The sequence below is a fragment of the Diceros bicornis genome, chromosome 5 (assembly GCF_020826845.1).
Source record: "Diceros bicornis minor isolate mBicDic1 chromosome 5, mDicBic1.mat.cur, whole genome shotgun sequence".
Taxonomy (NCBI): domain Eukaryota; kingdom Metazoa; phylum Chordata; class Mammalia; order Perissodactyla; family Rhinocerotidae; genus Diceros; species Diceros bicornis.
The window spans coordinates 52,680,577-52,968,934 of NC_080744.1; the positions used below are offsets into that span (position 1 = coordinate 52,680,577).

Genomic DNA, 288,358 nt, shown 5'->3' on the forward strand with positions numbered 1-288,358 from the left:
AATACCCGCTGATGTCGGAGGGGAGGTGGGAGGACATTCCGATCCGGGGAAGGGTGAGGACAAAGCGCTGCTGGAGGAGTGTGAGGCCCGAGGTGGGGTGGGGAAGAGGTGCTGGCGGGGGCAGAGGGAGGGTGGGGTAGGGGTGCCCGGGCAAACGTGTCCCGAGCGGCGTGGGGCAGCGCGAGGGGACCGGGGAGTGAAGGGAGGCCGGCGGGGCCACAGGAGGGGTGGGGCGGGCCCGCCCGGAGGGGGCGTCGGGGCGCCGGACTCCCCCAGCCCGGGCGGCTGGTCCCGCGGCTGCTCGGGCGGGTCTGGCCCCCGCGCGGCCCCCTGCCCCTCCTCCCCGGAGGGCGGGGGGCGGGGCGGGGCCCGGGCTCGCCCGGCCTCTTGGCGGCGCCGCGGCCCCTGCAGTCGGGCCGGGCTCTGCTGGCGGCGGCGGGAGCGGGACCGCGGAGGCGGCGGCGGCGGTAAGTGAGCCGAGAGCGGGCGCGGGCCCGGCGTGCGCGGGGAGCCGGGCCCGGGGGCCGGGGTGCCGGCGGGCGGCGGGACCCGGAGGGGCTGGGGCTCCGCCAGGTGCGCCGCGCCCAGCCCGCGCGTCCGCCCTCCGAGCTCGGCGCCGCGCAGCGCCGCCGCCAGGCGCGCCGGTCCTCGCTCGAAGGTGCGCTCCTGGCTCCCGCCCTCCGCGCCCTGCCGGGAAGACGTGCCGAGCAGATGGTGGGGAGCCCTGGGGGACTCGCGCCGGGCTGGGGGAGGGCCTCCAGGACTTCCCTTTAGGGAAGAGGGATTAGCCGCCTTCGCACCCCTACCTCGACCCTCGGGCTCGAGTGACAGCTAGGAGTGAGCCAGGTTCCTCCGGGACCCAAACGGAGCGCCTCAGTCCCTGTCCCACCCTGTTTTATCTAATTTCTCAGCGTGCTCGTCCAGACCATCCCTTGCAAAGAAAGGGCTGGTGGCCGCCCCTCTCTCCCTGGCCTTCCCGGTCCAGCCAGGTCGTCCCTGAAAACCCCCGTCTCACTCGAGCACATATCCTGGCTTTCCAAGGGACTTTTCCCGGTTGCATCACTGTTTGGCCTCCAGACAGGTGCTTGGCTGTCATGTCGGAGTTAGTTACACAGGATTTTTAAAAACTTTGTGTATGTGCAATGTGTGTACCCCCGCACCCCAAGGAAGCAGCGCCTTTCCAACGCTGCTCTGCTGCTCACAACACGCTGCTCAAAACACGTTGGGACTTCTGGGGCATTGGTTCTCAAACTTGGCTGCACATCTAGAGAGTTTTAAGAAATACTGATGCCTAGGTGCCACCTCTAGAGATCTTGATTGAGTCGGTCTGAGGTGCAGCCTGGACAATGGAATTTAAAATGCCAGGTGATTCTAACGCGCAGCCACATTTGAGAACCTCTGCTTTGGAACTTGCTCCCACAGCCAGTTTTTGAACTGCTGGAGTTCAGCCCTAACGTAGAACTCATCTCAGGCACTCCTGACTCCGCCTTCTCTAACCCACTTCTCCTCCTGAAGACCCTGTTGGTTGCTGCTTTCCAACCTTTGACTGCAGATGGTGCCTTTTTCTCAAGTTCCCTTTGCTTCTCCTTTTCTGTTTACAGTAAATATTGCCTGGGCACTTTCTGCCAAGGAGGTGGGAGTGTAGGAATTAAGCCATGAAGTCCTTGCAAGGGTCAAGGTTATAATACTGGGTTAAACCAAGTGATAGTTTGTCCTATTTGGAAAGGATTTCAGATTAAAAGGAGGAAAAATACCTTAGGAATCCATCAGCTTTTGGAGACCCTCTGTCACAGGTAATGATTTTGCATGAATTTGGGAAACTTTCCTCCAAGAAAGGAAGCCAACAAGATCCTCAAGGTTTTGTGGTTGATACTGTGTTAGTGTGTGTGCATTTGTGGGTTAAGCTTATTCCTGATGTGTGAGTAAGCCCGGCACATGTAACGCAGTGTATATTTCCTGTTGATAGAATGCTGTGTGAGTTAGGGAACTAGTGCCTTATGGTAGCATGGCCCATCTGAGGTGAGACCTCAGCTACTTGTCAAATGATCTTAAAACTGATGGGGAAATAGGATTAAGGAAAAATTGAACGTATGCATATATTGATTGAATTTGATCATATATATTTCATTAAGAAAGTGTATTTTCAGTGTCCATGTTATTACTGTGACAGTCTCCTGGGATCTTGGTTAATTTACTGTTATACCTAAGTATCATGTTTGTAATAGATTCCCACCTGGATGTGGCTACCTGGCAACAAACCAGTGGATTTTATTTTTTCTTAGGTGCTAGCCTCTATAATGCATTTTTATTAGTAGTGGGGTGACATACTTTCAAGAAAATGCCCTCCAGAGGTGGGGGAACATTTGTGTTCGTTTCTAGCTCCTAACATGAGTCGAAAGAACGTTCATTTTGAAAAATAATAAGTTATAGAGTTTTGCCCCAGTTGGTTTTTCTCTTTCCCACCTTCCACTGCCATGCCCTGCCTCTATCATTGTTTTCAGTTGCTGGAAGTGGGGCCGCTGTGGGAGCCGTCGTGATTGTCTTGGCTTGAGAATGGGGGTTATGTGGAGTGCATGGTCTCATAGGGTGGCCCCTGACCCAAATCCTCAACCTTTGGGGAACAAGACCATATGGAAAGTGTTTTCCTACTATTGATTTTTTGTGGGTATTTTTTGGACCAGGCCAACAAAATGAAGCTCTTATTGAATGGTTTGTTAACTTGCTAATCTTGTCTCCATTTTGGCAGAAAATGTTTATTTGAGGATGCTATCGAAGTCTTGGTGTCTGAAAAGTTGCACTTGAACAGCAATAGTTACACTGTGAATATAATAGTACATTTTGGAAAGAAAGAGATAAAGAAAGAGAGAAAGAGGAAGAGAAAGAAAGAGAGAAAGGGAAGAAGAGAGGAACGAAGGAAGGAAGGAAGAAAAAGTCTATGTAAATATGGACCTAAACAGACTTATGGAGACATTTCTCACTTTGGGAGAGCAGCTCTAATATTCTAAAGTGATTAGAAGTAAGTGAAGAATAAGAAGAAGAAAGACTCAGTGAAGGGCTTTTTCATTTAGAGAAAGGGTAGACAGCATTCAGAAGAGTGATCTTTGATTTAAGAATAGACTGCCCCATTGGCTTCCTTTTTTTTCTTTCTTCAAGTGGGGACAGTTAATTTGCTTGTACAGATGGGGTGAGGAGTGGTTAAAGAAATTTAATGGCCTCCTTAACTCCCCTTCCCCCTGAAACCCATTAATTTAAGAGATGCCCTTGACCTCTTTAAAATACACAACTGATTTTGTGCTTTTCCTTTCTTTTCCTCCTCTGATCCTGGCACTAAAGGGCAGTGAAATGGCTGAGAGGTTGGCATCAGAGGAGACAAACAAAGTTCAAGGGGAATTGAAATTGGGTAATTTCCCCTGAATGACCAGGCGCTTACTTTATTCTGTCACATGACATTGCTGTTATCAAGAAACAAGTTATGACACGAAAACCCTGAAAGTGGAAAAGAAAAAAGAAAAAAAGGGATTTGATGGGAATAGCACCAGGGTTGACTGGCTTTCAGTAGGGGAAGCTTATTGGAGTTTTCAGTTGAATGCCCCATTCCAGCCCCCCTTTGCCTTCCTTCTTCATGCACTGTCCTCCGGCCCCAAAAGCAGTGTCCCTGGGAGAGAGAGTGCTTCATCTTAAATTCACACCCAGTTTTTGTTTGTTTGTTTTTGCTGTTTCATTTCTTTATTAATTCTTCTCAAGCCCCCACTACTGGCAGAGCTCTGTCTTTCTCCCTGAGTTCTTGGTAAACAGGTACAGCCCCTGACTTATGGAGCTTGAAGTCTGGTGGAGATGGAAACCGTGTGTTACAGCTCTTATGATCACGGTGAGCTCAAGGAGTGGGGGGACCCAGGAGCCCCCTGAGTAGCCTCACCTGGATAGACACCTCCTCAATTCATCGGCTCAGTAGGTACAAGAAAAACTTTACTTGGGTTTCAATTAGAATTTATTTTATTAGGTCCTTACATCAAGTTTTATTTATTTATTTATTTTTGTGAGGAAGATCAGCCCTGTGCTAACATCTGCCAATCCTCCTCTCTCTCTCTCTCTCTTTTTTTTTTTTGCTGAGGAAGACTGGCCCTGGGCTAACCTCCGTGCCCACCTTCCTCCACTTTATGTGGGGCACCGCCACAGCACGGCTTGCCAAGCAGTGCGTTGGTGTGCGCCCGGGATGCGAACCGGCGAAGCCCGGGCCGCTGCAGCGGAGCGTGCACACCTAACTACTTGCGCCACTGGGGGCCGGCCCCCTTACATCAAGTTTTAAATGACTGATTTCAGATACTTTTCTGATGGAGGAGAGGGAAGGGTTTGTGCATAGATCAGGCAGAGGGGAGGTGGGCAGTGAAGAAAGAGGAGGCCAGATTCTGGCAGGTGCATTTTGCTTACGGAGTCCGGAACCAAGTAGTACAGGATATTACCTGGGGCTGGGAAGATGGTGGAGAATGTGGCTGGATCCATTTTTGGCATGTTGGTAACTGGCATAATAAGCTTAATGAGTAGTGGCTACCTCTGCCCCAGAGCTGGGAGGAGGGCAGAGGGCCACGTCACGGCAGCAGCTGTTGTACTTATAGAGCAAGCGGTTGCGTCTTGTCTATGACTCTAGCCAGCTCGTGGATATTTGTTCTTGATCAAGCTGTTGTCACTTTAGCCCAGGTTTCCTTGGACAGACTGAAAACTGGACTTCACACTGTTTTTCCCTTGGGAAGCTGGTTTCCAAATAGCTGACCTATGGGGCTAATAACCGCAGGGTTGTGAGAGGAGTTACCATTTGTTTATTGACCACTTTGCAAGTGCCAGGTGTCATGCTCAGCACTTGTCATCCACTGCCCTGAACCTGTCTGTTCCTGAGAGGCAGGTGGCAGTGGCCTCACTTTACAGATGAGGAAACTGAGGCCCAAAGAGGTGCTGGATTGCTGCGCTCAGAAGCAGCGGCAGAGTTGAGGTTTGAGAGTGCTTGGGTCTGTCTGAATACAAAGCTAAGTTCTTTCTACTGCTCCCTGCTCCTCTTAAGCAGAACTGATTGAGAAATTGTGTTTTCAGTGCATTGTTTTTCTAACATCACAGTCTCCTTAGCTCTGGGCTGATTGTTTTCCTCTACTAGACGATGTATAGTATTAGACTGAAGATCACTGCTGGCTTGTCATCCCAAGGGAAATTTTATGAAATCCTACTTTTCTCTTTTTTTTTGATGGAGAGGGTAGGTTTGGCTGTTCAGAAAGGCACTGAATGGATCCCAAATCCTAGGTTGGAGAGACATTATCTCCACATTTCTGCAAGCTCTGCAAACCTCTGAATTTCTGTAGATAATTGGTTGGTAGGTAAAGACGTTAAAAACAAAATTCAATGTTGAGCATTCTGGAGCAGAATGAAGCTGTGCACATTCAGCTCCTGTTTATGTGGTACTTGTGACAGAAACAAAACTTTGCTGCATTGTAATTACCTCAAGCTCTTAAAATTACAGGTAGTGAGGGCATAGAGGTGGAGTGGAGCTATAATTAGTAAAGATGAGTTTAAAACAGGGTTACTGAATGCATGCTCATTGCTACAGTGGGCTCCAGCTCCATATTTCCACCTGGGAAGGATCGGCTGCGGGGAATACTTCCAGGGCACTCTGTGGAGGGTCGTCATGGAGTTAGAGTGTTTGGGATTAGAGCACAGGGCATTTGTCCTGAACGTGGAATATTCCTGCCAGCCTGGCTGGCAGCCTCTTTGTTTATAGGGTGGAGTTTACTCCCTGCTGCCCAATCACAGGGAGATCTGCTTGCCCTAGGTGGAGTACCCTTGGTTCAGGCTGTTACTTTGTAGTTTTTTAAGGTCCATACTGCCCCTTTATTATTAATAATATTTCACTGTTGCTTATCTCTGTGCTAGAGGATTGAGGCAAAACGACCAAGATTTTCTAGTTTTGGTTTCAAAAATTCTCTTGGTTCTTACCTGACTTCCCCTGGCTTTCTGTCCTTGTATTTTATTGCATTTGGAACAGACTCTCTGTTTTCTCTTGCAAATTTATAGTCCATTCAGGGGAGGGGACCTACTGGGACCATGACTCCTCCCAGGGATCCTGTGACATCGGTTTGGTTCCTCCCATTTTCCAGGTGAGGAGCCTGGTGAGGTCTGGAGTGGTACTGAGTGGGAGTCTGGGGATTCACCTCAGAGTTTCAGACTCGAGCCAGCCACCCTCTTTTGATTTGATTACAAAGGAAAAAGAAATGGGCCAGTTTTGAATGTCGTGCAGAGCTTCTAGTATAGCCTATGATATATATCCATATCTAGTACATCTATATCCTTGAGCTTCATTGTAGCTGTGTTGGTAGCTTTTTTTTTTTTTTTTTTAAAAGATTTGATTCTCCACCATTTTTGCCTATGAGAATTTTATCCTCCTTATTAAAAACAGTTACTTGCTCAGAATTACACAGCAGCTGCTGAAGAGTTGATTAGACCCTCTCCGTGCCCTAATCAAATATCAAAAACCTGGAAAGTTTACCGAGAGTGGAGATTACAGTGAAAGCTTTAGGAGTTGGAGAGGAACTGATAGAGAAAGAATGGAGACACAGATAAGAGAGAGAGTAGTCTGCAAAGGGGACTGCAGGGTGGGGTTTACCAAACCTAAGATTTCTTTTACTTGTGAGTTTTGGGTTTGGGACTTGAGTACCTTTGTTCTAGAGGTAGCCAGACCAGCTCAGCTCTAACTGTCTGCACTGCCCTGGGCCACCATAAGCTGTTTCTTTGTAGGGGGTGAGGGTAGGGTGGGAGTTGGTGAGGGATGGGAGTGTAAAATGGGAGATAGAGAGAGAGAAAGTAGGAGAGTAGGGAGTGACTAGAGCCACTGGTTACTTGGTTCTTCTGGTTATCTGGTCTGCTCAGGGCATGACCACCTCTCACTACCGGTCAGGGTACCTGCAGTGAGTCCACTTTCTGGGTGTAAGGCAGCTGCGTGGGGTACCAAAGAGAGAGAGGTCTCCAGACTTCCCAGCAGACCTGCCCAAGATTAGTAATTCTCATTATAATAGCAAATGCTCCTAGAGCCCTTCCCTCACCTCCAGCCCTGTCTGAGAGCTTTTGTCATAGCAACTCTACAGGACAGGTACTATCATGAACCCATCTTAACAGGTGAGGGAAACAAGGCCATGAAAAATTGGGTAGCTTGTCAAAGTTGGGCAGCTCCCAAGTGGTGGGATCCAAGGTTCACACTTGTCTGGCCCTGAGCCGTGCTATTACCGTCTTAGAGCTCTGGTTGCTGCCCTGGCTCTTCATTCTTCCTCAGTTTACTCCCTCATTCATTTCTTCGTCATATTATTGACTGCTTGTGTATGCCTTCATCTCAGCTGTTAGGAGACCGTCAGCACCCTTTGTTTACGTGTCTAACCTCCCACAAACCTGTAAACAGACCTAAAAAGAGGAGGGATCTCTCCACTGACCTGTATCCCCGCATCTAGCAGAAAGTAGGTGCTCAGTAAAGGTTTGTGAAAGGCAGGATGGAAGTCAGCCAGCCTTTGGAAACTTGACATCCTTGTGTTTCATCTGTCTCTCTCTAGCTGCCACAGTGATTTCTAAACAGAAAAACAGACGAGCACCAAGAAGGGTGGGAGTGTGAGGAGAATGTTTCACACAAATAATCAGAGCGAATTCTTGATAAAAGCAAGTTTTTAAAAAATGTATTTCAAGTTCTCATGGCCAGTGATCTTTCGTTTTTGTCTGTGCTTAAAGCATTTATTATTCAAATAATGCAGATTATTCTGGGAGTAAAGGAGGCCCTTCAGACTTCCAGGCATTGTTGGGGCTGCTCTTGCCAACAGAGCCGGCCGAGCATGTTTTCTTTGGAGGTGAGGACCAAACACCGGGAGGGTTCAGTCCCGCCGTCCGTTTTCCTAGGGCAAGGCACAGTTGAACATTGAAGTACAGGAGCTGGTAGCAAGTAGTTCTATCTCTTGTATTCTCATTCCTTCTTCCCACCGTGGGGTAAGAGCCTTGAGTCTCACTGACTTGGCCTGGAAGCCACATTTGCCTGTCACTGGGAGTGTGGTGTTCTGGGCAGGGTCCTCTTCCACTTTGGGTTTGTTTCCTCATCTGTAACATGGGGATGTAGCGCTTACCTGGCCGAGGTATTTGGGCCACATCCCTTTGACGTAGTCTAGTGGCTCTCAAACGGGGCCCCACTGGGTGACATTTGACAATATCTGGAAATATTCTTGGTTGTCACGACTGGGGGTGCTGGTGGCTGCCGGCTTCTAGTGGGTAGAGGCCAGAGATGCTGCTGAATACCCTCCACTGCACAGGACAGCCCCACAACAAAGAATTATCGGGCCCCAAATGTCAGAAGTCTCTGGCAAGGTGGAGCCTCTAGCAGTGGTGGTTGTTTTTAACATCTCTCATCAAAGCGAGCTGTGGCCAGGGACACAGAGCCCTCCTTTCTTAAGTAGGGCGGGAGGAATGGAATTTAGCCTTTTATTGATGCTTCTGGGTTGCCCCACAGGTGCCCCTGAAGAGTGAGAGGAGCTAGTTTCCTCCCCCATGAAGTGCTCCTTAACTTCATTTGTAATTGCTTGAATCTATTTACATATAAATAATACATATAAATTTACATATAAATAACTTATATGCTAAAAAAGAATCCCTTAACATCTCAGGGGAGTTAAACCCAGCTCTTAAGGAAGACAGCCTCTTAAGAAGACAGCCCAGTGGGGTCCTGGAGAGGAAGCCAGGCTCCTGCACCCGCTGTGTGGCTGAGATCAGCTCCAGAACTGATGAGGCTGGCTTTTCTCCTCGTAAAAGGACAGGTAATTGCGTCACCGTCCTATCTTATCATGTTGTCCCTAGGACTAAATAAAATAAATCTGCGCATATGAAAATAACTCTATGAACGTGAAGGTGTAGTATGATTCCTGAGGTGGGCTTTTGAACGTATTTTTCAGGGAAACTTGTTCATAAGTGGTCACTCAGTAAATGCAACTAAAGAAGGATTAGGGCTCCATAGCCAAAGAATATCTGTGTTTTGGGCAAAGTGGTAAATCAGCTAGGCCCAGGAAGCATTCCTGCAGCGGAGTGTGTGATTGGGCGGCAGTATGGCCGTGGTTGAGAGCATGGGTGGGAGGTGTAAGCTACCTGGTCCCCCACCTTTGGGTTCATCCTTTGGCTTTTCCCTTATTGGTTGTGTGACTCCAGGCAACCTCCTTGACTTCCTTGTGCCTTGGTTTCCTCACCTGTAAAGTGAGGCTAATGATACCACCACTCACCTGAGGACAGGTGTGGGGGGAAGTGACTTGTCCTTGAGAAGTGCATGGTGCACGTGGGAAGCTTAGTTCAATAAATGAGTGTTATTAGTAAAATAATATTATTTATTACTTTGGCATATAGCATGGATATTTTTACTCAGGTGAGGGAGGGATTGCTCCAGGGTTAGGAGCTGAAAAAGGATTTTTCTGGAGTTCCTGGTATCATTTTTTATTTTATTATGGTAAAATACACCCAACATAAAATTGACCATTTTAACCAATTTAAAGTGACATTCATTAACCAGTTCAGTGACATTAAGTACATTCACGGCATTGTGCAATCACCACCACTGTCTAATTCCAGAACTTTTTCATCACCCTAAAGAGAAACCCTGTACCCATTAACAGTCACTTCACATTCTTCCCTCCCCCCAGTCCCTGGCAACCACCAGTCTACTTTCTGTCTCTGTGGAATTGCCCATTCTGGATATTTTATATAAATGGAATCATACAATATGTGGCCTTTTGTGTCAGGCTTCTTTCCTGTAGCGTAATGGATTCCAGGTTCATCTGTGCATCGTACCTCATTCCTTCTTACCTGGTGTCTTTGTAGAGCAGCCCAAGCCTCAGTTCCATCAGGGCTCTTCTCCCATATCGTGTCCTGTTTTCAAGCTTTGAAATGTCTTTCTTCATTTATTTTGGTTCTTTTTGGCCAACCTTACTTTTTCCACTTTTCCCATCTAGTGATTCTAATGACCCTTGAAATGAATATTGGAACCGAGCTCTCACGCCAGGTTCGTGGTGCTGCTGGGAGCACATCTTATTAGGTATTTTATTTCTGCTGAAAAATTAGCAGCAGGAGCACACAGGGGCCTCGAGTTGTGCTTCATTTCCCCAGGACAGCGTGGCGGGTTTTAAAAACATGTGTCTGGAAAACACCCACCAGGACCCTGTTATTCCTCGGTTTAAAAGCTTTCCACAATGAGAAGTGGCCCTCAATTAAGTCGTTTAATAAAAACCTCCCTGTGTTTTAAAGCATTCTGGGGAAGTGTTTACATTTAATGCCACTGCAGGCTTCTAAATGAGGAGCTGTAGAGTGAGTGATCCTTAACCTGTGACTTTAATAATGTCTTTGCTTTAGCTTTCCAGGTGGAGGCCTGGGTCAGATTTGTAGTTGTCGTTGACCCAGACAATCTTGACTCTGTCCTCCCCCTCCCCCTTCAGTCACCACTGGTAGAAGATTTGGGGAGGCCTAAAGTGGCATAGAGATGTAAAACTAGCTCTCTGGAGAGAGACTAAACTGATAGGAGGTGATGTGTTCCTTTCTATCCTTCCGCCCCCCATTCTGACCTTGGTAGCAGGGCGGGGGGCTTCAGTGAGAAGAGATTAAAGCATTTGGGAGAGCAGCTCAGGGCTCCTGAGATTCTGGGTCCTTTGGGCGAGGCCTGAGCTTTCAGCCAGGATTTGGAGCTTTCCTGTGCCGAGGAGGCCCTGGGCCCTGGTAGCCAAGGAGGCTCTGCTTTTTGCTCTGATTCTGGAGAGGTGAGTAGGCCCTGCCATGAGGAAGCAGGATGTTGGCTGTTTTAGGGGGCTTACGGAGGCCCTTTCTTGGGATACTTGAGGCTTTATCACAGGGGTGAGTCCTGAAACGAAGGACGCTCTAGGACGCCTTCCCTTTGTGCTGATTTCCTGGGGTCCTCGCTGCGCTGGCCGAGGACAGGAGAGTGGGAAGTCCAGAGTCACTGGCGCAGGTTGGGATGTGTAGAGAGGCTGCAGGGCCTGGCGGTCACCAGCCTGACTGGCGCTGGACCGTCCGGTCTGTCTGGTCCAAATCCTGGCTCCAGGGTTAGGTGTTCCATGAGTTCATATGTCTAAAGTGCTTAGAACAATGTCTGGGCAGGGAGGTGTATATGTGTGTGTGCTTATTATTATTTGACACTTTGCTTTTGTGAATTCCCTGTTAGAATGGTAGAAATGCTCCTTGTTTTCAGACCTAATTCACCTCCATACCCCCAGGGTTGTGCAATCCGTGGGAGAGGGTGATATTGCCGGAGCCTTAAAAAAAACATGACATGCAGATGGAGAAATCATGCTTGATGAGTCTATTAAAGTTCTCTGAGGGAGAAAATGCATGTGGGAAGAGGGACACACCAGTGGATATATTTTATTTAGACTTCCAAAAGACCTTTGAAAAGACTTCATGCCAAAGGTTATTAAGTGTATGAGGCTCCCACAACTCTGTGTGGAGGGGAATGTAAGAAGGAAATGGCTGGAACCCGTCTTCTGTATTGTCCTCAATAAAAGGAGAAACGGGTGGTGAAATCTTGACATTTGCAGAGGAAATGAAATTCTTTTAAAAGTAAAATGCTAAAATGTTGGAGTTAAACTATAGGGTTTTTAAAATTTTAATTTGGATACTACATGGATATATCAACTGTACTTTTAAATAATTCATTTGTTGTCGGTGGCAGCACCTGGGCAGCCGGGAGTTGGGACTAGGGATTGTATGTGCTGCTTCCTAGCACAGATACAGATCATAGACCTGTGGGATCATAGGTGCTCAGTAAGTGTATGTTAAGTGAATAAATGAAGATTAATAGAACAAAGAAGTTCATTAAAAAAATAATTGGAGTTCTTTCTGTCTTTTAAACAAATAATTGACTTTTAAATAAACAGTATATTTGTAGAAGGAGGTAGATTTCACCATCAATAAATATAAGAATCAGATCCCTTAAATGCACAGATGCTGAGGTTCCTCCCTTCTGTGATTTAACCCAGGACAATAAATGAATGAATGAAATGAATAGAAGCTTTGTCAACACAGACCCCTCTCCCCTAGTGGGATTTAGGAAGCTTGGAGCTTTACCAGACTAAAAAGACATGGCATTAGTTTCTTTTGTCTTTTTCATTTTGCTTAGCTTCCTGTGGGTCTAGCATGGTGCCTCTGGATGTGTTTGAATGATGAATGAATTAAGCTCTCCTTAAAATAAGCACAAATATTTTTTTTTTTAAAGATTTTTTATTTATTTATTTTTCCCCCCAAAGCCCCAGTAGATAGTTGTATGTCATAGCTGCACATCCTTCTAGTTGCTGCATGTGGGACGCGGCCTCAGCATGGCCGGAGAAGTGGCGCGTCAGTGCGCGCCCAGGATCCGAACCCGGGCCGCCAGCAGCGGAGCGCGCGCACTTAACCGCCAAGCCATGGGGCCGGCCCAAGCACAAATATTTTATTTTTGCATGTCTGTTACGTGCCAGGCAAATATCATTATATTTGTTCTTACGACGGTTGTATTAGGTTTTGCTACATAATGTTGCTGAGCACAAACAATCCCTGATTTCAGTGCCTTACAGCCACAAACATTCACTTTCCTACTTGCTCATCTGTCGGTGGGATATGATGTGGTTGACCTAGGCTGGCCTTGGCTGGGCCAGGCTATACTCCAGCTTCTATTTGGCTTCAGGTCTGTTCCACATGTGCTTATTCTGGGACCTAGGCTGAAGGGGCAGCAGATACCCAGGGCATGCTAATCTTGTGGCAGATCACGGTAACATGAGAGGGCAAGTGGAAATGCACGATGCTTCTTAAGCCTTTGGCTCATAACCACCCACTGTCACTTCTGCCGACGTTCCGTTGACCAACACAAATCACATGGCGAAGCCCAGCATCAGTGGGGAGGGGAGCATGCTCTGGCCATCCTAGGCACTGCAAAGTCACATGGCCGAGAAGGTGGACATATAGCCCCATTATAGGAGAGTGAAGCCTTGGGAACAGTGATTCAGTCCACCACAATGTAGAGAAAGAATGAGAAGGAAGAGGGAAGTATGGGTCAAGCCAGCCTTTTGGGGGCTTCCTAAACCTAGGCCAGCTTGGTGCAGAATCATATATGTTTTGGCCAGGTCCCAGCCTAGGCCTTGGTAACACTATGAATTAGCCTGGCATGCACTGACTCTCGGCTGGCAGCACACTGCTTCATCTTCATTCACTGCAGTGATGCTCCTGGGAGTTCCACTTCTCTGTGGGAGGAGCAGAAGTGATGGGCTGGGTTTTCTTCTGGTCAGTAGTCATGACCTGACGGGCTGCCCACTGTGGTGGCAGGAGAGTGACAGGTAGTGAAAGCAAAGAGGACGAAGAGTGCCGAAGTATCCAAGGAAGTCGGCTTGCCCTTCACATGGTCCCCTCTCAGTAGAGGTCTGTGGGAATCAGCCTAGATCCCACCTTGAATTGCCAGTGACAGTTGATCATCAGGGCCTGCATGCCTCCTGTCCCCATCTGTGTAAGGACCCTGGGCCTCAGTCTCCAGAGCCGTCCTTTTATATCTGAAGAAACAGGCCGCAGGAAGTTAGGTGACTTCTCTTCAGTCACCCAGCTCATAGGTAGCAGATCCCAACTAGGTCATCTAGTTCCAGGCTAGGGGTTGTCCTTCCACACCACCCTGCCTCAGCCCAGGCAGAGTGGGACTGGCTTTGAGCCATTAGCGTATATCCCAGCCCAGTGATGACAGTGCTGACGTTCCCGAAGGAGCCAGGTGAACCTGGTGCCTCAGTGCCATGCCTTGGGAGGAGCAGAATGAAATGTTGGCCAAGGGCAAGCAGTCTTTGTGTTAACTTTTTGCATTGTATCCTTTTTTAAGTAAAAAGCTGCCAGACTCTCTGAGGAAGAAAAGGTTCTGGCCATTAAGTGAAAATGCACTGAGAATAGATGGGGACTAAAACCCTGTGAAGCCAAGGTGTGAGGAACAGACACTCTCATATGTGCTGTGGGTGGGATTATAAATCCAGCGGGCTTCTTTTGGAGAGCTGCTTGACAGTGGGGGTACTTTCATCTCCAAGTAAACAAAACCTAGTTAAAGTGGTTAAAAGGTAAAGACATTTATTATCTCATGTAGACAAAAAGTCCAAAGTTAGGGCAATTTTGGGGTTAATTAATGGAAGACCCAGATGCTTTCCTCTTTGCCAGCCTTGGTGTTTGACATTTGTCCACAAGCTTGTCTCCTCATGGTCCCAATGTGGCTGCCACTGCTCCAGCCTGTATCCTCACACACAGTGATGTCCAGAGGCAGGAAAAGAGGAAAACGGAGAAACTTTTGCTAGGACCCCTCTGCAGAACTTCCATGCCCCTTTGGCAAAAATGGGTCAGATGCCCAAACTAAACCAATAAGTTGCATGGGAAGATGGGGTTCCCATAGCTTGCTTAGACTTGTGTTGGACTTAGATAGGGGCCCAGCCTTCCCTGAAGGACACGGGCACTGGGAAGAAAGGGGACAAAACTGGAACTTTGCGGCCAGGGGGAAGGGGCAGTTGCTGTGGGTAGGTAGCCGCTGGTGTCGGCCACAGCATTGTCCTTCAAAATTAAGACTGTGCAGCCTCTAACTCCGCCCTTCCACAGTTAGGAATTGATGCTATGAATATCCCTGCACAAGTGAGCTGGCAAACACACAGAGACATCCATTGCAGCATTATAATAGCAAAACACTGGAAATAACCTAAGTATCTTTCAACAGGGGACTGGTTGAATTAATTAAGGTGTAAGCACGTTATGGAATTGGGCAAATCTGTAAGTACTGATTAAAAAAAGTTTTAAAAATATGCTATTTTTTTTTTTTTTAAAGCAAGGTGCAAATCAGTATGTATTCGGACACCTCATTTTGGTTTAGAAAAAGACTTGATTCTTGATTGTGAATATAAATTTCTAGAAGTCCCAAGAAATGTGGTTACTTCTGGGCTGTGGGATTGATGGTATGGTTGGGAGGGAAAGTTTCCTTTTTCACTTCATGCCCTTCTTGACTGCTTGAATTTTATAAAAATCACTGTATGTATTACCTTTATAATAAAAAAAAAATAAGTATTTTCTTAGCATGTAGGGGCTTAAGGAGAGGAAAGCAGAGCCCTAAGGTGGGCATTATCAGAAACTTGGTTGTGAGGGGAGAGGGGTGCTATTTGGCTGTGTGTGATCCGCATGAAGGGAGATTTTGGAGGGAAAAAGTCCAGGAGTGAAATAAGGTCATTTTTGATCTCCCATGGTGCCCGGCACAGTGTCTTACACATGGTAGAGACAAATACACATTTGAAGAATGAATGAATGTTTTGATCAAGACCTAAAGCGACTTTATAAAGTGCCAAAACCCCACCAAATAGCCCAGGTCAGCAAGAAAGTAGATTCTGCTGGAAATACATTTTGCAAATAAAATATGGCTGCTATTTCCTACTTTTTCCTTGAGCTCCCAGAATCTAATTCATTGTTACGAATCTGAGTGTGCAACTTTCTATTCATCATCCATCTCATCCTGAAGCCTGCTCTGCCACGTTCTGGATAATGAAGCTGGATAAGGTTTTTACAACCAAAGGTAGGGCAAAGACAGGACCCACCATCGTGGGTTAGCTGTATTTATAGATGTGGCTTCAATGGAGAGTTATCCAGATGTCCTCAAGTCTATTAAGTATAGAACGAATAGTTATTTTTTTAAGCAAAATAAGTTTCTTTGATACCCTGGACTAATAAATCAGAAAATTGCTATCTTAATTATGTCATGCTGATAATAGGAAGAAGCCACAGATAGTAGTAATGAGATAGGGATTTTTGAGCTGATTGGCCAGTATTAGTAGAAAAGTGTGAATGTGCTTATTGGTGAAATGAAACAATTATATGTAGGTAGTATTTTCGAGCAAAATTCTCTTCCACTTGGAAAAGCAAAGGCATGTGGGTATTGAAAAGCCTTTTTATTGGGGGAGGGGGAAGGAGGGTGCTACTACTGTGTTGTGCTGGTGTTCCTTGTAATGCCCTGGCTTGAGGGTTCTCTTTCTGAGTCTTTTTAGCCCTCTGTATGCCACCGGATACCCACTTTATTCAGACAATGATGATATCGTTGAGCTGTGGTAAGATCATTTCCTTTGGAACAAAATGAAAAGCTTTCTGTGCTCACAATTGGAGGAAAATGTAAAATTTTAGCAGGCCTCCTCTGCTACAGGTTGAAAAGAGTCTGTGTTTGAACACCATCCACTTTGTGGCTCAAATGTGCCATGGAAAGGTTCCAGTGTGTTTTTGAAATACGAAAAGCAAATATACCTTTTCAGGGTGTGTTTTTTAAATGGATCCTTAGAAATATTTGGAAAAAAAGTAACATTTCACATCTTTGTTGGGATCATTTTGGGGTCAAAAGAACCTGAGATCATTGGTACGTTATGTTGTAGAGTGATTTAAATTGCTTAGAGAGAGAGAAGGAGCGAGGGAGGGAGAGTTTTGTGTGCGCATGTGTGTGCCTACAAACCAAATATTCATGCTCACTTGCGATAATCTTACTAAATACGTTCTCCTCTGATTTTTAGACAGTCCATCCTATAGCTGCAAATTCTGTGAGTAAATTTTATAATTTTAGATGAATTCTGCATCTACATCAGAAAATATAAAAATTAATGATAGTAACACTTCTGTAGCACTTATAGTGCTTGGTACTGTTTTAAGCACTCAACATCTATTAACTCATTTAGTCCCTATAATAACCCTATTATGATCCCATTTTACAGTTGAGGAAACTGAGGCACAGCAAGATTAAGTAACTTGTCCAAGGTGATAGGGCTAGTAAGTCATGGGGCTAGGTTCAAATCCACACAGTCTGTCTTCCCTTACTTGAAAGTAAATTAAAAATTAATTGAAGCAAAAGGTCATTCCTAAATCTACCAGTTAATCTTGTAATTTGGAGACTATTGTATCCGTGTTTCATTTAACTATATAATCTGAGTCCCTTGCTTTGTGACCAGCATTTTAAGTTACTTTACGTAGCAAGCATATACTTTAAAAATTATTTTAGTTGTAAATCTGAAATACATTAAAGGGCAGTAAATTTATCTGGTCAACATGAAAAACTTTTAACAGAGTTACTTGTCTCTTCTCTTTCTGTAGGGAAGAAAGATGAGCTCTTTCAGTTCCCAGATGACTCCTCAACTTAAAATGAATTATTCTGCTGGAATAAAATATTCTTTCTCCTCCTGCAGAAAGCAGCTACTGCTTCAGAAGCTCAAGTCGTTTTTCTCTTCAGTTGTCAGTGATTAATCCTGATGTGTGGCTCCTGCCAGTTTCCTTCCATTAAAACCTCAGCAGGAATATAACTAGTGATTCACCTTTTTTCTTGACATAAATGCTGTGGTTGGTGTTTTACACAGATGACTTCTGAGCGTCCAGGTCACAGCCTGCACTTCTGGATTTGAGTAGTAAGTAAGAACAGGAACTGAGAGAGATGGTATTGCAAAGTGATTAAGAGCTTAGAGCTTAGAGCAGTGCCTGGCACCTAGTAAGACCTCAGGAGGTGTTTGCCCTTGCTGTTATTGTTAGGCATTGGGCTCTTGCCTTGTGCTGGGCACTATGTTAAACACTCTAATGCATTGCCCAATTTAATTCTTGTCACATTTCCATCAAATAAGTGATGTTTTTGTTTTTATCCCCACTTACAGATGTAGAAAATGAAGCTTAGAGAGGTTAAGAAATTTGCCCAAGGCCATACAGCCAGTAAGTGGTTATAGAGCTATGGTGCAAACCCAGTTATGTTTTTTTTTTTTTTGAAGTAGAAAAGTGCAGGGGCCAGCCCAGTGGCGTAGCAGTTAAGTTCGCACACTCCACTTTGGTGGCCCAGAGTTTGCAGGTTCGGATCCTGGGCACGGACCTACTCACTGCTTATCAAGCCGTGTTGAGGCGGCATCCCACATAGAGCAACTAGAAGGATGCACAACTATGACATACAACTATCTGCTGGGGCTTTGGGGAAAGAAAAAAGAGGAAGATTGGCAACAGATGTTAGCTCAGGGCCATTCTTCCTAAAAAAAACACAAACAAACATTGAAAGTAGAAAAATGCAGAAATCCTAAGTGTATAATATCTTCCAGAAGTTTTCTCATGCTTCTTCCCAGTTATTATTCCTTTTATTTATTTATTTATTTATTTTGTGAGAAAGATCAGCCCTGAGCTAACATCCGTTGCCAGTCCTCCTCTTTTTTTGCTGAGGAAGATTGGCCCTGGGTTAACATCTATGCCCACCTTCCTCTACTTTATATGGGATGCAGCCACAGCATGACTTGACAAGCGGTGTGTCACTGTGCGCCTGGGATCCGAACTTGCAAACCCCGGGCCGCCGAGGCGGAGCACACCCACTTAACTGCTTGTGCCACCAGCTGGCCCCCCCAGTTATTATTCCTTAACAAAGATAACCACCATCCTGTTTCTATCACCATAGGTAAATTTTGACTGTTCTTGAACTTCATAAAATGGAATTATATTCATTGTATGTATGTACTCTTGTGTCTGGCTTTTTTCATTCAACATTATGTCTGAAATTCATCCCCGGATTTGTGTGTAGCAGTAATTTGTTCTTTCTCGTTGCTAAATATTGCTCATTCTATGACTGTACCTCGATCATTGATTTATGTACTCTACTGTTTATGGGTTTTGGGTTGTTTGTAGTTCTTGGCTGTTATTAATGGTGTTACATTCTTGTATATGTATGCAAGTTCTTTGGGTATCTGTCTAGGAGTGGAATTGCTGGGTCTTCACATGTGTGGAGCTGTGGTCAATACTGTGGAACAGTTTTCCAAAGTGGTTGTACCAGTTTGCAGGCGTGCCTAGCAGTGTGTGAGTTTCAGTGGCCCCAGTGTCAGCAGTTGCTATTGTGTGCCGTCTTCATTTTGCTCATTCTGGTGAGAGTGTAGAGGAACTGTGTTGTATCAAACTCTGTTTTGAATCAACAGATGCTTATTGTAATGCATTTGGAAAATACAGAAAAGTCTAAGGGGAAGATTAAAAACTGTTTTCAGTTCTACCATCAAGATATACAGCTGTTAATATTTGAATGTATTTCTTTTTTTTTTTTTTTGTGAGGAAGATCGGCCCTGAGCTAACATCTGCCAATCCTCCTCTTTTTGCTGAGGAAGACTGGCCCTGGGCTAACATCCATGCCCATCTTCCTCCACTTTATATGGGACGCCGCTGCAGCATGGCTTGACAAGCAGTGCGTCGGTGCGTGCCCGGGATCCAAACCGGCGAACCCCGGGCCGCCGCAGCGGAGTGCGCGCACTTAACCACTTGCGCCACCAGGCCGGCCCTATTTCCTTTTTTTTCCACTGCACATATGTATGTATTTGTATGTTCTGTACAAAATTGGAGTTGTTTCATGCATGCAAGATAATATTAAAACGGGTATTTTGGGTGCCCGTATAATGAAATGGGAAAGCAATGAATGGAAGGCCCAGGAATAGAGTTGTGATATTATAAGTGTGCATCATATTGCCATTTTCCTATGATATTTGGAGGAAGGAGGAAAGGGGAAAAGAAGCCAGCATTTATCGTGCACCTGCTATGCCCCAGGGACTGTGGTTCTGGGAAGGGCTGTATGCTTCCAGACAAGATTTGAGTGCTGTGAGAAAGTGTAACCTGCATGGCAGCCATGTAATGTACAGCGTGTTTGAAAAATAAGTCTTATTTCATACCTAGTAACTGTGCATGTTGGAAAACTGGGCTCGCGTCATAGTGTAAATTGAATTTAATTTAACTGGCAGGTTGTTTGCCCAGTTGCGAAGGTACACACACCTGTATTGTTTTAACCCACTTGAACGTTAACACACAGGGAACGACACTTTGAATGGAGAATAGTTCATTATTTGGTGTATAGGCTTTATATTTTTAACAATTGTCCTGTGTCCTTCAAATGCTTTACATCTGTTTGTTGTCGTTCAACATTGAATCTAATCTCAAAGTCCTATTTATGGTCTATATTTGAATAATTTGTGTTGGCTGAAATTTTTAGTTGGTTAGTATTTTGGAAAGTGGGACCTTGTTCTTTGAAGCCATGCTGAATCTCCTGAAAACCCAGGACACATTTTTGTTGGCAATAAAAATCTTCTGGGGGGGAAAATAGAAAAAAAATACACAATGCTCCAATCCTGAATTTACTCTATATCTTCATGACAATCAGAGATCTCTTGGTTTTCTGTTAAGAGCAGAAGATATGGAATCTTTCTATTGAGGATTGCTGACCTGGGGTCAAGTTCTCTCATGTGAGTATAAGTTAATTTTGGGTGTGTGTGAGAATTACTTTTAAGAATAATGAATATTTAATGTAATGGCTTTTAAAAATAAAAACAAGAATCCTTAAAACTTTATTGAGTAAATACAACCTAAATAAAAATAATAGCTTAATTATAGAGCATGTTGAGCAATTAGATATTTCATATTAGTTCATTTTCCTGATTTCTGAAGTTTATTTCTTCAAGCAATAAGACTAAACATTTTGTTTTTTAATTGAAATTTTAATAGGGACACATTTCCCTGAATTACAGAAACCTAGACACTAAATAAAATTGACCATTTTCATTCTTATTAGTCTTATTTATCATGTGGAGATATCTTTAGAGGCTCTAGGTGCATAAGTCTCTTTGATCCTATGCAAAAATAGCTGTGGAGATTGCTGTGCTTCTAATTCTCATGACTGCCTTTTGCAGTTTTTCTGTTGTCATCTGTAACTGATCCCTTGTTTGATTCTACAGCAGCTCACACATCTATGTTATTGCTTCTACTTGGCTTTGGGCTGGGGATTGTAATTCCCAACTGTGTACGGGTGTATGTAAGAAGCAAAGGAAGAAGGAAGTTGAATTGTGTTTCGTGTTGGGTGCTGGCTTTGTGACAGCCTGTTGCCTAAAAGGGAATCTGGACTTCACGGCACCACTATTTGCGTGCTCAAAGGCCATTTCAGCTGCCATTGATTTTTTTTTCTTACTATAATAGTAACTTGTTTGTAATCAAGATTGAGGCACTACAGAAACGTGTGGTTTGAGTTGAAAGTACCCTATTTTATCACCTCCAGTCATAATTACTTTTTAAGAACTTGGCAAACATTCTTTTCAGATTTTTATGTAACTTTATGCATAAAATTACGTTACAGAAATGGGGCAACTCTATAACTCTATCCATTATTCTGATAGTTATTTTTGTTATTTTTTTTAACAATGTATCTTGATACTTTCTTTGGCTGTGTAAATAAATCTTGTTTTTTAAAATAGCTTCTTGGTATCCTACGTATTCTTGGTATTCTAATTATATCATAATTTAGCAACCTCCTATTAATGGACATTGAGTTATTATAAATATCTTGTATACAAGTATTTTTACACTTAGAAGTATTGTTTGTATAATTCTTTTGTTTAGCGTTAATTACTAGAAGTAGAATTTTTGGATTAGATGGTGTGTACATTTATTTTTTATTTTTATTTTTATTTTTTTGTGAGGAGAACTAGCCCTGAGCTAGCATCTGATGCCAATCCTCCCCTTTTTTCTTGAGGAAGATTGGCCCTGAGCTAACGTCCGTCACCATCTTCCTCTACTTTATATGGGACGCTGCCACAGTGTGGCTTAACAAGTGGTGCGTCGGTGTGCTGTGCGCCCGGGATCCAGACCGGTGAACCCCGGGGCCGCCGCAGCGGAGCTCACGCACGTAACCGCTTGCGCCACCGGGCCGGCCCCCTGATGGTGTGTACATTTAAAATTTCAGCTTGTCTGCCTTAAATGTACCAATTTGCACTTTTGTTTCCTCCACCCTCATCAAAGTCCATTTTTACATATTTCCTGGTGTTTTCAAAGCACAAATTGAGAGTCAGAATTGTCAGATATGAGGTATTTTTGAGTTTCATTTTTCAGTCAAAAGAGAGACCTTTATTTCTTGGATGGAAGAGGCAAGAAAGAGGAGAAATGGATTCGTCTCTGTCAAGAAGAAAGGCAGACAGGGCCAGAAGAAGGAGGAGGAAGAAAAAGAAAGGGAAGACCCCAGGGGAATCACTAGTCTTCCACCAGAAGCAAATCCCTCCTGTGCCCTCTGGTCTCTGCGTGAGGCAAGTTCTAGCCTGGCCCCAGGGTCTTCCTTAAGTCTTCCCCTCCCTTCTCACGCTTTCAGGTTATCCACTTATACTGAAATGGATAACCTCTGGGGAACTGGAGCCCTCCTTGTTCCATGAGGGCATCAATCATGGGTCTTAATCTTTAGCAATAGAAACTAACCCTTGTAGATCTAGGCAGAGGGAATATATTATGAGGCTATTGTATGGCTCGCAGAATTGCTAGGAAGGTGGGAACCAGGCTGTGGAAATGTGCAGGGACCAAGGGAAGCTGGGAAGGTAGGACCACAGCCTGGTCCCACCATAGGCATGCTCTGATTAGGATGTGCCACCAGGGGCCACGCTGCACTTGGGACACAGGCCCACGCCCTAGCTGCTGGCGGCAGAGATGAGAATTGGGTCTTTTCATTCCTACCTGTTGCCGGTGGACACTGCCTCACTTCAAAACTCCTGTGTAGGTGGGGAATTTCCCAACATGGGATTGTGTTCAGATGCTGACTGAAATATGGATCACCTCCGGCCTCTGTCCTTCATCCCTGGGTAGACACTCCCCAGGGTCTTTGAGGTCTCAGAGAAGGGGGATATCCATGTGGCTGTATAGATACAGATTCATGCATGCATATTATACGTACGTACTCGTTTTTAAAGCACTCCATGAGTTCCCCTCTTTAGGTGGCTGTGCAGCACCAAGAAGCACACTTCTTTGAAGGCGTTGGGTCGAACTGCAGGAGTAGGGGCTCCTGCAGATGGTTGGTTAGACCATGTTTGCTGGCGGCCAGGTAAGTATAGTTTAGTTGAAGATTTAGTCTCGCCTGGAAACTGACTCTTCAGCCGGAGGGTGGCTAGATGGTCTGAATCTTTGTGTTTGGAAACCTGGAAGCCCAAATTCAAATTCCTCATAGAAATGATTTCAGGGAAAAGAGAACTGGATTATGCTTGAAGGGACCTAGATTCTAGTCCTAGTTCTGCCTACAGCAGTTGGGACCCTGGACAAGTCACATGACTGTTTTAAATTGTCTCCTCATGTCTGAAATGAGGATTTGGATGATGTCACTGTTTTTAAACCAGACCACCCATCGGAAGAGTTACCTGTGTGAATCGTATGTGTGTGTGTGTGCGCGCGCGCGGAATTGTAGGCCTCAACCCTAAACTATCAGAATTTCCAAAAGAGGATCTCAGGGATTTGTATTTTTAAAAGCTGCTAGGTGATTCCTGAAGCCACAGTTTTAGGACGCCTAAGAAATTTCCTTACCAGCATTGGTATTTCGTGAAATATATTCAATTCGAAGGTGGATGGTTCTGGAAAATTGGTTTTATTACTTGTTCAAAACACTTTCAATTTAATGAAGTTTTTAGTTGTCCCTGAAGAATAATGTCATTTGAGCCTTCATCCCTCAATACCTTTTTTTTCCCGTACTACCAGTTCTTCTGACCTTAGTAGAGCTCCAAATTGGCTCTTCCTCAAATTTTCCTTTTATGCGTTCTGTGGCAAAGACTGCTAATTTTATATCCAGTATCTATTCTCCCCTTCTTCCTCAGTACCCAAAAGCCAGATTTTTTTTAGGTGTAGCCAAGCTAAAAGACTGTTTTTCCCAGCCTCCCTTTCACCTGGTTATGGGCCAGTGACTTTAACTTTAATAAGTGAAAGGTGAAGGTGTGAAATGTGGGGCTTATGGAAAGGTTCCAGGGACTGACTTGTATGGACAGTGCACCTGTTTTGCTTTTTCTCTGTCCTGCTACCTAGTGCTTGGAACATGGACACAATGGCTGAAATCCAGTAGCCGTCTTGGATCCTGAGGCAACCGTGAAGATGGAAGCCATGTTCTAAGTAAATGGAGCACAAGGAGGGGAGGAGCCTGGACCCCTAATGACTATGGAGTCATGATACCAGCTCTGGACTGCTTACCTCCACACTTCTTTCTTATTGTTTAAGCCACAGTTATTTTCTGTCACTTGCAGCTGAACCTAACCTAGCTGATACCTTTGCTGTGTGCAGGCTTCACAGTGTGTCCTCCACATCTGGAAGGTGACTTACACATAGTAGGTGCTTGCTAAGTGTTGGACAAGTTAAATCTCCAGTGGCATTGAGGTGGGAGTTTAAAGGCGCCAGCCGCTTCAACCTCTGACCTTCCTGCCTTGTATTAAATTATTCATAGGGATCTTTTGTTTTTCCTATCCCAACTGCCAGGAAGATTTTTCCCAGTCCTCTGTGCAGGGCTTAAGGGCTACAGGCTCACATACTTTGACAAGGCAGTGGGCAGTTGGCCTTTGAGATTCCAACTGCATGCACGCATTGTTTCAAATGAAAATCTCAGGACTGGGTACTTTTCTGAATCTACTCAAGAAATTAGAGGTGGTGGTTCGAATGATGTCAGAAAAGGCCACCATGGAATCTTCTGCTATCATTTGAAGGCTGTACTTTCCACAGTGCCTGCCAGCAACTTGATGTCAGGGGAGTCTTTTGAAAGTGACTGTTAGGGAGCCTTGATTGCCAGCTTTTGACAAGGAGCTCTGCTCCTCAGTGGCAGCCTCAGAGGTGGTCTTGGCCAGACCAGCCTGCTCCTGACTGGTGCTGAGCTTTGTCGGCCAGGCTGACACGCCCTTCTCTGGGGCCCAGCACAACATGCTGGTTTCCTGGAAGCATTTAGGCCAAGACTCTGCTGCTAAGAAAATGACATTGTTTTTGCAAGTATAGCCTAATGGGAGTGTGCTTAAAACTCTGTCTCCCTCAACAGTAAATCTACTCTCACAGAAATACGGGGTTAAAAGAAACCCCAAAATAAAAAGCAAAACCTTGGAGATGAATTAACTCTTCACTGATGCCAAGGACTTTATTTCAAAACGGGTTTCATTGACCACAGGGATTCGGACAGCTCACCCCATTGTGTGCCCCCCGAGAGCAGGGGGCAGAGGCAGACCCACACCCCTCTGTGGAAAAAAGTGAATTCCATGGCAAACCCTGGTGGCTCAAGAGTGTTTGCTTCTCCTGGAAATAATTACAGAAATACGCAATTCTTGAAAGGCAACATCTGGCTGGATGGACGCAAGCTGGCAAATAGTCAATCTAAATAGATGGAGGTGATGTTGTGCAGAAGGAAAGAAGCAGCCTGAGAAGATGGCCATGTGTTTTAGTGAGCACGTCTAGAGAGATGCCCCTCCCTGTCTGGGGCTGACTTTTTCCCCTGGAGCTGCAGATTGCCCTGCCTTTCTAGGAGACAGATGCTCAGCCCAGAACCCAGGTACCTGCCCCCTCCCCGTCCGAGGTTTCCATGGAGGAAGGGGGCCTCCCACAGCACCGTTGGCGCCTAGAGCCCAGATGTGTTAGCTGCCCAGGGAGCGCCCTGGGCCAGTGCTCTGCGGTCAGCCTTGCCTTCTCATCTGCTTCCAGTGCAATTTGAAGTGTTGATTTAGACTGTTAGAAATGTCTCTTCCCCTTCAGTGCTTTCTCAGGGTGGCCCATGTGCTTGTTCTTACTTACCAGGCCCAGAACCTGGGAGCTCTGCAGCATTTCAGGTGAGTGGCTGATCTCTGTTCTGCCTTCTCCTCCCTGAGTTTGGAGGGGCCCAGCTTTGGACCTCTTGCAATTCCAGGGAAAATCCCATTTTTTCCTCTTCAATTTTGCATCTACCAGCTGATGACAAAAGCAGAACAGCATCTTCGTTGGTTTATGCATGTTGAGGGGTTTTCTTTTTTAATAGCATGTGAGATATTTTCTAGTAAAGAATGCAGTTCTAATAAATCCAACAAACCTGTCGTGGGTTTTCTGAAACCAAGTTTCTATGAAAAGCTATGGTAATGACATTTTGAAGGAACTTATTGAAAAATATGGGCCCTTTAGCAAGTTTTTGCAGAGGGTGCATTTTCACATAAAAATGCTTTCAGTAGCAGTTTTGTTCAGTTCTTCTGCAGCCTCTGGCAGTGGTTTTGCAGAGCACTGAGGCAACGTTTTTAAAGGCCTGAGTTTGACTTCTGTTTGTTCTCATCAGCTTTCGAGCACCCAGGAAGGCTTAGACAGAGAAGACCAAATTTCTTCCAAGTGAAGTGGTTATAGAATAAATCCCTGGAGGAATTCAGGAGGGGCATCCTGCTTTTGAATAGTCATTAGTGTAACGCGGATAGTGTGTCCTATTGATCACATCTGGAGGGGCCTCAAGAAACAAGTCCTTGGAGCCCGAAGACTCCTGGAGTTCCACCTCTGCTATTTGCTAGCTATGCAGTCTTGGACGGGAACTCATTTGACCTCGCTGAGCCTCAGTTTCCTTGCCTGTAACATTATACTGCCCACTTTAGTGACTTTTATGTGAATCAATAAGGTCACGTTGTGTTGATGCTTTCTAAACTGTAAAGTGCTATACAAATATTAGTTACCAAAATGATGGCTCTTTTTTTCACTTCATCCATCCCATTGCCTCCAGTGTCAGTGGTGACATCAACATCATTGCTCCCACCATCTCTGGGGTGGGCCATTTTCTCTCTCACACTCATGTGGTGCGTCTTGTCCCTCCTGTGTCGCTGCCTTTGATGGGGCTGCCACTTGGTGCTGTCCCTGATTTGGGAGCTGTGACCTTTGCTTTTCCTGCCCTCAGGTAGATTTTCTCTTTCCAGATCTTCTGACTCCGGTTCCCTATTTTCTGCAGCATTCTTTGCTTTGTCATTTGCCGTCTTTAGCTCTCTCCTATCTTTCAAGGGACCCCTGAGAAAGTGGTCCATTAATCTGACTTTGCCTGTGTTCCCTCCGCGTTCCCCTCCCGCAGTTCAGACTTGGCCCCTTTCCCCAGGGTTCTGAAAAGAGAGGAAAGCTCTTAGAAGATGTTGACCATTTTTAACCCTGTGGGGCTGTAACTTACATTTAATACAAATGCTTTTTGTTCATTCATTCATTTTTTTTCTTACTACATCCAGTGTACTTTAATATATTCTATTCTTGTCTATATCATTTCATATTTTTTTTTTTTTTGGTGAGGAAGATCGGCCCTGAGCCAACATCCACTGCCAATCTTCCTCTGTTTTTTTTAATTGATGTCATAATAGTTTCTAACATTGTGAAATTTTAGTTGTACATTATTGTTTGTCAGTCACCATATAAATGCGTCCCTTCTCCCCTTGTGTCCACCCGCCAATCCCCTTCCCCCTGGTAACCACCAAACTGTTCTCTCTGTCCATGTGTTAATTTATCTTCCACATATGAATGAACTCGTGGTGTTTATCTTTCTCTGTCTGGCTTATCTCGCTTAACATAATACCCTCCAGGTCCATCCATGTTGTTGCAAATGGGATGATTTTGTCTTTTTTATGGCTGAGTAGTATTCCATTGTGTGTGTGTATATATAATGTGTGTGTGTATATATATATATATATATATATATATACACACACACACACACACACACATACTACATCTTCTTTATCCAATCATCAGTTGAGGGATACTTGGGTTGCTTCCACTTCTTGGCTATAGTGAATAATGCTGCAATGAACACGGGTGCATAAGCTTCTTTGGATTGTTGATTTCAGATTCTTTGGATAAATACCCAGTAGTGGGATAGTTGGATCATAAGGTATTTCTATTCTTAATTTTTTGAGGAATCTCCATCCTGTTTTCCATAGAGGCTGCACCAGTTTGCATTACCACCAGCAGTGTCGTTCATTCATTTAATACAGATACTTACCAAGTGTCTGCCGTGTGCCAGGCCTTTCTTTAGTCCTGAGGATATAGTGGTATCCTTAGCAAAGGATAGCAAAGCAAAGGTCCCCTCATGGCAGCTGGTGTTGTGCTGGGGGAGATCTAGTGAGGGAGATGCCAATAAACACACAAAGGCATATCAGTGGGCGATAAGAGCCAGAAGAACAATATGGCAAGATAAGGTGGGTTGTGAGGATGGTGGGGGATGGTGGATAGTCCTACTTTATGGGGATGGAGTTTTCTATGAGATGGTCAACAAAAAGTTGAGACCTGAAAGAAAGTCTGGAGCTTGGCTCCCTGGGGGAAGGGCATTAGGAAAAGGGGACAGGGACATTAGTAGGCATAGGCATAAAAGCGGAAGTGTGCTTGGTGTGTTCTGGGAACAGCAAGGAGGCCAGTGTAGCTGGAGGGGAGGTGAGTGAGGGGAGACTGTTCTAAAAGAAGGTGGTTGGGATGGGCGCAGAGCATGCTGGATTTTGCAGATCATCTGAAAGTTGTACTATGATGAGTGTCTTATTTCTGGTCAGTTCACAGGCCACTTGGAAGGTTGGGCTATCTGTCCCTATGACTGAGTTTTCTTGTTATCTGATGAGGGTAGAACTGGTAACTGTTGGGTCATCTGATTATTGGTGGCAGTCTAGTCATTGCCTCTGCTTTTGGGAGGTGGCTTCCCATACGGCTTTCTGTATACGTGAGGAGTGTCAACAAGTCTCACTCTGTTACAGAGTGAGAACTAAGTTTTAGCACCTGCTATAACTTACCTGGTGTCTGGGTCTGTTTTTTTCTTTGTTTTTGGCAAATATGATGAGAAAAAAGACTCCACATCTGCATTGTTTTCTGAATTGCTTCTAATCTTACCATGCAAAAAATGTTTAAAGAAATAATTATGAAAAATAGGCCTCATATGGATTAGATTTTTTATTGGAAAGCTTGTTAGAATAACATGTAGCCTTTTTGCTACTGAAAACAAAAGGCCCTCTTTTGGTGATATTTACATTTTTAAGTTCAAAAAAGGAGTTCTGACAGTTTGTTCCATGTCTGAAAGTATTAAAAAATTGTTATTCTGTTTAGTATCTTCAAAGATGTGGAGCTGAGAGGGTGGGGTGGAAGTTAAGGGAGTTAAGTGACCTGACTAAATACCCGTGTCCTGCTGAAGTCGCACAGCAAGTGGGATGCTCGGGAAGAAAACAGTCTGTCCCAAGAAGTTGGTTCCTAAAGCAGCTGAGGTCAGAACACACCCTGTTATGTGTTTATGTTGGTAAAGGGAAAGCAGAGTTAGGTTTCCCCGGCGCCCCAAACATCAGGGGTGATGGACACTTACATCAAAGCTGAAATTATTTCCTCTGATGGAGACCTTTGTCCTGCGTGCCTCGCTCAGAGGTGAATCTCTTTTCTCAAATGCGCACTGCCCAGATGTTCCCTTTGGACTCACAGAGCCAATTATTCGGAAATGTGACTTTTAAGCCCCAAAGCAGAGTTTGGGCAGTTGTCCCAGAGCTAAACTTCTGGAGAGTATGCACTTTTCCACCAGTCAGCATAGGACCTTCCTCGGCTCCCTCATTATGAGGGAGTATGCTCTTAAAATTGCCTTCTGACTGCCAACCCCCTGTCACGTGTGCATTTACTGAGGGTCATTAGGAACTAAACATTGTAGAGATTAAGGGGCGGGCCCTCCGGGAGCCCTGTCTGTAATGGGGAAGAGGTAGAGAAGTAAGTGGACAATCACAGTGAGCACCTAGGCTGAGGTGAGCTCTGTGTGTGTGTGTGTGTGTGTGTGTGTGTGTGTGTGTGTGTGTGTGTTTGAACAAAAGACAAGAAATCTGGTCAGGGGAGTCAGGGAAGGTGAGGCCTGAGAGGAGTGGGGGTTGGCCAGGCGAGCTCATGGAAGCCACGAAGCATGGCGCCTTAGGAGACCCTCGAACCTGTGTGGGGGAGTAGCATGTGGCCCGCGATTGTCAGGGGCCTGATCTTGTATGCCATGGGAAGGAGCTTGTATTTTTCTCCTGAATGCAAAGGAGGAGTGAGTGGACAAATTTGAAAAGATGACGAGGTTATGTGGAGAATGGTTGGAGGAAAACAAGACTGGAGGCTGTGGGACAATCTAGGAGGCCATTGCTGACCTCCAGGTGAGACCCACAGACGGCCCGACTTAGGATGCTGTCCTGGGAATGGAGAAGAACCTCTGAGATATTCTAGAAGGCAGAGTCAACAAGAAGCGATCACTGACTGGTGTGGTGCAGAAGGGGGAAGAAGAATCTAGGATGCTTCCAGGTCACTGAGGGGATGGGGTTGACATGGAGGCCACGTCCCATGGTAAGTCAGGAGTTTTGAGAAAGGATCGAATGGTCCCGGGACTGTTAGCGTTGTTAGGCAATTGGAAGATACTACAAGAATAGGTGTGGTTCTAGGTTGAGTCTAGCCAGGCAGCTGTTTTTCTTATGAGAAATGTAGAGAAACAAGCCAATAAAATCCTGTTTGGTTTGAAAACCCAAACTACTAGAAGGGAATTAGGAACAGAAAGTTCCCTACAGAGCATCTTTGCTGTATGCTGCCTTGTGTTAGGGCCTTGCCCTTTCTGAGCTTGACAGGTGGCAACGACTCCTTCTGTTTTGGAAGATGAAAGGCACAAGCCATCAGCCTGGAAGGTATTTTACCAAGATGGTTCCAGGTTCGGAGCAGTGAGAGCTCACCACTTTAGGTAAGTGGAATCATGTCCTAATCGGGAGGATTCCCTGTTGGCAGTGTGAGGACTGCATGCGTAGGAGGTAGCATGGTCCAATGGAATGAGCAAGCAAGGACTTCGAGTGGGACAGACCAGATGCCCTCAGAATCCCAGCTCTGTCATCTGTCAGCTTATCACCTCATCCAAGTTATTGAAACACCTTGTCCTTCAGTTTTTCTGTTTTACAAGGCTGTTAGGAAGATTAAACGTGAACCTAGGCAGAGTGCCCCAAACAGTGCCCAACCCAGACAGGCACTCAGTAAATTGTAGATCCTTTCCCTTAGTTGATGTGGGAGATGTTTATATCACCATTGGACGGGAACCCTGGCTTTCTGCTTATGACCTAAATGACGCTTGGTCCCTTGGGTGGATGCCATCTTCTTTCTCCTCTTCTGCTCCCTGCAGCTCATTCAGTCATAGATGGAGGAGGACTTGGGGAGCCTTCCCATCACTTCCTCTCTCTTTCTAGGCAGACATTTTGACCACATCTGCATGGTCCCAGCATTGTGTGTGTGTGTGTGTGTGTGTGTGTGTGTGTGTGTTGGGGTCGGGGGAGTGAATATGAGGAGGCTCAGTAATAACAATTGAAAGAGAGAGAGGAAAAAATAAATCCATCTAAATATATCTGTTGCTGTATTATCTGTTAAAAACCTATAAAAAGTCTTATGCTAGAGAAACTGTAAACAGAACCTAACAAAACTGCTTTTACAAAATATTAAACCTCTGCCCCCTAATTTTATCGTGGCTTATGAGGGTACTCTTCAAATCTTGCATTAAACATGGTGCATGTGTGTGGCTTTAGTGGCTTTTTTCTTTTACTAAAAAGATAAAATGCAATCCTTTTCTTTCTAAGAGAGTGAAGTGATTCGTGCTTGTGTCATCTCAGATTCAGAGGAGAAAATCAGCTTTACTTGGAAATGACAAGATAATACACCTGTGGTTTTGTATTTTAAAACAAGAGTCTGAAAATAAGCTGTTAACAGCTGAGAGAACACAATTAGTACTATACCACAAAGACAAAGTTAAAAAAAAAGTCCAACTTTTGAAGTTTACTAAAATTTGTCAAATGTCTACCATATTGGACAGTGCTATTGGCAATGTTTTTCTCAATTAAAATATTACAGAAGAGTGTCATATGCAGGGAGTCCATCCATAGATACAAGAGATTTTTCTGACAGGAGCTGGTTTCTGAATTGTTAGAATTGGAGCTCATCTCCTACCAGAATCAAGAGGCGTCTTGAACTGTCTAGCTTCTGTCTTTACCTGTCTAGCCCCCTGCCGGCTCAGCATTCATTCACGTGTTCTTTTATTAAGCCAGCTGTGCTCTCCCTCGGAAGCCAACACCACATCTGCTTGTCCTTGGCCTCAGGAAGCTTATAGCTTAGCTGTTCTGACATTTCTGCCGTGTACTGTTCAGCTCTCACTAGTTTTCTTCCTTTTCCTCTTTGATGTGGATAATTTCATCGGCCTTGGGCTCAGCTTCTGTATGGAGTTTCTTAATATCTTGCAGTACCTCCCTGAGAGCCTTCATTGCTTTTTCACCTCTTTCCTAGTACTGAAAGTTTAGATATTTTAAACCATGAGTATCAAGTGCTTCTTGGGAAAATTCCATCAAGGCTCCTATTTTCTGTGTTCTCTGTTCATTGCTCAACTAGCATTCAAAGCCCCACTAGTGTTCATGGCCTTTTAATGTGACACCCTAGCTGTTCTTTGGGACAGGCTTGGGTTGACTTCCTTCCCCTGCCAAGAGGGCAACCAGCTAATGACAATTTTGAGTTTGTATTGGGATAAGCCTGATGTCAGGATGTGCCTGGAGTAGTCCGTTTCTCATTCCTCTCTGGTCCAGGCTGGAGTCCCTCAGGCGGTGGATGTCAGTGTGTGGGTGGGCCGGAACACCTTCACCCGGGCTGCAGGCTGCAGGCAGGAGTGGCCTCACTCAGTCAAGAGACTTTTATCCTCAAGTCGGTGTTCTGTACGGATAAAAACACAGGGTAAGATGGGGAGGAAACTTTGTTCTTTGGTGGTTCTGTTATCCTCTTCCCTCTTAAAGACTCTTCCTGACTGTACTCACCTCTGAGCTTGTATCTTTGCTGTGATTATCTTGGTGTTTTCTCTGTGTATGTAAATGGATGATTGTTTCTGAGTAAATATGAGATGAAATCATTGACTCTCAGGTTTGGAAGAACCTGCCTTTATTGAGGGGCTGACACTGGAGTCCCTTCTCAAACCAGCCGCACGTTGTTGCATTCCTCCACCCATGGGGAACTCATTGTCTCCAGACACAGCCCGCTTTATCTTTAGGTATCTCTAACTGTTAGAAAAATTCTCCCACTTAGAGTGAATTGGAATTTGTGTCCCTGGCACGTCTACTCATTGTCCCTTGCTTTAACCTTTGGAGCCACACAGAGTGGGTGTAATCCCCCTTTTACATGATAGCCCTTCTGGTATTTGTATTTGATGACAGACTGTCATCTTTTTAGCCCTGTCCCCCTCCTTCTGTACTCGATGTCTTCTCTTAGCTTCTTGGTCCTGAAATCATCCTGGTCACTCTTTTTGTAAACTAGGCTCTTGCTGATCAGCCCCAAGTAGAGGGGCTCCCTACGTCACCAGGGAGGGCGATCTGACAGCACAGATTGGCAGCGTTCATCTGGCTAATGTGACTCCTGGGCTGGTGGCCCCTTTGTCGTCGGGACTCCCTGCATGTTCCCCTGAGGCTGTGTGCTTGGGTGAAAAGACACACTTCTGAAATAGTTGGGGGCGTTGTTCTTGATTTCAGAGTCTACAGTATGGTTAACTGCCCTGTCCTGCTGAATCTGGATGTATAATTTCCAGAGATCACTGTGGTCTTTGACAATCATCTCAAAGTGAACTTGTCATCAACTGTGATCTTCCAAGCCTTTTTTTCATTTAAAAACAACAACAACAACAACAATAACAAGGTTTGCTTCTGTGCCTCACCATCCTGCGGTCGAATAGTTGGTTTCTTCAGGGCCTTCAATTCTCCCTATTAAACTTCATTTGCTTAGGCTTGAGCCGTCGGTCCAGTCTGCTGATCTATTTGGCTCCTTAATTCTCTCACAAAGCACTGTTTCCTGGGTTCCTGTGGTTCTAGGGGTTCAGGGCACAGACTTGAGGGTGAGAGAGATAAGGGCGTAAATCCCACACCCACCACCTACTGGTTGTGTGGTTTTGGGCAAGGGCATAGTGAAGAATCTTCTGGGGCAACTGACAGAGCAGATGAGTGTTGTCTCAAGGAAGCCAAGGGCAGGAGGCAGTAGCCTCAGGAAATCATAACTGGGGAAGCTGAAAAAGGTCTCATCTCATCCCTGCTTCTCTCTGAACATTAAAATTTTTTTTTTCTGTTTTGGATCTGACTTTCTCTGTATACTTATGTGGTAGGCAGAATAATGGCCCCCCCAAAGATGTCCACCTTCAGGGCCCGGCCCTGTGGTGCAAGTGGTTAAGTGTGCACGCTCCGCTGCGGCGGCCTGGGATTCACCCGTTCGGATCCCTGGTGTGCACTGACACACTGCTTGGCAAGCCATGCTGTGGCGGTGTCCCATATAAAGTGGAAGAAGATGGGCACAGATGTTAGCCCAGGGCCAGTCTTCCTCAGCTAAAAAAAAAAAAAAGGAGGATTGGCAGATGTTAGCACAGGGCTGATCTTCCCCCTTCCCCCCCAAAAAAGATGTCCACCTTCTAATTCTGGAACCTGTGAATATGTCACCTTACATGGCAAAAGGGGTGTGATTAGATTAAGGACCTTGAGATGAGGAATTCTCCTTGATTATCCAGGTGGGCCCAGTGTCATCACAGGTCCTTATAAAAGAAAGAGGGAGGCAGGAGAGTGGGAGTCAGAGAAGGGGTCATGATGATGGAAGCAAAGTCAGAGAGAGGATGCTATACCACCGGCTTCAAAGATGGAGGAAGGGGCCTAGAGCTAAGAAATGCAGGCAGTCTCTAGAAGCTGGAAAAGGCAAGGGAATGGATTTTCCCCTCAAGCCTCCAGAAGGAGTGCAGCCCCGTTGACACTTAGATTTTAGCCTACGGAGACTTCTGACCTCCATTATAATAAAAATAAGTTGTGTGTTATTTTGAGCCACTAAGTTGCAAATCCCTCCTTGCCTTAAAGTCTTCCCCATGCCACCCACCCTCTTGCAGTAATGAGCTCCTCAGCCACCTCCTGTGCCCCACTTTGGGGGCTGTGTGGTTTGTTCCTGTCTTCCCGCTTTCTTCATCACCACTGTCTGCCTCAGGGCCCAGCTGGGTCCTCCATGGGGTGGGTTCTTGGTAAATGTCCGTGGAACAAAAGACCCCAAGAGGAACCTAATGGTGCCTTTCAGAAATCCAGCTGTGTGGTTCCAGTTCTTTGGCCCCCTAGCTCAGCAGCTCTGCCAGAAAAGGAAAAAGGCCAATCTCTCACGATTTCCTCCCAGTGACCCCTGAGGGGGCTTAGAGATGGCCACTTCCTTCCTAAGTCTTCTTTCCATGCTCGGACTCTCTGCTCTAGAGCCTCTGTGTGGGGAATCCACCTGCCTTTGAAGACTGAACTATTGCCATGTTTATTATACCCTTCAAATATCAGAGGTTGGATTTAAAAAACCCCAGAAATATGGTTTTGATGCCTTCTATTTCTTTAATGTACTGCAGTTGAAAAAGTGCTTCCACATTCCTGATCTCATTTAATCCCCATGGTGACCCCTTGAAGTGGCCAATAGCTTTTCAGTTTGTTAAGCTTTTTTCTTGTGAGGAAGGGACTGACAATGTCTAAGCTCTTTATTTACATGTTAGGCTGGAAACCCACCATTCCTTTTTATGGGTCAGAGTTCAGGGTGTGACATGCCCAGTCTCTCTGCTCATGTGGGCAGAAGACGTTTCTGTTCCCAGGGCTGTTGGAACCACAGCTCACCACCTCTTCAAAGTTGTTGAGAACATTCTAGTTTTCCCCTTAGAAACCTGGATAGCCCTTAGCAGTCTGCTCTCCCTTCTCACTAAGCCAGCATCCTCTCGTGACCTCCTCTCTCCCTACTCTTAACATGGCCTCCTTGCTGTCTGGGCCTGCAGCTATGGGCCGGCCATCTTCCTTCTGGTTTGAATAGGAGATACTCTGGGAAGTCACCGAGATCAGCACCTGCTCTTGGAGGCACCTGCTCCCAGGGTGTCCTGGGACCTGGTCTCATGTCTACTGCTGGGGCACACACACAGATGCTCAGTCACGGCTGGCTGGGTGCTGTCCTGGCAGCCACGTCCTCAGCCTTCTTTGGCCTCATAATCCTCTGCAGGAGGTCCCCAACCTACAAACTCGATGAGTTCTGAAAATTTATTTTGCAATTAGTTCATTGTTTGGAGCTGGAAGGCATCTTCCTGGGGTTTCAGTGTCATAAATGGTGGTTAGGTCCCAGGCCCCCGACCAGCATCTGTTGCACCTGTTATGTAGTTGAATCTGGAATTATGAAGAGAACGGGCCTTGGAGTCAGGCCTAGATGACTTCTGGCTCTGCCACAGCTATCTGGGTGACCTCGGGCAAGGGACTTAACTCCACTGAGCCTCAGTTGCCTCTTCAGCAAAGTGATAAGTGATATCTACCTGGCAGAGTTGTTGAATAATGTATAAAAAGTGCTTAGCATAGTACTTGGCACTTAGTAAATGCTCAATGAATGGCTGGTATTATTTATTACTGTACTATTAATTACATATCTAGTTTGTTTAGTAGCACCAGTTACCTAATCACTATTTATACTACCATTTCTATGGGTAAGCTGGTTCCAAGGTCAAACTCTGTACTAGTCACTCATTGAAATGTTCCTTTTTCCTTCTGTCGGTCTCAGATTGCTGGGGGAAGAGTCTCCTTCCTTCCTTCATTCATTTAATTCATAAACAATTGCATTATGTCAGGCATGTTTTGGGGCACTGGGGGCAAAATGGTGAGCAAAAAACAATATAGCCCCTGTACTCATGGATCTTACAGCCTGATGGGGGAGACAGACATTAATTAAAATAAAAAACCATAGAAATGTGAAAATACAGCTGCTGTGAGGAGCAGTGCTGGGGGTGGGTGTAGGGAGGTATTGCCCAGGTATTTGCTGGGCTTCTGGGTTGGATCTGCGTCGTTGGGTGGCAGACACTGTCTTCAGCTGGATGGCTTGGGGCTTTGGCAGCATTGGGTCCAGATCAAAGCAGGGGTGGTGGTAGCCTGGGCTCCAGCAGGGGACAGTCCAGGTGTCTGAGACATCGGGGACACAAGCGTTTGTGAGAGAGGAGCAGTTGGGAAGGACGTGGCTGTGGGGGGAAAGGAGACTTCCTGCTTTTGGGTGAGGGAGCTGAGTTCTCAGGTGGTGCTTATTAAGGAATGTTTTAAGTGGGGCTTTATCTTGGCCATTCTTTCTGTTCAAGCCAAATAACACCCCAGTCCATGCTTCCTGTTCCTGTGGCTCCCCATGGCCAAGCAAATTTAATTAATATCTTTCTCCCTGTAATTGCCTCCATCTCGTCTCGTTTTTCACTGCTCCTTTCTTGCTCTCAATCCCTCTTTTTTTCTCCTGTTTGGTTTCTTCGGTTCTGCTCTGTGACTAAATCAGCTCTTCTGTTTTTTATCCAATTAACATTTCTCTCTTGGAGAAGCACATTCTTTGACTCTGAGATGGAGGAGGAAGGGGGCAGAGTTCTGTCTTATATAAGCAACATTGGTATACGGGTTTTAATGGTCATTCAAACTCTGCTCCAATGTTGTCTTCTCTGGGGAAGGTATATCTTCTGTGTTTGCCCAGCTCGCTTTTTGTTCCTTCTCTCTTCCACAAGATGCAGTTTGCAAGTTTTTTAGTCACGTAGGTCTACTCTTTGTGGGAAACTGTGCACAGCTCATAAATTAGTGCCGCATAATCATATTCATACCCCACTTTGTGCAGTACTCCGAGCTCAGGAACTTGCTGGCTGTCTCTTGAGGTACTGTAATGTGATGCTCTGTGTTCACTGGGTCCTGGCAGAGGTCTAATCCAGGAGCAGTGTTTTGAGACCTAACCAGGATGGTTTGCCCAGTGAACTGTTGAAGGACATGAGTATCTCCGTTCTGGCCACCCAGCAGGCCAGAGGGGTAGGACAAGTCAGCAATTGCAAGTATTGGCTCTGGGGTGACCACACTGACCACAGTAGTGGGTTTGACTGCTTGGTGGCTTTTTAAAATTTAAAAAAATTTTTTTTTCCTTTTTTTTTTGTGGGGAAGATCAGCCCTGAGCTAACATCCATTGCCAATCCTCCTCTTTTTGCTGAGGAAGATTGGCTCTGGGCTAACATCTGTGCCTACCTTCCTCTACTTTATATGGGACGCCGCCACAGCATGGCTTGACAAGCGGTGCGTTGGTCCACACCCGGGATCCGAACCTGCGAACCCCGGGACACCGAAGCGGAACGTGTGCACTTAACCTCTTGCACCACTGGGCCGGCCCCATTGGTGGCTTTTTTTTAAAGAATGCTTTTTATTATAGATGAGTTTTAGATTTATGAGAAAATTGTGAAGATAGTACAGAGAGTTTCCATATACCCCCCACCCAGTTTTCTCTATTAACAACATTACATCTGATTTGTCAAAATTAAGTAACAAATATTGATAAATTATTATTAGCTAGATTCCATACTGTATTCAGATTTGCTTAGTTTTTATCTAAAGTCCTTTTTCTGTTCCAGGATCCCATCCAGGATACCATATTACAGTCATGTTTCCTTAGGCTCCCCTTGGCTGTGATAGTTTCTGAGACTTTCCTTGTTTTTGATGACTTGGACAGTTTTGAGGGGTATGGTCAGGTATTTTATAGGTGTCCCTCTATTGGAATTTGTCTTATGCTTTTCTCATGGTTACACTAGGGTTAGGGGGTTTTGAGAGGAAGACCACAGAGGTAAAGAGCCATTTTCATCACAATATACACTATTAATATGAGTTATCACTACTGATGTTGATCTTGGTAAAGTACAGACTAGGCTGAGGTAGTGTTTGTCAGGTTTCTCCACTGTAAAGTTCTTCTTTTTTCTCCTTTCCGTACTGTCCTCTCTGGACAGAAGTCACTATGTGCAGCCTACACTTAGGGAGTGAGGGGTTATGTTCCCCTTCTTTTAGGGCAGAGTATCTAAATCAATTATTTGGAATTCTTCTGCATGGGAGATTTGTCTGTTCTTCCCCATTTATGTATTTATTCAATCATTTGCTTATATCCATAAGCACACATGGATATTTATTTTTATCCTTTGGGTTCTAATCCAATACTACTTTATTTTGTTGTTCAAAGTGTTCCAGCTTTGGCCATTGGGAGTGCCATGTCTCTTGGACATAGCTCCATCATTGTGGGCATTGTTTTTTTTTTTTTTAAAGCTCTTCCTTACTTTCTGACACTACAAGATGCTCCGGGCTCATCTTGTATATTTTGTTTTCTAGTCCTAGAATCAGCCATTTCTTCAAGGAGCGCTGATTCTTTTTATTGGAGAATTTATTGGTATTAGAAATTAAGGTCTGGGTGCTAGATGTGCTCATTGGTACTGGGGTGTTGTTGCTTCTAGGCCCGCTCAGCTGACAGAGCAAGGAATTACATGTGTATAATGCATATAAATGTATTTATAAATATGTAACCATCTGTATCTATATTAAGCTAAACATGAGTTTATACTGATGTTTCCAACTTGAATCCGTTATCACATGGATTGTTCTAGCCTTTTCCCCTTGCATATTTATAACCTCCCACTCCAGCAGTGAGAAACAAGGCTCCCATCTATTTACTTAATTGTGCGATTCCAGTATACATGTATAGTGGTTTCAGAATTGTTATTCCATCCCTCAATGGGAAACAACTTGATGAATGACAGTAAGATACTTATGTCTATTTCCTTTCCTTTTGGTCTTACAGACCTCACTCATTTCTAGAGTTGCTTAGATCATTATCTTTTTCTCTCACCCACTTCAGTGAGGTTGTTGCATATATTTGTAATACAGTTAGATTCTTTTGGTCTGATGGCTCTTTAAAAGAGAGAAATAGGAAGATAAAGACTCAGTTATTGGGGAACTGAATTAGAGAAAGCTTGTGAACAATTCATTTTCTTATGTCTTCCAAATGTTCAGTGCTGCTGGATGACAGGATTCTTGTAATCTTTTCTCCCTCTGCTTGCTTTTGTTCCTACCCATTTGCTGTGGACTGAATGTTTGCGTCCCCCCAAAATGCAAATGTTGGAATCCTAACCCTCAATGTGCTGGTGTTTGGAGATGGGGCCTCTGGGAGGTAATCAGATTAGGTCATGAGGGTGGGGCCCTCATGATGAGATTAGTGGCTTTAGAAGAAGAGGAAGAGAGAGATCTCTCTCCACACATGTGCACTGAGGAAAGGCCATGTGAAGACACAGTGATAAGCCAGCTGTCTGCAAGCCAGGAAGAGAGGTCTCACCAGGAACTGAACTGGCTGGCACCTTGATCTCTGACTTCCCAGACTCCAGACTGTGAGAAATAAACTTCTGTTGTTTAACCCACCTAGTCCATGGTATTTTGTTGTGGCAGCCTGAGCTAACACAGCATTATATATAGAAACAGGATAGGCACCCCTGGGCTGCTGAGGAGCCCTTTCTTAAACCAAAGTTCCCAATTCCCTTGCTGCCTTTAAACAACAGAGGGACCCCTCTTTCCTCCAACGCATCTGGGGTAGGAGGTGGGTCGAGGTAACATTCTTAGTGGTGCATTTACATGTGAGAGCTTCAGGCTGAGGCCTACTCTATTGGAGTTGTCTGAGGATATCTGATGGGATGCTTTGGCAAAATGAGCATTAGGATTGAGGGAATGCTTCTCAGTGGAAAGATTATAATTACCTGCTTGGAGGAAAACATAATCCCTTTCCCCGAACATACCGAGCCTACGTGAGAGCAGGAGGGCCTGGTTTTAAAAGCAGGAAGCATGCTGGGAAGGGTCGTAGTGTGTGCTCGTGGATGGCGCAGAGCTGGATTCGAGTCCTGGCTCTTGAGTGCGGTCAGCCTTACAGCATCGTGTGCTCCTGGGTGCAGTGGGGCCACTATTGGGGTCCTGCGTGAGGTCGTGAGCATGGAAGCACGTTGTAAACCGTAGTATCGCAGTGTGGATGCGCGTGATTGTTAGAAGGTCCAGATTAAAAGCCTCAGGTTCCTTGAGGCAGATTTTTCTCTTGGATGGTGATTGTGCGTTTTTAATGTTCTTTTATTGTTAAATGTTTTCAGCTTCTTTAGACAGGTCATTGTGTCTTCTCCCTACAACTCTGCTCACTTCATAGAAGTAGAGAAGTCATAGAAGCTGTCACTGGCGTAGGAAACAAAAAGAAGCCCGAAGCTTGGGAGAAACGTGTGGCCCCCGATTTTTTTTTAAAACACCTCTTAGCTTCCAGGGAGGGACTTCCTTTCATTGTCTCCTTTTTATGTTTCTTCCTTTTCCTCTTCAGTTTTTTCTCTCTGTAGTGATTTTCCTCATGTCCAGGATTTAAAATTTTTTTTTTTACTTTTATTGCCTGTTTCTTTGTGCAACTTGGCACCTGTTTTGATAGGAACCTCTGCTTCCTGCTGCCCTCAGGACAGTCAAAGAGGAGGTGGTAAATTTGTCTAGGGCTTCACACCATGATTTCCACTGCTGTGACTCAGAGAAGGCTCCCATTGGAGAGATCTACCCAGGAAAACAAATTAAACTTTGGTTTTTAATACAAAACTTTTCTAAATTTAGCCCATGTGAGAAAACTAAGACATTTAAGTACTTTCTCTCTTTTTGCAATGTTTTTCTATGTGATCATCAGTTAACCACCCAAATTCAAGTGTGTGTGTTAATGTTCAACATTAGGCTAATGTCCAGAGGTTAGTTTTGGACATTACAGTTCAGAGTAGGTTAATCAAAATACAAGCATTTAGAAGAGCACTGGTATGTAGTATGAGTATTTAAGAGTTAATTACATTATCATTATTATTGCATACTACAGAATTGCTCCTGTGTTGCATGTTGTGGGACACTAAGACAGAGGAGTGACCTGACGTCAGCATTGGGTGTAGGTGGAGGAAAGTAAACTGGAATTGCTGTTGCTGTGTTACTGGCGAGGGAGAAGTGATGATGGGGATGGGAATGGATCCCAGAGCAGAGGTTTGGGTCTAAAGACTTGGAATTAGGGAGCTTGAAAGTGGCTTATCTAACAGAAGTCAGGGATGTGTTAGATGGTCTCTGAAGACCTTCCTACCTTTAGAATGTGGTTCTCTGTAGGTCTCCCTCTACCTGGAGTGGGACAGGGGTGGGCATTAATAGGTCAAGGGGTTCTGTAGAGGAAAGGTAAAAGGAGTGACTTTTTTTCCAGGTTGGATTATTTTATCAATGTCTTTTTTCGCATTCTCAGAGTGAAAAGATATTTCCATATGCTTCTGCACTTGGTCTTTTTTGTTTGTTTGTTTTTTGTTTTTTGTGAGGAATATCAGCCCTGAGCTAACATCCATGCCAATCCTCCTCTTTTTTTTTGCTGAGGAAGACTGGCCCTGAGCTAACATCCATGCTGATCTTCCTCCACTCTATGTGGGACACCCGCCACAGCATGGCCTGACAAGCAGTGTGTTGGTGCTCACCCGGGATCCGAACCTGGGTCGCCAGCAGCAGAGCACATGCACTTAACCGCCAAGCCACGGGGTCGGCCACGCACTTGGTCTTAATTAAACACAGGCCGTACCTCTTCAGCTGCTCTCAGCATACCCTTAGAGATTCAGATGCACCTCAGGACAATAAGCAAGTGCCAGAGGAAGGCAAAAGAGTAATATTCCATATAATTAGGTAAGCTCTGGCTCAGAATTCTTTGAGCATGAATACCAGGTCATTAATACCAGGTTATGCATTTTATTTGCACCCCCAGGCTGCACTTTCCTGGGGAGAGGAAGCAAATACAGAGATTTTGTACTGAGGGGGAAGGGAGAGTTGGGGTGGGCAAGGGAGACATTAAGTTTTCCATGACGACCTTTTACTTTTATGTTTTTATTTCTGTGATAGTTAACATTCCTTGAAAGAGTTGTCTTTACTCCATTCTTTTGTTAGCCCACTCTGGTTGGGCTTTCATGACTTCCCCTCCAGTGACGAAGTTCTTGTCAAGGTCACCTTTGATCTCCATCCTGCCCAATACAAGGATGGTTCCCTGTTCTTCATCTGCTTGTTAGCAGTGTTCGGCTTTTCTGACCACTTCTTCCTTTTTGAAACACTGGCTTCTCTTGGCTTCTAGGCCATCATACTCTCTTGGTTTCCTCTGACCCACTGGCTATTCCTTCTCAGTTGTCTTTGCCTCCTCCTCCTCTTCTTGACTTCTCAGTGTTGACGTGCTAGAGCCTAGACCCTCCTGTGGATCTTGTTAAATGCAGATAATGATTCAGTGGGTCTGGGGTAGGGCCTACAATTTGCATTTCTAACAAGCTCCCAGGTGATGTTCTTACTGCTAGTCTGTGGAGCGAGCTGTGCAGCGAGGAGTTGGAGCTGTCCTCGGCTTCTCTATCTGCACTACTTCCTAGCTGAGCTCATCCAGCCCCTGGCTTTAAATAACATCCTAACTCTTACTGGTGACTTCCCACCCACTTGGGATAAGACCCAGAGTCCTTACTGAGGCCCACAGACCCCGTGATTTGGCTCCTGCCCACTGCTCTGCCCTCACCTGTCCTTCCCTCCCCATCTCCCACTGTGTTCTGGCCAAGTTGGCTCTCTAGATGATTCTTACTTGCCTAGCACATTCCTTCCTCAGGAGCTCTAAACTTGCTGTTCTCTCTACCTGGCACTCGCATGGCTTGAAAGATCTCATCATCTCTTTCAGATCAAATGTTCCCCTCTCAGAGAGGCCTTCCTTGACCACTGTATCTCAGACAGTGCTTTACCACCACCACCTTGCTCTCTCCTTACACTGCTTCGTTTCTTCATAGCAGTCGTCACTATATGACTCTCTTGTTTATCATCTGTCTCTCCCCACTAGATTGTAAGTTCTGTGGGGCAAGACTGTCTCTCCATGTAAGTGCTGCAAAAGAGTGCCTAGCACAGTAAAAAGCTCTCAGTAAGAACTTGTTAGTGATTAAATAAAACATTAGTATTGGCATATTCTGAATGAGCTGGATGACCACTGGATACTACCGCTCAATTCCAGTGGCCGTGTTTGTAATGGTTTGGGTTTCAGGTTATAGTACAGTATTTTAATTATCACAAACTATTGAAAAAGAACTGAGATGGACTGGACAAATAACTGAGGCCTTCATACCACGTGAAGACCCAATATTTTTATGGCAGACTGCACAAATGAAGGTTTCATAGTTGTTTGCATAAAAAAGCTCACAGAAAACTGCACAAGGTAATGTATGTGCGATGAGATCCTGAGGGCCTGCACTGCCGTGGGCGGTGTCTTCCTGTCCACACCAGGTATGGTGCTTTAGTTTCAGCAAATGAACATTATCCTCATTAAATTCATGTTGTGAATTTGAATTGTATTGGTTTTGTGTTTGTATTTAATGTGCAGATTTGTTTGGTTTTTATGGTAACATAAGATGTATAATAGTTTGATGTTTGTACATTAAGTGAATACTGAGGGCCTTTGAAATTTTTTCTCTAAAGGCATCTGTACATTATACAAGCTTGTAAAAGATTAAAATAGGAATTAATCAGTGTTGAAGATGTGGCTGAGGACAGGGATACCTAGGAATAGGTCTTCTCAAAGTGCTTGTGAAAAGCTTTTTTTTTTAACAAAATAAGGATAGTAGAGGCTCTGAGTGGGCTATTAAATTTTAGCATGCTTTCAAGATAATTTAACAATATCCGTATTCATATGAATACAAAACAATATACTGACAAACCCTAAAAGGCTAAAATATGTAATACTTTTGTTTACATAATTGAAACTTAAATTTCTGATTGCTAATTCAATTTCTGATTATTGAAAAACATCATGAATTGTGAAATTTCCTTATTGGGCACATCTGTATAAAATAAAGATAATTTAAATATAAAATAAAGATAATAGAATTGATGGCCTTTACCCATCAGTGCCATGGCCTGGGTTAGGAAGCTATGCAGGCAGAAGCTCCCAATTCTAACTTCTGTTCCAGGCCCTTCTGCCGTCCCCTGGCTCCTAGACACTGGAGAGGAAGGGATTCTGCACTTAGGAAATGGGGCCCAACAGGGAGACAAGTTCTTGCTCTGAAAGGAGATGTGAATGGTTCTTCCACACACATTTCATTTGTATGTGTGTGTTTGCTTATATCCTGTTCACTTCTGTCTTAGCCTCTTCCAGCTGCACTCACAAAATACCACAGACTGGCTGGCTTATAAATAACAGAAATTTATTTCTCACAGTTCTGGAGACTGGAAGTCCAAATCAAGGTGCCAGCATGGGGCAGTCTTTTGAGTACCTCTTCCAGGTTCATAGCTGGTGCCTTCTCTCTGTGTCCTCACATGGTGGAAGGGACGAGGAGCTCTGTGGGGTCTGTTTATAAGAACGCTAAACCCGTTCACAGTGGCTGCACCCCCATGACCTAACCAACTTCCAGAGCCTCCACCTCCTAATACCGTCATCTTTGGGGGTGAGGATTTCAACATATGAATTTTGAGGGGACACAAACATTCTTTCCCTATCAACTTCCAAATATAATCTGAGGCTTTCTTACTAATGAGCCCAGCTATGTGGAGCTGTGAAACCAGGGAGACTGGGGCAGAATATGAAGTTGGGGATGGGGTGGGAGGGCTTTAGGAAAGGAGAAAGGGAGCTGAGAACCTCAGAAATGCTCAGAAGATCTGAAAGAATGGTCAGTTCTTCAATTACTTGAGTAACTGGCAAGAACAAGATATAACGTGTTTGGTGTGACTTTGGGGTCTGGGACAGTCCCCCTTCCCCTGCTGCCCACTCAAGAGTTCATCAGACTTCTGGGGTCATCAAACTTTGGCGGTAATAACTATCTTGAACAACAGACAACCTGAATTTATACATGTGGGAATCTGCTAAGTTTCTATTTTAAAAGGTTTATTTTAATTTTATTTTTTGATATTTTGAGTGACTACACAGTGTTATCTTCTGTTTGTTTTAACGGTCACACTATATGATATTCAGTAGGTTTCTGTGGACAAATCCAGGTGCCTGCCATTTATAGCACAGTCTTTCTGGATCACCTGCAAACAACTGACGGATCCATTGATGAGACTTGGTTGGTTTGTGAGTTGTTGCCCGCAGGGAGATGGGAAGGCTGCTTGCCGCCAGCTCTCCCTGGGTGGCTGTGGATTTGGCCATCATATGGCCAAGTTTCCTCATGATGCTGACTCCTTCAGTCTTTCTCTGATGAGGACAAAGACAGACAGATTTCCCTGGTTTGATCTTGTTTTGAGTGACCAAGAAGAGAGACTTTGCAGGAGGCATAACATATATTCCAAGGGAGAATATTTAGCTTTGGAATTCACTTTGCAGAAATCCTCTTTGAGGAGTTTTGGAACTCGGGCTTGCTACAGCTGGCTGGCGTTGTTGAAATTCCACAGTGTCCCTTTACTCCTCTTACGAGATGCTTGATAACCCCAGGACCTATTTTCTACTTTTGAAACACACATATCTTGTGAGCGTGGCGCCTGGAGGCAGGAAGAAAAGCCACAATGATGCTGATGATCAGATTCTAGTGTTTTAAACCATGATGCATATTCCAGTTAGAGGTAGTGGTGTGCCTGAAAGATGGGCATAGGGGATTAGTTATGGAAAATCTTGACATCAAAAAAACTTGTTCAGATGTTATAAGGGGATTCAGAGAGCTCTGTGCATTGTACGTGGTTAATTAGTTCATTCATTCATGTATTCACTCAGCACCTGCTATATGCAGGACGCTGTTCTGGGTGCCGGGGAAAATGGCAAGGAGGAGACCTCCCCTAGGAGTGACACTTCTGCTGAGATCTGACAGACAAGAGGCTGCCTTGCTGGCACACCAGTGTAGAGGGACATCTCTATGGTCCACAGCTAGCCAATGACCATGTCAGCATAACTGTACCAGATACTGTGGGAGGCACAAAAATGAAAATGTGGTCCCTGTTCAAGAAAGAGCTCAGGTCTTAGAGACAGAAGGTCTGGGTCTACATCGTGGTGTTGCCCCCGAGTTGGTGTGAGATCTTGGGGACATTACCACCCCTCAGAGTTTACACATCTCTAAAGGGGGGAAAATAGAATCCCTTACTTGGGGGCCTGTGAGGATCTGACCAGACAAGATGATATAAGGAAAGCACCCCACTTGCCTGGCACTGTGGGGGGATGACGTACATGTCTGACTCAGAATCAGTTGAAAAACCTTAAAATGTAGTTGTTGGGACAAAACTGACGTACAAAAGAGCCACTGCTGGAGCGCTGGTGCTGAACTGTGTAGAGCTGACCATGTGCTGGAATGCCAGAGACGCCAGAAATTTCTGGAGTAGGTGAGACTGGAAGAAAGAACAGGATTTTTGTAGCTGAAGGGAGACAGTGTTTTACTGGAGAAAAAAATGTTGCAAGTAGAGGTTGTAAAAACCGTGTGAGGATAGAAGCTTCTCTTGCCTGGTGCCTTCCTCTTGGTGCCCTGATGGCATTAATGTCAATAATGTGAACGTGAGCATAGGTATGCACTGAGTCTGAAGAGCTTTGCAGGGCTCAGTGTTGACTATAATGTAAAGAGTGATGAGACTGAGAAATCTGAGAGGACTCCACTGGGTTTTGGGAGGTAATTTATTTCTTGGACATTTTTGCTTCAACAGGGGTAGGTTTAGGTGAGTATTGTGTGTCAGGGATGGCAAGCAGATTTGATTTTGTGTCTACACCAGTCGATTGGCAGTGACTACAGGGGTACAGTGTTGAGGAGGATTCTGAAGCTAGATTTGGGCTTAGAGAGAAAATGTGCTAACCTTGTATTGATATGTTTGGGCTTTGGCTCCATATAGGAAACTACAGCACAAATGTCGTGGATCTCTTATTTCTGGTTAAGATCTTTTCTGTGTACCTGGCAACATAAAAACGTTCATTTATTCAGGCAACAATTATTTATTAAATTTCCACCATGGACATAGCACTGTACTTTAGATTCTCAGCCCTCCAGTTGCTTAATTAGTTAATAAATTATTTCAGGATGTTGGTGGTTAACACTTTTGGTTAACCAGTGGGGTTTTTAGCTTCTGCCTCATAAGTATTTAAAAACATTTTATGGTCCAAGTCAGCTTTCTTATGGCCATAAATGCCAAATTGAAATTTTTTTCATTTCTTATTTCCTGTTATTTCATTTAGCATACAACAGATGATTTGATTTTCCCAATTACCTTATGAAGTCATCATTAATAATCTGACTTCAGAGATAGGAAGACATGCAGAGGAGTTCAAGAACTTGTCCAGAGCCCGGATTTGACCTGAGTCAAATGTTAGACATATTCCTCACCCTTCACCTGGGTGTTGGGCTCCATTACTCGTCTTCAGAATTGCAGACTTCTGTAGCTTAGCTCTGCATTGGTGGGAGAACTTTTTGAAATCACTTCAGGGTCAAGAGATGAGAAAGGACGAACAACATATCTTGTCATTTTTGGGACATGAATTCTGTATTTTTTCAGAGACCACGTGGGATATAAAATATCAGTCACTGAATTTTAAAATTAAAGTTGGCAATATAAGAACACCATAAATTAAATGGTAACGCATATGCTAATCAGGTAAGGAAACAGGAGTGGGATCAGAACCAACAGAAGTGGGACAGAGACTGATGTGGCGGGAGACCCTCCCTGGGGAAGGGAGTGGGTGGACTTCCAGAGGTGGGGTGGAGGGTCCCAGGAAGTCCAGGGTGGCCCCTGCACTCCAATCTGAGGGTGGTCAGATTACTTAGTCCCAGTGAACTCTGATCTTCATGATCCTCTGAGGTCTCCAGCCCTAGTAGAAAGGACCTTCCTATAGGCTTTTCTTTTCCCTTTTGCCTCCCTCCTTTTTGTATAAGGTGGTGAGTTTAGGGGGAAGCTGCAGCACTCTGTATTAAAAATTTAATTTTTTCCCCCAACATAGAAAAGTTTTGGTCATCACACTCATTTAAAGAGATTCAAACCATACTGAAGTGTGTAAAGTAGACAGCAACTCTGCTGTCATTTTCAAACCTCAAAGTTTATTTTTGAAATTGTTTTCCCAGGGAGTTTGGAAGGCTTGACCGTGTGAGACATTTCCTTTGAAATCTTAAAAGTTTGGTCAGTTTCCTGTGTTTGCGCTGCAGAACAGATAGATAGATAGGGAGAAAGAGAGAGAGAAAGGAAGCAAGCAAATAAAGCTCAGGTTAGGGAAGGCTGCCTATTTCTGTCATGTTTGGGAATACGTTGAAAAACCAGTATGCATTTTGCTAATCTTGGTTTTTCCTCCCTCTGATTTTTCACTTTTATCTAGTTGAGTTTTTAATGTGGATATTCCCACACAAAATTCACGTCTTCCCACCAGTCTTACAAGCAAGTCCTTTAGGAGTAATGTTGTGTTCACTCTTCAGAAGTTTTAGCTGGTGTGTATCATCAGGCTGGCAGTGGCTTCCCTCTGAACCAGGCAACCACTGAATCCCATTCAGGGAAAATGACTTTTTGGTTTGTGGCTCCCTTCTTATTTCCTGGAATTAAGCTCAAGACGACACTGAGGCTCGTTAGCTCCCCATCCCTGCTTTAGATGCTCTTTTAAATGACTTGTATGATAAAATAGAATTATTCATTCCAAGCCAACATATGTGGAGTCCCTCCCCTGTGCCAGGTGCCATGCTGGGTGCTTAGCCCAGCCTGTCCTGGCCGATGGGGACTGTTGTCCTGAAAAGGGAGGGCAAACTATGCTGGAAAGGTTTCTCATTGCCTGGCTGCATATCCACAGTAGCCATGAGGGCCTTTGGAATGGCTGGTGAATATGCTTCCAGGTCTTGGAGGTGCCACAGGGATTAGATTGGAGAGGCGGGGATGTGTGGCCCAGCATTGTGACTAATCTCTGTGCTCAGCTGATAACATGTGATGGCCCAGAGAGAGGAAATGTTTCTATCTGGCATATGTTCATAGTTCTCCCAAGTGCTAAGCTCTTTGTTCTTACTCACAAACACACTCATTGATCTCGCTAACTAAAGCAATTATCATCATTTAGCGATCTTTTCCAAAAGCATTATTTCCACTCCAAAGCACCACTTTTATTTGCCAAGTGCCGCAATGTTACATCCTGGCAATTGGTCAGCATTTGCTGCCAAATTATGTAAGCCCTTGGTTGGGCTTAGTCCCCGACTGAGCAAGTGTGGCTGTGGAGCGCATTAGGATTGTGACGTGGCCTGGTGTCTGAAAATGGAGAACAGCTGTCCTTAAATTCATTCATTAATTCGGTGTTTACACTGTGATTGAGAAGGAAATCCATATTTGCTTAAGACACCAGTGCCCAGCTGAGAAATGTCATTCCGTGAAAATATTGGATTAGGTTTGTTGTCAAGGAAATGTAAATTGTGGACATTTCATGAAATTCAAATATGTGGATTAATGTGCTAACAGGGAGCTAAGATTGTAATAAACCAAGTGGCCTTATTCAAAGATTGAAATGTAATTAGTCTTGACTGTAGTAGCAGCAACTAATGAAAAGGACTATAAAACCCTAGAAAACAATTTTATTAATAAATATTAGAAGATATATTTTCATAGAAAAGGCAGAGTCAGCATAAGAAGAGATTATTGGTGAGTAAAGTGAACTCATTTAGTAAATAACATTTAAAAAAAGCATCACAGTGGATAAATTTGTGCAGAAGCTCCTTCTGTTAAAAAAATATTTGTTCTAAGTCTAATGAATTCTAGAGATCCAGAATAAAACACGCCACTGCTCGGAAACAAGGGATCAAGACACACCTGGTCATTTGGGTCTTGGCCTTTGCTTCATCACTCTAAGGCACAGTTGCTGGTCTTGTGCTAGTATTGAGGAAGATAAGCTAGATATCTCCTGTTCAAAATGCCACTCAAAAGATAGTAAAGGAATGAAAATTAAACCCACAAAGACAAACAATGGCGGTGGCGGCTTGGCGGAGGAGAGCTCTGAAGTAGATGGAGGAGTGATACTGAATTAGTGGAATGATAGATGCTTCAGCCTGAAGTGCTGGCAATATAGGAATGAGGTGATTTGCCTGCAGAACTGCTGAGAGGCTCAGAGATGGAAGGCATCGGTTACTGCAGAAGGCAGGGTGAGGGGCCAACATCTAGGGAATTGTGTAAGAGCCTTGAGAGCTGGAGCAATTAGACTTCCAGGGTCTCCTCTGCACCCTGATATCTGACCCCCTCCCCACCCAGCAGCAGACTGGAGGTCTGTTCTCTGGAGAAATTGAACTGGAATAATGTTGGAAGGGGGTGTGGGTAACTGAGAATGGGGGGATTGAATGAGTTCTGGGACCTCCATGCTCTCCCCGGTCCTGTCCCACAATGCCAGCAACCAGGCCCGTGTAGCCCCAGCAGTGGATTGCAGGATTCTTTTCTTGAGAAATCGAATAGCTCCAGAAAAAAATGCCCCCAGATGCTGAAATGTGTGGCTCCTCAGTGGAAAGCTTGGCACCTTTTTTCCCCATATTAGCTGACGTTCATCAGCTAATAACTCCTCTCCACATAAACAGAGGCTTCAGTCTGCTTTTAGTATTTCACTCTTAAATCCTTAAATAAGATCAAGCAGCCAAGGATTCGGTTTATATTAGGAAAGCCCTCAATGTGAAAGACAGGGACCAAAACCAACAGGAAGCAGAAACTTTGCAGAAGATGGAGATGTTGCAGATGGTAGAGAAAACAAATGTTTTTGAAAAAAAGTTACGGTTAATATCCTGAGAAAGAGAGACAAGCTATTTCATGTCTAAAATAAGAATAACATTTATGAAAGAGAAACAATTAGAGAAAAAGAGATATTGGAAATTACAAATTAAATGCTTGAATTTTTAAAAAATAGTTGATGCCGTATCTCTCTAAAAGTAGAACAAAAAAGACAGAGTTGAAAAGTAGATGAGAAAAGAAATTCGAAAAATTGAAATTCGATCTAAAAGATTCAACATTACTAATAGATGTGAAAACCAAGAACAAAATAAAATGGTTCTCTGAACATTATCACACAGGAATAATACAAGAACATTTCATAGAACTAAAGACATGAATTTCCAAATTAAAGGAATATATTAAGCCCCCATGTTTTATAAAAGTGCCCAATTTTATAAACCCTCACTCAGGCACGTCATTGTGAAATTTCAGAACACCAGCGACAAAGAAAAGGCCCTGAGACTTTCAGAGAAAAATAAACAGGGCATACATAGAGGAAAGGATATCATAATAGCATCAGAATTCTTAACAGCATCCCTGGAAGCTAGAAGATAATGGAGTGATACTTTAAAAAATCTGGGATAAAATTATTTCTAACCTAGATTCTAAATCCAGCTAGACTACCAATCAAAAGTAAGCATAGAATAAAGACATTTTTCAAAATACAAGAACTCAAAAAAGTTTCCCCCTTGGACCTTTTCTTCAAAAGCTACTAGAAGTGTGCTCCTTCAGACCAATTGGGTAAACTAAGAAAGAGGAAGACATGAAACTTGGGACACAAAATAGCACAAAAGGAAGAGAGCAGCTAGACCCTAATATAGGGTGGGAGGATGGAAGACTACAGAAGGGAGGTCACCAGGGAAAGATCACCAAATTATCTGATATTTTGATCATCTGGAAGTTAATATTGGTAAGCATCTAATAGATATGATGTAGCTGGTAAAAGGATTTAAGGATAGGTATATAGAAAACAAGACAAGTAAAAATAGTTATCAATTATTAACTCTAGAAAAGTAAAAGTTTTATAAGAAAGGAAAGATGACCATAGTCTACAATTTGGCTCTTTAGTGAATAATATTTATATAATCATAGTACTATAAGCAGTTGGCTCTTGATTTTATTATTGGGAAGCTAGCAGAATGAGAAATTCATATGTGTGGTGTGTCATCTACCATATGTAAAATTGATAAGTTAAGAAATTGCAGCTAGGCATATTACTTAGCAAGACGGAGGTAAGTACTAGGAGAAATAACTAATATTTGTACTTGGTTTCCTCTGGGGAATGTGATTGGGATTGGGGAAGGGAAGCTGGAGAGTACAGGTTTTCATTCTATCTTGTTTTACTTAGACTAAAAATTAAATTATTTAAACATGTTAGTATAACTCAGATGAAACCGAAGGTAGACATAATGAAATCATTGGAATCGGTGAGATGATGAATATTGCAAATACATGTGCTTCTCCAAATTGTTCCTATCTGTAAAATGGGAGGTGATGAGGTCTAACATGTTTCACTTTTAAAAGAATAATCACCAAGCAAAACTGACAGCACCATGCTAGTAGTAGGAGGCGAATGTATCCAGGAAGACCCAAGACAAATCAAAAAGACAAAATAAGGAAGGATGTGCTATAGCTGAACTAAATAATTGGTCGGGTTGTATGTACGTATTTTAAATACCATGCCTTAAATAGAGACTACACCCAGCACCCATTAAACATTGACAAAAATTATCCATGTTATTTGCCCACAAAAGAGACCTCAATACATTTAAAAAGAAAGAAGTAATAGAGACTTCATTTTTTGACTACAATACAAGTAGAAATTAACAACATACAGAAGTACAGACCCTCCAAGCCAAAACAACACAACAAACATACTGGATATGAAAAAATGTTCTCAAAAACAACTCTTGGGTCAAAGACAAAATCAAAACCACAAGTTGAAGCTATCTAGAAAATAATAATAGAAACATTACTGTGGTGGAAACTATTGGCTGCCTTCCCAATATCCATTCTCTTCTCTCTTTTTACTAACAGAACATTGGTTTTGTTGAGAGTGTCAATGACTAGCTAAAAAACCCTACTTCCCAACCCCCTTTGCAGGTGGGGGTGGCCATATGATTAAAGTCTCACCAATAAGATGTACAGGATTATTGGTGAGTGGGGCTTCCAGGAAATCTCCTTTAAAAAGAAGATTGACCATCAGTTGGCCTAATAAGCTTTGGGCATATGTGATGCTGGATCAACCATCTTATAATCATAAGGTATCTAATACATGCTAAAGGTAGATGAGTAGAAAGGTAAAAGAGGTGTTCCTCAAAAATATCCTGGGATTTATTCCAGCACTGGACTCTCTACCTCTGGGGAAAAAAAATCCTAACTGTTAAGTTGCTATTTTGGGTCCCTTTGTTAGTAGGAACCAACACAATTCCTGACACAGTCACAGCTCACAATTCATGGGAAAGAATTAAAGAATGAAAATCAACATGTGAAGCATGCAAGTCAAGGAATTTGAGACAGAACAACAAAATAAAATAAAGGAAAGCAGAAGGAAATAAGAAAGATCAAACTAAAACTCAATAAGTTAGAAAATTAAAAAAAGATTGATAAATCTAAGAGCTAGTTCTGTAGGGGAACAACAGTTTAAAAAAATGGACTTATATTTTTACCTGCATAATCAAGAAACAGGTGAAGAAAGCATGAATAAACAAAATTAGATAATGAGAAATATAGAACAGATGAAATGATTTATACCTTGCAAAACTCTGTGCAAATAAATTAGAAAAGGTGGCTTGAATAGATGATTTTCTTGGAAAATATGCTACTAGATTGATTCCAGAATAGAAGGAAAACTCAAAAAGGCTCCTAACAGTGAAAGAAATGAGACAGTTTATCTGTGACCAGTTGTTACTGCTCTTTCTGCATCTCCTTTGCTGTTGGAGTCTTGCAGAGTGATAGAAGTGAATTTCTGGTGAGAGAACCTCCGAGTGTAGGGCGGGGTGGGCGTCCCACCTGGTGACTTACGTGCCATCTCTGACAAGGGCGGCCACACACCAGAAAGGTGGAGGCTATGATTCTTGACCTTAGGATCCATCACAAAATAAAGACCCCTGAGGCTTCAGCTTTTTATAACATTTTTCAGATCAATATGTTACTTGAACTGTTTTGGTAAGAAAAAACGATAATTATTTTTAATCATCTACTCTTACTGTCGGTCTCACCAACAACTGATTCCTTAAAATGTTTTAAACAGTATATCCAAAATAAATAGTGATGAAGATTTCAAATCAGGATTGTGCGTAAAAAAGGTTGAAAGGGTTGTTTTGACAGGAAAATTAACGGTATAGGAAAAAAGAAAAATGGTGACAATCAGAATGCCTTAGCTCTTAATTATTTTCATGGAAAAGTAACTTGTTCTGAAATGCTGGTAACTGGAACATTCTGTTGGTTAAAAATAAATAGCATGAAGTGTGAGGTAACCAATTAAGGAAAAAACAAAGCAACCAGAACAGCCCGTCAGCTATAAATAGAATAATGAAATTATGCCAAAGGCTTCAGGTCGTCCACCCTGAGGCCAGGGTTCAAGCCCAGTGTTGACAAACACCATGGTCAAGTGGGCTCAGGGGCATTCAGAAAGGCCTGTTGGATGAGCATTTGGCTCTGAAGTGTCCTTGCTGTTTAAAGTGTTTTGTTTTCTTTGAACTTTGAAGTTTCCCCTCATAATCTTCATTTAAACAGATGTAATTCTAACTTAATGTCCCCGTTTTACCCCCTCTTTCCCTGGCAGTGGGAACAGTGGACCATGGAGCTGTATTTCGGTGAATATCAACACGTGCAGCAGGAATACGGCGTCCATCTGAGACTCGCAAGTGAGGAAACCAAAAAATCAAGGAATTCTCAGCACTCTAAGGCAGGCTCCTATGGTGTCAGTATTCGGGTACAGGGAATTGATGGCCACCCCTACATAGTCCTGAATAACACAGAGCGGTGTCTGGCAGGCACATCTTCTGAAAACGGGCCGTCATTTCCATCTCCAATGATAAATAACCTGCCTCTGCATTCCAGCAATGGGTCTGTGCTTGAGGAGAACAGTGCAGAAGAACTGCAGCTCCCAGAAAACCCATATGCCCAACCCAGCCCAATAAGAAACCCCAAACAACCCTCTCTCTTTGAGGGCAAGAATGGAGTTCTGGAACGTAAAGAGGGGCCAATGAAGCCATCCCACATGCTGAACTTCCAGAGACACCCAGAGCTTTTGCAGCCCTACGACCCTGAAAAGAATGAGTTGAACTTACAAAATCACCAACCTTCCGAGAGTAATTGGCTAAAAACCTTAACAGAAGAAGGTACCAACAATAAGAAGGCTTGGACTTGCTTTCCCAAACCTAGTAGTCCCCAGCCTACCAGCCCTCCTTTGGAAGACCTGGCCAAGTCCAACGTGACGGCCATTCGTTTATGCAGCTCTGTGGTCATAGATGACCCCAAGAAGCAGACCTCCGTGTGTGTGAATGTTCAGAGCTGCACCAAGGAGGGGCTGGTCTCAGAGGAGGCCCTTTCCCCTAGCGGGAGGCCCCCAACCGCCCACAGCCCACACACCCACCCCGAACCCAAGAAAACCAGGCCGGATGTGCTTCCCTTCCGGCGACAGGATTCGGCGGGACCCGTCCTGGATGGAGCTCGGTCTCGGAGGTCCTCCTCGTCGTCCACAACTCCCACATCGGCCAACTCTTTGTACAGATTTTTACTTGACGATCAAGAATGTGCCATTCATGCAGACAATGTGAATCGTCATGAAAATAGAAGGTATATCCCCTTCTTGCCGGGAACGGGGCGGGATATCGATACGGGATCAATTCCTGGTGTGGATCAGTTAATTGAAAAATTTGACCAAAAACCTGGGCTGCAGAGAAGAGGAAGGTCTGGGAAGCGAAACAGAATCAATCCAGAGGACAGGAAGAGGTCCAGAAGTGTGGACAGTGCCTTTCCTTTTGGTCTCCAGGGGAACTCGGAGTACCTAACCGAATTTAGCAGGAACTTGGGCAAGTCCAGCGAGCATCTCCTCCGGCCGTCACAGGTGTGCCCGCAGAGGCCGCCGGCTCCCGAGCACCGCGGGAAACAGGGCGCGGGCCGCGCCTTCGCCAGGCTGCAGGGAGCCCACCCCCGGCCTCCGCCGCAGAACAGAGATGGGAGAGTTCCAGAAAACAAAGGTGGTCAGGAAAGGTCAACCGTGAGCGCATCCTCCCTCCCGGCACAGAATAAAAAGGAGGAGGAAATTAAAACAACCACTGCTACGCTGATGTTGCAGAGTCGGGCGCCAGCAACGTCGCCTGACTCCGGTGCCAAGAAGATTTCTGTGAAGACATTTACTTCCACTTCCAATACTCAGGTAATACTCGTGTGAGTTTTTTCTTTGTCTTTTTGGCCCTTCTAAATGATCTAAATCCGGCAGCCTCATGCTGCAGGAGGCTGTAGGAAAACATATTTTCCATCTTGAATCAGTAATTACACACCCAGGTTTTTTTAGGGTTTTTCTCTACGGATTGTGTCCTACTGCCAATTGTATGGTTTTCTAAATGAATTCAAGTCCACCTAGATTCCCATTGTGGTCTTGTCTGTAAAGTAACTTGTCAAACACTATAGAGAGGCTCGATTTTGTTGTTTGTGTGTGTGTGTGAAATCTGAAGGTATGTGGAATTTGTCTCCACACAGAGGTTCAGTGTCTAGATTTGTGTAGATATATCAACTTTCCTCATGAAATTGAGTGACTGAGTTAATTTCTGGCCTGAGAAATCAGGTTAATTCTAATTTAGGTTAGTCCTAAAGTGCTGGAATTTATTTAAGTGGTACATTTAGTGTTTGGGTAGTAACAAAAAAGAATAGTAATAAAAATGATAATAAGAGTTGCTATGTGCCAGGCACTAAAGAGGATCACACCAACCCTATGAAGGTAGGCACCATTAACCTCATTTGACAGGTGAGTAAATTGAAGTGAGGAGAAGTTGAGTAACTTGCCCAAGGTTACAGAGCTGATAAGTGGTGGAGCCAGCGCTAATGAGGATCCTCACCTGAGGAATTGTTTTTAGAAAGTAGGAATGTGTTTGGAAGCTTCTGCTTCAGGGTTTTGTCTTCTTGGAAATGTCATCCTGTGACCTAATAACAGACATTCTGTTCCAGGCCACTCCAGATCTGTTAAAAGGCCAGCAAGAGCTCACTCAACAAACCAATGAGGAGACAGCCAAGCAGATACTTTACAATTACCTCAAAGAAGGGTTAGTGATTTTCCTTAAAGGAGCAGAATACTATCATTTATGGTGGGGATCTTAGTTTCCTTTTCTGACCTTGTGTTTTGCCCTCCCTTCCTGCCCTGTGTGAGCCATTTGAGGGTTAAGGCTCTGGCTGGGGTTTTCCTAACAGCATTTAGTCTTGGGTGGTGGCGAGTGAGGAGCAGGGGAGGGGAGTGTAGGGAAGGACATCATACTTTAAAAATTAAAAATGAGTGTTTTTTAAGTGACCCTTTACTGTTTCAAAAACATGTTCAAAGATAGTAAGAATGTCCACTATTTAGTTTAATTAAGTCTGCCATCACCTGCAGTTCTTCCACACGCACAATAGTAATCAATCGTTCCTTATTAGAAGTTGCAAATAAAAGCACCTCCTCCCCTTCCCAGAGTTGACATTGGCCAGGAGCCCCTGCTCCCATTATTTTTAAAGCACATATGAGTCATTTAAAAGCAGTGCTTTCCACATACTTATCTTGGAGGTTGAGTTTGAGTACTGTAATCTGGTTTTCAGTCCTTAGATACTAACTGCGCTGGAATTCGAGGTCAGGAATTTGAAGTTTCTGTTTCGGTTCTCTCATCAGATATGATTAAAAAGAAGAAAAAAAGCTTTACAGCCTAACATGACTGCAAGTCACTTGGCAGATACTCACTGGTATCAAAACACTTCATATTTTTGTATTATGCCTTACAATTAATTGTCAGTAATATAGAGCTGACAAAATAGTCAGATTCAAAATATAAAATAGGAGCTCTTTTGAACAACAACAAAAAAAGGAACTGAAGAGATTCTTCTAGCTAAGAACTAGTTACTAGTATCTCCCTATGAGGAGTTTTACTATGTTAGGATTAAGGTAGAAGAACTTTTGATTTTTAAAATTCTTTCTCTAAATTCTTTTATTTTTTTGGCCCATGATTTACTGAGACACTAGTAAGACAGACTTTAGCAGGAGGTGCCTGTTTAAGGAAACTTATTTAAATTTTTTTTTCCTAATTGCCAGGTACATTTGATAGAAGGTGTGGTAGAAGTTAGTAAAACTTTATCTGGTCATTACCTGTGAAAGTCTAGACAGAGGGATGCTGTGTTGACAATCTTAGCTTGGGGATTTATTTTTTTAAACAAAGGCTTAGCGTGAGATTTAAAAGTAAACTGTGTGTGTGTGAGACACATGTACAGGAGGAATTCCTTGTTGGAATGAATAGAAGTTATTTGAATCAAACAACCAATTACTAAATTTTCACTGGATGTTTTCTCCAAGCTTATTTAGAATGTGGTTATGTCTGACGTTTCGCATGTTTGGAAATAGGAACACTTGCCTTGAATTGAGTGGTAACATATAAGTTTATTTGAAGAAAAATACACCATCCATCCTTCTCTTCTCAGACTGGTTTTGTTTGCAGCCTTAATTAATTCATGCCTCTTGCAATTTATCTTCTTAAAGGGCTTGTTGTTTGTGTGTCATGGCACACAAATAATGTATTCTGAGACGGATGGTGGTGCCCCTCATTGTTTTTTTCTGTTGCCTCTTTTCCAGAAGCACCGATAATGATGACGCTACTAAAAGGAAAGTCAACCTGGTCTTTGAGAAAATCCAGACTTTAAAGTCTCGAGCAGCAGGGAGCACGCCAGGAAATAATCAAGTAAATTGAAGTTTTGGGGTTTGCAGAGGGCATTTAACATGGAATGTGGCAAACAAATTGCTGTTTCTTCGGTATGTACATTTGGTTATTACAGCAAGTGGGAAGTTTCCTGAGTAGTGAGCAGGACCTAAGATGGAAGATCAAATTTTAAATATTATTAATTTGCACACTGTCTTTTATTCAGAAAGGTTTTAAGATATTTTATTTAAAAAAATACATAAAATATAACAGGATGAAACAAATAAGTAGTGAAATTTAGAAAGGGGAAGTAAGACTGGGAAGAATGAGATGAAGTGATGGGTGAAGAACCCCAGCATCACTGTAGGCAAATTTGGAGGGTGAGTGTGAACAGGCTTGGACCAAGCTGTGGAACTGCGGGAATAAGAAATAAGAGAATAAGAGCAAGAGAATAAGGAATTTAGACTGGTGAAGCTGACCAAGATTAGTGGAAGGGAAAGGAAGGAATGGAGTGTACCAAATTCTTTTTAAAAAACTGCCTCTTTAATTTATTTTACTGAATTCGGGTTGGGACTTGGAGATTTTTTTGTTAAAGAAGGAGTCATCTCATGTTTGATGAACATTTACTGTATGCCAGACACATCTTGTGCCCTAAAAGGAAACAGCATTTAAGAGGGTTCTTGCTTCTGCATCTTCCCTTTCTCCCTCTGGGGGAATTCTGCCTGGACAGGAAAGAGAAGATACCTAGAGGCAGACAACAGGAAGTTTGTCTATAGCTTCTTTTTACCTTTGGAAACATATGTACAGAGGATATTTTCAGACATCAACTACCCGCTTTGGCCTGCTGTTCAGTATTCCTCTAGCACTCAGCTAACCCCTGACTGCTACTCTGGCATCAAATAGAACAATTTGTGTATATATTATATAATTTATATATATATAATTTTTAAAATTATATAATTTATATGTATATACAATTTATATATTTATATTAGTATATATATTTTTAATTGTCCACTGGGGAATTTTTACATTTTACACCTTGCTTGTAGGAAAGCTTCAGGAGCTCAACATAGTTCTTAAAATTAGTTTAGGATTTTTTGCTAAAATTCTTAAATCCAGATTATCACTGTGACTCTTGCTTTTCTCTAAGAGTGCATATTTTTAGGGACAGCACATCCTTTGGTCTTGATGTTAACATTGTCATTGTGGGTCACAGAGTAGGTGTGTCCAGCCCAAACTGGGGAAGTCAGGGTAGTCCTTCTGGGGTCAGTGACATTAATGGTGTCTCAAAAGATCATAGAATTATCTGGGAGAAGAAGGGAAGGCAGGGCATTCTAGGGAGAGGGAAGGGCACAAACAAATATAAAATAAAAAGAGGCGTGTGTTTGCCATATTTAGGGGCAGGAGGTAATTTAGTGGAGCTGGAGCAGAGCCAGCACGTGGGGAGGAAACGCCCGATAGGAAGGACCTCAGAAATCACAGTAAGAAGCTTGCATTTCAGGCTGAAGGTGATGGGCTACCACTGATGGACTTTAAACAGGAATGAATAGTGCTATATTTGTAAAATTCATTCCTTTTGTGGCTTTTGGAGAGAGGTAAGACTAGAGGAAGGGAGACCAGTTAAGAAACTGCTGCTGAATCCAGCCAGAGATGATGAGAAGATGAATTTAGGCTCTTAGACTTCTGGCTCTGATCACAGTGCCGTGACTGCTTAATTGCCCATATTTTTCTACTCCCTTTCCCTCCCTCTTATTTTCTGAATCTGATTGTTTGCTGGCAAAGGCTTTGGAGATTTTATCTTTTTGGTGTCAGTTAAGTGATTTCCTGCGAGAGAGTATAAGAACCCTCTCCATTATGGACTAAGACCATATTGGAAAACAGCAAAGCAGGCAGAGTTTTTGTTTGGGAAAGAACAATCTACAATTTCCCTCATTGGGTTGGATTTAGATTTCTAAAAAGGATTGTTCTCATTTTGCCTTAGAAAATTGAAAGTCCTTTGTTTTGGTTGACTGTTGGGTCCTGGTCCCCTTCACAGGAGTAATTACCTCATTCCGAGTTCATCACGCACAACTCATGTCTGGATTCAGGTGCATGGGAGCCAAGTCACTGCCTTTTCTAGCTTTGCTTCCTGCTTTTATCTCTTCCCCTCCCTATTTGTAGTTTTCTAACCACTTTGCTGTAGGGTTTTAGCCAAATTCTTTTGAGAGTGTCATCCTGTTATGTTTATGGAAGAAAAAAATGAGATCCATTAATATTCATAGTCATACAAAAATGGTATTTTCTAATAAACTCTTTATTTTCTTTCTTTTTTTTTTTGTGAGGAAGATCAGCCCTGAGCTAACATCCAATGCCAATTCTCTTTTTGCTGAGGAAGACTGGCCCTGGGCTAACATCCGTGCCCATCTTCCTCCACTTTATATGGGATGCCACCACAGCATGGCCTGACAAGCGGTGCGTCGGTGCGCGCCTGGGATCCGAACCCGGGCCGCCAGCAGCAGAGCGCGCACACTTAACCGCTACACCATGGGGCCCGCCCCATCTAATAGACTCTTTAATAAGCTCTCTCTTCATCATGTCTCCCTTTATTATGGAAATGTGGCATCTAAAAGAAGAAAGTCAATTTAGCTAACATATATGTATTTGCTACTTATATGCAGACATATGCAGAGAGTGAGGGATACACATCTCATTGGTGGTTATGGTCATTGGGTCGTTACATTACCCAGTGTAATGCAATTTCTGTAATAAATGTATGTACAAAGGGTCTTGGGAACACAGAGATGTGGGCTTTGGGTATAACTTCATGCAACAGATGAATCTTCAACAAATATTGATTTTTATTTTTTTATGATGTTTTATTGGGATATAACTTACATACAGTAAATTGCACAAGTCTTAACTGTATAGTTCGTTGAATTTTTCACATAGTTATGCTTCATGCAGACGCACCCAGATCAACAGTTATGCTTCATGCAGACGCACCCAGATCAACATACAGAACACTCCCATCACCCTAGAAGGTTTCCTTGTGCCCTTCCCAATCAATTACACCTCCTCCCTCTGGAGGCAATCATATTCTGACTTCTATCACATAAATTAGTTTTACCTTTCTTGAATTTTATACAAATAAAAGTTTACAGTATATACTCTTGTATGTCTAGCTTTGTTTCCTCAATATTATATCAGTGAGATTCATTAATGTCGCATGTATCAGTAGTTCCTTTTTATTGATGTGTAGTTTTCCATTGTATCACTATTCCGTAGTATACACTCTTGATGGACATTTCCAGTTTTTGGCTGGAATTATGAATAAAGCTGCTATGAATATTGTTGTACATGTTTTGATGATAAATACATTCACTCATTTCTCTTGGGTATATATCCAGGTGTAAAATTGCTGGGTCATAAAGTAGGCGTATGTTTAGCTTTTAAATACTGCCAAGTGATTTTACAGAGTGGTTGAAACAATTTACGTTCCCACCAGTAATGTATGCCAGTTCCCGTCGCTACGTCCTCTCTAACACCTAGACTCTCTGTTCTGTTCCATTGGTCTACTTGTCTCTTCTTGTGCTGATACCAGTTTTAATTACTGTAACTGTGTAGTAAGCCTTGAAATCTGGTAATGTATGTCCTCCAACTTTATTCTTCTTCAAGATTGTCATGCTTATTTTAGGTCTTTTTGCCTTTCCATGTAATCTTTAGAATCAGTGGTCAATTTCTACCAAGAAAAAAGTTTTAGTTATATTGGACTAGTGTTGAGATATCTGATGAAATAATTCCTCTGATAATTTATCTGGGATAAATGCTGTAAAATAAAGTTCACTGGAGTCCCGAGGGCGCCAGCATGACTGACTCTGCCTGTGAAGTCAGGGAAGGCTTTCTCTAGGGGTTGACATTTGAATTGGGTCTTCAGATGTTCAGTATTACTGCTCTGATTACATTTTAGTGCAGAAGAGAATGGAAATAAGGCATTTTAACATTTAAATTAGGATGTCTGTGTAATTAATTGCAGGCTTCTAATTCTTCATCTGAAGTCAAAGATCTATTGGAACAGAAAAATAAGTTGACCACAGAAGTGGCTGAACTTCAGAGACAGCTTCAACTAGAAGTCAAGGTATCTGATTTTTCCATTATATTATTTTTTTTCATTTTTGTCTTGATTGATAAAGAATATTTTAAACACCTTGGGTTGCCCAAGTGAAGTGAAAGCCAATTTTTTTCTCACAAGAAACATTCTTCTCATCACTGAGTAAATTCCTGTACATTTGGCTCCTGCTGGCCAAATAATTTTTTTTTTTAAGTAACCAAAGCGTATAGAGATTGTTTGCTTTGACAGAGTAAAAGAAACCCTGTTGGATTCAGGCAGGCCAATAAGAAGCTTAAATGTATATAAAACATCTGAACTAAGTAATAGAATTAGCAGAATAAGGTTTAGCTGTGTTTGTGTTTCTCTTTTACAAGTATTACAATTCATTAAATATTTAGTACTCTTTCTAGTTACAAACTGTTATGCTTTAATTATGTAGTTTGATTTAGTTATTTAATAACATAAGTGCAAAGACATGGAGTCCATCAGAGTTTAGAAATAGGCTTCTGTGGGATTACATTGATGTATGTGGAGGTGCTTTAAAATCACACTTCTTCATATTAGAATCAACAGAACATCAAAGAAGAGAGAGAGAGAATGAAAGCAAACTTAGAAGAGCTCCAGAGCCAGCGTGACACTAAGGTGGAAGAGAACTCCGTGCTGCAGCAGCGCCTGGAAGAAAGTGAAGGGGAGCTCCGGAAAAACCTGGAGGAGTAAGTTCTGGGCCAAGGGTCTTGCATCCGAGGTGGCCAGAACCTTTTTGTCCATTTATTACTACCCAGCCTTCCAAATATTTATAGGGGCTGCTGACCCTTCCTTTCCACCCTCTTAACCTTGTTAAATTGTGAAACTGGTGACATGTGTAGACTGCTAGGCAGAAAGGTTGATGATTTAAAAATTCTTTATAGACCTTCAAGCATGTCTCATAAAGTTTCAGCCCTTAGAGTGGATCTCATAGCAGATAAGTGAGAAGCTGGGGGCACTGAGTGGTGGTATCTAAAGACAGATTTCAAAGAGCCTGGGCCCAGCCTCCAGAAGGCACATGTCATGTGACCTCTGCAACCTCCTGGCTTGTGAATTTTGTCCTGGTTTGGTGCTGGTCTCTGTGACCAGTGCTTATACTTTTTTTTAAGTCTGCAGAGAAGGAAAGTCAAGCCCAAGATGGCCCTGTCATTGTGTCGTATTAAAATCTGTGACCAAAGGATCTGAAACCAAGGTTTGAAAATGTACAGTGCTTTGAAGCCCTCTGGACATGATGGCAGCCTTAAGTGAAAGGTTAAGCAGGAGTGAAATCTAGAGGGGAATTCAGGAAAAACGACATTACATAATAAAAGCATTTGATTTCTTTTGCAATTTTGATGGTGTGGTGTTTGCTTTTAGAAGATTCTTAGAGGTTAATTTCAGAAAAGAAGTTGGTAGGACAAAAATCAGAAAATTTAGAGTATAGTAAAGACTTTACAAAATAAAAAGGTAGAAGAGCTGTGAGTTTGGTTTAGAGCAGAAACTGGCAAACTTCTTCTGTCGGATAGTAAATACTTTAGGGTTTATGGGCCAATATGTTCTTTGTTGGAACCACTGAATTCTGCCATTATATTTTGCAAAAGACCATAAGCAATATGTAAATGAATGAGTATGGCTGTGTTCCAATAAAACTTTGTTTACAAAAACAGACAGAGGGCCAGATTGGCCCATGGGCCATAATTTGCTGACTCTCCTGGTCTACAGTACTGGGGGGGGCGAGGAGTGGGGAGTAGAGTGGCATTAGTGAAAATATTTATCAAAAATGTTCTGTTCTTTTTGTTAATTCTTTATCTTCTATATCCAAATTCTGGTACCCTACGGTCTCCTTTTGGGGAGAAAATGTCACTGTATAACCATTGCACTGGTTTGAGTTCTCACTTGTCTTCTTGTTGGGCAAATTAGACTATAGACGTGAGTTCTTACCTGGTGGCTTTTCTGGTTTGTGATTCCTTGTTCAGTGCAGAACAGAGAATGAGAGGCTTGTTGGGGCTTTAGATGACTCTGCTTGACCATCTGAAGGTCTGAAATCGGATTGGATGAAAATAAGCAGAGCCCAGGAGAGTCTGTCTGATGGGCTTCCTTCCCTGCCAGGCTGTTCCAGGTGAAGATGGAGCGGGAACAGCACCAGACTGAGATCAGGGATCTCCAGGACCAGCTCTCAGAAATGCATGATGAATTGGACAGTGCTAAACGATCCGAGGACAGGGAGAAGGGAGTTCTGATTGAGGTAAGGGGGCTGTGGGGTCAGGTGAAAAGAGAAGCCTCATCTGCTTGGAGAGGCTGAGATGGTGCTGGAGTGTGTGTGAGGGGACTGGGTCCTAGGAGCCATATTCTGTTGTATGCATTTCCTCCCCCTGTGGTGCCTATGGCTAGATTCTGTAAGAGCATCATATATAATAGTTTTTAAATATTGTCTTAGGAAAATTTTAAACCATACAGAAAAATAGAAAGAATAACACATTAACTCCCATACAGCCCCAAACCAAATCCAACGTTGTCAACACTTTACCATATTTAGTGCATTTATTCATCTGTTCATCCGTTCATCCTCCTATTTTTTTTCATCCATCTATTCCTCTTTGATGAACCATTTCAAAGCAAATTACAGATAACACCATGCCTCATTCCTAAATTCTTCAGCACGCATCTTTGAAAAATTAGGGAATTTTCTTGTAACCACAATGCTGTTATTATACTAAAAAATTAATAATTCCTATAATATCTATAGTATAACATAATTCCAATACCTAGTCCTTATTTAAAATTTGCCAGTTGTCCCCCAAGTATATTTTATAGTTGTTCCCCCCGCCCCCCCAAGGCAGGATCCAATCAATAATCCCACATTGCTTTCATTGTTATCTCTGAGTCCATTTATCTTAGTGTGGATAGCACTCCGCATCCCTATCCCCTACTCGCTTGTTCTTTTTCTCCCATTCCTTCTCTTCTGAAGAGACCAGACCAGTGCCTCACATTCTGGATTATGGTGTCCATTAACTTGGTTCACTATCCCCTGTATTCCTAGTAAATTTGAATTTGTATGTAAACACTAATAGATTCAGGTTAAACTTTGGGCAAAAATACTTTGTTAAGTAATGCTATTTACGGAAAACCATTTTAAAGACATTAAAGCCCATACAGCACTTATCACAAGTTAAGTCTTTATTTGTTTAAAGCCACCATAAGGCCATATGTTCCAGGAGGCAGGGTTGGTGATGGTTGGCGTAGCGTTTTATCTGCAGCAGCTATCCCTCGGCCTGGGACATATAGCAGTCAGGAAATACTTGGTGGATGGTTGGATGGATGCACTATGAATGAATGAATGTATTTACTATGTACACAGGCTGCCCATCTGGCTTCTGCCCCTATCAGTATATCCACTATTGAATATTTAGCTCTTATCAATCTGAGTTAGTGGATAAGGTTGATGCTTTCCTCTGCTTAGCACTTCTTAATTATTATGGGATTTTCCAAAGGCAATTATTATCTCTTCGCTGAATTAGATTACTATCCTGTTGAGGGAGTAGATACACATACATGAAATGATTAGAGAGCAAGAATATGTTTTGAATGACTACATTTTTTGTTGGGAATTAGTATAATGGAAGGTCAGGAAAAGACAGAACTTTCATCTCTGCACCCGTTTTAAGATATTTTGATGTTGGCTATAACATTATTATTACCTGTATTTTTGACATAGTTTTGAAATTTAGTTCCTTATAAGCTTTGATTTTTAGGAACAGCCCAGCAAATAAATGATACAATTTAGAACAAAACAAACAAACAAACCATCAAAAAATAAAGGTACCTTGTTAGTATTTAACTTTCATTTTTTACTGCTTTTCCCCTAAAGGCTTGGGTCTTTTCTTTGTCCCTTTCTTGAGGTTAAAAGCTGCTGGCTCACAAGTCCCTGTAAGTCTCAGCTGTCAACTATTTTCTCACCCCCATCGTTGTTTGGTTTTGAAGTAATTCCCCAGGAGGGATTTTAAGTTCTTGCTCTTAGAACTTAGCCTCTCTCTTCCCCAGGACTTGGCAGGAGGGGAGAGCAGAGCGCTTGGGGCTATACAGCATAGGAGTTCTCATGAATTCGTTTTTCCATGGGAGGAGAGGACTCATTTCTCTTCTCCCATAGGACCATCTCTCTGTCTCTGTTTAGCCCTTTTCTCCTGGGAAGCCCTCAGGCCTGTTCTTTACTACCTGGTATTTCTCTTTTTATCCAACAATTCCTTCAAACTACCGCATTCGTGGTAATATGCTACTTCCCGTGGCTCTGCCTTCTTCTCAGGGCTCAGAGTTGCAAAGACCAGGTACATTATAAAGGGGCTTTGAAAGTATGTGTAATTATCACTGAAATATTATTAAAATAACATAAAATGAAATTTCAAAATGGGAGGGGGTGGTGGAAATACACATATTTTCCTAACACGGTAACAGTGATTTTTATCTTTGCATTTTCTGTTTGCCTCCCTATCCATTGATAGGTCTCATCTACCCGTCTATAATTTAGGGACAATTATAGTGTCCCCAGAGCTTCGATACCTGTTTTAGAAGTTAATTTGTCAGAGACATTTTTCCTTATTATACTCTATAGTCTTCATCTTTCATTTTTTTTTTTAAAGCTTCAGTGCATAGTTGTGTATCCTAGTTGTTACTTTAGTTCTCTCTGTGAGCCACCACCGCAGTATGACAACTGACAGACTGGTGGTGTGGTTCCACTACCGGGAAACTAACCTGGGCCAAGGCGGTGAGAGTACCGAATCTTAACCACTAGATCACCAGGGCGGCTCCATCTTTCATTTTTTTAGGAGATAAACCACAATATATTTAATCATCCTCCTATATTTGTTCTTTCTCTTTTTTTTTCAATTATGAAAAAGTGTGGTGAGTGTTTTTTACATGTGTCCTTTTACTTCTTTAGAAAGATTTCCTAAGGATAAGTTCCCAGAAAGGATATCACTGAACAGTTTATGGTTTTCAATAAAAATGTAGCTTCACAAACAAATTTAAATAGAAGGTAAGACTTTGCCATATTCTGTGATTTCCCGTGTGACGTTTCATTAAGTCTAAAAGGGAAAGATGTTATCTTAGCTACTGGGACGTCTCTTAAGTTGCTGAAATTTTCCAATAACTGAAACCTGTAATTTTACTTGCTCTTTCCCCTGATATCTTCTGTCCTTTTAGATTCTCTAGTTTAGCACATTTGACCTTGCTCTATTTTTGTTATCTATCTCTTTCTTCTACTAGCCAGCTAATTCAAGAACATATCATCTTTGCTTCTTCCCCCATTTCGTGCCTAGCATGGTGCCAAGCAACAGAGCAAATGAATAAATAAATTTCAGTATTTAAATTACTTTTAAAATGTCACCATTTTAAAAAAAGAGAATAATTCTGAAATGAACTGTAGCTTCTTTGCCTCTTTAAAACAGTGTACCCAGCATATATGAACTGAACATTAATTAATTAGTGTATTGACTTATTCATAGCGATAACTCAGATGACGATATAAGCCTTAGTTTTGGTGATGTGTTTTCAGGCAGAGGCTGATAGTGAGAGACACATCTTTTCTTAAAAATGTTCCTGATGTTGCTGGCTTTCTGGTTATTTGCCTCTTTCCTGTAACAGGAACTATATCATCTACTGCTGCTTTTCTGCACGATGAGTTAGGGCACAGTTAGCTTCTCTGTGCCAAAGTGGGTTTCTCTCCCTCTGGAAAATCATCCTCACTGTTTTTATCATGTTCTTTGACTTGTCAGCAACATTTAAAACATGATCTATGGTTTCTATATCACTAATAAAATAGATTCCATCTCCTTGTCACATTCAATTTATTCTTCATATCTTAATAAAAAGTGGCCTGGGGGAATCTGATAACAGTTGTGGCCAAGTTTTCATGGTGTTTGGCTTAGAATAGACTCTTAATGAACAGTAAACATTTCTGCTTTTGAATGTTTGAAAAAGATTGAAGGCCCTTTATTTTGTGAGGCCTGCACAATGCACAAGATTTTTCATGAAATCTCTTTTAATACTTCACATTTTGTTAAATAACATTGGGCCCTTATATAGAATCAGTAAAGTAACATTAAGAGAGAATAAAATAGTTTAAAAAACAAAGGAAGAAAGAAAGAAATAGTAGAAAATACCCTGTTTGCTTAGGATAAGCCATATAATTGACCAACAATAGTATGACTTTGTTATTCTTAGTTGAACAATTGATGGTTCTGCATTTTTTTTTAAATTCAAGTTACAAAATGATTATAGAACAAGTTTTCAGCCACTTCTTTGTCCATAAATGCATTTCCCTGCATTCTGGGAGAAATGGGTAAACATGAGACATGGCTCTAAGTGCCGTGACAGTGGCGTTTTCCAATTATCAACCATCATCTTTGATGGGAGCCTGCAGGGCTGACAGATGGGCCTCAGTCCAGCAGAATCTGGTGGTGGTTTATCCCAGGCATTTGCCAAGATGCAAGTATTTAAATATCAGTAAAATAGTCTTGTTATGAAATTGTATTGATCTGAGGACAGACTGTGCTCAGAACTGAGGTCTCTAAAATAGTCATAAACTTCACTGGTAGTGATACTACTGAACATTATACAAAATTTAATAAAAAACTAAAAAAAATCGTATTTCTCACCAGCTGTGTTATACTCACTAGGCTATCTTTCTAGAAAAAAAATTACGTAATTCTCTGTCAGCTACAATTTTGCTATAAAACCTTTTATTTACCGTTTCAATGAGTGTGGGCCAGAGATAGCGGCCCTATAGAACTTCTAGGAAACATTTATGCAGAAGAGGGTCTAGTATTTTTCTCATTTAGATGTGGAATACCTGTGAATAGGTGGTGTGTGAAATGAAGCTTTCTGTGGGCAAAGTTACTGCTCTGGACATCCTGGTGTGTCTCTCAGTGCACCTGCTGTCAGGATAGCTACTTGCTGCTGTGAATAACAACCATGTCCCAGAGCATATTTCCTTTTTCTTTCAACTGTCCTTCTTTCTTGTCTTTTCAGATTCTGATCATGTTTCTTTGCTATAGTTTAAAGAGGACTTTATAGGACTTCCTTATAGGACTTCCAGCCAGACACAGTGCTCTGTTCTATTTGCATCTAAGAGACTGAGCACAGTGTAATTGCTTGCTTCTCAGCCCCTCTTGAGTGTGTAGCTTTGTTGTCAGGCCTGCAGAAGCTGTATGATGAAGAGAAGGGGCATGGTATCCAATGTGGGTCTCAATCTTGGCTCTACCCCTTAGAAGCTGTGCGATCTTAGGCATGTTAGCCTCTCAGAGCTCCAGTTTTTTTTTTTTTCATTTATGAATGAGAATAATAATAGTCATCTCCTTGGATTTTTATTTTTATTTTTTTCCCCAAAGCCCCAGTAGATAGTTGTTTATCATAGTTGCACATCCTTCTAGTTGCTGTATGTGGGACATGGCCTCAGCATGGCTGGAGAAGCGGTGTGTCGGTGCGCGCCCGGGATCCAAACCCGGGCTGCCAGTAGCGGAGCACGCGCACTTAACTGCTGAGCCACGGGGCCGGCCCATCTCCTTGGATTTTTAGAAATGCTTACCACAGTTCTTATTACGTAGTAAATGCCAAACACAGTCAACTTTTATAGCCCCCACCCCAATACATACACATTAGGTTTCTTTCTTCTGGCTACTTGCATGTATGTGACTAGCCTGGATGTGTATGGGTTGAAAGCACTGATTCTGAATGACCAAGACTTTTTCTTGTTTTCTTTAATTGAAGTCTACAGAGAGGCATTCAGTTCTAAGGGATATTTCCTTGTATTTGGAAGTTTATGTGTTTTCTCTCTCTTTGGCTTGATATAATTAGCAGTAAAGCCACTGAGGTGATGAAGTGAAGTTTTTGAAATCTCCTGTGCCTTTTGGTCTCTACTCTGGAAAACTTCAAGTGCTACTAGGTGATATGGTGAAGTATAATCTGATTGGATTTGTGCAACACAGTCCACTTAAGCAATAGCCCCAGCCACAGATAACAACATGTCGGTGTAGAATGGACCATAAAACCTAGGTTCTTGACATGCGTTGAGGCAGTACATGAAAAGCAGCACAAAACACAGATATATCCTTCAAGAGATAAGTGTGGGAAGAGGAACTGTCTTATCATCAAAACAATTGAGAAATGTGTGAGAGTAAGAGCAGGATACGGGTTAGAATCACAGGGGCTGTTGTGAAGAGGCTGGCAGGGCCTCCAGGAAGACGTACAGGGGTAGCCAGTAGCAACAGTGTTGGGGGGGTTCTCTGACACTCCTTAAGGAGGGGCTGGCCAGTGGCAGCAGCAGGCTGCCCTGTCCTCTTCGATAAATATCAGGACGGGATGTGTTTTCTTACGATTTGGTTATGTGTTCTGTGTTTGGTGTTTTAGAAGAGCCAGAGTTGCCCTAGTTCCCTGGATGAATCTCTTGACCTTTCATCTGAGCTTATCAATGCCTACTAGCTAGATTCTTGGAGGACTAAGTCTTGTTCTATGCAATGCAGCTCTACCCTGAGATTGCAGAGGTTCTCCTGGTTTAATGGCTGTGCATATCCTCGAGAAAAGGAAAGAGATTCTGTTCTCAGGTATACGTACCTAAGTCTATACGAACAGTTTCATCCCCTCACCAATGACATACTTCTTGAAGGGAGAGTAGCTTATCATCTCTGAGGCCTCGGGTCCCCAGGTGGCAACTATTCCTCCGGTTCTCCAGGAGCTCCAAGAGAACAGGATGTATATTTACTCGGAAGTTACCCGTGAAAGAATAGACTAGTTCAGAATTCTGAGCTCTTCAGACTCCTGCTATACTCTGCGTTAATATGTTTATATCCAGAACAGACACGCTGCCAATATCATTGATCCATGCATCAAAAATATAATAAATCTGATCTATATCCTTCTTTTAAGGAGCTGACAGTCTAGCAGGGGAGATAATAAAATAATGTAAATATGTGGACTGCAATGTAAAAAAAGTATTAAGTGCTGTGAGAAGTACAGCTAAAGTGAGATGGGTATTCAAGAAGGGAATTCAAGGAAGACTTCTTGGAGGAGGTTATTTAGTATCAGAGTCTTGAGAGATTTTCTGAAAGCAGAGAGAGGTGGGCCTGAGAGGGAAGAAGGGCGCTCCAGACAGAGGATGCTGTGTGGATGATGGCAGAGGCTGCAGGTACGGACTGGTTGCGGGGAGCAGTTGAGTGGCTGTTGTGAACCACCTGGGCAGGAGGTGATGCGCGCTTAAACCAGGGAGGTATGAGGGAAAGGATCTAAGATGATACGGAACTAACGGTTTAGTTGTGAGGGACAAAGACAAGAGAGGTCAAGTTTGCTGCCAAGTTCCTTAGCTTGTGAGCTCTGAGCGGGTGATGCCATTCACAAGAATAATGAACAGAGGAAGAGGAAAGGAAAGAACATGATGAATTCACTGAAGAACATGAACCTACTGAATCTGAAGTGCCTGTGGGGCGTCAGATGGACGTGTCTAGCAGGTCATTGGAAGTGCAGGTCTGAACTCATATAAGGGTTGGAGGTAAAGGTTTGGGAGTTATTTACACAGAATGAATAGTTGGGAAAAAAAAGTAGACGAGCTTGCCAAAAAAGAATGAAGAATGCAAAGTTGCATTCTTGGGGATCATCTTAGCTTTTGGGAAGAGCGAGAAAAGCCAGAAAAGATTGTTACAGAAAAAGTGACCTGAGGGAAGAAAGCAGGAGAGTGTACTGTCTTTGAACTGCAAGGCAAAGGAGAATTTTAAGGAGACAGGTGGGGAGGATCAAAGAGGGGTCAAGAAAGTGAGGACTGAGAAGAGGCCATCGGGTATGGTGATTAGGAGGTCACTGTGACCTTGGAGGGGGCAGTCTTAGTAAAGTAGGAACAAAAGCCATCTAGCAAGAGATTAAGGAGTGGATAGGTGGCCAAGAAGTAGAGAAAATGAATAAAAATTATATTTCAAAAAGTTTGGTGGTAAAGCTTGGTTTTTTTTTGGCCGTTGACTCAGGATTCTTGTGCCCTGAGAGAACATAGATTCAAGGAAACGGAAATGAACAAAATGACAGAAAAAATAAAGATAGCTGATAGAGTAAAGACTTGGAGCAGGCTGGCAAGGGACAGCTCATTGTCTGTGACATGGCTTTGGGTGGAGAAAAGGTCTGGAGTGCAGAGAAGAGCTTGGGAGGAGAGGAAGCTGAGGCAGTCGTGCCCAAGTCCTGGCTGAGTGGGAGGTGTCTGCCGGAGAGGGCGAGTCGCGAGCTAGAGGAGAGCTGAGCAGGTCTAGGACAAAGATGGTGAAGTAAAAAGAATGCTGAGCTTTTGGCAGGGCATACTTGGGTTTAGGTAATGCGATTTGTAGTGGAACTTGTTGCCCCAGTTTTATGACTTTCCTCATGAACTCTTGGCAGTTAAGAAGGAGAAAATGTGAATATTGTGCCCTGCTCAGATGGACAAGTGTGATAGAAAGAGAATGGGGCAGAGTCATCCCAAGTACTAAGATCATGGATTAAGGGTTTAACCACACGCAGAGTTCTAGGGGGGTGTCAAGGAAGCAAGGCCTGTGGGAAGGAAGCAAGCAGCAGGTGGGCCTGTCCCCCGTGAAACAACAGCACGTCAAGGCCAATAGCAAGGGAAACAGACCATTACACAGAAATGAAATGAGAGAGAAAAGCCAGACATGTCCCCTCAAGGCAATGAAAATTAAATCAGTTTCCCTTTTCTCTCTCAAATTAAATCAAATCTCAAAAAAGCTAAGACAGACATATCAAGAGGAATGGTGGCCTCTGAGAAGTGAAAGGGGAGAGGAAGAGATCGTCTAAACTGGGAGACGTGTGAGGGGGTAGAGAGTGGAGGACAGGTGAGAGCATGGCGCTCGTCTGGGTGGCCAAATTGTAGAGGAGATGCAGGACCACTTGACAAAGATGTTCGATCTTCACCTCCCCGTCCACGTTTCCTCTGTTTAGGAACTCTTAGAGGCAAAACGAGATCTTCAAGATCTGCTCATTGCCAAAGAGGAGCAGGAAGACCTCTTGAGAAAGAGGGAGCGTGAACTCACTGCCCTGAAGGGAGCCCTGAAAGAAGAGGTTTCCAGCCACGACCAGGAGATGGACAAACTGAAGGAGCAGTATGACGCCGAGCTGCAGGCCCTGAGGGAGAGTGTGGAAGAAGCAACCAAGGTGAGTCAACCGAATCAGCGCGTCAGACCGTAGAGGGTATCGGGACGGAGCAAGAGAATCTGGCTTGGGAACAGATGGCAGGGCAAGACCGCCTCTCCCACACCATTGCCAGTTGTTTCTCTTCTTTTTCCTTTCAGAGTACAACTCAGTTTCGTCAGTTTGTTCACAGAGAATAAGCTCAACAGTTCTGCTGTTGACCATTTTAAGTCTGTGAGATTTAGAGGCCCATGAAGTTCTGTAGCCCCTTACAGAGTGGAGCATTGTACCCCTCTAGGCGTTTCTAAGGGTCTGAGGACTAGGGCGTTGTGTGGCTTTGCTAATGGGGTGGGATTGCAGACAGGACCCAAATTTCTGGAATCCTTCACCCCTGCCCTAGCCTGTTCCTTCTGACTTGTGAAGCCTTTTGTTAGACAGTTCAAGTTCTTTTCTCAGCAAAGTTACAAGAGAGTTAATTGGCTGAATTGCCCAAACTCTTGCAAGATAATTTTTCTCTTAATTGAATTCTTGGCCCCGACAAAGACGTTCTAAATTATGTTGAAGTCTTTTGGTGTGGGCCTCATGTTGGCTGTTGAAGAAGAGAAAAGGAGTGTTTTGAAGGGGAAAATGCTTTGAAATATCATGCCATCTTTAGGGAAAGAGGGGAATTACAAAGTATAAATTTTTTAGAGTCTCTGCAATATATAGGTTAAAGATGATGAAGAAAGAACTCTCAGTATTGTTCGTTTATTCTGTGATGACTATAGTGACAGCTCAGAGCTAGTAGGCCGTCTCTCCCCTAAGCGCCATCATGATTCACTGATTTTCAATTATGGCATGGTAATTGCAAATGACAAGAAGTGAAAGATGGGTTTGTTTGTTATAACAATAAAAAGTCTGGGAAATAGACTGTTTGGGGTGATTATAACTGAGACGGTTAAAAAAAAAAGCCTCTTGTTGATTGGCCTATCTTAGCTGTTTTTGAGATTCAGTTTAGTTTAAGGGAGAAAAGCGAAACATTTAATTTTCAGTGCGTTGAGGAGACTTGTCTGTTTTTTCCTTCTCATTCCCTTCTGTGTCCTTGCTAGTGGCCTTTTGTGCTGTTGCGTGATCGTGTACATGCCAATAGACTACTGAGTGAAAGGATTCTCCTCTGGACCCATCATGTCTTTATCACCTTCAGACCTCGTGTCAAAGCTCGAGTTAACATGGTATATTCATTGAAAGGTAGTTGAACATGGTGTTTAGGCATGTTTATAGTGATTTGACTATAAGGAAAATTAAACTAGTACCACACGTGAGATGCAAGATATTTATTGGAAGCGTCTAGATTCTTCACTGTCACAGATAGTATAAGTGGGGAAGGGAAACATGGTAGACAAAAGAGGACATCTTTGTTGTATGGAATTGAGATAATCTGTAGAGATTTAGGCTATTGCACTTTGACCCTTTCAAAAGTCAACACTGTATGTTAGTTCACAGTACTTTCATTAGGCCAATTCAAGAAGGACAACTATATTGACCCACATCAGTCTGTGAAAGAAATAACAGGTGAGTTAGCCAAGACATATATCATTGTCAGAGAATGTAGGGTTTCTGAGCACCAGGAAGCTAACACAAAGGGGTTCACCTTAGCATCCAATGGGGTGCATGCCAGTGAGGCTGTTTGCCCCAGGTTATATTCTGTACTGCTTCCAGCATCTTTACCTAAAAGAACAAATCTGATCGTGTCAGCCTTTGCTTAAGTAACTCTCTTGGCTCCCCATTGCCCCAGACTTAAGTTTAACATTGTTAGCATGGTAGGCAATAGAAGTCCCTTTTCTGCCTGACCCTGTCTCCAGAAAACTCCATATTCTTTTAGTCATCTCAACCCTTTGCAGAAGTAGAGTGACTTCCTTCCGCCTTCCTGCCTGACTAGCTTCTTTCATCCTTTAACACCCTCCCCAAATGTCCTCTCCTCTGTGAAGGTGCCCAGGCGGATACCTCCACTCCCCTTGGTGGAATTACTTGCATCTTCCTTAAGGTTTCTGTTGCACCCTGATTATCCTCTACTGTAGTTTGTATCGTACCATGTTGTAATTTATTGTCATGTCTTCCGACTCTAGTAGACTCTGAGCTTCTTAAGCACAGGGGCCATTTTTATCCCTTTTCTTTTCCTGGAGTGGGAGTGGCAAACTCAAGTACATTAAGGGCCAGATAGGGACATAAATGAGTGAAGCTCTGGCTGTGCTGTTGAGGTGATGGTAGGGTATAATGGGGACTGTGGCAAGCTGGAAAGTGTGTCCTTTGCTGTAGGGTCTGTTGTTTCTCTGCTGCAGCTGAAAGTTGCCAGTGAAGGAATGCTGGTCCCGTGTTGCTAGAGCTCTCAATTTTTTAGGAGAAGCCAGATATCTGGGTATTGCTGTGAGATCTCTTGACTTTTAAGCATTGCTTGAAATTAAAAAAAAGAAATCACATAGACCAAACACAACCCATCAGCAGTTGACAGTGTGTGATCTTTGTACCCTGAGCTTAGCTTAGCATACAGTCACACCTGCAGTGTCTGACATGTAGAAGTAAGCGGAGGCCAGATTTCCCTCCTAACTGGGTTGTCAGTCTGTGCTGTGTGGTTCTTACTAGATTTTCTCTGATGATGATGTAAGGGGTCACTTAGGAAACTCTGCTATTACTCTGTGAATTTCTGTGCCTTACTTTTGAGTTCCCCTGCAGTTTCTTAAAGAGGATCATGATTGTATTTTTAGCTTTTGCTTCTGAAGGTGGTCGCTCAACAAATGTGATAGAATCATATTTCATGGAAAAAATTCTGTCAGTTTAGTGGATGGATGCTGCCTTTTTGTTAAAGTATTTACAGATTGGTATTATATAATAGAATTTTAAGATTATTAAGTACTTGGAGGAGACTGAATTAAATATAATTTTTTAATTTGGTAAAGAGTGTGTCTTAAATTTGTACACTAGCCTTTAGCCTGTTCCTGCCCCAGGGAAGGACCCACCCACCACTGTGACTAAAAGCTGATATTTCTTGAAGGAACTGTGTTGCATTAAAAAGCTTATTTCCTTGGTAAGTCTTAGGAGCCAGGGCAACCTCCTGTCATCAGTTTTTCTAACTTTTGCTGCTTTCCCAGGGCCAAAAACCCCTGAAGTGCTATTTTCTCATTGTCAAGTAACAAATATTTTATCCTGGCCTGAGCTTGAACACTAAAAGTTTAAAATTTCTAGAACATTTGGTGAAAACTGTCAAATTATATTAAGAGCATTTTACAGGAATTCCAAACAGTTACTCTGTAAAAGTGGTTTTTGTAGACCCAAACATCCTTACCTTTTTAAGAACAGATTGCTCAACAGAGGAGAATTCATGAACATCTTGGTTATGTGGGGTTTCCTCATGCTGCAGGGCGAATTGTACCTCTCCCACAGAGCATGACTGGTTTGGGTCATTAGGTGAGCTCCTTCAGTTCCCTTCCCATACAGCAATGGATCTTCATGGTGTGTTAGAAAGGGGATTCGATCTATCAAACGTTCTTTGAAAGGATGGTAAAATACTTTGACATCTTATCTCATAACATTCTTTTTTCTGTATGTCCTTTTATACTCTTTCCAGTTTTGAAAAGGATGTGTCTTCTTTCTCCCTGGGTTCGTGACAGTGGCTGGAATCCATGTGAAGAAATAGACAGTCAATGGGGATGTGAATGACTGCCGTCTGGGAGTAAAAGGAAGACTGTCCACAGCTGTTAGCTTCTCTTTCTCATCCCTACCCCTTCCTATCTCCAACTCTTGTGCAAAAGAGAAGTGCGGACAGTATACTGTTTTCAGATTTCTTAAAGAGTAGGCTCAGCTCAAATTCCAGGTCCTGCAGGCACGTTCCTAGTTCCCTCTTGAAGCTTACAGTTTCCAGGGACCTGGTGTTATTAGAAATTTTGTTTTTGGTTTTCTCTTCCCTCTTATGCTAAGGACTGTCGTCATTTTCCACTCAGCATCCTCCATGGCCTTGGTATTTACGAGGTATTCAATGAACGTTTGTGGATCAGAGGGATGAATAGACAAAAGGGGAGATGCCCTTTGAGTCCTGGCAATCCCAAGACCAGGCATTAGACTGTTTTGGGGTCTCATTTATAAATTAAATTTTTTTCTTATGAAAATGAACAAATCTTGTCTGTTGGGAGCAATAGCATAGTATTAATGTTAATCTTGGAAAGACTAATTTTGCATCTAAAAGCTGCAGGTATTTTGAGGATGATAAAAGAGCCACTTTTATTTTTGTGTTGGGTGATATGATTCTGGACCATTAGACACTTTCAGAATGCCTGACATATAACAGTTAGGCAACAAATATCTCTTAAATGAATGCATGAGGGAGAAGAGGAGGGAGGATGAAGGTGTGTGAGATATTCTTGCTGTCCTTCACTTCTCCATTTGTATTATTTTTAAATACAGCATTTACAAATTTACTTACTGAACAGTTGCCAAGTGCAATTGCCAAGTGCAAGATATTGTGCTCAGTTCTGTGAGGGTTATGAAGATAAATCAGATAGAATCTATCTTCCAGAAGATTGAAGGGGAGATCAGTAGCACTCAATCTGATTATAGTTTGTTGTTGTTAGTGCCGTTGAGTTGATTCCGAGTCCTAGCGACCATGTGTACAGCAGAGTGGAACCCTGCCTGGTCTTTTTGCACCATCCTCTCACCTTCCAGCTCTATATCAGACAAGGCTCTGCTGCTATTCATAGGGTTTTCATGGCCATTTTTTTGCGGAAGTGGGTGGCCAGGTCCCTCTTCCTAGTTTGTCTTAGTCTGGAAGCTCCGCTGAAACCTTTCCACCATGAGTGAGCCTGCTGGTGTTTGAAATATCGAGGGCATAGCTTTCAGCATCATGGCAACATGCAGCCACCACAGTGTGACAACTGATAGACGGGTGGTGTGGTTCCCTGACTGGGAAATGAACCTGGGGCACAGTAGTGAGAGCGTGGAATCTTTTTTTTTTTTAATAATTTTATTTATTTATTTTTCCCCCAAAGCCCCAGTAGATAGTTGTATGTCATAGCTGCACATCCTTCTAGTTGCTGTATGTGGGACGCAGCCTCAGCGTGGCCGGAGAAGCAGTGCGTCGGTGCACGCCTGGGATCTGAACCCGGGCCGCCAGCAGCGGAGTGCATGCACTTAACCGCTAAGCCACAGGGCCGGCCCAGAGAGCGTGGAATCTTAACCACTAGACCATCAGGGCTGGCTGATTACAGAGTAGGAGTGAGTAAAAAAGCCTCAAGTGAAGTGGAGATAAAATGCTAGAGGAGATGGCTTGTGCTTGGGAGGGGGGCTAGTGGCAATCAGGAAAGGCTTCATGGAGGGGGCAGTATTTAGGTTGGGCTGTGAAAGGTGAGTGGTATTTGGACATGTGAGCATGGAGGCTGAGGACATTTTGGGTATAAGCAACACCTTGTGGGTGGGAAAGTGAGATGTGTGTCTGGGCTGGGCCTTGTGGAGTAGTAGAAGTTAAGGTGGCTACAGATTAAAAGAGACTTTTAAGAGGCAAGGACCCAGATCCAATGCACGGACCCTGTTTGGATCCAACTATAAAACCAACTTTAAAAAAAAAAAAATTTGAAATCATGGGGATATTTAAACACTGTCTCTCTATTTAACAATGTTAAGAAATAATGTGAACAAATTTTTTAGTAGTGATAATAGTGTTATTGTTTTAAAGGGTCTTTATCTTTTAAAGAAACATGCTGAAAGATTTATGGGTGAGATGATAGGGTATCTAGAATTTGCTTTAAAATAATCCACTTGGAGGAGAAAGTGAGTAGGGGTGTGGATGAAACAAGATTAGCCATATGTTGATAAGTGTTAAAGCTGGGTGATGGATAAGTAAAAGTTAACTATACTATTCTTTCTGCTTTTGCTAATGTTTGAATTTTTTTTTTTTTTTTTTTTGTGAGGAGGATCAGCTCTGAGCTAACATCCAATGCCAACCCTCCTCTTTTTGACGAGGAAGATTGGCCCTGGGCTAACATGTGTGCCCATCTTCTTCTACTTTATATGGGACGCTGCCACAGCATGGCTTGACAAGCGGTGCGTTGGTGTGCACCCGGGATCCAAACCTGCGAACTCCAGGCCACCAAAGCGGAGGGTGCGCACTTAACTGCTGCGCCACCGGGCTGGCCCCTGTTGGAAATTTTTTATAATAAAAAGTTGTGTTTTTCACACCCACAACACGAGATAGAATAAGATATAAAAAGAACGACTTAGAAGGGATAGAGGAAAGAGATTGAATTGACTTAGTATAAGGAAATAAGAGGCCATCAGATAATGGACTATCTCATACGCAAGATTTTTTATACAAACCTCAAGGTAACCACTAAACAAATAATCAAAACAAAATCACATATGATAAACAAAGAGAAAACTAGAAGAGTCATAATAAGACAGAACAACCAAACTGAATTGGCAGTCCGAAACAAATGGGACAAGAAACAAAGGAAATGTAAAAGAACCGGAAAATAAATGACAAAACAGCAACATTAAGCCCTCATATATCAATAATTACCCTAAATGTAAATGGATTGAACTCTCCAATCAAAAGATACAGAGTGGCAGGATGGATTAAAAAGCAAGACCCAACAATATGCTGCCTCCAGGAAACACATCTCAGCTCTAAAGACAAGCACAGTCTCAGAGTGAAAGGATGGAAGACAATACTCCAAGCTAATGGCAGACAAAAGAAAGCAGGTGTTGCCATACTCATATCAGACAAAGTAGACTTCAAGATAAAACAGGTTAAGAGAGACAAAGAAGGGAAATATATAATGATAAAAGGGACACTCCACCAAGAAGACATATCAATTATAAATATATATGCACCCAACATAGGAGCACCAAAGTTCATAAAGCAACTATTAACAAACCTAAGAAGAGACATTAACAACAACACAATAATAGTAGGGGATCTTAATACCCCACTTACATCAATGGATAGATCATCCAGACAAAAAGTCAATAAAGAAACAGTGGACTTAAATGAAAAACTGGACAAGATGGACCTAATAGACATATACAGAGCACTCCAGCCAAAAACAGCTGACTACGCATTCTTCTCAAGCATGCCTGGAACATTGTCAAGGATAGACCATATGTTGGGAAACAAAGCAAGCCTCAATAAATTTAAGAAGATTGAAATCATAACAAGCATCTTTTCAGACCATAATGCTATGAAACTGGAAATCAACCATGAAAAAAAAACTGGGAAAGTGACAAAAATGTGGAGATTAAACAACATGCTACTGAACAACCAATGGATCATTGATGAAATTAAAGGAGAAATCAAAAAATATCTGGAAACAAATGAAAATGAAAATATGCCATACCAAATCATATGGGATGTAGCAACAGCAGTCCTGAGAGGGAAACTCATAGCGATACAAGCCACCTTAACAAACAAGAAAAAGCCCAAATAAGCAACCTTAAATTACACCTAACAGAACTAGGAAAAGAAGAACAAACAAAGCCCAAAGTCAGCAGAAGGAGAGAAATAATAAAAATCAGAGCAGAAATAAATGAAATTGAGACCAAAAAAAACAGTAGAAAGGATTAATGAAACAAAGAGTTGGTTCTTTGAGAAGATAAACAAAATTGACAAACCCTTAGCCAGACTTACTAAGAATAAAAGAGAAAAGCCTCAAGTAAATAAAATTAGAAATGAAAGAGAAGAAATTACAATGAATACCACGGAAATACAAAAGATTATAAGAGAATACTATGAGAAAATATATGCCAACAAATTGGACAATCTAGAAGAAACGGATAAATTCTTAGACTCATACAACCTCCCAAAACTGAGCCAAGAAGAAATGGAGAATCTGAATAGACCAATCACAAGTAAAGAGATTGAAATAGTAATCAAAAACCTCCCAAAAAATAAAAGTCCAGGATCAGATGGATTCTCTGGTGAATTTTACCAAACATTCAAAGAAGATTTAATACCCATCCCTCTCAAACTATTCCCCAAAATAGAGGAAGATGGAACACTTCCTAACTCATTCTATGAGGCCAGCATCACCCTGATAGCAAAGCCAGACAAAGACAATACAAAGAAGGAAAATTACAGGCCAATATCGCTGATGAACATAGATGCAAAAATCCTCAACAAAATATTGGCAAACCAAATACAGCAATACATTAAAAAGATCATACACCATGATCAAGTGGGATGTATACCAGGGACGCAGGGATGGTTCAACATCCGCAAATCAATCCACGTGATACACCACATCAACAAAACAAAGAATAAAAATCACATGGTCATCTCAGTAGACGCAGAGAAGGCATTTGACAAGATACAATATCCATTTATGATAAAAACTCTCAACAAAATGGGTATAGAAGGAAAGTACCTCAACATAATAAAGGCTATTTATGACAGACCCACAGCCAACATTATACTCAATGGGGAAAGACTGAAAGCCATTCCTCTGTGAACAGGAATGAGGCAGGGCTGCCCACTCTCACCACTCTTATTCAACATAGTACTGGAGGTTTTGGCCAGAGCAGTTAGGCAAGAAAAAGGAATAAAAGGAATCCAAATAGGCAACGAAGAAGTGAAACTCACTATTTGCAGATGACATGATTTTATATATAGAAAACCCTAAAGAATCCATTGGAGGACTATTAGAAATAATCAACAACTACAGCAAAATCACAGGGTACAAAATCAATCTACAAAAATCAGTTGGGTTTCTGTATGCTAATAACAAACTAACACAGAGCTCAAAAAGATAATACCATTTATAATTGCATCAAAAGGAATAAAATATCTAGGAATAAATCTTACCAAGGAGGCGAAAGACGTTATTGAAAGAAATCGATGATGACATAAAGAAATGGAAAGAGGTGATATTGCCTCTTTCCACCTCTTGCCACCAAGACAGCGATATTGGCCTGTAATTTTCCTTCCAATCCCATGCACATGGATTGGAAGAATAAACATAGTTAAAATGTCTATATTACCTAAAGCAATCTACAGATTCAGTGCAATCCTAGTCAGAATCCCAATGACATTCTTCACGGAAATAGAAAAAAGAATACTAAAATTCATATGGGGTAACAAAAGACCCCGAATAGCTAAGGCAATCCTAAGAAAAAAGAACAAAGCTGGAGGCATCACAATCCCTGACTTCAAAACATACTACAAAGCAATAGTAATCAAAACAGCATGGTACTGGTACAAAAACAGACACACAGATCAATGGAACAGAATTGAAAGCCCAGAAATAAAACCACACATATACGGACAGCTAATTTTCGACAGAGGAGCTGAGAACATACAATGGAGAAAGGAAAGTCTCTTCAATAAATGGTGTTGGGAAAACTGGACAGCCACATGCTAAAGAATGAAAGTGGACCATGTGCTATTGCCATTCACAAAAATTAACTCAAAATGGATCAAAGACCTGAAGGTGAGACCTGAAACTATAAAGCTCATAGAAGAAAATATAGGCAACACACTATTTGACATTGGTCATAAAGGAATCTTTTCGGATGACATGCCTACCCAGACTAGAGAAACCAAAGAAAAAATAAACAAGTGGGACTTTATCAGATTAAAGAGCTTCTACAAGACAAATGAAACCAGAATCAAGATGAACAGACAACCCACCAGCTGGGGGAAAATATTTGCAAAGCATATATCTGACAAGGGGTTAATCTCCATAATATATAAAGAACTCACACAACTGAACAACAAAAAAACAACCCGATCAAAAAATGGGCAGAGGAAATGAACAGACACTTCTCCAAAGAAGATATACAGATGGCCAATAGGCACACGAAAAGATGTTCAACATCACTAATCATCAGGGAAATGCAAATCAAAACAACACTAAGATATCACCTCACGCCCGTTAGAATGGCTATAATCACCAAGAAACAGAGAAACAGAACCCTCATACATAGCTGGTGGGAATGCAAACTGGTACAGCCTCTATGGAAAATGGTATGGAGATTCCTCAAAGAATTAAAAATAGAAATACCCTATGATCCGGCTATCCCACTACTAGGAATCTATCCAACGAACCTAAAATCAATAATCCAAAGGGGCTTACGCACCCCTATGTTCATTGCAGCATTATTCACTATAGCCAAGAAGTGGAAGCAACCTAAGTGTCCCTCGACTGACGATTGGATCAAGAAGATGTGGTATATATATATATGCAATGGAATACTACTCAGCCATAAAAAAAGACAAAATTGTCCCATTTGCAACAACATGGATGGGCCTGGAGGGTATTATGTTAAGTGAAATAAGCCAGAAAGAGAAAGACAAACACTATATGATCTCACTCATACGTGGAATATAAACCAGCACATGGACAGAGAAAACTGTATTGTGGTTACCAGGGGCAATGAGGGTAGGAGGTGGGCACAAGGGGTGAAGGGAGACATATATATGGTGATGGACAAACAAAAATGTACAACCCAAAATTTCACAATGTTATAAACTATTAAAACATCAATAAAAAAAAAGTTGCGTTTTTTTTTTTTAAGAACAACAGAAAAAGATTTAAAATAGAAAAGGTGAAGTGGAGTGAGATTGTGAAGACTATTTGAATACCATAATGCCAGGACAGAAGAGTGGTTTTTTAATCGGTAAGAGATCACCTGATTTTTTATTAGGGACCTGATGGGGATATGACTTTGTCGTGGTGTGACCTGGAGGGAGGAGTGGTTAGAAGTTGGAAGAATGGTTCGACGTAAGGAGTGAAGAGGAATGAGCTGCAGGTAGGGACTGAGGAGAGGCAGGGCTGACAGGAGAAACCCCACAGCGGGTATGATGATGATGAGGTGAGGGGGTGAGAAAAAGCCAAGCCCAAGGTGTTGCTTCTGGGTGCCTGGAAGGAGGCCTTGCTGGGAATGGGAAAGTTCCAGTGGGGCCTCTGGGGGCAGGCGGTTAGTGAGAGACACGGCGGCCCTGTCATTGGGTGGAGTGGTAAGCGAGTCCATGAGGGTAGGGGAACACTGCTGGGGGACTGTGCCAGGACAGAGGGAAGGGAAAGGGGGCTTAGGATAGAAGAGGAGGACACAGATGCAGAGCTGGGAAGAGAAGCAGCCAGGTCCAGTAACAGGAAAGCCAGGGGAAGAGTGTTGTGTTTGGCTTACTTAATGATATATCTGAGAAACTTCTAAAAGCAGCCTGTTTTTGCATTATGTATTTATATACTGAATTTCTGTACTTTTATATTGTTCTGCTCCTCCTAGTGTAGTTTCTCTCTGACGTTACCTATGTTTTATATTCTATAACCGTTACAGAAATTTTATTCAAATTCAGTAATGTTGAAACTTTTTTTCCTTCAAAGCTGTCCTCAAGTTATGGTTGTGTGTTTGTGTTTCACCTCAAAATTTGGAAATGTCACTCAATCTTATAAAAATGAATATGTACTTCGGTGCTCCTTTCTCATATCCCTTCTAGATTTTTCCTTCTTTCTTTCCTACCAATCTGTGAACGGTTTCTTTCAAAGCGTGAGGTCAACCGAGGGTCAGATGGTAAAACCAGTGCTAATCTCAGAATCAGTGGAATTGCCTCCCTTGAGACAGCGCTAATTCAGTGTAAAATCTCATTTCTCTCTTCTCTGAGGGAGCCAGGTTAGTGAGGGAAACTGTAAAAAAATGCTCGTTTCCTCAGTTTCTCAGCTTCAAATAATCAACTGACTCCTAATGACAACTGTTGAGAGCGGGCTGGAGAAGAAGTAGGGTTTGCAATCAGGTGCCCAGGTAAAGGAAAATACATATTTCTGCAGACTCAGGTGTGCCTAGAGTGGCATAGAACTTTCCATCGTAAAGTAAAATGGGAAAGAGTCAAGGTTATAAAGGTCTCCTTCCTTTCATTTTTTTTCTCTCTACTTTTTTCCCCCCTATAAATGACTCATTTAATAATTACACCTTCTAATAATTGCATCACTCTTCTCATTCTGTGTTGGTTAAAAAGTAGCTAAGTAAGAGGCGTGGTTTGTTCATTTTGAACCCTCCATCAAAGCCCTAGTCACGCCCCCTCCCTGCTGTGACTCTGATCCCAGGTGTCCCATGGGTCCTGATGAGCTTCTCAGGGGGCCTTGGTGACCAATAAACAGGAAATCCCTGCACTTCATTCCTGATGTCTTAACCGAGCTGCCTAAGTCACTTGCTGTGGGTTGTAGAGGACAGAGTGAGAGTCCAAGATGTGCCGAGTCATTTTCATCAGATGTTCGGGTGTGTGTTACCAGGGCTGGTCACTGGGGGTACAAAGGCAGGCAAACCGTTGTCTCCAGCTTCGAGGACCTTTTACAGTCTCTTGGGGAGAAAGACGTGTAAGTAAGATGACGCTAAGTTACAGGTGCTATGGTTGAGGCACATGTAGGGTAGGAGATCGGGAAAGGCTTACTGCTTTAGATGGCAAAATTCAGGAGAGAAATGGCACACCCGTTATGTGACTTGACACCCTAAGTGTCTTTTTTGTCCCAAATACTTAAGAATTAGAAATGAACAAGATACTTCCTTTTCCCAGGACCCCTCCAGGAGTTTCTGGACGTTAGCACACCTTTAGCCTGCTGCCTTTGACCCAACTCCTTTTAATAAACTCAGAGGTAACAGTTAGAATCGCTGGAAAGGTTAAATAGTCTAAGTGCAAGACAAAGAAAGAATGTTGACCTGGGGGACGAGTAAAAATAGATTTCACGTATTAAAAAATCAGTTAGATTCCAGTTACGGTTAAGATTTCTGGAAGGTAGGACCTCATCAAATAAAATATTTACGTGGAGGGCTTCTACCTTTCCTGGTTGGGGTGACAGCTTTAAAGGGGCTCTCCTTTTGGGTCTGCTGTCCTGACTTTAGGTGAGTTGGCTTTTCCGTGGAGAGTGTGTTGGCCTTAGCATCGCAATGCAGGAGGAGGAGCTGATGAATGGTTGCATTAGGAAGATGACTCACGCAGGGACAGGTGGGACATTTGACAGTTATCACCCATGGTACCTTGAGGCCTCAGGGGTGTGGTTAGGGAGGAGGGCGTTTTCCCACACCTCCAGTGGGAGGGGTGGAGGCAGGGCGCCCAGGACACCCAGAGCACAGACGACCCAGAAAATCACAGTGAATTCACATGCAGTGCCAAGAGAAAGTGTTGAAACTTAATTGGGTGGAGAAAGGGGGTTAAAAACCTTGTCCTGGCCTCTGGAGGAGCAACCAGGCAGCCTGGTCTAAAAGGCCTGCTGTCTGTGCCTCGCCTGACTCAGGCTTCAAGCTGCAGGGAGGAGGGAGGAGAGCCCTTCCTGTTTCCATCTGTGATGAGGAGTGACCGGGGAGGAGGCTTAAATAGCTCAGGAGATCTGACGTTAATTAGTCAGCATCAACTCCTAACCATTAGGAATGGATTGTTGATATAGTTTTTGGAATCTCCATTCAATAACTAGTTCATTCAAGGTCATTAATTAATTAAGCAAATATCTATGGAGCATTTCATTTATGCCAGGCGCTGTGCTGGGTTGTGGAATAAAATGGACAAAAGAGATGAGATAGACATTATTCAGTTAAATGCATGTATTAGTGTGTAATTCCATTGTGATAAGCGCTTTGAAATGGAGGGAAGGAGAGGAAGCTGCCTTGAGGAGAATGAGGATGGAGATCTGAAGGACGCATAGGAATTAAGTAGATTTAAAAAAAACCTCACAACGTCTTCCAGGCAGAGGAAACAGCCTGTGCAAAGGGCTGTGGCAGGAGAGAGCGTGATCTATTCAAGGTGTTGCGTGAAGCCCAGTGGGCTGGGCTGTGAAGGGCAGTGGAGAGTCTCACGTGAGAGGAAGTAGAGAGGAAAGCAGGGACCAGCTCGTGCAGGCCTGTGTGGCGCATCTTAAAGATTTCATTCTTTTTCCTAAGAGCAGTGCAAATCATGACAGACTTTTAAACAGAGTGTGTGTGTGACACGAGCAGATTCCGCCTGTGGAAAGGAGTCTGCTCTGGTCTTTACAAGTGAGAGGGAATGCCGTGGGATGGTTTATTCATGCTGCCGCTGAAGAAGGAGGCATGGGCTCTCTGAGTTCTCTTCAGCAATGCAGTTCCGTTTTTAATGGGATTGTTACCTGTCCCTCTGTCTGCTAAAGGGCAGAAAGGGAAGTGAGTAGGGTTATCAAGGGCCCCCTTTTGTTTGTGAGGTTTTGCTCTTTGCCAAGCGCTGGTTGCCTGAATTTGTAAACTGTGTCCATGAGCAAATGGATGAGGGTGCATAGGGATCATGGATGAGAGAAAAGTTTGGTATGTTGGTGGTGAGGTTTGTAGGAAGAAAGTGTTCACTTGTTTCTTGCCTAATAAGGCTGTTATAATGTCTCAGTGCTGGAAATACCTTTAAACATTTGTAGAAGTAGAGAGAGTAACCTAGTGGGGTGCTTGCCTATCTCCCCAAATGGAATGAATGTTCTGAGATCTCGGAACCATCCACAGACACCACCCACACTCCGAGAGTGTGAGCAAGGCGGGAGCGATGGCTGCTGACTGAGGGCCAGTAACCAGATGCATTTCCAGGTATGGATATGGTCAACCCACAGAACTGGGCAGTGGAATGAGAGGGGCTATTTTAAATAATCAAGGACAGTGCAGCCACTATAATATTGCAACTAGTTGAATCTTTAACATCTGAAAGGAAAAATGCTTTAATTTTATCAGAAATCCTACTCAATCTGTATTATATTTTCTCTGATCCTCTATACTCTCTCTGATCCTCTAAACTCTGTGTGATGAATATTTTTCTAAAATCTTGCCAGGATCGTTAAGTAGATTTCTACTTGGTAGAAAAATTTGGCATTGTTATTTGATCACTTTAAGCAGAAAATGGAACATGTCATAAGCTCTATATCCATTAGATAAGAAGCAGTGTGGAAACAGAAATATCTACAATGTCAAAGCAAATCAGGATACATAAGGCAGTATGGTGGCCAGCCTCTGAGATGACCCCCAGGGATCCTACACTGCCTGGCACTCTTGCTGCTTTGTGGTCTCCTCCTATGTTGAATACTGCTGATCTGTGTGACCAGTAGGAGATGATGGAATGTGACTTCCAAGGCTGGGTCATAAAAGACATTGTGGCTTCCTCCTTGCTCCCTCTTGAATCATTTGCTCTGGGGAAGCCAGCTGTCATGTTGTGAGGGCCCTCAAGCAGTGTGTGGAAAGTCCTATGTGGCGAGGTCCTGAGGCTTCCTGTCAACAGCCTTGTGAGTGCACCATCTTGGAAGTGGATCCTCCAGCCCACTCATGCCTTCAGATGACTGCAGCCTTGGCCAACATCTTGACTGCAATCTCATCAGACTCTGAGCCAGAACTACCCAACTAAGTCACTTCTAGATTCCTTACCTTCAGAAACTCTGTGAGATAAGAAATGGTTACTGTTATTTCAGGCTGCTGAGTTTGGGGGCAATTTGTTATGCAGCAGTAGATAACTAATACAGCATTTGACAAAGCCGTCTCTTTTATGCTCCATTTCCTGATAGCCACCGACTCCAGCAGAACCACAGCATCCTTCCATACCCTTGGTCTAGTCCTTGTTTTGCTGGACTATGCCTGTAATTGATATGTCATTCTCCCCATCTTGAAGGAGGGACCATCTTATCCTTTGTATCCTCATCCTTCACCACCCCCTGTGCCTCGGTCTCTGCCAGTTAAACCCTGCCTGTCCTTCAGGGCTGAGTTCAGGTGCCCTCTTCTTTGTGTGGTCCAGCTGCTGCTCTCCTTTCTTTTTGAGATCCCAGAGCCTTCTGCCCCTCCCATAGCATTTATTATGTTTTGCTTTGCTTATAGTTGTTTTTTCACTCAGCACATGGAGTATCGTGTGAAACCTGGGGTGCAGACGTAGACAGGATGGTCTCTGCTCTTTGTTCTCCCACTGCCCAGTCCCAAGACAGACAAGAAAGTTGGCATTGCCGATTCGGCATGCTGAGTGATGGCATCCAGGTTTGGAGAGGCTTTTATACAGCATGTAAAGCAGAAATACAAAAAGGGATGACTTTGCTCCGTGTAGGCAGGCCAGGCCAGGTTCCTAAGAGGGAATGAGGCTAGGATTGAGTCTTGGGAGCAGTGGGAGTTAGCGAGGTTGACTTAGGGGTGGGAAAGAGCATTCCAGACAGAGGGAGCTTCATAAGCTGGAGCACGGGACATCTGGATAGTTCTCTTCTGAGATTTTAGGGATGGCCATTTCCTTATTCATTTTTGTTACCCTCCATAGTCTTACCATGGGCAGTTAATAGATTTGTTTGTGTGTTCATTTACTTATTCATTCAACAGATATTTTTGAGTGCTTGCTATATGTGAGGTGCTGAACTAATATAAGTGGATTTAGGAGTGTTGTTGGATTGCAGTAGAAACCACGAGAGCAGTAGGTGGCCTCTGCAGTGAGCAGGTGTGGTTTAGTGGGTTTTGAGCTACAGATTAAGTCATGTGTTCATGGTGACCACACGTTAGGATTCTGGAAATATGTGTAAGAACAATCAGAGGCAGATGTAATGGAAAACTCCCCCTGCCCAGGGAACACTGGGAACAGAACTCATTTGAGCCAGCGTTATTAGGTTGGTTTCATGCAAGTCAAAATACAGGGCAAGGTGTTTGTGCCACAGGGTGATCGCAGCAGTTCTCACAGTAATGAATAAAGTATGTTGTTTTGTCAACGGTGAGTAGGAGTTGAGAGGAGAGAGGGCAGGGGAGAGGTTTGTTCCTTTTCTGGGAAATTCCAAAGTCGTGGATAGGCCTGATCCTTGGGGACTTAGAGACGAAGGGGAGAATATGGCCAAGTGCACATATTTCTCCTTTTAACGCTTCCCCTCTTTTTCTTTCTTTTTGTTTTATTTGTTACATTTCTGCACATGTAGTGCAGTGGTCTCAAGTGTGTGGTCCAGAGAGAAGAAATGCTGTGTCTGGATTTAGGGAAACTCTGAGTCCACTTATAGTTAGAAACAAGGGCTGGATGTGCTTCAGAGACTTTTGGGAACAAGACTTGGGATAAAGTCAAGCAAATAAATGACAGAGCCCAGAAGAGGTGGCATTAGAGATGGATCTGAAAGTATTCAGGCAGATGTGGTATGGGAAGATGTGAAAACTTTGTCTTTTCCATCCCTGAGTTGTCCAAGAGCCTGAAGATCTCCATTCTGCACCAGAGAAAGTGTTGGCTAGATGACAGTGCAGGGAAGACTCAGATGCCTGCAAATTTAGTTGGAAAACACTGAGTTCTTCATAGCTTTGGAGCAAGAGCCAAGGCTTTAATAAGCTCTGGAAAATAGGCAGTGGGATTGTCCTGTGGAGTCCATATGGGAAATTCTTTTGAGCCAGTTGGGTTTATAAGTATGACCCTGAACTTGAGTCCAAGAGGAGCCACACTCAAAGGAGCAGTATGCTGTTTGAAACCCCCATGCTCTCTGATCTGCAGGGTCCTGTCTGCCTGGTCAGACATTTTTCTTCCATGTCTCTAAGCCAGTGACCTGTGTGAGAAGAAGATTCCCATCTTCCTTCGATACTTGGTTTCTGAGACCCCAGGCTGCCAGGCACTTACCCTGCCTACTGGGCTTCCTTCTACCAATGCTGTTGTGAACAGTTTCCCTAGCAGCCCCAACTCACTGTCGTTTCCCACATCTGTTCTTAGTGATGCTTCGAGGCAGAAGCAGATGCCTGTGCTGTGTACCATGTTTCCTACTGCTGAACTGGGGAGAAAATATGGCTGGCAGGCGGTGAACTCTGTGGCTGATTTGGGCCCAGTGGAGAACCAGGGTTAATAATTTACTATACCTCTGTGCAGCCACTGATGTTGACCTTGACGGAACTCTGGTAGAAATTAGAGCCTGGCCTGGCGTTTAACTAACAGGATAATATGACACAGAAATAACTTGTTGTTGAGAGGTTAATCCTGCCTCCGAGTTTACAGTTGACATTCATGTACCTCCGGAGCTGTTTGCATCCAACAGAGGAGAACTGTTTGCTCACCGTATTCCTAGTGTTCATGAGACAAAGATGTCACACAAGGTCAGGGGACCTGGCTTTATGTGGAGCTGCTCATCGTGGGAAGAGAACAAAAGCCACATTGATGGAGGAGCCCTGTAGCAGAGGCAGTAGAATAACATTTGGGCTTGGAGGGTATGGCTGGTGAAGAGGCTCCCCCTGCCTCCCCCCAAGACACACCTTTTATTTTAAGTTCATGGCCCTTTTTCCTGAGCAATTCTGAAGCTTTTACCTCTGGTGCTAGGAGAAGGTTAAACTGATTAAACTTCCTGGTATAGAGACAACAGCGCTGCTGCTTCTAGAAGTCACTTTAATTGGAGGGGCCCTCTCCCTGAAGAATTTGCTCTCTCCTGTCCCTGAAATGAAACCAGCCTCAGGGCAGTGAAGAAAGCTAGATTAAAAGTTCTAGTTAACTGTCAGATAAGCCTAGACTGCTAACAAATACACGGTGATCCAAAGGTAGACTCTGACTTGTTAGGGAGTTTTCTAAATGAGTATGTGTTAGGTGCACTGTAGGGTTTCACGTATTGCTCCCTGAAGTAGGAATGTAATTATTTCCTTGTCAAGAGCTGCAAAGTGCTGTGGAAGTCTCACTGTCCTTCTCCTTCTCCTAGCACTCTAGGAAGGTGCAGTGACTTGGTTAGAGATGGTTCTAGCATATAGTTTTTGAGTTTCTGGTCAGTGCTTTTTCCAGTATGGTGGCCAGCACTTTTATCCAGCCAACAAATCTGTGCTTTGTGAGTACACATGTACTTTGAGGAAGGCAGCTGGCCCAAGATGGGAGTGTGTGGAGGGTGGACCTGAAACACAGGGCAAGCCAGAAAAGAGGAGAGGTGGAGGAAGGACGGGAGCTTGAAGGAAGAGGGGTTGCTCTTATTTGTTAAGGATTTTTGTGTCTATTCATGAGGGATATTGGTCTATAATTTATTTATTTTTTATACTATCTTTATCTGGTTTTGGTATCAGGGTAATATTTACCTCATTAAATGAATTGAGAAGTGTTTCTTCATCTTCTGTTTTCTAGAAGAGATTGTGTAGGATTAATGTTTGTTGTTGTTTGAACACTTGGTAGAATTCTCCATTGAAACCATCTAGGCCTGGAGATTGCATTTTGAGTTTTTTTAAATTATGAATTAGATTTCCTTAATAATTATGGGACTAATCATATTACCTATTTCATATTGGGTAAGTTGTGGTAGTTTGTGCTTTTTGAAAAATTGGTCCATTTCATCTAAGTTGTCAGATTTATGTGTGTAGAGTTGTTTGTGGTATTCCCTTATTATTCATTTGATGCTTGCAGGGTCTGTAGTGATGTCCCCTGTTTCATTCCTGATATTGGTAATTTGTATGTTGTCTTCTTTTTTTGTTGATTTTGTCAGACTTATGTCAATCTTATTGATCTTTTAAAATAATCAGCTGTTTCATTGATTTTTTTTCTATTGTTCTTATGTTTTCAATTTCATTGATTTCTGCTCTCTTTATTATTTCATTCCTTCTGCTTACTTTGGGTTTATAATGCTTTTCCTTTTCCAGGTTCTTGAGGTGGTGGCTTAGATTATTGAATTCAGATTTTTCCTTTTTTCTAATGCAAATAGTGCTATAAATTTCCCTCTCAGCACTGATATAGCTGTGTTCCACAAATTTTGATATGTTGTATTTTAATTTTCATTCAAGTCAATATATTCTTTTTTACTTTCCTTGAGGCTTCTTTTTTGACTCATGGATTATTTAGAAGTGTGTTGTTTAATTTCTAAGTGTTTGGAGATTTTCCTGTTATCTTTCTTTTATCGATTTCTAGTTTGATTCCATTGTGGTCAGAGGACACACTCTGAATGATTTCAATTCTTCGTTTTAAATTTGTTGAGGTTTGTTTTATGGCTGAGGATTTGGTTTATCTTGGTATATATTCCATAGGCTCTTGAAAAGGAAGTATATTTTACTAAAAAAGGTTTTTAAAATAGTAAATACAGATCAGTCTCAGGGATAAAAATAAATTATTTTTTTTCTTGGGCAGGAGGAAGATTATTACTAATCATTTAACCACACCTAGTCTTAGTTATATCATCTACAAAATGCGAATGGATCCTTTTTAGTGGTTTATAAATCCAACTGTATTTGCAGGTTAAAAGTTAAGTGGTTGAGGTTATATGACGTGTCACATCATTTGCCATTGAGAATTTTTTCCTATTCAAATGATAATTTTGTGGAACTTTTCTGTTTTGTACTTGCTTTAGTAAAAAGAAATGATTGAAACAGATTGCTTTAAAATAATTTGGACAATACCTAAAAGTATAAGATAGGAACAAAATTTTGGATCATACTTCTGACAACACATATTTTTCCTCTCTCACCATATGTTTGGAGCATCTTTTTAGGTGAGTGGGACTAGACTGTTCCCATATTCCTTAATGGCAGCAGCACAGCCCATGGATAATGATTTAATAGGGGTTTAGCCACCTGCTGTCTCTTCTGGTGCCCCAGCTTCACTAGGCTCTCCTAATAGTCTAGCATTCTCTTTCTAGAGAAATCAAAGAGCCTGCCAAGGGAAGTCAGCAAACCAGGCCAGAGTCAGGAGGGCCAAGAATTCAAGAGTTCGTGAGCAGCTGAGTCAGGGGACTGGAATCAGAAGTGAGGGTGACTCAGGACCAGGGCCCAGGCTACTTAGGCCAAGATGGTGACCTTGTTGAACCAGCTGCTGTCCTGATATTCCAGGGCGGGGTTAGACTCAACTGTGCTGAAGCCTGAAACTTCATCTCCCACAGGGCTTGGCTAGCAGATGTGGCTAAGGAATTTGGCCCAGGTCAGGCTTCCTCATCTCTCCCATATTAAGTTACCTGTCAGAAAAATGTAAACCAAACTTTAGGGTCCTATGACTCTGTTTCTCTCTGTGGAAATGTAAATGATATCATTGCAAAGGGTCGAAGAGAAGGTAGTGGAGGGAAAGCAAGAAGGAGGTGAATAACAGTGAGGAAGAGAGAAACACAGGGTTGGAAAGCAAGACAGACACTGGGCTCTTCTGGAAGAAGTAAACGATACTTATCATGAAGTCTGGTTGATTCTGCCTCTCAGGAAAGTCTGCCTACTCTTCCTCTGCCTCACTTCTACCATCTAAGCCCTTAAACTGGAGGCCTTGCTCACAGCCATAGTTTGATTGAATGGCTGAGAACAGGTTGTCTAGAGTGACCTTCAGATATTTACACCAAGTGACTGGATGAATATTGGAGGCACTGAGAAATCCAGAGGAGGTCCAGGTCTTGGTGGAGTGGTGAGTGGGACGAGGACTTCCATTTTATTCATATTGAGTCTGTGTTGAGTTTGAGGGGCCTTTGGGACGTCTAAAGAGAGGTCTCTGGCACAAGAGAGGCTAGGCTGGACCTACCAATTTTGGTTGGCCCCACTGGGCACTTGCAATAGTTCAATGATCCTAAGGAAGAGGCTGTTTGAATTCTGCCCTAGTTTTATATTCCCACTGGGAGGACGTGTTCCAGAACTTCTTACTGATGTCACAGAAATTGTAGGCCTGGCCCTACCAGCCATGTTTGAGGTACTGTGGAAATAATCCACCTCTTTTGCGCTCTTTTTCCCAGCCCAGTTCAACTGTTTTCTGATGTAAGCCAAGCTTTTAGGAGAGGAAAGCTTTTTAATGGACAAACAGACTTAAAAGCCTTTCTACCAGCACAGTCACACTAAACTTGAATTGCACAGCCAGTAGAAAAGACTAAGATCAAATGCTCTATGGTATGTGTGTTGAAGAGGGGTTGAATTTGCACATTCATGTTTATTATGAAGATCAGGACTGCTTCTCCTTGGGGGATGAGTTTTTCCAAGATGGTAAGTGGGGTCCAAAGAACAGCTTTTCCTTTCTTCCTGAGTTTATTTAACCTTCCGAGCTTCTTTTGCCCTGAGCCAGCATTACTTATTTTCAGGTATTCAGAGCCAGAAAAAGTTATTAAAGAGGAAAGTTGGTTTATTTTTGTTTTTCTGGGCAAAAATGATACTCAGTGGGAACATTTGGCATACTGGGTTAGAATACATTTTTTTTTTCCCACAAGTGTTTTTAGGATTTCTAAGGGATGGGGTTGGTGTTCTCTGATATTGGTAATAATATGTGTCGTTGGCTGTTACCAGATAAATCTATATACTCCGACTTTCTTTTTGTTCACATTATTTTATATTTTTAAAAAGGCCCGAGGTTCAGGCAGATATCTGTATGAGACTGGGTGATTAGAACTGTGTTTAGTTGCTAGCTTTGTAGGTAGTGCTGTCATTGAGAATCTTGTCTTTACTGGCTGCTTGACTTCTCATAATGTGCAGGTCTACGATTAGAGGTCATGTCTTCCGTCCAGATGAAATACAGTTGGGTACAAGTTCAGGTGCTGCCAGGTATGCTAGGTGGGGGGGGGGGGCTTTAAGATAGCTTTTCTCAAAAAGAGTCTTCAGTATTCTACAGTCTCTGGATATAGTTTCAGAGTACATGAAGTAACAAGTTTTTGTGTGAACAGATGTTTTCGTTTATTTAGGGTGTATACCTAAAAGTAGAATCTCTGGGCTGTATGGTAACTCTATGTTTAATTGTTTGAAGAACTGCCAAACTGATTTTCAAAGTGTCTGCACCATTTTATATTCCTACCAGCAGTGTTTGAGGGTTCCAATTTCTTCATATCCTCCCCAACACTTGTTATTATCTATCTTTTGATTATAGCCATCCTAGTGGGTGTGAGATAGTATTTCATCGTGGTTTTGATTTGCGTTTCCCTGATTGCTAATGATTTTAAACATCTTTTCATATGCTTATTGGCTGTTTGTATTCTTTGGAGAACTGTCTATTCAGATCCTTTGCCCATTTTTTAATTGGGTTGTCTTTTTATTATTGAGTTGTAATAGTTCTTCATATATTCTAGATATCGTCTCTTCTCACATATATTATTTGCAAAGTTTTTCTCCCATTCTGTGGATTGTCTTTTCATTTTTTTGATGCTGTCCTTTGAAGCAAACATTTTTAATTTTCATGATGTCCAGTTTATGTATTTTTTTCTTTCATTACTTGTGTCATATCTAAGAAACCGTTGTCTAAACCAAGGTTATGATGATTTACTCTTCTTCTAAGAATTTTATTGTTTCTGTAAGTTTTAGCTCTTCCGTTTAAGTCTATGATCAATTTTGAGTTAATTTTTGAGCATGGTGTGAGGTGGAGGTGCAACGTCATTCTTTGGCATTTAGCTGTTGGTTGTCCCAGCACCCTTTATTGAAGAGACTCGTGCCCCATTGAATGGTCTTAGCACTGTTCTGTCCCTGTTAAGGTGTGCTTTCCAGGCCCCTTACCGTCCAAGTTGTTCCTCAAACTTCAGGTTTGGTGGTAAGGCCTGGATGTTAGGGAATTAGAGCATTTACCCAAAAGAGACTATTTAAATCAGAAAGGACTGAGACACTGCTAACTGCTAAGTTCAATTTAGGGTTACTGCCATCCCAGGTGGGTAAGAGATTGTGAGGAAAGTTAGACTGGTGTAGAAAATAAAAAGAATGCCGTCTTCCCTGAATGTCTGAAGGCGACCCTTGCTTTGCATGCAACCTTACTGAGGTCACGTGGTCCCTTGGGGAGGTTTAGTGATGGACACAGTTTCTCTGTCATAGACTGGGCTTTCACACACGGGTGACAATGGATTCTTGAAATAGTGAAAAAAAAAGAAATGAGCTTAAGCAGTGGAAAGCAGGGGTTCCTCATAATGGTTCGTGACTCTATTATTAAAAAGCTGTGTGACCTCAGGCACACTGCTTCAACATCACTCTCAGTTTTTTCCTATGTCAAAGGAAGGTGCTGGATTAACAACCTCTGGAGTCCTCTCTGATATTAAAGTTCTGTGATGCTGGTGTATTTGAAGATGCTGTCAACATGGGCAGGCTTTTCTGTTTAGAAACCATGTTATAAAAACCTACCTGGTAGTACCAGAAGGTAAGGAAGCACTCAAAAGAAACACACACATTGATGCAGATATGGCAAAGGGGCACAGCAGCCAACCACAAGAGCTCCCAGTGGACAACGCTGGGACAATTTGAGCAACAAAATAAAGTAGTATTGGATTATAACCCAAAATAGAAAACAAATATCCATGGATCCATACTGATATAAGCAAATGATTGAATAAATAAATAAATGGGGAAGAATAGACAACTCTCCCTTACAGAAGAATTTATGTAGGTACTTGGATTTCAAGGAGGTAGAGCTTAACTCCCTTCTCCTTAAGTGTGGGCTGCGCTTAGTGACTTCTTTCCACAGAGTCCAGTTTGGAAAGAGGGAAAAAAAGAGTAAGTTTTTTTTGTCAGTGGAAGAACCTGGTAAACTGCCTGAGCCAAGGGATCAAGGTCAACATCAACAAGGATTATGCCAGCACATATCCTTGATATGATGTGATGAGAATGGCACTCTGCCTCTGTGGTCATCTTCCCCAAAACCTATAACCTCAGTCTAATTATGAGAAAAACATCAGACAAATTCCAGTTGAGGGATGTTCTATAAAATACTTGACCAGGTATCTTCAAACTGTCAAGGTTATCAAAACCAGGGAAAGTCTGAGGAACTGTTCCAACCAACAGGAGCCTCAGGAGACATGATGACTAAATATAATGTGGTATCCTAGATGGGATCCTGAAATAGAAAAAGGACATTGGATAAAAACTAAGGAAAGATAAATGAAGTATGGACTTTTGTTAATAGTAATGTATCAGTATTGGTTCATTAATTATGACAAATGTACCGTACTAATGTCAGATGCAGTAATAGAGGAAACTGAGTGTGGAGTATATGGGAACTTTGTATTAGCTTAGCGATTTTTCTATAGTATAAAACTATTCTAAAAAATAAATTTTATTAAAAAAACCCACCTGGTGAAATCTTCTAACACCCGATTTGGTACCTCTTCTGTGAAGTCATCTCTGAACAACCTTCTTCCAATGGCCCACTTTCTCCCCTGCACACCGCATGTACCTCTGTTACATCACTTGCACACTACACTGCAGTTAATTTGCTCTGCCTACCCTGGTAGACTGTGAGCTCCCCGTTCTTCTTTGTGCACAGCCTCTGGCACACAGGAGGTACTCACGTGTTTGTTAACTGATATAATGAAGGAATGAGCACATGAAGAAGTATTGCATGAATCTATGGTATGCATGACCTTTTGCTGTTATGGTGCCTGTACTCAAAGATGCCCACATTGTAGTAGCTAAGAGGCAGAACAGTAAAGGGATAATGATGCCATGATGCAGTAAGAGAAGGAAATGCCTGCTCTCTCTACTTTAGAGAACAGCATAAGGTCATGATGAGAGTCTGTCAGTAAATGTGCTCTAAAAATGTCTTTATTCCAAGTCGGATTCACATATCGTTGGTGGGACCAACTCCCGCACTCCCCAGCCCACCAGCTTCACTCCCAGGTATTTCTAGTTAGAGACTTTATTTCTTCCTTTAAGGCTTTTACTCTTTGAAATCCTCAGTTATGATGACCATCTGGAGGAGCCCACTTTGTTTATCAACTGCAGACTTAGATTTCTCAGACTGATGAAGGCAGAATCTGGGAGACCTGACAGTAAGACAGGCACCTCTCAATAGAGAGGTTAGAGGATCTGACCCTCTCGGTGGCCCCAGAAAATGAGGCTCAAAAGATGAGATGGCCTAACTTGACTTACTTCCTCAGAGGCGTCACACACATATCAGGGTTACTCTGCAATCCCACATAATAGCACAGTGCAAAGATTGAGGGCTGCCAGGTTCTCATTTGGAGGGGGAATTTCTATGAGCAATAGGTTTGCAACTTTGTTTATACCCTGTCATTTTTCATAGGATGAATCTGAAGCTGCTCACAAGAGCACATATAATAAAATAAAAAAAATATATATTTTAAAAAGATGATGGGAAATATAAATTCAATTAGAGTTAATACTGGGGGTAGTGGGGACAAAATAGATGTAGTCCAAAGATCCTGAAGGTGAATTAGAAATGTGGCCCTGAGATTCCTGGCGGTTGAAGTGCAAAAAGAAACATGATCAGCTTTGTGATTTTTGCTGTCCATGTGAAAAAAATAAAAAGCATTTCCTTAGGGGAAGTAAAGCTTCTCTTGATGTATAGTTTTGAAAATTATACCCAAGTTTCTTTCTAGCCTGGGGGTATGGGGACCCCATGAGCAGAGAGAGAGGTAGATGCTAAGATCCGCACATGCCCGCTGTCGTTTGCACTTGTCTCAGGCCCATATATCACTGAGAGAAATAAGTCACGGCCCTGGAGTCTTGAACAGCCCCTTGAGTATGGGCGTTTTATTTCCAAATTTTGCTTCCTTGCTGAGAATTATGGGAGCACATCTGTCCTTCTGCATTGGTGGGAAAAAGGGACTAGTCAAGCAGCCATCTATGAGTGTATGAGGATTTATGAAGCTAAGGTCTGGTTTGACATCAGGAGTAAACAAGACCAGAACTAATGCTTTTGATAACGAGTTCATGATTTCAAATTTGCAGTGAAGTAAATGGCAATAAAGTTCAATCACCTTGATTCTCTTGTCCTTTTGAAAATATTAAAAGTTCAAGTAAGAGCAGCCGAAGAAAGAGGTGATCCCCAGAAGTCAACAAAAACTCATTCAGAATCATCAAATCGTGCTCTTTTTCTTTTGATGGGGTGACTAGGGTTATGGACAGATCTGGAAGGAGTTTTCTAGTGATGCATGACAGGACTCTTGACTCCGTCCTGTTAACTTCTTTTCCATGACATAAAGACCCAGAAAGCATACTTTTCAAGTCTGTAGGTGACCCACAGCAGGCAGAGAGAGCCCAAATACTAGATGATAAACCCAAGATTCGAAATGATCTCGACAGGCAGAAACAATGGTTAAAAATCAACTTGATTAAATGGAAAAGAGATAAATGGCATCTCTTGTTTCTTTTTCTCTCACTTTTAGGGATTAAGTGTAGCGTGGAGGATCCAAAGCTTGGTAGGACTTTTGGATGACCATAAATGCCACTGTGTCAGCCCCGATGGGAACTCAGATACACTTATGTGCATAAGTCAACATGTTATCAAACTTTAGAATCCTCTGAAGTACCATTTAGTGGATTCAGTGAGATTGCAAATTCTTAAATTCTATTCTTTCCTTCTGCTGTGGGTACAGTAGACACATGGTAACTTTCCCCACTCAGGGGTATTCAGCAAATAGCAAATATTTATTGAGCCACAGTTGTACATATGACACTGGTCCAGGCACTGTAACTAAGAGGATAAATGAGACATGGTCTCCATCCCCAAGAAACCCAGGCTTCTCTTCTAAATGTGTGTGGGTAAGGGACGAAGTCATATGCTGCCGTTGTACCCCACAGTACTCAGAAGAATAAGACAAATAATAGTCACTCAGAGGGAGATATGAGAACACTAATGGGGGATATCAACCTGAAAATCACTTAAAAAATGAACCCTTGGCCGGCCCTGTGGCTCGCGCTCCGCTACTGGCGGCCCTGGTTCGGATCCCGGGCGCACACCGACGCACTGCTTCTCCGGCCATGCTGAGGCCGCGTCCCACATACAGCAACTAGACAGATGGGCAACTATGACATACGACTATGTACTGGGGCTTTGCGGGAAAAAAAAGGGAGGAGGATTGGCAATAGATGTTAGCTCAGAGCCCGTCTTCCTCAGCAAAAAGAGGAGGATTAGCATGGATGTTAGTTAGCTCAGGGCTGATCTTCCTCACACACACACACACAAAATACAAAAAAACCCTTGCAAGGCAAGGAAATGGAGGCTCCAAAGACTATCATTTTTCTGTGCCTGTGCTCTTAGCATTTAAAAATTTTACATTTATGGGCTCATCTATTGACTTATTGTCTTAAAGGTGAAGCCGTCATATGAGTATTTGTAACTTGATAGTGTGAGTGAGAAGGAGTGGCTGAGAAGGATCTGTGCTCCAAACTGGAGGCCAAAAAGCTTTATTTATGTTGGATATACAAAGGATTCTCTTTGGTCTCTCCTCATCTCTAGGTCCCTGCTGTGGTTCTGTTGAAATCCAGTGTGTGAAAGAGCCCACCTCTGCCGCCGCCCTCTCTCTCAGTCCTTTTTTCGCCTCTGCACCTGGATTCAGCATTTAACACCCTCCACTGAGCGGCTTGTAATAAACTACTCATATATGATTAGGCCATTAAAAATAGAAGTGGCAAACTAAAAAGCATTAGGAAGGATGGATTTTATTTTGGGAAAGGACCCAGTCCCATGAACTTTCTGTTCTTTCTGTTTTGGGCTATATGATCCTGATTCTTCATTTTAGACTAATTGCAAACTGGGGCATATTAGGTTTTCCATCCATGACAACTGGATTATGTCTTTCTCTGTTCATACTTGAACCCTAGCCACTTGTGATGGTGCACAGTGTTCAGCTAGTATCCCATCCAACAGATTTTGGCCGAGGGTGTTCCCTGGAAACTTGAGTGTCTAGGCATGAGCTCAGACACTGGCACATTTGCCATCCCTCTAAATACCTCCATGTGCTTCTTGTATAATGCTGACTGTAAAGCCAGAAGGTAGCTCCTTTTCTCTGGATGCAGTAGCTTTCTCTTTGCTCTTTTCTTGGGGATTCATCACCCATTCCTTGTATGACAGGAGCCATGAAGATGGTTGTTATCACCTTGAAACTCCTCGCAGGCAGGGTTTTATTTTTCTTTACACCTTTCTAGAGGCTTCATGGATTAAGAGATCAGTTCATGTAATTTGGTGATACCCTGTGGGTCGTTAAACCGTGGACCTCTCCTGTAATTTCTACAGGAAGTTTTTCCTGCAAAATCACCAAAATAGTTCGCATGTATAACCCAGAATTCAGCTGTCAGAAACTCGTTTGCGTTATATCATCAATATTCATCTTGCTTTCTCAGTCGGTTCATTAACCACCAGGCCTTCCTTGTATTTGTCTCTTTACCAGCTTCCTTGTGGGTTGTAAGACGCAGTGACTCAGAAACCTCTGCCAGTTCTCCAGCCTCAAGGCTGCTTTGACCTGTCTTGATAGAAGGCCTCCCTTCCATGTTAAAAATTCCTCATACCTATTACCTACTGGTTTCTTTAAAATTAAACTTATTGTGAAACCTGAATTTCTGGTTTTATACGTGTGATGATTCTTAAAAACCAGCGTACTTTGCCTTTTTGATCTAGGAACACCACTAAGGAGAGAGAAAGGATGATGGTAAATATCAGCCTTAGGGACTGTCAGTCTGTCTAGCAAAATACAACGGTGTAGCCACCCTACTCTTTTTGGGTTCTGTATATTAAAGCATTGATGACCAATTTGGGGGAAATGCTATAAACACTAAGAGAGTTAAACTAATCCACATTGTCTTGGGAAGCGTTTAACATGATTTGAATGATGACCAGCATTATTTTCCCTGGTATAGATTGACTTTAATAAAGAATTAGTGCCCTAGTTCTGTTATAGCTTAACTAATACCATGTGAAGGGTGAGGGAATTAGGACGGCATCCATTTTTATATAAAAGCATAATTTTGGAAGCCTATAAAGTGACTAATTGACAAGAAAAATGAAAACATATTTCTAGAAGGCCAAGAATGTCTTAGCAATCCAGATAAATGTTGCTTGTAAAAGCAAAACTGATAACCAGGAATGACTGGGATGGAGCCTCATGAACTCTGGGGAGTGGAGATAAGATAAATGAGTGAGAGACAAAAGGAGGGACGTGTGTGTTTTCAGGGAAATATTCACAGAGTTGTTCTAAAGTGCAATTGGATGTGCTCACAAAGGCAAAAAATATGTTAAAAAAATAAAAACAAAACCCAGACTGCCTTATTTCCTTCTTTGTAGAGTCTTAAAACCAAAATGTGACTGTTTCCAAGAAAATTATTCTAATTATCAACAGAACCATCTACTGAACAGATTGAGGGTCATGCTCGACTTGATATTTGGGTTGAGTGCAGCCTTCGACTCCCTAACAAGTCTCTCTTGCCAAGCAATTATCAAGGCCCTCCAGAAGGAGATTGGTGCCTGTGCTCTGGAGTCACAGACCGGTATGAACCGTGGCTGTATGATTTGGGGCATATCACTTAATTGGTCTGAGCCTCAGCTTCCCCATCAGTAAAATGGGGATAGTAACAGAGCCACAGAGCTGTGGTGAGGGTGCATCGCGATTGTTGGCAGCATGGTCTCTGGTACACTAAAGATCTACCAGATGGATGCTCTGAGGCTGGGAGGGAAGAGTGAGGGGCCCAGGCGTGACGACTGCTCCGTGGGGGAGTTGGACACACTTTGTGAGCAGCACATCAGCAATCAGATCAGAGCAGCAGATACCCCTCCAGCCCCACATCCTACTGGGTTGGGTGACCTGAGGGTGGCTCTGGAAATAGAAGGTCAGGGAGTGACATTCCCCACTGCTGCAGGTCCCTGTGGGTGCCTGGCGCATCTGGTGACTTCAAACAAAGGGCACCGGTGACCGTATCAGTCCAACAGGAAAGAAAGTCTTGGGCAAGAGGGCCTCTTTGTTTGTTCCTGTGTGTGTGCACCTCGGCTGCCCTGGCAGGCGGAACTAGCTGTTTGTTTTGTGGAACAAAGAACAGGCCTGGTTAGGGTTGGAGGTGGAGGGGGGGGAGTGGTTCCTGACAGGATTCCTCTTGGTTGAAACAAACTCTAGGAGAAGTGTCTGGCATGTGTCTCCCTGTTGCAGATGGGGAATAGAATAAGGACACGCACGTGCTAAACTTTGATCCAGTGAAGTCAGAGCCCGCAGGAAAGGGTCATGAGTGACCTGACTCTTAATCTGGGCTTCTTATTCGGCATCAATAGGAATATTACTGGGGACGGCGGCTAACCACAGAGTGTGATTAGAGGGAGGCCTCCCGTTTCCAGAAATGGGGCAGTTCCATAGGAACAGGGGGTTAGGGTGGAGTAGGCATAGGGGCAGGCCCTGCAGAATCTGCAAATAATGGCTTTAATCTCAAGGCTATGGCAAGCTGAGTGAGCATGCTGTGCAGCAAAGATGTGGGCTGGTACGCTTGCACACAGGGGATGGCGGCCCTTAGGATCCCCGTCAGGAAGGCAACAGAGCTGATAATCTATCTATCTATCTATCTATCTATCTATCTATCTATCTATCTATCTACCTACCTACCTACCTACCTACCTACCTGCCTACCTATCTATCTATCTGTAGAAGGTGTTCACTTCTCATGTTGGCAGACGCTTCTGTGCCCCCAGTGCACTAGGCTTCATGCTAGAGAGGAGAGCTTAAAAGACATTCTTCCTTCCCTTGAGGATCACAGATGGGGATGGTCTACATGTAAAGCAGAATCAACTAGAAAGCAACCAGCTCTTGCAAGCTTCCATACCTTGGCATGTGCTATTTTTTCTGTCTGCACTGCCTGTCTCTTCCCTTCTCTTCTTGGCACCAAGCACTTTGTAGCTTTATCTGTCTCACCCAGGTAGAGTTAAGGTTCCCTTACCTCCTTTCCCATAGCATTTGGTTCATATCTCCATTCTGCAATATATTGTATTGTACTTTATTTTTTCACATCAGTTGCTCATATTTCAGGTTGATTGGTTCACCGTTTTTTGTGTGGGTGTGTATTTTTGAATATTTACTTTGGGCCAGACACTGTTAAAGCTAATGAGCAAAAATGGACATATATCCTTGCCCTCAGAGAGCTTATAGTCTAGTGGGGAGAAAATAAGGAAAAAAATCATATAAGTAAATAAAAATTGCAACTGTGACAAGGCTCATGGAAGAGAGGGGCTAGATTTGACCTAGTCTGGGAGGTCAGGGACCATTTCCTTGAGGAGGTGGTGATTGAGCTGAGCAGGAGCTAATGATATGGAGAGGCAGAGGCAGAGTCTTCCAGGCAGGTGTGCAAAGGCCCTGGGGTAGGAGGGATCATGGTACACGAGGAAACTTTAAAAAAAAAAAAAGCCGGTGGAAGGATGGGGTGAGTGAGGAGGCGGAGTGTGATATGTGATGGGGCTGGGAAGGTAGGTGGACCTGGTAAGCCTTGTGGACCGAATTAAGAAGGTTTGTTGTTTGTTTTTGCCTTTATCCTTAGGAGTACAGGAAAGCCATTGAATCATTTAAGCAGGGGGTGACATGATCTGATTTGGGATTCAAAGTACTCTCTCCTGCTCCAGTGTGTGGGGAGTGGATTGGAGAGGGCAGAAGAGGGGGTGTGTGGGTAGACCAGCAAGGAGGCTCTTGTTGTCCGGGAAGGAAATGATGGCAGCTTGGACTGGCATGTTGGCGGTGGAGATGGAGAACGGAGGGTAGATCTGAGATAAATTTGGGAACTACTGGGATAAAGTTAAATGGCTTTTCTTACTACAGGATTTCTCAGAGCCTTTAGTAAGTGGGCTAAATGTGGGTTATGATTCTCCAAGAAAGGTCTCAACTGCAAGAATTTCTCAGAATTATGTGACCGCAGAACTCTTTTTTTCCAAAGAATCTTCCATCATACTTTGTTTTATAGAATACTTTTCGGGAAATGCTGCATTACATAATTCTTTTTTGGAGGGTACTTTCCACAGAGGGTTCTGGATACTATACAAAGGCCTGTAATTGGGAATGAACCTGACACACAGTACAGAGAGGAATCTGTTTGACACAGAGTTTGAAGACTTGGCAAAATCAGGTTGAATAGGTAGACTGAAGTCAATTTAGAAAGGTTTTGGAGGTCAGGCTAGGAGATGTTTGGATCCAGTTTGTTATATGTTGGGAGTCGTTCTGGACTCTGAGCTGAGATGTGTCACAGTGGAAGTGTTACCTTGGCAAGGTCATTCTGGAAGACATTGTAAATGAGTTGAATGGTGAGATGTGTATTAGAATTGGGTATTCTAGTTTTCTGGACATGAGTAGATGAGAACCTGGGCTTGGGTGGGGGAGTAGGAACGGGAAAATGCATCTTTCAGGTTGAGAAGGAAATGTAAGATGTTTTTCTTCACACCCTTTCCCTTTGGCGGGCGGCCGCTGTCTGCAGCAGAACTCTGGAAGAGAGTCTCCTCTGTGTTTTTCTGAGGCCAGAGAAGCACAAGGACTCCCTTGGAGCCGCTGGGTCCCCAGGCAGTGCTGGAAGAGATGGTGTGTGTTCAGAATAGCGTTGTCGTTGTCAGGGAGCAGGAGAGCTGTTACTCAGGTTAATAGTTAATGCTTAATGGGGGAGTTAAATTTAAGTCCATCAAGTTGCCACCACGGCTGAAATTCCACCGTGTGACTTCCTCTCCAGGCCCTGGTTTGCTCATCTGGAAAATGAGCGACTAGAACAGATGTCAGGCTCCTCCTAAGCTAAAAATTCCAGCCATCTCAGGGATCTGAAGATGCATTAATTAGGGCAGTCATCTATCAGGTTAGGCAAGACCCTGTGCCTTGCAGAGAACTATAATTTTGTGAAAAATTTGGATTGAGAATGAGAATGGGGCCTTTGTAAAAAATGTGAGGAGTGTCCAATTCACACATTCCTCTGAAATTCAGACGTCTTTTCTAAGGCAGAGATGCAGCAAAGTGAGGCAGGCTTCAGTCAGGATAGACCTCTTAGTGATGCAAAGGGAAACACCACCCTAATGAAGGAATCTGCTAACTGGGGACTCAATTTAGGAAAGGAAGGTGCGAAAAATTTATTTTTATGTGGGCCGTTTGGAAGTTGAAAGAATTTTCTCATGGAGACATTGTCATAAATTGGGGTAAAGTTCTCAGGCCAGATAACGAAAGTTTATCTAGCTCATGGCACAGTGGAAATAATGTGTGTTGATGATAAAAAATATATATATAAAATAAATGTGCAGTGGGGCAGTGACTGTTGTTGAATATGTTCAAATATACCTAGATACTTAAAAACATATAGAGCCAGTTAATTCACTGAGCTTGAATTGTGAGTGCACTGTGTACCAGGCACTGGGCTGGGGTGGGGTCCAGAGTGCGATGCAGACCCTACCTACGAAGAGCTCGCGTCTAGTTTTCAGTCTGTCGGGCTCTCAAGTCAGGCTGCTGGGATTGTATCCTGGCTCTACTGCTTACTAGCCTTGAGACCTTAAGCAAGCTACTTAACCTCTTAGTGTCTCCATTTCCTCACTTATAGGCAAAGGATTCAATGGTATCTCCCTCGGGAGCGTGGGGGGTAACTTAAGAATTAAGTGAGATGCCTGTGGAATGGGCACAATGTCCAGCATAGAGCGAGCGCTCAGTAGGTGTTATGCCTGCCTGGCCCAGAGCCTTGTCCTGTGGGACGCAACCAGCAGCTCACCTGGGGCCAGTAGGGAATTGGGCCCCTGATCCAGTTCCTTAGGCATAGCCCTTGAATGGGGTGGGGTGGAGGGTGGTGGCCATAAAGGGGGAGAAGTGTGGGAGGGAAAGGAGGCTAAAGGAAAAAGACGTTATCCTTTTTTTTTTTTTTTCCCCTCAGAAGAGTTTTTTTCCCCCCAGCAAAGAGAATGGGGTTGGGGCGACAAGATGAGCTCCCGGAGCTATCTGAGAAATGCACGAGAGCCAGAGGGGATGTTGGAGGTACCCTGGTGGGGAGGGAAGTGGAAAGGGGCTGGCAGCTGAAGAAGGGTTGGGAGCAGGAGTAGGACCCCAGCAGTGACGCCCTGACTGTCACCATTAGTCTCTTCAGTATTGCTCACTGGGGGGTCCTGGGAAGGGTGTAATAGATATCTGTGTGTCTCCAGGTGGCTCAATCTTTCTTTGGTTTGGGAGCTTGATTTCAAACACCAGGTTTTGTCTTTGGCCTCTATGCAGACCCATATCTGTAAGGGATCTGACTATTTTATTTTCTGGGAGACTTTGTCTCGGGAGTCTGGGGGAGTTGGTAACCAGGATGATGACAGGCCAGACTCTTCAGGGAGTATTGTTTTTATTTTGGGCCCCACACTTTGAAAGAGTACTTGATACCATGCTCCAGTGGGTGAGAAAGGACCTTTGAAAGTTTAGCCTAAAGAAGAAAAGACAGGCCCCGTGGCTTAGCAGTTAAGTGCGCGCGCTCTGCTGCTGGCGGCCCGGGTTCGGATCCCAGGTGCGCACCGACGCACCGCTTGTCCGGCCATGCGGAGGCGGTGTCCCACATACAGCAACTAGAAGGATGTGCACCTGTGACATACAACTATCTACTGGGGCTTTGGGGAGAAAAAGGGACAAAAAGGAGGAGGATTGACAATAGATGTTAGCTCAGGGCCAGTCTTCCTCAGCGAAAAGAGGAGGATTGGCATGGATGTTAGCTCAGGGCTGATTTTCCTCACAAAAAAAAAAAAAGAGAGAAGACAGGATAGGATGGTGTGAGGGAGGTCTGAGGGCCTCAAGTGTTTGAAAGGCTGTCATTTGGAGGAAGGACTGTACCCTTCTTGCTTGGTCCCAGTGATGTTGTAGGAATGCAGGTATCAGCTCAGCATGAAGGAGATATTTCCATGGCTGAGTGCTGTCGGAAAATGGAAAGGCCTGTTTTGAGAGATAGTGTGTTTCCAGCCCCTGGAAACAGAGGTTGGATGGCTGCTTATCTGCCAAAGGTATGGCGGGGGTGGAGAGAGATGGGGAAATACTGGAAATTCAGCTTGGGACTCAAACCGGAGAAATTTGGTGTCCCAAATAACACTGACATTCTACCACTTTGTGAGTGAGTAAGATATGAATGAATGAAAGAACATCCAGGTCTGTTTTAACTTATCTGGAGAAATGGAAACTTCCGTAGGCCAGAGGGAGGAGATAACCTTTATCGGCCATGTGGGTGCCATATTCTTAGTCACAGAGACGGACATGATCTTAGAGGCCATTAGACTGTTGTGCTCATGACCTTTTCTTGAGGCCATGATTACTTATATTTCAGTTGTGAACATGTTTAACTCTCTTGTGGTAACTCTCTTCAAATTCTTGAAGCATAGCACTGTCCTCACTTAACTTGGACGTTTATTGAGTGTAGACTATCAGCAGTGAATGCTTAAATCCTTAATTGGATTCCCTTGTCCCCTCACATTTGATGGCTCTGGAATGAGGCTCAGAGAGGTTGTGACTTGCCTCAGGTCAAACAGCTAGTGACGGGCTGCCCTGGGCCTAGGATGCTCCGTTCTGCCTCCAGTGTTCCTTCCACGTAGGCGACGCTCAGAGGTCTGGGAGCAGTTGGGATGTTTCAATACCAGTGATAGCATTTCATTAAGCTGCCACTAAGGACACACACTTCAGGACACTCTTAGTGTTTGGCCAGGGGTCTGGTGACAAATGGCAGATTTTCCTAGATGTGAGGTTGATTGCTCCTCAGAGCCTTGCTGGAATGCTGTAACTGTCAAAGCTGGGGCAGGAAGGGACCCCCAGGCTCTCTGAGTCATCAATAGTAGGTCAGTAGGAGCCCTGGCGAGGGACCTCCCCCCACTTCTGCAGAGCTGGCCCTGGGGATGGGCCAGATCTCTGCGAATAACATTCAAGGGGGCTTCTTAAACTCGTGGGTCACCTCGGCTTGTGTGGGTTTCTTGGGAGTCAGGTTGGTGTGCGGGGCTCCAAAGTCATAGTCTCTGGACAGAGGTAGTGCTTGTGGTCCAGTAAATGGCAGCCAGTGACTTGGCTGAGGGTCTGGAGGAGTAGGCATCTGGTCAGATGGGGCCTGAAAGGCAATCTGGAGCTCGGGGCAGAAGGCTCAGGGAGACTGGGACCTCTGTGTGCACGGGGGTGCGGCTTCACTGGCTCTTGGCGCTCCAGGGCTCAGTCAGGGCAGGCCAGATAAAGCGCTTAGAGTATGGGGGAGAGTGGGTGTTCTCGCTTTCTGAGCAGCTGCCATCTGAACCCTGCATCATGCTAGCTATTCCCACAGACACTGTCACACTGAGCCCTTGCAGCCCCCCTGAGAGCAGGCACAGCATTACCTCCTCATTTTGCAGAACAGGAAGCGGAGGCTCCAGTTCCACAGCTGGTAAGTGACCAAAGCAGTGTGAAGAGAGTGGTGAGGGTCACTACAGTCACTGCTCTTTCTTGAGTGCACTCTGCGTGTCTGGCCACGCGCTGCATACTTTACATTCATTACCTTTAATCCTCACCATGCCCCTGTGTGGTGGGCGATATAATTGCCATTTCAGAGTCCAGGAAATTGCAGCTCAGTGAAGAGTAATCGACTGGCTCAGAGTCCTGTGGCTCGTAAGTGGCAGAGTCAAGATTTGAACCCATGTCTCCCTGCCTCTGGAAGCCCAGGCTCTTTCCTTGTTGCAGCTCCACTGGCTCTTTGGGATGAAGCTTGTGATATACTCAAGGTTTTGTTCTCAGTGGACTAAGGGTGGTGGGCTGAACGTGTAAGTAGAAGGTCTTGCCGAAATGTGATAGGCTAGGTTATACTGCAGTAACAAGAGCTTGGTAGCTTAAGTAGGAGGAGCTTATTTCTTGCTCACATTATGTTTCTCATGTGGGTCATGGTGGTGTGCCGGTGGAGGTTGCTTTGCTCATCAGAGTTACCGGGGGCCCAGGAGTCCATGATCGCTGCAGCAGTGGGAGGGGCATGTGGTGACTCACTGATTGGCTCTTAGAGCTTGTACCTGGATACAGTGCTACTTGCACTCACATTTCATTGGCCAAAGCTAGTCATGTGGCCACACATGACTTCAAGGGGGCAGGCCAGCGCCATCATACATGTGCCTGGAGGGGAGAAGGACTGAAATATTTGGTGAGCAGTGCTAATGACTGCCGTGGTGATTTATGGGGGCTTCTGTGGTAGGTGCCCGAAATGGTCTTTTTAAGAAAACTGATGGGGGGCCGACCCTGTGGTGTAGTGGTTAAGTTCAGCGTGCTCCGTTTTGGTGGCCTGGGTTCAAAGGTTCGGATCCTGGGCGTGGACCTACACCACTTGTCAGCCATGCTGTGGCAACAACCCACATACAAGATAGAGGAAGATTGGCACGGATGTTAGCTCAGGGCAAATCTTCCTCAAGCAAAAAAACAAAAAAAAAAAAAGGAGGAAAATTGGCAACAAATGCTAGCTCAGGGCAGATCTTCCTCAGCAAAAAACAACAAAAAAAGAAAACTGATGGGACCTGGCCCTTGAGCAGTCCTGGGGTGGGTCTTGAACTAGACTGGGTTACTCCATCCCTCCCCCTCTGTCTCTCCCAGCTCTTCTGAGAGGAAAGGTGACATTTTGTTCTCCCTTCATTCAGAAATGGAGGGACTGAGCGAGAGTAGTGCCAGCGGCCACAGCTAGGAAACAACTGGTCCGAGGGGATGGAGGCCAAAAAGTCACCACGCCTCCTTCAAGGCCTCTGTCGAGAAGGAAATCTGTGATTTATGTTCTCTAACTTCTGGGTGGTACATACTAATTCCTTCCTGGACGCTGTTTGCTATTTATATAGTGACTAGTGTTTTGACATTTGGCACTATTATCTTTCATTTTTCTTGATCCGTGCAGTGAATGGATCCATAATGCCATCCCTGTTTTTAAGAAAACCAGACTGTGGTTTAGAGAAATTGCTCCTTGGACAAAACCTCAGAGTGGGCAGGTGACCATACGTGGATTAGAACATTCCTATTTCTGGCCCTGCTTCCTTTGCCCGTTAGAGCTGGCTGCTGACCCCAGCAGGCTGGTCTGCAAGGAGGGGGCTGGTGACCAGGCGTGGGCTTTGCAGAAGCCCAGTCTGCCCAACTCTGTCCCAGGGAACAGCCAACATCTTTGAAGGAGGAAATAAATAAAGGTTACCCTTGTTGTGTGTCTTAATCCTGGGGATTGTGGGAAGCAGCCTCAAAGCTCCGTGAGAGTATTGGCCCAACCTCTTGCATCGCAACTGTGATGTCTGTCTTGCTTTTCTTTCTCCAGCCCCTGTTAGCATTCTTCTTGCAGCCATGGAGGTAGGGGACAAAGGGAAAAACTGACAATTTTCTGCATGAAAATTTGGTCTAGTTGGGGGGTGCAAAGAGGCACTAATGGAAATGGTCATTGGATTGAGAGTTCTTGGTCTAAGCATTTTTATTTAAATTTTTTAAATGGCGTGATTTCTACAACTTAGGGTTGATCCTCTCAGCATTTATGGAAATATGGTAGCAGCAAAATGGGGAAGTTGAAGGATCAGCTTTCACAAATAACAAGATTTCTGGGAAGGGAACAGTATAGAACTGTGGTCTTGATTAGGACCTGTTGGCTTCCAGATCGAGCCTTTGGTTTATCTTGGAAGGATCCCCATAACTCCCCAGTAGGCAGTGCTCTGGAGACCCTGCTTGTTTATCTACTGTCTTCAGAAATCCCGTGCAACCTGTTGGACTTGTGTATGCCGACAGCAGGCTGATTTTAACCATTTATAAAACTCTGATCTGTCAGTGAGGAAGTGAATCTAACTGGGTGTCTAACCCCTGCTTTTTTCCTGCCCCCACCCCCCAATATTTTCCTGGTGACGCAGAGCCCCGGACACATAGCATTGTCTGGGTGGAGTCTCTTCTGCCAGCCAGCAGCTTCTTGAAGGGCTGACTGCACCCTGGGGGGGATGTTGGGTTCTATAAACAGAACTTTTACATGCTGGTCACAAGATTAGCTAAGACTTGGCTCTCATGGTGAGGGAAATGGTGTCTTGTGAATATGATGTGGGGTCTTTTTATCTCCTGGAAACCAGGGACATTTTTGTAAGAATTTTTTAAGGAGTGGTCTTAAAAAAATAAAAGCAAAAGCATAATTAGAAGTCTGTAACCCAGAGAGGCCCCTGATAACAATTGCATATTCCTTTTTTTTTCCCCCCTTTAAATCAGAGTGAGTGTGTGGACATAGCTAAAGCCCTCTGGTTGGAAGGAAGCCCCCTTCCTTTTCCCTCCTCTGGCCGGCTGTGGGGAATTTTCCCTGAAGCTGCTGCTCCACCGGGAAGAACCCAGAAGCAAGTAGCAGAGATCACAGGCAGGGAGTCGGAGAGCTGGCTTCAAGTCCTGGTTGTGTGACTTTTGGCTTCCTTACCTTAATACGTAGCTATCATCAGTGGAGTTCTTACTGTGTGCCTGAAACATTGCTACGCACTTAGCGTGTCTCCCTTCCTTATCAGAACAAGAGGAAAACTGAGTCCTAGAGAGCAACAAGCGAGGCTGGTTCAGGTTGGCTGACTCCAAGGCCTGAACTCTTTTTTTTCCTTTTGTCTTTATTGAGATAATAGTCATATAACATAAAATTCACCATTTTAAAGTGTACAATTCAGTGGTTTGTATATATTCATAATGTTGGGCAACCATCACCACTGTCCAAGTCCAAAACATTTCCATCACCCCCAAATGAAGCCCCTTACATCCGAATTCCTCCTTTCCCCCATCTGGCAACCACTAGTATACTTCCTCCATGGATTTGCCTATTCTGGACATTTCGTATCAACGGAATCATACTATGTGTCAAGGCCTGAGCATGTTGCCTCTTGGAAAAATCACTTGACCTATTTAGGTGCAGAGTATATTTATCATAGGTAGTTTTACAACAAACCTATGGAGATACCCATAGGTTTGTTGTATGGCTTAAATGACAGCCTATGTCAAATGCATTCTATAGGCAAGGGTGAGGCATTTTAGTAGCATAGCTTTTGTCTTGGACCTGTGTCTGAATTACAGGCCACTCAGAGAAAATCTTGCTGGTTTCTGAACTATTTAAAGGAAAGTACGTTGATTTATTTCACAAGGATATTGTGAAGAAAACCAATGATATTTTAACCTGTGTTATCACTGAGTTACTATAAGAAAAACTGGGTAATTGAATGTGATTAAAAGGGAGTATCCTTTAGGTGGATTTGTAGGCAGGCAAATTACCACTAAGGCAGTGAAAAAATAGGATGTAAACAAAATCTTCGTGAAGCATGATGTGTTTAAACTCAGTGCGTTATGGCAAATTAATGACACTGGATTCTGCTCAGTGGTGGGAAGTTGGCTGTCTTTAGATTTGGTCCTCAGCTCTAGAGGCTGGCAAGGACTCTGGTAAAAATGATCTGAATTGAGCCGACAGCATTTGAAAATGAAATTTAAGCATGATGTTATAGGAGTAAAACCTCCGGAATTCTTAGTTTATTTAATTCCATGATTCCTTAATACTGCCCAATTTCTTCGAGTTCACTCTAGAATCCCAGACTTTTAGAGCTGGGACATTGAAATTAGGTAGACTGGCCATTGCCTGTTAGAGAGGAGGAAACTGAAGGCAGATGGAAGTCAAATGACTTGCCCTCAAGTCGTCATACAGTAAATTATTAGCAGAGTCTGGTCCAGAATCCACATCTTCTAACAAAAGGAAATTGAATATTGACCTCCACTCTTCCTGGCTTTGGAATCACATTTCCTTGAAACTGTCGAGGTTTTGGTAATGAGTACCCTCTACTTCTCTGCCATTTTCTTTGCCACATTTATTCCCATCTCATTCATGCACTGCTCCCTTGCCAAAAACAAACAAACGAAAAGAGCTTATCAATGAGAATTGAGTATAACCAGTTCAGTTCTGAACTGCGAATATGTTGGGAAAGAATGGTATTGGCATTTGAGAAATATAGTGAGAGAATTTTTGGAAACTCTGATGTAGCTCTTAGAACAGGGGTTTAAAAATGATGTTTTTCAATGGCTCAACTCCCCTACTTGTCCAAATGGTAAGTAGGCAGAGTCAAAAAGGAGGAAGGAAAAGCCCATTACTTTCTATTCATACAGGGATTTCAACTTTTTAAACTTTTTTGTCTCTTATCTTTCTTTTTGGATTTTCTGACCCATTCAGGCTGAGTATTACCTATTACACTTTCTTTAAGGATGTGAGGGGTCAGGGTTTGCATAGGTCACAGGGTGAGCTGGCTGTCAAGCCTGCAGTAGCAGCCAAGCTGCCTGACACCCAATCCCAGGCACTGGCGTCATACTAAGAAGCATAACGATCTTGAACGGGTGGGGCCTGAGCTGGAACCTCTGCAGGAAGGCCCTCAGGTTTGAGCAGCCTCTCATCGGCCTAGACCTCAGTACTCAAAGTGGGGCGCACAGACCAGCATCGTTGGCACCACCTGGGAGCTTGTTAAAGCTACAGAGTCCAGCCCTGCTCCAGACTCCCTGAGTCAGAATGAGCATTTAATGAGACCCCCAAGTGCTCATTTTATGCTCATTAAAATGTGAGAACCCTTGGCTTAGAGGCCTTATGCCAGTGACATTCACAGATAACTAGGGAAGATGGAGTGAGTGGCTTATGACTAAAATATATAGTGCTTGTATTCCTAAATAGTTGACTGGTGCTCAGGTGAGGGGGAAGCGGAACACACAATACAGGAGACTTGGTTCTCTATATATTCAGAGTGAGCAAGGGACTCATTATTTGTGACCCAGGTCCTGGAAATGAAAGTGGACGTTCCCAGCTGTGATGGCAGAAAGGCGGTAACTTCCCAGCAGGTGACCTGACCTAGGGGACACTCGGGGTACCTATCAGCTGAGATCCACACTCTGGAGTATGGGGGTGGCCAGTGGGATGGAACCGACAAACTAACATTCCATTCCCTGGACTCCCAGTCCCCACGCCTCAGCTGTTTTCACTCATTCAGCAAAAAAGGGAGACAGGAAAGAAACAAAAGCAGAGGCTGTGTTAATTAGTAAAGCCTGACATGTCTGTGTGTTGGGTCTGCACTAGGACAAGCCAGGAGGGCCTCGGCCTATGTGGTTACTTGTCCGAGCAAGGTGTCAGGTCTGTGCTCCTGCAAGAAAAGCATGTCGGCGCCTTTGGATCGGGAAAAACACTCAGACTTGGCCTTCTGTGGTGCTGTTGGGGAGTTTTTGGCTTGTTATGGATAAAAGTTTCCCCTGACCCCAGGGCACAGTGTGAACGTTTCTAAGTGTGGACGTTAACTCATGAAAATGTACCAGCTTATATGCACGTCATTATTTGCAACAAATGGTGGTACCTGGAAAAGACTAGGATTTTGTTTTTCATTATGTGAAACAATTGTATATCCCTCCACCCCCATCTTTTAAATCAGTAATTGGAGCATATGGTTAAAAGTCAACTATTTTAGAAGTAGTGGAAATTTAGCAATTCAGCACCTTGAAACACGTTGTTTGTCTGTTTTGGAAGAATTTTCTTAGTTGCCATCAGTTTACCAGACCGTCCTCGAATGGGGAATGGGGCTAAATTTTTAATGAATTAGCCAACCAAGAAATCTGACTTGCTCTTCAAATAAGAAAGGGTCATCTCGTTTGTGTGGTGCAATTGTCCTGGAAAGACTGTTACAAGATCTTGATTCTCTCTTTTGAGAAATCTGAGCTTCATAGTAGCTGATAAAAATGTGCAGATTGCAGTCTGAAGCCAAGTTTGAGGATTTAGAACCACAGTAGGTGAGCTGTGCAAAGTCCTTCCCTTTTGGGAAACACATGGGTTTTGTTGACCTGGTAATAATAACAATGGCTACCACAAGAGCCGTCACCTCAGTTAACAAGATACTTCCAAAAGGGTATGAGGTAGGTAACTTCATTCCCCTTTTACAAATGAGGGAACTAAGTCTCTGTGAGGCCACGCTGAGTGAAGGGCCCCAGAAAGAGGCACAGCCTGGATTTGGGTCTGCTCTGCTCAACTGTAGAGCCCCCTGCTCCTTCTTCTACACTGTTAGATATGCATTTTTAGGAGTAAAAATGACAGTTCCATTCTTGAGATGATTTATGTCTGTGTTAGTCGGGCTGAGATACCTGTATGTGAGCTGGGTGAGTGGGGAGGGAGAGTGCTTGGCAAAGCTCCAGGGTAGAAGTGGCACATCTTCCCGGGACACCAAGGACACAACATCTTAATATAAAAGAGACAAGGAGTAGAATGAAAAATGTTATGGTGTCAAATGCAAAATTTACAAGCATTTTTGATGGAAAAACCCAAGCCTCGGAAACAGTTCTCTTTGGTCCCTTGGATGTCTCTCATCACCCCACGTTGGACTTCTCTGCCTTGGGGTTGCTTGGGTGGAAAATTTGGAGAAGCACTTGTGTAAGTGCAAGCCATGGGCCATCTGGGCCTTTTCCACTCTCCCAGCTATATGTGGTGAAAAGGAATTTCTTAACTATGTAAACCAGTGTGGGAGAGTTGGCGCTATGCTCTGTTTGTACAGCTGCTCCCGGGCTCCGGCTCTGCTATCTTTCATGGCCCAGAAGTATCCACAAATGGGCTGGGGAAGGGTTTCTAGAGGCTGGAGGAAGTGAGAACGAGGCTGGGGAGCTGAGTTGTCCTCCAAGTGCCTGTGGCCATTGGTAGTCAATCTTTTCAAAGAAAATTACATTTATTTAAAAAATTTTAATATCTCTCAAATTTCCATAGTTCAGAATTCAAAAGGGTTTGCAATGGAATACTTTCCTCTGCTACTTTCCATAGCCCAGTTCCCTTCCTCACAGCCAGTCCGTGTTACCAGTTTCTTGTGTAGCCAAATAAATACATATTTATCCCCCTTTTCTTCTTTTTATACAAACAGAAGCATGCCGTGTGTCCCATTCTATTCCTTGCCTTTTCCTCAGTTTCTTGTTCCTTTTTTTTTCCAGCTGCACAGTCTATCATTGAACTGATATAATTTATTTAACAAGTGCCTGATTAATTGACATTTAGTTGTTTTCAGTCTTTTGTTATTACATTGCTGCAGTGAATAATCTAGTTGATATGTCATTTTGCACACCTGTAGGATAAGTGCTAGAAAAGAAGTTGCTTTGTCAGAGGGACTATATGTTGTAATTTTGATGATACTACCAAATTGCCCTCTAGGAGCTCATTCCAGTTTATAGCCCACCAGCAGTGGATGAGAGAACCTGTTTCCTTACACCACCCACACTCTGTGTTATCCAGCCTTTGACCTTGGCTGTCTGATAGGTGAAGAATTGATCTCAGTGCAATTTTAGGGGATAGTCCAATCTTGAAAAAGGGACATAGCACATCTACTACTTTTGCCTTTGTGGTAATGACCCAGCGTGGTGTAGCCAACCTTTTGGAGTGGCCGAGGAGTTGGAGTTGATTTTTATTAACTATTTATGCCTGCTTGTATGAATGAATAATAGTTAAAATATTAAAAAGCAAATCCACATAATCTTTTTTTTCTTTTTGGTGAGGAAGATCAGCCCTATGCTAACATCTGCCAATCCTCCTCTTTTTTTGCTGAGGAAGACTGGCCCTGGGCTAACATCCGTGCCCATCTTCCTCCACTTTATATGGGACGCTGCCACAGCATGGCTTGCCAAGTGGTGCGTCGGTGCGCGCCCGGGATCCAAACTGGCGAACCCCGGGCCGCCGCAGCGGAGTGCGTGCACTTAACCACTTGTGCCACTGGGCCAGCCCCAACACATAATCTTTTTAAAAATAGATATTACATAGGCTAAATGAATCATTAAAAACTGTGTGCTGTTGGGTTTTATTTATGATGGAACATCCTCTCCAATCTTGTTTTGATGTACAGGACTTAAGATCAAAGAACCATAGAAATTTAGTACCAGCAACTTAAGTGAGGTTAGCAGTATTTGTCCCCAGTGACCTCCTGTCTGAGTAGATCTTTACCAGCTCTGGCCTTAGTGGAGTTCTGCTGCCTTTGCCACATTCATGAGACACAAACGTAAGCGTTTGGAAAAGATGATGCATAGATCAAAGTGCAGAGATGGAAGGGCTTTTGGAGGTCCTCTCGACCAATTTTCTTTTCTTTGCTGGGAAGTCATGGAAGAGAGCTTGCATTTGGGCCCTGCCTTGAACAGGGGGATGTGATTTTTGTTTTTTTGCATTCCAAGACCGCTGCAGGTGGATTAGGTATGGTTTCAGGAAAAGGAAATTTGTCCTGTGGGCTTTATATAAAATAGTGGACTGGGTATGTGTGTGTGGGTGGGGACAGGGGAGGGGTTCTGGAAGGGTTTGCCAACAGAGGCTTAAGTTAAATTTATTTGTAAACATAATGTGGTCTCCACACTATGAAGACATAGAGAAAAACATATTATCTCTCTACAAATAGTCAAGACAGGAGTGAATATCTCAACCCATATAAGCTCCTCTAGAGTCACACTCGGCCCGTGAAACTGGAAGCTGGGGTTGGGGCAGACCCCTGGCGGCCATAAGCTGAGGGATGGACTTGCCCTATCAGTCCATCCTCCTCCCGGCACGTAATCCCTCAGGACTCAGAATGTGCCCCCACAACTTTCAAACAGACAAAATACCAAGTCCTAAACATCAGAACACAGCCTAGGTCCTTTATCCAGCATGTTAGGGCGCCAGTGAGGCCCAGTCCAGGTTCAACCAGATCTGGTTTTCAGTATCCTTGTTCTTCCTGAGATTTCTGAGTGAATGAAAGAGCACTGACTGCACATGTGAGTGTTCTTTGCTTTACTAAAAGATTAGGCAGATGTCTCTAGTCTCCTCACTCAGCAGACCTCAGACTGATGGGGGACATGCATCATCTCTCCCCTCCATCCCAACTCCGCTCCCCTTGTCTTTCAATTAGCTGTACTGAAATGTAATTCACATAACAAACAATTCAACTATTTAAAGTGCACAATCGATTGGTTTTTAGTATGTTCAAAGAATCGTGCAACCATCATTACAGTCAGTTTTAGAACATTTTCATCACCCCAAAAAGAAACCCATACCCTTTAGCTGTCATCTCCCAATCCTCCCATTCCCCTCAGCTCTAGGCAACCACTAATCTACATTCTGTCTCTATCGATTTGCTTATTCTGGACATTTCTTATAAATGTTGATGTGTGGCCTTTTGTGACTGGCTTCTTTTACTTAGCATAATGTTTTCAAGGTTCATCCACGTTGTAGCATGTGTCAGTACTTCATTCCTTTTTAGGGTCAAATAATATTCCATTGTTTGGCTATACCACATTTTATTTACTCATTCATCTGTTGACGGACATTTGGGTTGTTTCCCCTTTTTGGCTACTATGAATAATGCTGCTGTGAACATTTGTGTAAAAGTTTTTGTGTGAACATATGTTTTTTATTTCTCTTAGATATATACTTAGGAGTGGAATTGCTGTGTCATATGACAATGTGTTTAACATTTTGAGGAACTGCCACACTGTTTTCCAAAAGTGGCTGTGCCATTTTACATTCCCACCAGCAATGTACGAGGGTTCAATTTCTCTTCATCCTGTGCAGCACTTGCTATTATCTGTCTTTTTAGTTATAGCTCTCCTAGTGAGTGTGAAGTGGCACCTCATTGTGGTTTTGATTTGTATTTTTCTCATAACTAATGATGTTGAGCATCTTTTCATGTGCTTACTGGACTTTTTATATCTATTTTGGAAAAATATCTCCTCAGATCCTTTGCCCATTTTTTAATTGGGCGATCGGTATTATTGAGTGGAAGAATTCTTTATATATTCTGGATATGAGTCCTTTATCAGATATATGATTTGTAAATATTTTCTCTCATTCTCTGGGTTGTCTTTTCACTTTCTTGATGATATCGTTTTCAGCACAAACGTTTTAAATTTTGACGAGGTCTAATTTATCTATTTTTTCTTTTGCGACTTGTGCTTTTGGTGTTGTATCTAAGAAGCCTTTGCCTAACTCAAGGTCACAAGTATTTACTCCTATGTTTTCTTTTAAGAGTGTTATACTTTTAGATCTTACATTTAGGTGTATGATCCATTTTGAGTCAATTTTTGTGTGTGGCGTGAGGAAGGGGTCTGACTTCATTCTTTTTCCTGTGGATATCCAGTTGTCTCAGCACCATTTGTTGAAGACTCTTCTTTCCCTATTGAGTTTTCTTGGCACCTTTGTTGAAAATCAGTTGGCTGTAAATCTTGGGTTTATTTTTGGACTCCCAGTTCTATTCCATTGAGCTCTGTGTGTATCCTTCTGCAGTCCCACCCTGTCTTGATAACCATAGCTTTGTAATCTCTTGTCTTTTAATGGGAGAGTTAGGGTAGGAATGGACAATCTAGACTTTTCTTCTTCTTTTCCCTACTCTGACCAGTTATTGGATTCTTTAGATCCTTTCACAAGCTTTCAACCACGCTTTATTCCTCCTCTCTTCATCTTGCTGGTTTCAGTAGGAGATGGCATCTAGGTAGTCCCGAGAAGTCCCAGCTGCCGGGCCCTGTAGTTTTCGTCTAGCAATGCCAGCTAACCTCATTCTGACTCAGTAGCCTTGCTCTGATGGACTTTCCTAGATGTATAGAATTAAATATTTGGGCTGTGAAAAGATGCTCTGGTTTCTGAAACTCTCTAATTGGTCAAGTTCAGGATAATACAGCTTACTGTACTGTTAAAAGATTTAAAGATCTTTCTGGAAGGTTATGCAGGCAAGCAAGTGATTCTGGCAGATAGCTCTCCCAAGTGAGCCGTGACATAGCCTTCGAAACCAAATCTGCTCTCCCTGGGCCTGCCTTTCCTTGCAGACATCTGCAGCGCTGTGTCGTGAGCATTAGATTTGCTGATTTTGGCATCTTTGTCGTAGTGGAGAAATGGAAAGCAGGTGAGAGGTCTGCCAGGAGAGGTGGAATTCTGGACAAGGCCACTTATCACTTCAAGTTGTTAAGCCAAAGAGTAAAAAGCCCATGTGACATCTGGAATTAACCAAAACCATCGTGTAATTGGTGCCATTCCTTCTGTCATGAATTATGTGCAGGACGAGCTCATTTTCAGATGATCGCGCCTAGAGCTTGCACTAGGAACTGTATCATAATTTAAGCAACTTTTAATTACCGTCTTGTGTTGGACATTAAAAAAATTTATAAACAGAAACTGTCGTTCATCAAGAGCTTATATTAAGGGGCCCTGCACGTGGTGAGAGTTCAGGGAAGTTTGCTCAATGGAACACGGTGGTTACAAAAACAGGTTCTGGATTCGGTCTGCCTGATTGCAGTTCCTCCTAAGTGAACTTGGATGGGTTCCTCAACCTACCCAAGTCTCAGTTTCTTTGTCTTTAAAATGGTAATAAGAATAGTACTCACCTCCTAGAGTTGTTAAAAGGTTGAAATCCCATGTCAGGGACTTAACACAGGCAAGAGGTGACTAACTTTTTCTCTGAAGAGCCAGATAGTAAGTATTTTAGGCTTTGCAACACCACAAGCCTTGAGGTCTTGGCCACGGCTCCTCACTCAGCTGTTGTAGCATGACAGTGGCCGTACACGGTGTGCACACGAGTGGGCATGTGGTGCTCCAGTAATGCTTTATTTTTAATAACATGAAGTGGGCTGGACTTGGCCTGTGGGCTGTAGCATGCCGACCCCTGGCTTAGCAGGGTGCCTGGCACGTAGTGGGTTTTTAATACATGTCAGCCATCCTCGAAGCTTGGGGACTGCCCCTTGACACTGGTTCCCGTGTTCACCTGCTGCATGTTGTTAACAGAATGTCGAGGTCCTGGCCAGTCGGAGCAACACTTCAGAGCAAACCCAGCTGGAGGCTGAAACGCACATGAAGGCTCTGCAGGAGGAGAACGAGAAGCTGCGGAGGAGCATCGGCGAGCTGGAGTGCGGCGTTGCTCGGCTCCAGAGGCAGATTGCTGACGTGAAAGGTGACGAAGCCAAAGCAAAGGAAACGCTCAAGAAGTGCGAGGTAAGGCTCACGGGGCCCCAGCACAGGTTTGGCAGCTGCTGATTCTTCTTCTTTCCTGTGTGAGTGGTTTCAGAAGCAGGAGGATTTATTATCATAAACTAGTAGAAAAGGTCAAGGCAATAGTGAATGATCCTCTCTGCAAACCATTTCTTTTGTTCCTCTGCACATGGTGTGAATGGGAGATGAGCTTCTAGAGAGGCCTGGGAGCAGGACTCCTGAAGTCAGGGTGGGAGACACATGTATAGACATGGGAATCCCCCTCACCCGGACATCAGACACACTCCACCTCTTGACACTTAGTGGAGCCCTCCAAACGCCTGAAGAGCCCATCTGAACACCACCAGCAGGCCGGTTTTCACTCATGGCTATTTATTCTTTTTTAACACATGGTGATGGTTTCTGAAGTCACACAAATTTAACAAACCAATTATCTGGTTTGCCAGATCTCTAAAAGTGGGAGGCTGTTAGCGAGAGACACATCCTGATGACAGTGAGAAATGGCAGTGAAAGAGAGGACAAATGAAATGTGGAGAGAGATGTATTCCAACAGAGCTTCCCCAAACGATCCATCAGAACCACCTGGACGCCTTTTCCATAACTCTCTGTGCCCGCGTCCATACAATACCTGCTGTTTCTAAAGCTCCACGGCTGAGGCTGGATATTTGTATTTTCAAAAAATCATCCCAGATGATTCGGATGATCTCTCCTGGCTAAGTACGGAACTGCAGACAGACACACATCCGAGAATGCGGTTGCTGTGTACCATCTTGGGCCCATGAAAGGCACGTTGTGACCACAGATGCTGCCGGCTGTGTCTGTGGCTTTCTTCTGCGTGCCTTCATGCCACCGAGTCGGCTGCATAGGCACAACATGCATCTGAGTACATGCTGACCCTGTGTTTCATTGTAGGTGGAACTGCGGCAATTAGAGGAAGCCCTTGTGCATGCAAGAAAGGAAGAAAAAGAAGCCATGTCAGCCAGAAGGACCCTGGAGAGTGAGCTAGAAGACGCTCAGGTAAACACTGAGAGCTGTTGTCTTTATCCCTCACAAAGGAAGTCCAGAGAGGCAAAATTGGAGGAACATGTATGGATTGTCATTGGTCCTCTCCTTCCAGGTAGCTCCTTACATAGTAATAACCACCCTAGACTTCAAACTATCCATCTAGACCAGTGGTTCTTAACTGGGGGACATTGGGCTATGTCTGGCGACATGTTTGTTTGTCACAACTGGGGAGATGCTACTGGCATCCAGTGGGTAGAGGCCAGAGATGCTGCTAAACATCTTACAAAGCACAGGATAGCTCCCACAGCAATGAATTGTCTGGCTCCAAAAGTCATAGTGCTGAGGTTGAAAAGTCTTGATCTAGACATTAAAGAGCTTGACAGCTTTCCAAAGATAAAATATGAATTCTGCGAGAAGGCTGGCAGGATTGGTCCCCAAGGCGGTGTGGAGTCGGCTGTCTGGCAGAAGCCCATTTCCTCTCTCCTCTGGGCAAGTGTGCTCCATGGATGCAGACCTTCAAGACGGCTATTAGAGGAGCAGGAGGAAGATGTTTCCGTGAAACTAGATAGCGATCTCTATTCAAAATCAGTAGATTCTTAGAAAGTTAGATTTTCCTGTTTGAAGGTTAAAAAGATTTGTTTGAATTACATTCTAAAAAACAACACAAACCTGCCCTGAAGTTCTAAATTCACTTTTGCACAGTGACCTGAGCGGGATCCAGGTATGTCCTTCCTTCTACCTGTTCTTGGGTTTTAAAGAACCAGCACCAAGCCTCTCTCAGGCGAGTTTCTGAGGAGGTAAAAGCCAGTGTTTTGAGCATTTGTCCAAGAGGAAGGTTGTTCAAGTTTTCCATTAGGACTCCCTTGCCGGTGAGGGGAGGTGGGGGGGTGGCACGTGAGAACTGTTAAGAGCTGAGCAGCTGTCGGGGGTCAGATTTGTAAATGCCTGATGCAGCTTCCCCTTCAGTGTGCAGCTTCATCTCCTCGGGGAGGAGAGGGGAGGAAGCTGTGTGTCCTAAGATTCACTCAGGTCAGCTGTGACTCGGGGGCTCTCACCCCCAGTCAGTGGTCTTCCTTCTTCCCGGCTTTGCACAGGGGCCTTGTTTTTGCATACAGGAAAGCCCTGGTTTTTCCCCAAGTTCAGTGTCTGACTGTCCTCACCTTGGATTTCTTTCTTCCTTTAAATCTAGATCTTTGTTACAAACTCTTGTTCGGTTGATTTTATGTGGATGGAGTTTCACTCTGCTGCTGTTTCAGCCTTGGGGTGGTTACAACCCAGCCACCATAGTGAAGGGTTTAAATCTGTGAGCTAGTTGAGGGCAGAAAGGGAGGAAAAACATTGTACTGGATAGAGACAGAAATCTGCACCTTTGTGTGACGTCCATGCTGACACAGCTATTATAGTCTCTCAGTCTTGTCCTTTAGTCAAACCAGAAAGTTTTGCACATAAAGAAGTAGTTCACCAGCTGTGAATCTGCAGCTCATACTTAATTCAGTGGAGAGAACAGATGATGGCCTCAAGGCCTAAAGATTTTACTGTAATCCCCACCCACCCCCACCTCCGCCTTGCCTTGGAAATTATCCCTGGCGTGTTACTTTTGTTCAGGCCTGTTTTCCCAGTGGTGTTGAGATGGTGAGAGCGCTTTGTGCAGTGTGCAGCCATGTTAACCACTGGCAACACAATACAACAAGAACTTAAAAAGGGCCCAACAATCGCACTGTCTTTATCTGAATTATCTGGTCTCAAAAGTAGTGCCGTGAAAAGTGCACCATCACTCTAAAATACTTTGTTTTCTCTAAAATTGGGAACCAGGTTATTCAGCTCCTTTAGTCTGATACCTCTTTCTGCATGCCTCTCTTCCCCGAGCTGGCAGCCGGGAGGGAGCTTAACCCTTGGAGGAAGAGGAAAGAGTAACTGGTATTTTTTTCACACAAGCATTTTGCATTTCAAAATCTTTGTGCCTTTAGCCATCTGTTGCATCTTCATGTACAATAAATATATTTCTTTACATAGCAGCTGAGGACCATGTGAACTTATGTCTGACGACTTATGATTCGGTCAGAAAGTGGCAGAGGGTTGTAAAGATGCAATTCTCAGTTTGCTCAACCCCTGCCTCTTGGTTTATGATTATGCTGCTGTGTAGATCTACTTGAACTGCATTCAAGGCTAGACATCTGTGATTCCCTTGAGAAATGGCCTCTGCAGATGGGGAAGTGAAGAAACCTTTCCTGGAGAAGCCACAGTTCTTTTCTTTAGGGAAGGATAATGGTATATATATTCTGTACACCTTCACCGCCCCCCCCCCCCCCACTATTGGACTTCTGTGTATTGAGACAACAGAAGAAAAAAGCCCCAATGCTTCCACAGTTGCAGTCCATGGTTATTGTATGGCAAGGGCTCTGAGAAGACCAGCTTCCTTCTCATCAACCCTCTCATTCCTTTAAGCCCATAGGCTCACTTGCCATTTGGTTATTGTTAATATGGACTAATTGGGCCTTATTCAGTCATATAGTAAAAGCTCTACATCCATTGACAGGTAATGGTCCCCAAATTCAAGGGAACTTGCTGTACATCCACCAACTCTGTGTTTTGGAATCTCTGACCTGATAAATTTTCCTCCAATTTTTGTCCCATTATTAATCAGTGGGCTTGTATTGCTGGTGTTGGAAATACAGTCACTGTAGCTACAGAGCATTTCACCCCTACTCCTAAATGTGAAGTTGCCAAGTTTGCTTCTTTTCATGTGAATTTGGGCCATATTTTCTCAGCAATGACTTATTGGAATGTATTTCTTGAATAACTGAAGAGGCAGAGCATTCTTCTAAACAGTGTTTCTAAACTTTGGAGTATATTAGAATTATCTGGGTAACTTTCCAATGCAAATTTCTGGGTCCCACTCTAAAAAAATTGTAATTCTATCAGAAACGGCTAGAAATCTGTATTTTAAATAGGAGTACTCCATCCTTGCTTGGTGATTCTGATATAAGAAGTCTTTAGACCTCTTTTGGGGATAGGTAATTCATTTTCAACCACTGAGTTTTCATCATCTGCCTAATAGTGAGTCTGGGCTATGAGACATACCCAGATAGAAAATCTATCCTTTGCCTTTACGGATCTGACTACCCTGCAAGAGAGGCAAGCATTCAAGAAATATTTTAAAAATAATTTAGCAAAACTATTCTTTTAGGCAAATGTGTGTGTGTTGAGGGGGAAGGAGGTGTTCACCAGGCCCAGATTGAGTGAGTCTGTGGTGTCTCCAGGGGCACAGAAGAGGAGGCTGGGCGGAGACCCCTGCCGGAGCCAAGGGTGAAGCAGAAATGCACACACCATATGGAAGTTAAATGGAGCCAAGCTGGCCTGGGGCTGGGATCCAGAAGGAGGAAAAAGAGAGGCTGGGGAGACCTGTAGGGGCAGGAGTTGAGTTAGATGCTGAAGAATCCGTTGGTGGCCCTCTGTATCTGTATTGCTGTTTTTTGAGGAATTTACGTTTTTGAGATACATGTGCCTGAGAGTTTTCTCCCACACGGTGGAACCATACCTTGCTGACCTTACCCTGTGTGCTCCTCTTGGCCCCCAGCACCGCTAAATCAACCACAAACACAAATCCCAGGGGATGACCCTGTCTCTGGTGTGTGCCCAGCTGGGCTGTGGTGGGACGCACGCCTGCTAATTGCCCTCATGCTGAATTTCTGATTGCCTTCCTTTCGCCACCTTCTTGTCCCCATTGCTTTTGTTGACCTTGGTTCTCTGCAGCGGTTAACTTCAGCAGCCCGGCTGTGTTGGCTGGTTCCAAACGGAGGGGCCTGGAAGGCCTCCATGGTGGCTTTTGGCCCCAGGTCACGTTGTTGGCCGAGCAGAGCAGTTCCATGCAAACAAGGAGTGCCTGAAGTGATTTGTGAGTGTTTTCAGGATGCCCGGGTTACCGCATGTGACAGCAGCTTGTAAAGTATTAAGCACTGTACAAATATATACCCTTGGTCTCATGTGGCCTCTGCAGGGACGTGAGACCGGTAGGCTCTAAGCAGTACCTGTACTAACCCGTGTTCAGCCCTTAGCACCTAGTAAGTAACATTTTCTAGATGATCCAGCCTGTGTCTGGATTATGCTGCCCTATTCCGAGCTGTGCCCCTTCCTGATAGCCTCATGCCAGTGGCCCTAACACTTAACCATTTAACGAATCCACCATAACCTTGCTAAGATATTTTAGGACTTTGTTTTAGAATTGCATATTGTTTACATAAAGGATGTCTGTCTATGTGATGTTGTGAGATGAGAGCTTCAGGGGAACCCAGGGAAAGTATTGCATCCAAGTTGGTTACATTTTATAGTAAGTACTAGTGTTTGGTGCTGATTCACTAAACAACCTCTCATATGCACTTTTTCTGACTAATGTCTCTTCCATTTAACACCTTCTACTCATCAAATTCATCAGTCTGTGGATTGCCAGATTCTGTTTTTTCTATGTATGAGTGAAGCCCATGGATTCTGTTGATTACAACTCCCTCTGCCCAAGTGGACTTTGGGCCTGTGGGACAATGTTCTCTTTCCTTACAGATTCATTTTTAGCTATTCTAACTGTAAGACTCATCTGCATTGCAGAGCAAATTCTAGAATATTAGGTGCAATGCTGTATATCACAGGATGTAAATTGCCACATAGGTTTAGGTTGGTCTAATGTATATTTTAACCTCAATTTTCTAGCATGAACACTCAGGTTTTTGGACACTATCCCAAATTGCCACCCTCAGCAGCTTTGGCCATTTTCTGTATTTCTGTAGTATCCTTTATCTGCCCCTTCATTCTTGTGTATGTGTTTGGTTAAGTCAGTTTTGCACTTTTGTCCCTGAAATTCAGAACCAACAATGTCCTTGTGTCCCTGTGATGGCTTTATTTTGCTCTTTTTCCTTATTACTGATATAACAGGTCTGATTGCTTTGTGGTGTGGCTGCGAAATTCCCTCCACCACCTGTTCCTGTGGCTGACCTGGTAGGTAGATGACAGCACTGTCCTTTCCCTGCCATCTGCAGAGAAATCTGAGTCGGGCCACCCAGGAGCAGAAGCAGTTGTCTGAGAAGCTAAAAGATGAGACTGAGCAGAAGGAGCAGTTAAGGAGACTGAAGAATGAAATGGAGAATGAGCGATGGCACCTTGACAAGACCATTGAGAAACTCCAGAAGGAGGTGAGGGTGCAGGAGGAGGGAGAAGGAGGAGTCGGAGGGACAGGGTGTAGGATAGAACCCTTAGGGTTGGGACCCAGCTCCCTCTGAGGACCTGATGCGAGCTAAGGGAACCTGCAATTATGTCCAAGCACAAATGTGTCAGGGATTTGCAGATCCCCTGAACCAGCTCCTTGGACTTATTGAAAATCCCAGACACAGAGAAACTGGTCTAGAGAAAGTAAATGCCAGTACCCTCTGGATTCTGGGCCCAGCTACTCTCAACATTACCCAGAGAAGTCTGGCATGTAAGTGCAGACTTAATAAATGTTACCTGAATCAGAATCTCTGCGTTTGTGCATAATCTATGCATTTGCACCTATCTTCCTTGTCCAGGAGTGAGAAAGGCAGTTTCAAAGCCCAGTAGTTACTGCTCATCTACTCATCTCTGCCCTAAAATACCCAGAAGGGGGAAGGCACTAAACTGATGGGCTCCCTGCATTCTAGGAGCTGACACGAGTGCCTGCCATTTTCTGACACCTGCTATGTGCCAGTCACTTTACTAGCTACTTTATATCTACCTAGAATTCTATCTATATCTATGTATTGTTTTCAGGGTAGATATTATGATTTCAGTATTTCCACCAAGGATACCATCGAGGCCCAGAGAGGTTAAGTACATGCCCCGTTCATATAGCTGGTACACGGCAGAGCAATTATGTGACCTCAGACTACGTATCTAGCTCCAAAGGATGTGCTTGTTCACTCCTCCGTGCCACTTCCAAGTTAGAGATGACTAACCCCAGACAGCCCAGGACCAGGTGCTTTGCTGAGTCTTTGGAGAGGCTGTAGAAGAAAGAAGAGGAGACACGTTCTGTGTTATACGGGACCCAAAGCTAGCTCCCTGGCCCCAGATGGAGCATCACGGGGTGGGCTCACCCCCATGTCACTTCTTCCAGATGGCTGACATTGTCGAGGTGTCCCGCACGTCGACACTGGAGCTCCAGAACCAGCTGGATGAGTACAAGGAGAAAAATCGCAGGGAGCTTGCAGAAATGCAAAGGCAGTTGAAGGAGAAAACTCTAGAGGCAGAAAAGTCACGTCTGACTGCCATGAAAATGCAGGATGAGGTAATGCCTGGCCAGATCAGTTCCTGGTTTACCCGTTATTCAAAGCATCCCTCCAGACTGCTCTGAAACTCTTCTCTGAGGGACTTCTTAAGAAGATTCTTCAGACAGTGTTTGTGCTTGAATCTTCAGTCTTAACCCTGAGGATGGTTATCTGGGGCAAATGGCATTCTAAGACACAAAGGACCCAGGGACTCTGAGATGAAACTGACACAAGTTTAACTTGACCATTTTCTTGATTAATCCAAAATTCTCTGCCTAAAAAGTTTAGCTGCCTTTTATGGAGCACCAATGATGTGCCCAGCTGTGTTCCAATGATTTATATGTATTAATGTTTAAATTTAATCCTAGAACAGAGACTAAAAAAACAGTTGTTTTTTGCCATTCATTTTGAAAATATAGACTTTTATTGGAGTGGGAGTGTCAGACAAGAGTTTCAGAACAACAATAATGGAGACAAAAAAAAAATCCTCAGGAATTTATGAGTACTGAAATTATTAAAACATACTCTTGGTTTTATATTTAAGAATAATAGAACAAAGTAACCAAATGTTAACTCCCTTCAGTTTTGACTTCTAAAGAACTGAGAAAAATAAAGGGAATGGTTTTGATTATTTTAATGGAAAGCTGAAGGCTGTAAAATGCAAGTACAGTGTATACTGATTTCTGGTTATGCCTCTTGCCAGCTGGATGACCTTGAACAAGTTACCCTGATTTTCTGAGCATCTGTTTCTACCTCTTTAAAAATATATAAAATAATAATTATTTAATAATTAAATGAGATAACATGCGAGACTATATAGCAGAGAGTCTGTATATCCTGGACACTAACATTAGATTTTTTTAATTCTATGGCTTACTTTTTTTCATAAGCAGTGCCAAGAACACTAAGATTCCACAGAAAAACAAGCTTTTCTTTAAAAAACAAACTTTTAAATCTTTGATGATCAAAGAAAAGTCGCCCATGAGTCAGTGCTGAAACTGTGTAAAAGAACAATGGATATTTATTACAGACTTCTAGAGCACTTCTGAAAGGACCCTGATAACAGATCCCCTCTGGTTCAGGGTCATATGATACAGGACTCCAAGTCAGAACTGAAATTAGTCTATTGATATCACAGTTCTCTGTGGCAATAAATAAATTTTAAAAAAGCATTTTGATTTCTGCAGCAAGTGGGTGGGGGGATTCAGATATTTGCCAGAATACCAACAAACACGTGGTCTGCTGTTTTGATTTCAGGAATCACAGTGTCACAGTGACCCCTGCAAAGTGCTTTCCGTTACTTTTTGCATAATGGTTATTCTGCTAGAATCTTCGGATGGGAAAGGAGCCTTGAGATCCTTTAGTTAGATAAAGAAACTGAGATCCAGAGAGGTTAGTTAAGGCCAGATGGAGACCAGTGTTGTTTACAAAAGAGCAGTAATTCGAAAAAGGATTTCTTACGATGAAAAAGATGGCCCTTCCTAGATTTTCTCGGTAGCCTAGCTCTGTGAGACACTGTGTCCATCCGAAGGGCAGAAATGGACATCTCATCATTCTAAAAGGAACCCTACAGTCAGGTACCACCCTGAATCAAGCTGCTGCAGTCATGGAGTTGTTTAAAACAAGAGTGAATTCACAAGCCATGGTCGCTCGGGATCCTTAAAAAGTCAACCTCAACTCTGCTCACTGCCCCCCACCCTGTTTGGTTGAGACGAGTTAAATTCTCGGTAAAAAAGCTGCAGGGGTCCATCCTAAGTGCTGTAGTCCTTGCCTGGTTTGCTTTGAGAGAAATGGACGTTTTACCTATTTTGCCTTTTTTGTGGAGCTGGAAAAGTTCTGATGAGGAGAATCTTTAGAGAATGAAGACAGAGTTCACTGTTGTTCAGTTGATTTTCTAAATCCCACTTAGCAAAGGGCATTTTTAACTATTAGTATAAAGGTAGCACTAGTAGGTTCACAAGTTATTTGCTTACTTGTGATCCCAGACACTATACTAGTTACTCTTGTGCTTATCTTACCCAGTACTCTTAGTATGACAGAGCCCTCACTAGATGTTTGAGGGACATACTGGGTGTTAGAAGGTAGGGATGTGCTGGGCAGTGGGATGAAGGATGCTCTGGGCTCGCGGAAGGATTCCAAGAAGGAATGCGGCCTATATGTTTACTCGTCAGTCTTTCTCACTCTCAAACCCATGTTCTTTTTGGTTATCATCTCATTCGATTCTCACAACAGCTCTATAAAGTAGGTGTTATAATTATCCCGGTATTGCAAATTAGGAGACTGAGGCATAGAGAGATTTTTTTTTATTAAGACTTTCTTTTGGAGAGATTTTTAATGCTGTGGAGTATATATAGTACACTCTTGGTATCCAAAGAGTGTCCCATCATCCATTTCCCTGGATGATTGTCACTTTGTGCTTTCACTCTCAGTGTCTTTTCACAGTTGTGCTTTCACTGTTACCGCCAAAGCCAGACGGGGGTCTTTATCTGGAGATGTCTTCGTCAAGGCTCTGCTGTCCTCATAGAAATGTCAGGTATTGCTGTCAGCCTCCAAGAGAGGAACACATTTTCTGAAGTTTTCCCCCGGTCTTCCTAAACTAGCCTAACCTATTATTGGGCCCCAAAGAAAGACTATCTTTAGGGCTTCCCCAACTTTTCTGTGAAAATCAGCCTCAGAGGATGGTATTGTTTCATGGAGTTTGCTGCTCACTACCATATAGTCCCTAAAGGAAATAGACCCCTGGTGTTTTCTATTCCTAAGACTGTGCTCTCATCCAGTGCCCTCTACCGTCTCCAGGAGGGAAGGAAGTTGGACTTCACTGAATTGGTCCACACAGGTGTTGCAGGAATACCTACTGTGTGCTGAGGTGGCTGGTCCCCTCGCGGAGACTGCAGAGAAGTGGAAAACAGACAATCCCTTGTGAATCAAGCTCTTTGTTGCACTCTCTTCAAAGCTATTAGTTCAGTGCCACCTTGTGGATGAAAAATACCCTGTAAATCATGACAGCTGACACAGAATTTTCTTCTAGACAGCAGTGGTTTTCACCAAATGTGTATGTTTATATTATTAGATTTTGTGCTTGCAGGTTGCTTTGGGGGTCATTAATTTAGTTTTTATTTTCCCCTAACTTTAAAAACCTCTGTTGAGGCGATGCTGATACAGGTGGGCAGTCAATTACACTCTGGGATGCACTTATCTAGTACAATGGCTTTCAAGTGTTTTTTTTTGTGTGAGGAAGATCAGCCCTGAGCTAACATCCTATGCCAATCTTCCTCTTTTTTTTTTTTTTTTGCTGAGGAAGATTGGCCCTGGGCTAATATCCATGCCCATCTTCCTCCACTTTATAAGAGATGCTGCCACAGTATGGGTTGACAAGCAGTGCGTCAGCACGTGGCCAGGATCCAAACCTGCGAACCTGGGCTGCCAAAGTGGAGCGCGTGCACTTAACGGCTGTGCCACCGAGCCAGCCCCTGGTTTTCAAGTGTTTTTGACCCATGACCTATAGTAAGAAACGCATCTTGCATTGCAACCCAGTAATACATACATCCCTACAAATACGTGGATATCTAGTACAAAAGTTTCATAAAACAATATTTGCTTGTACTCTACTCTGATATTTTTTCTGTTATATTTAATTTTAAAATGCTGGCCAACATCTACTAAATTGAATTTATAACCCGATGGGCTGCTACCTGTAGCTGGAAAATTCCCTCTTTTTAGAGAAGAGGAAAATGAGGCCCAGAGGGAGGTGGCAGTTGTTCAGAGTCTTCTATCTCCAGTGTGGTGGTCAGTGGTCACCTCGGGGTCAGCCTGCGCACCATCTGTCAAGTCTCTGTGCTCTTCATGAACCCCGGCTGACCACCTCAGCTCCTCCTCGTTCTAGATGCGCCTGATGGAGGAGGAGTTAAAGGACTACCAGAGGGCTCAGGATGAAGCGCTCACGAAAAGGCAGCTTCTGGAGCAGACGCTGAAGGACCTGGAGTACGAGCTGGAGGCCAAGAGTCACCTCAAAGATGACCGAAGCCGGCTCCTCAAGCAGATGGAGGTCTGTGGGCCGCACGGGCGAGGGCCGGGGCCTGTGGAGAGCGAGCGTGGGACACCAGGGAAGCAGCTTCTGCTCACACCTCAGCCTTTGGGAAGTCCTGGGTTTTTACTCTCTGAAACAGCCAGACATTAGTAAAGTCATTTCTTGATTTGAGGAAGAAGCTGGTAGTTCGTAGACTCATAGGATGTCAGAGCTGGAAGGAATGATGGAAATAATTAGCCTAATGTCCTCATCGTCTTAAAGAGGAAGCAAGACAGAGTCGCAAAGAGGTTAGGTGCTTTTACATAAGGGCACATAGATAGTTCATTTTCTCTTTGATGCTTTGGACGGTGCTTCCAACTACCAAGGAGACAAGACTGCTGCGAATCTAGAGAGGGGCTGAGCTCTGCCTTGGACCCAAACTGCCCACCTCCTAGGAACCCCTGGCGCCCATTTGCCACTCCACGTGCTCTATTCTTATTTCCTGATTCTGGCACATATTCTATTACAGGTGATCCAGCTTTGCCAAAGCTAGCCGCAAACTGTGGCTCAATTCATTTTTGGATATACAGTCTATACATGGTCCAATGCAGTCTCTCAGAAAGTGCTCAGTGGAGTCACCAGCCAAGGGTGATCTGGCCACAAGATGAAAACGCAACACATGAGAAAAATGTGAATCAAGTAATAGAATCTAAATATGAGTGGCAGTGAGAATGACAGGAAGAACCTTAACAGCAGCCCACCTGAATTTATAAAAAAGAATAATCCTCAAGAACAAAACCAACCACAAACCAGAACTGCCCCCAACCCCACACACACACCTCAGTGGAATTTTAGAGGGAGAGAGACACCTAAAAATAAGCCTCAGACCTATGGAAGAAGTTAAAATTGTCAAGGTTTTGATAAAAGACAGACAGTGCTCAAGGCCAAGGAGAGAGAGCTTGAATTTAAAATCAATGGAATTCCTCATTCAACTTTGCAAATAAATAGAAATAACTTTTAAAACCTCCAGGGGACTTAGTAGCAATTTATATCTAGGGACTGATGTTTTAACTATTAAGGAGTTTATTAGATGGGCTCTTTTTAGAGGCCAAAATAACCTAGTTATGGTTTTATTATTTTGTAGGATTGCTGTATATGTTGCTGATGTCCTGGTTCTCATCTCGTTAGGGGACATCATTTTAAGGCAAGCTAAGGTCAACCCAGTTAACTAGAAACTAATTATTCTAGAGCCCAAACTGTCTGCTTAAAAACAGGCTGAAGTGTCTTCAGGTAGTGACCAAGAACCTTTAGTGCAGTGACCCCTGGCCTGGCCCCTTGAACATTCCTGCTTGGTTCTGTGCAATACTGATTTTAGGCAGGAAGAGAGCCCTGTGAAGGGGTACTTTCACCTAAAGATTGGGTTGTTAGGTGATCTCCTTCTAGAATATTCTGACTAAAAAGAACATTTCCTTTCACTAACTCATGGTCTAGAGGCAGTGGCATAGCTAAGCTTCATTTGCCCCTGTGCAATATTTTAGATATTTCTCCATTAATTACAGAATGAATAGCTCTCAAGGCCCCACCACTGTGAAGCACACTGGAGGGGGGTTTCCTCCCCTAAGAGGCGGCAGGCAGGGCCGTCTTGCTGTGACTCATATCTTGCTTGTTCCCTCACTAGCATTTAACAAATTATTTCTTAGGACTCAAGAGCTCTCTCAAAAATGGGCATTTTCTATAAACTCAGAAACTCAGGTCACTGTTTTATGTAAATGCAGCATTTGTGGGTCCTTGGTGATTTCTAACTAGAGCAAACCTGGCCTTGAGGAATCAGGAACCATAAACACATAGGATGTTCAGTGTAGGACCTAACTCTCTGTTCTGAGTTGGTCTTTGGGACTCTCGGCTCCTGGGAGAGAGCCTTCTGGGTTCCCTGTAGATTTCCATCACTAAGAGGGGAGGCATTCGCAGACATTTAGTCATTCCCTTGAGTTCTGTGAGTTTTATTTTTGGCACTTACAGAGGTGTCCAGAGCTTGTCAGCCAACTTTGACAATTGCAGAGACAATAATTATGTATACATCCTGCAGACTCGTGTTTAAAAACTCACAATGCTGATTGCTTTTTAGTGTGTGTGGCTCTGAGTTAACTCAGACATATGACACATTGGCTGGTGACATGAGAAACACATGCACACACCCCACAACCCCCAGTTCTAAGTGGAGTGGTTAGTGTTAGAAGCCTCTTTTTTTTTTTTTTACACAAAGCTACTTCGAAAGGCTTTTCTTAACACGCAATGATGTTAAATTAGGAGCCAGCAAGGAAGATAGAAATTGCTATTCTTCTGTGATGATTGGTTTAGCAAAATGGGCCAGCGCTGTCTTTATGTTATTCCAGCACAGATTTGGGACTGCACACTGCTAACTGTATGAGGTTCCCTAGAGGAAAGTGGCTGGTGCAAAAGGCTGCAGTAGACTTGACTCCTGCAAGGCTCTTTGAAACTCTGAGAGGAGGGAGGTAAAACATTGTCTCAAGCTTGGAGTATTTAGCTTGTCTCAAGCTTGGAGTAAATATACCTTGGACGGTATCTCAGCTCCCACCTTGTCTTTTAACAGATGACTTGGATACCTGTTAGGTTTAGGTGGATCTTTGTAAAGTTATTGATTCATAGGGGAAAAAAGACTTGAAGGAAACATGCTAAAGTATCCTTAGTGCTTAAGTTAGGGTTTGGAGTAATATTTTTTCTCCTTTTATGTATTTTCTGAATGGACAATTACATTTACATTATAAAAGAAAAAAACTGCAGTTTTAAAAATATCTACTTTGGGCAGTATGAGAAATGGACACATCCTTTCCCCAAACCCTAATGATACTCAGCTCTGATTTGCCCCAGAAGTCTTCCTTCCACAGGGCAGACCGTGCTCCTCATCGGTCAGTGGAAGTTAAGTAGGCTGTGTGTGTGACTTCTTTCTTAGGACAAGGTGTCTCAACTGGAGATGGAACTGGAAGAAGAAAGAAACAACTCGGATTTGCTGTCAGAGAGGATCACTCGGAGCAGGGAACAGGTACTGTGCTGTAGTTGGATGTGAGAGGATCCCTAGGAGGAGGGGACAGGTACTGTGCTGTAGTTGGATGTGAGAGGATCCCTAGGAGGAGGGGACAGGTACTGTGCTGTGGTTGGATGTGAGAGGATCACGAGGTGCAGGAACAGGTACTGTGCTGTAGTTGGATGTGAGAGGATCATTAGGAGGAGGGGACAGGTACTGTGCTGTGGTTGGATGATGGGTGGATATTTCTGCAGGAAAAAGGAAATGTGAGAGGCTGAAGCTGAGGGTTCAGCCTGAGGAGGGAGAGAGAGTTCATGACGTATGGAAATGATGGGAGAATGAGTAGTCTTCACCATAGGAAGCCACTGGGAGGGAGGTGTAATGTGTAACATAAAGCATAAAGCACAAGTTTCCAGTGTGGTTATGGGTAACAAACTTTTAGCTATAATAGGCAAAGTGCTTTGAGAGCTGAGGCTCTAAGAATCACTAGGTCAACAAGCAGTGGTGTGACATTTGGTAGCTAGCAGTACGTTAGTGCCGTGGAAAGTAAATGACATGACACAGTCTTTCCTTTAAGAACTTTAAAAGCTAATTAGCAATACATCCCCCTCTGAGCATTCACAGTGCAGTAACAGTACTTCTAAGTGAACGCTTTCTGCGGTTTTCGAATGTACGGAGTTTCCCTTGAGTTTGATCCTTACAGCAACACTGGGAGGCAGCCAGGGACAGCTCGCATTGTCCTCACACTGTAGATAATGAAGCTAATTTCCCAGATGACACTCACTATAATCCCAAAGTTTTTGGAATTTGTTTCCATTTTTTAATAAAAAAAAAAGTTCAGAGTGGCTACGTCCTATCCTGGCGATAGTGGGTCATATCACTAGAGAGTGGTGGTACCATTAACTGGTTGCCGTGTCCCTGTTGCGTGTTCAAACCACATGAGAGATAAAATATGCAAACATTATGAGACAAGGATTCAGAACCCTCTGTGGTGGTTTTGAAGAGAATTTATGTTCACTAACCTCAGCCTTTCATTTTCATGATACCTGTGGATACTTGTAAAAACCTCTGAGGGGATGTACCTTCAGTGTATGCTTACTCAGTTGTATGCCCAGCTCCTGAGAATGGTACTGGGGAGACTGTATGTAGACATTTAGCTCTTTACCTCTTGATTTACTCTGGGCACTTCCCTAATTAAACAATGAGAACAAAAACCTGAAAGCCTTGGATGATGCTGAGTACAGTTTAGGAAATCTGGTTAAAGGATTAAAATAAAAAATCTGAAATACAAATTAATTTGGGAAAAATCTTCCCTGTCCAAAGAAGCACTTTCCTCTGATCACTCTTCTACTTATTCACATGCACCACCTTCCCCACCTCAGGGCGGCCAAGGACTGGAGGTTCCCATGCTTAGGGACAATGCCATGCTGAGCTGGTCGCCCCTGCTCGAAGCTGAAGGTGAATCACTGGCTTCTTTTCCATCTGCCCTTGTTTCCCTGTTGACAGAGTCGTTGCAACAAGTGAGATAGTCGTGCTACTTTGCTTCCGAGAGTGAAGGAAATTCCAACCGGAGGCTCCATCCGCCTCCCCCCTAAGCTCAGATTCTGTCTGCATGTTCCAGTGCTGTGCTAGTAGCGTTCCTCTGGGAGGGGTGGCAGCCCGTCCAGCCTGAGGTGCAGAAGTGTAGAGAAAGACCTTCATGAAAACCTGCAGTCCAGAAGGAGAACCCAACCTTGACATTTGAGCCCTAATAGGTGCTTACTAAAGTCTGCATTTTCTACGCTCTCTTACTGGCATAAAAGCTGTTTGTTATGAGTTCCTGCCAGCGTGGCTAAGTAGCCACATCACCATAGGGCATTTCAGGATCTGCTGAGCATTCGTGATGAGGGAAGAAGTGGCCATAAATTTGTTTTGCTGGTGCTTCTTGTGACTTATGCAAAGAGGATTGGTGGGAAAGATGTCCTGTCAACAATCAGGCAGTTAAAACAGACTTCCAGACCCACGTTTTACCCCAAAACAAAACACAGACAAACTGAACCAGAAGGTGGTTGCCTCTCTTGCTTCAGCTGATGGCTCAACACTGAGAAAAGTGGTCATTTAGATCTGTTTGCTCTTGGCACCTTCTTTCTCCTCTCGACTGACCACTCGGATTGTGGGGAATAGAGCTGCCCTCCACGGTGTGGTCAAGGTTGAAAATATTGTCGCTGAGCCAAGGACTTGAAGTCAGCCTGGGGAGGAGGTGAAGGGAGCTAACTTGGTCTATGGGAAGGAGCCCTGGGCTGCAAGTCCTGGTCTTGACACCTGCACCAAGCCCGCGTAGCTCCGGGAAATCCAGCCTCTCTGAGTGCAGTCTCCACAATCCATACAAATGAGGCCGTTTGTCTAGGAGATTTCTAAAGACTTTTCCAAATTCTAACATTGAGATGCTGTGAGAAGGTTTTATTAAACCATGAGTGTCTGAGTCAGTCTCTCCCTGAATCTGAGTTGTTTGCCTAAAAACATGAGACTTCCACAATGTCTAAGCCTCTTTCCCCTGTTGGTTCTGTTTTCTTTCTTCTCACTCTCTGAGGCAGGGAGGGTAAAGCCTGTGTCTGTTATAAGTGGAGAAATTGATCCCCGTGTTCAAACTCATGTTGGAATTGCTAAAACAATCACACAACAGAACAGAACCCCTGAGATAAAGGGGTGTCTCCTGATTGCGTGCTCAGGCCTCTCCCCTGCCTGTGCCGTCTCCAGATTTGTGTGGAAGGGGAGAGAAGTAGGTGGACCAAACACCTGCCTCATAAGAGAGCATTTATTCTCATTCAAAGCCGAGGTCAATCTGAGACTTATTTCTTGCCCCTTAAAGTAAAGGATCCAAGAAAGGGCCCTGGGTGCAGACAGTTGGGCCGTGATTCTGAAGCCGTTTCAATCCACATAGGTTAACATCTAGGGCCATGTGCCTGCTGCCTTCCTGCCAGAATCGGAGAAATGGGAAACTTCCAAACCTCTGCCCCCTCAAATGCTGACCTATGACGCCTCCTTCACAGGGGATGTCTCGTAAAGAACAGGACATGGTGCTTGGCTGTTATCTCCAACGTGATTTACAGCAGCGGCCTGGGATGCTCAGCAAACTGCTGCTAGGTGCTGAAAAGGGGGGGAGTTTTATTTTTGGAATCTTGCTGTGTTTAAATTAAAAAGTAAAAGGTTACAGCTCTCTATTTAAACTCTGCATTTTCACAAGCTCCTCTTCTGAATCTTTGCTTCCTCCAAACATCTCCCATTCTTTTCCCTTGTCTTAGTGATAGGGCTTAGGTGCAAAAGCTAGAAAAAACGGTTTTCCAGCAAATGGCCAACCCCTTTCACAGGATCTTAGATCTGGCAAGGACCTCCAAGTTCATCTCCCCAGAATTCTTGTGCAGTGGATGAGATCTGAGGCCCAGAGCACATGACTGGTTAGTTGCAGAGTTGGCCTTAGGTCTCCTGACTCCCAAGACAGTGCTCTCTCTACCGGTGCTTGCAAAATATGATGGATACCTACTGTGTGCCTAGTATTGCGGTAAGGCTAGGAAATTATCAAAAGCGGCCCCTGTCCTTGAGGTGCTGTGGTTTGAAGAGAAGGGGCATGCCTAAAAAATGGATAACTAACAAGAAAAAGCAGCAGACACTAAATACTAAGTGAAGGATCCAGGCAGCTCATGAGGGAAAGACTGTCATAGCAAGGGTGACTGTGGGAGTTCTTAGAGGAAGCTGGACCTGGAGCCACCTTTGAAGAAAGGGTAGGATTTAGGCCAACTGAGAGGAGTGGGAAAGGAGTTCTAGATAGAATGAATGGTGTGAACAGAATTGGGAGGTAGGATAGATACAGCATTTTGAAGAGCAATGAATGGACGACTCGGGCTTGATCAGGTCTCTGGTTTCTGTATGGGAATAACAGGAGAAAAGTTTGGAGAGGCAGGTTGAGGGTTTTGAATGGACCCTATCCTGAAGGCAATGGGGAGCCGTCGAAGGTTGTTGAGCAGAGTAGTGAAGCATACACAGTGTTCTAGAAGATGAATGTGGCTGGGGGCGGGGGTAAGGACAGGGGAAGGGGACACCAGGAGGAAGCTCTGCTGGGCTATTCCCAGGGTCAGAGGACGGGAAAGGCAGCTGTGAGATCAAACATTCTGTCCTTTCCATGATGGTGTCCCCCGCCCCTTCTTGTGCATACATTTGACACTCAGTAAATGCTGGCCACGTTATTTGTAAGTTCTTTGCCTTGCCTTTCTCTTCCGTACATGCTCAGGATATTATTTTTCAGGCTGATGGATTCAGGGAGTCCTAATTGAGAGAAAATTTTTCAAACTTTTTGGATGCTGGGATTTTGTTTTCAACCTAGCTAATATGAAGGAGAAGGGATGGATGTGGATTTGATAAAATGGTGTCTTCTTTTATAAAACAGAGGTGAAGGAGTATTTATTTTCTCGTCCCAGTGTAGTTCACTTTATACAGGAAGGTTTCTGATGGACTTAAAGTGCTAGGAAAATTCAATTAAATAGTCGGTATTTTACTAGCTTTTGATCTGGTTAAATCCAGAGAAATCCTTTTTCTCCTCCTTCCTCCAATCCGTGTTTCCATTTCCGATGATGCCGTCCTTGCTGAGGATTCCCTAGGTGCTGGGTACTGTGTCCCCACCTTGCAACTTGCTCTCACTGTTTTCAGGGCTTGCAGGCTGAGTGACCACCTAGGGTCACGCAGCTTGTCAGAGGAACCACGGTCCAACTCCAAAGCCTGCTGCCTCCCCCCGATCCCCTCATTCCAGCCTCAGACTGCAAGGGTGGTAAAGACCCCTCAAATGCATTTGGGCCTCTATTCCCAAGTTAAAAATAATGCCCTGATGTCTCTTAATCTGGGTGAGGATTTCTATTCACCTGATTCTCTCCTGACTCGCCTCATGAGTCCAGGAATCGCAGAGTGAGAGAGAAGCCCAGCTTGGTGTATTTTGAATGTGTCCGACAGACGCATTCAGAGATGTTCTAGCTCCTTGGGCACTGCTGTGTCCTGGCTGGTGGCTGAGTGCAAACAGTTAACAGTAGAGCTGGGGCTAAATGGAGAGGCGTTCTCTTGACCATGGAGGCCAAGATGACCCACCGAGTGGGAAGACAGTTCATCCAGCCCAGACAACTGGCAGGCAGGAGGAAAAATACCAACTCTAGAGCTTTGGGTGGCTTCCTGGTCTTTCCAGGGGCTGAGCGAGGCTGCCCTGTTGCCTTGGCAACTGCAAGATAAATCCCAGGGGATAAGTTTCAGGCTTATGCAGTCACTTTTGGGAACTGCTCCCCAGCGGCCGGCTCACACCTGCTCATCAGTCTGCACCAGGGGGATGCAGCCCCCAGGATGTGGGACTGGGAAATAAGGGTTCTTTGCAGTCAGTGAGTGAAAGATCAAATGGGATTTCTTTCTTTCTTTTTTTAATTAAAATGATCCTAGTCTCAGAACTGCCTCCTATTGTATTGGCTGCTAAAAACCCAGTGTGTACAGTTGGTTAATAATAATTTTCCTTTCTTGTGATTGAGTACCATTTTTAATACCAGCCAGGAGTGTAGGCTCACCAACCCTTTACAGCCCAATGGTAAACATAGGTGATGGGGTTAAATATGGTTATTAGCAATCATAAATATCTCTGGCTTTTCATTAACCCAGGAGGCAGTTGCTTCTAATCCTGAGAGCTGGCTCAGGTCACGGGTGCCTCTGACATAGAACCACTGGAATCTGATACTGTTATTTCTGATCAGAAAGGCTCAGGGTTTAGCTTTCTTTCAATCCAGCTGTGGTAAACTGTTGCCTTCAGCTCCTGTTCTGTTTTCAATTCAACTGGAAAGTTTTTGTTCGGTCTATTGAATATAGTTGAAGGGTAAACATCACATAAAGCACTAAGCTTATATAAGGAAGTGTTTTTCCAGCCTCAGATTTACTTCCCTGGTCCAGAGGAGGAAGGTGGCCAACACAGAGGCCTTTTTTTTTTTTTTTTTTTTTGCCACTGTGGGCCAGGGTAAGAGGAATCTGATGTGGAATATTCCCAAGTTACTGGGCTGGTCCTGGGGATCACTGTGTTGAGGAGAACAGGTAAAGCACTTCTGGTTTACAGTGATACCCGTCCTTGAGACAGTGTCCATAACTCCATGTGGTGTTCCTTGTATACGGCTCCCTGGGATGGATTTATTTTAGAATTCAGGGTTAGGTTGTCCTTTTTGAAGAATCCAAAGACGCCTGTCATGCTTGCCAAAAACCTTGGTTTCTAAAAGACTCAAGAAAAATTGACTGCCTGGTCACCATAACTGTGAAGTTTTATGGTTACACATTTAATCCTTCCTGTTTTTCATTCTGATTTATTTTACGCTTCCATTTTGATAGCCATCTTGTGAGGGGATGTGGTGGGGTATAAATAACGACTGTGTTGTTTTCCTTTTGGAGAGTCACCATTTGCCTGGGCTCTCCAGGGAGGTCTTGAACCTGCGAGACCTCCCTGGATGCTGCCTCTCTGAGTGTTCCTCTGCACCGGGAGGCCCATTTCCTGGCTGGATCCAGATTTTCCAGTCAGTGGCACTGAGGGAGCAAGACTTTGGCTGGTGGCTGCTTCTTTAAGTCGCAGGGTTTATCCTGACCTCCCAGCTTGGGCCCAGTGCTGTGTGACTGACCCCTTGGCGATCCTGGAATCCCTCCCCGGCACTTCTCTGCCTCATTCCGTGGTAGACGCTTCTTCCTTTTGGGCTCCGAAGCCCCCACCAGAACTCTCCCTCGTTGTTGAGAGACCTGGGTCCTACGGGTTTGCTGAGAGGGAGAAAAGGAGGGTATGATTTTCAGTCAGAAAGCCTGGGTTAGAATCCCAAAGCTGCTCCCAATGTTCCTGAACCTCCCACCTGGAAAATGGGAGTGTTAACATCTGCCTTAGAGAGGGCTGGGAGGATTAACGTGCCATCGCCAGGGCTCTTGATTCTTGATCTTTCACTCTCCGGTCCTCAGGCCCGGAGCCCAGCGGCAGAAGTCACTGCTTGACCTCCTAAAAGCAGATGCTCTACAGCTACAGCGAGACCCTTGCTCTGCTCTGCCAGCCTTTTATTGCCTTTTGGTGTTTTTCGGCCTCACACCCCACAGCAACTAAATTTCCTTCTTTCTCTATAAGCCTCCAGTTCTTTCTTATCCCTTCACTTTGGGGAAGATAATCTCTCTCCCCTCCCTCCCTCCCTCCCTCCCACGCCTCTGAGCTATAGGAGCCTGCACCCTGCCCCCCCCCCCCGCCCCCGAGTCCTGAGGGATGCCCTCTCTCCTCCGCCCAGAGAAAGAGCTTCTCTCCCACTCTCATGCTGGCCCCAGTGCAGGGCCTTGATCTATCCCTCCCTCACTGGACAGTCAGTCTTCCTGTCACACTGCCTTCTTGTCACAGTCCATCATCTGTAACTTTTCCCTCCTCCCTGATTCTCACCCTGGCCTGCTAATGGGTGCGGGGCATCCATCTTACAAACCCCTTCGTGACCTCCCTAGCCGTCCAGTTATAGTGTCATCTCCTCAGGGCTGGAGTTCTAGAGGAGAGGCATCGCCCCACCTCTTCACGCCCTTCCCTTCACGCCTTCCCAGTCTTGGCAGTCTGGTTGCCCTTTCTGCCAAGCCTTCCAGAGCGAACTTCTTTGTCTAGCCCAGGTGCTTTTCCCTCAGTCCTCACCCTTCTCAGCTTTTGGGACAGGTCAGCGTCCTGGTTTTCTCCCTGCCTCCCCTAACGGGAGGTCCAGGGGGGAGGGCTCCCCAGGGCATGGCTCCAGATGGTTCTGGATCCTCCTCATTCTTCATACATTTCTTCTTAGTGAGCTCATCTATCCTGTGGCTTGAGCTGGCATCACCCAGTCTCCACACCTGTATCTACAGCCTCTCCTGATCTCTGGGGATGATGGGGATATTAACAGTACCCACCTCATCAGGTGGTGGTGAGGTTTAAATGAGAGAACACTATAAAAATGCTCACGACTTGCTTTAGTAAATGCAATACAGGCATGCACTATAGTCACCATATTATAATGGGCCTTGTGTGACTGCTCCCTGTCTGCCTCTCCGCCTGATCTCTTAACCTGTCCCCTCGCCTCCCCACATGGCCCGCTCAGTCCTTTCACTTCTCCAGCATTCCCTTCCTCTTTCTTACCTCCTGCTCTTCTTATTGGTGGTCCCCCAGCTTGGAAAGCTGCATTTCCTCTCCTGCCCCTTCCTCTCTGCCTGACCCTCACCTCTCAGTTATGTCTCAGCCTGGTGTCCCTTTCTCTGGCCCTCCAAGTCTTTGTTGTGCCATGCGCCCTGCCCTGGCCCACTGTCCTTCCCCATCGTAGTAACAGTGACTGCATATACAAGACTTGTTCGTTTGTCCCCCTTGAGGCTACAATGCTGGTCTTTTTGTCACAGTATCCAGCCTAGGGCCCGTAATATAGTTTGAATGAATGAACAAACCCACCCCATCATTCCAAGACCACCCTTCCCCCAGCACGCAAGCATGTGTGTTCACAAACACACACTCTCACTTTGACAGAGTGGGTCTTTTCCACGGACCCTCCTAAATGTCTGGAGAGATGGGGTGCCTACACTAGCCTGAGGATGGAGGCAGGGGCCTCTCGGGCTTCCTCAGAAGGAGAGCCACACAGCACTCCGAAGGGTGGAGGAGCCACCAAAATGTGCTTTCACTGTATCGTAGGCCAGCTCAAAGGGCCCTTAGAGGCTGTCTTGTTCAAGTTCCTTGTTTTAGAAATGAGGAGCCTACATCCCAGAGGTGAAATGATCAAAGTCACACACAAGTGCCCTCAGAGCCAGGAAGGGACACGGGGCCACTGCTGGTTGTGTAATTGCTTCCCGTCGCAGTGAAAGTTTAACCCCATCCTGGGTGGGGTCCCGGCCCCTGCCCCGGGGGGTGTGAACAGAACAGTTTTCCCCGGGAGGCCTGTCTCGGTCCCGTGGTCCAGCTGTGCTGACGTGCTCCATGCGTAGTGGTGTCGGCTGGTTCAGGGCCACGCTCGGAGTGGGGCTGTGAGCCCGCATTCATTACCTGTGGACTTTGTGCTCATTTAACAGTTACAGGAGTCATTCTGATGCCCTCTCTGCAGCATGTGAGTCTCGAGGGCTCTGGGGCCAGGCAGAGTGGGAGCAGGGCCGCGAGCGGAGCTGTGTGTGCTCGGCCTGCTGACCCTTTGCATGGCTGACATTTTTTCCCTGCTGCACACAAGGATGCCCTAAGAAGACTCACTGCTTCCCTGGGGCTTGGTTTTGACGTGACCTCTGTGTTTGAGCCCTAGGTCTGAAGCCTTTCACTGAATTGGTCCAGAGAGAGCAGGCTCGTAGCGGGTAGTGAGTGGGCTTGGCCTGGGTTCTAGTCCTGCTCCCTCCAGTTACTTTTATAACTGCCCCCAGGCCTTACTTTTCTCTGCTGTAAAATTCTGAACCCCTATGACGTAGAAGCCTGCCAGTCAGAAATGCAAACGTGGGCGTTTTTTTTCGACCACCCAGCTACCGGCTCACCTATGGGCAGAGTCCCAGCTTCCTCCTGTGGTATTGGAGGCCTCGGTGTCCAGGCTCTGCCCATTGCCAGCCTCATTCCTTACCACTTGTTGCCCACCCTGGGCCAGCCACACCACACTGCTTGTCATTCTGTGCACACACCATGGTGGGGACAGTGGGAGATGGGAGCAGATGCAAGCCTGGCCCAATGTTGCGGTGTCTCCTCATATTATTCCCAGGACCCCCAGTTCTTGCTCTCTAGGTGGATGGACTGAAGGGGTGAGCTTATCTTTTACTTGCTAGGGGGCTTGTGCATGTGGCAAAAATCCAAGTTGAGGCCAGGCCGGGTGACCCCGTTACGTATGCCCCCCAGGCATCCAGGGGAGCATCCTATGTGTACCCCTCTTACCCAAGTCAGACCCCGACCTTAAGAAGGAAAGGGTGTTTTATTTTAGGGGCTCACCTTCTTAGTTCTCTGGCTTCTTCAGGCCGCCCTCTGCTGGACGGCCCTGGGATTAGAGTCTGGGGCTTCCGCCTCTGATGCTCATTGCACTGCTGCTGAAGCCCACTGGGACTGGGGAACAGAGATGCTGAAGGGCAAGCAGTGAAATTTCTTTCCAGAAGCTGCTCAGCTAGGCTCATTTTCTATTAACATAGAAGAAACCGTCAGGAATGTTTAGCCTTTGCTGGGTGGCCTGGAGCTGCCTAGTGTTCTTGCTGACTTCTGTTTCTGGCATAAGAAAGGAGGACTCTAGCAGCGTCTGAGATATGCTGACTGTGGAAGCCCTTTCTGAAGTCTGAACTTGTAATGCAGCAGTTAGGAGCTTGGGAATACTGGCTCCCCTATTGCTGGTTGTGTAGATCTCTGGTAGGTTGGATGACTGACTCGTCCTGGTTTGCCTGGGACTTTCCCAGTCTTAGCATTGAAAGTCCCGTGTCCTGAGCACATCCTCAGTCCTGTTTCCAAATAAGGGTCACATCTGAGGTACTGAGGGGTAAGACTTCAATGTATCTTTTTGGGGGGACACAATTCAACTCGTAACAGCAGGGTTAGCTATGACTATTATTGTTATTTGTATCATTATCTTTGCAATCATCAAGAAACTAAGAATGTCTAAGAAATAGCTCCTGCACCCCAGAAGAGATGGCGGGAGGCCCCTGTCACAACAGGAGCTGTCTGGTTGTTGGAATCAGCACCTGGAACCATGTCAGCACGAAGGATATAGGAACAGCCCCTCTAACCTCTGGGCTTCTGCTCTGTTTGGTGCAGATGGAGCAGATGAGGAACGAGCTGCTTCAGGAGAGAGCCGTGAGGCAAGACTTGGAGTGTGACAAGATTTCCCTGGAGAGACAGGTGAGGCCAGCGGGCCCCCTGCTCCCCCCCCCCCCCCCCCCCCGCTTCCATCCCCTACCGCCCCAGCATAGGACTAGACTCCCTCAGTGGTATCTCCTTTGCTTAGTACCCAAGAACTCTGGGGCAGAAGTCACCTGGGAGAGGTATTTCTAAGGCCTTTTTCAGAGACGTTTTTCCCAATAATATTAAATATACTTGAAAGTTTAGCAGCTGGGGGACATGGAACTGTGTTGTTTTCTAGATCCTAAAGAGGTCTGAATACTAATGTAAAGAGGATAGTAAAGAACCAGTGTCATCAAACACATGAGTTGCTAACAAAGCTTACTTGAATCATTATTTCTTTTACATGCTGTTCGTGTAAATTCTTCACTGAATAGGATATGTGATATTGGAGAAGGAGCCTATTGCCCCTGCCAGTAGGTTTATAAAAGGCCTAGGCGAAGCCCGTTGGTCTGACATCCAGGAGTCCCAGGCCACGCCAAAGATCTCACTCAGGCTTGTATGGGAATGTGATAGAATCTCTTCTTTTGGCCTGCCAGGATTGGAGTGCAAGGCCTTTTCCTGGAACCATCTGTGGCCTCCCCAGGTCCCCCAGGGCCACGCATCCTGGTGTGAAAGCCAGTTTATCGCAGTTACCGACTAAACGCTGGGCTGCCCCGCACAGAGTGTGGCAGACACACGTCTGCTCACAGTCTGCCTGTCTGATTCCAGAACAAGGACTTAAAGAGCCGGATTATCCACCTGGAAGGGTCCTACAGGTCCAGCAAAGAGGGGCTGGTGGTGCAGATGGAGGCCAGGATCGCGGAGCTGGAGGACCGTCTGGAGGGCGAGGAGAGGTGAGCCAGCCCAGCTGTGGTGCAGAGGCCTGGCGGCAGTGGTGATCGCCTCACAGACTGCTCTCACATTTGTATCTCTTCCCATCCTCAGAAGCCTTCATGTGAGGAAGGCAGAGCGAGTACAACCTTGAGGTTATTGTTTCCATTTTACAGATGAGAAAACCGAGACCCATCCACCTAAGCACTTGAGGAAGGTAGCCTGGCTGAATATTGGTGTAGCTGGACTAAAACTCAGGACGCCCACTCCTAAGGCCATAGCTTTCCACTCTACTTGCTGCTCTTTTCTGCTCTTTTCCTCATTCCCTCAGTAGTTCAGGCTGCCTCATAAGCTATTGAGTTTGAGCCAGATTAGAGGTGAGGGGGCTGATGCTGCCCTGGGGGCCATGTGTATTCAAGCAGTGGCTGAATGGCCATCTGTCAGAGATGGGCAGGTCCCCCCACAGTGGGTAGGAGGGACATGGGATCAGATGACCATGCTCCTTTCTGACACCAGGATTCTCTGCAGCTAGCTCTCACATCGCAGCCCAAGTCCAGCACCAGGTTGAACTTGACCAGCCTCAGTCCTGGCTCATGGGCCCTCACCTGCCTGGAAGGGGTGTGTGTGTGCAGATAGCACTTTACATCGTCTGTTTTGAGTAGGACTTTTGGGGCTGGGCTAGAGCAGCCTGGAGTCGACCCAAAACGTTCAGAGTCTGACAGTCTGTGACCTGTGCCTTACAAAGTAAAGCTTGGGACTGGAAGAACTCGGGGCAGGTCCACTCCCGGCTCTTGCTGGCTCTGCAACCTCGCGCAAGTCACTCCCCTTCTCAGAGCCCCTGTTTCCTCATCCGTCCAATGGGCAGCACTTTCCTCCTGTTCAGTTGCGTGTCCCTCTGACCCTCAGCCTTGAGTTGACCAGGCAGCCCTGGCTGGAGCTTCCCCTCCTCCACAGCCGGGCTGGGCCTCCTGTGGGGCTGGGATGAGAGGATCCTCAGTTCTGCTTCCCCTGCCCCTCCAGGGACCGGGCCAGCCTCCAGCTCAGCAACCGCAGGCTGGAGCGGAAGGTGAAGGAGCTGGTGATGCAGGTGGACGATGAGCACCTGTCGCTGACCGATCAGAAGGACCAGGTAAGGGACACTCTGCAAGTTCCTTCTGAGATGAGATGATGTGTCTCAGGTGGGGCGAGGCCTCCGCGGGTGGGCGATGGAGTGGTGGTGAACTGATTCCCGTCTTCCCAGTCCACCCAGTTACGTCATAGAAGGGGGCCCTTCTAGCCTACTTAGTGGGGGATTTCAGCACACTTGGAACCCTGACCTTGTAAAATGTGGACTAGTTGTCTTCGAGTCTTCTCTCCACTTTCCCGTGAGACCAGTTGCCCCTCTTTGCCGTGTCTTGGTTGCCTGGAGGGAAGGTGGCTGGGGACCGCTGGCATGTCCACGTGGGCTCTTCTCCGTCCCAGCGGCGGCAACCAGCCAGCACTCAACCTGCTCTCTCTCCGGCCGCAGCTGAGCTTGCGCTTGAAGGCAATGAAGCGACAGGTGGAGGAAGCCGAGGAGGAAATTGACAGACTAGAAAGTTCTAAAAAGAAGCTGCAGAGGGAGCTGGAGGAGCAGATGGACGTGAATGAGCAGCTGCAGGGACAGCTCAACTCCATGAAGAAGAATTTAAGGTGGGCGAGTGCGGTGACCCCGAGGGGCTGTAATCCCCCTAACATTTGAGGAGAGCTTGATGCTTGCAGAGCGTTCTCACTGCTCTTATCTCAAGCCAATTCCTTATTGTCACCTTTTGGGCTCATCCCATCCTAGAGATGAGAGTGGCTGTGTCCACTTCAGTCACCCCACGTGCTCAACAGGGTCTCACGTGCCATCCTCATGCCAGTGCCGTGATGTCAGCCAGGCAGGTATTATCCTTGTTGTCCATAAGGGGAAACTGAGGCTCAGAGCAGGGTAGAACTAGCTCACACCACTATGGAGGAGGCAGTGAGCCCTGCCTCCTGGACTACCTGGACCAGCCCTTAGGACTCCTGTTTTTACGTGACTTAGGAAGAAATAATATAAGGTTCTGGTTCATATCCTCATGAGGACTGGAATATTCCGAGCCTGGTTTTGGGAGAGAGCTGCTTCTAAAACTCCTTTGCGGTGGTCCTAAGGGGATTGGGTGAGGGGTCACTTTCCCTACCCCAGGCTCACTGCCCCCCACCCCCCAGGTTCATGCTCATCATGGAGCTGAGCCTTTCTTGGAGGCTGCCTGTGCTGGCTGCACAAGTAGTTCTCCTATAAATGGACAGAAGACTCCAGCCCGTTGAGAATCCTATAAACAGGGCCTGTCTGTTGAGAATCTGTCCCCAGGGCCAGCATTAGGGTGCAACATTAAGGGGCACCAAAAATCTCAGTAATCAAGATAGATAATGTTTAAAATTAATGCAAACAACCCATGTTAAACAAGATATCAAAATTTAAAATTAAGGCAGGATCAAAAATAGCACCTTGATGAGCCACATTGGAGCTTGAGGGGAAAGGAAAAATCGGTACTCCTGATCCTGCCCCAGGCCTGCCCAGGCACCCTATCCTCACCAGCCTCCCATGCTGAGAGGTGGGCAGTCTGCTCCCTGTGGCTGCAGGAACCATCAGGTGCAGACCAGTTCAGTTCATGTGCTTCTGTGCCACTCAGTGTAGGGAGAGACAGGAACCCAAGACCCTTCCTTAGTCTCTAGATCAGAGATGAGCCCCAGTCCAGGGCCAGGAAACATGCCCCTGTTGTTTCAGCAGACTTAAGAAGCTGCCAAGTAAAGTGCTGGATGACGTGGATGACGACGACGACCTCAGCACCGACGGGGGAAGCCTGTATGAGGCGCCGCTGAGCTACAGCTTCCCCAAGGACAGCGCCACCACCGGCCAGATCTGAGTGCGCTTCCAGGGCTGTGGAGGTGGCCCATCATTCCCGCAGCCGCCAGCAGCAGGGGGCAGGAAAGGGAGCACCTACCTGGAGCAGACACCATCGCCTCCTCTTCACATCACAGGCCGATTCCTCCCCGTCACCGTCCTCCTAGGATCCCTCAGTGGTAGCGTGGCTTTCATAGCTTAGCCAGGTAGCTACTGCAGTTTAAATGACCACCACCCATTGAGGTGTTTTGGAAAATATAATTTGGCAGGATGAAGCCCCTGTTCTGCACAGCTGTCTGCCAGCACCATTTGCCTTGCTGCCCTTGCCCCCCTGCCAAGAAAAAGCGTCCAAAATGCTAGTTATTACTTAATAGCCAGTGTGCAGGGGAGGAAATGATATATGGCTGTACATATTTTAAACCAGACTTTCTCACGGACTGCTGCTGTTCCATTTTGGAATGTTACAGAGGCTTTGTAGGGTGGCTTGTTTGTAAACTTCACACATCTATATTATTATTTTTTAAAATATGAAGCTACTAGATTTTAAGTATTAAGGAGCAGAGGCGAGAGAGAAGATAGAATAAAGACCACTTTGGACATCAGAGTTGGAAAAAAGAAATTGTCGTGATGATAAGGGACAATTAATCCTGAGAATGGAAAGTCAAGTGGTAAACAACCTGCTGACGAGGGAGAGAAAGTCAGGTCATTTGTATCTGTGGCCTTGGTTGCTTATTTTATCTAGAATTTTGTTATAATTTCTGAACCAGGCTGAGACCAATTCCCAGTCACCAGTTGCAATTTCTTTTACACAGGTGGGTGGGGAGACTTGTAAGTAAGGTTTTGACAAATGATGTGGTTTCTGGAAGGACGGGGCCTCACTGTCATGTCTTGTTGGTCCTTTCCTCCCTCCTTCCACAGCAGGCCTCCAAACTATGCTCTCTCTGTCCCTGGATGGGTGGTTGCTGGGTGGGCAATAGGAGGATGTGGGGTTCATGGACTCAGGTGTGAGGAAGAGGGGGTAGGTGTCCAGTAAGGTCGTAGGGAAAAGGAGAGGGGAGAGGAGATAAGCAGATGTGTGGGTCGGGGTAGGAAGGAAGAGAAGGAAGAGAAAGAAGTTCTTGAAAGCTGGGGGATGTGTAGACAAGAGGCAAATTGAGCAGGACCTCAGGTTTATGTCAGGAAAGGCAGGAAAGAAATAGAAGTCAGACAGAGGTGAGTGTGTGCAAACTGGAAGGCTCCTTCCAACTCTGGGACGGAGGAACATGGGCCAGCACCAGGCAAAGAGTGACCGGGATTGGGTGAGGTCTGGGGCAAGACCACATCACTGGTGACACCTGGCCTTCCTGGTGTCACCTCCCACTGTGACAGTCCTCAGGCATGCCCAAAGGCCAATTCACAGCTGGGCTCCCATAGGTCAGGGCCAGGGAGAGCACCCTGTGAATTGTGTATATGCATGGGGCAGAGACGGCAGTGTTCAGCTGCTTCAGCAGTGTCCCCAAGCCTCCTAATAGAGAGGAGGCCTGTGGACAGAGAACTCCACAACAGTTGCCACGGGGAGCAGGGAGTGTCAGTGCCCCACTACCCCAGGTCACAGAGCCCACCAAATAGGATTCAGAGTGATTAGCCTGGTTCAAGGGCTGGTGTCATCACCCCCCACAGGAGAGACAAGCCCACCTCCACCTCTGCTGGGTAGAGTGGTTCTTGCCTCTGCTTACTTACTGGGGCATGGAGAGACTCCTGTTTTTAGCCATTCATTCATTTAGCACATATTTATCAGGTACCTAGGATGTGTCAGGCACAGTCCCTGGCACTGGGAATACAGCAGTGAATAAAACAGATCAAAATCCTCCCCGTCCTGGTGCACAGTCAAAGGAAAGGTGGTGATAGACCCCCTAGACCACAGTCACACAGACACAGGGGCTGAGCCCCTCTGCACCTGGCCCTGGAGCCCTTCTGTCCTCTGGGGATGTGACAAGCCTGTGGTTGGTTGACTGGCTCACTGGAATTCCCAAGGTCATTGACCCTCAATGTGTTCCTGATTTCCCTGCTGCTTCCACCATCATTAGATATTTGCCAGGAAGCCTGCCTAGAAGTGCCTCCGCCGCTCATGACTACGGCTTGGAGATGAAGAAGGTTGGAGGCCCAAGAACCTTGGGAGCACGTGTCTGTCTTGGTTTGTGAGAAAGTTGCTGCCTCTCATTCTGGCCAGTTCCTTCTGGTAGCCATGAGGCTGGCTGCAGGAAGCAAAACTGCCCATGAAAAGAGAACAGAGATCACCATTCAAAAGACTTCATCCTTACCCAAAAAACGGGCCATTTTAAATGTTAACAAACGCGCCCTCCTCTGTGGTAATGGAGCTGGCAGCCAGCTGGATGCGTTCAGTGTAGCTGGGTGGGAAGAACACGGGACTGGAAGTTGAGTGAGGTGTTTTCAAGTCCTGCCTCATCTTACCCCGGTGATCTTGACAGGGGTGACCTTGACAGGGCATGTGCTCTCCGAACCACAGATCGTCCAGAACAAACAAAGACCAGGGCCCGAGGTCCTTTCCAGCTCTGACATGCTATCATTCTTTGATTTATTATATACACACTTTTTTTTCTGTTTGTTGCTTTAAGAACTAACCCTACTCAAGAATGTTTTCTTTAGCTAGCTTAAAAGGAAAAAAAAAATTTATTTAATAAATATGTGGCCAAATGCAATACTGAGGAGACAATCATCCTATATCTTTATAATTTTTTTTTCCTGCTTCTGAATGTTATTTGACAATGCCGGTAGGCTTGTTCTGTTGGGTTTCTGCTCTTGGGGCTGGTTTGGTTGCTTTGATTTGTCATGGGGAAGAGACATTCTTATGCAGCTACCTCCATGTAAGTGAACTGGATAAAGCAAGACTGTCTTTCAATAAAGGGCGTCACCCGATGGGAATCTCGACTGGCCCATTATTTGGACTCCCTTGTTTTCTCCAGAGTGTGGCTCCGTGTCCACCAGGAAACAGCCAAGGTGAATGGGTGGAAGCTACTTGAGGAAGTGGAACTTGGCGGCATTCCAGGCAGGGAACAGTTTCTGAAATAGAAGGGTGAGAGGGGGTCAGTGGTGAACACAGAATCAATGCACCTGATGGTCGTGATGTTCTGAGAAATTCAGACTGCCTGATTCCAGAAAATGGCAAAAGGGGAAGTGTGTTAGTAGTTGGGAATAAACAGGCACTCCCTGTTTATTCCTTGTTCCTAAATTAAAAGGGGTCTCCTGCAGTCACAGTTTTTACATAATCTCTCTTGATTGACAGCAGGCTGACAGTGGGTACCACAGTCTCCATTTTACAGGAAACAGAAGTTAACTTCTCCTTGGAAGGGGGCCCATGCTACTCATTCTCTGTCCTCAGATCCATTTTCCGCCCTGCCCTCTAGAGGCTGATCCCTGCAGGCCCAGGGTTCCCTCTGTGACCCGTGACCGCTCTGGTTGTTGGGAACAGGTGGAGGACGGGCATTTCTCTCCGTCACTCCCTGCTTTGTGCAGCATTTCTGGCTGTGGCTCTAGCTCCCACGGGGCCTTCGGTGACCATATCTCCTCCCCGTGCCTCCAGTTCTAAAGGTGGTCATGGCTTACTGCTGCTGTTCCTCTTGGTCCCTTGGCAGCCCTGGCGGGTTCCTGTGATGCTCTCCACCGTCCAGGGCTGCTCTTCATTAAACCCTTTGGGCTGCCACAGGTGGCTGCTGTTTCCTGCAGGGAGCTCTGGGCACTGCCCCCAGTGATGTAAATGTCCAGCCATCCAGCTGTCCTGCAGCCCTTGACTCCCCTTATGCTGACTAAATGGAGCATCTCAAATAGAAATTGAGATTTTCTGATTTGAATAAGTTCTCCATGCCTTTGTATAAATTGTTTGCTTCTATTTTTAAGTCAGGTTTATTGAGTTATAATTTTATCATTTGTAGTAAAAGTCACCTTTCTTTATTATTTGCTTTTGAAACTGTATTTAGGCCTCTTTGGCCCATCTGCCAGGGTCCTCATGGTGGGAATAAGAGATCCCGAGAGGTTACCGGTCTCTCAGGCCTGCCAGAGGAATGTGACTCAGGAGCCCAGAGCCAAAGGGAGAAAGTCCTTCCAAGCCTGCAGCTCCTTCCTCCGAATTCTTGGCATTCCTTCTTTGAACTTGCGGATAGTTACAGTGATCCTGTCTTTGTTGCAAGACAGTCATTAGCCAGAAATTTTTCTGTTCTAAATTTTCAAATGATAGGGAAAAATGACTCGACAGCATTCCCATCAGGGGCTTAGCAGCCCCAAATCCAGAAATCCCAGGCTCTGCGGAGGGAGCAGCATGACGTGGTCCCGCTCTCAGTACTGCTGAGTACACGGCGCTGAAAATCATCTGGGACGTGCATGTGCGCGACCCGAACCCCGGCCCGTCTCCATCAGCAAAGCAAGATGTGAGTGTGTGCCCATGCCAGGCTTACTGAGGCTGGAAAATGTGCCAGTGCGGTTCCGAAAGACGTTCAACAATAACGCTGATTGTGTGTGTGTGTGGGTAGGGTGTAGTTTACAAGATTCCCACCATGCAGAATCTCACAACAGGTTGTCAACTCCTCGGGGATGGGGAGCATGATTCCAGAGGCTTTCTGTGTAAACAAAATTAACCAATTTTATAAGAAAGGCAGGAACTTGGGCAGGTAAGGAATCTGAGGCTTGGGGAAGTTGGGCATTTTGCTACAGGTCACGTCTGGAGGAAGTAGCCAGACTTTGAGCAGAAACCACCCCCGTGGGCCAGGTGCTATGGCTGATGTAAGGTTGAAGCCCCAGTCTAGGACCTTTAGGAGCTGTCAGTGTGGTTATAAAAATGGTGATTATTAAACTAAGTGGAAATTAGACATTAATGTTGTCTTCATATTTTTATATATTTATGCCACACCCAATTTGTCTATTTCTCCTTGTGCTTTGCTAGCCCTCCAGCCATAGTCAGTACCGCCAGTTTCCCTGAGACCATAGACAACTCAATAGCTAACGTGTTGAGCACTTACCTGCCACATATCAAGCATTGTTCTAAACCCTTGACACATAATGACTTGCTTGATCCTTCTGCCCACCCCCTGAGCAGGTACTATTGTGACAAGTGAGGGAGTTACTAACCTCCCCAAAGGCACGTGGTAGGCAGTGGAAGAGCTGGGATTGGAGCCTGGGTCTGGTTCTGGAGTTCACACTTGGCACCAGGAAGCTCTGCGGCCTGTCACCACTGCTCACTGCCCTGGAGGGCAAACATCTTGCATTGGCTCCTGTGTTAGGGACTCCTGAGGCCTGATCCTGCCTCTTTCAGATCTGGCCTTCAATTGCAGGTTTCTATGCAGCTCAATGGCCAGCTGCCTCCACTCTGAGCACTGCAAAGGCACGTGGAAATCACAGTTAACGGCTGAAGCCGCTGACCTGCTGGACATTGCTAGTCACAGATTTTTAGCTGCTCTTCTAACCTCGCTGTCCTTAGTGCCGTGTGCTGCTGTGATCTTTGGATCTCTCATTTTATCTTCGCTGCTACCCTGGTGCTGTGCTAGCCTGACTTGTCTGGGGCTGATCTGGGTGGGGTGGCTGTTCCAGGTGGTCATCGGGCCTCCCATCAGGTCTCACTGTATGCCTGGTGGTCTTCGGGGAACATTAGCAAGTGCCCGAGTTTGGGTGGTTCGCAGAGACCATTAACCCTCCCAACCCTCAGACTGCTTTGTGGTGAAAACCTTCTTCTATAAGAGCATATAATAATAATAATCTCCATTGAGTAGTGCACCTTTCTTGTTAGTCTTACATTCAAAGCTGCACTTGCAACCTGAAATCAGTGGATTTTCCCCAAGAGAACACTATCGACTGAGATCACTAATAAACCCTCACCCCAGAGTAGCTCATTAAGGAGTACTGGGTGGTTGGGCTGGAGTCTGGAAACCCTGGGCTTGACAGCAGTGGGTGGCCTTCCCGGAGGTGGCAGCCCAGTCTGCTAAGCTGGGAGAACGGTCCCAGTGGGAATGGGCTCTGGATTCCTGTGAGTGGGCAGGGGGCTGACCTGTGTCCAAGGAGGGAGAAAACTATGGGGCACAGCCAGCTTCAGGATTAGAGCTGTGTGCAGGAGCTCATCTTGAAGGAAGGGACCTTCTGCCCAGCCATTCATTCCCAGGAGTGGAGGGCTCCAGCGGTGGAAGCCGGCCTCCCAACCTCCTTAACTTGGGGTTTGTGGGGGAAGTGCTAGGCACCCCCCTCTTCATCCACACAATGGACAGAGGGCATCCCTTCTGAACATGCCCAGGGATTCTACAAAAACGAATCAATTTCGCCCAGTTTTGGGCAGATCCAGTGGTATTTTGGGGCAGTGGGAATGATTTTTTTTTTTTGGCTGGGAAAGATTTGCCCTGAGCTAACATCTGTTGCCAATCTTCCTCTCTTTTTTTTTTCCCCTCCCCAAAGCCCCAGTACATAGTTACATATTCTAGTTACAGGTCCTTCTAGTTCTTCCATGTGAGCCGCCCCCATAGCATGGCAACTGACAGTCAAGTGGTGTGGTTCCGTGCCCAGGAACTGAAGCCGGGTAGCCGAAGCGGAGCGCACTGAACTTTAACCACTAGGCCATCAGGGCTGGCTCGGGGATGATTCTTTTTTAACATCTAAAATCCGTTAACAGTGTAGAAGTTGTGATTGGGCAGACCCCCGTGGGCCAGGAATCTTTGGACTTGATCTGATGTAATCTGCACCCGATGAGTGGATGGTATTACTCACTTTCCCAGGTCAGGGAACATGTGCAGAAAGAGAAATAACATGCCCGAAGTCACCACCTAGTAAATAGTGGGCTGGGATGAAGCCCCAGCCCTGCTGCTCTTGCTAACCCAGGCTTGCCCAGTACCTTAGTCGCCCTCCCCTGCTGCCCTCCAAAGTAGTCACCACTGACTTCCCTAGCTGGAGAGATTCGGCACAAAGCCTGGGAGGTCTGTCTGAGGTCACATTGCCCTGGCTTCTGGATTGCAAGTCTGCTCTTGGACAGTGAGTCCTGCCAGCTCCTCTCTGCAAGGCCCTCTCTTGCCAGCTGCAGGCTGCCAGCCTGGCTAACCTTATGGTTAGCCAACTGCCCCTGGGCCTTCTGGCCCCTGCAAGCCAGGCTTGTTTTCCAGGAAGGGGCTTGGAGATTAAGATAAACAGATGTCTCCGGTTAAATGCCCTCCTGCCTTTGAAAGGGCCGGACTGGTAAGCCTGCCAGCCCAGCTCCTTGGTTTGCTGGGTTCCATCTCAGGCTAGGGCAGCCTTGCCTTTCATCAGGTGCCATGAATACGGGCTTTTTGGAGATGGGCAAGGGAAACAGGATCTGAAAAGGATGGATGAGAAGCTCCCTCCAGGGCTCCTGGCTCCTCCAGAAGGAGACAGTCCGTGTCCCCATCCACTCTTCCTGGGGAGACTTCTCCTGGCATTTAGATAGTGAAGAACCAGAAAAGAGAACTGGCCTGCACTCAACCTGCCTGAGGCCTCCTCGTCTGACCTAGGTATAGTCCAAAGCCCCAACCCTCCTGAGCAGTGTTTGTTCCTGATTCACACATGGCTCCCTCAATCAGGTTCATTTTCTGAAACGAATAACTCACTCCACTACCTCCTCCCCTTCATGGGAATTTTTTTCTTTTGTCTGTGTGTTTATTGCTGCTGGATTCTAAAATCATGGTACAAAATGCTTGCGGGCTTTCTGAAATTGTGTGGCCTTCCCAGGCCCCGTGGCAGGGTTAGGTGTGCCCAGGACCAGGGCTGGTCACCCCTGTGATGGTCAGAGATGTGCAGGCAGGAAACATTGCACTCCCCCCCATCATCACATGGACACTGTCAGCCTATATCCAGAGCTTGCTTCCCAGATGTTAAGAGGCCAGCTGTGGAGTTAGTCCCAGTGACTTTGCTACCAACATCAGCAACAAAGACATTTCAGGAGCACCACAGAGGGGAAAGACGGAAATAGACAAGGTAACACAGCATGGCGTCTGATCTCTGAGCATTTCCATTTGCAGACTTAGGGTTTATTTTGTTGAGGAATTTGTGTTCCCGCCACCAAGAATTAACAGTGCTTAACATTTGGTCATATCCGCTTCACGTTTTTAAATAAAAGAAGTCAAACATTATGGATAAGGTGGAAGATTCCTCTTTGTCCCTCACTCCCTGACTCATTCTTTCTGCTCTTGCCCAAAGGCAACTGCTATTCAGAGAATCAGCCAGTTGCATTGGCGTCTAGGATGAATGAAGTGGAGGAATGATTGGAGCTGAGACTATTAGAGGGAGAGAATTGTTTTAGACCAATACTCTAAGGGAAGTCAGTACCCTGATAGCTGCATTGGGAAGTGGTGAGACCCGCAAGGGGCATACTTGGCTAATGGCATGATGACTAGCTGCCTTCTAAAGAAGGAGAACCAGATAGGGCCAGAGCCTTGGTTTGGCTGAGTTGGGATGTCCAAGTCTGGGATGTCCAGAGAGCTGAACTGCCCCTGGCAGTGAAGAGACCTAATGCTGCCCCAGAGACACTCTTCCTCCTTCCTTACCCCAGCATACTGCTTCCTCTTGTCCCTCAAATGTGGTGAACAAATATTAAAGAATACTGAATTGAAGGAACACCTAGTTATTTGCCTCTTTGGTCAATGGCATTTTCAGCTAGCCTGAGGTGTTCACATGTCTAGTTCCAGGCTCACAAAGACCAAGGTCTCACCATTCTGTCCCCTGGAGAACAAAGAGTGGTGGCATCGTCTCTCATGCCTGGAAACACCCAACTTTGGCCTGGAATTGCCACTGTTTCTTGGTGGCTGCCTCTATGGGCTCTTGTGCTTGCAGCCTCTGTTGGACAGTCAGATGAGAGGAGGGATGCTGCACACGTCACTCGGGGCCAGCTGGGTGCTAGTTGCCATGTTTATTTTGCTGTGTTCCGTTTGGACCCTCGGTAATCAGAACGTGAACTTTGGTAAACTTTCCTTTTAACTTTAACATAGTAGCTAGAATCCGTACATCCCAGGAGTAGCTTTTCAAACAGTATGGCAGTAAAGGCATGCGTTATGGTGTTTGTCCTTCCTTAAGTATGCATTTCCTAGCCAGAAGTTTCTGAAAGTAGGGTCACACCTCAACTTGCCAAGAGGACTCACATTTGCTCCTGCTTGGCGGGTAGAGGTGAAAGACAGACCTCATTTGTTTCTTTACATATTTATTCTTCTATATAAAATAAGGCAACTAGGGGCTGGCCCGGTGGTATAGTGGTTGAGTTCACGTGCTCCACTTCAGCAGCCCAGGGTTTGTGGGTTCGGATCCTGGGTGCAGACCTACGCACTGCTTATCAAGTCATGCTGTGGCAGGTGTCCCACATATAAAATGGGGCACAGATGTTAGCTCAGGGTCAATCTTCCTCAGCAAAAAAAAAAAAAAAAAAAAAAGAGGAGGATTGGCAGCAGATGTTAGCTCAGGGCTAATCTTCCTCATCAAAATAAATAAATTAAATAAAATAGGGTAACTGTTCTACCAAAAAAGTAGAAAATAACCCCTCTAGCCTAATGCAGCCACCATGAGCATTTTAGCACATTTACTTCTTGTCCTTTTTCCTATGCAGTTTTTTTAAACATAACTATAACCACAGTGTTTATGTGATTTTATATATGCTTTATTGTCACTTAACATTAGAATAAGCATGATTCCTGATATTAGATAATCTGTCTCACTTTTAAAAATGCTGCATAATAACCCATTGAGTGAATCCCATTGGTTAATTACCATCCCATATTATTGGATGTCTAGGATTCTAAATTTTGTCTTCCTACAATGAATTTTTTTTTTTTTAAAGATTTTATTTATTTATTTTCTCCCTCCAAAGCCCCAGTAGATAGTTGTATGTCATAGCTGCACATCCTTCTAGTTGCTGTATGTGGGACTCGGCCTCAGGATGGACGGAGAAGTGGTGCCTCGGTGCGCGCCCGGGATCCGAACCCCGGGCCACCAGCATTGGAGCGCGTGCACTTAACCACCAAGCCATGAGGCCGGCCCCTACAATGAATATTTTTGTATCTGTAGTTTTTTTTCCCCATATTTCCAATTATTTGCTTTGGCTAGATGACCAGAAGTGGAATTACTGGGGTACCAAGTGAAAAACAAATCTTTAAGTCTCCATAAATGTTAGCAAATTGCTTTTCAGAAGGCTTTACCAATGTGCATAGACACCAGCGATGTACAAATGTGGCAGCCCCTCCATGCCCCCCACCCCTCGGCTTTGCTAATTCACCTCTCTTCCTGAATAATAGACTAGCCTCTTTCATCAGGTTAATCTCCTTTTGTATTGTTAGGTTTATTTGATAAGATGTCTGTTTGTGACTTGTCTATTCTTGTCCTTTTAATCTTTATTAAGGCTAGTATGATTTTTAAGTAGCATGTAATAAAAAATGCAAACAGTATAATAGAGTAAAACAGTGAAAATTAAGTCCTTCATCCTTGACTCCAATTTCTCCAATCTCTAACCAGAGGCAACCACTCTTTCTGGCTTCTTTTATTTCTTCCAAGCCAGTTTCTCGATGTTTCATCCAGGCCCCAGAATTTATATGTGTCCCAGTGGACACATTCATAGAAAAGTGAATGAAAGCAACTTGAGGGAATTTATAAAGACGATGAGGTAAGTGTGGGCCTGGGAACAGCCCTCCCCCAGGCTGACTGCTCCCCCTCCTTCCCTACAGTAAAGGAGACCTGCCTTGGACAGCCCACCGGGAGGATTACATCCAGGCCTGGAACTCGTGGGTTGGTGAGGTGATCCTGAAGGAAGGCTGTCCACACAGTTTGTTTTTCTTTTTCAGTGACTGTAGTGTCAGTGGAAGGTACACGAGGGACCTTCCAGTTAAAAGGCTGAGGTCTGTCTGAAGAGGCCTCGGCCCTCCAAAGGGATCCAGGCACCAAGTCCCTGTGCGTGGGCATGCCTAGGCCTCCGTGTGCTCGAGCCCCAGGCCGTGGCCATGTCAACCCCAGAATACTTGGTGGACTATCCTCACCCATGGGCCCCCTCAGGCTTCACTCTCTCTTGCTCCCCATTTGGCGATCATCTTCTGCTCCCCACACATTTTTCTGTGGGAGTCCTGGATTCCTTCTCTGACTTCCCACTGGCTTTCAGGTTCTCTTTCAAGGGCACCCTCTGCCCCAGCTCCAGTGTCAGGCCGGGTGGGTCTCTCTCCCCTACCAGGTGCACGACATAAAAGTCATAAACATATGGACACTTATTAGGGAGGACAGTGAAGATGGGGACCACTGGGGCAAGAGAGAAATTACTGAGTCGCCCCATCTCACAGGAGATTTGGACCAAAGGCTCAGGATGTGTGGGAGGCAGCCTTCCTAACCAGATATTAGTAGTAGCTGCAGGGGTGGAGTTTTCCAAGGGCTCCTGGGTTCTCAGGTGGGCTCCTAAAGGGGCTAAGAGGCTAACGGGATGGAAGGCTTCACCGGGCAACCTGAAGTGAGTCCTGGCGCAACAGCGGCAGTGGCCAGCAGGGGGAGCTCGTGTCCACTTTTGGCTGTGACGTGGCAGATTAGCGAGCACTAGGTGTCCAGGGCCCTGCCCCTCAGTGATGAGTCCCAGAGAGGACTTTGGACACTACCAAAGTTTGTCTTCCCAGCCTTGCCCGTGTCATCTGGGGTTCCGAATTTACACCTAGGTTGCAATATTTGCATCGTGTTGATTTTAATTCCAACATTTGTTGTGAGCTGATATTTTGTGAGAGACCAAAGTTATTCATTTACACCTTTCGAAGAGCACTTGCTGTGCGCCTGCTCAGCACTGGCCTATGCTGAGATGAGTAGGACTCAGTCCCCAGACTCAAAGGGATAAGAAATGTTAACTAAGAACTAAAAAACAAGCAGCAGAGTGTAAAGCTCTGAAGAGAGGTGTAGATAAAGTGTGATAGTGATTCATGATGGGAGAGATCGTTGTTGACTGGGCAAGTAGGGAAGGCTTCATGGAGGAAAGGGTGTTTGAGAGGTCCTTAAAAATGGGTGCAGGGGCCGGCCCAGTGGCATAGTGGTTAAGTTTGCATGCTCTGCTTTGGCAGCCCGGGGGTTCATGGGTTTGGATCCCTGGCATGGACCTACACACTGCTCATCAAGCCAAGCTGTGGCAGCATCGTATATACAAAATAGAGGAAGATGGGCATGGATGTTAGCTCAGGGCCAATCTTCCTTAGCAAAAATAGGAAGATTGACAACAGATGTTAGCTCAGGGTGATCTTCCTCACAAAAACAAAAATGGATGCAATATTTTAGAATTTTTTATTTTGAAATTTTAATCTTAGAGATGGGTGCGTCTTTGACTGGTGGGAAGACAGTGAACACACGGCTGCAGGCTGGATTCAGAGAATCATCCAGTTGCATTACAGTCTAGGATAAATGAAGTGGAGAAATAATTGGAAGTGATGCTAGAAAACACATTTGGGACCATATTTTTGGACAACTTTGAATGCTACTCCCAGAAACAGGGAAGCAGTGGATGTTTATAAGCAGGAAATTCTGGATAAAAAGCAGAGGAGTTGGGTTTTATGCCTTCTTGTTTTTTCTGAGAAGGAGATGAATAATTTTTTTAAAGTGGCAGGTATATTATTATAAAAGGTATGATCCTGGATCATCAATAAGGAGAATCAGCTACCCCCAATTGAGAAATCTCTGATTATCCGTTTCATGCATGTTAGGGCATAAATCACTACTTAGTCTAAACCAGTGCCTCTCCAACTTGAGTGTGCATCAGAATCACCTAGAGGGCTTGTTAAAACAGACTACTGACCCCACTCCCAGAGTTTCCAGGACAGTGGAGAATTTGATGCTGATGCTGGTCAGGGGACCACACTGAGAACCTCTGGATGAAACTTCCTACCTGACCTTTCTCAGTAGATCCACTGGGTGGCAGCAGAGAGCACCACAGTTGCCACACTGGCCAAACCTGGAGTCCTCAGGCACAGGCTGCAAAAGGCTGTTTCTGCAAGCCTTCACTGTAGGTCATTACTACCAAGGGACCACGCAAACCAACCACAATATCAAGCTCTCCAACATGCAAGGACGAGTTGTAGAAGGGAGTGACTGGTGACTTGGAACTTGTTCCTTCTCCAGGATATCCCCACCCCAAACACCCTCTGCCAGACCTTCAGAACTCTCCTTAACTAGTCCCTCCCTTAGGAGTGGAGTAAATTTGAGAACTTTCAAGGTCACTTCCAAAAAAGTTTCTGTCTGGGTGTAAGGTGAACTAGAACTTGGAAAGGGAACAGTGTGGTCCAGAACGCGTGGGTTAGGCTGGGGCTGTGGGGTTCTCCTACGTCCTCAAACCAGACCTCATGGCGGACTGCCCACTGTGTTTCAGTAGAGGTCAGCCCTGAATGAGACACAAGGCTGGAACTGGCATGGTGCCGTCCTGAATGAGATGGCACCCTACCACACCCCCACAGACGTCTAATAAGTCTAGAGGTTTCTAAGTTAATTTGTTGAATCATTGAGAAAGAATCCACCTGTTCTGGTCAAAAGATGACAAGTGTGGTTAACTTTAATCAACAAAGGCAGAGAGGTAAACATGCTTCCTGCTAATGACTATTTTCCCTGTTAATATTTTTCTCTAGTTCTTTCTAGTCTATTCAGTTTATGATATTTATTCTCTTTTTGTTATATGCTTGAGATCAGATACCAGTTATTTTTATCCTAGTTAATCTACTTAATATTGATAGCGTTTTCTAATATTTGTAAAGTATTCTTCTAATAGTTTTAAACATTTTTGAACATCTGATGTTTTGAACATCATGACCATCTTTTTAAATCACTATATATTTTTCTATAATGTATAGAAATCACTTTACCTAATTCTTATAGATGATATTTTCTTTGTAAATTGGCATTATTTTCTTGGAATAGTATTCCGAAATTGGAATTATTGTGTCAATGCTTTTTTTGCATACAAGTGAAATTAACTTTTTTACTTACTCAAATAACTTATTCTCATTGTTAAAAAAATACAAATAAGTTAATAAGAATAATAATAAGAGGAAGAAGAGGGAAAGTCACCCTGGGTTTCCCTATCTAGAAATAACTACTGTTAATATTTTTATGTCTAGGATTTTTTTCTCTATGTGCATGTTTATTTTATAAAATTTGGAATCATACTGTTTACACTATTACATAACTTGCTTTTCAAATTATCATGAACTTTCCCATGTATAAAAATGTGTTTCCTCAACACAGTTCTAATAGCTGCACAGTATTTCATGGAATAGTAATAGTTAACATTTATTTCATATACGGTATATGCCAGGAGATGACATACCTAAACTCGTTTAATCCTCCCAATAATCCTATGAGATAGGTACCATTACTCTCTCCATTTTAGCAAAAAGAAAAATTCAGGCATAAAAGATTAAATAAAAGTAACTTGCCTTATTATGGGTAGAGGAGTCCCCCTTTATTCACAGGGCATATGCTCAAGACCCCCAGTGGATGCCTGAAACCATGGAGAGTACCAAACTCTATATACACTATGTTTTTTCCTATACATACATACCTGTGATAAAGTGTAACTTATAAATTAGGCACAGTAAGAGATTAAAAACAATAACTAATAATAAAATAGAACAACTACAACAATATACTTTAATACAAGTTACCATAGATCTTAGCAACCTCAACATATGATTTTTTTTCTTATTAAGTCAAAAACTTGTACATTTTCACTTAAAGGAAGAACTTTATAGCTTCTCTTTGGCATATCCGAATTGCCAACATCATTACTCTTGCACTTTGGGGCCGTTATTAAGTAAAATAAGAGTTAGTTGAACACAAGCACAGCGGTACCGAGACAGTGGATCTGATAACCAAGACGGCTACTAAGTGACTAAGCGGTAGATATCCTGCAGAGGGCGGATACGCTGGAGACGGATAATTCACATCCCAGGCAGGATGGAGCAGGACAGAGTACGATTTCATCACACCACTCAGAAAGGTGCACAATTTAAAACTTCTGAATTGTTTATTTCTGGAATTTTCCATTTAATATTTTTGGACTGTGGTTCCGGGTAACTGAAACCGCAGAAAGCAAAACCGCAGATAAGGGGGGACTACTGTAGATCGTAAATGTATACGAACCAATAGTCTGTTATGGGACATCCAGGTTGTTTCTTTTTTGTTTGCCATCATTAGTGATGGTGCTAGTAATTTATTAAACAAATATTCATTGAGCTCCCACATATGCTGGGTGTTATGCTAGAAGCTGTGCGTACAGGGGTAAAATTGTCAGCAGAAGGTAGGATTGGCTGGAGAAGAGACCCCTCTGAGAGGCTCCTGGCATCACACTGCTTTTTCTCCATTCTGTTTCCTCACGTGACTGAGGGGAACTCAACGCCGTCCTAGCAGCATCTGGCTGCGTGTGGTTCTGACTCTTCCGTTAACATCGATATTTCCTGGCTCCACGCACCTGCCAGGGTGGGGCTCGTGGAGTTGGCCTTCTTCCTTCCTGAAACAGGAAACCAAAGCCAGAGCAGTAACCCGGGGGGCTGGTCCCGCACCTCTGATTCTGTTGTTTCGTCTATGCAAGGTTTTCACTGAAAATGAACATACCTAGATATGGTCATTGTCAGTTATTAAAGAAAAATGGCATGGGCCGCTCCACAGTGGAATAGTCTCCCACCCAGGTTACTCCTCCTCCCTAGGTCCCCATCTTTTCTTGTAGGCTATCTGCTGATGCGTATTTGGTGTATTGGGAGGGAGGCTAAGACCCTTCTGGGCACCAGAGAGAAAAAAATAAGCAATCTCTGGGTTTTCATGTACTTTTTCTTAATAACAGTTTTATTGAGATATAATTTACATACCATACAATTCACCCATTTAAAGTGTACAATTCACTGGTTTTTAGTACATTCACAGAGTCGTGCAACCATCACTACCATCTAATTTCAGAAGATTTTCCTTACCACTAAAAGAAACCCCATACCCATGAGCAGTCATTCCTCATTTCCCCCTCCCCCAGACCACAGCAACCATTAGTGAGCTTTCTGTCTCTGTGGATTTGCCTATTCTGGACATTTTATGTAAATGGAATCATACAGTATGTAGTCTTTTGTGTCTGACTTCAACTTAGCATGACGTTTTCAAGGTTCATCCATGTTGTAGCATGTATCCATACTCCATTCTTTTTTATGGCTGATAATATTCCATTGTGTGAATATACTACGTTTTGTTTCTGTATTCATCAGTTGATGGACATTTGAGTTGTTTTCGCTGTTTGACTATTATGAATATGCTGCTATGAATATTAGTGTACAAGTTTTTGTGTGAACATATGTTTTCAGTTCTCTTGGGTATATTCCTAGGAGTGGAATTACTGGGTCATAAGGTAACTCTAAGTTTAACCTCTGAGAAACTGCCCAACTGTTTTCCAAAGTGGCTGCATAATTTTACAACCACACCAGCCTTGCAGGAGGGTTTCATGCATTTTTCATTGCAGTTACTGTGATAGTCTCTAAAAGCCAGGCAGTCATAAGCCAACTGGCCCAATGGCTGGCTCCCCAGCTCACAATTCCACAGTGCGGAGGAAATTCTCAACTCAGCCGTGACCTCTTATCTTTCTGCAAGACAAGTCTGCACATATACTAGATCTCTATGTCTCATGATTGCATATGTTGTTTAGACAATCGTCTCTGGTGACTTAGTTTTCCTACTAATACTTGACTTCCGTTGGCGTGGGTGACCTATGAGTCCAATGACTTCAGTGCAGAGGCTCAACACACTTTTACTTGGAATCCTCATTGCTTAGGACCAATAATAACACTTTCTCTGTATAGCTCTTTGCAGTTTACAAAGCACTGTACTATTTCCCTTTCCTTTGGGGCCTTGTGCTCTGCTTTCAAAGACGCTGACCTTATTAAAGCAAAGGAATCCCTGCTGGGGTGTGTTAATGGCCAATAAGATGTTGGCCTTTCATCAGGGGACTCACTGAAGAGGGGGAATCCTAATATTTACCTAGTACGGATGAATCTGTAATGGTGAGAACGCCATGCCCTACAACAGGGTGGAATAGCTTCTGAGGCCCTCTCAATCTGGCCCTTGAGGACTCCCCCTCTATGCATAGGCCATAAGCTTCGCATTGTTGTAGGAACGTAGCACCACGTTCAAGCCAGATGATTTTTCTAGATCTTTCCTCTTATACAAAGATCATTTACGAAAAAGCTGGATTTCACAGAATTTTTCTTTTTGCTCATGTTATTTTAATTTTCCTAAACATTGAATATGTAATAACTGAAAAATTGTAAAAGAAGCAGAAGAGTGGTGCTAGGCCCAGGATCTAGAAGCCTCTGGGGTTTGCACTTCTTCCATGAGAGCAGCTCCTGTTTATGAGTGCTCCTTCCGTCTTGTCCATAAGCTGGTTCTCTATGCCTGAGAGAACATTTCTCATAACCACGGATTCTTTTAAAGGACTGCCTTTGCAAAAGACTCCCATCAAATGTTTTTTCATCATCTATAAATTACATACAACCGTTTTCCCCTAACGTTAGCATCAACATGTGTATTAATTTTCTCTGAGAATAGTCAGGCACGATTACTCCTCAGAGAAGCCAGGATCCTGTCTCTCTCTCTCTCCCCAAAGTCTAAATATCCCCAAATATTCTCTATGTGAACTTTTTATTAAGGCAACCCACCCCGGATTAAAAAGATACCAGATTCTATGGATGAACCCCCTTCAAGACCCAACTCCTAGTAGAGCTGTGTGTTTCCCAGGCCTGAGCAGTCCAGAATCCTAGTTCGTGAAGGCCCTGTGGTCAGTCTAAGGTCTGGGCGTTCCTTGTTTAAATTTAAATTTATTTTCTAGCTCTAATGCAAATACACATTTGCAACACTACCCTACACCACTTACTGGTATAATCCATCTGTATGTTTCCTGTCCTAGCTTTATATTATTCAAAAAGAGTTCTAATATTCCGACAAGTTACCAGGCTGGAAATAATGCAATTCAAATACCCAAGAAGAATAGGCTGCCATATTACCATTGCCCTGTTTTCCTCTGATATGTATTCATCAGAAATGAATTGATTCCTTGTAATTTCAGAGGTCATCTCACCCAGTTCTCTGCTTCTAGAAAAGACTATATCTAAAATAAACCAGTATGTGACAGTCTATCATATTCTTAAAATTTTATAGATGTGGAAAGATGACATCTTTGACAAATATTTACTTCCAGTATCTAATTTTTATGAATTTAGGAAGTTCTATGTGATCATTTTTTGCTGGGTTGCATGCCATTTTCTCAGAGTGGATCTGGTAACTGTAAATAGTAACTATTATGTATTGAGTACATATTATGTGCCAGAAACCATACATAGTGCTTTATAACCATTACCTCATTTTATTCTGAAAACAGCCTTGTGAAGTATGTATTATTGGCAGCCTTCTCCAGATGAGGAAGAAGAGGCCTAGAGACATGAAGTAGCTCACCAAGATGACACGGTTAGACTTTTGGTTAAACATGGCAGGTTGAACACACTTGGTTACCACTGTTCCCTCCTGAAACCCCACTAAAATAACACTCAAGAGATTTTTTTTAAGGCCGTAAGACAACAGCAATAAAAGAGAAGAGAACAGTAAACAACAGCAACAATATCTGGGAAGCTGGGTAGAGATGGACAAGTGTCAATTTAACAGACCAGAGAATGGTGTAACCTAGATAGACAGTAAAGGAAGCTTAAAGTATGCAGAATCCTCTGAAAATGGGGTACGGATGAGGCTAAAAATAGGATTTGTTGAAAGTTTTACAGAAACCGTTAGATTACCCCTCGATCCTCTCCCTCAGCCTAGCAGAAGACTAGACATTGCTTCTCTGGAGCTGTGGGCTTTGGGCAGTGGCAAGGCTGACGACAGGGCACTATGCTATAGCGGGGATTGAGTGACAATCTATACACTGAATGGCGAGACCACTGGCCCCTCCATCACCCAGCTCCAAGAGCACAGGCAGCCAGGTTGATATCCCAGGCAGGAGCCTGAAGGATTCCTTTCTGGGGAAGACGACTGGCTCAGGGCATAGAACTTAGAGATGCTGAGGATCAAGAGTCCGCCAGTGAAGTGCCCAGTCATTTACCCTCTGGTGAATCCCATGGTTGATGGACCCTGCTCCCACACAAGGGCTGCCCGTCAGCTACTTAGTGCACTCTCTCAAATAAGACTGGACAGCCGAGGGGCTTCAGGCATTTGAGAGAAACTGCTAATATCAAAGACAGAGGTGAAAACAAAGAAAAGGAAAAAACTGACAGGAACATGGAAGAAATAGGCAGTCTAGGCAGCAGAAGGAAAAAACAACGGGCAACAGCAACCAACAACAGGTCCTGTGATTGGCTGATCCCCAGAGAGTACATACCCAAGCACAGGAGGTTGTAATAAGGGAACAGAGAACAGAAATAATACTTGGACTTCAAAGTTTGAGAGCAGAAAGAAAAATAAAATAAAGTTAAGGAAAGAGTTAGAAAATGAAGTTAAGGAAATCACCCACAAAGCAGAACAATAACAACACTAATGAGATGGAAAATAGGAGAGAAAGCATAATAAAATTACAGGATCCGTCCAGGCAGTCTAATATCCAAATAATAGGAGTTCCATACGGAGGAAATAGAGAATGTGGAGGGGAGAAAAGTATCAAAGATGTAATTCAAGAAATTTTCTCATATCTGAATGTATGTATCCTGAATGTATAGATGGAAAAGGTCCACAGAGCACCAAGCATAATGCATTAAAATAGATCCACAATAAGGCATGAAATTGTGAAATTTCAGACCCCAAAGGGCGAAGAGAAGACCTGAAAAGCTTCTTAGGGGAGGGAAGGTTATATTAGGAAGGAGAATGGCATTGGATTTTTCAAGAAAAGTAATACTAGATGCTAGAAAATCATGGAGTAATGTGTTCAGAATTCTAGGAGAGAATTATTTCTCTATACCTAGAATTCTATAGTCATCCTAATCACCAATCAAGGCAGTTTCAGAAATGCAAAGTCTGAAAACCTTTTTAATTCCTGTTTTCCCTTGGGTGTATTCCTCCAAAATCAGAGGATTATCCAAAAAAGAGGAAGACATAAAATAAAGGAAACAGGTGACCCATCCCAGGAGACACACCTGAGAATCCCCAGGATGATGGTAAGGGAAGGCCCAGGGTGGCGCTGTGGGGCTGGCCTGGAGACCAACCAGTCCAGGTGGGAGCAGGAGAGTGGAGGGTTCTGCCAGGAAGAGGGTGGAGCTGTCTCCAGAAAAAACGCCATTGATATAGGACCAAATGAGTTTTGTCGTACTGAGAGATTGCTACATTTGAAGGAAAGTTAGTGATGAATTAGTAATAAGTACACCGTTAAATAAATGAAGAAAAGTGTTAATTGTTAGCTCCAGAAAAAACAAAAAGTTACATAAGAAAGAAAATATTACTATATAGTGTACTTCATGACCTAGTAATCACGTGGCCATAGGGTGTAAACACTGAATATTGATTTAACCAAAATTATGGCATAGCTCGATCTGGACAATGGGGAAGGGGAAGTAGGCAGGGAGATTTAAGAGACCGAAACCTCAGCTTCCATATGGAAAGTCAATGGCTGAGATCTAAAATTTAAACAAAATCTAGGTGTAGCCATATAAGTGTGTTGTTTAAATATATAGAGATAGATACCAGAAGAAATAGCTGAAAGTTTTGAGTTAAAAATGGTTGTGTCTAGAGAGTTGGAATCAGGATGTAGACGATGGAGCAGGAGAATGCTAATTTTCATTATAAAGCTTGTGGAACCATTGGACTTTTAAAACCATGAATATATATAACTTTAATTTCTTTCTTTCTTTTTCTTTCTTTCTTTCTTTCTTTCTTTCTTTCTTTCTTTCTTTCTTTCTTTCTTTCTTTCTTTCTTTCTTTCTTTCTTTCTTTCTTTCTTTCTTTCTTTCTTTCTCTTTCTCTCTCTTTCTTTCTCTCTCTCTTTCTTTCTCTCTCTCTTTCTTTCTCTCTCTCTTTCTTTCTCTCTCTCTCTTTCTCTCTCTCTTTCTTTCTTTCTCTCTCTCTCTCTTTCTTTCTCTCTCTCTCTCTTTCTTTCTCTCTCTCTTTCTCTCCCTCTCCCTCCCTCCCTCCCTCTCCCTCTCCCTCTCTCTCTTTCCTTCCTTCCTTCCCTCCTTCCTTCCTTCCTTCCTTCCTTCCTTCCTTCCTTCCTTCTTTCCTTCCTTCTTTCTCTCTCTCTCCCCTTCTCTCTCTCCTTCTCTCTCTCTCTCTCCCCCGCCCCTCTTTCTTTCTTCCTTTCTCTTTCTTCCTTTCTTTCTCTTTGAGGAAGACTAGCCCTCAGATAACATCCGTTGCCAATCCTCCTACTTTTGCTGAGGAAGATTGGCCCTGGGCTAACATCCGTGCCCATCTTCCTCTACTTTATATGGGATTCCCCCACAGCATGGCTTGACAAGCAGTGTGTCTGTCCGCGACCAGTGTCCGAACTCACAAACCCCAGGCCGCCGAAGTGGAGCACATGAACCTAACCACTATGCCACCAGGCCTGCCCTTGATTTCTTTTTAATAAAGTCAACAGCTAGTAGTTGCAGAACCAGTATTTGAACCTGCTTCTGTCTGAAGATAAATTTCTTTCTATTATCTCAATTTTGCCTCTCAAAATAAATGCTTAATATTTATTTGCCTTTAGACTGATTTTCTTTAGTCTGGTTTGTGCAATTAATCCAACAAACTTCAAACTCCATGAGCATATGGTCTGTGCCTATTTTGCTGACCACTGTCTTCCCAGTGCCTAGTGGACCACCTGGAACAACTAGGCTCTCACAAAACATTTGCTTGGCATTAGGTCCATTTTCTAAATCTCTAAATTTGTTGGTTTCAATTCTTGAATGTCCACATCCCTTTAAAGGCTGTTTCTATCCTGCACACAGATGTGGGCATCACAGCAGAGGCATATGCAGAAATGAATTGGAGTTATGTGATCCCCTAGGGAACTCAGGATCTGAAGGATGGGGGCTCCCTGCTCAAGTCTTCTTGGGGTCCTGGAAAAAGATGCCATTCCTGGGCTGCCCTGGCTGCACCAAGGCGGCTGCAGTTCGGATGGTAGGAGCAATAGCTGGCTGGGTGCCCCGGGAAGGTGCTGCTGGAGCCATCTGGTCCAGAATTTAATGTGACTAGATGTTATCTTATACTTGAAATGGCTGGCCTAAGGATCCTTTTTTTCTGTCCTCCCTTCCTGCCTTCCTCCCGTTCTCCTTCTGTCCAGGCCTTCCTTCCTTTAATGAACATGTATTGAACTCCTACTACTTACTAGGCACAGCAGGGGAGGTGAGTGGGGAGAAACTTGAGAAAATAGAGGTGATTAATGCTGTCCTTGCCGTCAAGGAGCTCACAACCAATAAGGGAGTTGGGCATGCGGGCAACTTCCCAATTAGAGTGAGGCAGAAGGAAGTAGATGCTAAACATGGGAAGGGTGAAGGGTGTGGGAAGCAGAAGGAGCATGGGACACAAGCTGGGATCAGGAATACTTGGTGGGTAGCTTGGAGCTCGCAGGAGAGCCAGAATGTGAGCTGGACAGCACAGAGGCCCACAGAGGCCATGAGTCCTCAATGGCAGTGCAGAGGAGACAGCGGGAGCATAGAGCCCAGCGCTTCCCGCAGACCATCCAGAGGGGGCTGTGCATCCTCCTCTGTCCTCCCTGAAATGGGCTTGGAATGTGAGTTCCAAGAAAAGTTCCGAGAAAAGAAAATCCTCGGAATTGCTGAGGGGAAGTGGGAGAATCTGGAGTGACTCCACTGCCATCTAGAAGAGGAACCAGAATGAAGGCTGCAGTCCCCAAAGCCTGTGACTCCTGCCCAACAGGAACATGCCCTGGGGCCTGTGGGTGAAGCTGGCTGTTAGACTCTGTTGGCTGTAAGCACCAGAAACCCACTGGGATTACCATAAGCAACAAGGAGAACTTGTCCTAGGGTTGGAGGGATGTCTCAGAGCCCAGGAGCAGGGAACTTGAACCAGGGACTGGGACACCATAGGGAACCCTGAAAGTTCTTCCTCTCCATTGCTTCTCTATGCTTCCCCCTGCCTGTGTCTGCTTTGTTTTTCTGATTCCCAATCTGTAGGGTGGCAAATAGCCACTGAGTTAGCACCTGAACAGAGCAGCTAGACAGACCCTTGGGAGGGGAAGAGAGAAACCTAGTTTGGGTGCCAAGTTCTGGAAGGCCAGAAGGAAGGTCCCAGTGGGAAACATATGCTCTTTGTGGTGCTAGAAAGGGGTCATCTAATGAATGGGGTTTAGGTCCCCAGGATCTAGCTTCTGAAAGGGACTTTGTCTGGTGCTGGGGTGTCCCTACAGACCCCAGGCTGCATTAATGGGCAGCCACTCCCTGGAGGGGTGGCCGGGCTGGGTGACCTGTCAGGGTATCTTCAGAGAAGTCATTTACTTGTGTTGGAACAAAAACAGAGCTTGTGCAGCAGCAGAGACAGCACTGACTTGGGGTCTGAGGAAGGGGTCCTAATTCTGGCTCCTTCTCTTGTTAGCAGTGTAGGTGCTAGTCCCATGCGGCTACTGAGCACTTGAAATGTAGCTAGTCTAAGGTGAGATGTCCTGTGAGTGTAAAACACACACGGGATTTGAAGACTTAATACCCCCAAATATAAAATATCTCATTACTATTTTACTATTTTTTAATAGTAACATTATTAATATTAGGGTTGAAAGGATAATATTTTGGATATATTGGCTTAAATAAAATATATTGTTAAAATTAATTTCACCTGTTTCCTTTTACTTTTTTACAATGTGGCTCTTAGAAAAATTAAAAATTACAAAACTGGCTTACATTATATCTTGATTGGACATCACCAATCTAGACTCTACACCTAGTGAATTGCCTTTATTGAAAAGGACAAAATCACAGACTAGGCACCACTCCAGAAAGCTGAGAGAGGTATTTACGCAATCTTAATGCCTTAGCCTCCATTTAGCGTTAATTAAGCAGCATCTGTCCTCCAAGGTCCCAAACCCTGGTCCAATCCACAGCTGCCCCACCCTCCACACTGCCTGTAACAAGCCAGCCCTAATCCTAGAAGACAAGGTGAGGACAATGTTTGCGACCTAAGGCCTGTATGCTCTTAGGGACATGCAGATGTCCTCAGGGGAACTGCAGGCCATTCCACTCCTCTGGAAAGCTTGACAGAAAAGAAATTCTACAGCTTCCCAAGTATTGCTGCCTTAGCTGATGAGGAAATCATTGTTTCTTGGCTTGGGGCTTCTAACAACCCAGCCAGGCAAGGTTGGTGGTCTCGACTGATCAGAAACCCTAATAGGCAATTGTAAATCTCTCTGATTAATGAAAATGTTGAAAACAAATTAATTACTCATTAAGAAGTAATTGGATAGACATCTTTCCAAATGTGCTATTCTTAGAGAGCATTATTGAAAGATGCCCTTAGTAATGGGAAGTTTGGGAACCACTGACAGTAATTGTAGTCTTCAGGGTCCTAGTTCTGGCATATTTTGTCTCCATATTTGGTTGGTAAGTGACAAAGTTCCCCTTAAGTTTCCCCCAGGGATGTGTCCTTGATATGTACATCACTCTGAACTTCATAGAATTTTGAGATTTGGAAGATTTCCATCATTTCACCATCTGGGATGATGGGCAGCTTGTCATCACTGTCAAAGCCCCGTGACCAACCCCCATGCTCTTTGTTCAGCCCCCCTTACTTCACACCTTGGAATGTACCAAGTTTTAACTTCCCCATCTCCAAGAGCTATGTCAGAGTCGTAACCACAAATTCCTTGGTCTATGCTGCAGCTCTGCACTCCACTGTCGTACTCACAGAACCAGTTCTTCACCCTCATTGAGACCACAGGCGCCTAGGTCCTCCCAATTCACTAACACCCCACTCTCCTTGACCTTCACCTGCACCTCCAGCCCCCAATCCGTAGGGCAGGAGGCATGGACCAGGAGTTAAGAGCATGCGCTCAGGGGCAGGCTGCGGGGGCTGTGTCCCCACACCTTCCTTACAGCCTGTGAGACCATGGGCGAGTTACTTCATCTTTCCAGAACTCCATTTCCTTGCCTGTAACTGGAGTTTGTGAGAGCACCCACCTCACTGTGAAGGATGCGATATAATATATATACATATATACAAGTATGTACACATAATGAGATAATGTGGGTAAAGCTTTCTATAGTGCCTGGTTCATAGATGCTTTCAGCAATGGTTAGCTATGATTTGTTATTATTGGCTCTGTCTTTTCATCTATTCTCTCAGAGAAAACCTGAGAATCAGACTGCTTGTCTCTGCGACAGAGTCATGATTCTCCCCCACTGGACCTCCCATGGCCTGGAAATCCATGTGTGTGTGTGTGTGTGTGTGTGTAGGTGTATAGAAGTTTTATCCATAGATATGTGTGTCAGTGTGTCTTTTTTTGGTAACAGCGTTATTAAGATATAATTCATTCTTCAACAAATATTTATTGAGCTGCTTTTGTGCGGCAAATGCTGATGGCTAGGGATATACAACTGAATAAGCCATGCTCTTTGCCTTCATCCCTCATTTATTCATAGTCTTGGAGTGCCACTTGTAGTCTGACGGCAACATGTCATCGTGGTACTCCTCTGCTTAAAATGCTTCAGTGGCTTCCCAGTGCCTTTGGGATAACATTTAATGGCAAAATTCATGGCAATCAAGGTTCTGTGCATATTTGAGTGTTAGGCCAGCCTAGCCACCCTCCCTGCCATTCTCCCTGCCTCGCATCTTCTGCTACTGTCTTAGGCTCCAATGAATATTCTTTCATGCAGCTGTGCCCCGTTCTCCACTGCTCACATCTAGACTGTGAGCTTCTCCAGGGAGGAGACGATTCTTACCCATCCTTGCATTTCCTACAGCCCTAGAACAATACTTGACACAGTGAAAGGACTCAATACAATACCATACAATGTACTCTACACATTTACTGTTGAATTAGTAAATGAATAGATGGCCAAATAAGTTAATGAGTGAAGTTATGTGGTTCTGCCACGTAGTATGATTTATTTTAGTTTTTACTTGGCTGAAGTTGGGTTCTATTTTGATCCCCATTTCAAACTGTCCGACCAGAATGATATGTCAGACCAGCTGAACTGAGGAGTCTTTACTTTAGCCAAGTATTGATTATAGATCATGCTGCTCTAAGGAGTTTTAACTCATGGGCTGTTCGGATCTGTTTGTACTCTATAGGATTTTAAGCAAAATGAAATAAAATGACAAAACATAAAATAAAATACCTGCAATCTGAATATAAACATGTTGAACAGATATTAGGAGAGACTGTGTGGAAATTTGCAAGGAAAGCTGGATAGTTAAAGTGTCCAGTCCTGATGTATCTTCCCCTTTCACTCTCTTATAGGCAGGACAAAGGTCTCTCTCCACCCAGGACAGGAAAATGTTTCTCTCCTGGATGGTGTTGTTGAGGGAGGGGATGGAGAGGGCGGAAGTGGGCTTCCAGTGGGGTGCTGGGCTGGCGTGGCCCCATGGGAGACAGGAAGCAGGCGAGCCAGGCTTTCCAGCCCCCTCTCATCAGGCTGCTTCCTATTTTCAGAGGTATATGTCGTGGCCCATGTGATGCACCAGTGATAAACGCATTGTCCTGAAATCTAAACGGGGGAGGGAGGAAATGCCTGGCATTTATGATATGTCTGTCAGCTTATTCGCTGAGAATGTTGTTTGTGGGAGACAATAAACACAGTGGAGAGAGTGTTTTCAGAGATCTGTGTAAAGATAATGTACCGATGCAGGGCGAAGACATTGATGGCATTCTGAAAAAGGACGCAGGTCCCACAGCCAGGCTAAGGTTGCCCCTGGGTCTTCCCCTCAACTTCCCTCCCTCCATTTCGGGGTCCTCCCTGCTGCTCATACTCTGACCACCACATCCCCAGCCCCTGGCCTCATTTCTTCCCCACCCCTCTACACTGCTGAGGGCCCATGGCTCCCCCAGGCTGCCTTCTCCTGGCCACAGCTACCCACAGTTTCTTCTTCCCTGACTCCTTCACCCCTTTCCCCTCCTGAAACTCAATAATCAGATCTTTGCTAATAGGTCAGCAAGAAAACGCTATAAGAGACAGCCCTCTCTGCTCCTAACAACCTAAAAGGCAGTGATAACTGCATTTTTCCCATTTTACAGGTTGAGAAGCTGAGGCTCAGAGAAGGAACTTGATTACCCTCATAATGGGTAGCCCAGGGATTTGAACTCACAGCCTGAGGCAGAGACCTCACTCTTACTCAGTATGTTCTATTTCCTTCCTGCTACTTGCTGGGCACCATGTGAATGTCTGGTGCAATAGAGATGCAAAAGGCCATCCTTGAGGAGTTCCTGGCTACACAAAGAATGATGAAACACTGGGAGAAGCACAGCAACAGCCGTGATGGGAGGGGAGAAGCTGGGGAGATAAGGGAAGGTGAAAGAGGAGTATGAGCAAAGGCACTGTGGTGGATGCTGCAGGCTGCTGCCCACAGCCCTCTTTCTCCCCCAGCTGCAGGGAGTGGTGGATGCTGATGGCTCACGGCAATTGCCCTCAACTGGAGGGAGCTGACTTGCCCAAGGTTAGGCCCCTTCCCCAGGGGAAGGATTGGTCAATAGGTGAGTACAAAGACCCAGCCCCCTTGCCTCAGTTGAAGACAACTCCAAAGGGTCATCGCAGCTCCAGAGCACCATGTGGGATCGGGCACGGCCTCTGGTGTGGCTGAATCACTGGTCAGCCCCTCCCTCTCCCAATTCTGCTTCCCTCCCTCCAGGACAGGTACGTCCCCTAAGAACACCCTCAAAACCGTTCTGCACACAAGCCTACCTCAGAGAGTGTGTCCCAGGGAACCCAAGACATGTGGAGGCATGGAGGTGCAAAGGTGTATGGCATGTTTCAGAAAGTAAAAATAGTCCAACATTGCCAGGCTGTAGGATGTGGGAGTGTGGACCATGCTGTGTAGGCAGCTCCTGCATTTCCATCTGAACATCCAGTGAAGGACCTGTATTTAATTTTCTCGAGAACCTAGCCTGCCACTCTGCCCAGGTCACAGAGGCCTGACCTATTATAAGAGTAAACTGCTTCCGATTTAGAGGAAATAGCAGTTTATAACAACAAAGAAATGTTTGGGAATCATTTTGTTTAGTGATGCTTTTGGAATGTCAAAGCTAAAAAGTAGCCTTAGGTGCATCCAGTCAAAGACCCTCAGCTGTCATGTGGAAGTGTAAAGCCCCAGAGAGGTGGCGTGGCTTCAGGTTCAACGCAGACAGTGTCGGAGCCACCACCGGAACCCAGGCTTTATGGCCTCCAGTTCATTGGTCTTTCGACCATTCCTTGGGTAGGTCTACACCTCATGCCTAATAACAACTGTAAACATAAGCCCTTCATGCTCTCACTCATCGTGCTCCAACAGTGACTTGTCTATAGATGTGCAGAAGGCCATTGCAGAAGACTGCCACCCAGCTTCCCCCAAGGGGCCCAGCAATTCTCCGCAAGGCCCTGTTCCCAGTGAGCCTGCTTAGCCAGTGCCAGGCACATCAAGGCTCAGTGTTGTTCCAGAACCTTCTGTACTTCCCTGACTCCCTATTAAATCAAATCCAGCTGCTTTTCCTCCAACCATGGTCAAGATAAATGGGGAAGCCAAAGAAATCACAATCAGGGGGCTCTCTACCTACTCGGGCACCTGTTCAGTGTTGAGTGCCAGCTCCGGCTATGCGGTTAGTGGCTTCTCTTCACCACACCCCCTGCGTTAGTTGGGCCCCTCCCTTCTCTGGGGAAAGGGTTATCTGATAAGCTGACCTTCAGCTGGGGCACTTGTTATGACCAATAACAGTCCTTAGCTGCAGTACATTAACCTCTGATAAATGGGTGACTCCAGACCCATCTCTCTATTGGAGACGGCAGTGCTCATTTGGCTGTCTTGTCTAGAACTGAGACTTTGTCCTTCCATCTGGCTCTCTGGGCTTGACAATTATTAACCCATGTAGTCAGACTCTATGTGAACTTCTCTTTCCAGATGAGGCAGGTTCCTGAAAAGCTGCCTTAGAGCAGTGTCTCCCAGCTGGAGTCTGTGCTCTGCTAGCTTCCTACGAGCTCCATGTACTGGTTATTCCAGGGGCGGGGCAGGTCCTCTGGTCAGGTAAGTTGGAGAAACACTGTATAGTTCTTCATTTCTGGGAGATGCTCCATCAGCTGTAGGGCAATAAGGCCTGTCTTAAACCTGCCTTCTTTTGTTTAACTTAGATTTTCCCAGTTTAATTTGACTACAGGAACTTGGTGTGGTGATTTTTTTTCGTGGAACATCTTTTAACCTCCTTGAAGGGTCTTAACCTCACCTATTTCTGATCCCAATTTCTCTCCTCTGTCCTGATTCTCACATCTGGGCTTTCTGTCTGCGTCTTTCTTCAGGAGTCACCGTTCCTGTCTCCCCAGAGCGTTCCTTCTGCACATCGGGGTCTGGCCTTGTTCCTGTGGCTTTGCTCCCTGCTTCTGATCCTGGTCTGCCTGGGACTGATGGGGTTTCCTGAGACACTGGCCTTTCAGTGCTAAAGCCGAGAACATCCCAGGCAAACCAGGACATGTTGGTTATCCTATCCTGAGCCCTGCTCCGTGCCTGCAGTCCTGCAGCTCCCTAGCAGCAACCCTGGGGCTTCCCCGGCCTCCCCTGGGATTCCCTGTCACTGGGCTCTGCCCACCTGGTAGAATGCATGGCTTTTTCACTTTCAACTCCCTGCTGCTGAATGATGATCTGGGGCTGTGACCGCAAGTTGCTTAAATGCCCACTTCCTCCCCATCTTTCAGCTAAACTCAACCTCCTCATTGGCCCCAGCAACTGGGGCAGATCCTGGAACTCACTTGGTGCCCCTCTGAGCAGACCCTGACCCTATCCCATCCGCCCCCAGTGAACTTGAGTAACCACAGCACCACAGAGTGCCCCTCTGACAGGCACGAGGGAGGCTGAGTGGCTTTCAAGAGGGGTCACGGTGATATGACCCTGGCTGAGAGGGAGCTGATGGGGAAGGGCTGTCGGGACATGTCTGTGTGGAAGGAAGAGTGAGTCCAGGTGTCCAGGAAACAAAGCTGCTGCCTCCTAGCCCCTTGCCCACCTCTGCCCTGTCACCACAGTTAAGCGGGGTTTGGGGGATTTGCACCTGGGACCAACAACTGTGTGTGTCTCTGGGCCGCGCAGACGTCTGTTCTGAGGAATGAATTGTCTCTGATGTTAGGGGCTCACTCACGAATGAGGAGGGTGATGGAGACATGGGAATGAATGAGTGCAATCAAGTGTCAGGGCATGTCGCCGCACAGCTGATGGAGTGATTCATTTGTTTCTTGGTTTTATTGCTGTAGATATTTTTCCTTATTTTCCCTTCTTTCCCTGAGCCTTCCTATTCCCTTGCTCCAGGACATTTTGTGTAGGTCCAAATCAGGAGTTCCTTTTGTTCATCAAAGCCCTGACTTATCGAGAGATTGGTGACATTTTTTTCTTGAAGGGGAAGGAATGAGATGACCTCTTCAGGGGGGAAGCAGAGATAGCCATATCAGAGAGAAGTTTGGACCAGTAGATGTTTTTCCAGGTCAGGTGAGCATTGGAGCCCAACACCACCCCTATGCAGAGGTGGGACCTTGGATGGACTGATTTGAGCATGCTGTGGCCCTGGGCACCATGGCAAAAGGCCACTCACTCATTCATTCAAGAATGGGCTACTGGATGCCTACTCTGTGCCAGCTACTGTTGTAGATACTGGGATTAGAGGTATGAACAAAACAGACTAAAGCCCCTGCCCCCATAGACCCTGGATCTTAGTGGGGACAGACACAAACCAAATGCACAAGGCTTGGGCTTATATCTGAAGACCTGTGAAGTCATTGGAAGGGTCTGCCCAGAGGAGTGTGGGTTTAAAGAGTCACAGTGGCCTCTGTGTTGTGAATGGACTATAGGGGGCAGGGGCAGAAGCAGAAAGACCAGTTAGGAGGCTGTTTCAAAGATCCAGGGAAGAGGTGATGGTGGCTTAAATGTTGGTGAGGAAAAGGGCTTAGATTTTGGACATGTTTTGAAGGAAAAGCCGGGTAGATAAAATGTGGTGTATGAGATTAGAGGGAGGGATCAAGGGTGACTCCAGGGATTTTGGCCTGAGCTACTAGAACGCAGTCCCCATTAACTGAACTGAGGAAGGCTGTGGCAGGAATGTTTGTTTTTTGGGGGGAAGGGAATCTTGCACAGAAATAGCAGAACCCCCATGCCCCTCATTCCAGGCAAGGTCACATAGGTCCATATGGCTGTGTATGGACTAGAAACGGTGTCCGTTCCTCCAGTGGACACAGCCCTGTGCTGGGGGCACAGCTTGTCAAGAGGAACATTAGCTCTTCCAGCCCGAAGCCCTTGCGCTGTGAACAACCTTCACAACCATGTACAGAGGCCCTACCTGAAGTGACTATTGGAATATCAGATAGACCCCACCGGTGGGATGGGGCCAGGTATGTATTTGGGGCAGCTAAACTGAATTTAGAGAAATAAAGTATGTATGCCATGCTTTATAGTAAACTTTATACTTGCCTCAGCAGCTGTAATGGAAGCCTGTTTGCATGAGTTCATTAGAGGTATGAAGGCACAAAAACAATGTTAGGGCATGTTGTTGGTCTTCTTGGGATCGAAAAAAAAATGAATACTTTGTTTTGAAGTTATATGATCCTCTTTCATTACATGCTAAAAACAGAAAAGTTCTCTATATTAATCTCTCTTAATAGAGCAAATCACATATATGGAAAGAATGGCTTTTATTCTTTTCCAAACGTCTCTCGTCAGCACTGGTATGGAACACTCAACATATGTGCCTTGAAGAAGTTATTCCAAATCTAAAGGATGTTCTGTCCTCTTTCACACTCCACATTTCCCAAAAAATGACCAGGCAATTCATGGTTTCCTTTAGAAGGGACCTCACAACATGCTATAGTCATATAGTTTATTTTTTACGCTCTCATTCAAGCCTCACAATGGCCCTAAGAGGTGGTACTATTACCTCGCAGTTTACAGGTGAGAAGATTAAGGCTTGGAGAGTAGAAATGACTTGCCCAGGACTCCTCAGCTAATATATGGCAGAGCATGAATGTAAATTCAGGTTAGTTTGGCTCTGAAGCCCATTCTCTCTGTTAAACAGTGTTTCTCAGACTGACTCCTCTGCTAAAACCTAGAATCCCAGAATCCCAGGGCCACAGATTTCTGGAATTTGAAGGGAATAAATGCATCTACCCTATGCCCTCTTCCCCACCTGATGCCTGGGTTTCCTCTAGTTATCCTTGATGAGATGTCTTCACCAGTGGTCCCAGACCCTGTCCTAGTACAAATGCTAGATCGTGGCATAAGAAAAAATGGGGAAAGCTTATTAGAATATAGATTTCTGCATGTCATCCTAGAGCCACTAAATCAGAATGTGTGTGAGTCAGGGCCCAGAAATGTATTGTTAGCAAGTCCTCAGGTGGTTTGGTGTGCAGTCAGACGTGGGGACCACTGACAGAGCCACATTCCAGTGATAGGGAATGCCCTGCCTGCCTCTCGAGTTAGCTCTGCCTGTCATTTCCACCCTTCCTCATTTTTCCCTTTATCCTCTCTCCTTGGCTAGCTCTGGCTATTAAAGTATTCCTTAGATTGCGTTGAACTCCATTTCCCTGTAGCTTTTATCTACTGGGCCCCATTCTACACTTTGGGTTACCAGAACAAGTCTAACCACTCTGCCACAGTGACAGCACTTCAAGAATAAGTCACCTAAAATGTTCCCCAGTTTTTTCTTCTCTAGGGACAATATTCCCAGTTCTGTCATCCGCATCTCCCATGATAAGTATCAAGTTCTTACACCACCTGCGTTGTGTTTTTCTGAAACCACTTGGTTGGTCCATGTTCCTTTAAACTGTGGCACCCAGAACCCAAGGCCACATTCTGGGCATGGTAGGGCCAGCACCACGTAGTAGGGACACTTTCCCTTCTGGTTCCAGACGTTGCCTTCCTCTGAATGCAACTTGAAATTAGATGAGATGTTCTGGGTCACGGGTGGGTGGGCTTCTGTGCAGCTACTGGCCAGGCTGAGTTCCCCAGGTATTGTTAGTACATGATGCCGCCGAGCTGGGTGTCCCGTGTCCTCTACTGGTGCCATTGTTGACTTTGCACTGCAGGTGAGGACCATAGATTTATTCCTGCCAGATTCCACCTTGTCAGATTCTGCTCCTGGCTCTGGCCTCTTGACTTTTTGCATCCTGCTTCTTCCATCAGCAGATTGAGCATTTCTCCCTCTGATTCCTTGAGACAGTCTGTATTCACAGTGTTTTGTGCCAGACCACTCAGGGAGTGGTTTATGGTTATTGTTGTTCTGGAGATCTTTACTCTGAGCAGCAACATACTACATACCCCTTGGTAAATGTATGTATATCCAGATTTTATACAGGTATAGTAGAGAGATGGGTGCCCACCCAAATCTCCTCGGCCCTCTTCTACCAGCTCTGGTCTGTTTCCCAACTTTTGTGTATGTACTTTGATGCTAACAGTCTGTACCTGTGACCTTCAGAGGATTTTCCATGGACATAGAGGTTCTTTGCCCCTATGGAGTGCCACAGGTGCCTGGGAGATTTGCACCCCCCCTCCAACCCACCCCCATACCAGGGAATAGGGGGGCAAACACCCAGCTCTTTTGTCTGGAGGCAAGGCTAACTCTGAGGTGCAGTCTATACTCCAGAGCTGCCTGTGGGATCAGGCTGGATCTGGAGCTTTACCTAACATGGTGGTCTTGCTCACTTCTTCCCCTTCCTGTGTCCCCACTCCCTTCCTGGCTTCTCCTGGGAGCACCTCGTCAATAATTCCCTACATATGAACCCTTGGCTCAGAGTCTGCTTCTGGGAGAAGCTGACCTAAGATGACAGTCATAGCATAAAGAGATGTACCAGATATTCTACATAAATATACGTATACAAACATTTCAGGGTTTTTTTATTTTTAAAAAGGAAAATAATTCCCCTTTATAGATTAGCTATTTTATTTTTAGTATAGATTCAAATACAGGTATTACTCATATTTTAATCGGTCTAAATGGAATTTGCTGTCCGGTCACCAATTCAGTAGCTTTCGGGGCAAATCTCCTAAATTACTCAAGGAAACACATGAGTTACAGGAGGAGATGCTCTTTGCACCACACTACTCTGGAAGGCCTCTCATTTCTTTAACATTTCTCATCTGACTTACTCCTTCCCTCTCGTTTTGATTTTTTTGATATTGGGTGGAGCCTGCTTCCTCTTAAAGACAGTCACCAGGATGTCTTCTTGAAAAAATAAATACGTAAGATTTCCGCCTTTGCATCTGCAAGTTTTCTACCACAAACCTATTTGGCTACTTGGCAAAGTCAGAAGGACGCCTTCCTTCAGGTGGCCAGACTTGTCCCTTTGTGTTTGATGCACAACAAAGCCCCCGGGCTGAGGAAGGAATCGCTCATCCTTTACTCTGTACGTGTTCTGGACTGGCTCCTCTTCCCTTAGGATCTATGCAGGTGTGGGTTGACTGCTCACTAGCGTGACCTACAATTCACAAAAATCCTCCAACTTTTGGTTGGTCACTAAGTTCTGTTGATTTTCTGCCTTTTGAATCTGTCCCCTCCTTTCCTTTCCCCCGCTCCTGACAGCCCTAGTTCGGAGCCTCACTATCTCGTATCAATATTATTCCAGTCGATGTCAAAGTGCTCACCCTACAGTCTCTGCCTTCCGTCCGTGCCCTTCCTTCTGCTGCCTGATCATGTCACTGCCTTGCTAGAAAACCTGCAATAGCTCCCATTACCTGCATATCCAATCCAATTTTATTCAAGGCCCTTTCAATCTAACCCCAACCCGCTTTGTCTCTAGCCATTCCTTCCTGCCCTAAAGTTTGAGCTAAACTGGCTAACAGCACATATTTCCCAGACCCTCTGACCTCACTGCTTCCTCAGCCCCCAGTGCCCTGACCTTTCCCTCCTCATTCTTCAGAGCCAGCTCCCATGCTGCCTTCCCCAGGAAGCCTTTCCTCCTCTCTGCTGCAGCAGCCGCCTGGACTGCCTTCTCCTCTGCCCACCACGGGCTTTGGACATGCCTCAGGTCTGTTCCTCTCACAGTGTAGGAGGTGAACTGTCGAGGGCACAGACTCTGGAGCCATCCTGCCTGGGGCGGAAGCTGAGCTCCACCACTTACTAGCATTGGTACCATGGGCAACTCACTTCACCTCTCTGTGACTTGATTTCCTCATCTGCAAAATTGGGGACATAATAGCACCTTCCTGAGTTGCTGGGAAGGTTAAATGAGCTGATGCATTTAAGCCTTTGAACATGGTAAGTGCTGTATAAGTGTTGGCTATCATTTTACTTTACTAGCTACACATCTCTCTTCCCAAATTGACTGTGAACTCCTAGAAAGCAGGGGCTGTCTTACTCATCTCTGTGTCCCCAGTGCCTGGCACACAGTAGGCACTTGGTACATATTTGTTCAATGAATTGGCTTATTATTACTCTGCCAGTGGTTCATTTGTTCATCGGTTAACTGGTGAGCACAGGATTATTTTCAACGAGCTTGTATTCCCCAGAGCTGGCCAGCAGCAGGTTCCAGCCCCCATGTCTAGACAGGTTTATAAATTCTGTGTATCTGGGTGACTTGGCATGGGCATTGGGTTCCTCTCAGTCTGCTTTCCTTATCTCTAGGCCCTGTTTGCTGCTCTCAGATGCCCATGAATACGGGGTGTTTCTTGTTTTACTTTATCCATAGGGGCTTTGTAATTCAATACCCTTGTCCTTGGGTTGGAATGTGTCCTTTTTCTATTGTGAAAGTTTGGTCTCTGTTGGGTGTTCAGAAGGGGCGAAAATGCCAGGACTCTGGGATGTTGTGACAACTGAATGGAAGAGGGGAAAGGGGGAAGCTTCAGAGACATAAGAGTGAGGTGGGCACAACGTATCAGGAAGCCTGGCACTGCTTGGGCTCACCTACTCTGTGTCCTTGTCCAGTGATTCAATTCCTGACTGTTTCTGCCAAGAAATAATGATAGTCTTTGCCACTCAGGACTTGGCTGGAGAAATGGGTCCCATCATAAGCCCCTCAACTAAAGATACTGATTGAGAGTTTGGAGAGGGTTCAGCAGAGAGCAAGAAGGACAATTCAGAAAGCAGAGGCTGGGAGGGTATGAGGGAGAATTCTACGAACTGGGGTGAGAGAAGGAGGTGAAATTCAGTGACTGATTTCAAGAAAATGAAGGGCATTTATACAGACATCTAGAATTTTCTACAGGGCCGGCCACGTGGCATAGCGGGTAAGTGTGCACGCTCTGCTGCTTGCGGCCCGGGTTCGGGTGGTGAGGTGGCGTCCCATATAATGTGGAGGAAGATGGGCACAGATGTTAGCCCAGGGCCAGTCTTCCTCAGCAAAAAGAGGAGGGTTGGCATGAATGTTAGCTCAGGACTGATCTTCCTCACACACAAAAAAGAATTTTCTACAGACTTGTGCTTCAGCAGAGAAATTTAGGACAGTTCTTAGGAATATGTGGTTCTTACTGTGGATAGAAAGGGATGGCAGCTAAGATAGTTCTGTCATAGCGCCTGTTCCCTCCGGCCCAAATAGTGGCACTCCTCTGTCACCAGTGCTCAGAGAGGGCCCGGAGCAGACCAGGGCAATGTTGGAAGGGAACAGGCGGACCTTCCACACCAGAGCCCTGTCCCTGTCCCTCTCTCGTCTGCCCTCTTCCTACTCTCAGTTCTGAGACCGGGGAGGACTTCTGGCAGGGACGGAAGCGCCTGGCCTTTGATTCTTCTTTTACAAAGAGTCAGTCCTTCCTTTTTATCTTCTTCTCCTAGAACCGTTCATAGAAACCTGTGACTATGACTTCATTTCTGACTTCTTCCTTTCCATCCTAGATTCATCTTTCCATTGCTTTCTCAATCCTTATTTGTCTTCCCATTTTCCTTCCTTCTCCTTTCCCACTTTCTGGGGGCTCCCCCTCTCCTCTCTCTTGCAGTTCCTTATGTGTTGGCCTGGCAGGGAGTGGCTGTAGTGTAAGCCAGAGCCTGGCATTTGCCCAATCATACCACCCACAGCCCTTAGTGACAGCCAGTGTGGGGAACTTTCCGGGCTGGGACAATCCTGGGGCTCTGGCTGCTTCAGCTGGCAAGCTGCTTGGAGACCCTAGCCCACCCTTGAAGCTGAGTTGGCAAGGATCTTAGTTTCTGTTTTGCTTGACTATGAGTGAGTTGAAATATTGCTCTATAATATCATTTCTTCATACCTTCAACATTTACTGTGCACTTGCAACATGCTGATTACTGTTCTGGTACTGGGCAGGCAGAGAGGTAAACAAGATCCAGTTCCCACAGAGAGCTCACAAGCTGGTGTGCAGTCTGCTGCTTTTGTAATGAACTATAATACAGTGTGAAAAGTATTATATTAACAATATGCAAAAGACTCGGGTAGATTAAGGAAAATGACTCCATGGACCACGCTTCCTCTCAGATGCTGACTCCGTCTTGGGTGGTCACTTGGGTGGTTGCCATAATATAAATAAACATTCATGATGCCAGGTTATTTTGACTCTGCCTGAACAGTAGCCCATTTCCTTTCTCCTCAGGGCAACATAACAAAACGACAATAATCATTAGCCTCTTTCTATTGAGGCAACTATGCAGATATTTCTAACCCATGTTGGCTTTCAACAGCCACATTTTGACCACTTTCTAATTGAAAGGCAGACCCAGCTTTTAGTCTTGCAAAACTCTCTGAAGAATAGGGGGCTGGTGGAAGTGGCATGGGAAGAGACCTCTCATGAATGACCTCTTTCTGGAAGGGTGGTGGATGGGAGGATGCAGGGAAGCAGTAGACCTGTTGTTAGAAGACTAGAGGTCTAGTCCCAGCTATTCACCAATTAACCTAATGTTCCTGGGCCTCAGTTTCCTCATTTGCAAAATGGGGAGGATAACAGTATCCACCTTGTTGGGTCATGGCGAGACTTTGATGAGAAAATGCACATAAAGCACTTAGAATGCAGACACAGCTGTGGTGAGGATGATGACAGAGATGGTAAAGAACAGGCTGTGTGACTTTCGGAAAGTCACTTACATACTCTGGCCTCAGTTTCTTCGCCTGCAGAAGGAGCAAGTCTCATAGGATCATTTGGAATTCTTTTCAGCAACATTTCTTGAGCATCTTCCATGTTGATGCCACACTGGGGGTTCAGAGAAGGGCGAGGCCTGGCCCTCGCCCTCCGGAAGCTCACCACTGGGGAAGGACACACATACACACAGATGACTCTCACAGAATACAAGGTCCCAAAGAGCTGCTAGCTTCACGAGAGTGAGCATTCAGGGCACGAGGGTCCTGCAGCGCTTGGTGGGGAGGCAGTGTTTGACCTGGGCTTTGAAGGGTGAGGAGAGGGAGATTGTCTTTCCCTGATGAACAACACTTTGTCCTCAGCATAAAGGCCCAACTCTTCAGCTAAGCACACCAGTTTCTACATGATCTGCTGCTTCTCTACCATTTGCCCCTTGCACCGTGATATCTTCAGTTCCTAAAAAATATACCATAACTTCTCTTGCCTTCCTCCCATCTTTGCACCTGCCAGTTCTTTTGGCCTGGAACTCCCTCCTCCCTCTGCTAGCGGGGCAGCAGAGTGGGCAAGCAAGGTGCTAGGGTCAGCCCCTGGGGTCCATCCTAGCTTTGCCTCTTACCAGCCATTGGGGCCTGGTTTGGTGAGTCAATGTCATCATCTGCAAAACAGGCATATAGGCTGATAGTGCCTACCTGCAAGGCTGGCTGTGAGGATTAAATGAGGTAATACATGCCAGGTGCTTTTCAGCTCTGCCCCCAGTAATCATTGAATAAACATGAGCTGCTCTGATGATCACTCTATGCCTGGCTCGCTCCTGCTTGTATTTCAGGTTTTAGGTTAGTCATCACCTCCTCTGGGAGGCCTTTTCCTACACAGCCCAACTCCTAAGGCCGGGTTGTGTGGTCCCCTAGGTATCTCCTCTTCTACCAGAGCACCGACACCTGTCATCTCTCAGTGTCCCCACCAGACTGCAAACTCCATGAGGACAGAGGCCAGTCGATTGTGTTCCCTGGGAGGGACACATGGTAAATAAATATTGAATGAATGTTATGGGGTGAGATCCCAGTGATCCCGGGGGTGTGGCAGAGCCTCCTGGGGCAGCCGGGGGTGGGGGTGGGCCTCTGAGCACCGTGAGGATGACCGGGCAGGTGGACTTTGACACCGCAGGCAGCAGAGAGAGCCTAGGCGACGAAGGGGTTCAGGGTTCCTTCCTGCCCCGAGACCGACCCTGGGAGGGCGCAGAGCCTTGGGGAAGGGACGGCGCTCAGCTTTGGCGGGGTCTGCTCGCTCGGTAGAAAATACAGCCTGACGGGTCCCGCCAGCGCGCTCGGGTCCCGCCCCCGGCCCCTCCCCCGGGCCCCGGCCCGGCCCCGCCCCTCCGCGCCCCCGCCCCCCCCGCCCCGCCCCCTCCACGCCCGCCGCTCCGCAGCCGGAGCAGCTAGTGGCCCGCGTCGCCCCCGCGCAGGGCGGGCCCGCGCTTATTCCGCCCGGGAGGAGCGCCGCGGCGAGCCCGCTGCCGGCCGCTTCTGCGGGATGCTGCGCTCCACGTCCACCGTCACCCTGCTCTCGGGCGGCGGCACCAGGGCGCCCGGGGCGCCCAGCAGGAGGGTGAGTAGCTGGGGGCGGGAGCCGCCGCCGTCCCGCTTCCCGGTCCCGGCCGCCCGGCTGTAGGGGTCTGGGGGTGGGGACCCGCGGAGCCGGTCTCTGGCCCCGACGCCCCACTCTGGACTCAACTTTCTGATCCTGCCCCAGTTCTGGCTGTGACCCTTCTTTTCGACGCCCCAGGGGCGCCCCACCGGTTCCAAGGGTTTAGGGGACTTTCTGGAATTCCCGGAGATTTCCTCTGCTTCCTGCCTCCTCTGTCAAGCCAAGTTTTTTGGTGGCACCAGTTTAAAATGCAAGGGAGACATTTCTGCGGTGGCCCTACCTTGAGACTCAAAGATAATGAATGTCTTTAACACCCAAACTTTCCTTCAGCCAGCCATTAAAAGAAGGGGTCACTTGTGTCCACTGGTGATAGAATAACTCTGATTCTCGAGTGGACTTAGCCAAGATCGGCTTCACCTTACAAACTAGAGATCAGCAGCTGGCCACCCAGGAGCTCAGTTGTGTGGGACTTGGGTTTATGCAAACCACTTTCTTCTTTCTGGTTTAAATATTAGCACAGTGGCAGCAGGGGTAGCCCTGGAAGCCCTGGGCACTATCTCCTGGGGGGTTGCCCTTTGGAAGTGCTGTTTCTCTGCGATCTTTGTGGCATCTTTTCTCACCTCTCCAGATGCTCTGTGGAAGAAATGCTAGGCACATGCAGGTTGCATCTTTCCCATTCCATGTCTCTTCCAAGATCAGCGCCTCAGGGTGCACTGCCAGGGCCTTGGTCTGTGGCTTTTTAGTTCGTCCCTTCCTCATGATTTCAGTACTTATCATTTGGTGCCTCTTTTCTGTTGTTGATACTTCCCTAATCATGTTTCCCCAAGGTTTAGCTAAACTGGTGGTTAAGTCCAAGCCAAGGCCCCCTCTGGTACTCCTGTTTTCTAGTCTTGTAGACATGTTTATTTGCTTTTACATATTTCAACCAAGTGACCAGCAGTCCCCTTACGTGCTGCCTTTCTTTAGCTCTAGAAGAAAGGCATTGTGTACTCTTGGGTGTGGGCCAAATGATAGGTTCTGGGGGTGGGGAGTGTGCAGATGTGTGTGTGCATGTGGGTACACCAGACACTTAGGCTTGACAGAACTCTGCTTGTCCAGTCCTTTGCTTCATAAAGCAAGATCCCCATTAGATCCACGTGGGTTTCCAACCACAGTCCCAGCCTTACTGGAAGACTGATATTGGCCTTTTTTCCTATGGAAATCGTTCTCAATTGGAACACAATTGCAATTGAAAAAGAATGAAGTCACTGAAAAGCTAGCCCTGAGCCTGGGCAGGGTCATGCATGGGACCAGATAGCATGGATTGCATGAAATTCTCTAAGTCTCCTTCCAGAGGTGAGGACTGGTTGGGACAGCCAGAGTGATATTGTGGGTGGATGCAAATGTGGCTAGTATATTAGATAACCTTTCTGAAGGTTCTTTTCCTCAAATGTTTACTTTCCAGTATTTCTTTAGTTATAAGTGCTTTGGTGTCTGGTACAATTGAGAAGGCTTTGCCGTTTGAATAAAACAACTGAAATACTTTGGACTGGAGGGGTCCGGGCCCTGACTCAGACCATCTAGGGCTGTTCTGAGCACATGAGGATTGTTCTAGAAAGAAGATAGCTAAAGGTCCTAGGGTTCCCTTTACGATTTCCAACTCTGCTTGTGGTTTGCACATGTCACAGGTGCAGTCTGTGTGTGTATGCGTGTGTGTGGGGCATGGTGGGAAGCTGTCATCCTTTGATTTATTTAACAACATTTATAGATCTCTTTCTGTGTGATGCAGGGCTGGGCATTGGAGCCCACTCTACCTGTGGAGGCAGACGTTGTCACAGACTACCATTATACAAAGTGATGGCTGTTAGAGTGGGGTAGAGTGTTGACAAAGTTGAGTGGAAGCTGAAAGGGAAGATTCTTCCTGAAGTGTCTAAGGAAGGCCTCCCTCTGCAGGAGACATTTGAGTTTAGTCTTGCAGGATGAGTAGAAATTCGTAGGGCGATTGACATTACTGCGATACTGAAAGGAAGAAATATCATTCATCTAAATGGCGCTCTTGGCATATGCTGCATAATAATGGCATATTGGACCTGCTTTAGGGCAAAACACTTATTTTTGGAAAAACAAGAACAGTATGTCTTGAAAATAAAATTGTAGACTAAACAAGTAATCATGAAAAGTGTTCCTGAAGTTCAAAGTTTTTCAGTAAACTCTGTATCGTCCTCTCTTTCCTCTCTGATGTTGGACAAGTGATGGTCTTGAACAATAACACGTTAGCCATTAAAATAGCATTTCTGTTTCATCCAAAGAGCTTACCAAATTAGGGGCTGCTGGGGAACCCGACTGTGTTGGTCCAGACATTCAAGGCAAGCAGAAATGGTGGTGACAGCTGACACTGAGCAGGGAGTTCTCTGAGTCAGCTGCCCAGGGTGGTGTGGCCAGACCAGACTGTCACCAGTTATCCTTTCTTTAATGGCTGCCACCTACAATTTGTACTTCCTTCTTATCTGAAATCATCTTTCAAGGGAAAAAAAAGACAACAGGTGAGATAATAACTTCTGTCAGCTGATAAACACAGCTCTGAGAAGCATTTATGGACACCAACCAGCAGGGGTTGTGAAATTAAAAAAAAAAAAAACTACCTTCAAACTAGTTGTGCACTAAAAATAGTTTTATCTATGGCAACAGCAGGAAGATAAATTGGCTGGAGGATAACCATAGCTGGAATGATGACCTTGGAGAATGGGGGGAACCATTTAAAAAAATATTGACTTTGCTTCATGGTTTTGAAAGGAATTTTGTAAATGCAGTTAACCCCCTGAATGAGCCTTTGAAATGAAAGGTCAGTTGTGTGGTCAGGTTGTGTGCTTTGGGGAGAAGGCACGTGTTGTTTTGTGCAGCCAAATATTTTTGGTTCAGCTCTTCAGCGAGGGTGGTGTGAGACGATAGTGCTGTCAAGGGTCTCCTCTAGCAGTACACTCGATTGATATTAAGAGACTGTGGGCTGGTGTTGCTGGAATCATGGCCCCTCAGTGGCACATAAAAGACAAAACAAAACCCAACAAGGCCATAAGGATAGGACTATCTCCTAGCCTGCTTTTGCCAGTATTTCTTTTTATTTGGCAAAGGCTTCCTCTGTTAAAAACCCGAATGGGCTTGTCAGTCATCACTCCCTACCTAATGTACCACTCTCCGGGGTCCTATTTCTGTCTCATTGGCTCAAAATAAAGAATTCTTCTTAGCTGGTCAGTGAATGGGTCAGCCAGGTGTTTACCTCACTTCCTTTTCCTTTTCACAGAAACATCTGTGTGGATAACTTCTCTATGGTCCTATGGGCTCTGAGGAAGGGACACAGGGCGTTGTGGGACGTCAGCATCTGGTGGAAGGACGCTGGCTGCAGCATCTACCAGGGAGGAGTGGGCAGGGGACCCACTGTACTCAGAAAACAGGCTGGCTCCTCACCAGGGCCCTCCTGAGCCAGCTCCTGACAGGCCAAGTTGTGAGGTTTGGGACCCTGACATCCTCAGGGCTTAGCCAGAAAGCCTCTGCCACTAAAATATGACAGTTGTAGGCTCAGAAAAAAATGTCCCAACCTCTGTGCTTTGGTTCACCATCTTGCTGTGTCAGAGGTAGGACGAACAGACCTGAGTCCTGGGGACTCTTAAGGAACTTGATTTCCTCAAGACAGCAATCGCATGGTTGTTCTCAGATTGTATGGCAGTGAGATTCTGACCCATTCTTTGCCTCCAGGGCCCTGAGGAAGGGCTGCATAAGTGGTCTCTGTCACAGTTTATTTATACCCAAACAAGAAACCCAGAGGCTGCTGTTGCCACCGAGCTTCTGGTCACTTGGAAAACCCTTTCAAGTCAGCCTCAAAAATTGTCTAATGGAGTTCAGGGAGCTGTGAATCCCGGGCTAACTAACTAGAGACCACATTGAAATGTTTCGATCTAAAATACTTCAGCGATCACCTGCGTTATGGTCTTAGAGCTTCCTGCGGTGATCTCTGTCGACCTAAAAGAGTTCCAGTATTCTCCAGCACACAGAGGAGTAACACAGTGATATTTGCCTCTTTCCCCCTTTAGATGAATGATATTTCCTAAATGTCAATCACACTGCTGGCTCTTCTTTGTTCTTTAAGTGATTGTTTCAGAGTGATCTTTCTAAAATGCAAAATCCGGTCGTCTGATTCCTTTGCCTCAAGAGCCCCCTGAATACTGCCAGGAAAAAGTACAAACTCCTTAGTTTATTATCCAGGCCCTTCTGATCTGGCCTTTGCCTTCCCTGTCCCCCTCCTCACGTATACACTTTCCAGATAGTCCGAATTACTTGCCGTTACCCAAGCTTTCCATGCTATTCCTTGCCTCATTGCCTTTTTTCGTGCTCTCATCTCATGAAAGGTCAGCTCCTCCAGGAAGCCTGCCCTGAACCCTCCTCTTCCACGTCCCCTAGATGCCTGTGCACCCCGTCATTGCTTGCATCACCGATGATGAACTACTTGAGGAGAGGGTTTAGGTCCCCAGGCCTGGTATAATACGTGCTTAAAAAGAGGAATGTCACCAGGGTCCTAAGGGAGCCACACTTATCATTGACTTGGCAAATGGGAAAACAGGAAGAGAAACTTGGGATGAAGCCAGCCCATCCCCTCTGACCCACCTGGGCAGGAAGCAGGTGACAAATGGATGAGAGTGCTGGCCCAGGTGAGGAGTTTGACAGGTCTGGGAAGGCCTCCAAGTATTCCAGTTGCCTCATCCTGTTGCACAGTTGGAGTTTCATTCCTTTGGTCAAGTCAGTGGTTCTCAACCCTGGCTATACATGGAATCGCCAAGAAGCTTAAAATATCTCTGCCCAGGCCCCACCTCAGACTGTTTGAATGAGAAAGTCTGGAAGGAGAGAATAACATCAGTATTGCTTAGGAAGCTCCCCAGGTGATGCTGTTGTGCAGCCAAGGAGCAGAACACCTTTTTAAGCATTGCTCTCCCCTTACAGCTTTCTTGGAAATGTGGACACTCCTGGCACAGTGTACTAGAAGGTGCCTTTGGCCTTTTGGAAGGGCAAGGTGGTGGAGTGGCAAGGCAGGGGAGTCATAACACTCCAGGTCGCACTGGTATCTTGGTGTGCATTCATTTCCCTGCTGTTTTTGCTGGATCTTGGCATTCCTGGGCACATTGTGTGCCTGGTACAGAGGTGAGCCAGCAAGAGCAAGAAGGAGAGGTCGCTGTCCTCCTATTTATGAATTTTGTCTGGAGTCAGCCCTGGCATAGGAAGGAGGAGCTCTGAAACACTTTATACCACCTGGAAAAAGTGGCCAAGTATGTAGAGCAGAGGTCAGCAAGCTACTGCCCCTGGGCCAGATTCCACCCTCTCAGCCTGTTTTATATGTCTCTGAGCTAAAAATGGTTTTTGCAGTGGCCTGAAACCTAAATGTTTGCTATTTGGCCCTTTACAGAAAAAGTTTGCCCCACCCTGATGTAGATAATCAGGCCTGCAAGTTCAAGGCCACAGTGGAGCTAAGAGGCCTATTCCAGATGGGGCATGCCCTGTTCCACACAGCCTGCCCTGCATATTCCGGAGATTTTTATGCTTGTGCTGAGCTGAGAGAGTGTGGGGTCTGTCCTCCTGGCCACGCTCACAGAGGCCACACCTCCTGTTGTTTGTGGAGCTGGGCAGGGACCCACAGCCACAAAGTGGGCAATGCCTGAGAGAAATGTAAATGCATTTGGCTAATTTCCTTAGGGAAATCCATCTTTGAAAATGGGTTAGCAAACCCCTGTCCCCTCCCAGGGTCATCTTCTCCACCCCTTTTTATTTGAGATGGATAGTTTTCCCTTGGGTGAGTCCAGATGCCTGAAGCTGAGAGCATGATGGTACTTGGATCCCCAGAGTCCCCCCAGATGGAGACCCAGCCCTCGGCCTCCGCAAAGAGGGTCAGAAATAAGGCCCAGAGGACCTGCTTGGCTCCCAGGTGCCCTGAGTTGCAGACAAGGGCTTGGTTGTGTATTCTCTTGTGGAGGAGGCTTGAATGTTATCTGCCCCTCCCTTGCTATCCCTCCCATGGGGTTTGGAAGAAAGTGGAAGACTCTCTGGGGAGTTTCAGGTATATTGTTCCTTACTGTGTTTTTAGTTCAATCTAAAAAGAAATCCATGCTGACATTTACTGAGCAAGCACCTATTATGTGCTAATACTATGCTCAGCACTGTAAGGACTGCAGAAGCAATTAAAGTACAAAGCTTGCTTGATCGCTCCCCCTATTTTTTCCCTTCTGTCCATGTTGTAGTGCATGGAACATAATAAGAGGAACTCAATAATTGCTATTCAATCACTGAACTCAGATTTGAGTGTTAGTCTCTTCCTTCAGAGGGCTCAGTGGCTCTCCATTGTCTTCCACCAGAGTCCCTGCTTCCCCGTCAGGCATTTATAGATTGTTCGAGTTTGGCCCCACGTGTTTGTCCATTTTCCTCTCCCACTTAGCTTAGGCTGCAGGCCCACTTACCATTCTCAGAGCATGCCAACGTCTGTGCCTTCGGCCAGCCTGGACGAGCGCCTTGCGTGGTAGTCATCTGTTGTTATTCTGATGATGGATTCTCCTGACCTTACTGACCTGAAAAGTCCTTTCTGTCCTTCTATACCCAGCTCGAATGTCATCTCTAGGAGCCTTCCCATACACTCCCACCTCCAGTTAAGGTTATTGTTCTCCTTCCTATATTCCCATGGTAAAAAAGTACACTTACAGAGTGCTTAATATGTGCCAGAAGCTGTTCTAAGACGTTTATACATTTTAGCTAATTTCATCCTTGCCACAATCCTGAGAGTGGTTCTACAGTGTTGTTAGCTCTGTTTTACAGCTAAGGTCACTGAAGCACTGAAGATTAAGTAGCTTTTCGAAGGTTTCATAGCTAGTGGTTGTCAGAACCAATATTGGAATCCAGGAGGTGCAGTTATACCATGCCTTAACCACCAATCTGCCCTGCCTCCCAGGACCTTGTACTGGTTACACTAAGTGTTCTTGATTCCCTTGTTTGGGTGTGTTTCTGGGTTGTGAACTCCTAGGGGCACACTGTTTCTTTTTCATCTTGGGACCCCCGCCTAGCCCTTGCAAGTATTTTACAAGTAGTGGGTGCTCAGTAACTGAGTGGTGAAATACGCTGAGTCCATCTTCCTTTTCATCCACTGGAAGGGACCCTGGCTTCTAGGGAAGGCTGGTCCGGTTGCGATGGTGTCAGGGTAAGTAAGATTCAGTTCTCCTCATTGTTCAGAACACAAGTCTGAGCCAGCTGCTGTAGGAACCCCTGGGAGTACAGTTCCCTACCTGCCTCTCAGGTAGGGAACCTACAGTTCCCAGGTACTGCCTAGCCTGGGGCAGCTCTGGGTGTTGTGTATCTGAGTTTCAGGAAACCATAGAGATCAGCATCATAAAATGCTGAGAGAGATAAGCCACACTGCCTTGATCTTACTCAGAGGGAGATTCCTGAAAGCGAATGGTAAAGGGAGGTAAACTGTACCAGGTCAACCTAGTGTGTGTATTCAGGGGTTACTTAGTGCTTCTGGTAAGGAATTCAGGTACCTTCTAGACTCCTGGGATGTTTTCTTTGCTGCTCCTGAACCAGTCCTGTAAGTCTGGGAGGGATTGATCTCTCTCTCTCTTTTTGATACATTCTCTCTCAATCTTTATTATTGCTGTTATTACTATTATTATTATTTTAATTTAAAAACTTACGGATAGTTGGAACAGTTGCAAACAATGCAGAAATCCCGCTTTCCAGAGACTGCCACGACCACTAGTTGGTTGTGTTTCCTTAAAGACACTTTTTCTCTAAATCAACACAAATTATCAGAGTGTATTTAAAAAAACAAACATGGGATTATTCTTAACATTTTTTTCTTGCAACTTTCTTTTTTTCGCATGACAGTACATTTGACCCTCTTATTAGGAAGGTGTGTGATCCTGTTCCAAGCTGGGTTTAAACTGCGTAAGTACAGTCAGTCCATCAGTGGGTCAGCACTGATTAAAGAATGCTAGCACCACGTATAGTCCATGCCTTACTTTTTCCATCGAAGCTCCTCTGATGACGGGAGTCAGCACTTAACTCAGGGGCCTGGGTGTGACCTCCAGCACCTGCTGCAACCGCCAGATGTCTTTGAAGGCAGATGTGGTATTTTAGAGGTTCATTTTATTTTAAGTCATTATCTATCACCAGGTAAAACTGATGGTGTAGGGAAATGCATTCTGTTTATCCTGTGGCTTCATATACCTAGGGTACACATGGCTCAGAGAGAGCTGCAGGAAGTGTGTTGAGGAATGTCAGAGTTCTGGATGGGCAGGACCACACAGATAGATAGTAGATAAAGAATTGTCTCAAGCAGGGGGAAGGGACATCTCACTTTTGGGTGATTGGACCCATGGGATCCCTTCTGGGCCTTGTCTCCTCTTCAGTCTTTTAGTTTATTTTGAAAATCATTGCTGTTAGGAATTACCCCTGTAGGGCAACCTATCTACAAAAAGATATCACTTATGGTGCTAATGCCCACTAGATCCGTTGACCAAATTGTTATCATCATGGAAAGCAGAGATGTGAAACCACGTAGGCCTGTTTCATTTTGTAGCTTGTAGGATGATGATAATATCTAGATAATTATAAAAATATCTAACATTGATAGAGGCTTAGTATGTGCCAGACATCTTCCTTTTATCTGCATTTTACCCTTTAGATCTGGAGAGATTAAATAGCTTGCCCGTAGTCAACATAACTAGTAGGTGTTGGAATCTGTGTGTATGTATGTGTGCGCCTGTGCAAGTATGATGTGCATGTATGTACCACATGTGTATGTGCACACGTGTGTGTGTATGGGTTGTGGTGCAGGAGAAAAGCACCTCCTTTTCTCTGCAAAATTATGCTGTGGGTTAGATCCAGCCTATCAGAGAAGATTATTGAGCATCACAGACTTGGATTGTCTACCTGGTGTGAGTTATACTTTGATGTTTGTGCAAATGCAAGCTGGCTTCAGCCAGTCCACGTGGCCTGAAGTCAGAGGTTTGCCTTTCTCTGGAGGGACTCGGATTCCCATCAGTGTTGTTGCCTGTCAGCTAAGATAGCTAACTGGTGGAATGGCTTGTTTCTTTTTGGCCAACATGACTGACAGTGAGCTTTGAAGGTTTGGTGCAAAGTTGGCTACATAAGAGGCAGTGATAGCCCTGGGGGTCAGGCCACATCTGATGCTGGGGTCATTGGGAGATGAAGCTTGCCTGGAGGAGAGGGAGGATAGAGAGTGATCTTGAAACCAAATTATGTGGCTGAAAGAATTGGGGTTGTTTAGTGCAGAAGAAAGAAGGTTCGGGGGACAGGAGGCCTGTCTAGAGTAAAGAGAATTCTGCTGCAGTCCCCGAGGTCAACCCTGGGTCCATTAGGTAGGAGTTCTGAGAAAGAGCTTATAAGTTCATTACCAGGAAGTTAGAGGTGCCAGGTAGCAAAATAGGTGCCTCAGAGGGAGGCAGTGTTGTATGTGGAAGTGCTAACATGTGTCCCAAATGGCTCTCTCACTTGTGCATGGAAAATGGTACCCTCAGGCTGGGTGCCCACCTGCCAGGTACTTTGTTGGGTGTGGAGGTTCCTTCCCAGGCTGGTAGGTTGGACTTAAAAAGGTCTTTTACAATCCCATCCAACCCTGGCTTCTAGGCTGCAGGATAGTTTTGCTCAGAAGTTACCAGTGCAGATCAGTGAGCCTGCAAACCAGATTGAGGGGTGTATAAGTTTGCTAGGGCTGCTGTGAAAAGTACCACAAACCACGTGACCTAAGCAACAGAAATCTGTTGTCTCACAGTTCTGGAGCTAGAAGTCCAAAATCAAGGTGTGTTAGCAGGGTTGGTTCCTTCTGAGGGCTGTGAAGGAAAGATCTATTCCAGGCCCCTTTCGTTGGCTTGCTCACATGGCGTTCTTCCAATATGTGTGTCTGTCTCTAAATTTACCCTTTTTATAAGGACACCAGTCATTTTGGATTAGGACCCACCCTAATGACCTCGTTTTAACTTGATTACCTCTGTAAAGACCCTGTTTCCAAATAAGGTCACATTCTGAGGTGCTGGGGGTTAGGACTTCAACATATAAATTTTAGGGAACACAGTTCAACCCATAGCGGGGCAAGCAGCACTCCCATGAGTCGAGCCCTCGTGGCTGTGGGCTGGGTAGTCTGGGTGCTGCTGGAGCCCTCTTTGGGTTTTTTTTAATGGCAGGATCACTTCTCCCTGGGAAATGTCACAGCAGGACCAGGCTGTGACAATAGGGTGAAATAGACATCGTGTGGCATTAAGTATATTCTCATTGTTGTGCGACCATCACCACCATCCATCTCCAGAATTTTTTCATCTTCTCACACTGAAACTCCATACCTGTTAAACAATAACTCCCCATTCCTCGGTCTCCTCAGCCCCTGGCAACCACCATTCCACTTTCTGTCTCTATGAATTTAACTACTCTACGTACCTCATATGGGTGAAACCATGCAGTATTTGTCTTTTTATGACTGGCTTATTTCACTTAGCATAATGTCCTTAAGGTTCATCCATGTTGTAGCATGTGTCAGAGTTTCCTTCCTATTTAAGGCTAAGGTATAATAGTCTATTCTGTGTATATACCACATTTTATTTATTCATTTAGCCATCGATGGACATTTGGGTTGCTTCCACCTTTTGGCTATTGTGAATAATGCTGCTATGAACATGGGTTATAGGCTTTTTAAAAAAACTTTGTGATTAAACATATACATGTCTATTATAGAAAAATGCGATATATGGTCAAGCAGAAAGCACCCTCACACCCCAGTCACCACTGTGAGTATTTTGGCCTCTATCCCTCTAGCTGTATTTTGGCCTGTGCATATGAAATAAGATCATTCTATACTGTTATGGAACCTGAGCCATGAAAAAAATGTTTGAACTCTATGAAATTATTCACTAGTGTCCTTGTTTTGAGCAGCAGGGTGGTGAGTCACTCTGATGGGCCAGGCAAAGGCTGGTCTTACCCTCAGAGTCCCCTGTGTGAGTGGGACGATCACCCCCTTGCAAAGCAGGGGAAACAGTCTCTGAGAAGCCCCAGGTCATCTGACTCTTTCTACCCCCAATGCGGGTTCATAACCGGCCTCTCCTCTCCTTCTCTCCTAGGCAAATGTCTGCAGACTACGGCTGACTGTCCCTCCCGAGAACCCAGTTTCTGAGCAAAGTGAAAAGAAGATTGAAAGAAAAGAGCAAGTAAGTCGTCTCTGAGGTGGAGCTCTGACAAGTTCTGATCCTTGTCCTCTTTCATTTTATTCTGTCTCCCCTGCTGTCCTCTCTCCAGGCTGTTCACAGAGCCTGCCTGTCCACAGCTGTGTTCCTGAGAGGCCCTCTCGACCTCGCCACCCCATCTCCCACCTTCCCAGAAGTCAGGCTGCTCTGCCGGCCTCGAGCCCCTGCTCCTGTTTCTTGGTGAACACTGGCTCTGTGTTGCCTTGAAGCTGTAGGGACTCTGGCCTTAGTGACAGGTGCTGTGGCGGGGAACGTGTTTTTCCTGAAAGAGCCCAGTCCAGTTGAGTCAAAGGGCCCATTGTGAGCTGCTAGCGGGGCCTGAGGCTCTCTCGCGCTGTGGAGAGGCTGCCGGGAGAGGAGGGCCCAGTAGGCAGCTCTGGTGAGCAGCCGGGCACTGGCTGGAGGAGGAGGAGGTCAGCAGAGGGTTTTGTGCCCCCTGCTGTGCTAAGTGCTGGGCCGTGGAGATAAGTTTGACCTTGTCCTTGCCTTAGAGGAACTCAGAGTTTTTCAGGTGAGCCAGACGTATAGATAAACAACGATGGTGTGATAGTTCAAGTGTCAGGATCCAGAGTGTAAGAAGGGCTCTGGGGACACAGGGAAGGGAGTAACTGCTTGGGGGTGGCATTGAAGCAGAAGCTTAAAGGATGTGCAGGGGGTCTGCTCACCTGTAGCCCTGTGGTCCTGGGCAAGCCATTTTCTCACTCACAAACAGTTATGGAGCAGCTACGGTGTTCCGGGCACTGTGCTAGACACTGCAAGTTGAGTAGTGAGCAAAGCAATAAACAACAAAATCCCTGTCGTTCACAGAACTTATATTCTAGTGGGAGGAAAATTAAAAAATGAAGCACATTTTATAGAGTTTAAAACGTAGTAAGTGCTGATGAAGATAAAAAATTGAGAGAAGGGGATAGGAGTGCCGGGGTTAGGTAGTACTTTTTCTTGTGCGTATATCTTATATAAGTGTAAAATAAAACAATAAAATGATACGATATAATGTCGTATAAATTTCATAAATAGAATCATGAGACAATGACTTGTTGAAATACAAGCCTTGCTTTGGAGTTAACCAATCATGTGGTCATCTATAGAAAAGGCAGCTTGTCGTTGATTGGTAATGTCCCTAAGTTTACCATAAATCTTTGTCTCTCCTTCCCTTCTCTTGCGCCTTTCTTCTCCCCACTTCCTACCAAGGACAGAGAGCTCTGTGTGCTCATGCAGATGGTGAATGACAGAGAAAGGGGGAAGGGAGGAAGGGAAATGAAGTTATGACTAAGCAAGGTGAGAGAATGTAAAGTTGCTTGTCTGCTAAACAGAGAGGATGAGTCCCACCAAAAGGATCCAGAAAAATGGCTGGTTCCAGGTTGGAGCAGGGAAAGTACAAGGTGAGCCTGGGACGTCTTGTGCTAGAAAGCAAGGACGAATGGGGTTGTATCAGAGGACCCAGAAGCTGGTCTGAAAGGGCTCTCGCTGGCAAAAATGGAACAATTTGAGCATCAAAGAGAATAAGGACAGTGATGGGTTATGACATGTTGGATAATAAAAAAAGATTCGTGAGTATGTAGTAATAATCAGAGAGAGAGAGAGGGGGAGAGAGAGTGAAAAAGGGGAAGCTCTTCTTTGTAGAATGTCAGCTGATAAATTTAGAAAATCTCTATTTTGTTACCCCCTGGTTGGCTCATCAATGTATGCAAAAACTAGTTGGTGAAAGATTATTGTGGAATAGTATATTCACGGGTCTCAAAGTATCACCTCACAGATTACTTACTGATTCTAAAGGGACAGGGGCACAATCTGGCAGTCAGTTCAACCAAATGATCCAGTTTAGCATTACTGATAGTGGGACAACCTGATATTATGTGACTTCTGAGGTGATGCGATTAAGAAGTGCACAATGTTATCTAGGTAATATTCATGCTAAACTTGTTTAACTTAATCTAGTAATAAGGAAACAGAAAAATCCAAAATGTGGGACATTCTGTAAAACGATTGACCAGAATCCCTCAATAAATTCAGTGTTATTAAAAAAAAAAAAAAAAGGTGAGACTCTATTGGTCATAAAGGACACTAATAAAGAGACTTAACATCAAATGAGTGAATCTTTTTTTTTTTTTTGTGAGGAAGATCAGCCCTGTGCTAACATCTGCCAATCCTCCTCTTTTTTTGCTGAGGAAGACTGGCCGTGGGCTAACATCCGTGTCTATCTTCCTCCACTTTTTATGGGACGCTGCCACAGTATGGCTTGCCAAGCGGTGCATCGGTGTGCGCCCAGGATCCGAACCGGCGAACCCTGGGCCGCCGCAGTGGAGGGCACGCACTTAACCGCTTGCACCACCAGGCCAGCCCCAAATGAGTGAATCTTGATTAGATCCTGGATCAAAAAAATGTATAAAAGATACATTGGGATAATTGTATATTATTAGATATTAGATATTATTGAATACCTAATATATTTAATATAATATTTATTCACTATATTGGTTATTATTAAATAAATATTACTTTTCTTACTTGTGATAGTGGTACTTTGGTTATGCAGTTGAACTATTTTTTCAGTTTCTCTGTAGCTTTGGACATCCTCCAAAGAAAAAGTTTGGGAGTAAAAAAGCTCATAACCAAAAAAAGAGAGCGGAAGTGGTCAGGCTTCAGCTGCTGGACCCCTGTTGCTGACCAGGATTGAGAGGGGCCCTGTGTTGCTGTGAGGGTGTCCCCTCCTGCCTCACTGCTCCCCTCCCTGGCTGTCCCTTTTGGAGCTGATAGGTTGATCAGAGAAGTGGGCCTAGACTGTGTCCAGGGGCACGTGGGCAGCTTAGCACACAGGGAATGAGAAGGAGTACTTCTTGAAGAGGGGACACAAGCTGGAGTGACAGGGCAGGGGCCTTGGTGGCTGTCCCTGTATGCAGGATGGAGGAAGTGGGATTGGGTCTGTTGGAGTTAGACCCATGCAGAACGCCTGGGAGATGTTTGTGAGGGTTTCTGATGCTGACAGTGGTGCTGTGAGGCGCTGGGGGGCATGTCACCGCTAAAGAAGACCCAAAGAAAGAGGCGAATGTATTCTGTGTCAAGCGGGAGTTGGTAACCAAATTGTGTACCAATTTGCCTATTTGTTTTGAACAGTACTTTTCAAACATTTTAAAGCAATAGGACCTTCTCTTTTTTTTAAATCAAAATGTCATCCTGAACCCTCCTATATAATCCAGGCAGAAGTGGCGCTGGTGGCCAAAGTCCTCCCATTCTGCCTGGCACCCTCCTGCGGGTGCCTGAGAACTCCAGGGCTGGGAGGAGCACAGGGCAAAACCGCGGGGGCAGAGTATGTGCCATGATGCTCCTCACACTGGGTGGACCAGGTGTGCAGCCTGAGTGCCCATCTGTGACATGTTGGTGACTCATTGCAGAAGAATTGGAGTAGAGAGGAGGAGGTGGGGCCGACTGTTTCCCCAGGACTGAAGTCCTTGGGTGGTGGCCACACTTGAAGGTACTGGTGGTAACTGAGGCTGTTCTGGGTGATTGCGTCACCATATCTTGGCTGGGTTCCTGGGCTTGAGTCACTGGGAGCCACAGGCCAGGCCAGGGCCACCTCCTCTGATGCGCCTTCAGCGTGGCTGCCACTCCCTGCAACATCGTAGCCCGCACAATTGCAAGGTGCCAAGAACTTTGGATGACCCTCCCTAGTGAGATGACTTTGGTTCCTTTGGAGGGAGTCTGTGGTGTGCAAAGGCCGGGAGGTTGCACAGATGTGGAAGGTTGGCTCAGATGTGGAAGCAGGAAGATGTTAATGGCCTGATTGGCTTCTGATGAAGCAAAACTTCTCGGAAAATTTCCAGGGCCCTATTAGAACTGCAGCCGACTGAGGGGAGGGCTGGGCCTTATTCTTTGACACAGTCATGGAAGGAAGATGCTTAGTATATTGAGGACCTGAGATGCCACAGGGCAGCTGGCCACAGGTACACGCCACTGCCAGTTGGGCCATTCTTCTGTCCACTGTTCCCAAATCATTGGGGAGAGGAATTACTCACAGTGAAGGGGTGTGGCAAATGGTATAGTTTGCCCAGCTTCGTGATGGTGTGTTTGGAGGCCTCTGGAGGCAGTTACAACAGAGGCAGCGTCTTTTTCTGGAGTCCTGGGTTCCTGGGGTGGATGTGGGAGGCTTCCTGCCCCTAAGGCAGATGACTTGGCTGCCTGCTCCTTTTAGTCTTTCTCTTACAGAAGATGTCAGCTGCCTGGGACTGCTTTCTGCAGGCCACAGATGAGCTCCCATGTTTAGTTTCTCTGCTACTCAGTTTCCTCATCTTTAAAGTAGGCACAATAATGCCTGGTTGCAAAGAGTAAATGAGCTAATATAGGCAAAGGACCCCCCACAGTGTCTGGTTTATAATATTGATCAGAGAGGCAGTGACTAAATTCCAAATCACTTCCCTTTGAATGCCAAACCCAGTAGCCCTTGTTCTTTGCTTTTCTCCCTTGGACCCTCTTGGAGTCATTCCCCTTCCTGAAACTACCTCTCCTCCTTCCTCTTGGGCTGTGCCTGCTGCATCTTTCTTTGATGTTATTATGTCCTTCTCCATAAATCTGAGCATCCTCTACCTCTACGCCCAGGCCTTGCCTCCTCTCTCTGCACAGACCTTAGTTGAGAGAACTCATCCTTACAGGACTTGGAGCCGGCTCTCTGGGGAGGATGCTTACCCCACACATCAGCTCTGCTCTCCTGAGCCCTGTCCTATGGGTGGCCGTGTCAGTTTTCAGTGTTCTCTACGTGGTGGTATTTTTACTTTATATACAGAATACAGATATTTTATTGTTGTATTACCGTTATTTTAGTATTTAAAAATATAAAATCTGGATCATTTATGTGAACAGATATACCCAGAAAGTTTTAGGCTGCATTAAAATTTTGAATGGAACATAGGTACTCATTTAGAAAATGTTCTGACGTGATTGGAACAAGAATCCCCAGGCATCTTACATCCCATTTCCTGATGACCAGTGAGAACGAGTGTCTTTCTTATATTTGTTCATCATGTGTATTTCCCTCAGAGCCATTTGGGTCCTATCTGCTTCCAGGGGACCCTGATGGAGGTATCTTGGAAATGGGGCAGGGGCATTAGGGGGAACACGAGGAGGGTGTGTGAGATTTTGAGGGGGAGAGAGGGGGATGGGGGAGGCAGTTGCCTGCCCCCCATTCCCTGCCCTTCACTGGAGTCTGACTCCCTCCTTCCCCAAGCAGATTCCTTCTGCCCCTCTCCTCTTATTTCCTCCAGAGTCAAACCCCTTCTCTCTTAGAGCCTGACCCCTCCTTCTCTGGGATAATTCATTTTTACTAGAACCTTCTTCCTCAAACAGCCTACTTGAGAGATTCAGTCCTGGGCCTTGGCCCTCTCTCAGATGAAATGGCAAATGAGGACAAAGGGTAGAAGAAGATTATGATCATATCTCTCCTTTTAAATAAAATAACTAGTTTTTTGTAAGAAAATGAATGCCGAAGTATCGGTATTTTGATTTGGTTCCAGTGTGGCACGACTGGCTGGACTGCAGGACAAGGACTGGCTAGTTCCTTTTGGGTGACTACTCAGCCCAACTAAAACCAACTCAATAATATCTCCTTTTTTTTTGTTCTGCTTGGTCTGCCCTCACTAGACTGGTTCACTTATCTCCCAAACGTGTGGCACCTACTTCCTCCTCAGAACCCTTGCCAAGGCCCTCGCCCAGGCCTGGAGTCTCTCCCCAGCCGTCTCGCAGTCTATGCAAGTCTTCCCTGTCCTTCAAGGCCCTACTGAAGACCCGCTTCCTCTGAGACCTGCCCTGACTACCACAGCGCTCATCCCCTCTCTGAACTACGGGATACCCAGGCTGCCCCTCTCACGTGGCACCTAGCCATCTGCTGCTAAGAACTCCACGTGTGTGCACATATTTCTGCAAAATTTGTGTACAACATACATTTATGCATGTAACACACATGTAGAAATGAGGTGGTGTCTCTTGGTCTCCCTAGATCCTCGTGTTCTGCTTTGCACATAGTAGATGCTTAGTGAATGACTGTTGGGTATGATGACTCAGTTTTGTATTAGTTTCCTAGGGCTGCCACAACAAAGTTCCACAAACTGGGTGGCTTAAACAACAAAAGTTTATTGTCTCACGGTTTTGGAGGCTGGAAGTCTGAGATTAAGATGTCCACAGGGCCATGCTCTTTCTGAGGGCTTTAGGGAGGAATCCTGCCTTGCCTCTTCCAGCTTCTGGTGGCTCTGGGCAATCCTTGGCTCATGGCAGCATCACTCCAGTCTTCACATGGTGTTCTCCCTGTGTGTGTGTTTGTCTCTGTACCCAAATTTTCCCCTTTTGATAAAGACATATATAGGGTTAGGGCCAATCATATAGGATTAGGGCCCACTCTAATGACCTCATTTTAACTTGACCCTATCTCCAAATAAGGCCAAATTTTGAGACACTGGGGGTTAGGACTCCAACATATGTTTATTTGCAGGACACAATTCAACCCATAACCAGTTTCTTTATAGAATTTCACCTTAAATTGTATTAACAGCTCAGATGAATTAGCCATGCACTTTTATTTATATATTAAAAATCATTAATAATATGGGAGAGGAAATGCTGATTAGTTTGTGGGCACAGATTTCATGTTGAGAAATTGATAAATGTGGAATATAATGTTTATAAAATTGAACATTAAAATTAAAATTGGTAGTGGGTAATTTTGAAATTAAACCCTTATAATTTTCAAAGAACTTCATGAATATATGTATCCATTTTCTTATCCAAATCTATATGCAGTGTATTCTTAGGTGCATGCACGTGCTTGTGCTCGCGTGCGCACGCGCACACACACACACACACAAAAAGAGACAGAACCAACACCAGCTATGACGGATTTATCGTGTTGAATTGGGTCTTACTGCATAGTTGAACTTGAGAGAAGATGATCTGAGCTCTGCTGATGCTGAGTCTGTGTGATGGTGAAGTCTTTTGCAAATTGACAAAGTAGCTTGAAGCAGAAAATATTTTCAATAGCTGTTAATGTCCCACCGTCACAGATGTCCTTTAGTGACCTGTGTTTTTAAAGAGACTGTTTTTCTCTAGACCTTGGAGAACTCTGAGTGAAGGAGAACAGATACATGTGTATATGTGAAAAGTCGCGAACTTTCATAGCCCAGTGAAATGTTTCAAAGGAGGAAACCCTTGCCATTTGCTTTTATAGTCTGCTTTCCCTTAAAAGCCCTGGATGAATAAGCCTGCTGAGTTCTCGTCCTTGGCGTGACTGTTTATACAACATCAGGGGCTGTTGCCAGGTGCAGGAGTGTGCTGCCATGATTCAGAGCAGGGCGGGTGATAGCGTGCAGGACTCTGTGCCTCTCAGAGATAGCAGCCCTGGGAGGATGGGAAGAGGCCTAGGTTCTAGTCCTGGCTCCCTCACTGACCAGTCAAGTCATCTCTAGGGGCCTCAGTTTCATCTTCTAGCAAATGGAAATGTTAGCCTGGAGCCAGCTTTTTTCCAAATTTCTTTAGCTGTGGAACTCTTTATTCAAACGAATATATATGTGAAAGTAGCATTGGTAAAACAGTGACAGTGCAGTGGCTGTGGTTGTGGTTTCAGAGAAGGTCTGGGCTGTGTTGGCTGCCCCAGCTGTCTCTCCTCCCTTCCGCCCACAACCTTATCAGACACTGAGGAGGGGCTGGGATATTGTTTACTAACCCACTGGACTGGACAACTCTTTTCTGTTTTCCTAACCTTCTGAGACTTTGTGATTCTCTTCTGATGAAGAGAAACCAAGGCCAGTTTAGGGGTGAGCATTTCACTGTCAGAGCAAATCTGATGACTGTGACGGGAACAGCAAAAAGACCCGAGAAGAGAGAAGTAGATGGGCAGACAGAAGCATCCAGACAAACGTGTGGAGTTAGTAGGAACCCAGATACTCAGAAACATAAAGACACCACACCACTAGTAATAATAGAATCTACCGGTGTCTGCCAGTATGCCCAGCAGCATACTAGGTGTTTTATGTATATTACTGTGTGCCTTCCTTAGAATGACCTTGTGAAATTGATGGTTATCTCCATTTCACTGCTCAGGACCCTGCAGCCCAGTGAAGTAAATAACTTACACAAGGCCACTGAGCTAGTACATAGTGGATTTGCAATTCCCTTTCGGGTCTGTGACGTGGCTGTGTTGCCACGGGAATGTCATCTTGCATACGTTCTCCTATCAGGGAAAGTCTGGTTAGGATATTTACATTTTATCAGTCAAGGTTACCTAAGGTGTGTGCTGTACCTCTGGGTTCCAGAAAAGCAGTTCCTGATTTTGTTTCCGAGACATTCTTCTCTTTTTCTGTGGGGTTGTTAGGCGTAAGCAGCTATTGTCTGCTTAGAAGCTCTGTAAAGTAATATCTTTCAGAAGATATTACTTTACAGTATCCCTCCCTTAAGGATACTGTCATTAGAACTATACTCTCTTTGGGTTTTCTACTTGCTTAGAAGTTTTTCTTTTCCTTCTCATCTTTAAGCATTCAAAGTGATCGGTCTTTTTCCAAGCATCTCTGTAGTTAAAAAGTGGTCTCTATTTAGTCTGTGGGGTAGTCAGAAATAACAAATATCTTAATAAGCCAAAGTTTCCATTTCTCTGAGGAGACGGGGCTGCCTATCCCCTTTCTATTTCTCTCCCAGGCTGTGAAGAGACCCTTCAGGCTCAGCACTAAAATTCACTGTGTCACAAGAAGACAAAACAATGTCAAGTGTGAGTAATGACCAGGGACCAGTAATTTGCTAAGGTGGACACACAGGTCAGACAGGTCAGAGCACATTCCTGAAAGTGACGTCCTCTGCCCGGAGATGGGTAGGATGCCCCATGGCCCAGCACTCAGCGGTCCCTGGGTCAGCTGCTGCCCTCTGGCTGGAAGAAGAGAGCCAAAGCAAGAAGTTTTGGAAATAACTTGGCTTCTAGTTTGCAAGTCATTCGATTCATGTTATGGTCCATCTAAGTCATATTGGCAGCTGGTTGTGTGACCAGCTGCCCATCCTGGCCTCTGGGGCGAGAGGCTGGCTTTGGTGGTCTACCACTGTCAGTTTTGATTTATGTTAAACTGGGTTTCTGCTGTTATTTATTCCCCGAGAGCCCTTCCTGACCAAGGGATTTTCTTTCTTTGTACAGATCGATCCTCAGTGTTTAGGGTCACCACGTACTCCAAATGTTCTGGAATAGACCCAATTCCAAATATCCTGTGTTTCTTCTTTCCTGCAAAATGTATTTATTGAGCGTCTATTTATGCTGAGTATCGGGGACAGAGCAGTGAATACAGCAGATACAATCTCTGCCTCTGTAGAGCTTATCTCACGGTAAAATCATATATTCTGATTTAGGATTTGGAAAATGTATAGTCACCTATCACTGGCCACGTATGCTAACTCTCCAATGGCAGTAAAACCCTTACAGCAGGAATTTAGGCTGAGTTATTGTTCTGTAGTTTCTCCTTGTTTCCAAGGCATTTGCCACTAAATATATCTTTAGGGAAACAGCCACAGCGTGAGCCTGTAAGTAAATTTTAAGCGATGAATACATCCCAGGGAACAGTTTAACTGAGAGATTCTCTCTGTTTATGCCTGTTGTTAATTCTGCTGCATTTCATGTAGGGATTATGGGATGGTCTTTCAGTGAGTTGTCTCCTTTTCCTTTCTATGCATTTATTAGGGTTTTTGTTTTCAAGGTGTTTTGCCTAGTGTTGTTTCATGCCTAGGAACCTTTAATAGGCCTAGTGTACATTTTTTAAAATTTGATTTTTTAATACCAAGCAGCATTGTAAAGAAGTTTAAAAGAACTTTTTAATTGTGGGGAATTTCAAACATTTACAAAAGGAGACTGAATCATGTAATGAATCATTGACTCTTCACCTGGCCCCAACCACCCTCAACCCTCGCTCAGTCCTGCCCGTCTACACCCCCAGCCACTTCCTCCACCCTGTATCCCAGATGTCATAAATATTTAAGCGTGTTTCTCTAAAAGATAAAGACTATTTCTCAATATAATCACAATGCTATTATCATGCCTAAAAATTAGTATTTATCTTATAGGGAGATGTTTTAAAGGATATGAGAGGAGACAAATTCAGCCACACGGTGCCAAATGTATCAGCTCTTCTTGTTTTGTTCTGTGTTCTCCAGTTTTGGAACAAAAGTGTACTGACATTTTGTGAAAACGATAGCAGTCTCGGCTCCTTTGCACCTTTTCTGGACATAGAGTTTATGATTGGGGCAAACATCAGCTCCCTATCCCTCCATCTAAGAGGAACAAAGCTTGCTCTCTTTAGCTGGATCATATTTACATACTCGGGGTAATTCCCCAGAACCTCTGCCAACTTCTGAAGCTCCCTATTCATTCAGCAAATGTTTGTGAGAAACTCATTGCCTGTCAATCACTGTTAGATGCTGGAGATTTTAGTGGGAAAGAAGACAAACAAGGCCCTAGACTTCTTGGAACTTCCAGTTGATAGGGGAGCAGGCCTTACAGATATAACGATACTAGTAGTCACTCCATTATGGTTGGGTGAGTGTTGTGGTGACCTAACCAGTCTGAAGGGTCAGTGAAGATGTCCTTGAGTGAGAGACATTTCCACCCAGCAGTGGGCACTGCAGGCAGAGGGAATAGCCTGTGTAATGCCCTGAGGCAAGAAGGAGGTTGGCTGATAAAGGAATAGAAAGGAGGTGGTGAGGCTGGAATGGGGTGGGGGCTGAGGGGGAGATGGATCACAGGAGGCTGGGGAAGAGCCTCCCCATCCTGGGCCCACCTCTTCCCAATGGCCCTGGACCCGAGGGCCAGGCTCTTGGCTTCCTGGCCTCTGAGGTCTGGGCTGCCACATGGAGATATGAGTTCAGTTCCTCTCCTGACTCTCAGCTCTTTTGAAGGCATTGTAGTCAAGGAAAGAGCTCACATTTGGAAGGACGTAGAGTTGAATGCTGTCACCTTGGAAGAACTTATAATATTTGCAGAGTAGGGTAATTTGTGAGGATTAAAGAAAATATTGTATATCAAATGGCTAGACAACAAATATTTTCCCCCTTCTCTTTCTTCATAAACGTTCCTCCCCTTTCCCTGTCACAGTCCGGCAGCTCCTCACGCTGCCTCGGAATCCTCTCCTTGTGGAGTGGCCCACGCTGATGGCGCTGCTTCTGAGCAGAGTCCTGTGCTGGGCCCTTCCTTGTGGGTCTTTCATTTAGACCCTAACTTTTTAATAATTTTTAGTTTTAGTTTTTTGAAAATTGAAATAAGAATTATTAATTAAAAAATAATGCCTTTTTTTTGGCCAAAAAACATCAGAGTACAAAAGAGCATAAAAGAAAAAATGAAATCCCGTTTTACTGAGGAAACTGGCATTAAAGGCTTGGATTCCATCTTTCTAGATATTGTATACACACAAACACACATTTTTAAAACACAAAATGGGAATATGAAAACGACTATTTTTCACTCAACCAATCTTCGATATCTTTCCATGTGCATAACGTTTAGATCTGCCACCTCAGTGTTTCACAGAGCTCGTTGTCCTTGGTGTTGTGAGTGTTTTCCTCCATCGGTGGTGGTCCTCTTCTCCCAGAGTGGGCAGGGAGGCTGAGTCCTCTGTATCTGGCCACCTGAGCCTTTTCCTGCAAGCCAGTCCACCTGTGAAAGCGTTTGCTTTGCAGAAATGCATTTCACCAAAACATTGTGTTGTCTTCAGCTTGTTTTTCAGGAACTGGGTGGAGTTCTAACTGAAAGAGCATGTTTTTGTTTCCTGGTATGTGGGGAGTTTCGTTAGAGCTTTTCCGCTTCCTAATTGTATGTCTAGTAAATCAGGGATATTTAATCCCAGCTGTCACTCCACCCAGAGCCATTTCACAGCCCATTCACCTAAACTTATATACGAATTTCAAGAGGTGCTTCAGTGCCTCCGGGAGCCAAGTGTGAGGGACTCAAGTGGAAGCATTTTCTGGAAGCGAATGTGTCACAGCCCCTCATATCCCATCTCTTCCCAAGTATGTGCAGAAAGGTGGGAAGCAAGGGATGTTTTGTTTTCTTACTTCTTAAAAAAGCTCACATTGTAAACAGACAACCAATACAAAAGGGTATAGAGGAAAAATTGGAAGTCATCCTGTTCTCCAGCACCCCTGCCCCATCCCACTGTGCCCTCCTTGGAGGTCATTACTGTTGATAATTTGTCATGTATCTTTCTAGACTTTTCTCTGCTTTTATAAGATTTGAATGAGTGGGATCATAAAGTATTTATTATTCTGCCACAAATGAATGATTTTTAACAGCAAATTACAGGTTTTTTTTGTCAAACATATTTTACGAGTACGTGGAAGAAAGTTGTGCAAAGGTGGTTTAAAAACCGTGGGAGAACTGTTGGGTATTTATCCAAAGAACTTGAAAACACCAATTTGCAAAGGTACATGCACCCCTGTGTTCATTGCAGCATTATTCACAATAGCCAAGACTTGGAAGCAACCTAAGTGCCCATCAAGGGACGAATGGATAAAGAAGATGTGGTATATATACACAATGGAATTCTACTCAGCCATAAGAAACGATGAAATCCAGGCATTTGTGACAACATGGATGGACGTTGAGGGTATAATGCAAAGTGAAATAAGTCAGAGGGAGAAGGTCAAATACCGTATGATTTCCTTCATTAAGTAGTAGATAATAACAACAATAAACAAACACATAGGGACAGAGATTGGATTGGTGGTTACCAGAGGGGAAGAGGGGAGGGAGGAGGGTGAAAGGGATAATTTGGTACATGTGTGTGGTGATGGGTTGTAATTAGTATTTTGGTGGTGAACATGATGTAGTCCATGCAGAAATAGAAGTACAATGATGTACACCTGAAATTTTTACAATGTTATAAACCAATAAAAAAAAAAAAAACATATCAAAAAAAAAATCAAAAAACCGTGGGAGAGTAGAGTTGCTGTTACGGAATTCAGGCTTCTGTACTGTGATTGTTGAGGTACTAGAGTCAGCCCCAGGGAAAATTGGGCATAGGCTAGTTTGTCTATGAAGTCTCAGTCCCTGGTCTTAATTTTTTTCTTGCCCCTTCCCTTCTATGTTGTAGAGGCCCCTACTCTGTCCCTCTACACCTAACAAAGCCTGCAGTATGGGGAGGCATACTTAGTGTCAACAGAATTGGGCTTGAATCTAGATATGTGACTATCAGCGTGTTACTTAACCTCTCTGAGCTGCAGTTTCCTCAGCTATAAAGTGGAGAGGACATCACTGTGTCACAGAATGGTTGTGAAGATTAAACATGCTAAGATGCATTTCTAGCTTATAGTAGCTGCTCAGCAAATCTCAATTTCCCTTTCTCCTGCTTCTTGAGCCTTCATTCTGTAAGGTGTGTTAGGTCTTGGACAGGTTCCCCCTTCCCAAGGTTATTTTCATTTCTACAGTGATCAAGCTTTAACTGAAGGAATTAAGGAGCAGGAAGATTCTTTTGGAGAAAAGACACACTGCCCCTGCTGGCTTTTCAGAAATATTTTATGAATGGTCCCAACAGGCTGTGTACTTACCCCACCTGCTTTCCTTTGAGCTGGCCACAGGGTCAGTCCTAACTGTAGAGGACAATTTGGCTGCCAGGTGGCCACCAATATTCTTCCACTGAGTATCTCAACCTCATGCATTTCAGGCCACATCTTTAGTGATGGGATTGAAAGCAGACAGAGGAACGGGTATAAGGGGAGAAACAGCATTACCAAGAATGTGCAAGTTCAGACACCCGCTGTTGTTATCAGGGACAACACCAGTCCCTCTGGCACTTTTGTGAGAACTGGAAGAAGGCACCCCCTCTGGGGAGATGGGGCCCTGCAGGTGCACTACTAGGTGGGTGGACAGGGCTTTGGTAGAAATTAGAGAAAGGTGCTCTTCCTCCAGGGTGAAGGCAAGCTCCGCCCATGCCAGGTGCAACTTGGTGAGCAGAGACCAGGCTGGGTTTCTCCCGGCCTCTTTCCCTGCTGCCAGGCACCTCAGTGCTGGGCACAACCTTCAAAGCCATATACAGTGGGCTTATTATTACGGCTGTTTCCACGAGGCCTAAAGAGTCATTATTCTTTTCTCTTTTCCTACCTTCTTTTAGTATCCTGACCTAAGCAATGGAGAACCAACCAGGAAACTTCCTCAGGGCGTTGTCTATGGCGTGGTGCGAAGATCAGATCAAAATCAGCAGAAGGAAATGGTGGTGTATGGGTGGTCCACCAATCAGCTGAAAGAAGAGATGAATTACATCAAAGATGTGAGTCATTTAAGGATTTTTTTTTTCTGGTTTTTACTTTTTTTTGTAGCATGTAAGAGGGTGGAGTTGGAAGCATTGAGGTAAACATAATAAGGCATGGAAAAATTCTTAGCATTATAGATGGAATTGTTTCTGCATGTTTTCATGGTAATAGTAAATCTACAGATGTAATTCTGCAATGAAATATAGAGTGAACTTCTGGGTGTTACTAAGTAGGGAGATTCAGGAGACCAATTGGCTTCCTTCTTCCACGTATGACATGGAGGCTCTTAAGTGGTTTTGCTTATTACATTGGACACTCCTAATGTGTGAGTTTGGACAACTGTATAAATCTGGATGCATTTGGCAGCAAGTAATAGAAAAGCCAACTCAAAAAGGAAATTTGTCTTACGTGGGGGTAAGTCTGCGGGTAGGTGGGCTCCAGGCAGAGCATGTCCAGGCTCCGGTTCTATTTCTCTGAATTTCCCTTGGTTCTCTCCTTCAGCCTCAGGCTCATGGCATCGTCTGAAAATATGATGGTGTCTGGGTCTTTTTGTTTTTTTTTTGTGAGGAAGATCGGCCCTGAGCTAACATCTGCCAATCCTCCTCTTTTTGCTGAGGAAGACTGGCCCTGGGCTAACATCCATGCCTATCTTCCTCCACTTTATATGGGACGCCGCCACAGCATGGTTTAACAACTGGTGCGTCAGTGCGCGCCCGGGATCCGAACCGGCGAACCCCGGGCCGCTGCAGCGGAGCACGTGCACTTAACCGCTTGCGCCACCGGGCTGGCCCCTGATGGTGTCTGGAGGAAGTAAAGAGGCCCCTCATTTCTGGTCACGTTTTAGAGACTCTCCATTAAACTTCCCCTTATGTCTCCTTGGCCAAGGCTAGGTCACATGCTTATTCCCAAATCCATCACTGGCAAGGAGAATGGGGTGACTATGGCTGGTTCATTTGGGTTGAAATGGATGCTGGGGAGTCAACCACAATAGACTTCGTCCAACCCAGGCCAATCAATGCCATTTCTTGTATTTAATATCACATTTCTTTTAAACTACATGCTCTTTTGAGAAAATTTGGAAAATACAAAAATATATGAAGAAGAAAACAAAATCACTCATAATTCCACCATGCAACTGGAGCAGTTAACATTTTGGAGCATTTCCTTATAAATTTTTCATTTCTTTTTATCTATCTCCATTTTTTTGTTGTTGTTGTTCTTTTGGTCTCCCTAGATTGATTAACGCCCCTATTGACCAAACCAGAGTGATTAGATAGAGAGGAAATGAGCTGCTCTGACACTGATGGGCCCCAAACACTGATCTGTAGATTAGAAAGTGCTCGTGAGGAGCAGGGGCAGTGTGGGGCAGTGGAGTACCCCCAGGGACCTTGGTTCAAGGTGCAGCTCTGTTTGGCCCAGCCAAACTTTTCCTCTCTCTGGGCTTGTTTTCATCATGTGTAGGTTGTATAGGTTGTGACCCTAAGGTCAAAACCTCCAGCTTTGTGACTCCATTTTATTTGGTGAGTTTGCGGATAACACACCAAGTCATGTTGTCAGCTTTTATATGGGTTTTTGAAAAGAACATCTCTTATCGGATATCAAAAATAATAAATGCTTTGGGTACCTTCTTTAATGTGTCTTGAAAGATTTGGATACTTGTATAATTATAAGGAATAAAAAGTAATCTTGATTAAAAATAATAATAATTGCTTAGCAGAGAAAATGAAGAAAAGTCAAAAAAGCTACATACATACACAAACACACAGGACATGTGTGACAATGACCAGCTTCAAATCCCCAGTCATCCTACCCTCCATATATAATTTTTAATCATTCAGAGTATCTCATTCCTAATTTTCATGTAGAGGAGCAGCTTGAACATTCCCAGTCTCCTATATTTTCCTCATGGAAATACTTAGTCCTTCCTCATTTAACTGCCCCAGATAACATGGCACTGCTCCAGAGGTAAACCTTGTAAGCAGAGGGGACAGTTGCAAATGGCCCAGACAAAGAAAGCAGGTTCAGGCTGGTCATGAATCAGGGATGACATGTGCCCAGGTGGTAGGAGTGGTTCTGACCTGAATTGCCACCCTCCGCTGTAACCTGCAACTGAGAATTATTTTCCAGGTCCCACCTTTTATTTATTTAATTAATTAATTTGTTTATTTTTTTTGTGAGGAAGATCGGCCCTGAGCTAACATCTGCCAATCCTCCTCTTTTTGCTGAGGAAGACTGGCCCTGGGCTAACATCCCTGCCTGTCTTCCTCTACTTTATATGGGACACTGCCACAGCATGGTTTGACGAACAGTGCTTTGGTGCGCGCCGGGGATCCGAACCAGCGAACCCCAGGCCAGCGTGTGGAGCGCGCACACTTAACGGCTTGTGCCACTGGGCCAGCCCCTGGGTCCCACCTTGTATAGCTGGCTTCAAATCCATCCCTGGCCTGCTCGTTCAGGGACAACACAAGTCCCTCTCTTTATGACATTGTTTGTCCTCTCTCACTGTGAATGACTCTGGCCCAGTTGACTTCCTGTAGTATTTGACACCCAGCTCGAGATCCCACCCACTCCACTGGTGAGCAAGCAGCACAGGAGCCAACTCAGGCCCACAGATGAAAGCCATTCTGCCTGCCCAGAATGAAAAGTTGTGCTTTTGGCCTCATTTTCCCAAAATATTTGTAGTTAGTGGCAAGAAAGAATTCTGTTATTAGAATTCATCTGGGGAAGGCTTGGCGTCTTGATTCACTCTCCCTACCCCTGAAATCTCCACTGATATCCTGGCACCCCTAATAAACATGCTGTCTAATTTAAAACAATGTGCTAGCTATGCAAATACGGCTTCTAGGTTAAGTCCCCCCATGCTGTCCCCTACATGCCACCGGTCCTTCTAACCAACTGCTGCCTTGAGCCCTTCCTGTATAGACGTTCTGGAGCCTCCCTGGAGAGGGCTCCCTTGAGACTTCGTGTTCTGTTGGAGGATGCCTGAGGTCTTTGTCCATCCTAAGGGCGCCAGAAGGAGGGAGGAGCCAGGGGCTGTTTGTAAGGTTCTTTTGTTTTTATTTAAAAAAATCTTTAAGGCCTTATTGCTTCTTGATGTGCTGCTACATATGGAGAAACTTAAACAGTGTTTGTGTAAATAGGTGTTTTGGGGATCACCTTGACTGTTGTTATATTTCGTGCCTTGTGTATTACTGGTGATTATTGAGGAACTGACTTGCAAATTCATGGGCTCTCTAGGCTCATAGTTTCCTGCCTTACATTCCAGACATTTATTGCTCTTCGGCAGTCAGAGCAGAGATAGGGAAAATTAGAAGTTGCTTTTGTGTTTTGGTTTTTGGTCCTCTTAGCCACATGTTTGCAGTCAACTTGTTAAAAATTTTCTACTTGTAAAAATGTGTGATAGGAAAAGGGGCAAATCTTGCCTAAATGTGGTTTGAGGGTGATAGGTGAATTTCAACAAACCATTTTTTCTTCAGAACTTATTATTTGGATAATTAATATTTATTAATAATTATAATTATATATAATCATAATATGTATTTATTATTAATATTATTATCATTATTATTGGGATAATTCCCTTGGCTTCTAACTAGAAATCAGGAGTGATCTTCTCCCTTAATTTCCCATATTGTTCTGTTCTTAAGTTGTTTTTTTAATGAGGCCCATCTCTCATTAGGTTTCTTGAAAGTTTTGGCAATCTCGCATGCAAACGTTATAGCTTGATCTCTAACTAGCATCTTTGTGGGCCACAGGTGAGAGCCACTTTGGAAAAAGTAAGGAAGCGAATGTACGGAGACTATGATGAAATGAGACAGAAGATTCGACAGCTCGCCCAGGAACTGTCAGTAAGTCCATATCTCAGTGACCTGGAAATATGGAGGGATTGTAGAGCTTAGAACACCCTCTCAGTGGCTAGTGCCTGAAGATATTTGAGTTTATGATGTTCTTTATGAATGGAATCATATTTTAAATGAACTGAGGGAATTTTATCACAGAACAAAGTTTATTATTATTAAAATGAAGTTTATTATTTTGTGGCAAGAATAATCTTTACATTCAAAGCATCCCTCCAAAGTCAGGAATAAGACAAGGAAGCCAGCTATCACCATTATTATTTAACATTGTGCCTGAGATCCTAGCCAACAGAATTAAACAAGAGAAATAAATTTGGAGGTATAAAAACTGGACAGGTAAATGTAAAACTATCACTATTTACAGACTATATGATTATATACTGAGAAAGTCCAAGTGAACCAATGAAAAATACTACTATAAACAATAAAAGAATTCTGTAAGGTAGCAGGGTAGAAAACTAATAGATGCAAAGAGGTAAAAAACAATACGCAATAGATACAATATGCAAAAAACAGCCAGTTAGAAGAAATTACAGGAACAAAAAACTACCAAATATCTGGGAGTAAACTTTAACAGGTGGAAAGATATACCATGTGCTTAGAAAGGAATCATAAGATGTCAATACTATCCAAGTTAATATATAAATTTAATATAACCCCATAAAAATACCAACAGATTTTTATTTTATGTTGTTTTTGTACAACTAGATGATTCAAGGTATACAGAAAATAAATATGAAGAGTTGGGGGAAATTCTGGGGGAAAAAAAGCAAAAAGTTAGCCCTCTTACTATTACAACAAACTGAAAAAGCCTCAGAGATTAAAACAGCGTAGTGTTGGCACGTAAATAAACAGACATCAATGAAAAAAAGCCCAGAGATGTAGCCCAATGTATGACAAATGTAGCATCTCAAATAAAGAGAGGAAAGGGACTAGTCAGTGTGTGCTGTTGGGACAGACCTATACCTGGATAAATCCCAAATAGATCCAAGACTTAAGTGCTAAATATGAAACTTAAAAGGGCCAGAAGAAAATGTGTGTGAATTCTTTTATACTCTTGAGGTAGGGAAGGCCTTTTCTTACCATGACATGCAATCTTAAAGCCACAGAAAAAGGGTTGATAACTTTGACTACGTTAAATGAAAAACTAATGCTGGCAAAAACACTAAAGTCAAGGTTAAATGACAGACTGGGAAAAATTATTTGCTTTCATATCATAGATAACAGGCTAATTTTCTGAGTATTTAAAAAGTGCCCACAAATCAAGAAGAAAAAGGCTACAACTCATAAAAATAGGCAAAATATTTGTTACAGATAATTTATAGTAAAGATGAAGAGCTCTTAAATGTATGGCAAGATACTTTGCCTCACTCTTAGTGAGAGAAATTCAGATTAAAACCGTCCTGAGATGTAATTCGTATCTAGTAGACAGACAGACTGCGTGAATGGGACAAGACACTGGACTAGCAGTGCTGCGGAGAAAAACAGGCAGACTGCTGGATGGAATGTAATTTTGTATTCCTCTTTAAGGAGAGCAATTTGGCAGTATCTACCAAAATTACAAATGCCTCTGTCCTTTGACTCAGCAATTCTATTCCTAAGAATTTATTCTGTAGCTAAACTCTCACATATGTGAAATGACGTAGGTATGAACTTAGTTATTGCAGCAGTGTTTGTAATAGTAAAAAGATTGGAAGCCTAAATGTTCATGAAGAAGAGGAAAGTAAAATAAATTATATCTCTACAATAGAATACACAGAATTGTAAAAAAAAAAAGAATGAAAAGACTGAATAAGCACTTTGAAAAGAGATATGGAGGGATTTCAAAGATATAGAGTGGATGGTAAAAAGAGTGAGATGCAGGAAACTGTGTATAATGTGCTACCATGTAAAACAGGAAGGGAAAATAAATATATCTGGATTGTTTTGTGTGTGCACAAAAAGTTACTAGAAGGAAAGTCATGAAAGTAATTGACAGTGGTTCCTAACTGAGAGGCAGCGTGGGCAGCGTGCTAACTGAGCGGATGGGACAGGAGTGATCGGGAGATTTATTTTAGTGTGTACCTTTTATACTTTTTAAGTGTTTCAACTATGCGAATATATTACCTACTCAAAAATTTAAGAAAAAATAACCTTCCTCTGGTTTAATCAAGCTAATGCTTGTGGGAAAATTTTTTAAAAAATAGTTGTGATTAATAATCTGGAAGAAGGGGCCGGCCCCGTGGCTTAGCGGTTAAGTGCGTGCGCTCCGCTGCTGGCGGCCCGGGGTTCGGATCCCGGGCACGCACCGACGCACTGCTTCTCCGGCCATGCTGGCCGCGTCCCACATACAGCAAGTAGAGGGATGTGCAGCTATGACATACAACTATCTACTGGGGCTTTGGGGGGAAGAAAAATAAATAAAATCTTAAAAAAAAAAAAATCTGGAAGAAAAAGTCCATGCATATATGACATACCTTCCATTGAGAGTTAATATCTGCAGGAAGGAAGTATAGTTACAACAGTCATGCATTAGAGTTTAGTTTATGGCTGGGCTGTGACATTATCTGCTTAAGTAAGACCTCCTGCCTTGATTATAGGGGTGGGGGCCTATAAACATATCCACCTAGGTCATTCTCGCTGGCATGTAGGAGGGGGTTTGTGAAATTCTCACCTACCTATGGGAATTCCCTCTGCCATCCACTGACAGACACTAACGACTATAATTAAAGCCAAAGGATTAGATTTGCAGTAGATGCGTAAACAATCTCTGCCCTTTGCTTTCCATCCCTTCTCGGGCACACTCTCATTTTCTCATGATAGAACTGTCACAGGAGCTCTATCTCTCTGCCTACAATCTCCTCCTCCAGGCCACACCACATACTGTAGCCAGATTAAGATCACTAAATTACTGCTATGTGAACACACCCCCAAGCAAGAACATTCTACATGCTCCTGGTCCTGGCCTGCTGTTCCAGCTCTCTCCCATCCCCAGGGTGCACCCCTGCTCTATCATGCCTTCTGCTTTCCGTAGCTCCCACAGGCCACCCTTGAGCCTTCCCAGAACCCTTCACTGGAGTTCTCCTGCCTTCCTGGCTTTCTGTATCCAGCCTTTCTTTAAAGTGTAGCTTACAACTGGCCTCTGATGAAACTCTCTCAAACATGTCAATCACACACATCCCACAAAGACAACACAGCAACAGCAGCAGCCACAAAACAACTCTTGAGAATCGGGTGAGCCTGAAGTGTATTCTTTCTGTGGTGAGTAGAAAGAGCAAGATGGCACAAGAAGATATTCTAGCTGGGTTCTGGTTCTAGCTGTGCCACTTTTTAGCTGTTTGTGTGCAAATCTTTAACTTCTCTGATTCCGTTTCCTCCCTATAAAGGCAAACGTTCGGCTGCCGCATAGTGTTGTTGTGAGAACTGAGTGAGGCCCGGTGGGTGAATATGTAAATACTATCCAAAGGAAAAGTGTTCTTCTCTTTCTACTCTCTGGGGCATGCAGATGTTGACTTTTAAATGTAAAGCTTCACTTGAAATATTGTTGAAGTGGATGTGGCTACTATCAGGAGAAAGTTCCAGCCTAACTAAAGATGTTGTGGGTGTGTGTGGATTGGTTTTTTGTAACTGTCCCCTCAATCTGTGCAGATTTCACAGGCTCAGCAGGACTATCTAGAGAATCACATCCAGACACAGTCGTCAGCCCTGGATAATTTTAATGCCGTGAACTCAGCTTTGGCGTCGGACTCCATTGACCTGCAGGTATTCATCTGCTCACTGTCAGACTGGGGGCCCCTGTCACAGTGCAAGCAAGCTTAACCAAGAGCAAGCCCCACGCCTTTCTAGGAAAGTAAGTCGCAGAATGTCCTCGGCCCCTTATTCAGAATCCTTTCAGCATAGCCACAGTCAAGACTGTGCCAGGAAGATGCTGACGGAAGTTGAAGGAAGTGCTTCCGAGCTGAGACTCTAAACCTTTGAGGTGCAGTTGTTTTTGCCTTCATTAAAATGGAGGTTTAGATCCTGAGTTCAGTGCTAGAGATGTCACTTGCTTCACTAGATACCCCAGTGGTCTTAAGTGTCAGTGCCTAAAACAGCATATCAGTCCCCCACTCCCTGTAGCCCGTGTTGCAGGAAGTTCCACCCAATCACAGAAAAGACAGACTTAACCAAAGACAATCCATAGTCATTCATGACAATAACTCCCAGAGGCCGTTAAGCACTTTTTCCTAATTTAGAAATAATTTTGCATTAAAATAAATCATGTGCATTCCAAAGAATGTCTTGTAGTACCAGAGAGGGAAAAGCAGAAAGACTCAGGATCCTACCTTTGTGCAAATATGTGTTGTCAACCCACTTCAGGGGGATTGCTCTCTTGATTAATTTGGCTGGGAGTTAACCACTCAAATGCTGCCCATTATTACTCTTCCAACTGACGCCCCCTTCTAACATGCAAATTAACTTGAAAATGTTCAAAATAAGCATTATATTTATTAGAAACAGCTTCCCTTGGCTTTAGTTTCCAAATATGCAAACAATAGTTTCTGTCCCTCCTCCAACTTTATTTGTCTCTTATCTTTTTACCCTCCTATTAAAAGTTCCACAAGTTGTTTTGAATCCTTTCTGGTTCTATATAAATAATTTATTAGATAAGCAAACAAATTTTCATGTTGGGATTATCTACTTCCCCTAGAACCTAGTATTCTCTAATAACAGCTACTATGGCAGGAGTGCCAACAGCAAAGCTAGGCCACTGTCCCACCCACTGGGTGGGTGTGTGTTTGGATTTGTCTGGAGGCCCGTTTCTAGTGGGGCCTCTGAGTCCCACCCTTTCCTGGCTCTCAGTGCATGCCAGTTTTTCCCTGGCCTCAGACCAAGCCCTACTTTGGGTCTGGTTTAGTCAGTCGCCTTTGTTTTCCCTCCTCCTGCCATCAAGGGGGCTCGCCAGGGCTCCCTTTCCCTCCCTCTTGGGCATCTTCTCACTCCTGGCCAACCAGGAAATGCTGTACCTCACCTGAGTTCAGACTTGGTTGGTATCTGGGTTTTCTTTCCCATCATACTTCTGATTTGCCACCCTGCTGACACTCCAAGCATTTACTTCCGAGGTGAGCTGTTGGAACAAGGTCAACCCTAACCCAGGTACCCTGACTGATTCCTAGGTATGGTCCAGTCTCTTAGAGGAGGGCACACAAAGGAACCTTATAATGAAAAGATTAAAAACCATTGTTTAAAAAAAAAAAAGAAAAAGAAGAAAATAAAGGTACCATCTCATGGCTCGGAAACTTGACTGAATCTGAAGATAGTTGGTTTCTTATTTCTGCAAGGCGCCAACCTCTTCCATTGTCCAGTCTACTCTTTTCATTATTATTGACAGTGAGACTAGACCCTTGGTTTGATTTCATAGAATGTCAGGGCTGGAAAGAACTGTCAAGATGATCACCAGTCCCCTTGTTTTATGGATCAACAAACTGAGGCCAACAGAGAGAAATGACTTGAACCAAGGTGTCTAGCTAGTGGCAGAGCCAGGACTAGAACCCTGGTATCTTGGTCCAGATGTAGGTTCATGAGCATAAGAGCAGCATCTGTAATGCCAGTGGGGCTTGGGGAGGGGGTGGTTGGGCCAGGCGGTTTCTAAGGCCCCTTGCAGCTCCAGTGTTCTATGATTCCATGCTTCCAAATGGCTTCCATATTTTCTTTAATATCTATTTACCACCATCGAAAATCCTTTCTCCTGATTCGAGTAGGTTTAGAAAAGAGGCTTATTATCCAGAGTGGAGGCTGTGGAGTTGGAGGATCTTCAGAAACTGATCATCTACAAAGAGGACAAAGGTGTTCGAAAGTGTGTCCAACACCAGAATTTCCAGATCTTCTGATTGACAGTTGGAGATGACGTGGGGAGGTGGTAGAAGGTGCCTGTAACCCACTGTCCAGTTGTGGGAATTCTGGGGTTATGGAAGCCATTTTTCGGTAAGGAGAGTTAACTAGGTAGAACTTGAAGCGTTAAATAGCAACAATATTAAATATTCTTGCTCCAGTGGGTGGCCTGGAGCAATAATCAATGGGCTTTCCACACTTGTCAGGCTCTTGTCTGAGTCAACAAAGCCTGTTCTCTGGTATTCCTTCACCTCTGCCCTTCTGTGCCTAAGGGTGGAAGGTGACACATTTGCAGGCCTTGCAGTAACCTCAGCCATGTTGTCTCTGTCCTGTCAGGCGGTCTAGAAGTCACTCAACAGTACAGAAGTGACAGCCCCTTTAAGAAAAAAGAAGAATATCTCCGTTCTACAAAACACATATTTTATTTTCTGATTTCGTTGTCGGAATTTGGAAAATATAGAAAACACAAAGAAGAAAATAAATATCATCTGTAATCCTATCACATAGTGAAAACCATTATTTGTATTTTGGTGAATTTCCTTCTAGTCCTTTTTTTTTTTTTTTAATGCCTAAGCACATTTGAACAAATGCTTATACATTTCTTCCCAAAATGGGATTAATTTGTACTTACTATTTTCAAACCCATTTTTTTCTGTGTGTAATGATGTATTATGAACACTTTTCCTTGGAAAGACTCCATTTTAATCCATCTCCATCCACCCTAAGCAGGGGCAAGTGGTATTGGCAGCAGCTGTAGGGTATTAAGGAGGGGGCTCACTGGCCTACCCATTTACAGGGCGGCAGACCCCTTGACCACTGTAGGGGCTTCAGTCATTCAAACACCGGGGTCCCAGGCTTGCAGCTTCTGTGGGCTGACATCTGCCTTAGTGTAATGACAAAGGGATGTCCCACTGCGTGACTCTGCCATGTTTCCTCACACCACCAGATCTGGTTTCATTTTTATTTTCATCCCAACAGAAAACCCTTGTGGATGTTACTTTGGAAAATAGCAACATCAAGGATCAAATCCGAAATTTGCAGCAGACATATGAAGCATCCATGGACAAACTTCGGGAAAAGCAGAGGCAGTTAGATGTGGCGCAAGTGGAAAACAGGCTGCTGAAGATGAAGGTAAAGTGCAGGAGCCAAGATCTCTTGCTAACCTTTCTCCTCTCTCTCCTCCCATCTTCAACTCTTCCATTTCCTTTTCTCTTAGTTGGATTTTGTTTCCCTTTGGTGGCCAACTCCGTAGGGCTTTACTTGAAGGCACTGAGGAGGTTTCTGGGTTCACAACTGTCAGTCCAGATTGGGGTACCCCATATAGACCCCCACTAGGGACTCCTGCCTTGGCCCTCAGTGGCTGAGACAGTCATCATGGCCCTGCTTTTACGAACTGTGAGAGTACTTGGGGTGTCCACAGGTCTTGGCCTTGAGAAGCTTCACTGTTCAGATTTTCTCTGAGGCCCAAGGCCTTTCTGTCTGGTTTGACAATAAAGAGCCGAGGGGCACACAGGAAGAAAATGATGGGTGACCAGGGACTCTGGGCAACGTCCGTCTTGCCTACCAGGCTGTATTTATTCCTCAGCTGGGCTTCTAATGCCCTGGATGTGTTAGTGCTCCTCCCAAACTTGAAACATGAATAGATTCCCTTCCCAGTGGCAGGAGCAGACCCATGCATGGCTCATAGAAGTCACTCAACAAATTATTTCCTGAATAAATTTGTTTTTATTTGTTTGTGGTTTTCAAATTGTGTTCAGTACAGCCTTAGGCGCTGTCCTAGAGGAGAGGGCCTTATGGGCAGTGTAGCCATAGAATTTATTGCTCCAACCGAAGATATTTGGGAGTGAAAGGTGGTGCTATTAAGAATGTAGAGAAACAAATTCGGACATGTGGTCCCCTCCCTACGGGCTGCCTCAGATGGGGAGGCAGGACTGCCACACTGCACTGTGTCATCTCTGTGCTTGTGGTCCCACAGGGTTGTGCCGTTACAGTCCACGTGGCCAAACACAACCACCCTGGGGAGGTGGGGGAGGGGGACCAGAGAACTATAGAGTAGATCAGCTCCTCTTTGCTTTCACTTCAAACTCTTCTCTTTACTATTTCATATATCGTATTTCTGTGTGAGAGTTACTTTGAAAAAAGGGGTTGCTGAAAGAGTCTGAAATTACTGGAGTCTTTTCCTTAGTGTAGGAGCTTGATCCAGTCATTCATCCCACAAATACATATTGAGTGTCTACTGTATGTGCCTGTCCTGTACATTCCTGTTTGTTCCAGGGTGGTATGGCCTCAGGGGTCTGGGGACTTCATCAGGCAGTTTGGCAGTCTGGCTGCTTCCACGGAGACCAAGCCTCTAAATGTAACCTACAGTCGCCTGTTTTAGAGACTAATTGCTTTACTTAACTCCCTCGATCCCCCTCAAAAAAGTTACAGGACTCAGAGTATTTCACATGACCTAGATGCAGAGTAAACAGGACTAGAGGGACAGAACTCTTTCTAGAAGTCTGTGTTTGTAGTGGAAATGGAGTGCAGGATGCATTGGGTCTCTCTCAGCTGATGATAATCTCTGTTCAGGATTTTCCTTTTTGTTGCTTCTTAGTACCAAAACTCGCCCAGTGATGAGAAGGGAGAATTAGAGGGCCTCAAGAGAGACTTTTGTCCAATCTTTGGAGTAAACATCATGTAACCTATTGAAGTTGAAGTATACCTCACTTATCTAGAGCTTCCATATCCAGCAAACTCTGCTCTCTGGAACAAGCAGTAAGCGAGAAGGAAGGGACACAAACAGAACTTCAGCAGCATAAAATCAATGGCATGAAGTTCACAGGCAAGGGCAGGACCTGGGGTAGAAAGGAGACACCAGCCACCTCCAGCCTAAGCCCTACCCGCCCACGACTCTACTGGCTTTTTCTCATCCTGTAAGCTGGGCCTGCACAAGCCAGTAGGAGTCCCTCGCTTAATGTTCCCCAAACCAGGCGGGAATGTTTCCAGATGCAACATTTGGGAAAGCACAAAGGTATGGAAAGGATGGATCCAGATTTCTTATATGAGCTTAACTTAAGTCTTTCCTAGAGACTGGCCAGTGCAGCTAATGGGACAGCCTCAACTCCATGTGGGCAACTTCTCTTCAAAGGCCGCCTTGCTTTTCTGACATAAAAATTTTTTAAAGTAATGTAGGCACATGGGGGAGGGGGAAGCCAAACAATGTGAAAGCTAATCTAGAAAAAGGCTTGTACCATTTTACATTCCCACCAGCCATGTAAGATTTCTCCACCTCCTCTCCAACACTGTTACCATCTGTCTTATTGATTATAGCAAACCTTGTGAGTGTGAAGTGGTGTCTCATTGTGGTTTTGCATTTCCCTGATAACTAATGATGTTGAGCATCATTTCTTTTGCTTATAGGTCATTTGTATATCTTCTTTGGGATATCTATCAGATTCTTTGCCCATTTTTAAATTGGGTTATTTATATTTTATTAGTGAGTTGTAAAAATTCTTTATATATTCTGGATGCAAATTATTAGATATGTGATTTGCAAATATTGTCTCTCACTCTCTGGGTTGTCTTTTCACTTTCTTGCTGGTATCCTTTGAAGCACAGAGTTTTTGATATTGAATATTGATGAAGTCTAATTTATTTTTTGTCGCCTGTGCTTTTGGTGTTGTATCTAAGAAGCCATTGCCTAATCAAAGGTCACAAAGATTTACCTTCGTTTTTCTTCTAAGAGTTTTATATTTAGGCCTTTGATCCATTTTGAGTTAATTTTTGTGTACGGTGGGTTAGGGGTCCAACTTCATTCTTTTGCATGTGGCCAATCCAGTTGTCCCAGCACCATTGTTGAAAAGACTATTCTTTTCCCATTGAATGGTCTTGGTAGATAATTTTTTGAAATTTAATTTTTTATGATAGGTACATTATTCACTTAGTTTCAAAGTCAACCTATAAAACAAAGTATGTTAAGAAACAGAATGTCTCTATCTGTAACATCCCTTTTTCTCTGTTACCCCTCCTTCCTCCTATAGATAACCTTTTTATTTTTATTTTATTTCATTTCATTTCATCGTATTTTATTTTATTTTATTTATTTTATTTTTTTGGTGAGGAACATTTGCCCTGAGCAAACATCCGCTGGCAGTCTTCCTCTTTTTTTTTTTTTTTTTTTGCTTGAGGGAAACTAGCCCTGAGCTAACATCCATGCCAGTCTTCCTCTACTTTGTATGTGGGACGCCTCCACAGTGTGGCTGATGAGTGGAGTAAGTCTATAACCGGGATCCGAACCCATGAACCCAGGCCGCTGGTGTGGAGCGCATGGAACTTGAACCATTTGGCCAGGTGGCTGGCCCCAGATAACCTTTTTATTTTTTAATTTTAAAGTTTATCCTCCTCTGATCTAATTCTAATAGCGTAGTGATCTTATTTTCAGCCCACAACAGAATACAGTAGTCCCCCCTTAACCACAGTTTTGCTTTCCATGATGTCAGTTACCTGTGGTCAACCGTTGTCCAAAAATATTAAATGGAAAATTCCAGAAATAAACAATTAGTAAGTTTTAAATTGTGTGTTGTTCTGAGGATCATGATGAAATCTCATGCTCTCCCATCCCGCCCTGGATGTGAATCATCCCTTTGTCCAGTGTATCCACGCTGTGTGCGCTACCCGCCCATCTTGTTCATCAGATTGACTGTTGTAGTATTGCAGAGCTTGTGTTCAGGTAACCCTTATTTTACTTCATAATGGCCCCAAAGCGCAAGAGTAGTGATGCTGGTAAAGAGAAGCCGTAGAGGGCTTCCTTTAAGTGAAAAGGTACAAGTTCTCAACTTAAGGAAAGAAAAAAATCGTAGGCTGAGGTTGCTAAGATCTGTGGTAACTTTTTATTAGAGTATATTGTTATAACTGTTCTATTTTATTATTAGTTATTGTTAATCTCTTCCTGTGCATAAATGATAAATTAAACTTGACCATAGGTGTGTACGTATAGGAAAAAACACAGTGTATTTTCCCATTGAATGATCTAGAGTTCGGTACTATCCATGGTTTCAGGCATCCACTGGGGGTCTTTGAGCGTTATCTCGAGGATAAGCGGGGACTACTGTACTCAAGAATTAAAAAAGCTTATCCTTCTAAGGCCAATTAGAGTGTGGATATATTAACCAGAGAATAAGTTTTGTTAAAACTGATAGAGTATGGGCCGGCCCCGTGGCTTAGGGGTTAAGTGTGCGCTCTGCTGCTGGTGGCCAGGGTTCAGATCCGGGCGCGCACCAACGCACTGCTTCTCCAGCCATGCTGAAGCCGCGTCCCACATACAGCAACTAGAAGGATGTGCAGCTATGACATACAACTATCTACTGGGGCTTTGGGGGGAAAATAAATAAATAAATAAAATCTTTAAAAAAAAACTGATAGAGTAAAAGATAAAATTTCAGGAGCAAAAGAACATTAGACAAGAAAAATCAGGGAAGAAAGGGGTTAATAAGACAGTGGAGCATGGACACATTTTAGAGAGAATTCAATTTAAAAATGGCTAAATTTGGGGGGCAGGGTTGATAGTTAGAGAGGTACATTTCCGCCTTTTGAAAAATTCAGTCCCATGGCGCACCTTTTCCTGACGTTGCCAAATCAATTCATGTGAAGTGCTGCTTTTTATTTCTGTGCACCTGCTCGCCGCGTTTCCTTCTGCCTTCTGTCGTCTCCTCCGTTAGTTCCTGCTGCTTCTATCTGCTGTGGAGCCCTGGTCAATGGGCCCACTCCTCTGTGTGCCCACACGTGACACATACAGAGTGAAAGGTGCCGAGTCCCTGGGCCCCTGCAGAAGCTCTGAAACGAGTCTCTTTGCAGGTGGAAGCCTGCCAGGAAGCCAATGCCGAGGTGATGAGAGAGATGACCAAGAAGCTGTACAGCCAGTATGAAGCAAAGCTGCATGAAGAGCAGCAGAAGCACAATGCCGAGAAGGAGGCTCTCCTGGTGTGTATGTCGCAGCTGCTGATAAGATAACGGAGCATTTGGGGTTCGTTATTGTTGCTGAGATTTAGATAGTCCAGTTTCTGCTTGGAGGTAAGTTAGTGGACTCTGACATGGGTGAGGGATCAAGGAATTTATTCATTTGCTCATTCACTCCCCTCCCCTCTCCCTCCTTTCCTTTATTCATCCCCCTCCCTGCTCAGAATAGTTACCAATCTCTGTCTCTCAGCACACCCCTTTCTCTAGCTAATCTGACCATCTGCCAGCATCTAAGTGGATCCTGGGCTTACCTGCAGCTCTGCCCTTCATCACTCCATGTGCTCCTCTCTACCTGAAATTTCCTCCTTCCCTGTCCTTGATCCTACATAAGCTCCCTAAAAGTCTTGAAAAGGCTCCCCTCTCCATGACTGAAGTCTTTCCCGTTCACACAGCTAGAAGGGTTCTCCTGACCTTGGGAACCCCAGTCTCTCTGCTCTTTGCTGTGGCGTTCTCTTGTACCTAATCACAGAGGTGGGCAGGACGTCTCATATCGTGGCTTCTCTAGGAGAGCATAAGTTCCTCAAAGGTAGGGACTCTGTGTCGGCCTTACCTCGTGTACTTATGGGCTTCATAAATGTGCCAAATGGTTGACTGAGTTGGTGCTTTGCAGTCTGGGAGAAAGATCTGGGCATTCTGCATTCAATTCCAGATCTGGCCCCAATTCCCTTTACATTGTTGGCGAATGTGGTGACACTCTGAGCATCTAGTCAAGGGATAAATAACATTTGCAGGCTCTTGTTAGACATAAGGACTCAAGGGAAGAAAGGGGAAAAAATCTAGGCCCATTAAAAAGCCACACAATGTGTCTTTATTCACAGGTGAGAACCAGAATCACGGAAGTTGAGTTCATGATCTGTGAGACACTTCTAGGCCTCAAGGTCGTGCTATTAAAGAGGCATCATGAATTTAGCAAGGCCAGAGCTGTTTGGACCCTGGTTGGTATCCTAGGGACTCCGTGGCTGTGCTGAGGAGAGTGTGTTTCTTTTGCAGGAAGAAACCAATAGTTTTCTGAAAGCGATTGAAGAAGCCAATAAGAAGATGCAAGCAGCAGAGATCAGCCTACAAGAGAAAGACCAGAGGATTGGAGAGCTGGACAGGCTGATTGAGCGCATGGAAAAGGTAACAGATGCAGCCTTGGGCCTATTGCTCACCTGCCCAGACTCCCCTGCATTTCTGCGGTTCCCTTGCAGGCCTGTCTGAGGGTATGAGTAGCTCTCAACACTGAACCCTCTCATCCCTCCAATTCATGATTTAAAAAAGAAAGACAAAATGTAAAATAAAGTAGGAGGCAGTCCAACAAAGTTCTCATTTTCTCATGGTAGTGATTTTGATGCTTTAGAAAACATTATATATAAAATTATGTACAAAAGTTAATATTTTAGCAGCTCTTCTTTGCTGGGGCCCCAAGCATGGACTTAGTTTACTTGTTGAGTAATCAATCCCTATTTATTTTATTTATTTATTTATTTATTTATTTTGTGTGTGAGGAAGATCAGCCCTCAGCTAACATCCATGCCAATCCTCCTCTTTTTGCTGAGGAAGACTGGCCCTGGGCTAACATCTGTGCCCATCTTCCTCCACTTTATATGGGACGCCGCCACAGCATGGCCTGACAAGAGGTGCATCGGTGCGCTCCCAGGGTCCGAACCCGGGCCACCAGCAGCGGAGCGCGCGCACTTACCCGCTACGCCACGGGGCCGGCCCCTCAATCCCTCTTTAGATGTTTCATCAGCACCCTAAGCCTATTGCTTCTGGGGGGCATGCGTCTGAAGGGTTGGCCTCTCTCTGGCACGCCACATGTCAGAGCGGGGCACATGCCATTTCTCTGTGGGCCGGGCATGCAGGCTGATGGGTGGGGCTGGTGGGAGGTGTGTGGACGGCAGGAGCGCAGCTGAGGTAATGAAGGCAGTCTAGAGAAAGGAAGGAGGCCAGAAATTAGGTGGAAATGGAGAAAAGGGAAGAAGGGGTGGGACAGAGGGAGGAGAAAAAAAGGAAGGGAAAGAAGAAAAAGGAAGGTGACCTTTAGCAGATGACAGCTGACTTCTGGGGAGGGGTGGTAGTTGAGGGCTGAAGCGGTGGCTGGCTTCTGGAAGATGGCTCTCTAGCAGCACCTGGGTTTGCAGAATAGTGGTGACCTGCCGAGGCCGTGATATCATAGCACCCTGTAACTCATGCTGCATGCCGAGAATCTCCAGGCTGATGATGAGGGAGGGGGAACTACAATATGAGTGAGTGAGGTCAACATCTGGGCTTCCAAGTGATTCTGAGAGGAGGTCTCCTTACCCCTGATGTCTGCAACATGAGCCCTCTACTGTCCCTCACAAGGTGAGGTGTAACCAGAGCGGGGACGGCATTACGTTCGGTGCTATGCAGCTTCGGGGCTTGCTGGGGGCTCCCGTTTTAGGTAATATCTTTATTTGGGAGGGACTTGTGCAAACTAAAGAGTCAATTACAATTTTACCTCTAGCCTTTGGAAACAGCTTCCTATCTTTTACTGAAGAAAGGGGAAGCAACGCGTTTAGGACTAGCATCAGTATTGGTTGGAGGTGGTGGTAGTGAAGACGGGGACACAAGGGCCTTTTCTAGAACTAGAACAGAAGATGCTGGGTAACGCAAATGCTCCCTCTGGGTGGCAGACCGTCCTGCAGCGTACGGAAGCAAGGGGAGCAGGCAGCGTGGGGAGGTAGGTGGTGTGGGCCGGGAAGCTGTCTTACAGAGATAAGTGGTCTGGTGAGTGGTTAAGAATATAGGTTGTAGAATCAGACGGACCTAGATTTTGAGTCTTGCCTCTTTCTAGTTGTGGTAGTTACTTGACTCTTCCAAATTCAGTTTCCTCTTCTGTAAAATGCTGATAATAATGATTCTGATTCTTAAGGCTTTTGTGAGGAGTAAATGAGAAAATCCATGCAAAGTGCTAAGCACAGTGCCTGGCATACAGTAGGGCTCAAAAATCTGTGGCTCTGATTTTTATTTTGTTACAGACTTGCCTAAGTGTCTGCCCCTGGAGTCAGCTTTTTTAAACTCAGCCTGTTTTATAGCTTATCTTTTTTGTACCCTTGGGGTTCTGACGGTCCCCAGCTTCTTCCCACTGATTTCTGCGTGGAGCCTGTGGGAGAGGTGTATGTGTGGGAGGCCAGGGCCGTGGTAAGGCTGGCCCTCCCTGTGGGCATTTATGTAACACAAAACGTTCTCCACGTCCCGTGGCTTTTTCTTTAGTGACTGAAAATTTATTGTCCTTTCTCTAAATCTTCTTTTCCGTTTAGGCTAGAGAAATGCTCGCTTTATTTAGCTAAGATTAGATATATCAATTTACCGCTCTTTCTCCTTCAGGGATAAATCTTTTAGAGCAGGAATCTTGCCAGATCTCTGTCCCACTATGTCCACGGGTGTGAACTGTGGCAGTATTTGTATCCTGCTCTTACCTATTTTTGGATTTGCTCAAGGACAAAGTGTGTACTTTTGAATGGCTTCTCTACCGTATACCTTAGTTTACTGTTTCTCTTTTTGAGCATTGTATTTGAAACACCTTTCTTCTGATCAGTAAAAATCTTCTAAGGAGTGTATTCTATCAGAGACCCTTCTGTGAAACCAATACTATTCTATGCCTTGATCTGGGTAGTGATTTCACAGGTGTATACAAATGTAAGAAATTATTGTGCAGTGTACACTTAAGATTTGTTGTACCTCAATTTAGAAAAAATTGAACTTTTAAAGTGTGCTATAAGTTTGGCCTTGCCCTACTTTATGACAGCTTTTTTGGGGGCCTGGGGGGGGGCTCACTTGTGAAAGGTCCGTCACTGTTATTTCAGGGCTGATATAAACTTCCAGCTGGTGGCAAACTACATGAGCGCAGGGAGAGTGTTCTGCCCAGGCTGGGCAGTAAGAATGTGCATTCCATGTGGAGATTTAAAAACAGTAACAAAATGCCACTGAAAGCCATCTTTCTTTATTATTCTAAGTACATCAGTGATAATATGCTCTTTCCGACAGGGTAGACTGTTCCGCCATCTCTTTGGTCTGCTTCTTGGTGTTCTACTGCTTATAGCTTCAGAAGTTGTGGAAGTTAAATTTTCAGAGATTTGCTTTCCATAAGTTGGTGGAAAAGAGATTTGGACTCTGTATAACTAGTAAGAGTTTCTTGGGGAGAATTTCTGAGAAAAAGGTGAGCCACAGTAGTACTTAGAGGAGGACCTAAAGTAAAATGATCTCCTCCCAATTAGTGAGCAGGATTTGGTAAACTTCATTTTAAGGAAATTTAGTATTCTAACATCTGTAACGTATTTCTAGTGCAATTTTGGTTGTGATAGGCACTGTGTTTTTATTAACATTTTCCACTTGTCCAAAGAAATGATTGTCCAGATTCTTATATTACTTTTTTGGGTAAATTTTTAAATTTACGTATATACAGCAAAGTGTATAAATCTTAAGTGCACAGCGTGATACATGTATTAGTTTCCTATTGCTGCTGTAACAAATTACAACAGTTAGTAGCTTAAAACAGCACGAATTTATTAACTTATAGTTCTAGAGGTCAGAAGTCCTAAAGTCAAGGTGTTGGCAGGGCTGAGTTCCTTTTGGAAGCTTTAGAGGAGAATCCATTCACTAGCCTTTTCTAATTTCTAGAGACCGCCTGTATACCTTGGCATGTGGCCCCATCTTCCAACGTCAAAGCCAGTGGTGTAGCATCTTCCAATCTGTGTCTCTCTCTGACTCTAACTGTACTTCCTCTTTCTTGTAAGGGCCCAACTGGATAATCCAGGATAATTCCTCCATTTTAAGATACTTAATCACATTTGTAAAGTTACTTTTTCCATGGAAGGTAACATATTCACAGATTTCAGAGATTAGGATGTGGACATCATTGGGGGGCCATTGCTCTGATTACCACAATACATTTTACAAGTGAACACCCCTGTGTAGACGCTGCCCAGGTTAGTATATAGGATATTACCTAAATTCCAGAGCCTCTTTTCTTGACAATTCAGAAAATAATCAAGAATTTTGCAATATCACAGGCCACTGATTTAGAGTATTGATTATCATTGTTTAGGATTATAAGTTTTAACAAGACATCTGAGCCTGGGTTGATGGAATACTTTTTAAAAAAGAAATCTTGAATGGTTTTATCCAGGATATTTGTTTGTAGTTCATAAATATGTCTATAAATACACACCAACAGATTTGGCAGTTTTGAGCTTTTTGGACTCTGGTGAGTGGGTGTGTAAAACCCATGAGTGTTATATAGACCTGAACTCACTAGTGCTGGGATTGCATCATACACAGTCTCTGTCCAGCTCGGGATCCATTGATGAAAATATCAGTGTCTGTTTGTTTTAGGAACGCCATCAACTACAACTACAGCTCCTAGAGCACGAAACAGAAATGTCAGGGGAAATAACTGATTCTGACAAGGAAAGGTAAGACGTAATGCCGTTTATCTTGAAATGGATTTCGATGGGGGACACGCTGTGTTTTTGTGGGCTCACTTGGTCCTTGCATATCCATTCATTTGGCCATCACTTACTGCAGACTGATACATGCAAAACATTGGGCTGAGAGCTACCAATATGGAGCCAGTTTCCTCAGGAGCTTACAGCCCCGTCGTACAGCCCATGGCTGGCTGTTAGTGCAGTGGAACACATCCGACTGTCACCAGTGCAAAAGTTCAGTCTATAAATGTTCCCCATGACCTTCAACTCCACTCGATGCACCTTGTTGAAAAAACTGGTCGACTGTGACTAATACCGTTGCTGTGGAAACTAATTTTAAAATGCCTTTCTTTGTTTCCAAATGTTGCCCAGTCAAACCTCGCCTTGTCCCCTGGATATGGAAAATGCAGGAGTATTACATGGTCTCTTCTGGAAATCAAAAGGCAGAAAGGCCATACACGACCCTGTAGTGAAGGAAAACAAGGTTGGGATGATTTGAGCATTTTGGGCAAGTTACCTAACCTCCCTGAGAGTCTTTGCTTATCTGTAAAATGGGAATTCTTCTTTAAAAGGGGAGGGGATTATGATGTTCATAACAGTGCCCATCTCATTGGAGTGTTAATGTGAGGACTGTTGGGCATACTGCCTACCACATAGTGTGTGCTGAAAAATACCTGTTTTCCTTCCTCTTTTGCGACTTCAGGGTTTGCAACAAGTCTTCCCTAGTCTTTAACGCAGTGCTGAGGGGGGACCTGGCAGAGAGGGGAGTGGGAAGCAGACCACCAGACCCTTCGTCCAGTGCTCCATTCCAGCATCCCCAAAGAACTGAAGAGGCCCTTTGCTGGTTCCTTTGGTTTCTTTGAACCAAGCAAAGTCAGAGGATAATTTGTGCTGTTTTAAAACAAAAGTATGAAATGTTTTGCAATGGGTCCACTCTGTTTTGATGCAGAGATGGTCTTTCAGCATATTTCCCATTTTCCCAAAATAAATGATTGTAGAACAGTTCTAATTCTAGACCTCTCAGGACTGTGCTACTTGATTTCAGATATTTTGTTGTGTTACTAGACTCCTCTCTGTTCTCCTAATCAAGGAATTTACTGGATGTTGCAATATTGTATTAACCCCCAAACAGAGATCCTTTCTCATACCTGTAAGTGGTGCAGATTTTCTCAGTCCCTGGAAAGTATAGTAACTGTACTTACACAAGGTAAAACTTGCAAGAGGGAACTTGACAGAGAGTCCTCCATTCCTACTGCTGTGAGGGGTCGACTGGCAGTTCCTTACCCAGGATACACACAAAGGAGGAAGAGTGCGTCTTGGACTTCCCTTTCTTGTCCTCGGCCATGTTCCTTTCAAGCAGTAACTTTCTATGCTGGTGGTGCTGCTTTGGTTTAAGACTCAAGTCGCTCCCTCTTTTACTTGCGTTAGGTATCAGCAGCTGGAGGAGGCGTCCGCCAGCCTCCGTGAACGGATCAGACACCTAGACGACATGGTGCATTGCCAGCAGAAGAAGGTCAAGCAGATGGTTGAGGAGGTAAGCCCTTGTAAAAGGTCATGGGCCGGGGATTGCTTCCTGTGCTGAGGACATTTCAGCCCTCGAGCCAGGTCGATTCTCAGCCCAGTCTTCTGTGGCTCACAGCTTGCTCAGGCTACTGCCATCTTGACCAGAGGGAAATTTCCTCATGTGTCCCCCAGGAATAGTGGTTATCCCTGTAAAAGAGGGCCTTCTCCAGGTCAAAGGGTTACACTTAAGAAAGCTAGAGAGCGCAGTTCATAAGCTCACCCACTGTGAGAGGACAGTGATGCCCTACACCGGGGCCATGGGGCAGGGACCAAAGGATGTGACAAGAAGAGTTTACATCAGCTCAGGTCTCTGCACTCCCCTGAACCGCCTGCCTCTCTCCCCGAGACCGCTCCTGTCTTTTCTCCATTTCTGGGTGTGTCTCTTTCATTCCCTGGCTCTGTCTATTCCTCTCTCTTTTTCCTCCCTCCTTTCCTCATTGTCTTCTCCTACTCCTTTTTCTCCTCCATCTCTTCTCTTTTCCACCATCCTTTCTCTCCTTAACTACCTATGTAATGTGAAACCAAGTTATATGTTTACTATATGCTGGACATAGTTGACTATTCTGTTTCTCTAAATGCAAAAACAGGTAAGTTGAACATTTATATTTCTCTAAGAGGAAAAAAAGTTCTTTTAACTTATGTTAATGTAATCTGTCTCTCTCTCTTGTGGTGATGCTTGATAGAAGAAAATCCATGCTGTGGTACAGCTAATCACATATTATTGTAATTTTTTCTTGCTCAATTAAAAAAATCGGATAGGGGCCGGCCCAGTGGTTAAGTGCACGTGCTCTGCTTTGGCAGCCCAGGGTTCGCAGGTTTGGATCCTGGGTACACACCGACTCACCGCTTGTTGAGCCATGCTGTGGCGGCGTCCCATATAAAGTAGAGGAAGATGGGCATGCATATTAGCCCAGGGCCAGTCTTCCTCAGCAAAAAAGAGGAGAATTGGCATCGGATGTTAGCTCAGGGCTGATTTTCCTCACAAAAAAAACACAAAAAATCGGATAGAGGGGCCGGCCTGGGGATGTAATGGTTAAATTCCCATGCTCCGCTTCAGTGGCCCAGGGTTCACAGGTTTGGATCCCGGGCGCAGACCTACGCACCGCTTATCAAGCCGTGCTGTGGCAGGTGACCCACATATAAAGTAGAGGAAGATGGGCACAGATGTTAGCCCAGGGCCAATCTTCTTCAGCAAAGAGAGGAGGATTGGCAACAGATGTTAGCTCAGGGCTAATCTTCCTCACCAAAAAAAAAAAAAAAAAATCAGATAGAGAAAAAGACAGTACTAACAGGGTTATAAGAATTCCCCAGGGTCTAATTCTCTAACTGTCAAAGAAAAGAAAAGATTTCAATTTAATTAAACATTTGGTTGGCAGTGGAAAAACTGAAAAGAAAACCATTTTCCTTATATTAAGCACTGCCCTGAAAAGTTACCTAGTTTATTAATGAATTATTAAAGTTAAAAGCACCTCTATTTCTAATAAATGATTGACACACATGACAGACAAATAGAAGATTAAAACTATATTTATTTATTAATCTCTACAATGTTGGAGATATTAGTGGAGTGGAGTTAAGGTCAGGGAATTGTGAGGATGGGGAGGGACACTTCTTTTTAAATGTGTGTAAACACAATTAGGATAAACATATACATTAGATAAAATCTGTTCCCCAAACAAGAAACCCAATCATGCAGTGTTGAATCCTGTGATGGACTCATATGCAAGTCTCGGGGAGCAGTAGAGAAAAAGAACAGGGAGCAGAGGTTTAGATGAGGAAACCAGGCACACACCTTTGTGGTCCCTTTGCATACCCAGCAGGAGTGCTGCCAGCAGCAGTGATGGGTAGATCCTGCCCAACAGCAACACTAGGTAGATGTCAGGAGTGTGTTTCCCAGGATCAAAGAAAAGCATCACTTTGTCACAGCTGGCATCTTGGAGAACCATGGCTGTCAGATCATAGCTTTTCTGCTTCTGAATTTCACATACATGAAGTCTGGGGCAAGGCTATCCCTTATTCCCCGTGTGGCTCCTTGACTGTGGAGCACTGCATTTCTCCCATCTCACACAAGGTGGTGGTCTGGATTGTTTTCATATCCAGTATTAGAGAACCAGTGAACAGAATGTCATATGCTTTGGCTTCTGATTCCGTTATTTGTAAGGGTTTAAGATTGGTACCAAAATAGGAGACACTTGTTTTAAAAAGACACTTTCAGAGAAGTTTAGGATCTTCTGTTTTTTAATGTACTTCTGGAATATAATGGACAAACCAATTTGAAGGCAGTGGAGGAATATCCACATATGAAAATAGGAAAGCATATAAGATCACCTGTCCATGCCTGTTTTTCCACCTGTGACTTACTATCTCCCAGACAAGCTTCTCTGAGCCCTCATGATGCGATCTGGAAGACCCAGTCATTGGAATGAGATCACAGGCTGAACTTCAGGATGGCTGCATGCAAGTGAACAGCACCTAGGGGCTGGCCGGGCTTGGGTGGAGACTTAACAAACAAGAGAGAGAGAGCCTTTTTATTCTATGTTTAAACAACTATCTAATTCAGGTAGTAAGAATTAGTATGTTTGTCCAGTACACCGTGTTAACTTATACAACAAAAGGGTGGTTTAGAATCTTAATTGCTATAGCCATTTATGCGAAAACATTTTTTTTTAAGTTAGGAACTTGGAAAAGGGACATTGACAAATGAGCATATTCAGAAGAGCAGGATCAGTTTGGAAAGGAGTTGAGACTCTAGTAATTCAGGGAATAGTTGAAGAGTTGGGGAAGAGTTGACCAAGGAGAGACATGAGAGCTGAATTCACATCTTAGAAAACAGTTGTCGAGAAGAGGAATTATTTTTGTGTTGTGTTTCAGTGCAAGGCCAGGCCAGAACCACTGGGTGGCACTTGCAAAGAGGCAAATTTCAGCTCTTGGTTTGCCATAAAGAAAACATTTCTAGTATTGGTTTCCTTGGGAAGGTGTTTAGTCTTTCATCATGGGTGCCTTCCTTATGAGATGAGAAGCTGAGATAGAAGCTCCTTATGGAAACAGTTCTCGATTGTTTGCTAAGCTGTGCCTGTTATGATCTCAGCATTTTCATTACTTTGCATAGTGAGTGAAATCAGCAAAGTCATAAGTAAATCACTTCAGGTCATTTGGACCAAATTTTGAAAAATCCAGACTACTGAATTAGTCACTTGTGGAATGGAATCTTTAACTTGGACTTGAGAAGAGAAGCATATTTTTATCTGTGAACTCCAACCACCCAGATACTGAGACAAATTTGACCTAGAATTAGAGGCAAGCTTTATGTGGAGCAGATGTTAGGGACGGTTTTCCTTCCCTCCCACGAAGTCTGGAAGCTTGTCAGTGCGATAGCTTCACATTCACCGAGGGTGGGGATCCATCTATTAGTGTGTCATTTGAGTCATAATGTCTATAAAGAAAACCATGGGCTTCTTTTTTTCAGCTCAAAACCTCCTGGTATTATTACTGGGGTTTTTGGAATCCTTAAATGTTAAGCAGTGTATTTCTTTCCACCTCAGTAAAATGTAATTTCTTAATAATAATATATTGAATAAAAAGTAACCGGCCTAGATTTTGCAGTCCTTAGCTCGGTAATGACTTAACTTTCATTGTGTGGGACAGTATATTTCAGTGAGGACTTGTGCATGTAAGAAGGGGGCAGGATGGGCCCTTTCGAAATAAAGATTAATATATATCGTATGGGGTCAAGTTCATTGAACAACACAGTGTCTTGTGTGAAGTGTGGGACCAAATACCCCCAGTAGGCTAGATCTTTGTACTGAATTAAGTCTCTCTTTGGGGTGTGTGTCAGGGATTGGTTGTCTCCCTCCCATTACTAGTTCTTCTCACTGGTTCTGGCTCTGACAAAAAATAAAAGACAAAACAAAACAAGCCCCACATATGCCCCTTTTAGACTTTTAAGGGTTTGCCAGAAAATATAGAGGGACTAAAAAAAATAGGAGTTGTGGGGAAATTCACTTATCTGTCCACTCACCAGATATCCACCAGCACTGTCTCTGTGCGGGGCGGGGTATGCAGTGGGGGCCGGTCAGATAGGGTCCTGCCCTCACGGATCTTACCATCTGGTGTTACCAGAGTTCCAGCGTAATCCTTGCCCTTGGGCTTCATTCTTCTGTTGAAAAGTCTTGTTGGGATTAGGTCCTTTGTCTCGAATTAGGCTGCATTCTTTAGCTTACCATTAAAGGAACCGGGATCAGGGAGGAGCACAGGCTGGGAGGAACCTGAGGCCAGAGGAGTGAATATGCTGACACATCTCTAAGTGTTATTTCCTCCATCAGCAGTCATTCACACCTCTCTACCTGCTCTCGTTGAGGCCCAGTCCCCTGCCAACCAAGGCAGCTGTCCTGCTCAGGGGGAAGTTATTTGGAGGAAGAAACAAATTCTTATTTGCCCTCAAAAAAGGGTGGATTTACATTTTTGCCAGTGAGCAATGATATTATTCAACTGAATAAAGAGTAATTTAATAAGAGTTTCTTTACCTTTTTCCACTTCAACCGTAGGCATCCTTTCATTTTATCATTTCTTTCTTATGATTTCTGAATGCCATTTGTGATGGGCAAACTGTTTCTTCCAGCAGAAAGTGACTGAAGGAGTTTCCTTTTAGCTGCAGAGAAGGCATTATTTCTGTAGACTCTTGCAGAAAGCAGTTGCACCCCCACCTCCTTCTATAATGTAGATATTTAATGAGCACAAAGGTGCAAGGGATTGATTTTCCTATTAGCACTTCTCCATACACGTTGTGCATTAGAATCACTTGGGAAGCTTTAAAAAATGCCAGAACCTGGCAGATGGGGGTGGAAGGGAGGGACTGGGTATTGGGTTTTTTGGTTTGTTATTAAACTCCACAGGATTCGAATATGCAGCCGGGGTTGAGAACCAAAGCTCTGGAGTCTTAGAGCAGTGGCTTGAGTCTCCATGGTGGTTTTCCGGTCATTACAGTCACGCACCACATAATGATGTTTTGGTCAATGACAGACCGCATGTACGACGGTGGTCCCATAAGATTAGTACCATATAGCCTGGGTCTGTAGGAGGCTATACGATCTAGCTTTGTGTAAGTATACTGTATGATGTTCACACAATGACAAAATTGCCTAATGACGCATTTCTCAGAACATATCCCCGTGGTTAAGTGACACATGACTGTAGTGTATTTGGCCAACCCTCCTCAGAAGCTGCTATCCCTGAGGTGGAAAGCTGGTGGTAAACTTAGGGTAGGACGGGCTCAAGGGAAGAAAGCCAGGGAGACGGGTCAGCAGGGACCAGGAGCACTGACGTGGGAGAGCTGGTCCAGGTGTGTGACCATCTGATTGTCCTGTCAGGGGATCTTCTTGCCAGCCCCATCCAGAGAGGATTCTGTGACAGCTCACTCTTATTAGCCATACCAGCCTGGTGGTATTCGGATAATAAGAGGCTATCCTGATCTGTCTAGAGAGAAGTTGTTAGTAAGCTAGGTAGATGAGGCACACTTGTTAAACAGATATTAGAGACTTAAAGGGACAGAATCCAATCTGCCTAATGTCCTTGGAAGCTGAGAACCTGCCACTAACAAAGAGACCAAAAGTGGTTCTTAAGGATCCTCATCCCACTGTGCTTGTGTGTGCATTTCTGGCCTCACCCTGGTTTAAATTACTCACTTCTCTTTGCTCAGAAGACCTTATACTTGGCCTCACTGTACCTGTTTAGAAAGAGAAGAATGCAGTACCTTGTTGAAATAGTAGTATTAACAACGACCACTTCTCAAGTGCAAGACAAAGCAGAATGTTTTTGCAATGCCTAAGAAATGATTTTGAAAGTATTTAATTATCATCCCTTAGATTTTTTTTTAAGAGTGATGCTATTGTTATAATGCAACAGTTTTTTTGGAGGGACAAACTGGATTGGGGAAAATAGATGAGTAACTCTTCAGAGAGTTGAGGTTTGAGTTTCTGGTTTCTGGCTCTAGCCAGTCAGCAAAGCAGGGCTTCCCTTCTCTTTTTCATATCCCCCTAACTTACCACTCTGGTCCTAAGATCTTGGAAAATGAAGCCTGAATCTGCATGCACCCCCTGCAGTTAGAGACCTGGAAGAAGTGCAGTTAGGGACTTTTAAGGGTATATAGGGAAAGGTGGCCTAGAAAATGGAGATGAGCATGGACTTTAGAAGCAGACAGACCTGCATTTACTAGTTGTGGGACCTTCAAAAAGTTATTCGTTTTCTTATCTGTAAAATGAAGTTAATAACAGTATCTACCTGCAAGGATTTTTTGGTAAGAGTTAAATGAGATGATGTATATAAAATACTTACAACATATTATTTGGAACATAGGAAATACCCAATAAATACTAACTACTAGTATTATTACTGAGATGGGTTTTTGCTATGTATACCCAAAGTAAAGTTAAATGAATTAAAAAAGCAAAAGTAGCTGGGCTGATTTCTTGATCAATACACAGGGCTGCTCTTCTCTCCTCTGGGAGTCTTGTGGGCCAAATGGGATCTCTGGGTGAGCTTCTCTCTTCTCTTCTGTGCTCTGTGCTGTGTTCTAGCTTAGCCATGAGTCTAAGTATTTGAGTAGAATATTTATACACAAAGCAATTCAAAAAATTTAAATTCTCTCCGTCCCAAGAATCTTTTATTTTAAATGCATTTGTTAGCACATAATTTATTTTAAAACTATTGGATGGTGTGCTGAAATGTACCACACAAAAGTACATTTTTGCCAAATGCTTGTGTTTAGAGGATTCAGGGTAATCTCCATGTCTGATAATTAGCCAAATGGGGGTAGGGGAAAGGAGCCGTAGTAATGAGCCCACAACCCTAATCCACTCAATTGAACTGTTTCCAGATCATGTCACACGAGCTCTTCTCCAGATTTAGTCTCCGGCTCTTTGGAAGATGATAAATGGTAGCCTGCTCTGGGTTGGAAGCGATTCCTTTTATTGTTCGTGATTAGAAGAACACTTGTACTCTCTCTGCTGGGAAGAGGTGGCATGTATCTGTGAGGAGCTGATGAACAAAACAGGAAGGACATGCTATTGAAAGGAAAATTTGACCATGTAGGGCAAATTGTGAAAACACCCACATACTGTAACCTCAACTTGTCCAGCCTCACACTGCAGAGTCAAGAGAACTCAAAGATCCACAGAGTATTGTTAGAAACTTGGGTTCCTAGACATCAAAGAAGGAACTGCAATGGAAAATGGTACGAAAAAATAATTCAGAAAGTGCCAGATGGAGGCTGGTCTTAAGATCCTGGAAAATGGAGCCTTACTTTTGGAAAAGCTGCCAAGGATGCCTGCTAAGGAGATGGGACGTGGGCTTGAAGAACTCCAGTGCTCCAGGAAGGAAGTTCTCCCCACCAGATCACACCCCAGAAAATACAGAAGCAGCCAAGTGTCCATGTAGTTTGCTTATATTTGTATGTGAGAGGTGGCCCTGAGGGTGTCCTTTCTGAATGGAGATCAACAGCATTAGTCCACTTAGCACTCTTCTTGTTTGTTTAAGAAACTTCCATTTGGTTTGCTTCCATTACCATGGGCATTTTGCCTGAACAGACAGTTCAACTAAGTTCATGAGAAGGAGAAGTATATCTGATGAAAAGAGAAATGTATTTGTCTGAAATACATAGAAGTGAAATATGTTTCATGCATGCTTTATGTTTATAGAGGTCTTCTTGAGACAGCCACAGGTGCTGGTATCTCTTCAAAACTTAACAGTGTTGCTGAAAACTAGTAGCAGTAGCAGCAGCAGCAGTGGTAGTCATAGTCAGTGGTGGTGTTAGCCTACATAAGCTAGTCGACTGGGCTAATGGAGGGAGTTCTTTGATGGCCGGGTGTCACTTAGATGGTGGGTGGTTCTCCACTCCCACCACCTCTCCATGGCAAAGTGGGCAGGTAGATGCTTTCTTGTCAGTAGTTGTCTTTGGTTTTTCATTTAGATGCTTCTGCCCAGCTTAAGCATGTAGGCAGTGGATGGGAAAGGAAGCAGATGAATATTTTTTATGTTAGTAATGAACTGTTAATGCAGTTTACCTATGTTGGTGTTCTGTTTAAATGCAGATCCCCAGATACTCTGCTGGGTATCCAGACTTCCGCTAGGGAGATTTGAGTCAGATTTGAGAATCGATGATGTAGATGTCGCTTTGGCATACTGAGCTACTCTGTTTCTAGCGGTACCTTTACTGCCCTCATGCTTTTATAAGTCTCTGGTGGAAAAGTTACTGGTGTTTGTTCTAGTGGAATAGATTCATTACCCAGCTTCAAAAAATGAAATAATATGAAACAAGGGAATGTAATGACATGTAGAGAAAATGGGTCACCCATGTGGGCCTCTCTCCCGGGGCAGTGTGCTCTCCCCCTGCCCTTGGAGTTTCTTCTCTCTTTTGGGCTATGGACAGTACCCAGAGGCCAGATAGACCTTATTTTATGGGGCAGAGAGTGAGTGAGGTGCCTGGGGAGTCTGCAGGACCCTGAGAGTGACTCCAAAATTTGATGCCCTAGGCGCCTCATGCACCTCCCCCAGCCATGGCCCTGCGGCCTAGGCTAGTTGGTGATCTCCTTAGATCTGGGCCCCTTACCTGACAGAGCCTCCCTCGACTTGCCCCTCCCTGCCTATACTGGTGCCCCTCAATTCACCTTTTCCTGCCAGGACTGTGATATGGTATGAACTTGACTTATTGCTTGTCAAACCTGAGTTAGGTGTTCAAATCCTGCCCCCTACCCTAACCCCCTCTGCCTCTCCCCCACCTTAACTGGTCATTAGCCTTGGGCTCTTAAAGCTCGAATTCTCTCTCATGACCACTCACACCCCCCACCCAAAGGAGGTGCTACTCAAAAGTTTAAGGCAGAATTTATTTATAGTAAATGAAAATGTTCTTGTTTCAAATTCTAGTATTTAACATTGTATTATTCCCTTCTTTATTTTAAAATCTTAGACGCTTTATCTAAAATGTGAAGTTTTTAGGAGGTATCAGAAAGCTCATGTGTATGTAAACCTTTTATTCTATGCATTATAGAAATATTACAGGTTCGTTGTATGACATGTACTGATTAATGTATTCATGATACAAATTATCCTTTCAAGAGAGGTCTTTCCTTTGTAAATGTCACTGAACTACTTTCTGTTTGTTGAGATTGTTTCTAATTGGCGCTGAAATATTTCTCAGAGCTGGGTGCCCATGTTCTGCCCATAGAGAGTATGTGAGTCTGTGCTCCTGTTCCAAGGAGCTACCAGCGGTTGACTGTTGCTCATGTTTCAAGGCTGTGCATCTAGACCTCACATTCCCACTGTAACCCTCTGTGGGAAGTATTATTAGCACAATTTTTTTTAGCACAGGGAACTAAGACTTAGAGTCTTAAAAAATAAGTAGCCGGCAGTTTCTCAATAAATGATGGTGGTGCTGCGTCCACACTCAGATCTTTGACTCCAAAGCCATCATTCATTCTTTGCGTCTCATTGTTTTTTATTGGAAAAAAATTTTAAATACGGAAAATTATAGAGAATGATAAAAACAAAAACCCATGTACTCTCCTCTAGACTTGACAAATGTTAACGTTTTGGCATATTTCAGATTTTTTTCTAAATAAAAGAAAACATTACAGACAAGGAAGAAGTTCTCTTTTTACTCCTCCACGGTTCTTATCTTTTTCCTTCTCCCCCCCTCCCTCCCTCATCAGAGGCAATTTGGTCTCTATCCAGGCCATGTTTCAATGCTCTTATACGTACAGATGTATCTATTATCAGTGTGTAGCTTAGTTTATGTTTTAAAATGTATGTAAATTTTTATTTATAATATATAAATAAGTAAATTTTATCCTATATATTTTGCAGCTTACTCTTTTCCCCAATTTTGTTTTTGATGTTGTTACATAAATATCTAAATTATTTCATTTTAATGGCATCTAATATTCCACTGTATGAATATATTGTAATGTATCCTGTTGATAAACATTTAGCCTGTTTCCAAATTTTTATTCTTTTATGAACAATGCTAAACATGTCTCTCTGCTTCTCTAGCTATGGAGTATACTTAGAGAGGACTTGCTTGGGCGTGGGGTTGGCACAATTTCACCTGTCCTAGATGCTGCTGCCCGATTGGTTTCCAAGGTGTGCACACGCTTGCACCCAACACATATGGAGGGCAGATTTGTCCACACCCTCACCACCTCTTGGCACTCTTGGACTGTCATCTTAGCCGGTTGTGACATAGTATCTCTTTGTTTTAATTTTAATTTGCATCTGCCCGATTGCTGTTCATTATGACGGGTGAGGTTGAGCATGTTTTCATAAGCTTACTGACTGTGCAGGCTTCCACCTTATGAGTTGGCTGTTCACATCTAGTGTTCATTTTTCTCTTTGGTTGTTTTTCATTTTTCCTGCTGAGTTGTAGGAACTTTGTATACTATCAATATTCATCATTTATCAAAAAATATTTGGGTGCCACTATTTTCTCCCAGTCAATGGTGTTTGTTTGTGGTTTCTTGTATAACATACAAGTTTTTAATTTTGGTATAAAGTTATCAGTCTTTTTGTGCTGTGTTGTGTGTTTTGTTTGTTTGTCATAGCGATATTTTTTGTGATAGCTTGAGTTTTGTTTTTCATCTTTGGGTCTTTAATTATAACCCCACACTCACACCCTCCATCCTCTCCCTTACTCTGTTTGTCTCCACAGCTCTTATCATCTTGAATACATCCTACACTTCACTTCTCTGTTTTGCTTATCTCCTTGCTGTCTGTTTCCCTCCACTAGCATGTGAGCTCCACGAGGGCAGTGGCTTTGTCTGCTTTGTTCATGGCTGTACCCCAACACCTGGAATAGTCACTGGCATATAGTAGGTGCTCAATAAATATTTGTTGAAAAATAAAGAATCATCCATGTGGAATTCATTTTTTTGTATATATGGTATGAATAGGGCTCCACCTTTGGGGGGGGCGGCTCATGGAAGGCTCGTTTCTCTAACAGTGTTTATTGCATAGTCTGTCCTTGCCCCACTGATTTGTTATGCCACTCGTATCAAGCTGGAGTTGTTTCCCTTGTGCCACTGTCTTTAAATATTCTTTTTCTCCTGCCTCTGTGCTGAAGTCTGCAGGAAACCCATTCCTCACGCACAGGAGAGTGAATGGGGGTGATGAGGAGCCAGGTCCAACTTACGGGGAGCTCTTCTCTGATGGGTCAGTCAGTAAGCATTGAAGACGCACCTTTTATGAACCGATTGCAAGAATGGACTTGAGTTCCTGACCTCAGAGAACTTTCTGGTTGACACTAAAACTTGTGAGAACTCAAGGCAGAATATAAGTGTTCAGCAGGGGCAGGAGCTGTGTGCTGGGGACACAGAAGCTGGAGAACACGGTGGTTAGGCTCCTAGGCTTTGAGTAAGTTAAATCCGGCTTTGTTTCCTGCTTCTGCTCCTGACTGGGCTTTATGTCTGGAGCAAGTTACTTATCCTCTCCAACATTCAGCTTCCTTGTCAACAGATTGGGAATGATGATAATAGTACCTGCTTTGAAGGTGGTTGTAGGAATTGACTGATAACTGATATAATGCATGCTAAGAGCTTAGCACAGTGCCCGTAAATGTCCACTAATTCTGGGGTGGGTGGAGAGTCTTTAGAGAGGAGGTGATATGTGACCGGGTCTTGCAGGATGGGTTGGACTTTTCCAAGCTGGGATTGAGTGGGTGGAAAAGGACATGCCATTTCCACCCTAGATATGGAATAAACATAAAAACAAAAACATGGAGACCAGGAAGTACAGGGTGAGTTCAGGGGGCATTAATCTAGTTTGACTGGATTGTAGGAGGGAATGATGATGCAGAGGCTGGAAATGTAGGTTGAGACCAACTGTGGTGGGTTATCAGCACCAAGCCAAGAAAATGTCCTTTATTACTCTGCTCCTAATTCCTCAATGCTCCCCATTGCCTGATCAGATCTGAGCCTCAGAGTGATGCTTCTGGCAGGGGTGCTGGGCAAATAGGAAGGGAGAGGGGCAGGAAGGGCAGCTAGGAGGCTCCTGAGAGAGCCTTGGCCAGTGCAGATGAGCGTCCAAGTTCTGGAGCGCTTGAACTTGAGGAACATTTTTTAAAGTACCGTTTTTTTTAACACCAGCTCTGTCCCCAGAGTGGAGCTGGGTGCTTCCATTACATTATCTCATTACACAAGTCTGAAACTATCCTCTCCCTGGGCATTCTTGTTCAGCGCGTGGTGTTTTGTCCCTGCTACCGCATCCATTGAGGGAAGCACCGGTTAGAGAAGCTTAGAGCACCCTCTTCTCCATGTCTCCATTCTACCTTCCTCCTCTAAAGCCACAGAGGAGAGAAGAACAGCCCAAAGACTTAGAGCCCCAGCACATCCTTTGTAAAAGAAGATATCACCTGCCAGCGTTCTTCCCAGCCTTGCCTAATTTCCAGGCACCATTGCGGGGATGGGTTGTCATCGTGGGAAGGATGGAGGCAAACCTCTGAACATCAGTGTGGTAAATAGAAGAGCCTGGGTCTTGACGTCAGAGAGACGTGGGTTTAGATCCCCACCCTGCCAGCATCGAGCGCTAGGGTGACCCACTGTCCTGGTTTGGCTGCGGATGAGAAGGTTCCTGGTACACGAGATTTCCAGTGCTAAAACCTGGGAAGTCCCAGGCAAGCTGGGATGAGCTGGTCATCCTCTTTAGTCCTGTGATCTGACCCTTTCCCTTGCCCCATCAGCAGTCTCAGGTGCGTCCTGTCTCGAGAATACCACACATCACTCTGCTGCTCCTTTTATTGGGTTTATGTGTGCATTTCTCGCTCCATTACTGCCTGCCTTCCTCACCGGGATGTTTGTTCCCTGAAGGTGGAGACCAGGTCTTCCTAGCTCACTGCTGTGCTCTCAGCTTCTCCACTGGGCCTGATACAGAGGTGATCACAGGTGGTGGCTGAGGGACTGAACGAACGATAAAACTCTAGGAACCTCAGTTTCCTCCTCTGTGGGGCTATGCACTCTTAGGGTTGTTTCTGAGAATGATAAGCTGACCCAGCAAAAGCCCTGGTACCCAGTGCACCCTCTTCTTTCCTTCTCAGTGGATGTGTGGAGATTGGAAAGCCAGTTTATTCATCCTTTCCTAATGTTTCTGTAGCCCGGTCACTTTTAGGCACCCGGGAGAATGAAGGTGCTATTCCTCTCCTTAAAGAGAAGTTAGGTTATCTTTGCTATAAGATAGAAATTGAGCCAAATTAGATGATTTTACCTCAGAAGCCAGTTTCAACTCATTTCTTTTGAATGCTATAGTTCTATTATTATATATTACTTCAAACTTAATAGAAAAAATTGATTAAAATATGTGCCCTGTTCATATCTAGCCTGGCTGAATGCCACAAGACACATTAATTGAAAATGAATTCCTACAAACCCAATCAAGCCTCATGAAGATGAAAAATGTACCTTTTTCCCTCCGTTCCTTCATTGATTTTTCATTTTCCCCACTCAGAGCTTCATTTAGCAATTTTTCAGGTTCGTTTTGTTGTGGCCTTAATTCACTCCCTTCACTCCCCCTAAAATGAGATAATGTTCCATTTTCCTTGTCCTTTTAAAACTGTTCTTTCATGCTACATTAGTGCAGGGCAGATTCTGATCTTGTCATACCTCCCTATGCTTTATTATTTTTTAGGAAAAGAGAATAACTTTATTATTTTTTAAATTCTTCCTGTGGTGGTTTTTATCAAGGAGAATGCACTTTAAAAATACAATAACTATGAAATTACAGTGCTACAAGACTTCTAAAATAGAATTAAGAGAAGCTATAGTAAAAATAAAGAGCCTTTTCAGAGGAAGAGTGTAAAATATCAATTATTCTCATTTTTCACAGTGAGGTATATGAGGATCAAGCATGATTCCTACTTTGTTGAGGGAAATGGAGACAACCATGAGGCAGATCATAGAGGGAACAAGAGGTTGGGTTGAAAACAAGGCCCTATCAGGACAAGAGGAAGCAAAGGGGGAAGGCGAGTAAAGCCCTGAGTGAGTTCTAGAAGGTTCTTTCCTCTCCTGTTCCATTCCTGCCCCGTTCAGTTCACTGATTCACTAGATCTCTAGGGGTTTTGAAAACAGTAATGGGGATCTTCAGGCTATTTTCTGTGAAATTTTCAAATAATCTAACACCATAAATTTCCCCCTGAAAAGTCTACAAGGATTCACAATAAAGTATCATATTGCTTTACTTTGACCTAGAATTCATAATCCCAGTTATCTCATTTTGATTAGAAGCTTTGGTTGGCAATTATTCATCTTTGATCCATTTCCCGATGAGGAAATGAGTTATGTCTTCGTAAATGCAGTTTAAAGTAGAAAGTCTTCTTAAATGAGGGCCCATGGAAGGAACAAACTGGAGGTGTTGGTGACAGAGGTTGGGAAACTTTATTAATGTGTGGTCAAGCGTTACACACTTGCTCACACACACGCAGCCCTCACACCCTGATTTTGAATAAATATACCTGTGGGCCTTAATTAGTTATTCCTAAAGTTAGAATGAAAATAAAATAAAACAAATTTCAAAGAAAACAAATAATAATATCATAAAGTTAAACAGTTTGGATTTAAAAAATCGAATTATCTTTCCCTTACAAGATTTTAAACAATTTGATTCAATGTGACCATCAGTTTTAACGTACCTTCTAGTATCATGCTCTGCATCAGTGTGTTGCCTGTTTTACGTAAGGCATTTTTCAGATACTTGTATATTATCATTTGCCGGCTGGTAAAAGAAAACACCTCAAAGCACAAGTTCTTAAAAAACCATATCAAATGCTGTCTGGTATTTAATATTTATTTGCTGCTGTTTCTTATATTCATTAATTTCTCTCCACATCCCCAACCTCAGTATTGAGTAGTTTCATGAGTCTTGCACAATTGGATACTGTTCACATAATTCTAATTATGGGGCTCTATCATATTCTGACATCTAACACAAAATGACCTGTGTCCTACATGTCTGTCACTAATGGGAAAATATTCCAGGAAGCTGAGAAGCCTTGCAACCTGCAGAGTTGGTCTGAATCCATAACAGGACCTTACTAAAATTTTGTACAATTTCATTTTGGTCTGGTTGACATACAAGCTCTTTTCAAAAGAAATTGGGAGGAATCCTTTCACTATAGCAATCTGTTTCCAAGGCAGTTTATAAAAATGTGTAGATTGACAAGGGTGATTTCACCTCCTAAGAGAAATGCTCTTTTATGTGAGATAATTGATACACTAAACGTTTGTTCCCTGTGGGTGTGCTGTTTAGTGCAAGGGAAAGATGTAAACAAAGGACGATGATGGCAGTGATGTGTCCTAACCGGGGTTTGCTCAAAGGGCTGAGGTAGACAGAGGAGGTAGACACGAAGCCAGCCTGGAGGACTAGGAAGAGCTGGTCTGGGAGGTGACTACTGAGTACTTTGTGACAACAAGAGATTTCCTAGTGGAGAAGGGGATGGAGGGTGGGAAGGCATGCCCAGTGGAGGCACCAGCCTGTGCAAAGGCCCAGAGGCAGGACCATTGTATGTCCACGGAGTACCTACAGGATGGAGTGGCTTAGGGATAGGGCTCATTGTGGGACAGGACAAGCATGAAATGAAACTGAGGAAATAAAGTGGGACCACAGCAGAAGGGCCTCATGTCCACGCTAGAGAGTTTGAACATTAGAAGCTTGGGAGGGTTTTTAAGTAAGAGAGTGATATATTCAGCATTTCTGGGGGTAGGGCCTAGAAGTCGACATTTTGTAAAGTATTCCAGTGTGCACCTATGGTTTAAGAGGGACTGCTTAGCTCAAACCACCTGTGCAGGTAACTCAATTAAGGCTAATGTGAAGAAAAGCCATTATCAATTCTCAGAAACTAGAAGACCCCTCCCCTTCAATATTAAACTGGCCTGTAGTCCTAGGGACCTACTCTCCTGTGTGATTGATTAGGCTGCAAGACATATATGCAGTTTGAATTACAAAGAAACATGCTAATCAAGACAAAAATTAGAAAAAATTCTATTAACATCACTTAAAATTTTCCAGATTTTACCAAGATGGGCTTTTTCCCTTTGTTCTGTAACGAAGTCTACTATTTGATATTTAAATTTAGCTGTTGCAGCAAGATTATGTTCTTGTGTAGATAAAATAGGTGAGGTCTGGAAAATGAGCGCTTCTAATTTCTCATTTCTGAGTGCCCTGACTTGAGCCTGGTAAGTTGTGTCATTTACCACCACTTTGGTGACAGCTAGACCTAAATGCAGCTTCATGAAGGGCACATAAACCTCTTGAAGGTAAAATTTACAAAGTTAAACGTGTCAAAAAGTGAGAACAGAGGTGCCGAATGGATTTCACTTGCATACCAGCTGCATGGTACCCTGGACTTTGGAGTGGCCCCCAATTTTGGGGGACACAAAGTGTTTAGCAAGTCCACCTTCGTTCATGTGGGCCTCTAAGAGTCTGTTCCAGACAGTTTTGCCCCTGAAGTGTAAGGGATGATTATTGAGAGATGGATGGATGGATTCGTTGATTCATTCATTTATTGTCTGAGAATATAAAGATGACCAAGATCTTTACTCTCAAGAAGCTCACAGTCTAGGGAGGGAGGAATACCAGTAATAACATAGTGGTAGCTAATTTTTGAGTGTTTATCATGTGCTAGTTGCTATGGAGACAGTATTTCAAGGCTCTTTGAAGTTTGAAGTCAGAAATAACACCATTTTCTACACAAATATGTGGTTTAGAGATTCTGAAAAGAGAACCAAAAACTTGGCGTTAGATATTACCTAGAACCTTGTCAAACTCAGAAGCATGCAAGTCTGCTTATTTTAGAAACTGCTGCCTCACCTGGGAGAATGCATGGGACGTGCTCCAGGAGCAGACCCCAGGAGAAACTAAGTTGGGCTTCAAAGTTGGCACCCCTTGTAGGGTGTGAGGGGCCAGCCACACACTGCCTGCCAGCCTTTGCGTCCTTTTTCCTCTAATCTGGACAAGTCAACCCTGGCCGCAGAATATGCTGTACAGGATGCTTCTGTAAGAAATGCTCCAGGATGAAAACAGATGTGCGAGCACAATGTTCATTTAATACAGATGGCACAAGCGCTTCCTGAAGCATCAGTTGCTGGAAAACACAAGCCTTGCTATCAGAAGCTTTAGCACCCCCAAATCCTTCCCATAGCCGTTCTTTCTCCCCAGAACGAGGTGCCTCTTCACTCTAGCATCAGCCCTTTGCCCTTTTAGAAGAACTCCCAGAGTTCTTTTCTCCTCAGCTCTCTCTCAGGGTGACTTCTCTGCCTTGCATTTATTTCTTTTTTTAGACTAAAATCTATGGATGAAGATCAACAGAATCCTCTCGGTTTCTTCCTAGGAGCTGTTCAAGGTGTTCTTAAACTACATCTCTTGCTTGACTCACAAACCACCTACCATCTGATTACTTCAAAGATAGTGAAACTAGTATTTTTGAAGTCCCTTTTTATGTTACGTGATTAAATATTACCCCTTGACCTTCTTGGAACATTTCACTTAATTTCAGTACCCATTTTGCCTATCATTTAAAGATTTTAAAAGTCACTTTTTTTTAAAAACCTTAATACTATAGGAGGGAATGAAAAAGGAACACGGTAAGGATGATTTTTAAAAATTATTCCTATAAAAATTGAAGTAAATTTAAACAAAATAAACTTTTTTTTTGCCCGTAATCATACCACAACCCTAGAACTATTTCCTTATCTAACTTCTCTCCTGGCTTTTACCTTCAATCGTTGTAAACTTTTTTCTATCCCTCGAGGCTTTTTGTAAACACTTTTCTGTTTTGCACTGCATTTGTTTTTTAGTGTTTGTGTGATATATTCCATCAAATTGGTATTCCATAATTTATTACCCATTCCTTTAGTGCTAGACATTAAGGTTATTTCCATTTTCTCTCTATTATAAATAATAGGTGCCAGAACATCTTTGTATATATAGCTTTTTTCCTACGTCTGAATTATGTCCTTAGGATAAATTCCCAGGAGTGGGATTAGTGGGTCAAAGGGTATGAACAGCTTTATAGCTCTTAATATTTATTGCTAAATTGCCCAAAGGGTCATTCTAATTTACAGTGCCACCTGCAACACATGAGAGTAGCTGCCCCTCCCAGCCTTGCTAGCACAGATTTCCTCAGTCAATAGTTTGGGGCAAATTTAGCAGGTATTGAAGGGTAACTTGTTACTGTTTTTAATTGGTAATTTCTTTAATTGTTATCAACGTTGGACATTGTTTCTTAAGTGTATTTCGTATGTTCTATGTTGTATGGTTTGCTTTTCATGTTGGAATATTATATTTTTTGACACCAAGTGGAATTTAAAATATTTTATAATGAATGCACTCAAGACAGAGAGAATAATCAATGAAGCCCCCTAGATCATTACTCAGATTCAACACATAGCAAGATTTGATTACATTTGCTTTATCTACCCCTTCTTTGCCTCTTTTTATTTCCTTTGTGTAATTATTTTAAAGCAAATCCCAGACATTCTGCATATGTTTCCTACATACTTCACTATGCATCTCTAAAACATATGGGCTCTTTCTTATATAATTATAATGCCGTTGTTCCACCTAACAAAGTTAATGATGATAATTCGTTGTTGTTATTTTATACCACTCTGTAATAAAATTTTCCAAAATATCTTTACATATCTCTTTACTGATATTTACTGATCTTTTTATTGATGTTTTGTTCCAATCAGCATCAGGAGAAGGTGCATTCCATTTGGTTGTTATGTTTCTAAAGTCTTTTAATCCAGAGCACGCTGTCTCTGTGTACACTGGTCCACCCCGGCAAGTTTACCCCACCCAGTGACTTACTGCAGGAACTGAGTCCGATATCCTGTGAGAGTTTCCACATTCTGGATTTGACCTTTTGTTTTCTTATTAGCTCTTCATTAGATTCATTTTCAGCTTTTTGCGGGGGTGGGGGCGGTACACAGGAATACTTCATGGTGGTCTACATGATTCATTTTGTATCAGTTTGGGGGCACACGATGTCTGTTCCACTTGGGGTGATGCTGAGGCTGATCATGGATTCAGATGGTGACAGCTCAAAGCTCAGTTGTAAAGTCCCCCATCAGCTTTGCCCCTCACTGTTTTGTCTGTTAATGACAGTTGTTTGAGTCCGTTATTTCATAGGATTGCACAGTGGTGATTTTCTAAATTTATCATTCTTTTTCCATTTATTAACTGGAATTCTTTTGAAAAGTAAAACTTTTTCCCTCATAAACTAGGACTTGTTAGTAATCTCAACATGCAGTTTGTACAAGTAAAGCAGGATAAATGCTGTATTCTTTCCTGGAAATTGCCAAGTTTCTAAGTCATTTCCAATGATGTCCAATGAGTTATTGTTGCTGTTTTGTTTTTGTTTTTTAAGAGTCATAGAATACTCAGGGTTTTTAAAAAATATATAATCCTTGTGTTTTGCTCAATTACATTCATTATTCTTTTTGATGCTCAAATTGTCCCATCTTTGGCCCAAGGGAGACCCTTCATGTCCTTGTTTTTAGGCACAACAAAGTATCTCAGGTTCACCTAGTATATTTTTTGTGCCCTGGAATGGTCAATTCCTCCAGGATGTCTGTATTGTTATTGGTGGGGAATAGCATTTAGAGACCACAATCTGGATATATTATGTGCTTATTGTTATTGCTTCTAAGTTTTCTCAGTGGACAGAGCTAGGACATGCATATTTAACAAAAGAAAATAAAAGATTGTGAGTTCATACTGATACTTTCGTTTCAAATTTAACAATTTTTTTTTAATTCTTAGATTTCAGACTTGTGTTTCCTTCTCTTACGCTAAAAATCTTGGTTCCAAACATTATTATACTATAATAAATATCAAATAGTTTCAGAATAACAATACCAAATCACTGCTAACAATTTCCCTAGCGAATGAGAGATTTCTTTGCAATTCTATTTGTGTTTAGAATACATTCCAGTAAATATATACAGTCAAATACCTTGTTCTAAAAACAATTGCATTAATTCTTTTCATGAATTTGATGTACAGTTAAATTCCTTTATTTCAGTTTGTTTTCAGGTTTTAGGATTCACTTTTTTTTCTTTTAGGTTTAATTTTATTTTTTTGAATCTGTAAAGTGTGCTTTCAAAGTTAAACGTATGTAACCAGGTGTTACAGAGCAACCTGCCTCCTCCACAGTTTGTCTGTGGAGACATGATATATGAATGGAAAACAGTTAGAGTTCTCCAAGGTAGAATATATTATAAAAACACGGGTGAAGGCCCAGCTCACGTCTCTCTCTTCAGGAAGCCTTCCTGCCTGCCCCAGGCCACGTGAGTCCTCAGTCCTCTGAGAATTTCATTAGCATTTTTAGTGACAATGACTGTTTTCCCAGGCCAAAACTTTTGACACCTGGTTGAACAAATATGAGTGAACTAACAGGAATAACAGAATGTTTAAAATGCGAACTGCCTCATAAATTCAAGCTGAGTAAATTATTTTATATAGAGTTGTCTCTGCATTTCCTAAAGCATGTTCTCTGGGACATCTGTGGGATGTTAATAAGGGTTACAGGGCAAAATCAGTATGGAAATGTTAGGTTAAACAAACCTAATGAGATGTAACTCCAAAATCAGATCTCATGTCCCAAGCTTATCTTGCCGCAGAACCCCCTTTCCATGGAGCACCTCGTGTTAATACTGTTCCATGAAACACAAAGAACCAATATATAGGGCTCTGGTTGAATGAAAACCAAAGGTGTCTCTTTCAGGTAATGACTTGTACAATTCTACGTGTTTGATTAACAATTTTCAATTTGTTTCTTTTTAGATTGAATCATTAAAGAAAAAGGTGCAACAGAAACAGCTCCTAATATTGCAACTTTTAGAAAAGATATCTTTCTTGGAAGGAGAGGTAAGAAGCTGTGTTTCTTTAAGTTGGTGTCTTCCCTACCATTAAATTTTATGTTGCTGAGTCGACCACCACCGACACTTAATTAAATATATGGCTATTTCCTGGCCTTATAAAATTGATTGAAGGTTAACTGCCAACACTGAAAATGAGGTTTTGACAGCTAGTTTTTCTTTACCACCTGCCTCTCTTCGTTCCAGCTTGGTGCTCGACTCTGCTTTTTGGCTCTCATTTTTCTTGTTCAGGAATTTTCTTAGCACGTCTGATAAGCTGTTGATTAATACTGATAATTTCCCCCATTTGTGAAATATTTTCGCACACATTCCTCACATGATTCTCTCAGAAACTTTTAGAAAGGCAAGACAAGGATTATTATCTCTATATTAACAAATTAAAAAAAGAGTGCACAGAGAAGGCAGGTGGCTTTGCTCAAGGTCACCCAGCTTAATGCCAGAGCCGGGTTCAGAGATGGACTCTTAATCCAGAGCTCTTCTGTGACATTGAGTCAACGTATTTTAGAGGTGATGTCATTTCACCTGAAACTTTTAAGATATTTTGTATTCCTGACTTTCTGGCTTTTTGAAAGTCATTTTGGGGATTTTGTGTAGGTTCCAAAGAAGGAAATTAAAGAGTTGGAAGAACCTTATGAGCTTGGGTATTAATAGAAGGAGAAGCCAAAATCTGTTTGCTCTAAAGGCTCTTTATTAAGAGCTTGGCATTGAGCCTCTTCCTTTTGAGCCTCCATGAATCTCTCCTTGTCTGGGCTCCTCACTATAGTCCTTCCCCCATGGGAGACAGCCCAGGAGAGAATGATGAAGTAAGGAGACAAGAAAGAAAAGACATTTGTTAAGCACCTAGTATGCATTGGGCACTGTTAATTGCTTTCCATATCCTTGGTATAACATTGAAGTTAAGAGTGGAATCAGACTTGTCCAAGTTTGAAGCCCAGATCTGCTTCTTATTAACTGGGTGACCCTGGGGAAGTTTCTTATTATTAGGAATTGAGGATGAGAACTGCACCTACATGTGTGTGACCCTGCAATGAGAGTGCATAGAAAGGGCCTGGCATGTACTAAGCACTCATAATTTTTGACTTATTAATGTTGTTCTCTCTTTATTAAGAGGGATGCCCTAGGAGTTAGATTATATCTCCCCCATTTCATGGATGGAGAAACTGAGGCTCAGGAACATTAAGGAACCTGCCCAATGTGACGGTAAAATGGGTAAGCCTGAATGCAAAGCCTGAGCTCTTAACCCCCATGTTTATAGGGATGGCGAGCTGGGTCTTCATTTACTCTGTTTTTGAGAGGCTCCCTAGAAAAGTCATCACCAGAAGTCTCTCATGGCCCATGGGGACCTGGTAGCAGATTCAAGGCCCAAGAGTCTCAGTGTCCTGACAGTTGAGTAAAGGATACTTGCCCTGTCCTGCTCCTATCTTCCTCTCCCCAGTCACTGGGTCCAGCTCCAGCCTTATGAATGGACATTCCTGTTTCTAAGATTGCCCTCTGAAATCACAGCTCCCTGTGGGGGGAATCACACCTTCCCCAGTGAGAGTCAGAGAGCGAGTGTCCTGGTGCAGAGAGAGGGTGGTTCCAGGAGAGAGGAAAGAGATGCTGACAGGAGAGGTAGAAGGTGACCCAACACAGTGCCCACCCTCCCTCCCCCTGGCTGTGCTACTCAAACCAGCTCTCTTACTGGTAGATTATGAAATGTCCAGGGGATATTGTGCATGGAGCAGAGTCTTACACATATGTGTGCCTTGTTCAATGCTTGATTTATTAAACCCATCTCTTCTCTTAGTTTGGGTTTCCCACACCCTAAGATGTGTATATGAGTCCATATAGTTCAATTAGGAGGTAATGCCAGGAAGCCCAAGTAGGGAAGGGGGGAAATGAGTCAGGGAAAGGACTAAAGCCAATAATGGATGTCTTATTGAGGAGGTTACCACTGTGGTCAGCTGTGGTCACTCTCCCTGGGGGTCTCTAGGAGATGGTATGTACTGGCCTCTGAGTTATCCTTACCAAAAGGTCAGAAAGCTAGGGCATTTATCCACTAACTCCTATCAGTCGCTGGTTGAGCCATGCTCCTGGGGGTTGTGGCCATTCTGGCTGGCCCTGGGCAGAACCAACTGGTCTCTGGTGGGCAGAGAAAGCCCCCAGGTAAGGAGTCACAGGTGGCATGTCAGGAAATGGTGTGTGTCCAGAGGATATGGGTGGGGCCAGCAGTGTCTGCCATGTATATCTAATAAGCAAGACTTTGAAAACCAGTTTTCCTTGAGCATTTAAACATTGATTCTGTTTGATTGATTAATTTTTCTTAAACTATTTAAATTCCACTACAAATTTAGTACAGCTGATTCCTTTTGACCACTTCACACACCCACCTTAAATAGCAGACAAAACATACACTAAATGAGTTATATAATGACAAGACTTAATAATACATTTACATTTTAACTTATTCTAAAATATTAAATATCTTGGGTTTCATTTATTTATTTATTATTTCTGTTCTTGTTTTTTGTATCTTCCCAAGGCTATTGTTTTACTTATTTCTAAGTTTGCTTAGAGTTAACATCATTTTGACATTTTCCAGACAGGTGCAGTGATCTTTCAGATCCAAAGGAGGTAGAACACCTTTTCTGAATAGCTAAGGTTAGAGGATGTGGCTTACTGACTCACTAATTCTTGGGCAGGTCACAGGATTAGGTGACTTCAAGGTGATTCAAACTCAGGACCCCTAATCATTGTGATGCATTGACCTGGTCTTTAGCACTCTTAAAAACTTATACATTCCTTATTAATATTTTACCATCCTTTGTTGGGCTAGATAGAGATTTCATCTCCTAGGAGATGAGAGTACTTGGTTTTCCTCTTTAGGCTGTACGCCTGGTTTATCATATTACAAACCCACTGCTGGCTGTTGTTTCTCTGCTGATTGTGTGTAACTACTAAAGCCAATGAATTTCTGGCCCCTTTCCACCCCTTTATTATATGATGACCTGTGCCAAGAGTCCTTCTGTGGGCCTGAGAGTCCTGGAACCACCCGACTTACATTTCCTTTTGTTATTCTTTCCTACTTAACATAGACATTTTATAAACAGACGTATAACTAATGCTCTGTAAAAGAAACGAAATCACCTTATATATTAATGCTTCCTAGTTTTAGAAACCCATACAAATTGTAACATATCTTATTAGAGTCACCTTTCTTTCCTCTGAAAACTCTCTTTTTGTACACTTGATATTAACTTTCCCTTTGAGTGATAGTATAAGCACAAGGCATTTCTCAGACTCACCTTATTTCCATGATTATTTCCTTCTCCTCCTCCTTTTTTTTTGATGCTCAAATTGTCACAGCTCAGTGAGGAGAGTTCTCCTATGTTAACTTCTTTGCCCGTGTGGCAGGGTTGCTGATGCTCTTGGAGTCATTCTTGCTGTGTGGCAACAACAAGGTGTTCCAGACATATCCTCGTTTTTGTCCTGTGCCAGGATATGGAATTGGCTGGTCTCTATAGAGCCGTGACTCATTTTATTGGGGAACTGTATTGAGGACTATCTGGGCATGAGAATTGAAAGTGGGCTAAATTGCTGTGCCTACTGTTAGGCCAGTTTTAGTAGTGACAGCATTGGGGGAAATACATGTCTTTCAAGATTATGAGGTTGCATCAACGTTTTCCAGATTTATCTAATTATATAGCTTTACAATACAGGGTTCTGTTGGCCACTAAGAATTTCTATTATGTTGACCTATTCTAACACCAGTAATTTTTATACTATGACATTCCATCCCCTGCCTTACGTCATAATGATGCCATTGGTGGTGTTTCAGATATCTTCGAAAAGTTTTGGTGGATAAATCTGGTAATCTCCCATGTTCCATGTTATTAATAAAGTAGCTACCTTTTGTTAAGGGCCTAATTGCAGACTCTGGAGCCGGACTGCCTGAGATCAAATCTCACCTCTGCCACTTACTAGTTATGTGATCTTGAGCAAGTTACTTAACTGCTCTGTGCCTTAATTTGCTCATCTGTAAATGGGAATCCTCTCTTTAAAATGGTATCCTCTCTGCAGAGTTGTTACAAGGATTAAATTAGTTAATAATAAGTGATTAGAAAAGTACATGGCTCATAGTAAATGCCATATGTGTTTACTGTTTCTTCAATTGGCTAGGTTCCAAAGAATCCTCTCATTGTCGTTGATATATATTTCTCCTTCCTCCTCCTCCCCTGCCTCCCCATCCTCCCTCTATTTCTCCTCCTCCTCCTCCCCATCCTCCTCCTCCTTTAAATAGAGAATGTGGATTATTTTGGTCCCTGAATTCATCATTTGTACTTACTGATGCTTAAACTCATTAGATTTTACAACCCCCACCCCCACGAGATCCCTAAAATCATGCTCTAGCCTGGCCACATCACACTGCATTTTCATCAACAGATTCAAATCTTCGGGATACAAAAATACGCCCTTTCTTTTTTCGTTTTCTTTTTCTCCAATTTTTTATCGGCTCACCTCTTGAATAAATATCCCATCCTCTATTTCCGATATAGAAAATGTTATTAAAATAAAATTACAAGCATATATCTTCAGAAGATATATGATAAGTTGATAAGCTTTCTGAAACTCTGAACAGATTCCATTTCATTTTTCTCGGCTGAAAATCCTCAACTTACAGCTAAATTCAAAAGTCAGAAGAAAGGAGTCAAATGTCTTGGTTTTGTCCATCCTGCACCTAATGTGTGTTGTGTGGTACATAAACCTCTCAGCATGTCTGTCGTGCATTCCTGGGACTATTATTAATTCTCCTGTATAATACTGGGGCGGCAGCACCAGGCACCAGGGCTCCACGTACGCATTTTATTGGACGCACATTCTTGTTTAGTGCATGTGCTACAGCTCCGGCTGCTCCTTCCCTGGGCCTGAGGGAGTTGGAGGAGAAGGTGGCTGCCATATATTTGTGACATAATTTCCAAAAAATGCCAAAAGATGCCATACCCAGTCCTTTCTTCCTGGAAGGCACACAGCCTCCTATGCTGCTGGGTGGTAGACGTTTCACATCTAAACGCAAGGGGGTGGTATTTGAAAGGAGGAAAACCCTGGACGTTGATTCTCGGGCCCAGAAGCAATCTTATAGAGTGCAGGTCGGCGGCGGTCTGAGGCTGCTCTGTGTCGGTCCACTTTGGTCATACTCTGCAAGACTGAGAGCAGATAGTCTTTCTTTTCCTCTATTGAGTCCTGTCCATTTTATTTTTTAAGTATTTCTAAAATCTGTCCCTTCCTCTTTAACTTTCCTCCTACTGCCCATGTTCAGTCTCTCACCGTCTTTTATTTTTTTCTTGTCAACCTTGTTGTGTATTAATTTACGTAAATAAACTGCATCTATGTAAAGTGCATAGTGATGGATGTTAGGTAGACATTGTGATGATCATTTCACAATAGATACAAATACTGAATCATTATGTTGTACACCTGAGACTAATATAATGTTATATGTCAATTATACCTCAATTGAAACAAATTATAATTTGATGAGTGTTAACAGTTGTATATACCTGTGAAACCACCACCCCAATCAAGATACAGAACATTTTCATCACTCCTCAAAGACTCTGTGTTTCCCTTTGCAATCTGTCTCTCCATTGACCCCCAGGCATCCAGTGATCTCCTTTTTTTTTGGAGGGGGTCACTTTATCACTTTCTGTTACTGCAGCCGTGTTTGCATTTTATATAAATGGAATCGTATAGTAGGTACTCTTGTGTCTGGCTTCTTTCACTCAGCATAATGATTTGAGATAGAGCTATGTTGTATGCGTTCCTTTTTATCACAGAGTAGTATTCCATTTTATGAACAAACCACGATTTATTTGTCCATTCACTTGTTGATATACATCTGAGTTGTTTCCACTTTGGGGCTATTGTGAATAAAGCTGCTATGAACATAACTGTACAGGTCGTTATGTGGACATATGTTTTTATTCCTCTTGGGTAAATCCCTAGTACTAGTGGAGTAGCTGAGTTGTATGGTAGATGTAGGTTTAACTTTTAAAGAAATTGTCAAACAGTTTATCAAAGAGGTTGGAGTATTTTATGTTCCCACCAGCAGTTCTAGTGTCCCAGTTTCTCCACATCCTCACCCTGACTTAGTATTGTCAGTCTTTTAAATTTAGCCATTCCAGTGGGTGTGTGATGGTATCTCATTGTGGTTTTTATTTGCATTTTGATAGTTACTAGTGATGTTGAGCATCTTTTTAAATGCTTATTGCTCATTTATATATCTTATTTTTTGAAGTGTTTATTCAAGTCTTTCTGCCCATTATTTTAATGAATTTTTAGTTTTCTTATTATTGAGTTGTAAGAGTTCTTTATATACTCTGGATACTAGTTCTTTGTATTTTCTCCCATTCCATGACTTCCTTTTCTATTTTCTTAATGATATATTTTGAAGATATTTTTATTTTGGTTTTTATTTTTGAAAAAGTTCAGTTTATCAGTTTTTCCTTTTTTGGTTTTTGCTACTTATTTCCTAAGAAATCTTTGCCTACTACAAGGTCACAGAGATTTTCTCCTCTAAAAATGATTTCCTCTAAAAATTTTATTGTTTTTGCTTTTTAATTTAGGTCTATGATCTATTTGGAGTTAATTTTTGTGTTTTGTGTGAAGTAAGGGTTGATATTCTTTTTTCCCACACTGATATCCAGTTGTTTTCTTTCAGTGACTCTAATTTCTGATATCGATGATTTGTACCCCCTTTTCTTCTTTAATCAGTCTAGATGGGGGTTATCAATTTTGTTGATTTTCTAAAAAATTGAAATAGCTTTGGCTTTGTTGATATTCTCTATTGTCTGTCTCTTCTGTTTTATTGAGGTTTGCTCTGATATTCACTACTCCTTTCCTTCTAATTATTTTGATATTACTTTACTCTTCTTTTTCTAGCTTCGTGGGGTGGACCTTAGGTCACTGGTTTTAGACCTTTCTTCTTTTTTTATTATAAGCCTTTAAAGTTATAAATGTCCCTCTCAGCTCTGCTTCAGCTGCATCCCACAAGCTTTGATATGTTGTGCTTTCATTATCATGCGGTTCAAAATATTTTCTAATTTCCTTTGAGATTCTTCTTTGACTTATGGATTATTTACAAGTGTGTTAACTTCCAAATATTTGAGGTTTTCTTAGACATCTTATTGTTCTTGATTTCTAATTTAATTGTTATGGTCAGAGAATTTCCTTTATATGGTTTTAATTCTTTTAAATTTATTGAGGCTTGTTTTATGGCTCAGCATATGGTTTCTCTTGATTAAATATTATAAAAAATACATATTCTGTTTTTGTGTGTATACTATAAATATCAATTAGATTTAGGTGGTTGATAATATTGTTTAGGTTATTTATGTTTTTCCTGGTTTTTGTATAATTGTTCTATCAATTGCTGAGAGAGAGGTGTTAAAAACCCCTTCCTATGGTTTTAGACCATCTATTTCTTTCTTTAATTCTGTTATTTTTACTTCATATATTTTGAAGCTCTGTTATTACGTACACATACATTTTTGATTGTTGTGTCTTGGTGATGAATTGACCTTTTCATTGTTATCAAATATCAGTCACTACCTTTGTTCATACTCTTTGTCTTGAAGTCTATTTTATCTGATATTAATTTAGCCGTTCTTGCCCTCTTGTGTTTACTGTTTGCTGGTGTATCTTTTCCATCCACTTATTTTCAACTGATCTGTGCCTCTGTGTTTAAAGTGCATCTCTTGTAGACAATATATAGTCAGGTCTTGCTTTTATATACATTCTGATAGTCTCTGTCCTTTAGGTGGAGTGTATAGTCCATTGACATTTAATTGTTATAGATATGGTTGGATTTAGGTCTACCATTTTATTATTTGTTTTCTGTTTATTCCCACTGATATGTTTTTGTTTGTTTTGTTCCCCCTTTCTTGCTTTCCTTTGGATTATTTCAATAATTTTTGGAATTCTATTTTAATTTATCAATTGGCATTTTGCTATGTCTCTTTTCTCTAATATGTTAGTGGTTGCTTTGGTATTACAATATACATCATTAACTGTTCACAGTCCACTTACAAGTAATATTGTACTACTTCGTGTAAAACGCAGAAATCTTGCAATGATATAGGTCCACTAACCCCTCCCCCGCTGTTATAGTTATTATATATGTTGTATCTACATACATTATAACCCCACAATACGTTGTTACAATTTTCACGTTAACAATCATATGTATTTTAAAGAAACTAAGAGAAAATGTACTTATATACTATCTATTTCTGATGTTCTTCATTCATTCCTAAAAATGTGAGTTTTTCTCTGATATCCTCTTTCTTCAGCCTGAAGAACTTGTATTTCACATTTCATGTAGTGCAGGTCTGATGGTGACAGATTCACTTAGTTTCTCTTGTCTCAAAGTAAGGTCTTTATTTCACCTTCATTATTGAAACATACAGAGTTCTAGGTTGACAGTTTCTTTCGCTTAGTGCTCGCTGTCTTCTGGCTTCTATAGTTTTTTGGTGAGAAATCTGTGGTATTTCAAATTATTATTCCCCTATATGTAACAGGATGGCTTTCAAGATTTTTCTTTAGTTGTGATTTTTAGTAGTTTGACTGTGATGTGCCAAGGTGTGTTTCTCTTTGAATTTATCCTGTTTATGGTTTGCTGAGCTTCTTGAATTTGTAAGGTTATGTCTCTCACCAAGTTTGGGAAGTGTTCAGCCATATTTCTGAATATTTTTTTTGCTCTAGTTTCTCTCTCCTCTCCTTCTGTGATTCCAGTATCCCTATTCTAGGCTTTTAGAAATTGTTCCACAGTTTCATGAAGCTCCATTTATTATTTTTAGTCTTTCCTTTCTTTATCTTATTTTGATTAAATGATTTCTGTTAATGTGTCTTCAAGTTTACTGACTCCTTCCTTTGTCGTCTCCATTCTTTTCGTAAGTCAATCTAGTGATTTTTTTTTTTAAATTTCAGTCATTGTATTTTTCTGTTCTAAAATTTCCATTTGGTTCTTTTTTGTATTTTCTATTTCTTTCTGTTGATTTTTTTTTTTACTGCTTCATCCTTTACAAGCATATTTTTCTTTTACCTCATTGCATAGTTATAATAGCTGTTTTAAAATCCTTGTCTGAAAATCTGAGTCATCTCAGGATTGGCATCTGTTGATTCTCTTTTCCCTTGGGAGTGGGTCACATTTTCCTAACTCTTCTATGTCAAGTAATTTTGGATTATAATCTGGACATTGTAAATGTTTTGTTGTGGAGACTTTGGACTGTGTTTTATTGTTCTGAGGAGTGTTGAGGTTTTTGGTTTAGAAGGCAATGAATTTGGTTAGACCCAGCTACACCCTGCTATGCCCATAGTGGGTAATGGCTCAGATCCCAGTTTAGTTCTTTAAGCCTTGGCTGCAAACTTCTTTGAGTTTGCCCCACATGTGCATGGTTCAGGGGTCTGCTGGAGACAAGCTGAGTCTATACACAGAATTTAGAGTTTCCAACTTCTGTCTCCTTTTTGACAGCCCTGGTTATGCTGGACTCCTTCCCCTGTTTTTTTCTACCAGAAAGATTATCTTTCTAGTGACTTTTCCCTGGATCTGTGCTGCTACCACCATGACTGTACTGCTCTCCAGCAAAGCTGCAAACAAAAACCAACAAATGAATCACAAAGAACCCGTTCTATGCTTGTCACTTGCTCCAGGTTTTACCTCTCTCTGAGACTTGCTTGTCCTTGTTCAATCTCCAGAGACTTCAGTAGTTGTGTTTTGTCTTTGTCCAGAGTTTACAATTATTCTCTGCAGGAGGATCTGTTTGTTAAGCACTTACTCCTCTATATGAGAAGTGCAGCTCTCACTCTTTTAACTGGAAAATTGCAATGACCTTCTTGACTGATCTTCTTGCCTGTAGTTTTATTTCCTTTCAGTACAGTTTTCACTTGGGACCCCAAGTGATTGAAATAAAATCTAGTGTTGACCTTGGTCTTATAGGATGGTGTGTAAGGTGTTTGTAATGGCATACATAGCCCTTCATAAGTAATTCCTGCCCACCTGTATACTGCAGTAAGGTGCCTATTCTCAACCTGTTTCCCCAATTCTGGAATACTCATCCCCTTTGTTTCTCTTACTCTCTTTCCCTTGCCTAACTCCAGGAAATCTTCACGGACAATTCAGTCCTTCTCCCCATCTTGAGTTAGGAATCTCCTCTGAATTCCCACTTAATATTCTGTGGTTTCTCTGGCATGGGACTTACCACTTTATTCTGTCATTTTCCGCTTAGTTGTCTATACCCCCACAAGGCTGAGCTCCTTAAGGGTTGCAAATCATGCCCTATTTCTTTTAACTGCTAACTACCTCCCCTCACCTAACTTTAAACACTACCTGATACATAGTAGACGCTCATTTATTTTACTGATTGCATTAAATTGTTATGAGTGTGAATTTTTCGCTTTGGTGCTTCAGGGGGTGTCTGACCTGCACACATGGAGTTCCTATGAGATAGAACAAAGGATTTGGGGCTATCTGTCTGCTATTCACTGTGTACCAATTGGGGCATATTTGCCAACCTCGTCTTTTATGCCTCTGATATGGGTACTAGCCCCAGCATTCTGTGAAATCGTAATGATTAAAGTCTACACTGAGAAGGGATAAGGTGATGGGATTGCTGGAGCTTGTTAAAGGGCAGGCGTCTTCTGCCTTTCTCTTTCCTTATGAATAGGAGAGTCCAAATATTGCCAGGGAAGCTCTGTGTGTGTGTGCGTGTATGTGTAAATGTGGATGTACCCCTGGCAGTAAGCCAGCACCATTCTCCCATTCTGAGCATCAGGTGATTGATTCGGAGCCCATAGATCTGTCATGGCTTGTCAGCTACTAGGGAATCTGGAATGCATTTTCTTCCTTTACCCCATTTCCCATTTATCAGAAGGGATCCATAGACCTTTATGTCCTACAGAACACTAGTTTGTACCAGAGCCGCTGCTTTGCTCCTTGGAATCACCATTCAGAGCAGGAGCTACTGAGCTGTAACCTACCTTCTTTCTTTCAAAACAAATGAGCTTCTGTTTCCATAGAACTTGTCGACTTTCATGTGTTATGTAGTGTCTTAGAAGAGTGCCTCAAACTTCAAGTCCAACTTAAAAAGAAAAGACAAATGCTTCAATTTTTTTGTAGTTATGCAAATAATATGCTCCTTGGAAAAGCATTTATACATTTATTTATTCAATAAATATTTATCCTGCATCTCCTACATGCCGTGCTCCAATGATACAGCCAGGAAGATAGACATGGTCATTGCCTCTGCGTGAAAATTTAGTTTGGCATTGCAGAGAAATATATAGAACTTTTTAAAAAACATCCCAAAACTCAATACACAGAGATAGCCACTGTTAACCTCTTTATGAATTTGTGTGTGTTTTTGCCCTTTAGATTTCAGGCACCAGCACTTCATCTGTTTTCATTCCAATATCCTCAACTTTCTTGCTTCTTTGTCCTTCATTTCCCCCATGGGGCAAATTCCCAATTCCTGAGCATCTAATCGTCAACCTGTGTAATGCTTGGCTCTTGCTTGAAAAATAAACTATTTAGAATGCTAATTTTAATCCCAAAGAGCTTGTTCTACTTTATATGTTTGAGATTCTGAATTTTCCACACCTATGAAATACTAATTATTAAGTTATAGAGGTATTTCCCACTAAATTAAATTAATAGACTTACTCATTTTATAGTTTAATGAGGGAGTATTAAAAGTTGAGCTGTACCTTATTTATAATTGCAAAAAAAGTGATAAATATCTAAATGACCATCAATAAGAGACTAGTTAAATAAATAATGTACATCCATACAATGGAATGCTATGAACCCATTAAAATAGTTTGTTGGCACAAAAAGAGAACAAATTAACGTGGAAAGGTATTCACAACAAATCACTGAGTGAAAAAAAGTAGATTACTGTATAGATTAGGATATTTTGTTTGTTTCCATTTATGTAAAATTGGATACATATGTATGTACATGCACAGAAAGCTATCTGTAAGGATTCAATCAATGTATTTCTTCAATTCCTGCTGTGTAAGAGATTCTCAATAAATACATTGTGATAGATGTTTATGTCATGAGGGAAAATCTGATAAAATGCATCAACATATATATAACAAATAAGCATCATACATATTTGTGGGAAACATATTTGCTTTACTAAGAGTACCTTTTTCCTTATCTCTAGAATAATGAACTACAAAGCAGGTTGGACTATTTAATAGAAACCCAGCTCAAGACTGATGTGGAAACCAGAGAGATTGGAGTGGGCTGTGATCTTCTACCCAGGTATTTAGGAATTTCCTATTTTTCTGACTCAAATTCCTCTTTGACTTAAGAAAATACTAGGCTGTTATTACCAGAATTGCATTCTTTATATCAAAAATATTTCTGCAAAAATAAATGGTGGCTGCTGAGGCATCTGACTGCTTTCTGTGGGAGCAGGGGCATTGTGCAGGGCAGAGGGACTAGTGAAGGAGAGATCTGGGGAAGCCGCTTCAGAGAGAGATTGGCCCCATCGGTGAGTGCATGTATTTGTTTCTTTGTTCATTCATTCGTTCATTTGTTCATTCATTCATTTATTCAGCAGACATCTGTTGGGTACCTTCCCTGTGCCAGACAGTTAGGAGATAGAGAAAGATGAGATTTGGTTCCTGCTCCAGAGTGCAGTCCAGAAGGGGAGACAGATGTGTAGGCAGCAATTTACTCCAGTGTGAGGGAGACCTACAGGTGCTTTAGTAACATAGAGGCAGGAGAGTCTAAATCTTGAATGAAATTCCTCTATTCCCCAGTGCCATAACATATTATCAAGCACTGGATCAGATCCATAAATAAATTATCTGTTTCAGTCATGAGCAGATATATGATGACTCTTACCTGGTCCATTCAGTTGCATTTCTGAGCTAGAGGACTGACTCGTTCCATGTTAAGCTGCTCCACATGCCCCTGCCTCAGTCTCTCCCTAGCACGACTAGAGCCTGTGAACCAGTAACTAACCCACTCTCTCTAGGTGCTCAAAACTGTGCTTGGCCCAAAGAGGACATAAAACAAGTTTATAACAAGGATGCTGATGACATGTGGCCTGTGATTTAGGTAACCAAAGTCACAAAGTGCCTCGTATGGTATGTGTAGGAAGGTGTATTCTTGTGTAATCAAGGGCATTTGCGTGCGTTGTGTTAGACATTAGTCGGCCAGAAAAATGTAGACTCCTGTAACCTGGAATGGTTACATCTGATGGGAAACAGTGATGCGCTGATCACCAACCTGGGCTATAGAATACCTGGGTGCCTTCAGGCTGGACTCTCTCTGCTGGGGCCTCAGTTTCCCAATCTGTAAGGTCATTGGTTAGACCAGGTGACTTCTCAGGTCTAACCAGCTCTAACATTGTATAACAAGGCCTCATTTTCCTCCCTGACTGTTTTTATCCATTACTGATACTGTATTTTTTGTTCATTAAAATGAGGCAATTGCCATTCTCAAAGTATTTACCAAAAGCAGCATTAAGCTCTTTCTTTGACATTGTTCTCATTAACACTGCTTACTTTTTGGTAAAAACAAGGTAATTTTATCATTCTGATATAATGAACAGATCATGTTTTAAAGAAAAAAAGGGAAAAGAATATGTAAAAGACACCAGGTCTCATCAATACAGGGTACAAAATAGATGATAAAAATACAGCCTGAAAGAGTGATTGATCATGTCCAGGGACTCCTTTTGAAATATGAATAGTTTGGCCATTTCCCTCCTTTTTTATTGTTCAAGAACCACGTGGCTTAGTCCACTCTAATTGCCCACATAATAAATCTTGTTTGGCTAAGACGGGTACAAAACTATGTCTGAAACCAATAAATTGTTTGTTTTCTAATTCCCACATTTTGGCTTAAAACAAGGTTTTCAGTTTGTATGCCGAAGAATAGCCTGCAGCAAACTTTTATGGCTAAGTTATGAAACCACAGAGTGGTTTTCATAATGGAAGTGCTGACAGACCCTTAACTTACGGCCACAGTGAACTTGGAAGCCACTTCAGTATCTGAGAGCAGCTTTTCCATAAATGTAACATTTGGTTTCCCCCAGGATCCATCTTAGCACTTTAACTACCTGGGTCAATCAGCGGAGGAAATGAAAACTATGTATCCACATTTCCGAAAAGGCAGAATAATATTTCACTTGTTTCCTCACAAATGTTATTAAGTGCCTACTATGTGAAAGGCACTGTGGAAGTCTGGGTGGGGAGGAGCATGGGATCTTTTGAGATAATTCGGGACAGTACTGTTCCAGCTGAGCTGCTTGGATGCTCTGTGCTAGGGCTCCAGGAGAGGCCTCCCGAAGCCTCAGGGGACGAGGAGGTTAGCAAGGAGCTGGCCTGTGGGGACCCTCCACGGCACCCCAAAAACAACCTGAGAAACTCAGCTTTTAGTATGTTTTATATGTTGGATTACAAGTAAGATTTCGTTTGAATACAGAGTTTCATGGTCAAAAACAAATTGGAACCCCCTGGTCTAGTTTAATCCTCGTATTTTATACATACCGAAATCAAGGTCCAGAGAGAGAGTGATTCACTGGAAGCCACAGAGCCAGGGTTAGAACCAGGCCGTCTGAGTCCTGGTGTGGTACATTTGTAGTTTTAAAATACTCAATAAATAAAGAGTGGCTTAATTGTGTTGATTATGTTCTAACAAAATTCCTGGTTCTTAGTTAGACTTAAAACTTGCATCTAAGTAATTAAAGATTCTGTGGTGTTTTCCAGAATGTTTTTAAAACAGCCTCCTCCACAATGTTTTAGATAAATGAAAGTATTGAATTAAGCCTCAATTATGCAGAAGAGTCTTGTTCTTACTCCCTGCTCTTCTCCCACAAAGAAGAACTGGGCCGCGTGGTTCAGTTGGGGAACCTCAGGCTGCAGGGGTTCCCTGCCCAGCCAGCTGCTGCCTGAGCACAGCCTTGGGCAAGTTACTTAATCTCTCTTAAGCCTCAATTATTTCATCCTTAAAATGGGAATGAAGATGACAATATCAAATCTCATAGGGTTGCTATGAGGATTAAATGAAAACGGGTATAAAGCATTTACCATGATAACTAGACTGAAGTTAAGAACTTAATAAATAATAGCTATTACTACTATTAACTAAGTAAAAACTCTGATTTTACATATAAGACACTGTATCCAATATAAGTGAATTTGGGTGTGCTAAGACAATTTCATTAGCTTATTTTTTTTGGTCGTTATTAGTGGTTTTATTAAATGTATTAATAACTTAATCGAGTATATAGTGCTTCAGTATGCATTGAGCTCTTGAGTTAGACTATCAGTGGTTTGAAACCCTCTAGACACTGTGTAAAACACTGGAAGGCCCAGTGATTGATGAGGTCTCTGTCAGCTGAGACATCAGAGTGGTTCCACTGTGTTCCAGGCACTGGTCACAAAGCCTCATTGAAGAGTGGCGCAGCACCGACGACTCATTCCTTCTTATACCTGCAAGAGTTACATGCTGTGCTACTGCTAATGCATCTGACATACAATTGGCGCTGCTCTATTTTTATGTACTGCTGAAAAAAATGGAATCAGCCTTTTCTTTACTTACAGAGCCATTAAGCCCCTTTTATTACTCCCCACCAATTTCTCCTGTCCCTGCCAACACTGTGTACTCCGGGGGACAGGGACCCTAGGCTCCCATCCCCTAGTCGAGCATTTTCTTGATGCTCAATAAACATTTGTCGGCTGAATGAATGAAAGGTAGACCCCAAGTAAGGACTTAGGCAGCTGATCTGTGTTATAATATGATTTATTTATTTAATAAAGGACTTAGAAAAAGCAATTCTTCTTACATTTTACTTCTTTGTGTTTATCCTCTCTCTCCTCACTAGAATGTAAGCTCCGTGAGGGCAGGGATTTTCGTCCACGTCACTAATTGCAGTCTCCCTGGGACTGACTTAGGATAGTGCCTCGCACATGGCAGTCACTCAGTCGATTATCTGTGGACTGGAGCCATCGCTCGTGGCATTTGGCAGTCCTTCCTAAGCAGAAGAATGTCTGCTTCCTGTAGGACATTTCTGTCCTGGTTCTCTCCCTACTCCCCTGGCCTGTCCTCCATCTTTTTTGATGGCTTCTCTTTCCCCTCCCACATGCTCACTGTGGGAGCTCCTGGTTCTGAGGTCTTGGTTGCACTAGTTCCTGCAGAGATGGCATCCAGCCTCACAGCTTTTCCTCTTGCCTCCCTGTGGCTGAGCTAGCGAGTAGTTTGAACCTCTCTGTTGAATACAAGTCCTTGTTCCCGGCTGCCTGCTGGGCACTCCCAGCTGGTGTCCACTTGATCTCCATACTGGCCCTATCCATCTCCCAGTGTGTCCTTTTATTCGTTGAAGTCGGTCCTCTTAGCAGTGGTTAAGAACACTGGCTGAAAGTTGGTCTTGGGTTTGGGTCCTGGCTCCGCCTCCTGCTATGTTTACAGCTTTAGGCAAATTCCTAACCTCGTAGAGCCTGTTACCTCCCCTAGAACAGAAGGATTTGATAGTAATTCTGTGAGAAGTTTGCTGAGATGACTAAGTGAGATGCAGGCATCAAGTGCCCAGCACACTGACCACATTTTTCATGGTTTTGTTTTGCTGCCCCCACTTTCTCAGTTACCTGAGCTCGATAGCTCGCAGTCACCTTTGAGCTGTGGGTTGTTTTCTCCTCGACTCACTCACTTACACAATGCTGTCTTTTTTTCTTCACGACTTGCTTCATACTTTTCCATTCCCACTGCCACCAGCTTGCTTGAGACTAGTGTCCTCTCGGTCTGATCTGCTTAGTACCATCCAGTTCTCCTCAAATCCTTCCCCTCCTTCATCTCATCTCTGTGTTATGTAAATTTCTGGAGATCAAGGATCTCTTAATAAAGCAAGGAGAGAGGGAAGGGGTGAGAAGGCATTCTCTGTGATTTTAGGGGCTTTGAAACATCTTTTTTTTTCTTTTTTGGTGAGGAAGATTGGCCTTGAGCTAACATCTGTTGCTAATCTTCCCTTTTTGCTTGAGGAAGATTGTCCTGAGCTAACCTCTGTGCCCATCTTCCTCTGTTTTGTATGTGGGACGCCACCACAGCATGGCTTGACGTGTGGTGTGTAGGTCCATGCCCGGGATCTGAACCTGTGAAACCTGGGCCACCTATTTTTTATAAGATGCAAGAGTTTGATTTGAAAAGTTTGATACATGTTAGTGAAAGCATTTGAGAGCAATTTCAGGTCAGCTCACCTTCATTCACAAAATGAAAAACAAAAAAACAAAAGAAAAGAGACTTCTCTTTCTCCTGCTCCTAAGTGAAACTTAGTTTCCAGCAAACTCATAAATTGTGTCTTATTAGGTGCAATTTGATGAAAAATATTCCCTGAAGTCATAAGTACCTGGCACATAGTAAGCGCTTTAAAATGCCTACACTTTCATATTTTTGTTGTGGAGATCAGAACACAAAGTAGCTTTTTGTCAAAGCTTTTATTTGCTGATTCTGTTATTGTTTCCCCCAGGGGAACTGCTCCTTTATGGATTAATAAAAGATTAACAATAACCTTAATGTGTTAAAGAAAATGGTTGCATTTCAGTTCTGTGGTTGAAATTATTTGTGTTCTTGAAATGCTGTTGTTTCCTGGTGATCAACTAAATAAAATACCTCACTTTTTTTTGAAAGGTTGAGGTATGAGAGCCTGTTTTTGAAACCCAGAAGTTCTACCTTTATAAATATTTTTGCATTTTATGGGCTTTTAGGATACTGTCACTGGAGACCATTTCTGTTATGTGGAATTTTCACAGTAGTTGGCACAAATGGCCATCTGGCTTCTGTCCCTGGCACTCCCCTAAACAGCCTGGTCAGGTCACTGGAGTCCCGAGTTGCCAGATCCTGTGGCTTCCTCTCTGTGGCAAGTGACACCCTGACCACTCACTCCTCGAAATCCGTCATCCTCTAGTTTCCTTTGTCATCCATATATGGAGTGATAGCTCTGTGCCTGGCCCATGTGAGCTGCTGGTGTCATGAAGATGAACGGGATATGGTTTTCAACCTTCAAGAAATTATACCTAGTAGAGGAGACAAGTGTGTAGACTAGTGGGGCAATGAGATGCTTCCAGTGGTATGTCAGAAGCCTGGGTGACAGCCATTTTCAAGGTGTATATGGGGAGGGTGGGTGGAGAGCGTGGAAAAGACATATTGGATCTCTTGGGGAGAGACACGTGAAGTTTACAGTTCCCGCCAAGCTTTTCATAGACCACATTAAGAAGCTGTCTCCCTACTGCAGTTTAGTTGAAAATCACTGCAGGGTAGTGGGAGGTGATTGATGGGAATTTAGCATAAGTGAACCCTTGGGAAGCAGAAAATTGAGCAGCACTGCTCAAGGAAGCTGTGAGTGCGTAAAGAAAGGAGTGATCATTTCTATCACTGGTGTGGGGAATCAGGGAAATTGTCATATAGGAGGTGATGTTTGGTTTGAGTCTTGAAATATAGGCAGGAATTCAAGAGGTCGATTTGATTAGAGAAGCATTCAAGGTAGAGGGGACAGCATGAGAATGGCAAAGAGAAGTGAAGCGGTATGGTAAAAGATGAGAGCTGTGTGTTGCGTAGCAAGGCCAGACAGGAGCTCTAACGGGAGATGGTGGAGGGCCTTTAGACCATGCAAAGTTTGGACTTCATCCAGGAAGTAATGGGGAGACTTGGAAGAGTTTTAAGAACAATAATATGCTCCTATTGTCTGTTTAGGAAGATATCCTTGACAGCAAAATGGATAGTGGATGTGGGGAGGGGGAAGACTTGGCCAACACTGAAGGCAGGGAGGCCATGTAGGATACTGTTCCAATATTAAAAGATAAATTATGAGACCCTGAACTAGGGCAGTGGCTGAGGGAATAGAGAAGACAGTTGACAAAACAGAAGTTAAGGAGGTAGATTCCATACCACTAGGTGAATGATCGGACATGGGAAGTTAGGGGAAAGGGAGTTGACTCATATCTCATTTGCACAATTGGTCATTGCATCAGTTGGGATAAGGAATGTAGCTGCTGTAACAAATAATGTAGAGATCTCAGTGGCTTAGCATAATAAAGATTGATTTCTCACTCCACAGTCCAAGGCAGGTTGGCATGGGCCTTGTTCCACACAGTCATTCGGGAACCCAGGATTCTTTCATCTAGCGACCCTCCCTGGGCTTTGGAGTCCTCTTGGGTCTTCACTGTATCCTCTGCATGAAAGGGAAGAGAGAGAGCATGGAGAATTATGTAGAGGTTTTACAGGCTAAACCTGGAAGTAATATAAATCATTTCTGCCCGTTTAGTCACATGGCCCACCAAATTGCAAGAGAGGCTGGGAAATGTAGTTGAATTATGTGTCCAGGAGGAGAAAAAAATGGAACGTATCTCCATCTTAGTCACTAAATCCTGTTAATTCTACTTCCCAAATATCTCCCTAACCTTTCCTTGCTACTTCACTTCCAGTGCTACTGTTAGGATTCAAGTTTTCATGATCTCTCTCACCTCCTAAATAGCAAATCTCCTCACTAAACTTCTGCCTCCAGACTGACCCCTCTCCAGTCAACCATCAGCAGTGCCAAGGAATCTTGCTAGAATAAAAATATGAGCATTTCGTGCCACCCTCTTAAAAACCTTTATTGGCTCCCTGTCCCCTTCTAAACTCATTAACAGGGCACACAGGGCCCTCCTCCACCCGGCCTCGTCTTCTGCCACTTTCCATTGTGAACTCTTGGCTCCAGTCCTAGGAGATGTGTCTCCTTTCCACGCCCGTGGCCTTTGTGTTCACCTGTCTTCGCCTTTGTGCATTCTATGCCTTCCACCTGGAATTCCCATCTCCCCCTTGCCCATTTCAGGAATGCTTAGGCATCCTTCAGGATTCACCTTCCAGATGCAAATTTCCAGATGCCCTCCTAGTGAGGCTAACTTGTTCTGCCCTCAGTTTGCCCATAATACCTTAATTCTTATATGGCTCAGGGTCCTGGCAGGAAGGGAGGATTGAAGAGACTTGAAGGGACTATTTACAAAGGTTTGGGCTGCTTTAAGAGAAATAAACAAGGGACAGTGGTGTACTCTGGAGCTAGCAACAGTGGAAACTGTTACCAGCCTGGGCCTGGAGAGACGGGGGGAGAAAGCCGGGAGAAGAGACAGAGGGGAGAGCTGGAGCTGTGGCCTTTGCTAGAGGAATATGGCCAACAAGCTGCAGCCTGGCTGGGAGGAAACAAGTCCTCACCTCTCTGTCCTTCTGTTCTCTCATCCCTGCTACCATCTCCCAACTGGTCAAAACCAAGTGAAGCTAAAGGGTGAGGGAGCCCATTGATGCTGACCTTCAGATCAACTTCCCAGGGTGCAGAGTGAGGTAGAGAAGGGGGAGAGTAGATCTGAACAGGCAAAGGGAGAATATCCTGCCCCACTCTTTATGTCTGTATTATGATACCTAACACACTGTGTTAAAATTATTTATGTACGTATCTTTCCCACCAATTATGAGTTCCTTGAATACGTTTTATCTTTTACTGAATCATCAATGCCTAGCACAACCTTTAAAAGTTGCTAAAAATAATGTTCGCTCTTGTAATATTTAAATTAAATATTCAACTGCATTATTACGGTCTATTTTTCTGTTGAAAAACCATTTCCTAGAGCTGTCTTACCACATGAAGAGTATGGAGAATTTTGTTTAATCATCCTGACCTGCCTTTTCTCATTTCTCAGCCAAACAGGTAGGACTCGTGAAATCGCAATGCCTTCCAGGAACTATACCCCATACACACGAGTCCTGGAGTTAACCATGAAGAAAACTCTGACTTAGGTATTCAGAGACGGGCGCCTTTTACAGATGGACAAAGGCCCTGGAACCCTGCGGCCTGAAGTCTAAAAAGGATGACTGTTGCTTCCTCCTATACACAGTTTAAGCCAGAGTGGAAATTGCTGAGGTTCTGATCCACTTCTAAAACATGAAGGAAAGTGGAGGCAGAAGGGGAGGGCAGGAGAGAGAAGTTTCAAGGTCATATTTCAATCACTCAACCAGCGCAGTCTACTGTACTGGGCCATCATTAGATTTCTGTGTAGACACTGAAGTCCTGTCTGGAGAATTCCTTCACAATTTATTTCCTGTTTTGCTAGGCTTCAGTTGGGAGGAAAAAGGGCATTAATTTGAAATTTCATGTTATTCACGCCAGGATCATTTGTTACAGCATGAAGATTTTGTTTACCCATAAAAGTATTAGAGGCAGTGTTTCTCTGGTGCAGAGAAGCCTGTCCACAGGAGCACGGGCACTGGGGAAACCCGACCCTGGGAGGACAGGATCCCAGCATGCAGGTCTCTCTGCCCTTGGTGCCGAGGATCTGTGCAGGGTTCCCAGAACCCCGGTTGAAGACGGGCCCCATTCGGGCAGACATGCTTCCTTCTGACGTGCTAATCCCTGGGTTTAATCTGTGCCTTGTGCCTTTCTTGGGCCAGCTGAAATCACTGTATTTATTCGACTTGTGATTTTTTTTTTCTTTCTCACTTTAACTGAAAGAGAATTTTGTATGTTGTGGAAATTTAATCATTTAATGTTTTCAGTATCAATTGGTGTTTTTGTTAAACGAATGAGTAATTTGTTCATGCATGCTCTACTTTAATATTATAACCTATGTCACATGTGTTTAATAAATGCCATATATTTTGTTCTATTGATGATGTCTCTGTGTTTCACTCATGACCACACAGAAGGAGTAGAGAGTAAAACTGGGCTCTGGAGTGTCAAAGTCAGAGCACAGTGATCTTTCAGTCAGTCCATGGAAGCATTTACAAACCATAAGATAGGGCGTGTGTGTGTGTGTGAGTGTGTGTGTGTGTGCGCGCGCATGTGTGAGAGTATGTGCATGTGTGTGTGAGTGTATGTCTATTTTTAAACTCTGAAATTTATCTAGTAACCCACCTTCTAGAAAGATTAAGATACATTCATTATCATAAAATGCAACAATAATTTTTACCTTAAAAATATCACCCTCCTCATGGGGGCCAGCCCAGTGGTGTAGTAGTTAAGTTGGCGTGCTCCACTCTGGCAGCCCGGGGTTCATGGGTTCAGATCCCAGGCGTGGACCTATACACTGCCCATCAAGCCATGCTGTGGAGGCGTCCCACATATGAAATAGAGGAAGATTGGCACAGATGTTAGCTCAGGAACAATCTTCCTCAAGCAAAAAGAGGAAGATTGGCAACAGATGTTAGCTCAGGGCCAATCTTCCTCACAAAAAAAAAATGAAAAAAAAAATCTCCCTCCCTTGTGCTCAGACCCATACCCCTTACTCCCTCACTTCAAAAAAAAAAAAAAAGGCAAGGAGGCTGGCCCGGTGATGCAGGCGGTTAAGTGCACGTGCTCCACTGCCGCGGCCCGGGGTTCGCCGGTTCGGATCCTGGGCGCGCACCGACGCACCACTTGTCAAGCCATGCTGTGGCAGCTCCCATATAAAGTGGAGGAAGATGGGCATGAATGTTAGCCCAGGGCCAGTCTTCCTCAGCGAAAAGAGGAGGATCGGCAGATGTTAGCTCAGGGCCGATCTTCCTCACAAAAAAAAAAAGGCAAGAAAGAAAGCAAAGCAACTCAGTTGAATTAATCACTGTGAATCAGGATAGTGCAAAGGGGAAATGCGTGTTTTTAAGCCAAATTTGTATTTAAGTTATGGTCATGGGACGTTGGGCAAGTCCTCAAAGCTCTCTGAATATCAACTTTATCTTCTAAAACCCTGGGACTATCACACCTACTTGATAGGCTGGCGTGAGTGCCCAATGAGGTAACTCACACAGAGGCGCTGGCCCGGGGCTGGAGCGAATGCTGTCGGTCTGTGGGTTTATTTTCATGCACTGCTGACTCCTGGTTACCCACACGCATGGAGGTGTTCTAGCGATGAGAAACCATGCCCTAGGGAAATCCCCAAGGAGGAGCATTTGGGGTGGGAAAAGTAGCCCTTGGGACCAGGAGATTGGGAAGCTGAACTCAGAGAGTGACAGAGGGTCCCGGGAGCCCCTGGGCTGCTGGAGAAGCTGGTTTGGAAGCAGTTTCTAAATGAAATGCAATGGCATAAAGAATGCGTTTTAATGAGACCAAGGCAGAAATGAAAACTGTTCTGCAAACACTACCACATTCCCTCCTTTCTCTTTTTCTTAAAGTAAGCAAGAAAAAGGGAAAAAAAAATTTACCAAGTGATTTTACATTCAAAGAAAGCCAGGGATCGTTTTACAGCATTAAAGGTGGTCTGTCTGGGCCCTTTGTATTTTTAAGTATATCTTCAACATGTAGAAAATTCTAAACATTATTTGAACTATTCAGAAAGACTCTCAAAGAGAGTTCCTAAGCAGTACAGACTGAAACTGAAAAAAAACAGATGATCCTTCTCGACCCTTTGTCAAAATTAACTCTAGTGACCCCCAACCCACTGAAAGAGTTACATTCTTCAACTCCTCGTGAGCATGATGTCGTGAACTGGGGGAATGAACTCTATTATTACATAGTAAATTCATCTTACTGAAATGAAAAACAGAAGTGTATGTAAAGATTTTTAAATAAAAAATAACAACATCCCACAATAATGCCTCAATATTTTCATTCCAGTCCTTCTTAAAACAGACACACACACACACCCCTTTTATTTTGTTTTGTCTTTAGAGCAACTATGACCCTATACTGAGAAGCAGAATTGTGATATTTAGGAACATGGGCTCTCGAGTCTGCCTGAGCTCAGGCACTACCGTGCGCCTTGGGCAAGTCATGGACCCTCTTCTAGCCCCCGTAAAATGGGACCAGTGAGAGTTCTTTCCTGACTGGGGTTGGTGTGAAGATTAAACAAATTAATATCCATGAAGTTCTTAGAATAGTGCTTGGCATATGGTAAGCACTTAATGAATGCTATCTCTTATCATTACATACTTTTGTAACCACTTTTCACTTATTATATTATGATCATTCTTTATATGTATCTACACCATTGTTTTTTATAGTTATAGTAGTCTCCCTTTGTCTTTGGGGAGACTGTTCCAAGACCTGCAGTGGATGCCTGAAACTGTGAATGGCACTGAACCCTACATATACTATGTTTTTTATTGGGCACAATAAGAGATTAACAATGATTAATAATAAAATAGAACAATTATAACAAATACTGTAACAATATACTGATAACTCAGACCACTACTAAGTGACTAACAAGTGGGTAGTGTATACAGTGTGGATCCACTGGACAGAGGGATGATTCACATCCCAGGCGGGACAGTGGGATGGCACGAGATTTCATCATGCTACTCAGAACAGTGGGCAGTTTAAAACTTATGAGTTATTTCTGGAATTTTCTGTTTAATATTTTCAGACTGCAGTTGATCATGGGTAGCTGAAGCTAGGGAAAGCAAAACCTTGAATAAGGGGTGACTACTGTAATTGGATTCCATTTTATTGATGTATTGTGATTTACTCTACTTATCCCCGTTGGAATTTTGGAAGTTGTCTTTACTCTTTTTTTAGCAATCCTCTTATGAACCATCTTGTACACACATCTTTGTACACTTGCCTAATTATTTTCACAGGATAAATTTCTAGAAGAGGAATCACTGGGTTAAAAGTTATGCACAAGTCTTTTGGTGTATATGGTCCAATTTGGCCTGTGGAAATTTGAATCCTTTGAAACGCGCCTACAGGATGAGAATGTGGTTTCCTGACCCCTCTGCCAACACTGGGAATGAGAAATGAAGGAGTGTGTAAAGTTTGCTTTAGGCAGACCACCCCCCCCCCCAAACAGGCAGTGAAAACAGTTCCTTCAGGATATTGCCTTTGAATACCTGAGCTCAGGGACTGTGCAGGTGTGAGCTGCAGGCCTGTGGGCGTCCCCAGGGGCCAGGGGTGCTTGGGCAGCCGACAGGAAACAGGACTGGGCTGAGAAGGAGTGGGGTCCCTCAGGAGCCTGGAATCAGAGAGGGCCTGCGGCTTAGTGAGCCAGAAGCAAGAGCCAGCCACGGAGACAGAAAAAATTCAGGCCACGTGCCTGAGATGGGGTTTGAATCCGGGTGGGACATGCCTCAGAGGGCAGATTTCAGGGCTAGCCAGGGCAAGAGGAACACGATATGGGAAGTGCTTGGAGTGGGGTGATGTGACATGGTCCTCCCATTAGAGGGAGGTTGACCCCTGAGCTAGTCTGTGTGTCTACTCTGGGCACCCACTTTCTCCCCAGCAAATGCCATCTGCCTGCTCTAGGAACTCCAGGGTGGTCCCCAGGGCAAGAGGTGGGGGTGGGGGGTGTGACAGGAAGGGCAAGATTCCTTCCTGTCCTGGCTCAGGCCACGCTAGGCCGTGGAGCTCTTCTTGACATCGAGACTCAGAGGCCAGTTCAGTTCAACCAGAGCATGCCAGGTGCTGCATGCTAGGCACTGAGGAGACAAAGATGTGCACCTCAAGACTCTTGTCCTCTCCAAAACCTCTCCCAGTCAGTCCAGCTCCTCCTGATCTTTTTGCTGTCTCTGAATCCCAGGAGTACTTATTTTTGGCCCCTTTTTTCTACTCTTATGTCTAATGACTGATCGTCATGTCCATTTCCTGTCTCGCCAGTGATGTATGGTCCTTGGGGGCAGTTTCCCATAAAGGACACAGTCCTCATTTGAAGAGGACTATTCCAAACCTTGATGGGCATGAAGAAATCTACAAATGAAAAGTATTCCAGAAAGAGCCTTGGCTGGGGGACGTATAGTCAGGTGCCATATGACAATGTTTAGGTCAATGACAGACCGCATATACAATGGTGGTGCCCGTAAGGTTAGTACCAAATAGCCTAAGTGTGTAGTAGGCTGTAACACCTATGTTTGTGTAAGTACACTCTATGATGTTTGCACAATGACAAAATCGCCTAATGACACATTTCTCAGAACGTATCCCCATCATTAAGTGACACATGGCTATAAAGGAGACCAAGAGTTACTGAGCTAGGCACAGCATACGTACACTGAATCTTCACAACAGTTCTGTGTGGAAGATGTTACTACCACCATTTTGTGGATAAAGAAATTGAAACTCAAAGAGAGAGAAAAATTGCTTGAAACCACCCAGGCCTGTCAGATTCCAGAACACGGGTGGGAAGCCTAGGGTGGGTCCCAGGTCTGCCACTAAATCACAGTACCCTCGTGGTTAGGTTTCTTCAGCAAGCTGAGGCTCAGTGCCCCTGTAAGCAGCTTTGCCTGGGAAGTAAATGGAATTGCATCCCCCATATAGGCTCGCAGCGCAGATCACGTGAAATAGCATGGACAGATTTCCCGGCCCTTCCCCAGAGATATGCCAATACATAATTGATACCTGCTTTATTACTAGTCATTACTGGGAGGGAGGTGTTGCACCATGAATATTTGCAAACCCAAGAATTTCCTCTTATTGGACATATACTAGAGACTTAATACGTACTGTGGGATTGTGCAGAAGGAAAGTAGGGCAAAAAAAATGTGGCTAGTGGCTGGATAAACAGGAAATTAAATTAACTTAGTCTCCTTTTCCTCATATTCGAACTTGAGAATAGCCCATTTGACTTTGTCAGGTAAGGAAAAGCCCAAAAGGGAGACTGGAGCTGCATTTCTGGAAAGAGAGACCAGAGGCAAAGAGACCAGAGGGAGCCTGCCGCTATATTTGGGGATTGTTAGGCAGGAATAGATTACTAATACATGGTGTGAAGTATTATAAATCAAAGAGGTTCCTTTTTTTGCATATGGATATCCAATTGTTTTAGCACCATTGTTGAAAAGACTACTTATTTTCCACTGAATTGCCCTTGCACCATTGTTGAAAATCAACCGGGTGTATATGCATAGGTCTATTTCTGTACCTTTTATTTTGTTATACT

At 44.0% G+C, this 288,358-nt stretch overlaps 2 protein-coding genes across 7 annotated transcripts; both read left to right on the top strand.

Annotated features, from left to right (window-relative positions):
* The first annotated feature begins 410 nt into the window (after positions 1 to 410).
* On the top strand, positions 411 to 155,594 carry CGNL1 (cingulin like 1). Of its 5 annotated transcripts, none has more exons than XM_058541681.1 (19): positions 411 to 467; positions 55,096 to 56,694; positions 57,483 to 57,577; positions 59,122 to 59,227; positions 63,201 to 63,302; positions 63,840 to 63,988; positions 65,388 to 65,523; positions 74,235 to 74,447; positions 123,618 to 123,824; positions 124,734 to 124,838; positions 129,854 to 130,006; positions 130,942 to 131,112; positions 134,976 to 135,137; positions 138,070 to 138,159; positions 148,898 to 148,981; positions 149,693 to 149,817; positions 150,815 to 150,923; positions 151,302 to 151,465; positions 152,565 to 155,594. In XM_058541681.1, exons 2-19 carry the CDS (start codon positions 55,111 to 55,113, stop codon positions 152,698 to 152,700), a joined length of 3,891 nt encoding a protein of 1,296 aa, XP_058397664.1. In that variant the 5' UTR covers positions 411 to 467; positions 55,096 to 55,110; the 3' UTR covers positions 152,701 to 155,594. The 5 variants fall into 5 exon arrangements, with proteins under 5 accessions (XP_058397664.1, XP_058397665.1, XP_058397666.1 ...); XM_058541678.1 differs by lacking the exon at positions 411 to 467 and adding an exon at positions 8,628 to 8,819; XM_058541680.1 differs by lacking the exon at positions 411 to 467 and adding an exon at positions 8,842 to 10,796.
* Positions 155,595 to 192,247: 36,653 nt separating this feature from the next.
* Positions 192,248 to 283,182, top strand: MYZAP (myocardial zonula adherens protein). Of its 2 annotated transcripts, XM_058541684.1 has the most exons (13): positions 192,249 to 192,347; positions 203,522 to 203,608; positions 217,753 to 217,908; positions 221,647 to 221,739; positions 225,376 to 225,489; positions 228,577 to 228,729; positions 233,434 to 233,559; positions 234,586 to 234,714; positions 238,933 to 239,012; positions 240,453 to 240,558; positions 261,405 to 261,488; positions 273,703 to 273,803; positions 282,218 to 283,182. In XM_058541684.1, the coding sequence occupies exons 1-13, from the start codon at positions 192,273 to 192,275 to the stop codon at positions 282,312 to 282,314; spliced, it is 1,401 nt and encodes a 466-aa protein (XP_058397667.1). In that variant the 5' UTR covers positions 192,249 to 192,272; the 3' UTR covers positions 282,315 to 283,182. The 2 variants fall into 2 exon arrangements, with proteins under 2 accessions (XP_058397668.1, XP_058397667.1); XM_058541685.1 differs by lacking the exons at positions 261,405 to 261,488; positions 273,703 to 273,803; positions 282,218 to 283,182 and adding an exon at positions 247,459 to 250,359 and having other exon boundaries at positions 192,248 to 192,347.
* The last annotated feature ends 5,176 nt before the right edge of the window (positions 283,183 to 288,358 follow it).

Bases quoted from the DNA above. Each gene is read 5' to 3' on its own strand.
- CGNL1 (XM_058541678.1), top strand. From the start codon at position 8,787: ATGAGGCTGGCTTTTCTCCTCGTAAAAGGACAG. The intron at 56,695-57,482 runs GTAATACTCGTG...ATTCTGTTCCAG, and splicing joins CTTCCACTTCCAATACTCAG to GCCACTCCAGATCTGTTAAA. The intron at 135,138-138,069 runs GTCTGTGGGCCG...CTTCTTTCTTAG, and splicing joins GGCTCCTCAAGCAGATGGAG to GACAAGGTGTCTCAACTGGA.
- MYZAP (XM_058541684.1), top strand. From the start codon at position 192,273: ATGCTGCGCTCCACGTCCACCGTCACCCTGCTCTCGGGCGGCGGCACC. The intron at 233,560-234,585 runs GTGTGTATGTCG...TTTCTTTTGCAG, and splicing joins CCGAGAAGGAGGCTCTCCTG to GAAGAAACCAATAGTTTTCT. The intron at 234,715-238,932 runs GTAACAGATGCA...TGTTTGTTTTAG, and splicing joins TGATTGAGCGCATGGAAAAG to GAACGCCATCAACTACAACT.